At 45.7% G+C, this 206,395-nt stretch overlaps 1 protein-coding gene across 1 annotated transcript; it reads left to right on the top strand.

Annotated features, from left to right (window-relative positions):
• Positions 1 to 14,298: 14,298 nt before the first annotated feature.
• COL6A3 (collagen type VI alpha 3 chain) lies at positions 14,299 to 161,927 on the top strand. Its single transcript, XM_063645782.1, has 46 exons — positions 14,299 to 14,367; positions 24,348 to 24,569; positions 25,017 to 25,282; positions 89,089 to 89,209; positions 90,734 to 91,351; positions 97,725 to 98,327; positions 104,442 to 105,026; positions 106,687 to 107,286; positions 108,577 to 109,149; positions 110,913 to 111,521; positions 113,600 to 114,205; positions 116,776 to 117,390; positions 118,667 to 119,266; positions 119,917 to 120,254; positions 121,534 to 121,612; positions 122,555 to 122,700; positions 124,110 to 124,202; positions 124,768 to 124,821; positions 125,783 to 125,854; positions 126,549 to 126,575; positions 126,687 to 126,731; positions 126,849 to 126,902; positions 127,354 to 127,416; positions 128,058 to 128,123; positions 128,539 to 128,592; positions 131,004 to 131,039; positions 132,540 to 132,602; positions 133,347 to 133,409; positions 134,739 to 134,801; positions 135,719 to 135,781; positions 137,269 to 137,319; positions 137,543 to 137,578; positions 138,181 to 138,243; positions 139,479 to 139,541; positions 140,841 to 140,873; positions 140,959 to 140,995; positions 141,096 to 141,107; positions 141,205 to 141,698; positions 143,819 to 143,915; positions 144,817 to 145,515; positions 146,834 to 146,936; positions 149,433 to 149,833; positions 151,091 to 151,354; positions 152,420 to 152,518; positions 160,219 to 160,383; positions 161,129 to 161,927. The coding sequence occupies exons 3-46, from the start codon at positions 25,232 to 25,234 to the stop codon at positions 161,167 to 161,169; spliced, it is 9,618 nt and encodes a 3,205-aa protein (XP_063501852.1). The 5' UTR covers positions 14,299 to 14,367; positions 24,348 to 24,569; positions 25,017 to 25,231; the 3' UTR covers positions 161,170 to 161,927.
• Positions 161,928 to 206,395: the final 44,468 nt, after the last annotated feature.

Raw genomic sequence — 206,395 nt, 5'->3', positions numbered from 1 at the left:
CCTGCCCTGAGACCTACCCTTCCTTGTTCACTTTCTAAAGGAGGAAACTGATGCCCAGAGAGTCAGATGGTGTTTACCCAAGATCACACAATGAGTCAGAGGCAGCCGATCTCTTCAGCCCTGAGCCTCACCAGCCACGCTGCTAAAGTCTGGGTTGGTGGGTGGACACCAGAGGGCAGCAGAGAGTCCCCTCCCTACTTGTCTTAATAGTGGCCATCTGGAGACTCAGCCTTTGCTGGGACTTAGTGGCTGGAATGAGAGGGAGGAAAGGATGGTTCACTTGGCCATGCCAGCAGGAAGCTCACCACGGAAGATGGGCTTCAGAGAAGAACCCTTTAATTTCACTGCCTGGGCATATCCCAGTTCCAAGGATAACTGGTCAGGCAAGTCCCACTGAGGGGTGGCCTTGGGCTTAGCCACCTCTCTGCACGTGGATAGGGGACCTTAGGGGAGAGATGGTTTCTGGCTCACCAAGGAGCCTCACAGTGTCTGGACGTGCCGGCTTCCTTTGCAATGGCAGAGTCCAGGATTAGCGCTGAAAAGGCCCGCAGTTCCCATCCACTGACCCTCTGGGGTGCTCCAGCTCTCTGGCAGGCAGTAGTTAAAACCCGTCCCCCTCAGCCCCTCTGTCTAAACCCTCTGGGCCAGTATGGTATTGGGCTAACAAGGGTGTCTGGATTTTTCAGATAACCATCCAGGAAACAGAACACATGCAAAATATTGCCCCAAATCTTAGCCATGTCCAGTAAACTACTTGTAAATTACAAGAAAACATGTTTTCATCAGACACTGAATCCTTTTTTTTCTTCCAATAAACGTGGAAAATTGAGGGGGGAACCCCATTTTTGGAAGCATTCTGGCTTTGCTATTGTTCAGCTGGGTGGGGGATCATGGGTTATGCAAGAGTGCCCTGGGCCTTTAAAGAGCTGTCACCTGACTCTGCTCCTGCCAGTTCATCAGCACACAGGCCCATGTGACTGCCCTCCAAGCAGCTGAGCACACACACAGCTCCCTGGGCTCACATTGGTCTACTTGCACAGCCCCACCCCGGCTGCCTCTGCTTGCTCTCTGGGCTCCAGCTCTTTTCTGAATGACCCCGCAACCCAGCCTCCCTTCATCTGTCCAAGTCCTGCTCCCTGTTCGGATCACCACTCAACTATCCTTCCCTCGGAAATCAGGTCCTGGCCATGCAGCCCTGCCCACTGTCGGCTTCCCTGTGGTTCCTGCGTGTTCTTGCAGACCAGGCCCATAGTTTATCTCCCGTGCTTGTGTGATTATCTGGTTAGTGTCTGTTGATCCCCTGCTCTGAGCTCTGGGAGGACAGGGACTGTGATGCCCACTCTGATGTGCTGCCTTCCATGGTGCTTGCTGCATAGTACGCTCTCAACAAATACGTGTTGAATAAATATTGTTCAATAACCATAATATCATATTTTGATGTTGCCCTTCATCTTAACTTTGACTGAAGGGCATTTTCCAAACACAGCTAGCTCTGCCCTCCACCATCCAGGTGGCCTGAGCTCACAGCACTTCCCTGGAAGAGCAAGGTCCCTTGGGAAATGACTTGATGGGACGACGGAATGCAGAGCTGGGAGACGGAGGAGGGTTGAATTGGCCTCACAGGGATCTCTGCTGGCTTGGGGGCCATCATTCTTCTCTTGCTGTTACCATTCATTGGCCCTTACTGTGTTTTGAGATGGTGGCCACCAACTCAGCTCAGCCTCTTTCTCTTTCTTGTGTTGGTCCGAGATCACCCTTTGTTTTCTCTCCTAGGATGCATGTGCTACAGAGTAAGAAGTAATCCCCTTTTGCTCAAAGCTCAGCAGAATTCCACTTAGGATTCCTAGATTCCTACCCCACATGTGTGAGTGCTCGGAAGTGCAGGACTCTCACACTTATGTTGGCAATGTGCTTTCCCTCATCTGCACACATAGAGAACTACATTTTGATGAGTGCTTGAAGGGAGCTCTAATTAACCAGAGAGGCCAGCCAAGAGGAGTGAAAAATCTGAACAATGAAGTTCTTGAATCTAAAGCCATCAGAAATCTCAGGCTTCTGGGGGTTCTGGAAGCTTCAGCTCATGTTGGGGCATGGGCCAATGAGCAGTTCTCTTTACCTAAATTACTTTAATTAGGAATTTTAACCATCAAGGATTCAGGAATTAGGCAGAAATGGTCCCTATTGAAGGGAATGAGCTCAGGCAATAAAATTTCCAGACCCACTTCTGGAAATCTTGGTGATGTGGTTATGAAGGAAGACAGCAGGAAGGGAACCAGTCCTCACTGAAGGCTACTGTGTGCCCAGCAAGTGTGGTTGGGGAGCCTGGCCTGCACATTAGCAATTGGGTTGGGCATCTGAGCTCCCCAGTGTCAACTGGGTTGTGCAGATAAGGAAGCTGAGGCACTGGTGCAAGGTCACACAGTCAGAGAGGGGAGACCAGAGGCAAACCCAGGATTAAGGGCCTCTGAGCCTAGACTTCCCCAGCTCCTGGGGCAGGCAACAGCCACAGCAGGGGTGACTGGTTCATGGGGCCTGGCACAGCCAGAAGCAGGAAAGCTGTGAAGAGCAGATCTAGAAATTCAAAACCAGAGCCCCTCTCATGGGCCCATGCTGGGGAAAACAGTGGCAAGCAGCCCTGTTAGGCCCTGAGTGCATCGTGCCCCATATCAGGTGGTGGGCATCACTCCATTCCCAAATCACAATGGTCGAATCAGGCATTACAGGAACAATTCTTTTTGCTTCTTCTCCACCTCCATAATTTATAGCGATGACCTAATTTCAGTTTCAACACACAAGCCACACTTCATCTCACGTTAAACTCTTGTATGAATGTTGCAGAATATTTGCAGTGTCGCTAATGCCCTCCCCACAGTGAAAGTTGTTACAAGATCTCTCACTTGAGCTGCTACCATCTGCACCCCTCAGGTTGGTCTGATGTCAGCACAGGGCTTGGCTGAAACCACCCCAGAGCCAGCAGCAGGAATCCAGCAGTATCCCTGCCCCTAGGCCTCCCCCTCACTCATGGCAAGATTCAAAGCCCATTACCAACTAATAATGTACCTACAGCCAATTCCTAACCCATGAATCCCCATCTTCACCTTCCCATTCCCCATACTCACCCCGGTCTTGCCCTTCTGTGAACTACACAGTTTTCCAAGCTTGCCACCACCTGAACTCCAAACCCAATTAATTTCCAGCCCTATCTTCCATGGCTTCCTGACCCCACAAATCCAAATGAGTCCACCTATTCCTGGGAGCATGTGTGCCTTCAGTTCTGGGGGGAAATGCAGTGTCAGGCTGTGTTTTGTGCCTTCCCGTTTTCTCCTACAGGTATCCAAGGTTAACCCTCCAGACAGGATCAAATCCTACCTGCTCAGGTGGCTGGGCTAGGTCACTGGTTTTGAAGTTCACTTTGTAAACATATTTCAGGTTCTGAAAATACTTGGTTAGAATTTTCAGGTATTTAAAATTATTTAAAAACTATCATAACAACTTAACACATACTTGGGAAATGGAACGACAGGCTCAGGTCTATCTCCCCAGCGCATACTGTGAGAGCCAGAAGGCCTCTGTGGCAGTGTTTAAAGAAATCCACATCTCCTGCCAACTTAGTGCAGACTGTGCTGAAAATCAGACCCAGGATTTGATTGCAAGGGTGCCAAGAGTAAGGTTTCCAGATGAAATGTAGGCTTTCCAGTTATATTTGAATTTCAGATAAACACTGAATAATTTTTAGTATAAGTATGTTCTAAATATTGCATGGGGCATACTTGCTTACACTAAAATATTATTTGTTGCCTATCTCAAATTCAAATTTAACTAAGCATTTTGTATTGACATCCTGCAAATCTATACTAGAAATACAAAGGGAACACCATGAATATGTTTTCTGTGCTTAAGTCAGGGCATTGATAGGGTGGTAGAATCCTGTGACCTGGGAGGAGGACATTTGGATAGATGAGTCTAAGCTTGAACACCTAGATTCCCAAGAATCCTCTTGGGAATAGCCCTTTCCCTTTTCCCAAGGATGCTGATACCTGGATACTGTGCAGAGACTTCATCTGAGATGGTTGACTTCCAATGTGATGCTTGTCCTTCTCAAGATCTGTCTCCATCTCTTCTTATTTCCTCTACATCAATAACTAGGGCCAGGTCCCAGTATAGCCCAAGTGGGAAAATAAAGTTTCTTCTCTAGGAATAAACAGCATCTAGTGAACACAACTGCAAGTCTTGGCTAATATATGTCACCAAGCAACAGAGAGAAATGTGTCTGAATAAGCCATGAAGATATTGAATTCAGTTTCTTGATTTGGAGGAACTTGTCTATGTCTTAGAATTTGACTTCCTGGCAAGGATACTTAGAAATCATTCAAATACACTGCTGAGATGGCTCTGCGAAGCTTGGGCATGATGTAAATGAGGTGTAGATGTTATGCTTGCCTTGGCAGAGTATTGAGTTAGAGCTTAGAAGGCTTAGGGAGGCAGGAATGTGAGAATGGATTTATTATGTAAGATCAAAGACTCTACCATTGCACTGTGTTTCCTGGGAGGGCCCAGAGGACACTTTCTTTACCAAAGCAATAAGAAATGTACCAGTGTGGGGAGTGTCTGCATCTTCTGGCAACTCAATACTGGCTGTCCTCTGAAACTGGTATTAACAGTAGGAAGTTACTCCGTGGAACTACACTCTGTAGTGTCATAGAGGATGCTGGGATTCTGAAATAGAAAAGTTCAGATAGAGATGCTCGACTATCAGAGGCAGGGTGGACAGAATTTCCATAATGGCAGACAATCCAGAAAAGCAACCAACTGTAAGTGTCTACGGGATGGCTGGTAGACTATGGTACTCCTTGGGGGTCAAAAAATTAGCAGACAACTAGGGTACTGGTTGATTGTGCTCACAGATAATTCAAGGACTGGTGAACAAAGGCTGATATCAGATGCTGCAATGAAAAATCACAATCCCTCACTCAGTTTCCATATCTAAACAAGTTTTTATAGACCTAGACCCCATCGACTAGAGGAGAAGCAAGATCCCTTCAAGGAAGGACTTTACAATGTCACTACAATATATACCATAAATATTGTACATTGTTTTCCCCAAAGGGCCCATTGTTATTTACCAGGATAACTGTACATAGGGGAAAGGGAAACGCTCAAACTTTGGAGGGTGATTGGATACAGATTCTGACCTGACGTTAGTCAGGGGAGCCATCACACCATCATCAGAAAAGATCTGAAACAGCTTTTACTTGGGAAGGACAACAGTACATCTTCTCTCTATTGTCTGTCCCAGGGCTATATCAAATCTCTGATTACTGTCACAATATAATCCTCAGGAACCTTGAGCACACTGGTGCAACATATGATGATATTTTCGAGATTAGACCTGGTGAAAAGGAGAGTAGAAGGATACCCTGGTAAGACATATGTGCATTGGGAGGCCAATCTTATGATGTTCCAGGGATATAAAACTTTGGCTAGGTTTTTAGGGGACTGAAGATGTAGAGTGTGCTGGGACATACCTTCAAAAGTATAGGGCAAATTATTCTCTTTGCAGGTACTATGACAAAGACAGAGACATAGCACTAGGTGGAACTTTGGATTTTGGAGGCAGCACATGGCTCACTTGGGAATACTGCTCCAATCCATTTGGGAAGTGATTTGGAAGGCTGGCAGGTTTGAGTGATGCTTAGAGCAAGAGAAAATTCTGTAGCAGGTCCAGGTATTAATGCAAGCTTCTCTGGTTGTTCAGGGAACTGGAAGAGAATAAGGTTGAAAGACTGGAGACAGAGAGGTATGTGCAGGGATCTTGGGAATAGGCGCCATGTGTGAATCTTCCATCTCATGTCAATGCTCACCAGAGGCCACCTAGTACAAAAAGGACACTGAATGAATGGGTATACTGGGTGATTTACCCTATGGAGTCAGACTCTGTCCTTGATCACCTCAATGTTCATGCCAGGGGTCCATGAGGGAGGCCATATAGTCCGACTACGTGGGCTTTATCTCACCAAGGCTGATCTAGCTACTTCTGTTGCTGAATATCTGACTGATGCTGAGCTCTTTACATGGCACCATCCCCTGAGAAGACTAATCAATCCCTTGGAGCTGGAATAGATTTGGGGTATTTAGTGGGAGTTGGTGAGAGGTACGTTGGAATGTGCTATCGAAAAGGATTTAGGATTTTGGTTCTGAAACAAAATGGGTAGACTCACTTTTCCCTATTCTTCCCTTCTAGAAACGAAATACCATGGAAATTATTTAACAGACAATGATAAAAGGACTCTGAAAGTTGGGTAGAAGAAGGTAGACTGGCCAGAGACCTCAGGACTGGAGGAAAGATAATATGGTGGGTTCCTTAGACTTTTCTTTTTATCTCCCATGTAGCCTGGACTGGGTGTCAGAGATGTCTGCAACCAGTATCTCCAACAGGAGATATTCTTTAATATTTTGTAATAATCTTTTATTATGTTTCAACATAATAACCAAATGACCAGAATACAATACAAACCCACTTGTCATACCAAGAACCAGAAAAAAACCACCCGAGTGAGAAAAGACAATAAATAGATGTTGATACTTCGATGCATCAGATGGTGGAATTATCTGGTAAGAATTTTAAAGCAGTTATTATAAATATGCTTCATAAATTAACATCAGCGCTTCAAAACCAATGCCATAAAAATGCCTCAACAATCAATGTCAAGTCATTGACTTACAGAACATTAATACTTAGAATCAGGAGACTGGGATGTCACACCTACTAGCTGTGTGACCTTGGACAAGATTTCCAGCATTACTGGGCACTGATTTCTCTGTCTCCAGAGTGGAGATTAGGTAGACTATGCAACAGCACACTGGCAGGTCACGTTAGTTGTCCATTCAATAACCATGTCCTTCGTATGCTAACAGAACCTTGACTCCAGGTAGAGGAGGAAGGACTTCAGCTAAAAATAGGCATTTTCCAGCCTCCCTTGCAGTGAAGATAATCTACATGGACACTTCTGGACGATCGAAGTGCAAGAGGTTCCTGTCCCTTCCAGAATAAACAGGAAATCCTTGCCAGGAGAAAGCCCTTTACCTCCTGTCCTTTTCCCCTTCTTCCTGCCTGGATCTTGAATCTGAGATCTGCAGCTACAGCAAGTATCTGGCAACCAGGAGGAGACCAGCAATAGGATGGTAAGGATTGGGGATGGAAAGAAAGCCCAGTGTCCTGACACATTGCTGTGCTGTGCTCCCAGGCTGACAGGCGACTCCTGAACTCCTTGTTAGGGGAGAAAAAGACACCTGCACATCTAGGCCACTGTCAATTGCGGTTCCTGAGCTTGCAGCTGAATGCATTCCTAACTGATTGAATGAGGAAGATGAGGAGGGTGCCAGCTACAGTCCTTTCAATGCCAGGTGCTGTTCTAGCGAGTTTACGAGTTCAACCACATTTAATCCTCACACCTACCAAATGAAGCAGATGCCAGTACGGTCCCCACTTCAGAGAGGACTGAAGGGAGGCATGGGTCCTCCTCTGAGAGACAGGCACAGTGAGTCAGGGGTGGAGTAGGAGTGTGTCCACAGCACTTCCGAGTGCCGGCGTATTCACAAATGGCTCACAGGTTCTGTTGTTGTGGTTACCTTAGAGGATTTGTGTGCGCGCGCGTGTGTTTGTGTGTCAACACCTCTAGGATGGTGCTCATGGCGTGGGAATTCCCTTCCTCGCTTCCTGCATCCTTCCCCTGGGTCTACTACCTTTTGCCAGGGGCTGGGGACATAGGAAAGGATAAAGATCGAGGGCATCCCCCAAGGCTGATCCCGACATCCCCAGGACTGACGTACGGCCTCCAGACCAATGTCAGGATCCTCTCTGCCAAGAAAGGGGGTCACCGGGAGGGCAGCGCGGACCCCCTCGGGCCCCCGCCGGCTTCGGGCTGTTTCCCGCCGTGACTCCTCCGCTCCGGGAGGGGGCGACAGAGGCCGAGGGCTGCAGCCGGGCGCGCCGCCAAAGCTTCTGCCTGCAGGGCGGGCCGGGGTCCTGGGTCTCCGGGTCCTGGGATCGGGGGCGGTCCGTCCGCGGGAGGCGGCGACACCGAGCTCGGCTCCTTCCCGGCGTGGCCTCCGTTTCCCAGGCCTCTGAGCTCAGGGCCCCGGCCGCGCTTCGGGAGGGTCCTGCGCCGCCTTCCCGGAGCCCCGTCCTACCCGCGCCGACCTGGCCCTTCCATCCGCCCCCAGCGGCCCGGCCCCGCCTCGGAGCCATTCTGGGCGCGGCCTGGGCGGCCCTGGGGTGATTACAGTCCCGGCCGCAGTTCCGCGCGCCCCCGCGTCTGCCGTCCCCGGACCCCGAGACCCGAGATGTGCGCCCCCGGCCCTCCAGCCCTTCCCGGGGACCCCGGCGCCTCGGAGCCCCGCGCCCAGGCATTGTCTCCTGGGAACTGGCGCCCCCCAGCCCCACGTCATGTTGCCGGGAGCCCCTCGTTACAGCAAGCGGCTTCCGGGAGTCAGTTTACCCCGAACGCTGCGCACCCGTGGGGCCGCGCTCCTCCCCGCCCTTTTGTGGGATTCAAAGTCAAACCACACTAAGCCATAAATAAGTTGTTGTGGGAATCCGGCGCTGGGCCCCTCCATCCAACAGACTTTATCCACAAATTACTTGAATGCCTTTTTGTGTGTTTAGTATCAAATTAAAAAATTTCTCCACTCTTAATGCCCTGCCTGGCGTATCGGTGGCCCAAGCCTCTGCGTGGTCAGCCCCTGGGGAATGGCTTTGCAGGGGGGCCTGCATCGCATTGCACCATTGGGCTTTCTGCTCCCTGAGTTCTGCTAGGGGAGTCCCTGGGGTTGGGGAGCGGAAGTGCTGGGATTTCCCACCATCCTCAAATACAAGGTCAAGATCCCTGGACCGTTGCCCATCCAAGCCCCAGGAACTCCAGGCCTGCAGAGGCCTCCAGGGACCCACCCACAGCCGCCTGGGGCTCTCCAGCCAGGGCTGCGCCCCCTCCCCAACCCCAACCCTAACCCTCTCAAGCACTAGTGCTTGGGAAGGCCAAGCTCCCAGCTTGTCCCTTTCTGGGCTGAGCTACCCCTGGAGGCCTGGCCTCTGCCCCGCTCTGGGGCCAAGCTGAAGGGGCATCATTTCTGGCCACAGTTGCAGGGCAGAGGCTGGGGGCAGCCAGTGGGTGGGCCAGGTGGGCCGGGAGTGCCAGGGGAAGCTGCCAGGCTTTGTTTCTAGCTGAGGGTAGGGGGGTAGATGAGCTGGACCTGGGCCTGCCGTTTCCAAGGAAACAGTGGGAAACTGTGGGTGTCTCTGTCTGCGGTTTCCTCATGTCATGGGGTGTGTGGTTTCTGGAGCTGCCTGACAGCCTGACCAGCTTGGGGCCGCTGTGGCTGTGGGAACATGTGTCCTGAGTTCCAAGTCATTGAGTGAGGAAGCTGCAGAGAGGTTGGGAGGAGATTTTTCTCACCAACCGTTCTCACCCAGCACCGCCTACCCGAGGGCACCTCCTACCCGAGGGCACCTCCTACCCGAGGGCATCTCCTACCCGAGGGCACCTCCTACCCGAGGGCACCTCCTACCCGAGGGCTTCCCTGGTGCTGCTGCCTTACCTGGGTCTGAGGTCTGAGGTCTAGACGCTCAGCCGTCAGCCCCGATGGCCTGGGTTTTGCCCCATCTGGTCTGCCTGGTGCCCTGGCTCTACCCAACAGGACCCTGAAGTGAGGGCATTGGGCTGTGAGACTTGGTAGCTGAAGGGTTCCAGCCTGGGAGCTAAGCCTAAGCTCTTTCCTCCTGGTTTGCAGTGGTTCCCCTGCGTGTCCTCCTCCTGCCAGCCAGGGGGGCAGGAGAGAGGTGGCAGAGTTGCTGCCGCGGGGACCTCTGACAAAGGTGTGGGCAGAGTTAGGAAACAGTAAGGCAGGTGACGTGCCCGGGGAGGGGCCGCAGTAAGAGCCGTTGCTGCTTCGGACCTGAAAGAGGCACATGAGGGCTCGGTGTCTGGAATGTGGAGTGTGGAGCCTTGAGAGAGGTGCCCCCAGAGCTGTGGGGTCCAGGTAGCTGCAGCCACTGCAGGCAGGGAGGGGGACGGGGTCAATGCCAGGCTTCTCTCTTCCTGCTCCCCAGGCTCCTGCTGGGCCCCTCTTGGCTGAGCCCACTGGGAAGCTGATGCCAAAGGGGCAGTTGGTGCAAGCCCTAGTGGCTGGTGTTTGGGATAGAGCAGGGTGGCAAAGGCGGGCAGGGCATCGGGAGGGGCAGACAAGTGTCCTGCTGGGGGCCACCACCACACTGCCCGGGTGGGTTTCTGAGTGTGCAGGAACCTTCTCTGGCCCGGGCTGCTGGGCTTTTGGGGCGTCGTAAGTGCATCTCAAGGAGCAGCAGCCGGTGGTGTGAGGCTCTGCCGCACCCCAGGCCATCTGACCACCCGGGCCACGTGGGCTTCTGGGCTGGCCATCTGGGAGGCAAAGGGAGTCTGGGGAACCTCCAAAGAGGAAGAAGTGCTCAATCCCTTTGCCTTCGACACCCAGGGTGCCCAGCCTGGTGGTGTTCCCAGCTGTAGCCCCAGCACCCAGGACCATGTCTGCATGTGGTTGCCTCAGCAAATGCTGTTGTGTAAGCGATGGCCTGGACCTCCCTGCTAGTTCTAAGAGAAAGGCCCATCTTCGGGTGTGGGGGAGCGCACCTGGGGCTCCTCAGGGGATGGGGTGCAGCACCCAAGGCCCTGTGAGTTGGGGGCCCTGCCCTGGCCCCAGGTGAAGCCCAGCCTCTGTCCCAGGCCCAGACAACAAGCTCCTGCCCCGTCTGCACACTGAGCGATAACCACGTGATGCTAATATGGCTCCCCGATATTGAGCCCTTCCACGGTGTGCAGCCCTGCACCCCACGACAACCCTGGGGGACGGGCACTGTTATTAACATCCCCATCTGATAGAAAAAAAGACTGCAAGGGAGGCTGAATGTGAGTTAGGTGACTTTACGAAGGTCACTGGACGATGCCGGTGGAGCCGCAGCTTCTGCTCAGGCCTCTCTGAGAGCAGATGTTGGCCTCTGTGCCTCTCTGCTTCTCCTAGAAGGCCACCAGGCAACTGGGGTCCCTGCAAGGGCCCTGGGGAAGAAATGGCTGAGTCCCAATTTGATGATGCGCCAGTCCCTTGGGCAGAGCCACCCTGGCTGCTTCATGCACCGGGACAGGTGCCTCTCGAATACCCTTCCCTTCGAGACCCTCTTTTAACCGCCACCATAGACCTGCCCCAGGCCCCCGTACCCCTGCCTAAAATGCACCTCTAAGCAGTCCTGACAGTCTGCTGTTCAGGTGGTCTGTGTCTGGAATGGGCCCCTGAACAGTTCCATGCCTACAATGAACCCCTGAATGGTGCCGTCCCTGGAATGCACCCATAAACAGTCCTATGCCTGGAACGCACCCCTGAGCAGTCCTGTGCCTGGAATGCACCCATAAATAGTCCTGTGCCTGGAACGCACCCCTGAACAATCCTGTGCCTGGAACGCACCCCTGAACAGTCCTGTGCCTGGAATGCACCCCTGACAGTCCTGTGCCTGGAACGCACCCCTGAACAGTCCTGTGCCTGGAATGCACCCCAGACAGTCCTGTGCCTGGAACGCACCCCTGAACAGTCCTATGCCTGGAACGCACCCCTGAGCAGTCCCGTGCCTGGAACGCACCCCTGACAGTCCCATGCCTGCAATGAACTCCTGAACAGTGCTGTGCCTGTAATATACCCATAAACAGTCCCATGTCTGTAATGCACCCATAAATAGTCCTGTGCTTCTGTTCTCTCCCCTCTGGCCAAACGTCCACTTCACCCTGGGGACATCCCCACAGCCCTAGCTCTGCTGCGCTGAGCTCTCAGTTCCGGGTCTCGCTCTCATCCCTTGGGTGGCTCCTTTGGCCTTGGAGTATAACAGAACATCCTCAGGAGCTGGCTTCAGGGCAATGGTGACAGGTCTGACCCTGCATTCAGTGCTTTCTCAGGGGGCTCATTCAGGAAGGGAGAGAAAAAGCATCGTCCCAAAGGGCCAATGTTTCAGGAGCCGATGACCCTGCAGGCCTCTGTGGCTCCAGCTGCTTCTCTGGGCTCCTAGGAGCTGCTTCCTTCTGAGCCTGGGGGCGTTCACCCAGGAGGCCTTAAAAGGCAGGTCTCCCAAGCCAGCTGGGGTGGGGACTGCTTGTGCTACCGGCTTGGTCCCTCGGCCCTCTGATTCCCTCTGCTGGCCAGAGCATGTTACTGGGGCTGACCCTGCAAGCTGAGGGACCCAGAATCTCTCTCTCTCTCTCTCTCTCTCACACACACACACACACACACACACACACACACACACGACAAGAGCCATCCAGGGCCAGGCCTGCACGCCAGCTTTGCAGCAGGGGGACTGTCCCTGTTTTGAACATGTCCATCTACCCGGCTCTGCTCTGAAGCCCTCCCTGTTTCTACCTCGATCAGCTTGAGTGACTGCCGGGTGGTCCCATCTGACTTCCCATAGTGTCTGAGACGCGCATAATCACAGATTTCTTCTGAACAGACCTACGTGGCATAATTTAATGCTCTAATGTTTACATTGTTTTGCTAAATGGCTTGCCATGGATTTGGGTATATGGTTTCCAGCCAATGGTCTTTGGAAGCTTGTAATGTCTACACTTGATTTCTCAGGAAAAATGATTTCAGACGTCTGGATGCTGGAGTCAGCAATGGTTCTGCCAAAACATCTGAGTGTAAAATCCGGATGGAAGTTTGCTGGTCTGGGGAGCCCTCCTCCTGCATGGGCTTCCCAAGTCAGGGGGCATTAGCCCACCAGGTGCACCCATGCTCAGTGCAGAGCCCTGATAGGGCAGCCTGGTGCATGAGCTCTGTCCCGGGGGAGGCTCAGCTGTAGGCACTCACCTTGCACTCACTCTCAGACACAGTTGGAAACAAAGATCTGGCATTGTTTAGAATCTGAACAGTAGCTTACCTGCTAAGAGGAGTTCATTCTAGGAAACCTAGAGAAGATGATAAAATCCCGTAGCTACATGTCTTCTTTAAGTTACCATCTTGAGTGAAGCATTTCTAGTGTCATGAGTGTGTTGTTTAATTTGTCTCTTTTCCTTTGATCCTCTGAATGTTGATCAAAGTGGAAGATTCTCTCCTTCTGGCCTTTCTAGGGATTTCCATCATTGTCTCAGTTGTATTGCTAAGGAGACTTATTGCTAGTGTGACATTTCTTCCTCTCCTCTTTCCCTCCTTCCTTTCTCTTCTCCTCTCTTCTCCTCTCTTCCTCATTTTTATGACAAGAATCAAACAGTGTTCAAGTCATTGCCCCTTCCTCAACTATCCGGATAGCCAAAGCTGCAGCTGCAGTCAGCTGAGTGGGGTTATTTCCCATGAGAGCCTGCATTGCCAGGGGAGCAGCTGGTAGCAAGGGTGCAGCCTCTTGCAGTGAAGGCAGTATGGACACCAGTGCAGATGCAGGCAAAGGTCACCCAGGTGGAAGTCAAGGGCCACCTGTGTCTATGACTTGTGGCCCGTTCTTCTTCCATCTGAACCAAGGTTGTATCAGCGTCATCAAGCCAGTTACTCCTGGGCTGGAGCTCTCTCTGTCCTGCTAGGAAGCAGGGAGGTGAGGTCCAACTGGGTTGAAGAAACTGGGATTTTATTCATCTATGCCCTGTCTGTCATTGACTGAGGCTGAGTGAGCTCTTGCAGTCCGGAAAGATGCCTAAGACAGAGTCTGAGTGTTACCACTCAATAGCCTGGGTCACCTGTAGGACGTGTAGGAGAAATGCAGTGCTGACAACATCCGTTTGCTGCAGCTCCTCCATGTGCCTTGTGTCCCTGGGGCTGCTCCAGCCTCCTGACCAGGGCCTCTCCTGGAATGTCTTGCCCTGTGTGTCAGATGCCCTGCTCCCTATGATGAGAGCCCTACTGCTGATACCACTGACCTGTGAAAGGCAGGAACCTGCTGAGTTTTTCTATTCCCTTCCCTGCTGCTCGAGGGTCGAGCCTCACTCTTTGTCTCTCTCTAGCAGTGGTTGGGTTCAGGACCACCTGCTGCGAATTTCTTGATGCTGATTTGTACCGGAGCTCTCACAGGATCTTCAAAGGATGGGTGATATGGTTTGGCTGTGTCCCCATTCAAACCTCATCTTGAATTGTAGTTCCCATAATCCTCACATGTTGTGGGAGGAACCAGGTGGAGATAATTGAATCATGGGGGCAGTTTCCCCATCCCGTTCTCGTGATAGTAGGTTAGTTCTCACGAGAGCTGATAGTTTCATAAGGGGCTTCCCCCTTTGCTCAGCACTTCTCCTTGCTGCTGCTATGTGAAGAAGGACGTTTGCTTCCCCTTCTGCCGTGATTGTAAGTTTCCTGAGACCTCCCCAGCCATGCTGAACTGTAAGTCAATTAAACCTCTTTCCTATATAAAGTACCCAGTCTCCGGTATGTCTTTATTAGCAGCATGATAACAGACTAATAGAATGGGAGATAAGTTAAAAATTTAGTTCAAATTATTTTGTTTTCTTAAAAATGAATGTTTTATGACATTAAGGGTTACTATATAGCTACAGTAATCAAAACTGTGAAGTACTGGTAGAGGGGTAGACATGTAGTTTCATGGAATAACATAGAAAACCCAGAAACAGACCTACACAAATATGCCAAACTAATACATAACAAAGGTACAAGGGTAATCTGATGGAGGAAGTGCTGCCTTTTAAACAAATGGTGTTGGACAGGGGCAAAATATAAACCTCAACTTCAACCTCACACATTATATAAAATTAACCCCAAATGGATTACAGACTTGCATTTAAACTGTGAAAGCGCTAAACTTTTAGGGAAAAAAATAGGAGAAAATATTTTGGACCGAGGGCTAGGTGAAGAGGTAGTTGCCTGACTTGATACCACAGGCACAATTAAAAAGGCACAATCCAAAAATGGATGAATTGGATATCAAAACTCACAGGTTTTGCTCAGTGAAAGACTCTGTTACAAGGCTGAAAAGCAAAGCCACATCTTGGGAGAACATATTTGCAAACCACATATCCAACAAAGGATTAGTATGTAGAATATATAAAGAACTCTTTAAATTCAATAGTAAAAAAATCCATTCTGGCTAACACAGTGAAACCCCGTCTCTACTAAAAATACAAAAAAATTAGCCGGGCATGGTGGCGGGCGCCTGTAGTCCCAGCTACTCAGGAGGCTGAGGCAGGAGAATGGCATGAACCCAGGAGGCAGAGCTTGCAGTGAGCCGAGATTGCGCCACTGCACTCCAGAGCCTGGGCGACAGAGCAAAACTCTGTCTCAAAAAAAAAAAAAAAAAAAAAAAAATTCCAAACAATTCCATTAGAAAATGGGCTAAGTACGTGAACAGGTATTTCACCAAAGATAATACACAGCTAGCAAATAAGCTCCTGAAAAAATGGTCAACATCATTAGCTATTAGGCAGAAGCAAACTGAAACCACGATGAGCTTTCAGTATGTACCCATAAAATTGGCTAAAATAAAAAATAGTGTTAACACAAAATGTTGGCAAGGATGTAGAGAATCTGGATCACTTATACATTACTGATAGAAATGTAGGATGGTACAGCTCATCTGGAAAAGAGTATGGCAGTTTCTTACAAAAGTAAACATGCCCTCACCATACAGCCCAGCAATCACACTATTGGGTATTTATTCCAAAAATTCGAAAACTTAGTGTTCACACAGAAACTTGTATATAAATGTTCATAGAAGCTTTATTTATGCTAAACTAGCCCCCAGTGGAAACAACTCAAACATCCTTCAGCAGGTGAAAGGTTAAACAAACTTTGGTACATCTGTATTTCAAAATACTACTCAACAATGAAAAGGAAGAGGCCATGGATGCATTGAACAGGTTGGATGGATCTCAGGGGAGTTATGCGGAGTGAAAAAAGGCAGTCTTAAAAAGTCATGTGTTGCATGATTCCATTTATGCAGCATTCTTGTAGTGAAAAATTTATAGAGGTGCAGAATAAGAGACTTGCGATTGCCAAGGGTTAGGGACAGGGAAAGAGGGAGTAGCTGTGGCTATAAGAGAGTAGCATGAGGGATCCTTGTGACAGACCATTCTGTATCTTGACTGTGGTGGTGTCACAAGAATGTACATGTGATAAAATTACATAGAACTAAATACACACACACAAACATACCATGAGCACACGTAAAACTGGTGAAATCCAAACAAGGTCCGTGGTCCCTATCAAGATTAATTTTTTGATTGTGACATTGTGCTACAGTTATGCAAGATGTTGCCATTGAGGAAACCAAGTAAAGGATATATAAGGACTCTCTGTGTTATTTCTTACAACTGCATGTGCATCTACAAGTATGTCAAAGTAAAAAGTTTAAAAATGGCTTATAAGAGAAATGAAGAGAAATGAAGCCTTGTACACAAATGTTCATAGCATAATTGCCCACAGATGGAAACCATGCAAACATCTGTCAATAGGTGACTAGGTAAACAAATTATGGTATATTCAGACAATGGGATACTACGCTGCAATAAAGAGGAGTAAACTGAAGATTCACAGAGCATCTTGGGTGGATCTCATAGACACTATTCTGAATGAAAGAAGCCAGACACAGAAGAGTACATAGAATCTGGTTCCATTTATATGAAACTCTAGAGGAGACTAATCTAATTTACAGTTTAGATAGGTAGTTGTCTGCAGCTGGAGGTGGGAGTTTGACAAAGAAAGGGCACGAGGGGCCCTTTTTGGGTGATGGAAATGTTCTCTATCTTCATGGAGGTGGTGGGTACATGATTCCTTTTTTTTTTTTTTTGAGGTGAAGTCTTGCTCTGTTGCCCAGGCTGGAGTGCAGTAGCGCGATCTTGGCTCACTCCGCCTCCTGGGTTCAAGTGATTCTCCTGCCTCAGCCTCCTGAGTAGCTGGGATTACAGGTGCGCACCACCACACCTGGCTAATTTTTGTATTTTTAGTAGAGACATGGTTTCACCATGTTGGTCAGGCTGGTGTCAAACTCCTGACCTCGTGATCCACCCACCTCGGCCTTCCAAAGTGCTGGGATTACAGGCGTGAGCCACCGTGCCTGGCCAGGTACATGTTTTTATGCGTTTGTTGAAACTCATCAAAATGTATACTTCATGTACATAGGTGTACATATTTGTCAAAATTCATTGAAATGTATGTTTAAAATGAGTGCAGTTTTGGGATACAAATTATATCTGATTAAAAAGAATAGGTTATCCAAAATTCAAGTGGAAGGTTTTTGGCCCTGTTGCTAGCCCTGGTTACAAATGTCAGTGTTAAAACATAGTTTCCCATGTTTCATTGACGACCGGATGAGATTTATCTCTTCAAAGATTGCTCTGTGTTTTGTAGATAAGTTAACTCATCCCAGCTGGGCCCTAACAATCCCATCCACTGTGACTCATATGGTTAATGATCTATTTGAAAGTGTCCACGGGGAAGAGACTTTTGGCACTGGAATTATATACATCAGTTTTTTGAGGTTAGGCCCTATTCTTGTTTATGTCTCAACTCAAGCGGAGCTCCTTTAGGATGAAATCAAGATGTAATTTAGATGATGTTTTACTAAAGAGTAGCTTGCTGTGGCGGCTATGGTGTGCACCGCTTGGATCTCTCTCCAAGAAAGAACTTGCTGGAGAGCTGGAGGAGTGTGTTAGCCAGTGTAACTGCCGGAGGGGTTCTTCCTGCTCCCTGAACAAAGAAAGACGATGGCATTGTAGTAAGGAAGGAGTTTAATAGACACGAGGCCGGCCACACTATGTGGGAGACGGAGTTAGAAGTCAAATCATTCTCCTCCAAAGCTCCTAGGTTAAGGGTGTTCAAAGGCAGTTTGGGGGAAGGGGTGGGGGTGGCCAGGGTTGCTGCTGATTGGTTGGGGTGGTGATGAAATCAGAGGGGTTGAAGCTGTCCTCCTGTGTGCTGCATTGCTTCTGGGTGGGGCCACGGGAGTGGGGTTCGGGGGTCCAGGTGGATTCAGGGGTGTCAAACATGAAAAAAAAACACCAAACCCTGAAAAGGTATCTCCAAAGGCCAATCTACAATACAATCTGCAGTAGTAATCGCGGAAGTTGCATATCCTATAACCTCCTGAATAATTGCTCACCATTCTGAGTAACATGATGAAATCTTGTGCCATCCAGCTCCATCCCACTGTGGATGTGAATCATCTCGTTGTCCAGCACATCCACCCTGTGTATGCTACCCCTGACCTGTGACTCAGTTAGTAGCCATCTACATTATCAGATTGACTATGGCTGTGTCGCAGTGCTTGTAAACCCCATTTTACTTAATAATGGCCCCAAAGCAAGAGTAGTGATGGTGGCCTGTTTTTATAATTGTTTTATTATTAGTTATTGCCATTAGTCTCATATTGTTCCTAATTTATAAATTAAACTTTATCATAGGTATGTATATATAGGAAAAAAACATAGTATGTATAAGGTTTGGTACTATCTGTGATTTCAGACGTCCACTGGGGTCTTGAAATGTACCACCCTTGGATAAAGAGGTCTACTCTATTTCAAATAGAGGACGCGATACAGAGAAGCATTTCCACAGGTGGTGGAAAGAGATAAGAAGCTAAATGCAGACAGAACAGGCAATGAAGACAATAGCAAGAACAGGAAGTTCCTCTCTTCTCAGGCCTGGAGGGATAAAGCAGGAGAGATGCGGTAGAATCCAGGACCTGGGGCTGCCTGGAGGAAGCTGGAGTCATTGCAGGCATGTCTGGGGGCAGCTAGAACCCCAGAGGAGTGCATCAGGGGAGCTGGAGCTATGGGGGAGATGCAGCCGTTGCCTCAGGTGCTACCTAAGCAGAGAGGCACACACACACACACCACACACACACACACCACACACACACACCACACACACACACCACACACACACACCACACACACACACCACACACACACACCACACACACACACACACCACACACACATACCCCCCACATACACCCCCCCCACACACACCACACACACACACCACACACACACATACACACATCAGACACACACACCCCACACACCCCCCCCACACACACCACACACACACCACACACACACATACCACACACACACACCCACACACACACCCCCACACACACACCACACACACACAACACACACACACCCCCCACACACACCACACACACACACCACACACACACATACACCACACACATACACACACACACAGAGACAGAGAGAGAGAGGAGAGAGAAACACCCGACCTTCTCCCTGCGTGTCCCCCTCCAGTCTTCCACCAGTGCCTGCCCTGTCTAAACTTACTGAGAAGCTAGGAGACAGTGGAGCCTGGGAACCGTATTTTCCTTCAATGCAGAGCAGAGGAAGGAAAGGTCAGGATATGAATCTGAAAGAAAACAGGGAAGCAACCCAGGTGCTTTTTCCAAAACTTCATTTCTGCGAATTCACTGAAAACATCATTAGGATTCCAGCTAGGTGGCTGGATGGATAGATGGAGAGATGGATTGAAACATGATAAAGGAAATGTGTAGTGAAATATTAATGGCAGAATCCTGATGGTGAGATACTTGCAATTTTGCTGTATGGTTGGGCATTTTCATAATAAAATATTGTTTAAAATAAATGTCTTTAAGTGGAATTTTTATCTTTCAATGGAAAGAGGCAGGCAAGCCTCTGGCATAGCCACTTCTTGAGGGAGCACAGTTGCACAGCCTTTTCTTTTATATATATATATATATATATTTTTTTTTATTATACTTTAAGTTCTGGGGTACATGTACACAATGTGCAGGTTTGTTATATATGTATACATGTGCCATGTTGGTGTGCTGCACCCATTAACTCCTCATTTACATTAGGTATATCTCCTAATGCTATCCCTCCCCCCTCCCCTCCACCCCACAACAGGCCCCGGTGTGTGATGTTCCCCTTCCTGTGTCCAAGTGTTCTCATTGTTCAATTCCCACCTATGAGTGAGAACCTGCCGTGTTTGGTTTTTTGTCCTTGCGATAGTTTGCTGAGAATGATGGTTTCCAGTTTCATCCATGTCCCTACAAAGGACATGAACTTATTATTTTTTTTTTTTTTTGAGACAGAGTCGCGCTCTGTTGCCCAGGTTGGAGTGCAGTGGCGCAATCTCGGCTCACTGCAAGCTCTGCCTCCTGGGTTCACACCATTCTCCTGCCTCAGCCTCTCTGAGTAGCTGGGACTACAGGCGCCTGCCACCACGCCCGGCTAATTTTTTTGTATTTTTAGTAGAGACAGGGTTTCACCGTGTTAGCCAGGATGGTCTGGATCTCCTGACTTCATGATCTGCCCGCCTTGGCCTCCCAAAGTGCTGGGATTACAGGCGTGAGCCACTGTGCCTGGCCCGAACTCATCATTTTTTATGGCTGCATAGTATTCCATGGTATACATGTGCCACATTTTCTTAATCCAGTCTATCATTGTTGGACATTTGGGTTGGTTCCAAGTCTTTGCTATTGTGAGTAGTGCCGCAATAAACACACGTGTGTGTGTGTCTTTATAGCAGCATGATTTATATTCCTTTGGGTATATACCCAGTAATGGGATGGCTGGGTCAAATGGTGTTTCTAGTTCTAGATCCAGGAGGAATCGCCACATTGTCTTCCACAATGGTTGAACTAGTTTACAGTCCCACCAACAGTGTAAAAGTGTTCCTATTTCTCCACATTCTCTCCAGCACCTGTTGTTTCCTGACTTTTTAATGATCGCCAATCTAACTGGTGTGAGATGATATCTCATTTGCATTTCTCTGATGGCCAGTGATGATGAGCATTTTTTCATGTGTCTGTTGGCTGCATAAATGTCTTCTTTTGAGAAGTGTCTGTTCATATCCTTCGCCCACTTTTTGATGGGGTTGTTTTTTTCTTGTAAATTTGTTTGAGATCTTTGTAGATTCTGGATATTAGCCCTTTGTCAGATGAGCAGATTGCAAAAATTTTCTCCCATTCTGTAGATTGCCTGTTCATTCTGATGGTAGTTTCTTTTGCTGTGCAGAAGCTCTTCAGTTTAATTAGATCCCATTTGTCAATTTTGGCTTTTGTTGTCATTGCTTTTGGTGTTTTAGACACGAAGTCCTTACCCATGCCTGTGTCCTGAATGGTATTGCCTAGGTTTTCTTCTAGGGTTTTTATGGTTTTAAGTCTAACATTTAAGTCTTTAATCCATCTTGAATTAATTTTTGTATAAGGTGTAAGGAGGAAGGGATCCAGTTTCAGCTTTCTACATATGGCTAGCCAGTTTTCCCAGCACCATTTATTAAATAGGGAATCCTTTCCCCATTTCTTGTTTTTGTCAGGTTAGTCAAAGATCAGATGGTTGTAGATGTGTGATATTATTTATGAGGGCTCTGTTCTGTTCCATTGGCCTGTATCTCTGTTTGAGTACCAGTACCATGCTGTTTTGGTTACTGTAGCCTTGCAGTATAGTTTGAAGTCAGGTAGCGTGATGCCTCCAGCTTTGTTCTTTTGGCTTAGGATTGTCTTGGCAATGCGGGCTCTTTTTTGGTTCCATATGAACTTTAAAGCAGTTTTTTCAAATTCTGTGAAGAAAGTCATTGGTAGCTTGATGGGGATGGCATGGAGTCTATAAATTACCTTGGGCAGTATGGCCATTTTCACAATATTGATTCTTCCTATCCATGAGCATGGAATGTTCTTCCATTTGTTTGTATCCTCTTTTATTTCATTGAGCAGTGGTTTGTAGTTCTCCTTGAAGAGGTCCTTCACATCCCTTGTAAGTTGGATTCCTAGGTATTTTATTCTCTTTGAAGCAATTGTGAATGGGAGTTCACTTGTGATTTGGCTCTCTGTCTGTTATTGGTGTATAGGAATGCTTGTGATTTTTGCACATTGATTTTGTATCCTGAGACTTTGCTGAAGTTGCTTATCAGCCTAAGGAGATTTTGGGCTGAGACGATGGGGTTTTCTAGATATACAATCATGTCATCTGTAAACAGGGACAATTTGACTTCCTCTTTTCCTAATTGAATACCCTTTATTTCTTTCTCCTGCCTGATTGCCCTGGCCAGAACTTCCAACACTATGTTGAATAGGAGTGGTGAGAGAGGGCATCCCTGTCTTGTGCCAGTTTTCAAAGGGAATGCTTCCAGTTTTTGCCCATTCAGTATGATATTGGCTGTGGGTTTGTCATAAATAGCTCTGATTATTTTGAGATACGTCCCATCAATACCTAATTTATTGAGAGTTTTTAGCATGAAGGACTGTTGAATTTTGTCAAAGGCCTTTTCTACATCTATTGAGATAATCATGTGGTTTTTGTCTTTGGTTATGTTTATATGCTGGATTACGTTTATTGATTTGAGTATGTTGAACCAGCCTTGCATCCCAGGGATGAAGCTCACTTGATCATGGTGGATAAGCTTTTTGATGTGCTGCTGGATTTGGTTTGCCAGTATTTTATTGAGGATTTTTGCATTGATGTTCATCAGGGATATTGGTTTAAAATTCTCTTTTTTTGTTGTGTCTCTGCCAGGCTTTGGTATCAGGATGATGCTGGCCTTATAAAATGAGTTATCTTTCTCCTCGCCAAGAAAACAGTGAGGGGTGGTGGAACTCCCAGGGTTTGTAGTATCAGTGGTCTGCCTTCCATCTTGGTGGGACCAGAGGTTGCATGCCCATGGGCAGGCTTCAGTCCAGGACGTGCTATGTGTGGCTCACCTATTGTTTTACAGCTTTTGAGTTAGATACTCGCATGTCAAAATCTGAAAAATTCTCATAAGAAGACAGATATCCAGCTTTTCTTTGAAAAAAAAAGATTGGACAACATCATGCCTGCATGTCTTCATTGTGACAGCTGTGTGCAGCTAAGCGAGTTGAGCACACCCTTTCTAGTTCACCACCGCCTCCTCCGCTCCCTATTGTATCACACCTGGCCCACTTTCCTCATTTAGATTTCCTGTGTGGTCCCTGAAAACATTTGAATTTAGAACCCTAGATTCATGAGACCACTTCCATTTATAATGAGCACACAACTATCCCTTTAAGTCGATGCTTCCTAAGTATCTTAGTATTCCTAACTATCCCTTCAAGGCAATGCTTCATGAGTTCATCCATGAACCCTCTTTTGTGACTTGCCATATCCATGTGCCAACTCTACTTGGTTAAAACTTTAAAAACAGATTCTCTTAGAGTCAAGGTCTATTTTTTCCGGTTTCCTAAGTAGTAATTCCCATAAGACCAAGAGTTTGGTGTGCTTAATAGGTCTTTTTCCCTAACAAAAAACGAAACCTGCTTGCAGCTAAACCCTCAGAGATCATCTGTTGCACTCTGGTGACACATGCTCCTCCTCCCAGGCAACACGATTTGTGTGCCCAGGAAGACTGACCCTGTCCTATTAGTGTGGCCATCCCTCTCCCCAGATGGCCTTGCCTGAGTTACACTTTACCGATCCTAGGCCATCTATGCTTCTGCTGCACTATTCTGCCTTTCTTGTGAATCTCTGAGCCTCAGAGCATGTACAGTGGCCTCTGAAGTCCCCACAACTCCAAGAGCTGCCTGGTTCTTGCCCTTCCTGAGTCCTGGTTCTTCCATGCCTCCTTGGATTCAGGACATCCTCAGTTTGCTTAAGTTTGCTCAAGTTCATTTCTATTATTTGTGCACAGAAGCCTTTAACCAGTTCGTTCGTCATGGATGGGGTGTGTGGTGGGAGGTAGGAACATGGCTGGAGGGGTAGACAGAGGCTAGGGATGAGAGGGTCTTCTGTGTCACACTTAAGGATTTGATGGTCAGTGTCATTGACAGAGTATTAATAATTCCCTCTCTCAAGAAACCAAAAACTTGTAGGAATCATCGTGCTATGCCAACAATGGAAATAGGAATAAGAACAACAGCAGCAACAATAACAACACCCACATTTAGCAAGCATGTACCATGAGTCCGGCACACACATCATCTCATTTAATGGTCATAAGAACACCTTGAGGAAGCTACACCGACTCTGGCTATTTCACGGGTGAGAAAAATGATATTCAGAGAAGTTGAGCTAAATGAGTAATGCCCCACAGCTGGAAGTGATGGAGTCAGTGCCCAGCACCAGGTCCATTTGACACCCATGTCCACACTCTTCATGACTTGCTGTTTGCAGGCATTTAATGCCGAGTCATTTCCTGTCTTTTGGTGAGTTAATCCCAGTCCCTTCCACCTTCACTTATAGGTCAAGTGGCTTTGTTATTCTTGGATTTCCCTCTGGGTCCTCCACCTTTGCTCTAATATAGCATCCTGAATTAGGCACAGTGTTGTGAAAAGGGCATACAAACTGACTTGCCCAATGTGGCCAATTTTGGCTCCCACAATGATGCTGTGTGTTCTCCTTCTTCACTAGGTGGGAACTAGCAGTTACGCAAGCAGCCTCCACCCTTCAGAGGAATGAATTCCTCTCCATTCCGGCCAACTCCACAGAATACTCTGGAAAGAGGATGAGAGGCTGGTGTTCTGATGTTACTAAGCCCTCGTTTTCTGGCTCAGTAATGCCCACTGACTTTTAGAGCTGGAAGGGCCCTGTACATGATGTATTCTCCAAACTCATCCTAGAGCAAGCAAGAAGGTGGGTTGGTCCTGCTGTCCTCCATGGGAGGCTGTTCCAGTTTACACTCCCACCAACAGAGTATGGGAATCTCTGCATATGCTGGGTTCATCCCACAAAGGAAATAGAAGAGGGAGCAGAGACACTTAAGGCCAACCAAATAGTCACACACTCCTCTAACTTCCAAGCCTTCCTTGTAGTCAAGTGGGGATCATATGGTTATTCTGGTCAATGGAATGTGAGTGGAAGTGATATGTCACTTCTGGACAGAGGCATTTGAAAGGCATTGTACTTCCTCCAGCTCTCTCTCTCTCTTTGCCTCTGCTATGCTTTTGGAGACCACAGGATCCAAATGATGCTAGCTGTAAGGTGGAGGAGGCCACTGGCCTGCCCAGGGCTAACTTGAATGAGTATGGTAGCTGGTCTTCAAAGAGTGCCTCAATGAACCACATCTCTTTATATTCACAGCCTTGTGTCATGCCCTCCCATGTTGAATCTGAGCTGGTCCTCTGACTCCCATGAAGCAATAGAATATGGCAAAAGGGATGCTGTGCCAGTTATGGATCCAAGATGGATCCAAGCCCTAAGAAGACCTGGTAACTTTCACTTTTGGGAGCCTTAATCTGCCTCATATGAAGTGTGGCTGAACTTACCAAGTTGGAAGAGAGAAGCCCTGAGAGTACATGGAGAGAGAAGTGCTCAGCCATCTTAGTGTTCTCGCCATCCCTGTCAAGGTACCAAGTGTGTGAGTGAACCATCTTGGATTTTCCAGCCCAGCTGGGGTCTTAGGAGACTGCCTAACCAGCCCACATCCTGTGGAGCAGAAGAACTACAGAGCAGAACCTGCCTAACCCACAGAATCATGAGAGATAATAGAATGGTGGTTGTTTTGTCCCAGTAAATCTTAGAATGTTTTGCCTATAGCAATAGACAACCAATGTACTGAGAGAGTAGCTGGTGACATCTTGGCTACTATGACTTGGCAGTTTGTTGGAACTGTTAGTGTCTATTTCCTTGAGGTAGCAGGTGACTAGTGCATTATATCGATCAAGAGATAGCCTTGAGCTCAGGCAAAGGTATAAAGACTGGGAGAATGTGCAGACACAACAGTTGCTCTCCTCGTTTCCTGATTGAGTAGAAAAGGAGACTGAGAGCAGAGAAGTGACAGTGACTTTGAGAGTCCCAGCCTGTGACCATGAGAGGATTTATGGTTTTTAATGAGGGCTGGGGACCCAGGAACAGGAGCAGGTCTGCTTGAGGTAAGAAACAAGAAAAAGAGGGCATTCGAGTTTTGGATTTAAGGTGCTGATGGGCTGTCAATAGGAAAGTAACCATCAGGTAGAGGGAATTTAACGTTGCTGCTCAGATGAGAGGCCAAGGCTGGACATAAGAGGGGAAGTGAGAGCTGACTCCATGAGAGAATGACACCCATGGAGAGGGTTGAGGGAAAGGGAGAAGGCAGAGGGATAGTCATGGAGAATGCCTCCATGGAATTGGCACCAGGGGAGCTAGCAATCAGGGAGGGAGACCAAAGAAGAGCCGAGACAAAGAGAGGATTCCTCAGAGCCTGGGGTCAGAATTTTACTTAGTGAGAGGGAGTCAGTGGTATCAAAGCCTGTGGTAGTGCTAAGAGGGACACTGACAGCAGAACTCCAGACTCAAGCCAGAGGCGATGGTGAGCAAAAAGTATTAGATCTTCATCTGTCCATCTGTCTATCCCTTCATTTGTCCATTCATTCACCCATTTACCTATTCACCCATCCACCCATCCATCTACCCATTCACCCACCCACTCATTCACCCATTCACTCATCCACCCATCCATCCACCCAGCCACCTATCCACCCATTCACCCACCCACTCATTCACCCATTCACTCATCCACCTATCCATCTACCCATCCAACCCATCCACCCATTCACCCACTCATCCATCCATCTATCCTTTCATATATCCATCCATCCATCCATCCAACCATCCATCCATCCATCCATTCATCCATCCATCCATCCACCCACCCATCAATCCATCTGTCCATCCATCCGTCCGTCCATCCAATAAATCCTGTCAGAGCCTGCCATGGGCCAGGAATGGGGATCGTATTAGGGTGCAAAGTAGATGTGGTTCTGTCATTTGTTGAGAACATTTAATGGTTCCCCTCAAACCCTAATATGCTCAGATTTCATGATAAGTTCCCTCCTGCATATGAAAGGCAACGGTAAAGATAATGACCACCATTTGTAGAGCACTTGTTTAGGACCAACTACCATTCCTTGTGTGTTATATACATTGTACAACTTAATCCCCCCAACAACAGCAACATAAGGCAGAGACTATTTGGAGGTGAGGTGACAGAGTTGAGAGGTGACTGAGGCCAAGACAGGGTGAGCATCTGATCAGAGCATGAGGTGGCTTTGGGAGTCACACTCATATTGTGAGTCTCCAAAGCTGATGGCCACTGACTCATGTTCCTGTGAGTGCCTTATACCGTCACCAGGCCCTCCTCACTGCCATTCACTGACAGGAGAAGGGGGCTCCCTTGTCCTGATCTGGACATCAGAATTTAACTTCTTAGGGAAGCAAAGCTATAGATGATGTTGAGGGGAACTGGAAAGGTGAAAATGGTAGTACATTTCAGATACTTTATTGAAGAAAGAGACATCTATGGGTTAACTTTATGACCAATGCACATAGTTTCTATGGGAAAACGAGTTTCAAACTCCAAACGACTGACTTGGAAACACAGTCCTGGAACTCAGCCTGCGTATAAATCAGGGTCTGTCTGTAACTGTAAAAATGGTTTATTTTGAAAGTGGACCTAACTGGGCTTTCCTTTCCTCACTCTTGTTCTTTCTCTTACGTTTTTTCTTTTCATTATGCTGTGCAAAGATCCCCAGACTTCCTCTTCTAGCTAATTGGCAAAAACCACATTGTCCCCTAGCTGAGTATACATTTTTGTAAATACCCCCTAGAGGTTCATTTCATCGTGATGGAAAATGTAATTCTGTTTTCCTAAGTGATGGGATGTGTTTATCCAGGGACTCCAAGTGGGCTCGGGTGCTGAGGCCAGATGGCTCCAGATGTCCTCAGTGTAACCCGAGGAGCTGAGCCCGAAGGCCCTCCCTGAGCCATGTGATGTGCAGCGAGGGCCAGTGTAGATGGGGCTGTCCACATGGTCCACATGGTTCTGCTCCGTGGAGGGCTGAGATGGGGTTGCAGGCAGGGGAGGGCTTGCTCTCGCTGGAGTGGTAGTGGGGCCCTCCCAGCCAGATGTGAGTCATGCCTATTTTTAGCATGCCACTCACCCAGGTGGGCCCGGCGCCACCCAACTGCTTTCCAGATTCTGTGTCTCTATTTCCAGTGTCAGAGGGCTAGACCAGTCAGGGATTTGGTGGCATTTTCCGGCCAGTCCTTCTGTACGTGTGACTCTTAGCAAGGTTGGCAATGGAAAGAAGGAAAATTAGCCATTTTGGGAACTGGTGACATTATGAGAGTGACATTTGTTTTATGACTGTCAGGGCTCAGTAAGCCAGGGGCTGGAGTAGGGATGAGAAGTAGCTGTGCACTTGCCACCACCCCAACTCTTCTACAGGGACAGAGGTGACTGACTGGTCACGATGCTCTTTCTTCCCTGTGTGTGAACACAGCTTCAGAAAGCGCCGTGGTCAAGTAGACACCTCTCTCTGAGGGGTGGTGAGGAAATCCCCGGGGCCATGCACTGCTAATGTGCCATCCCGGGTTGATGGGCATTGAGACATGACTTACTTATTGTATAGAATTTACTTATCTCTGCCTTCTTGGCAGCAGTTTGTTGGTGTGGACAGAATATCTTAATTTGGGGCTCCTCAGAAGCAGACTGAGACAAGAATTTGAGTTCAAGTTTATTTGGGAGGTGACCCCAGGAGGACCTGAAAGTGGGCCAGTGAGACACGGTGTGCAAACAGGCAAGGTGGCCACTGTGGCCTGGTCAGGCTCAGTCTCATTGTGGAACTCGTGGGGACTGGGTAGAGTGGCCCAGAGTTGTCCTTCCCTAGGGCTGAGGAAGCAGGAGTCCCCATCTCCAGCCTGTCACTGAGTGAGGCTCTTGTGGCTGAGTAGCACCCTGGTGCTTTTGTCCTGTCTGCCTGGGGGCCATGCATGCTTCTGTGTCCAGAGACAGCTCTCAGACTGAGCTGCAGGGGAGCCAGTGGGAAGCTAGGGAGAGGAGTTCCGGGTTCTGGGTGGGACACAAGAGTGTCTGCTATGGAAGGCCATTCATGACAGTGTCATGAAGTGGAGAGAGCACCCACTCTGGACTGCAAGAACTGGTTCATACCCCTGCCTCGCTGTGCCACAGTGGACAAGTCACTCAACCTCTCTGGCAGCTATCATCCCTGCCCTGTTACCTCAAGGGCCTGCTGTGAAAATGTTACCAAACCAAACTTGGGATCTGCTTGCCCAGGGCAGTAAGGCCAGATGTCCACACTGAGGTTTTGCAGTGGGAGAACAGGGGGTGTTTATTTGCAGGATGCCAAGCAAGGAGAATTAGCTCACATTTAAGACCCTATGTCCTCAATGGCTTAAAGCAAGGGCTTTTAAAGGTGGGGGTAAATTTCAGGAAAGCAGAAGTTACAGGCAAAATTGTAAATCAATACATGGAGGTTGATATGGTTTCGCTGTGTCCCCACCGAAATCTCATCTTGAATTCTAGATCCCACAATTCCCACATGTTGTGGGAGGGACCTGGTGGGAAGTAATTGAATCATGGGGGTGGGTCTTTCCTGTGCTGTTCTCATGATAGTGAATAAGTCTCAGGAGATCTGATGGTTTTATAAAGGGGAGTTTCCCTGCACAAGTTCTCTCTCTTTACCTGCCACCACCCATATAAGATGTGGCTTTGCTCCTCCTTGCCTTCCACCATGATTGTGAGGCCTCCCAGCCCTGTGGAACTGTGAGTCCATTAAGTCTCTCTCCTTGATAAATTACTTGGTCTCAGGTATGTGTTTATTAGCAGTATGAGAATGGACTAATACAGAGGTTATACAGGTTTAGGTTTAGGTTTTAAGGTTTGCCCTAAAAAGACGAATATCTTGAAACCTGGGGGCTTACAGTTCCTATAGGTGCATTCAAAAACTCTCTTATTTGCAATTGGTTAAGGAAGTGAAGCTTTGCCTAAAACCTTGGGGTCAGCAGAAAGGAACGTTATGATCTGGCCCGTGGTCATGACTTTCTCCAGGTCTCTGTGGACACAGTTCAGTCCTCAGCTCCCACCTTATCTGAGGCTGCATGCCAGCAGATCGATTTTGTGGAGATGCTGTCTTGATAGGAATCACACACCTTGTGGCTCTAAGTTTCTTGGTTATTGTTTTAAGTTGTTGTTACCTTCTTGCTCATCAGGTTGCTTTTTTACTTCTGAGGGCCAGCTAGGTGCCTGCAAATTCCCTTGAAGGAACTCAAGATTTTCTTTTATTTCCATGCTTGGAGACACCTGGCAGACCCCTAAGAGGGGCCCCGGCTCTGTCTCAAGAATGAAATGAAGTAATGTCTATGAAAATGCTTTAATTTTAGAGATCTCTGTAAACGTCTGTGTGAAGATAAATTTTGGCTGCCTGTTTAACTCCAGGGAAACGCTAATTGTGATCTCTCACTTCCCACCTGCCACACAGGTGGCACGTGGCCCAGCCTGGCCCAGTGGAGTGTTCCCTCTTCCTGACTGCAGTGGTCGGCTCAAGAGGAGCACGTGACCCATGCAGGGCCAACCAGGGTCTCTCTTGGGATTGATATGTGGGTCCTGGGAGACAGAAGACCTCTGTCTTTGCTGTAGGAGGCTGTAAGTGTGGGGTTGCTGGTGGTCACTGTGTCACACTGGGGAGGCCTCCCTGGAGAATAAATCAAGGCGAACCATGCAAGGCTGACTGGCAGAGAGAAAGACAGAGAGACAGAGAGAGAGAGAGAAAGACAGAAAGAGAGAGAGAGAGAGAAAGACAGAGAACCCTAGCACAACCTTCACTGGGTCCCTGGACCCAGCTGTCACCAAATCTGGCACCATTCTCGAACTGTCCTGCTGGGTGAGTCTTTTTGCTTTTATCCACTGGAGCTGGGGTTTCTGTGATTCGTGGCAGGAACCCCGTTAACTGAGGATAGAGACATTTGGAAGTGATGGGGAGCCTGCTGCACAGGTGCTGGGTTATATTTGCTGCTGTTGAGGGATCTTGAGGCAGCTACTGCCTGGCCTGCATCAGGTGTGGAATGGCAAGGGGTCCCACATTGACCAAATTTGCCCCAGGCACAGTGGGGATGCCTTTGTAACTTGTTGGCCGGGATTCTCCCCTCCCACCCCATCCCTGAGGGGCCATATCTACTTGGCCCCTGACCTACCCTTGGGCAGGTTCCTCAAGGCCCTTCCACTTTCCCTGCAGGACCTCAAGGTTACTCAGGCTTGCTGGTGTCTGTGATTCACTCCCAGTTCTGGGGAAGAACTAGTGCCCGCTGTTGACTTAACAGGCAGCCTCTCTCTGGGGATGCATTCGCAGCTTTGTCGTACAATCTGGTATTCTTACATTTTCCTTGCCAAGTATCTCTAGTTGGGGAGGACAGTGAATGAGCAGCCCAGACACCAGGGGTCGGGCTCGGTGGGCTGGGTGAAATTTCTGCACTGTCTTGGCATTCATCCATAACAAGCAAGTGAAATTTGCTTCCTATGACATAATCTATCACCATTTTACTTACCATCAAATAATGTTTTCAATGACTTTAGTCTGCCACCCTCAGCTTGGAGTTTAGCAACATTCCACAGCGACGGGCGAGGTTTAGCCTGTGATCTCTCACCCTTTCTAGTTATGCTGGGGTACGAGGACCCTAGTGCCACACGCAGGGCCCCTGTGAAAGGGCTAAACTGGGGTGGGGTCCCCGTGCCCTGGACGGTGTGTCCTGCCTCCCACTCCCTGCCCGTGCCTTTCCTTTCTCTTCTCCTGCTGCCATCTGACGTGCCTTCCTTCCCTCTCCTCTCGGAGGACACGCTCCCCCTGGGGCCGCCTCAGGCACCAGCATCTCCCTCAGAACGCCCTCGTTTTCCTAAGGAGCCCTTACCCACATTCCCTCCGCCACTGTCACGGGCATTGAGCTGTGGCCTGGCCATCTTTGGGGCCCAAGTTCCTGGGGAAAGGAAGGATGCAAAGTGTTGAATGCACCTCTGTCCCTGCAGCGCAGAGCAGCCTGCCTGGCACATACGTAGTAGATGCTCACTAAGTGAGGCTGAGCGCCACTCCCTACGGGCTACCTCCCTCTCTTCCTTTCTCTGTGTGGGACTGGTTTTCCTGTGCGATCCGAGAGGAAGCAGTTTGAAAAGGCCGTAGGGTAGTGAACCTCCCTGAGCATGGTCAGCAGGAACTGGGGTGCTCAGGGGGAGATGGAACCAGCCACGTGAACTTGCCATTAACTCTCGGGAAGAGGTGGGGGTGGTGCAGTCCAAGAGCCTTGAGCGCGCTAAGTGTTTGGAGTGATGGTTCCCAGCTGTTTTTCATTTTCGCAGGGGACTGAAGAGGAAATGGGTCTCAGCTGCAGCAGGAAGGGTCTTACATTTAAAAAGTGAGGGAGATGCTGTCATTCCAGAGACACATCCTGGATGGGGCCCAAAATGCTGAGATGCCTCTTTAGGGCCATATGATGTGGGCTCTGGAGAGAGGGGTCAGGAGCCCCAGGGGTGCCAGAAGGAGCATGGTGCCTTATCCTCCTGCGCGAGTGAAGGAAAGTCAGCTCCCTCTTTCTCCCCACTTGCCTCCCCCACTGGACCAGCAGAGGGGGCCTGCGTGGTGAGGGGGTGGTGATAGCAGGACACGCTTTTTTGGGCAGAGGTTTGGCTGGTTCCTTTTTTTGTTGTTATGGAGGGCTTGTGTGTGCCTTCAAGGAGCTGCAGCGGCCACAGCGGGACTGGATGACGCCAGAAGCAACAGCTGTCGACTTGCTAAGGGTTCATCCGGGGCCCAGGGGAGCTCAGGTTTTCGTCTGCGATGTGTGCTGTAGGGCTGCGTGCATCCCCGCATAGCAGGGTGAGCTAAGCACTCCACAGGTTCCTCGTGTCATTTGCCACAGCTCTGTGCGCCGCCCACGAACTTTGACGCAAATTTGCCCAACTGATTTTGGACAAAGGTGCAAAAGTCATCTTGTCAACAAATGGCGACGGAGCTCATGGCCATCTGCCGGCGAAAGAATAAACAGGCAATCTTATACAACATTAACTCAACAGGGATCGTGAACTCCAATGCCAGGCATAAAGCCGTGAAGTGCTTAGGAAAAGCACAGGCGAGAATCTTTGGGAACCAGGAGGAGGTGAAGAGGTCTTGGACTTGGAACCAAAAGCACAACCCATAAAGTGAAAAAGTGATAAAGTGGGCTTCATCAAAATTAACAGCTTTTGCTCTGGAAAGACGCTGTTTAAAAAAAATGAAAAGAACAGCTTCAGAGAAGGAGAAAACATTTGCAGACGGAAGATCCAACAAAGGACTAGTATCCAAACTATGGAAGGAACTCTCCATGCAGAATGTTGGTGGAGTGACCTCCCCAGAGGGCTGGGATGCCAGGCACTGCCCCTTCCTCTAGAACTTTCTGCAGCGAAGGAAACATTTGCCGGCCCTGTTCACTGTGGTGGCCACCAGCCACAGGTGCCTCTCCTCCCTGGTCACTGAGATTCATCGAAGGGTGGGCATGCAGCGCAGGCTGGCCCCTCACAGCACCTCCTTTTGCTGCCCTGTGGCCTTGGCCTGAGACCCAGGGTGGAGGAGGTCAGTGCCCACCTGGCTGGGCGTCACCACCTCCCGTGCAGCTTGTGTGCCAGGCCGGGCAGCCCAGCGCCTCGCACCGTTGGCCTTACTGGTGTGCTGTTGTTGTGCGTAGTTGGGGTGGACGAAGCTGAACTGAGGAAAGGGTCAGGCGTGTGTGGGTGTTGAAAAGGTACTCAGCTCCTCGTCTCTCAGACGTGGGCTTTGTCATTCCCTCTGCGGGATGAGGAACGGGCTTGCTGGCCAGTCAGTCAGCCCCTGACCCGTGATTACAGCCAGACCCCGGACACCCCCTAGGGCCTGTTCAATGGTCGTTTATGCTTTTTCCCAACACCATGATGTCTGCTTTAAGAAAATGTTTTTAGCAAAAATGTATTGAGGAAACAGGCAGTATGAAAACTGCCTAAATTTGTTGGACTTGGGGATTTGGAAAGATACCACATTATCTGCTGGAGATCAGAACTCAGATGGCTACCACCGCATCACATTGTCACGTGATACACAGTCATCATGCACCGTGGGCCTGGCTGGGGAGCTCCTTCCTCCCTGGGCCTGCCTTTCCCTTGCTGGTGCCTCAACACGGGAACTGGAGCTGTCCCCCTGGACCAGGGTTGAACCTTGTCCTTACTGCCCATGAGCCCTGAGGCCTCTTCTCACACTCAGAGTGATGGCTGCAAGCTGGTTCCACTTTCCCACCTCACCTTCTAGAACTTTCTGTGTCATTTCTCTAGTCCTCCCTGGCCTCAGCCTCTCCCTCTAAAATCCCAGCCCTCCCCTCACACTTCCTCTGCCCCTCCCACTTGATTTTGTCCTAGCTCTTCTCACTTTAACACAACAGGGTCTCCCTTATGTATCTGGATCCCTCTCTAGAGTGGAACCTCCCTGAGGGCAGGAGCCTCAGCCTGTCTCCCATCTCCCAGGGCATCAGAGAGCAGCATCCAACACGGGGAAGCTTCTCAACACAGGCTTGGTGAATAAACAATCAAATGGAGTGCCGTGCACATGACAACATGCAGTCATTTTTGGCACAAGAAGAACCAGTTGGATCTGTATCAGAAAGCAGGCGGGACGGTGTGTTCCCTTGGCTGGAGAGCTGCAGAGCAGCCAGTGCTCTAGTGAGTGACACACCAGACTGGCAGGGTTTGCAGGATCTGGTGTCATTTATGCAAACAGCATCAGCAGCAGCAGCAGAGATGGACAAAAACCGTTAACGGCCTTTTCAATAAACGAACAAGAAGACCGTCGGACCGCACTTCCTTCTGAGCTGACTTCTGTAAACACATGCAGGTCAAGCCCGATTCCCTGCTTCCAGTTAGGGCGTTTCAGCCTGGCTTCTGCCAAACAGGAAACACTTGGGCTTCTTGAACATACTTTTCTTATCTTTGACAAAAGTGCTAATTTAGAGGATCTTGATGTGGACATTGGGCAGTTGGGGGAGCTGTCAAGGATTCCACGGACGCCCCTGGCACACAGGGCCTCTCTCCAGGCTCAGGTGCTGGAGAAAGGAGAGGGCACAGCATGCTCCCTGGCTGGGTCTGAGGGAAGATGGAACCAACGCGGCCGTCCCGGGAGTGGGGAGGGGAAGGGATCGCGGTTGGGGGAAGCACTTGGAGAGGGCGAGACCGCAGATCAGACTTGCCCTCACCCTGCTGTGGTGGGCAGAGAAATAACAAGAAACAGTTGAATAAATAAAACTTTCCACTCAAAATGGGCCACAGACATATGTTTTTCCACTTTTTTTTTTTTTTTTTTTTTTAGAATGAAGATAAATCTCCCCATCTGGGCATTCTGAAGGGGAATTTTATTTTCCTTCTTTTCTGAGTGATCTCTTCCAGCTTGGTAAAAAACCTGCTCAGATCAGGAAATATTAAGGACTGGCGGGTTTGCTTGTGCTCAGAACCTTCCAGATGTGAGGGAGGGGCTGCCTGGGCCTGGGCCTTTGTAGAGAGACGGGCTGGAGTCACTGTGGCCCAGCTGCTGGGCTTCTGCCCTTCCTTTTCACCTGAATTCTAACGTGTCAGAGAGTCGGGGGTTGCTGGTGATGTGTGATGGGGGCCCTGAGCACCTGGACTCAGCTCCCCTTCCCATTTCCTCAAGCCCTTCCCTGGATAGGCCTGGAAATACTTTACTAAAATAGCCCCTCTGCCAGCCCAGAGAGATCCACATTTGCACCCTGCCTTGGAAATACCTTCTGGATTAGATGCGGGTCTTAAGCCCCTTGTCTCGGTACCCTCCTTGAGGAAGGACACTTGAAGGTCACAGCCTTAGGTCTCCGGCCCCCCGAGGAACTGGGACACGGCCCAGCAAGTGACAGCTTGGGGCACTCCCGCCTTTGGTGATGTCGCTCCATGAGCCCAGCGTGCTGTCCTCTGGGTCCTGCCCACTCTTGAACCCCTCAAGACATTCCCTGTCCAGGCAAATGGCACTGGGGACAGCGACTCAGAAGTTGCAGGTAACAGGACAACTGGCTGTCCTCAGGGGAGGGGTGGGCCCCCGGAGGGCATGGAGAGTGAACGTCTTCTGGAGCTGGGGTGCAGGGGAGGACTGGGGTGTCCACCTCTGCCATGCCTGTGAGAGTGCAGCAGAGGTCGAGGGCTCGGGGTCTGGTTCTTGTCACTTTCGAAGGGCAGGGATCTTGACTTATTTTGTCTCAGGCTGCATCCTCAGGGCTGAGAACAGCTCAGGACTCATGGAATGAACGGGCAAACAATGAAAGTCCCAGCACCTCTAGTTCCAAAATCTGGACTAAAAGAAAGCTGTGTGCATTAAAGAAAAACCTTTGGAATATCCAGATGTGGCTCGGATTTGGGCATTACTTCCTAGTGAATCGTTGGACTCCAGGCCAGTCTCTTGACTTTTCCAGCCTCAACTGCTTTATTGGAAAACGTGGGGACAGGCGATAGAGCAAATGCTGTGGAAGGGGTGGCTGCGGGAGAGCATGGAACGCAGCCTGATGTGTTGGGTGGGTTGCTTTTCATTGGGGAAGCCCTAGCTGGGGTATTTATTACAAAAGCAGGTTCCTTGCACATCATCCTCAAATTACTCAGGCCGCTGCCATTTCTCCTTCTTTGAAAAACGCTAGTTTCTTGGTGAGAAAGATGAAGTACACATGCTGATGCTAGGAGAGCCCGGGAAGCAGTGTCTCTGGGAAAAATCTGAGAGGTCCGCAAAACCCACCTGAGGCAAGAGAGGCAAGAGCAGTGAAGGACCAGAGAGGCCTTGGAGCATTGCAGACAAGGTCCAGGGGAACCCTGGCCTCTACCAAACGCTGAAAATTAAACCAGCCACATGAGCGCGTCAGCGGCTGCCAGCATGGGAGCATCCTCTTGTTCTCATTGATTGGTAACCTGGTTCTTTCATTTTCATTTCAAAGGCTATTTTCATTTCCAGAAATGGGCTGTCTCCTCTCTGGAATAATGAAATTATTGACACTGAAGTGTCATGAAAAGGTCTTTGAATTTTGTGATAGTTACTAGCACTTGCATTTGAATTTTTTTCTTACTTGTTCATCAACTAAAATTAGCTGTTCATCAAAACCATAATGTAATGCTGTCTTCATAGTAAGCCTTCTCAGGGGCTGTTTCTGATGACAGTGGTTTCAGTTTTTCCTAATTAATCTGTTCCAAATATTTGTCTTTATGTTTTGCTCTAGAGCGAAGAGGGCTGCTATGGTCAGAATGTTTGTGTTTCCCCAAATTCTTGTGCTGAAGTTTTAACTCCCAAGGCGATGGTATAGAAGGTGGGGTCTTTGGGAAGGGGATTAGGTCACGAGGGCAGAGCCCTCACGAATGGGATGAGTGTCCTTATGAAATGGGAGCTTGTTCATCCCTTCCACCACGTGAGGACACAGTGAGGAGGCGCCATCTATAAACCAGAGTGCCGGCCCTCACCACACCCCAGGTGCTGGTGCCTTGATCTTGGATTTCCAGCCCCCAAAACTGGGATGCACGGATGTCTGTGGTCCAATTTATGGCACTTTGTTAGAGCAGCCTGAAATAAGGGCTCTGTTTGTACAACACTGTAAAGTGAAAGCAACTTGATAGCTAGGTTTGAATACTCCTTGGTGTTTTTGGCAATTAATGTGCATTGATGTTAAACTTTCATCTACAAAAGTTGAATTCTACATTGTTAGCAAAAAAGATGGTTGCTTGACTCCATATGAAATCTCTTTGTCCCGCCTCTCTGATTAGGAAATGTTTTTATTTAGAAAGCCTAACACAGGCATAAAAATCACACCAGGTCCGTTCCTCCTTCAACAGGAGACTCTGGCTGGGGGACTTCCCTTCTTGGAACCGTGCTGGAATCTGAGGCTCCTCCAACCAGGTCCTCAGGACTGGGAGTTGCTCAATATGTGGAAAAAATGCAGTTTTCTTCTCAAAAAAACGTGATCCATGTGGCGGTTACCTGTCAGCATTCACTGAAGCCATGGGGAGGGCAGGACTGGAGTCGGCGCTGGGGCCGACCAGGCTCTCTCCGTCCTGCTCTGTCACTCTCCCTGTGCTAGTTTATCCCACGAAGACGCCATGCTCCCTGGCTTTCAAGCCTTTGCCGTGTGAGGCCCTCCCATGAACCCTACTGGGGCAGGGATGGTGATGCCCCAGGCCATGCAGGAGGGGTCAGGCAAGGCCACATTCCGCAGGAAGCCTGGTGCCCAGAGAGCTGCCCGGCAAGGTGGGGCCAGCGGGAGCTGCCGCAGCTGGTAGGAACCCGGAAACCAAGTCCAGGGAGAGTGCCAGCCAGTTCTCACCCAGCCATACCTGCCTGCCATGGGGCCGTTGGGCCTGCCCAGGTCGAGAGGCTTTTGTAAGCCTACCCACCCCTCAGGAGCTCTTTCCTTCATCAGGCACCTGAGTCAGCTCTGCCCACGGCAAGCCTGGGTGGGGGGCCCCAGATGCAGCATCGCATTTATTGTTGGTGAGCGACCCTGGGGCTCTGTTCTTTATGGCCGCTTGTGCTTATGCCAGTGTCCCCGCCCTGGGGCTCCTGCACCCGAGCATGGCGCCAGGCCAGCCGGGGACTCTGCCCGGTGCCGGAGCCTGTGCCTCCCTGGGCTGGGAGGTCCTCCTCACCCAGACTACTGGGGGGGTACACAGCTACTCTCACACAATAGCATAGATTTTGTTTCTCTGCAAAAAAGGAAAACCCCAATTGCTGGTGCTGGTGTGTGGAAAGAGATGAAAGTAAGGAGAGTTAAAAAAAAAAGGCTAGTTCTTTGACAGAAAATTGCTTTATGAATCACTTTAATCTTGAATGCATTGATTAGCATCTGAAGGCACCGCTCAAATGTTCACTGAAGTTGTGTTTCATGTGATGCAATGAATTATATGCTATATAATTACACGCAAATTTTTGGGATTTGAGAAAAGTATCAGATGCAACACTTTAAATGCCCAGGGTGGAAAGCATCTAACTTTCCATGTGTGTGTCTTCCTTTTCCCCAAGGGACCAAGGGCTCTCTTGAGGGGAGGAATTACTATTATTATTATTATTATTATTTTATTTTATTTTTTTTTTTTGAGACAGAGTCTCGCTCTGTCGCCCAGGCTGAAGTGCAACGGCGCAATCTCGGCTCACTGCAAGCTCTGCAAGGGGAGGAATTATTTTGTATGTCTTTGTGTCTTCACCCTGTGCCTGACCCAGTGCTGAATATTTAGAGGTGCTTAATAAATGCTTATTAAGTGATTAATTCAGAAGGTACATGAGCCTTGGTTTTTGCTCTGCCTTCAGCGTTCTGGGGGAGTGTTGGGATAGACAAAATGTACCCCCAGGAAACAAGATAAGAACATCTGGTACACAGCCACATTAATAGTTGTAAAATATACCTGTGTTTCCTTACGCTATGGCATGTCCCAGCCGCAATGATTTTCTTCCCACTCCACCAGCTCTGCTTCCTCCCAACCCTTCTCTCCCAGGTGCCCCAGAACCCCCAAGGCTGCTGCTGTCTGTATACACTGGGATATGTGGGCTGGAGACTGAGCAAAGAGTCCAGGTGTCCTCTGGCTCCTTTGGTCTGTTCTCCAGGTGGGCATTGAGGCCTCCACTGGACACTGTCCCCTTCTTCACCAGCGTAGCCCTCTCCCGTGGACACTGTCCTCACTGTTGACTATACTGGCTGCCTCTGGCTGGAGACCCAGAATAGCGCTGCCATCTCTGGAGTCCCCAGGTGCCCCAGCCAAGCAGCCTTTCTAAGAGAAAAGGGATGGCGCCTCCTTTTTGGCTTTGGTATCTGTGCTTTGTCAATGAATGGCTGATTGTTCCTGTGGGGTGTGGTGACCCAGCCTGAGGAGGTAGCCCCAAGATGGTGAGGGGCGGTGCAGAGGAAGGAGGAAGTGATGGGCACAGGAGCCCCAAGGGGCCCGTGGAAGGGGTGGAGCAGGAGAGCTGCTGGGAGGGAGGCAGGCTGGGCAGCAGGCTCAGGAAGGCCTGGGAGTTAAGAGTATTCTTCCCCGGGCAGTTCTGAGAGACACAGGCATGGACATTCCTGCTGCTTCCAATCATGTTTAGGCAGCTGGACTGTTTCTTTGGATGGGACTGTGTGTGGTATGGGGTGCAAGAGGAGGCTTCCAATACTGTTTCAGAGGCAGGAGGACAACTGACTTTGAGGATGGCCACGCCCCAGGGGCTGGATCTCTGGAGGGAGCCAAGGGCAGGGTCAAGAGGAAAGAGGTAGGAAGCAATGAGAAAAGATAACAATTTGTAAACTTCACTATTGCACAGTTTTAGAAATATAAACAATTTGGCTTGATTTCCAAAACACAATCTGAGAGGACTTAAGATAGCCATGCTCAAGCTTTAAGGCACAATGGTAAAGACTTCACATCAAGATGACAGATGGCTCAGTAGCTGTATCTAGTCTGTCTGCAGCTCCATTAAATGCAGTCAAGAAGTTTTTAAGTTATAAACCCACAAAAAATAAAGAGATGGGAGAGGATCCTTCAAACAATGAGTGGGCCAGGTGCAGGGGCTCACGTCTGTAAGTCCAGCACTTTGGGAGGCTGAGGTGGGAGGATCGCTTGAGCCCAGGAGTTCAAGACCAGCATAGGCAACATGGTGAGACCCTGTATCAACAAAAAATACAAAAATCAGCTGGGTGTGGTGGTGTGTGCCTGTGGTCCCAGCTACTCAGGAGGCTGAGACAGAAGGATTGCCTGAGCCCAGTAGTTTGAAGCTGCAGTGAGCTATGATAATGCCCCTGTACTCTGCCTGGATGACAGAGCAAGGTCCTGTCTCAAAACAAAAACAAAATAAAAACAAAGAAAAACCAACTCCCAACTCCCCATCTCCCCTCAAAAAAAAAAAAAAAAAAGAACGATAAGCAATTTCAACAGATGTTGGGAAAGTGGAGAGCAGAAGAGGGCGTTTGGCGGAGGTGCCTCATATGAACACTTGCAGGGGGCAGAGCCCTGCAGAGCCCAGAGACGCCCAGAATTCAGAGCACCAGGTGTGGAGAAGGCTGTGGGCCTGAAACAGGGGCACCACCCCATTCTCCTCTCCCTGGGATACTTGGCATTTACCTATTCCTTCTCCGCAGCCCCTGACTATCCCACCTTCCCCTGCAAATTCAACCAACCAACCAATTAACCAACCAACTAGTCCAACCAACCAACTAACTAAGCATTCTACTCTAAGGAAATTTAATGGGTTATTTTGGGAGGTCTAGAAGTTATTTTGGAAGGCACTGGTATTCCAGAGCCAAGCCCTGTGCAGTTGGACATTTCCTGACCCCTCCCCTGGACCCTGGTCCTGGGATCCTGAGCTGTTGTTTGCACTAGTGCCATCACCCGAAGTGAGATCTACCAGCTATTGGCCTCTCTCCCAGGCAGCTTCTATTACCTGCTCGAATAAATGAACAGACAGCCAGGGACTGCCAGACACTTAAACTGGCAATGTGGAGGAGAGCAGAGGAAAACACTCAGAAAGAAATGCAGAGGAAACGAGCATAAAGGCTGATGTGCCAGCCTTGGAGGTGGGCCACTCCGATCTCCTTCCAAGGAAGCCTGCAGCTCACAGGCAGCTCTGACTGGGTGCCTTCCGGTTCCGCCCTGCTTCTGAGCCAAGGCCACATGCTCTGCCAGCAGCCCCCAGCCAAAGATGAAGAACAGTGGTGGTACAAGGGCCACCCATCCCCAGCTCTGTGTGGCTTCTCTGAGGATATCGTTGCACCAGAGCTCCCTGATGGGCTGGCAGAGGCTCTTTCCACCATCACAGTCCTTCCTCCCTCTCCTTACATAGGTGTAACACCTATACTAATGTCTAAAGATGTTGCTTTTGCTTTTGTTTGCAGAGGACCTAAGAATTGGGTTTAGGAGCTGGATTTCCCATTGCCTGGTTGGCAAGGGAAACTTTATCCTAAGTGGTATGGGGCTATGGATAGTCCCCGGCACAAGATAGTGGCCCAGCAGTGACAATTTTAATGGCGGTGACTTGGACAAATATCCCACTCAAGAGGGAAAGCCCTGACGAGTGTGATGAGTCGATCTTTTGAAACATACAGAGGCAACAGTGCACATGAGGAGAGTGAAAATGGCTGGCTATTACTGCATTGCATTTAATTCTGCATTCACTTCCCAGATATGTAATTGGGGTCAATATATTTGGCAGTGGGTTTGGCACTCATGCTGGATCTTGGAGTATGGAGTAAGAACAATTGTGATGAGGAAGACCAAGTAGAGTGCTCTGAAGTTCCACTCCCCACCCACCGTGACAGTGAATCACAATTCCATACTCTGGAAGGGAGGAGGATGCATCAGGCTCAGCCTTGGAGATTTTAAGAGTGCAGGATTTGTGGTCAGACCCACCACATCATATAGCTGAGTGTGCCTGGGGCAGTCCATTTTCACATGGAAATGGCACAGCTGGCATGGATCCTGAACAGGACCAGACGACATAAGTGAGCTATACAAGCAGTGGTCCCAGATGACCACGTCCCCTGCCACGCTGGGCCAGTGCCCTCCCCCAGCTAGCATCAACAGCCCTGTGGGTGGGTCTGATAGGCTCTGGCAGAGGAGAAACAAAAAGCTGAAGCCTGGTTTACAGATGGTTCAGCTCAGAATCTGGAGGCAGGCTGGAAAGGCTCCTCATCACAGGCTTTTCTGCCAACACATCTCATTCTCTCTGACTCTGTCTTCTTGTCTGCTTTGCAGATGACCCAACTCTCCCTCCCTCCTCCCACACATACACACAACCAGCAAGAACAATAATAAAAAAGAAATCAAACAAACCCTCAAACTCCATCTAAATAAGCAACTTAGATGAATTTTGTAAAAAGATGATTTATGAAGCAGGAATAGAGGGCTGTGAAAATAGAACAGTCACCATGAGAAGGTGCAGAGAAATTAAAAGTGTGGGAAAAATATCAGTACAAGTATTGGAAGAGAAGTAGGAGAAATCTCCCAGAAAATAGTACAAAAAGACCAAGAAATAAAGAATATGGGAGAAAAGCCACAAAGGCTCAAGCCAGAAGCTCTGATGTTTGACTATCCGCAGTTTCAGAGACTACAATGGGGGACAGCCGCTCTCTCTCCCTGACGTGGCACTCGCATTTCCCTGCTCCTCTCCCAGATCTCTCTCCAGGAAGGGCCCTGTGACCCTTCTGAGGGGTAAATGTTGGAAGGTTACTGGGCAGGGGCAGCCCTGTCTTTCTTCTTCTTCAGAGGGAACTGCCTCCTGCTGGGAGCATTTTCTACTCTGTCCACCTGTCAGGAGGTCTGCTGTGACCCCAGTGCCACTGAAACTGGGTGGATGAGTCAGCCCAGTTCTGGAGCTATGTGATTTCTGAATCTATCTTATTTCTGGAACCATAACATTTCTGGAGCTGTGCAATTTCTGGAGCTGTCTCATTTCTGGAGTTGTGTCATTTCTGGAGCTGTCTCATTTCTGGAGTTGTGTCATTTCTGGAGCTGTCTCATTTCTGGAGCTGTGTCATTTCTGGAGCTGTCCTGTTTGTGGAGCTGTGTCATTTCTGGAGCTGTCTTGTTTCTGGAGCTGTCCTGTTTGTGGAGCTGTGTCATTTCTGGAGCTGTCCTGTTTGTGGTGCTGTGTCATTTCTGGAGCTGTCCTGTTTCTGGAGCTGTCCTGTTTCTGGAGCTGTCCTGTTTGTGGAGCTGTGTCATTTCTGGAGCTGTCCTGTTTGTGGAGCTGTGTCATTTCTGGAGCTGTCCTGTTTGTGGAACTGTGTCATTTCTGGAGCTGTCCTGTTTCTGGAGCTGTCCTGTTTCTGGAGCTGTCCTGTTTGTGGAGCTGTGTCATTTCTGGAGCTGTCCTGTTTGTGGAGCTGTGTCATTTCTGGAGCTGTCTTGTTTCTGGAGCTGTCTCATTTGGTTTTCGCCATGAGGCACATCCTCCATCTTGGCCTCCCCCAGTAATATAGGTGATGTTTTCTATCTCCCATCTGGAACTTTCTTGTTTTTCAATTTGTTCTAAATTTGTCCTCCCATGCCTCAGAAAGACAACAAGCAAGACCAGGGAGAATGGAGGGGAAGACATTTTCAATGACAGAAAGAGAGTGTGACAAAGATCACTCATGAAGAAATAAATACTAGACTTCTCAGAATCCTCACCAGCAGCACTGGATGCCAGAAGCCAATGGAGCAAGTTCTAAAGGAAAAGTCCTTTAGTTTATGACACCCTTAAACTCAGTATTCAACACCCTTAAACTTTTGCTCAAGTGTGAGGGAATAACAAAGATTTTTTCACGCGTGGACGAGCTAAGCAAGTTTACCTGAATGGAGGACACTCTCCCAAAAGAGAAGAAATTAAATCAAGAAAGAGCCAGACCTGACTTCTAGCAGTTGGTGCATTTGATTGTAAGAGCACCATACTCTCTGCAAGGATGGTGGCAGTGGGGCACAGGCTGGAGGGAAAGGCTGAGAGGAAGTCTCTGGGAAAGGAGGAAAGAGTAAAAGGGATAAAGCAATTGAGATGCTGGAGGGTCTTGAAAAGATATAAGGCAATTAGCAGAGTGCAAAAAGGACTCATGTCCAGAGACAATTCCTTTTTAGTTGCATTGTTGGCCTTCCGGAGAAGGAAATGCAACACCAGCACCCTACTGAGCTGTGCAGTGACACACATTTACATGGCGTGTGTGATATCTTTGTGTAGCGGTGACAGGTTTTTAACTTTTAGATCCAATTTTTGGGTAATTTACTCCATATGGAAACAGCATTGAATGTTAATATTACCAAATTTTTAAAAATAATAAAATAAGAGCAATGATTCCACAGAGTGGGGTGGTGGAAGGTGCTGAGGAGGGGAAGAGGGAAGATGAGGGCATCGTGTCCTGTTGTAACATGGGATTCAAGAGGCATAGCAAGAGTTAATGGTTGGTTGTTTTAGGCTCTTTCTTTTTCCTTATCTTTTCTTTTCCTTTTCTTTCTTTTCTTTTCTTTTTTTTTTTTTTTTTTTTTGAAACAGGCTCTTGCTCTATCATCCAAGCTGGAGTGCAGTGGTCCAATCAGGGCTTACTGCAGCCTTGACCTCCTGGGCTTAAGAGATCCTCCCACCTTGGCCTCCCAAAGTTCTGGAATTACAGGTGTGAGCCACCTTGCCTGGCCACACTTTCAATCTATTAATGCAAGTCATTCAATTCTGGGAAGTTTTCTTGTGTCATTTCTTTAATAATTTCTTCTCTCCATTTTGAGGCTTCTGGGATAGATCGATCCTTTAACAGTCTTATCTTTTCCCCTCCATTGTAAATTCCCTTTATTTTTGTTCAGCCTTCTTGGAGATTTTCTCAACATTATTGTCTATCCTTTTTGCTATTTTTTTTTTTTTTTTTTTGATATGGAGTCCTGCTGTGTTGTCCAGGGTAGAGTGCAGCGGAGTGATCTGGGCTCACTGCAACCTCTGCCTCCCAGGTTCAAGCAATTCTTCCTGCCTCAGCCTCCTAAATCGCTGGGATTACAGGCTCCCACCACCACACCTGGCTAATTTTTGTTTTTTTCAGTAGAGACAGGGTTTCACCATTTTGGCCAGGCCGATCTTGAATTCCTGACCTCAGGTGATCTGCCCACCTTGGCTTCCCAAAGTGCTGGGGTTACAGGTGTGAGCCACTGTGCCCAGCCTATTTTTTTGCTTTCGATCCTTGTATTTTTAACTAAAGTGGCAGTTAAATATTCTGCCTTTAAAAAAATTTAAAATAACATCCTGCTCTTGTTTTAAGAATGCATTATTTTTCTTTCTTTGAGGTTATAAAATATAGTGTTTTTTGAAGGTTTATTCTCTCTTTATTGCTTACTTTAACTCCTCTCTCTCCCCATTTGTTGACTGTCCTTGGTCTTTGACTTCTATGGCAGGCACATATGTAAATTTGGGGCCTCAGGATGCTAGTGGGAGGGTTTCTAAACATGAGTAACTTGGGCTTTACTGCAGGGTGAGCTGCAGGCCAACTGGCTTGTTCATTAGGAACCCCCAGTGGTCAATCTCTGTGGCTGTTTTCTCTGGAGCAGTTTGGTTTCTGTAGAAAAGGACTCTCTGATTGCCAGCTGGGTTGGGGCAAGGGCTACTGGTGATCTGGGTGAGACGGCAGGACTAGGAATTTCCATGCTCGGCATGCACAATGTCCTGGCCTGCTGGATTTCAGTCCAGCCACTCTTTTCTCCCAATGTGCCTGCAGGTTTGGTTCCTTTGGTTCACTTTCCCCAGAGAATAAACCTCCTGTCTCAGCATCTCGGGGCTACCTGGGTGTGGAACCCAGGCCAGAGGGCTTCCTGTACAGATGTTTACACCATGCGCTATCTCCAGCAACCCCTGCCCTCGCCGCCTGGGTGGAGGATCCACAGGCTACGTCACCTGCAGTTACCTGCACAGGTACCTGTCACCTGCAGTTTCCAAGCCTTCCTGGATTTGCTTCTCATTGTTCTCTCTCCCACTGGCCTTAAGTCCCACCCTCTCTGGCCCTGCTGTGAGTTTCCCATTCATTTACCTGCTTCCTGCTTTCATGTTGTGAACTGGGGTTGTAAATATCTTTTGTGTCCCTATTTCCCCGTTCTCCTTGCTAAAACGTGCTTTTCAAGAAAAGTTGGGAATGGAAAAGCTTCTACTCCAGTATCTTAAAACTAGGACTCCCCTGTGTATTTTTTTAAATTAGAAATTTAAAAATAAAATGTAACAGCACGTTCCTTCTCTGCAGTCATGCCTGCTTTGACGGGGTTTATCATGCAGCCTGGCCCCAGAGTTTAAGTACAGCAGCTCCTTTCTTCCTCAAATCCAGGCACAAAGTGGCCTGCGGGGCTGTGGGGCTGTCTCCCCAGGGTACCTGAACAGTTAGGTCTGAGAGGCTCAGAGTGGATGGGGGCCTTGATGGGCTCACATTGTGGATGGATGGTTGGCAGACACCATCTGGAGCTGGCAGCCTGTGGGTCACTCTGGTGATGACCAACGCCTTAGCAAGCTGTCCTGGATGGGCACAGCATCCACTGGGCTCCTGGGTCCCCAAAAGCTGTTCTGTGGAGTGACTTTTCTCTGGTCCACTGACCGTGGCTGACTCTGGGGCTGCCCACAGAAATGGGCTCAGGTGCTTAGCCCCCAGCCAGTGCTGCTTCTCTGACCCTCCCCATGGCCCATTTGAGTTCCTGTCCTCGCTGGGCAAGGTGCCATGGGACCCCTTCTAAGGGTGACACCCTCTCTTAGTTTCCTGTGGCTGCCATAACAAATCACCATGAATGTGACGGTTTAGAAAAACAGAAATGTATTTTCTCACAGTTTTAGAGTCCCAAAGTCTGAGATCCAGGTGTGGGCAGGGATGTGCTTCCTCCAGAGACTCTGGAGGAGAATCCTGCCTGCCTCTTCCGGCTCTGGTGGCTCTGGTGTTGCTTGGCTCCAATCTCTCCATTTTCACAGGGTCTTCCCCTCCTATTCCCCTTGCAGGTCCTCTCTCTTCCCCTTCTCTAAGGACACTATTTGTGGATTTAGGGCCCACCCAGGCAGTCTAGGAAAATCTCATCTCAATTTTTTTTAAGATAAAGTCTCACTTTGTCGCCCAGGCTAGAGTGCAGTGGCGCAATCTTGGCTCGCTGCAACCTCCTCCTCCCGGGTTCAAGCGAATCTCGTGCCTCAGCCTCCCAAGTGGCTGGGATTACAGGCGTGCGCCACCACGCCTGGCTAATTATTTGTATTTTTAGTAGAGACGGGGTTTCACCATGTTGGCCAGGCTAGTCTCAAACTCCTGACCTCAGGCGATCCACCCGCCTCGGCCTCCCAAAGTGCTGGGATTACCGGTGTGAGCCACCGCGCCTGGCCTTGAAATTCTTAATTAAACATGCAAAGACCCATTTTCCAAATATGGCCATATTCTGAGGTTTAGGGATTAGAACATGGATATACCTTTCTGGGGCCACCATTCAACCCATGGCACCCTCTAAACTCCTAACACATCCTCCTTTTGGCCTAATCCCTGTGGAGTGAGTTTTCTGCAGAGTCTTACTGATGACTATGAAGGAAACAGCCACCTTGATGGATCTCCAGGGGACCATTCTGTTCCTGGGCACTCACAGGTGGGATAGTCAACGGTAGGAAGGGGTGGCCTCTTCATTTGCGTTCATTTAGCAGACGTTTACCCTCCACGTGGCACAGAGCAGGTGCAGCGGTGGGGCAGCTTCTCTTCGAGGTGTATCTGTTTTTCCCTAAGGATGGCTCCGCTGCCTGAATCAATCTTCAGGCTCATAAACCCTCGGCTGGATCCTACACTGCTCCTGCTCCCTCCTGGGGCTGGCCTTCCTCCGGGGTTGACCAGCTGCCTGGCATGGCCACACCCCCCACCCCATGATCGACTCTTTGAACACCCAGTCCCAGTGACAAAGCAGGAATTCGGTGCCCCTCCTGGGTGAGCATTTCAACAGGGCAGAGCTGTACTCCAAGGAAGAGGCCAGCATGATAATTTTCAGCCGTGTGTAAAGTGAGAAGGGAGCATTTTGGCGAGGGGGTATGTACTACTGAAGTGAAGGTAATAAAACTACACACGAACTCTTAAAAGGAATAGTAAAAATAAAACAGCAAAGAAAGAGCAGAAACTAGATAAAGGAAAGGGGTGGGGGGAGAGTGTACCAGAAACACTATATTTGTCCTCAAAAGTGCTAACATTTTCTGTTTGGAGCCTGTTGCCTAGTGAAATTCCACAACCGGGGCGTCATTCCTGCTGCGTGCAGGCTTCTCCAGAAGCCTCATGAGACCAAGGCCTTCTACTATTTTAATATATGGGTCAATGGAAAACAGTTGGAAATCAGGTAGTTGGTTAAAATTTCACTGGCCAGGCCCGTGTTTGAATAGACATATTTATAATTCAGTTAATGATCTAGTAAAATTACACCAAGAGGTGGTTAGAAAATTTAGGGATTTTTTTTTATTTTGGAGAGGAGAAGAGGAGGGGTCAGAAATGTCCAGCTGGGAAGGCACTGAAAGACCCTGTAGCCCACCCCTCCCTTGTTGATGAGCCAGGGGACAGAATTGAGACCTGTCCTCAGGTCTTCTGGCTCCAGCTTCTGTCCCACTTCCCTGGCAGAGGTCCCAACTCTGCAAACGTGTTTTGCTTCAGAGAAAAAATTTGCTCCGACATTTAAAAATTCAAATCTCACAAAAAAGGTGGAATTTCTAGCTCCTCTGAAAATGCTGGAAGTTCTGCTGCCTGTGACACTCTCCCTGTAAGGGTGGGCCGGCACAGCCATGCAGAAGCCAGGGGACCACCGTCCGCCTGCCCTGCGGCCCCATGGGATTTGAGTCCTGCGGTGGCAGAGGAAAGCAGCTCACCCTTAGTTCAGCTGCACCTCACCCAGCAAACACGGCCCCTACAGGTCCTAAAGGGGCGAGGGACGCAGCCAGGGAAGCTTCTCGCAGACTCTCTGAGGTCTCTGGTCATTGTTGACTCCCAGGGACCTGACCCCTTTGCACGCCTTCGTTTATTATCTCTTGGGGTGACGTGGGAGCACGTGGGGCATGAGGAAGGAGGGCTCAGGAGCACCCCTGAATATGGCCATTACTGGCATCGTGAGCCTCTCCCACCACTTCCTGCCACCCCCACTCGCTTTCTAGCTGCCCGGAAATGTTTGTGGTTCTCTGCATCTACCACAGGTTTCCAGGGCCCACGCCATGGCTCTCACAGTCCCCTCTGCTGGGATGTCCTGCCCCCGCACGGCTGCTCCATTTGAATAACTCCTACACATCCTTCCAGACCCAGATTAGGTGTCTTCTTCTCCAGGGAGGCTTTTATGACCCCAGCTGACCAGACTGAATTAGACCTTCAGGGGTGGAGCTGGGCAAGGGGTGGGGGGTGGCGGTGGAGGGGAGCTAGTAGTTTTAATAAGCCCCCTAGCTGGCTCTGATGGGCAGCCAGGCTTGCCAGCGCTGCTGTGCTCAAAGCATCCCGCAAAGCCTGTGCTTATTTATTTACTTTTGTAAGCTTCATCAGTTCTTCCAATTTTCACCCAGAAAATGATCCTTCAAACTCAGCCTCTGGATAAGACACCCCAAAATGGACAGGCCTAATGTGAAACATAGGTGCTTGATTGGGTTGGGCTATGATCGTCTGTAGAAGGTTGAGTAAATGGGTGTCCAGTGTCTTATTTGTAGCTCAGAGAGACCACCTGCTGGCTACAGTGGTAAGAACTGATGTCTCCTCCAGGTGCTTTTGATGGGCCAGGTATGTTCCAATTACTTTAAGTGTTATGCATGCATGCACTCTGCACTGCACCCTTATGTGCAAGTGTGACTATTATCCTTATTTTACAGAGAAACACAGTGAGTCTGGGGAGGTTGAGTACTTGACCCCAGGTGACTTATCACACCTGGGATTTGATCCAGACCCTTTGGCTTACACCTGTCTTAGGTCTGGCTCCCTGGAAACAGTGCCTGAGACAAATTCTCAGTGCAAGTGACTGATCAAGGGATACGGATGCTGTGGGAGAAGCTGGTACAGGAGGGAGGGGAGCGGGAGAGGTTGGGGAGGAAGTGGGGTGAGGGGGTGCAGGGGAAGTGCAGCCGAGCCGGCGCTCACGGAGCACAGGAGCATTCATTAGATTCTCCCCATAGTGCTTGGCAGCCTTCCCTCTGCCAGTCTTTGGCTTTGAACCTTCCTTGGAGGGGGACATACTTCTTGGGACCTCTGGGGAGGGGCTGCTGTGGCTCAGGGATGATTCTCCAGGGAAGGCTACCTGTGCAATTGCTTAGCAGCACCTGCAGCAGCTGGGAGATGGGCTCTCCCGTGGACAATGAATCCTAGGGGCTGGAGGGGGGGTAGCCAATGACGTGGCCGTCACAGCCCTCATCCTTAGCCATGATACAGAGTGCAGAGCTGTAAGCCATCCCGGCAGCTCTCAGCCTGGCCCAGACAGTTCTGGAAAGGGAATGTTCCCGGGCTTTTTTTTTCCTGTGCTCCAGAATCTCCACTGTGGTTGCCATCAATAGACACGATTACCAGGCACCTCTCTCTGGCGGCACCTGGATGGGCTTCCTTCCTTGGGCATCTGAAGGTGGCAAAAGGGCGCAGAGGATGTCCTGAGAGGGTAAAGCCCTTCCCCTGCACTGAGAGTCACACGCAGGCGTCTGTGTTCTGCACCTTTAGCCCATAGCACAGTCTGGCACATGGTAGCTCTCAGGGACATCGTAGTGGCATGAATGAATGAGTAAAGCAATGATGCCATCAACCTTATTGCCACCAAGTTCCTGGCCATGCTGCCGTCCAGAACGCCTATTGGGCAAACTTGAGGCCTCGTTATTTTCTCCTTCACTGTCTCTCTAAGAAACAGGCTTGCAGCCCACTCCCCACCCCTCCCAGAGTTTGGTTGGCAGATTTGATGCAGGTCTTGGGTGTCTGCACAAGTGATCATGTGTGTTTCCTGGGGATGCAGACTGCCAACGTGCAGGTGAGAAGCCACAGGGCAGTTTTCCAATGCCCAGTGACCCCGCTCGGGGCTGGAGAGGTGAGTCAAGGAGACAGCGAGGTAGGGATGCTCATGCATGGTTACAGTTACTGTTTACAGCTTCTCGGCCATTCGTGGCTGCAGCCAGTGGAAAAAGGACTTCACCATTGCTTATAAACCATGAATCAGTGTCCGCCTTTGCTAACGGCTTCCTTGGTGAGTATCTCATTCACTTTGCCCCTGAGGGAGGATGGGGGGTAGCTGGAACAAGGTGAGTCTGTGCCATTTCCTGTGAATGGCTGCCTGGCAGTCGTCTGCTCATCAACCCCAACGCAGTGCTCCAACCCCTCCCGGTCTGTGGCTGAGGTGGGCGGGTGGGAGGTGAGCCTGGCTCCTCTGCTTGCCTGCCTCACCACTTACTCACTACCGTGTCATCTACCCGGGCCTGTCCCCGCCCACTTGCCGATGGCATCCCGGACCTGGGACGGCCTGGCAGGGAGCCCATGTTCCTGTTCCTCCCTTCCCTTCCCCAGAACCTTCTTTATCTACCCCAGAGAGCCAGCATTCCTTCCTGTAGGGGCTCATCCTCCTGCAGTGCTGTGGTCAGCAGGGGGCTGGACACAGAGAGGTGAAAGCTCATGTCCTGTCTGCGAGAGGCACATGGTCTTATCACAGTGTGCACAAGTGATGACACGGAGGTCAGGCACACTCCTCCTGGCAGCCCTGTTGCAGGAGGGCATCACTCTGTCTGGGGTGCCAAGGACGGCTGCACAGTGGAAGTGATAAGTGTCTGGGTGAAGAAGAGGGAGAGGATGTTCCAGGCAAAGAGAACAGTATGAATGGCTGTGAAGTTCCAAGGCTCTTTATTTGCTACATGTGCTAAAACATTCTGTGGCCTTCAATCTCTTCTGTTTACTCCTCTCAACCAATCTCCATGATAACCCTGGGAGGCCAGAAAGATGAGGGCATTATTGTCCTTTCACCACAGAGAAGTTGGAGGTCAGATGGAGTAGCCAACAATCCACATCCTCTCCTTCAGACCAGTGACAGCCCCCAGCCTGCAGTCTGCCCCCCCACTTCTCCATTGCTGGGTCAATGCACAAGACGCATGATTTCATTTCATTCCATTTCACTTCATCTCATCTCACTTTATTCCGCTTGCCTCCTGCTCCCCAGCTCTAGGCAACTACTGACCTTTCTGTCTTTACAGGTTTGCCTATTCGAACATTGCATAGGAATGGAATCATAGAACACATGATATTTTGTGACTGCCTTCTTTCACTTGACATAATGTTTCCAAGGTTCATCCACATTGTAGTGTGTATCAATACTTCATTCTTTTTAATAGATGACTAATATTCCATTGCATGGTTGTAACACATTTTGATCATTCATCACTTGATGGACATTTGGGTTGTTTCTACTTTTTGCCTATTATGATAATGCTACTAAAATAAACATTTTTTTTGTTTTGCTTTTGTGTAAACATTTGTTTTCAATCCTTTTGAGTGTATACCTAGGAATGGAATTGCTGGGTCATAGGATAACTCTATGTTGATCCTCTGGAGGAAGTGCCATGAGGTGGCTGCACCATTTTACATTCCTACCAGCAGTGTGTGGGAGTTCCAGTTTCTCTGTATTCTCATTAATACTTGTTATCTAAGTCATCCTAGTGAATTGGAAGTGGTAGTTCTTTGTGGTTTTGATTTGTCATTCTCTGATGACTAGTGACACTGGGCATCTTTTCATACACTTATTGGCCATTTGTACATCTCCTTTGGAGAAATGTCTATTTAGGCACTTTGCCCATTTTACAAATTGGGCTTTTTATTTTTTATTGAGTTGTGAGAAATCATGATTTATTCTAGATACAAATCTCTCATGAGATATGTGATTTGCAAGTATTTTTTCCCGTTCTGTGAGGTGTCTTTTCACTTTCTTAAAAGTGTCTTTTGAAATACAGTAGTTTTGAAATTTGATGAAGTCCAATTTTTCTATTTTTACATTTGTTGCTTTTTTTATGTGTCATATCTAAAAAATAAAAAACCATTGGCTAATCTAAGGTTGTGAAGATTTACCCCTGTATCTATTTCTAGGAGCTTTATAGTTTTAGCTCTTATGGCTAGGTTTTTTTTTTTTTTGAGACAGGCTCTTGCCCCATGGTCCAGGCTGGAGTGCAGTGGTGTGATCACAGTGCAGCTTCAACCTCCTGGGCTCCAGCTTCTCCCACCTCAGCCTCCTGAGTAGCTGAAACTACATGTGTGTGCTACCATGCATGGCTAATTTTTTAATGCTTTTGTAGAGACATGGTCTCACTATGTTGCCCAGGCTGGTCTCGAACTTTTGGGCTCAAGTGATCCTCCCACCTTGGCTTCCAAAAGCATTAAGAATGTAGAAATGAGCCACTGCATCAAGCCACATTTAGGTCTTTGATTCATTTTGAGTTAATTTTTGTATATGACGTGAGGTAGGGATCAAAGTTCATTCTTTTGGATGTGGATATCTTGTTTTCCCAAGAATGATGGAAAAGACAACTGTTTCCCTTGGAGTTGTTTTAGTGCTCTTGTTGAACATAAATGTAAAGGTTTAGTTACCAATTAAACATAAATGTAAGAGTCTATTGCTGGATCTTTTTGGATTCATTAATCTATATGTCTATCCTTATGTAAGTCCTATATGCTCTTGATTCCTGTTGGTTTGTAGTAAGTTTTGGAATCAGGAAGAGTGAGTCCTTCAGCTCTGCTCTACTTTTACATGATATTCTGGGTACCTTGTGAATTTTAGAATCAGTTTGTCAAGTTCAACGAAGAAGTTAGCTCTTTTTTTCCTTGTTATAGATCCAAATTTCTGACATCCTGATCATCTTAAGCCAAAGAAATAAGCTCAGAATGGCAATGGAAGAAGTGTTAAGAATGTCAGATGCTAGGTCAGGTATGGTGGCTCATGCTTGTAATCCCAGCACTTTGGGAGGCCGAGGCAGGCGGATCATGAGGTCAAGAGATCGAGACCATGGTGAGACTCCGTCTCTACTAAAAATACAAAAAAATTAGCCGGGTGTGGTGGTGGGCGCCTGTAGTCCCAGCTACTCGGAGAGGCTGAGGCAGGAGAATGGCGTGAACCCGGGAGACGGAGCTTGCAGTGAGCCGAGATTGTACCACTGCACTCCAGCCTGGGTGACAGAGCGAGACTCCATCTTAAAAAAAATAAAAAAAAAAAAATAAATAAATAAATAAAATAAAAAAGTCAGATGCTATAGAGACAGAGGCACAGGAAGCATAGTCAAGAGGTGAGGGAGTGGTGCAAGCTGAGGGATTCCAGTGAGCATGGGCCCTGCCTCCTGGCTGGGTGCCTTCTTTCTGGGTTGTAAGTGGATTCGGGGCACCAACAATCCCCAGAGTCCCACAGGGCTGCTCAGCAGCCTTTGCAAAAAATTCTCACTAAGGTAGGGACACACTTATGTTTATTTTGGGGCTAATAGGATAAAAGAATTTTGCCTTCAACCCTGTCTTTATTCTGCCTGTAATTTTTGTATCTGAAACTTGAGTTTCATATGTGTTCAGTATCTTGGAGACTTGTGATCTCAAGCAACTGTATAGAAGCTTCAACTGTTTGCATCTTGGATATGGGCTGAGGGCTGGAAAGCCAACAAGGACAAAAGGGTGGAAGAAGCCTGTTTCTTTCCCCATGAACATTGCAGGGATGTGACTCAGTGTCACTTAGGTGATATGCATGACATGAGGGAAAAACCAAGGCTGATTTACAATATGGAAGAAGCATCATTATAGTGTGTCTTCTACCAAAGATCGAAATAGTAAAAAAAAAAAAAAAAAGTAAAAACATTTTGAGGCTGAAAATATAGAGAAAAAGTCAATGTTCTCCTCAGGAAGTTTGTGGTTGAGGGTTTGAGAGTATGCAACAGCCCACACCGAGAACCACAGAAAGATGAGAAGGTCATCAAGAGAGCCGGGACTGGCAGGGAGCTGGAGGCTGAGGCTCTGCAGTGGATCTGCAGCTAGACCTTCCTGTGCCAGTCATGGTCTCTTCTTGCCTCAGTTTCCTCATCTGCAGGATGAAGATTTGCACTAGAGGCTCTCTCAGGAGGCTTTCAATGATGAAATTTTTGAATTCTGTGGATTGACACATTTTGGTGTGAGATGAAGCTCTCCTATTGCACCAGTGATTCAAAGAGACTCATGGGAAAGAGGAGGCTCAAGACACTCATCAGACAGAAGACTGAGTGGAGAACTCAGCACTTGCTTCCTTTACCACCTGCCAACATCCAATCAAATTGTGAGGAGAAATGGTTTTGGTTGGCAAAGCATTTGTTCAATGCTAGGAATTGAGGAAGCTTGATTTTCTCCAGCTCCTTTACAGAATAATCCCAGTAAACGCCCTGATATTTTAAGAGGAGGGAGAGGGCTGGAGAGTTGAGAAAGAGTTATGAATAGAGGAAGGATGCACAATGACTGCTTGGGGCTGTGGGGCTCTCTGCCCAGGCCCATCTAAATCTCAAGCAACTTTATGACTGAACTCTGGATCTATTTGAAGTCTGTCTTCATCTTCCCCCCTTGGGAGTTTGTGCAGGGCTCAACTGTCTGGGTTCAAATCTCAGTTTTGCCACTTATTAGAACAGTGAGATTGGGCAGATTTCTTAACTGCTCCAAGCCTCCTTTTCCTCATCTGTAGATGTCAATGGTGACAAGAGTGTCTCGTGGTGTTGTGGTGAGGTTAGAGAAGGCAAAGCATGTGATGTTCCCACCATTGAGCCCGCACTCTGCTGATCATTGCCACTTGATGGAGGTGGCAGGGGCCCCCATAGAATGCACAGAGCCTATAGCAGATGAGGCTTCCTGACCTTGGGGCCACTTTCCAGAGAGTAGGGCTCCCCCATGATGATGAGTCAGGGAGGCACCTGGTGGCAGAGAAGGAGTTGGCATTGTTGGGTAGTGAAGAACACCAACACCAAAACCGAACCTCAAACCAGAAATGACCTGAAACTCAGCTTGCCTGCTATCCTGCCATTAACCAAGCAGATCAGAGGGGACAGAACTGCATCTTTGCAGAGACTCACAGCCATGCAGGAACTTTAGGGACTGGGATGGATAGCCACCTTGCAGGAGATGAGGGTAGGACTTCACATCAAAGGGATGAACTGAAGCCACCCCAGAATGGCTGAGGGGCCACTGTGCTGCACTACATGGCCTTTCACAGCCAGAGTAGAGACACCATTGGAACCCACTGGTAAGGCATGTGGGAAGGGCTGCTTGGCACAACCTCATAGATATCTGGAAGAACAAGTGTGGGAACTGACATTGACAATGATGAGGCATGAATTGGTGGTTTTCAGCTACTGAGTCCTAATTCCCTTGGAGCTGTGTAATGTCCGTGTCTGAGAAGTGGGAGTGAACAACAGTGATTCCTTGGCCTGCCCACCATTCAGGACTCATAAAGCTCATCCCAAATGTCCATCTTCAGGAGAATGAGGGCCAGTGAGGCGTGACCTGGCCTCACATCTCTGAAGGCTGGTTCTTGGAGCAAGCATGGTCTTGCTCTCCTCCCCTTCCACGGGGATGGCTGTGACTTTTGTATACTCTAGCCCATCTCTGTTTTGAAATTGTTGAATTTTATCAACAGCTACCTACAGAAGATTTGTTCATTATGCCTTTTCTTGGCCACCATATTTTTTAATGGCAAGTTAAATCAAAAGAAGTCTTAAATGGTATTGTGATTTGTTCCCTCCCTCCCTCTCTCTCTTTCTCTTCCTTCCTTTTTTCTCTTCTTTTCTTTCTTCTTTCTTTCTTTTTTCTTTCTCTTTCCTTCTTCCTTCCTTTCCTTCCTTTCTTTCTTTCTCCTTCCTTCCTTCCTTCCTTCCTTCCTTCCTTCCTTCCTTCCTTCCATCCTTCCTTCCTTCCTTCCTTCCTTCTCTCCCTCCTTCCTTTTCTTCTTTAGATGGAGTTTCGTTCTTGCTACCTAGCCTGGAGTGCAATGGCACAATCTCTGCTCACTGCAACCTCCGCCTCCCGGGTTCAAGTGATTCTCCAGCTTCAGGCTCCCAAGTAGCTGGGATTACAGGCATGTGCCACCACATCTGGCTAATAATGTTTGTTTTTTAGTAGAGACCGGGTTTCACCATGTTGGTCAGGCTGGTCTCGAACTGCTGACCTCAGGTGATCCATCTGCCTTGGCCTCCCAAAGTGCTGGGATTACAGGGATGAGCCACTGCACCCGGCCCAAGTAGAATCATTTCTTTTAGAAAATAAGGGCTTTTACTAGACTTTTAGATTTAACTAGAAGTTTCAAAGAGCTCAATCCAGATCTTGGGGTACAGATTAAAAGTGAAGAGTAGAATTAGACCTGAAGAGGCACAAGACTGAATGTATTTTGGGAAAAGAGAGGATGTGGAAAGAGAAGATCCTTATGTTTTAGGAAACTGTCTTCCACCATCTTTGCAGTACACAGCTGTTGCCATGGTACTACTAACCTGGTCTGTTAGTGAGCTCTGCTCTGATAACAAACAACCCCCAAATCTCAATGACTTTGAATATTGAACATTTCTTTCTTCCTTATGTTACACAAAAAGTGGCCTTGGATTCGCCAACAGCTGGGCAGCTGCAGCTGGACTCCAGGAATCCAGTATCCTGGAAAAACAGCTCCTATTTCATATATGCTCATTTTGTAGCATGTAGAAAGGGGAGTTAGGGAGTTGCAGAAATCTGTGATGTGTTTCTCATATATCACATTTTCTCAAGTTCCATTGGCTCAAGCTAGTCACATGGTCAAGGCTGGCAGTGCGATAAAGAATTAAAATCTAGGCCGAGCACGGTGGCTCATGTCTGTAATCCCAGCACTTTGGTAGGCTGAGGTGGGTGGGGTGGTGGATCACCTGAGGTCAGGAGTTTGAGACCAACCTGACCAACATGGTGAAACCCCATCTCAGCTAAAAATACAAAATTAGCCGGGCGTGGTGGCACATGACTTTAATCCCAGATACTTGGGAGGCTGAGGCACAAGAATCGCTTGAACCTGGGAGTCGGAGGTTGCAATGAGCCAAGATCGCACCATTGCACTCCAGCTTGGGCAACAAGGCAACAAGAGCGAAACTCTGTCTCAAAAAAAAAAAAAAAAGAATTAAAATCTGCATAAAGGTAGGTTCGGTAAATCAATGATGATTGGAGGGAATATATAATCTTCTACCAGGCAGGAGCACACATGGTAAAGGAACAATCATACCCTCCGCCACACTCAGCAGGTTGTCCTTTATTTCCTGTAAACAGGGGAAAAGTCAGAGATACTGGAAATTTCAGATTGGCTTCACATGGTGGATGGGACGCTCACCAGACTGCATCCCTATAGTTAATATAGTGCCTACTGTGTAAAAGATACGTTGAAAGAGTTAAAGAATGATGGAATGCAGACACAGTTGAGATGATCATGTGTCCTGTTCTTTAGTAGTTGTTTTATTTGTGCTGTCTCAGATTTTAAAACACAAAAGCAACAGTTAATTTCATTCACAAAATATGGTACGTCTGGGGAGCAACTCTCCAAATTATCTTTTGGATTTCTTTCCTAAGTAGGAAAATTTTCTGGGAACACAGAATGGCTGTTCATTTAGGATTAATGAAAAGCAGATATTTAGTCTTCAGAACCTTCCCTAACTAAGCCCCGTGTCTTAGAAGAATGATGAAAAACACCTTTGGAAGGCATATTGGCATGGCACAGCTAAAACTACCAGTACATGTAAATATCAGGAATGACCTGTGAACAGCATGGGTCTCCTTGGCAGGCAGTTCTAGTCCATAGGCAATGTCCCAAGCCACTTCACAGTCTCTTCAAATTACCAAGGATGGGATTTGCTTATAAGTTTGTAATGAGGTTGGAATCTGTTTCAGAAAACACAATCTATCTGTTTTACTTATGACTGAGGGACTCAGTAGAATAAGCACAGATGAGAAAAAGGCATTTTAAAATAAATTTCTTCTTGCTTCAGCTTCCTATAGGGCAAATCCTTAAAATCGAGACACCAAGGCAGAAAAATACGCCTTGGAGACTGCACCCAATTTCCTTCTACTGCTGTTTTGAAGGGTATGGTGGATTTCAAGAATGTGCCAATCCTTTGCTTTTTTTTCTTTCTGTTTTAAAATGGTAAAAAGGACACGTGTATATAAATTTATGTCAGAAAGTTTTAAACTTTAAGCCCAAAATTCCATCTCTCCAAATTGTAAAGTAGTGCTTGGGAACAAATAAACTTGATACTGTTTCTAGGACGCTTTTCCCCAAGTTTTCCACCCTTTAATCATCTTCAGAAATTTTGAAAACGAATTATTTGACAGGGAGCTACATTTAAAAAATTCTTTGTCTTGATTTTCTTTTTAAAAAGGGATTTAAAAAATAAACCACAATCCAGCAACCCTCTGTCTTTCCTGAAGCCACTTTAACTCTTTTCACTTTTTCTGTCATTTTCCTCCCTGTGAAATGCTTACCCTGTTCATCTCAGCTTCTTCAGTTATAAATATCTCTGACTTCCTTCTACAGGAATGAGCATTTCCTAGTCTTATGTCAGCCATTCCTCTCTCCCTGATAATTGTATCACAAGTGTTGTTTAAAGAATTCTTCAGTGTTTACATGATCACGAGAGCTAAAACGACCTCTTCTTTGGTTTGTTTCATATATATATCCCCCAAACTCTTCAATAATCATTAAATGCAACACTGACCCGTCTGCTTTCTAAATTCACGGAGGCCTCCCTTTTGGGACCCCCCCCATCCTCTCATTCTGGGCCTGGCTCATTGATCTTGACCTTGTGCCCACTGCATTAGCAGTTGTTCTTTCTCATGTATTGGAAATGTGCTGTCTCTGCGTCTTCTCTGGGATCCCTGTCTTCTAGAATCTTTGTTTTCCTTTTTCCTGATTTCTCTCTCAACTTGGTTTTACACATCCTTGGCGTAACACAGCCTTTAGTGAACTTCTGAGCAAAGATAATGAACGGATAATAACTTTTGACATCTTACCTAGTAGTGCATTTGATTACTGGTTGGATGTAAAAGTTTTGGTTGGAAATACTTTCTTTCCAGGCTTTCAAAGGCATTGCTCCATGAGCTCTTTCCTTCCAGTGCTGCTGATGAGAATGTCTGATAGGTTTTCCGACTCCTGATGCTTTGTATAAACCCATGCAATCTTGTTTTTCTTTTTAACTTTCTGTAAGTTGTTAGGATTTTCTCTTTATTATCAGTGTTGTGAAATGTGACAGGGATGTTTCCTCATGAGAATTCTTGTTCATTCACTGTTTCACTGTTTGATCGGGAAACTTACACTGTCCAATCCTGGGAATTTTTCCATATTATTTATTTGACCATTTCTTTCTTGTTGTTTTCTGTTCTCTCATTCTATCACTTTTGTGTCTCAGATGTTGGACCTCCTGGATGAGCCTGTAATTTTCTAGGCTTTCCTGTTTTATTATCTCTCCTTGACTTTTTAATTATACTTTCTCAGGGATTTTCTCAAGTTAATCTAAAAAATCTAAAAACTTCTATTGACTTTTAATTTTTGCTATGGTATTTTTGATTTCTGAAAGATTTCTTTTCTTTCTTTCTTTCTTTTTTTTTTTTTTTTGAGATGGAGGCTCACTCTGTTGCCCAGGCCGGAGTGCAGTGGCTTGAGCTTGACTCACTGCAACTTCCACCTGCCAGGTTCAAGCGATTCTCCTGCCTCAGCCTCCCGAGTAGCTGGGATTACAGGTGGCTGCCACCACGCCGGGCACAGTGGCTCATGCCTGTAATCCCAGCACTTTAGGAGGCTGAGGTTGGTGGATTGCTTGAGGTCAGTTCTAGACTACCCTGGCCAACAAGGTGAAACCACATCTCTACTAAAACTACAAAAAAGATTTCTTATTCTGTAAATGTTCTCATTTCAAAAGTAACATTCCTGTCTTGTTTCATGGATTAGTATTTTTTCTTTGATCCCTGTGAATATTGTTTCCCTGTAGAACAGTTTTCTCTTTTTTCTGTATCGTCTATTTCCTCCAAGTCTCTTGGCCCTCCCTCTCACTCTCCCTCCCTTTCTCTCTCCCTTTCTTCCTCCCTTCCTCCTTTCCTTCCCTCTTCTTTTTTTTAGATGGAGTTTCACTCTTGCTGCCCAGGCTGGAGTGCAATGGTGTAATCGTGGCTCACAAACCTCTGCCTCCTGGGTTTAAGCAATTCTCCTGCCTCAGCCTCCTGAGTAGCTCGGATTACAAGTGCCCACCACCATGCCCGGTTATTTTTTGTGTTTTTAGTAGAGATGGGGTCTCACCACGTTGGTCAGGCTGGTCTTGAACTCCTGACCTCAGGTGATCTGCCCCCCTCGCCCTTGCAAATTGTTGGGATTACAGGCATGAGCCACAGTGCCTGGCCTTCTTTCCTTCTTTCATTTACATTTCTGCTGCTTATTTAGGGATATCCCTAGAGGGTGTGATTGGCTGTTCATATTTGAGAATGAGTGAAAAGCTAGTCAGAGCTCTGTATTTATGGGTGGGACTTGGTGGGTAGTGAGTTTCCCAATGGCTGAAGACTTACCTATTTTTTTCAGGGTGGTGGTTGTGGGGAGACCTTATATATTATCATCTTCTATCTTTTCTTTTGGTCCAGTCACTTTCTCCATGGAGGAACTTTCCCATTTCTGCTGGTAGAGTGGTACAGATTGAATTGTGTCCTCCCAGAAAGATGTGTTCAAGTCTTAGCCTCTAGTACCTCGGAATGTGACCTTATTTGGAAATGAGGTCATTGCAGATGTAATTATTTAGACGATGATGACGTCATGCTGGAGTAGGGGGGCTTAATCAAATATGACCGGCGACCTTACAGACGAGGAGAGACAGACACAGAGGAGAACACCGTGGGAAGACAGACAAAGGGAGAAGCCTTATGGAGATGGAGGCTGAGATCAGAGTGACGTGGCCCCAAGCTAAGGGGCTCTGGGGGAAGCAGAGAGGGAGCCTCCCCTAGAAGCCTGGAGGGAGTGGGGCCCCGCCAACACCTTGATTTCAGACTCCCAGCCTCCAGAACAGTAAGAAATAAGTTTCTATTGTTCTAGGTGATCCTGTTTGTAGCACATTGTTACAGCAGCCCTAGCAAACTAACACAGAGAGTGTGTGTGCCCACTGCTGCCCGAGATGCTGGCCAATGGGACGGGAGCTTGGCGGGTAAGCACTTTCCCGAACCCCCTCCACTTCTGGTGAAGCACTTTCCTGAACCCCCCCTCCGCTTCTGCGCCTGCTGTAGGTCTCCCCGGGCCCTGTTCTGTGCTTGTTGTCCCCGGGTCTGGAGCTTCTCTGGTTTAATTGCTCTTGAGATTAATCCCAGGGTGAGGAAGGAGGAGTGGTCAGCGTGGGGTGGAGACCTAGGGGCCTAAGTCCTCCCTACCGAAACTCCCAACTCATCCTTGTGCTTTCAGCCTCAGCTCAGTCTTGGAAAATAACGGGAGCCTCCAGTTCCTGAGCGATCTGTTATCACTGCAGATCGGATTTCCAGTTTACAGATTCCTCAGGGCTTCCTCCCAGGTGGAAGTGAGGGCGCCCTCTTCTGGCGTCTCCAGCATCCGCCCGGCCCGTCTCGGCCGGCCCCTTAGCCCCGGTTCTCCGCGGGTCTGCAATGAGATCCTTGAGGTCCACGCCTGCTTCATCTTGGCGTCACCTCCACTTCCTAGGGCAGGGCTTCCCCCACACAATAGCCCCTCAGTGCACATTTGTTGAGTAAGTGAAGGAATGAAGGAGTTGAGATGACTTTGAAGCTAAAATGAGTAGACATCTGACTTTGTGCCTAAGAGAAAATTCTTCCTAAGGCTAAGATGGTTAAATAAAGGAACAGATCCACCCATCCTTTACACATGGAAATTTATATTTCAAACTGAAAAAGGCCAAATTGGCACTTTGGTGTCGTCCTATAATTATAAAACCAAACATCTCCTTGCTAAAATTTTTGAATTCCAATCAACTGCAAAAAGTTTCTTGGATCGTCTCACATTTGGGCTTGACATCCTTAAAATTAATCAGCTGAGCATGGTTTATAGCTCACAAAAATCTAGGGAAAATGCTTTTTTTTTTTTTTTTTTTTTTTTTTTTGAGGCAGAGTCTTGCTCTGTCACCCAGGCTGGAGTGCAGTGGTGCGATCTTGGCTCACTGCAACCTCCACCTCCCGGGTTGAAGTGATTCTCCTCAGCCTTCCTGAGTAGGTGGGATTACAGGCACTCGCCACCACGCCCCGACTAATTTTTTTTTGTATTTTTAGTAGAGACGGGGTTTCACCATGTTGGTCAGGCTGGTCTCGAACTCCTGACCTCATGATCTGCCCACCTCGGCCTCCCAAAGTGCTGGTATTACAGATGTGAGCCACCGCGCCCGGCCAGGAAAATGCTATGTTTTTAACTGGGCAATTTTACACCGATTTTTCCTAGAGCCAGCTAAAAGCTGGCACATTCTCTTTAATGCAATCTTCTCATCCTCCCCAAATGTCTGGGTTCACATGTCTCCCCAAAATTAATCATTCAAGATGAATATAAAATTGTTTGTTAGACTTTTCTTCGCAAGAATGTTTATTTTCATAAGGTGTTTCCCATACACTCAAAGACTCACTTTAGGACCCCTGGTCCTCGCCCATGTCTCCCTGGGTTGACGCTTTAGGAAACATATTTGACATCTACTTTATATTTCAGGCTTTTGTGCTACTCAGAAACAAAGACTTCCCTTCCTGCCTGTTTTACTTATTTATTTATTTTTTTGAGACCGAGTTTTGCTCTTTTTGCCCAGGCTGGAGTGCAATGGCATGATCTCGGCTCACTGTAACCTCCACCTCCTGTGTTCAAGTGAGTCTCCTGCCTCAGACACCTGAGAAGCTGGGATTACAGGTGCCTGCCCCTACACCCAGCAAATTTTTGTATTTTTAGCTGAGATAGAGTTTCACCATGTTGGCTAGGCTGGTCTTGAACTCCTGACCTCAGGTGATCCACCCATCTCGGCCTCCCAATCCTGCCTGTTTTGATGAGAAAAGTGTTTTTAAGAAAAGTCAAGGAAAATCAAGAATAGCTACACTTTTACCACAGCAGCAGAAATCATGGAATTACAGTGGGAATTAATGTAATGGCTTGACTGATCTGCTAGTCCAGGACTTATTTCAGAAATGCGTCTTCTTCGAACAGATTGTATTAGTGCATCAGGCAGGACTTCTTTGGTTGTAAGTGTTGGGAACTTAACTTGAACTAGTATAGAAAGGATGTCTGGAATCAGGGAGCCGATTGCATTCTCTTTCTCTCCTCTCCACTTCTCTCTGCTTTAATCTCCCTGGCTGGCTTCCTCCAAATGGTAGCAAATATGGCAGCTCCTGGTATTATCAGAGAGGGCTCAAGACTGGCTGGCTCTAAGATGTAAGCAGGCAGACCTGGGGATGAGCTTACCAACTCTGGATCACCTGGTAGAGGAGATGCTAGAAGGTTCTTCCAGAAGATGGCAGCTCTCATTTGAACCCCTGGTCAAAGTAGGGGATGGGCATTCCTGAAATAAGAGAAGTATTGGTCTAAACACATGACCCAACAGCTCTCTGTGCATGGCTGGCACTACGTTTTCCTTCATAGCCTGGTGTGTTTTAGTAGCATAAAGTGAAGTGCTATTTGGTTTTAGACTCGAAAATCGCAGAAACAGCATCATTTGTGCAGTAGAATAGAGTAGGAAAGATTCACACCAACATGTCCATATGAAGCGCTTAGGGAACGGGGAGGGGCAGCTGGTCCATCCTTGTTCCCGAGCCCGGGTCTCAGTGGGGCTCAATCTAAAGGTGGGAGCTTTAAAATGTGCAAATTGGGGCAGGGAAAGAAGTTGAGGCTAGAAATGAGGCAGAGACGAATATGGTTGATGCAGCCCAGATCCCTGGGGGGTTATTGCTGGATGATTCTGGACATTATTGAGCACAGCTACCACTCACTCTGCAGAAGAGAAAACCGAGTTGCAGGAAGCTTAGGTGACGTGCCCAAAACCTGTGGTGAGTTAGTAGCAAAGAAGGCACTAGGGCCTCATTCCCAGAGATCCGCTCAACTTTCCACTCTGACACTCGAGGTGGCTTAAAACAGGCACAGGGATGGAATGAGAAACCCCAGCTGCCCTCTGGCTGTGGGGTCAGTGGAAGCCTCAAGTCCTCTTCCTTGATTGGGCTTCTCATCCTTCTTGTCTTGAAACAGGCCTAGTTGCCTCAGTGGAGCATTTTACTTTAAGCTGATTTTGGAATCTCACATACCTCCTCTTCAATAAGAGGAAACTCCAGCCTCACTGCAACAAGCAAATCTATTAACATGATTGCAGATCCATCACTGGGAGCTGGTTGGGAGGGTGAGAAGAGTGGACTTGAGCTGGCCCTTCAGGAATATCTCCCAGGATATCCCAGCATAAATCCTCTGGTCTATTCTGGGAGGCAGGGAAACAGGAGCCTGTACTGGAGAGACTGAACTTAGGAACGCACTGCACAACAGCAATCCAGGGCTTCGAGGACAAAGATCGAGGCACCCTTCAGCAACTGTCTGGATGCTGGGATGCAGGGTGTGGCAGATGCTGCTGCTGTGGCCGCAACTTCCCTTTGAGTCCCGGAGGCTGTGATGGAACTCGGATTCTGAGTCCGTTACACAGTCTGCCACTGCCTCTTAACATTCAGGGAGCTGGAGTCTTCATATTGGCTTCTCTATGACTGTGTATGTGTTCAAGTTCCTTCTAGCAGAGCCTGAGACTGGGTGCTGTGCAAGTGATTACTGAGGGAGAGCTCCCAAGGGAAACCTAGAAGGAAGGCAGGAAGAAGGATGAGGGCAGGAGAAGAAGCCAGGCAAGGAGTGGGTTCTGAGAAGTCAGGCTGGTCCCCTGGGGGGTGCTTTGCAGTGGGAATCCTCTTGCCAAGTTTTTCTGGCCCAGAGGCAATGGACTGGAGTGTCATACCCCACATCAGACATCACTGGCTTTGGGCCACTCCAAGGGAGATGGGCTATAACCCTGTACTAGTTATCAAATGCTGTGTAACAAATTGTCACAAACTTAGCAATTTATGACAACATGCATTTAGTATCTTGGGTCAGGAGTTCGGATTGGCTTCTATGGGTCCTTTGCTGGGGTCTCAGAGGCTGAAACCTTGGTTTAGGAGACTACATTTCATTCTAAAACACTGAGTCTTTTCAAAGCTCACGTAGATGTTGGCAGAAGTCAGGCCCTTGTGGTTGTCGAGTTGGGGTTCCTGCTTCCTTGCTTGTTAGGAGCTACTCTCAGCTCCCAGAGGCCCCCACATTTCCTTGCCATTGGCCCTCACAGGATGGCAGCTCACTTTGTCAAGGCCAGTGTCTTAGTCCATTTGGATGGTTGTAACAGAATGTCATAAACTTGGTGGCTTAAACAACAGAAATTGATTTCTCACATTTGGGAGTTTGAGAAGCCCAAGATCAAAGTGCCCGCAGATTCCGTGTCTGGAGAGGTCCTGCTTCCTGACTCAGGCACGGCCCCTTCCCTCTGTGTCCTCACGTGGTGGGAGAATGGAGCAGTCTCTCCATGTCCTCTTTTATAAGGCACTGATCCCATTCATCAAGGCTTCTCCTCTATGATCCAATAACCTCCCAAAGGCCCCATCTCCCAATATCATCACTTTGGGGGTTAGAATTTCAACATATGGATTTTTGGGGGACATGACATCCAGACCCCAGCAGCCAGCAAGATCATCTCTCCCTGCCGTTTCCTAAGACAGAGTCTTCTGTGATCCCTGGGTGACTTCCCACGACCCAACTGTAACCTAATTCAGGGAGGGACACCATTCATTTTTGTGGTGTTCAAAGGCTGGAATCGGAGCTCAGCTTCCATTTGCACTCAAGGAGGGAGGATTACACAAGGGCTTGACTCCTGGAGGTCATCTTAGAATTCCACCCACCTCACGCACCGCAACGTGTCCAGAAGAGACAGTTCCCAGCATCCATGAACAGTCCTCCAGGAAAGGGCATGGGTGTGAACCACTAGCATTTGACTCTCATCTGAGGGGGGTCTTGCAGAGGCACCCATGGGACCTTCCACACTGTCCTTGCCCACAGGAGAAAGGCCAGCCAAAGTCTCAGAAAATCACCATCCCTCAGGCCACCTTCCAATCCCATAGCCGTGTATCTGGATGGGGAGGCCTCATCCCCGTCAGGGCCACAGCTACAAGGGAGCTTGGAAAATGGAGTTCTGAACTTGCTAACTTGTGTAGTTAAGGGAAAGATAAGGGAAGAAAATGGGAAGAGGTGCCAAGAGCCAGTTCAAGCCTGCAGTGAAGGGGAAACAGAATTGAGAGATTCCATGACGTATGAGGTGAATTGAGAGATTCAGTGACTTACGAGGTCCCACCGATGGCTGAGCCTAGATCCAGGACTCAGGACGTTTAGGGCAGCTCGAACTTTTGAGGTTGTTTTCCTCCTGGGATCAGGTAGCAGAGAGGAACTGGAAATGTAATCGGGAATCCACATACTGGTGATTAAGGAAGAAAGCTGCCATAGCACCCACATTCTCTCTTGTTAGCACAAGGGAGGTTTACTACGAGTTTCTGGAAGTTTCTAGAGCCATGGGCAGTGCTGAAGAGGATCTGGATCATCAATGATTAGGTGCAGCTAAATATTAAAAAGTATGGTTTCCTACTGAATGGGAGCTTTTATTTCTTTAAATCGTGTTCTAAATGATTTCTTGCCCTTGCTATTTAAATATAGCCCTCCATTGGTATCCATGGGGGATTGATTCCAGGATCCTCCATGGATACCCAAATCCACAGAGGCCCCAATCCCTGAAATAAGGTGGTGTGGTATTTGCACATAACCTACGCACATCCTTCTGTGTACTTCAAGCCATCTCTAGATCACTTATAATACCTAATACGGTGTACATGCCATGTAAACAGTTGTTATACTGTGTCATTTAGAGAATGATGACAAGGAAAAACATCTGTACATGTTCAGTATAGATGCAATCATCTACTTTTAAAAAACATTTTTGGGCCGGGCGCGGTGGCTCACGCCTGTAATCTCAGCACTTTGGGAGGATGAGACGGGCGGATCACGAGGTCAGGAGATCGAGACCATCTTGGCTAACACGGTGAAACCCCGTTTCTACTAAAAAATACAAAAAATTAGCAGGGCGTGTTGGCGGGCGCCTGTATTCCCAGCTACTAGGAAGGCTGAGGCAGGAGAATGGCGTGAACCCAGGAGGCGGAGCTTGCAGTGAGCTGAGATCGCGCCACTGCACTCCAACCTGGGGAACGGGACACAGCGAGACTCCGTCTCAAAAAAAAAAAAAACAAAAAAAAATTTTTGAACCACAGTTGGTTAAATCCATGGTTGCAGAACCCATGGATACGAGGTCGACTGTAATAGAAACTTTTAATACCAAGGAATGCATGTGCCTAGCGATTTTGCGAAAAAGAGTGTATTTGTATCTGAAAGAAACTGTGGAGAAGAAACATCTAAAACGTGCTTGTTCAGTTAACCTCAGTTTGCCGAGCTGCTTGGAGCATGGGGTTTTAATCGAAGGTTGTCTTCTTTGCACCAGACAATGTTCTGGGGGAAATAGTCCTCCTTAGTGCTGAAGTTGCAGACTCTAAACAAGGGGGTGGCAGCAAGTATCCCCAGTCTCTGTAGCGGCTTGAGTCCACGCCTGCACTGTGCAGAGAGGATGAGGGCAGAGAACTGGATGTTCCTGGAGGGGCATATTGTCCTTCTACATGTCATGCAGGCAGCGCAGTTCTACACTTGGAGCCTCTGCTCAGCGTGTCTTGACCTACGAACCCCATAATTCAGGTTCCATCCTTGTTCCCTACCCCAGTGCTCTGCAAGTGAACCCTTTGGTGCAGAGATGGGTCGGGCCCCTTTATGGTAGAGGAAGGGAGCCCTGGAGCTGCAGAGGGGAGCAGGCATTTTCTCTGGGGTGCTATCTCCTTTCTTCCCTAAATTGGAGGGAGATAATCCATGGAAAGGAGTTAATGATTTCTTCACTCTTAAAACTTGGTTCGGAAGGATCTCTCGGTCAAAAAGACCCTTTCGGATGTATCTTGATATTTCACATTAATGGACTTTTCATAAGGACCACATGATGGGAGAGCAGTGAAAAGTCTGGGGATGGCCAAGGCTGGGTTGTCATTTGAGCTCTGCTACTAACCCAGACCGGACATTGAAGATGTCACTTACTCTCTCGGAACTTTTCTTTTCTTTTCTTTTCTTTTTTCTTTTCTTTTTTTCTCTTCTCTTCTTTTCTTTCTTTCTTTCTTTCTTTCTTTCTTTTCTCTCTTTTTTGGAGTCTCACTCTGTTGCCCAGGCTGGAGTGTAGTGGTGCCATCTTGGCTCACTGCAACCTCTGCCTCCTGGGTTCAAGCGATTATCCTGCCTCAGCCTCCCAAATAGCTGGGACTACAAGCACCTGCCACCACGCCTGGCTATATACTTTTAGTAGAGACGGGGTTTCACCATGTTGGCCAGGCTGGTCTCCAACTCCTGACCTTGTGATCTGCCTGCCTCAGCCTCCCAAAGTGCTGGGATTACAGGCATAAGTCACCGTGCCCAGCCTGTTTCTTTCATCTATAAAATGGGACCACAATTTCACCTAATAAAAAAAAGACATCTTTCTATTTAAAAGGGCTTAGGGTGTTGATGTTTGTGATAAAGGAGAGAATGTATATTGAAGTGTTTTGAAATGTGCAAAGCTTTCTAGAAACTGAAGTTCTTACTCAAGAATTTTCCCGAATCTTTGGCAAGATAACCATTTTCATTACCCCTGTCTGTGCCTAGAATGGGCCTATAAGTGCCACAATCAGAATCATTAGATATAGAAATGAAAAGAAATGTGGCCTCCTTTTTTTTGCCTTTTCACTGGTGAACAGAGCTTTGGTTAACGGAAAACCAAGGCGGTTTTAATTGCTGGTTTTTCTATTTGAAGGGGGAGGTTATTAGTAGAAGTCTCAATTCAGAAACTTCAAGAAGAAATGGGAGGGTGTGGTGAGGGTAAGGGGGGACTGCATTTCCTGTTTTCCTTTCAGATGGTGTTGGAAAACATTGCAGGAAAACCATGGATACCCACGAAGAAATTCCAAAATTTATTCTTTTTGACGCCAAGGGCCCAGCCCAAAAGGTGACGAGTAGGAGTGGTCAATTTTTTTTTTAAGAGTTGGGGCTTACAGGAGTCCAGCTGAACGCTTGTAGGGTGAAGACAGAATTCAGAGGGTGACATCAGCCTGAGCGGGGGCCAGAAGAAACAGAGTGGAGGAGTCTGGTTTCATTTACAGTTTTGGGTCAGTTCTGCAGTGAGGAGGGGGAGAGGAGGGGTCGGGGAGGGAGGAGGAGGAGGAGGAGCTGGAGGAAGCCCTGACTGGTATCCCTGGCCCCAGTCCAGTTTGGAGCTCAGTCTTCCACCAAAGGCTGTTCAGTTCTCCTGGGCTCCAGCCTCCTGCAAGGACTGCAAGAGTTTTCCTCCGCAGCTCTGAGTCTCCACTTTTTTGGTGGAGAAAGGCTGCAAAAAGAGAAAGAGAAGCAGTGAGTGGGAAAAGTATGCATCCTATTCAAACCTAATTGAATCGAGGCGCCCAGGGACACACGCCTTCAGGTTTGCTCAGGGGTGAGTGTGATTTCTCTTCTGTTTTTCCAGGTTTGGGGCTAGCAGGAAATGCTCTCAACCTGAAGGGATCCTTTCTAGGTAGAGTTAGTGGCTCTTATGCTCATGCTGTTCGCCAGTTTTCTGTACATGTTTTAGGTCTCTGGAAGATTCCGCTGATTTGTCTTTCTCACTTTGTGGCAATGGGATTTCCTTAACTTGGTTAAGGTCATGGTTGCCTAAGAGCGTGAGCACTTTTCCACCGCGTGTCTGTGGCTGCTACACGCGCCCTGTGCATTCCGGGCGGCGGCAGCGTGTTTCAGCCCATGATTTATTTAAGTTACCGCCGCCTTCTAAAACCCATCCGGGATCCACTTTGTTTGCAGAAGCGTCTTTGCTGAGACTAGAATAGCTCCCTGCTGAGCCTCCGCTGGGAGATGTTCTCTGAGCTCTCTGGGTGGTGACCCTAGGTCAGGGTGCAACAACCTGCGTGGGTTTTCTGCCCAGGGCCGCCCATGGGAAGGTGCTGGTGGAGCACATTTGGTGCTTTCACGAGATTGGAGTAACTCTGGTGCCCAGGATCAGGGCCAAGTAAAGGGTCGCTCAGTCATTGCCATCAAGCTTTCGTCTTTTCAGGAACCTGAAGTCTCTGTTGGAGACTTTGTCCCTTGGGGTTGCTTAAAGGATTTGCAGGGGTCAGAGGAGAAGAAGGAATTGGGCGTTTGGGCGGCATGCTGAATGTCTAAGGCAGGTCCACTGGGCCCTGCTGGGGCCAGCCCATGCTGCACAGAGGTGAGGCCAGTGCCAAGCTGGGAGGCCCCGAGGGCTGTTCCCTGGCCCGGAGGATGCAGGGTGGGGCTCGGGTCCTCTCTTGCTGAGGATGGAACACGTTAACTGACAGTGGCCAGCCTGTTTAGGGAACCTGTTTCAAGGGGCCTATTATGTTAGATAATGAATGGGGATTGAAGTATGGGTGGGGTCACTGGGAGGGACTAGGGAGTGGTTGAAGAAAACTCTGCTTCCACAGGAAGCCCCAGGAGCCAGTTTCGAGGCCGGTGCAGACCCCAGGAGCAACCCCCTCTGAGCGCAGGGGAGTCTGCCGTGCCGGATGGGGAGGCAGGGCTGTGGCCCCGGCTGATCGGCTTCTCTCCCCGCATACAGCTCACCCCGATGAGGACCACAGGGTGCTAGAGCTGCAGGGTGCTCAGAGCTCACGGGGATGGTGGATGCTCAACCTGGGATACCCCAGCTCCCCAGGGTCCCATTCTTACCACTGTAAAAAACTGAACCGAAATGGCTTTAAAATCGAAGTTACATTGCACCTAAGCAAAACTATATTGAAAACTGGGTGGGTGGCCGTTGATGCCATTACTGGGACTTCGGAGGTTTTTGTTGGGCTAAAGATAGTGGGAGAGATTTTTGGTCAAAAGCCGCCGATGTAGTCGTTTCCTGGTTTTCAAAATGAGCAACCAGGGGCTCTGAGATGCCGAATTCCTTGCCCAGGCCAGGGAGCGAGTGTCTGAGATGGCAGTAAAATCCTTCCCCATTGCAGGAGAGCAGACAAGCCAGCGACGGACGATCCCAAATAACTCACATCTAGTTGGGAAAACTGCTTTGGGCTCAGTAAGACTCTACCAATGAACCGAGAAAGAAGGGAGGTGGACCGTGGGGCGGGGGCATCGGCTCTGTGACCGGAATACCGGGGCTGGCCGCCCTGCTCAGGCCACCTCCTGGGGGTGGAGGGCCCTGAAGGAGGGGATTTGAATGCTCTTCTTTCTGAAGTGGGCTTGTAGCTGAGGATGAAAGCCTGGGGTGGGGAAGCGGGGCTTTTACAAAGATCACGATCTAGGAAGGGCTGCCTGTCTGGACTTCTTTGTTTAGGGGGTTTCTTGCTACCCGGAGGTTTAGTTCTCTCCTTTCCTCACTCATGGTGGAGAGAAGCCAGGAAACAGACACTGAGTGGAGGGGAGGGCTTGGGAAGGAATTCCATGTTGGGGTGAAGTGAGGCTGTCCTGGCTTTTCCTATCCAGGCACTGGAGGGTGTGGCCACAGCACCTTTCTGGGAGGTGGCTGGGGAAACCTCTAGAATGTTAGCCCTTGGCCCCGCTCTCCCCCTGCTTGGCAGGGCGCGTGTTCCACCCCACCATGGTTGTGGCCCACAGGTGAGGGGACGTGTGGCGAATGTCCAAACCTGGGGTCTGAATGATATTTTTGATACAAGGTAGGCACCTTTCTGAAAAATTGTCTTTACTTCACACTTCATTTTATTTCTAAAGCGTTCAGGACTCAGCAAATTGCACTGACTTTATCATAAGTGCCTTTTGTGATTTCCTATCCTAGAACTTAATACGTCCCCGATGAGAAAGTAGGAAGAAGCTCCTCTCTTCAGTCGATTGTTGATTTGTGGTTCCAATGAGGCTGCTCATCCTGACCTTAGTTTCAGGAACGGAACCCATAGACGTGGATGCCTAAAGCCGGCTTGAAACAAGACCGCCTTCTTTGGAAGCTTCGGAAGCTGGCAGTGACTTTTTGCCAGCGAGGAGGCTTCATTTGTTTCCTTGCTCAGAGAGTGTTTAGACAACTGGATCAAGTGTAGTCTTCACCAGCGGTTGATATCACCTCCCACTTATATGTGAAATTCCATGTTTAGGATTTAAAATTCACTGCCAAGTCGTGAACACTATCGCGTGACCCTTCCTTGCAGGCGCAGTAACAGCGTTAGCAAAAAATTTTATTTGAAAGTTCAGTTTTGTCACTGCTCTTTTTGGAAGAAGCTGAAAATCTGGTATCTCTTGAGGGAAGAATCGCAGGCGGTTTCCATCTGGTGGGGATGTTGTGTACCAGGCAGCTTTTCCACCCTGACTTACGGGAGCAAACTTTTCACGGTGTCCTGGCTGCAGCAAGCAGGCAGTAAAAAACACATCACTGCTACATAAATAGCTGACGATTTGAGGAGGGACCTGACATTTAAAGAAAATTCTATTAGCTCTAGCTAAGGAAATGAAAGCCGCAAACCATCCAAATTTTAAAGCAGGGGAGCTTTAAAGTTTCCTGCTAATTCAGACAGCCATGAACTAGACAAGAACGGTTATCTTCATTCTTCCATTTCCAGATACGGCTTCTCTGTTTCCACTGTAAAACTTCAGTGGAATTCAGTGTAAAAATTCAGTGCAAAGAAAGGACAGTCCTACTCTTTAAATAAAAGATGTTGCTTGCCCCCTCTAATGTGTGGTCATGAATGTCTTATTTTCAGGGAGTATTCCGCAGGTCCTGATTTTGCAGAGATATTCCCTTCAACAATTCACTTTGTTAATTTTGAAAAATATAATTTTTAATACATTCTGGTCTTATAGTCCATTTTGGGAAAGAGATGAAATTTTGAGGGCTGGGCACTGTGGCTCATCTCTGTAATCCCAGCACTTTGGGAGGCTGAGGTGGGCAGATCGCTTGAGCCCAGGAGTTTGAGACAAGCCTGGGCAACACAGGGAGACCTTGTCTCCACAAAAGCATTTTAAAAAATTAGCCAGGCATGGTGGCATGCGCCTGTAATCTCAGCTACGAGGCTGAGGTGGGAGGATCACTTGGGCCTGGGAGGTTGAGGCTGCCGTGAGCCGTGACTATGCCACTGCACTTCAGAGCCTGGGTGACAGAACAAGACCCTGTCTCAGAAAAAAAAAAAAGAAAAGAAAAGAAAAAAAAGAAAAGAAAAAGAAATTTTGAGTTAGCACGTTCATCCTGGTCTGTTTGTGAAAAGGCAGTTTGGCTTTCCTTCCTCTAGAGGGAGGTGTATCTCTGCAAGCTTCAGAAAAATCTCTGAAGTGGTGCCTGGAGTCTCCCAGGGTGGGGTTTCAGGGTTTGCAGTGACTCAGTGATGACCATCTCAGCGAGCTTGCGGGCAACTTTAGGACTGATATTTCAATACATGATTATCATTATTGTATTTATTGTGGCTGTTCATAATAACTGAAGTGGACATACGTTAGAGCTTTGTTTTTCTTCTCTGCTCAGGTGCAAGGGTATTGAGATGAAATTGTGCCATCAAAGGAGGCATCTTTGTTCCTAAACAATTGCATTACAAGGGCATTCAGCAAATAAGACATTTTATAGGAAGCATTTTACCCATATCTAATTACAGAGGTTTAAATGAACAGTCGGGTGCTTGAGAACCAAAGTCAGTTTGCATATTCATGCCATTGTGTATCCCTGTAGAATTACCGGATTTTAGAACTGCAAGGGTGTTCATGACATGTCCTTTGATAGTTTCCCCTAATGGACAATGGGTTTTAACATACTTTTAAAAATTCACACAAGCTATAATTATGAATGTCTCATCTTAAATATTTATTAATACAAATATATATTACTGACTCTCAGATTTATGTCTGTTAGCTTGAGATAACCAGCATTAAGACCCTGAGGGAGAGAATTCTAGCTCAGAGCAAAAAAACCCAAAAAACAAAAACGTAACCCTTTGGTTGGTCTTTGTGTTCTCATGTTTACTTAAGTTTGACAAGACCTGTTGTGCATCACCGCCTTGAGCGTTGAGGTTCAGGGAGGGGAGATATACCTAACGCTAAATGACGAGTTGATGGGTCCAGCACACCAACATGGCACATGGATACATATGTAACAAACCTGCACGTTGTGCACATGTACCCTAAAACTTAAAGTATAATAATAATAAAATGAAAATAAAAAAATTTAAAAAAGAGAATACATTCTTGGGGAATATAAAAAAAAATGACTAAGACATAGCCCCCTCTCTTCTGGTTGGCAAACATATCATTTCTGCTTGGCTAATTGAAATATCAGAAAAACTACTACCTTGGTGGATGGTTTCTCCAAGCCCTTTATGCTTCAGATGAAGAAAGAGAGCTCAGAGGTGTATGCCCAGTGACAGGGCCACAGAGCTAGTAGCAGAAGTGTCTGATGTTTCCAATATGCAGACATCTTAGAATGTGGACATTTCAAGGGGGACAAGCCTTTAAGAGTGTATTTTAGGGTGTCATGTGGAGAAAGTTACTCTTGCCATTCCCAGTCTGCCTTGGAGTAGCCTTTTTTAAGTTGATTCAGCAGAGGAGTAACTGTTTAAAAACATCTGGAAGGAAAAAGGAGAGAAGAAAAAAACAAATACGAAAAGTTCTGCCAAACCCTCTCCCAAAGGCAAATTGTTAGTCTTGTAGGGGTCTGGCTGCATTTAGCATAGTATGATCCTACTGTTCTCCTGAAGTTTAAACTCGTGAAATACAGAGAAACATTTGAGAATTGCGAGTGGCCAGGGAAAAGTACAATGGGAAATGTTTCTGTGAAACCCCCTGTGTGTGCTATACAATAGATTTTCAGGAACCCGGAGCAGCAGGAATTGGCCACTAGAAGGAAGAGCTCATGGCTCGGTTTAATTTCAAAATTAAAAATTGAACAGCAGCTGGAGTTGACTCAGATCTCAAGGGAAACCATTCCAGGAAACTGGTTTTTCACTTCTGGAATCTTCATTAGTTGATTCAGCAGCCCAGGGCCTGTACCCAGAGTTAGCGCCAACTCAGCTAAACCCACAGCTGGCCCGGCGGTGCACCAGGGTGCTCTGTTTCTAATTGGGGCTGCAGAAAACCCATCACTCATCAGAGCCCAGGGCAACAGATGGGAGACAGCAGTTGCAGGACTATGGCCTGTTTGAGCAACAGGCAAGGAGCCTCGTTTTACTCAAAAGGGAGGCTGGGAGAGATTGGCTGACCACTGCTGACAGAGGCAGTAAGGAAGTAGAAGTTCCCAGGTTATCGCAATAAATCCAGCATGGATGATATTTTATCAGATGCTCCAGCTTGATTTTTGAAAAGGCTTCTATTTTCAAGAATAATTTTATCTTCTCTACCTGATTATGAATTAGACTAGAAAACAGACAAAATATCTAACTTTCCTTTTTACAATGAGAGCACCTTTCAGCCACTTTAATCATTTACAATGGAACACCACAGTTTTGGAAAGGTTAGTAGCACCCTAGTTCATTGCCAAGAAGGAAAAGACAGGAATAAGTGCCAAGCTCCGATTCGGATCCAGCAGCGTCATGTGGCAAGGAGTTGGAATGGAGTGGGCATTTGTGCAATATTTGTTGAAGCATTTTCTAATGCACCTTCTTTAACGTTGAAATGGAACTAGTCTCTGCCTGATGTTTATAATTAGCAGTATAAGTGCAGACAAAGTCTCGTCTGGCTGCCGTATATTTCAGAATGTGGAATGTGTTTTACATTTGCATGGTGGCGTCTAGCTTTTCAAATCACACCAGATATGGAACTTTCTGCTTCATGGTTATTATCTTCAATGCTAGGAATATGTTTTAGAGTATTTTTTTCAAATATCTGGGCAATTAATCTGGAGTTTCTTAATTGCCTTTGTAATGGGAAGGAGACCCACCACTGGGGAGCTTGGCCTAAGCCTGGCCGGAGGTCGGCGTGTTCTTACAGGCGTTCTCATTCACAGAGCGAGGGCATTGCTAGAGGATGTTCAGGCCCTCTCTTTCTGCATTGCTTTGTTAGAATCCACGAGTTGCAGAACAGATGTTCCTTTGTTAGATTTTGCCAGGAAAAGCTGAAGATCTTGAATTGGCTACTCCATATCTAACAAGGACCCCAGTAAGTGACAAAGGACCCCAGTAAGTGTCAAAGGAGGTCTAGTTACCCTGCCTGACGAGAAGAGTTTTAAAATGTTGCTATCACAGGATACACATTCCGTTTGAGTCAAACAGATTATTGTTCTAGAGTATTTTCATAAAACAGAAATTCGAAGGCCAGGTGTAGTGGCTCATGCCTGTAATCCCAGCACTTTGGGAGGCCAGGGCAGGAGGATCCCTTGGGCCCAAGAGTTTGAGACCAGCCTGGGCAATATAGGGAGATCTTGTCTCTACCAAAATTCAAAAAAAATTAGCCAGGCCTGGTGGCACACACCTGTAGTCCTAGTTACTTGGGAGGCTGAGGTGGGAGGATTGCTTGATCTCAGGAAGGTGAGGCTGCAGTAAGCTCTGATCACGCCACTGCATTCCAACCTGGACAACAAATATACTCTGTCTCAAAAAAAAAAAAAAAAAAAAAAAAAAAAGGAAAAAAAGAAAAAAGAAATATGAAATCCAAGTTGTTAAATAAACAGTAAAAAACCAAAATTTGCTGTATTTCTTTGGAGGTTTCTTGGAGCTGTTCCAAAACATTTACTTTTCAGGATTCTCCTCTGGGTCTTTCAAACAGCAAGAGCGTATTAAATCCCACTCTCCTCCTACCCAAACTGCAGGACTTAATAAATCCTTTCTTAGCTTCCTCCCTGAGGAAAAGAATGGGGACTCCTTTCCCGGGATTCAGGCAAAAAGAGAGAGAAAGAGTGAGAAAAAGAGAAATAAATGGGGTGCTCCTTCTTGCAGTCTAGGAACGGGCGTGGCAAAGGCAAGGGTGGATGAGTGCCTCAAATTTACTGAAATTTGACTTTTTATTTCACAGTCGGTGTGCACAGCTCTCCCAATGTGGTCTTTGACTATTTCCACTGCTCCCATTTTAAACAGGACAATTAGGAACTAACAGAAGTCCCAGAACTTGATAGGAGGGACAGGCTGATTTTAAAAAGCAGTGCTTGGAGAAAACCAAATAAATGACTTCAAAATGCGAGCTCTGGATTTATTTGAGTCTTTGTTTTAAAATTATTTCCTTGTGTGCATGTGTGTGTGTCTCTTTCTTAAAAAAGATTTCCAGACATGGAAAATGAAAAAGGTTTTGAATAGGCTAAATGAAAACTAATTTACAGAACTGCAAAATAGCTTGGGAAATCATATTCATTGGAATATGATTGAATATGATTTCAGGTTGAAGGGCCATGTAGGGCAACCTTTGTAATGAAAGGTATCCTTTTAAATTTCGAAGGGATAGAAACTAAATGGAAAAAGGCACCTCAAATCCTTTTTAGAATGAGGCAGAGTAAACAAAAAAATGAATAATCCTAAATAGAAAGATGAGAATGAAAATGTGATGAATGTCTTTTATTGAATCTGTTGCCTTTAGGACATAGAATCTAGGATGAAGAAACAGACCCCTTCCAGCCCAAGGGTCTCAAGCAGCCAATTCTGAGTCTTTTTTTTCATATTTGAAAGAATGATAGCAGCAGCCGACTTCTACTGACGTAGAATCTGTGGTGTGTCACCACCAAGGAAGTCTATTTTTTCCCCAAAAGACGTGGGGAGTTTCCTTGAGATCTGGGCCAAATCTGGCATAGCCTCTAGGGTTTCCCGGGATTCTTCCCACAAGCTTTGGAAATGCTAACTTGGGTTAGGATTCTGGTTCTATCTTGTTTTTATCTATGTAGCTTTGAACAATCACTTTGCCTTGCTGGAGTTTCAACTTCTCAGCTATAAAATGGAGAGAAATCAGCCATCGGGCGGTTGGGAGGAGGGCGTGAAATCCCACCCACGAGACAGAAGCCCAGGAAACATTACCAGCACTCTCCTCTCTCCTTCCTCAGGGAGGATGGTGTCGGAGAATGAGTGGGAAATGGCTGCCTCATTGCCCCTCGTTGAAGAAGGTGGGTGGTCATTTGGGGAGATGGTGTTTGACATCTTTTAATAATCTAAATGAAAAAGTTCTCCAAAATTTGCTGCCAGGGAATTTCGTTTTTTTATAAATGGAGACTCCAGGACATGATAAACAATAGAAGAGAGTTAATTGCAAACGAAAATATCAGCAAATATTCAACAGCTGGGCTAGGAGCCCACGAGCCACAAGACCTGCTTCCCCCATGATGCCAGGAAAGTGTGTGGGGCCAAAGGCGTTTTTCCCACCTGGGAATTCAGCTCAGTCAAACCATATGGGTTCTGAGTCATCAGTGGAGCCTGGATAACGCATCGTCCTACAGGCATCATCTCCCATCCTTTTCAGAGCTGGAAGGGCTCCTTTCCTTCTCTTCCCTCCCCTCCTCTTCCCTCAATATCTAGATATATTCTGGATAAAATAATTCCTTTGCACAGTGTATTTATCCCATTAGTTTGTGTTCCAATGGGAAGTATCTCCACGGAGGGGGCTACTCCTCTAAAGATTCACATCTTGAAAATAAAAATCTTTCTTTACATATGATTTTCAATGAACTAAAAGTTTATTTTACTCAGAATGGTTGAAGTAAGTGAGTGATGTCTTAGAAAGACTTCCTGGATTTTATTTTGTAACTATTTAGATTGTATTGAGCACTCCGGAAGATGAGAAAGGTAATTTTGGAATTGCTCCAGAGTGAGCCCACTCAATGCTTTATATGTGACAGAATCAGTGGATTCAAAGGCGTTCACTGTGTGAGGTATGGGAATGGTTAAGAAAACCATTAGCAAAACCTGCTCAAGGCATAATTCGCTTGTGCTCTTTGTCAATGCTCCCTGCAGAGGCGTCTGCAGCTCTTCCCATCCCAGACTCAACAGTGAGGGGACAGCTCTCATCTTATCACGTCCTAATTTTTCCACCTGGATTACAAAGCCAAATGCTTTACAAAGAGCCTCTATAATACTCTTGTGTTCTCATTCACAAACAAAAATACCACTTAAAATCATGCCTCTTGAACATGGGTTAAACATTTAAAGTAATCGAACTGGATCTTCTAGAAGATTTGCATTAAAATTTTTAATTGAAGCAGTGATGCTTAAACTTTGGGAGGTGAGGAGTGGCACAACTGCCTTTTAGAATCACATACAAACATGGAGCCTTATCCCCAGAAAAACCCTCATCCATATATGCAATTTTGCACTCAACTGTGAGAGGATCATAGACTCTTTGAATCTGTTGATCCCGTATTAAAACATTGATCTAGACCAATTACAATAATACAGGTTGTTTTGGAAAGAATAGGCCATTTTCTTGGAAAGAATCTAGCAGGAAGCTTATCTTTGCTAAAAAAAAATTGACACTCAAGCTTGATAGAAAGAATCAAGAATAGCACATATAAAATGTACTTTTATATTATTCTAAAGTGTATATCATTATTTAATTGAGGTCATACAAAAAATTAGATACTACAATTTTTTTTTTTATGTAAAGAAACACTCAGGAATGGGTCTAACAGACTGTAGGGAAGAAAGGTAGAGCTTGCTGGAAAAGTCTGGAAGGTTCCCAGGGTTGCATGGGCTTGAGGGATTCCTAGAGAGTGAAGGGGCAAAGTTGGGGCTGTGGCACGGTGGGGGTAGGGTCATCCTAAGTGGAGGAAGGAGAATAGGCAGTCCAGCCTGTCGGGGGTCCCTGAGCCCTGCTGTGCTGCGACCGGGCTAAAACTTGGGAGCATTGTCAAATCACAGCACAAGCACTGGAGACGGCTCTTCTACATCATATTAACATATATCCATGTCCAAAAGGTGATGACCATTGCAAGGCAAAAAAATCGGGCTGAGCTTTTGCAATACTGCCATTATCACCACTCATTGCTGTCACTTTGTTGCAGAAAAAAATCTGTTCTGTTGATAACTGGCCTCCTGAGCATCATTAGAACAGCATTCCTTTCTCACTGTTGATACGTTTCCAAGAGACTGCTGTATTGACAGGTGGTTCTATTTTAGCTGCTGAGATCATGCCTTCAAGTTCTCAGAATCTGAATCACAGGGTAGATTTGTTTCATCACAGGTAGTACTTTTTGTTGACTTTCTTTGGAAATCCAAAGCCACATGGGTCCTGGTGTTCATTCCCTTGTTTATGGCTTCATCTGTCTCCATCTCACCAATTTTTGGTGGGTCAGGCCTAGGGCCCACACTGTGTTCTGTCTTCCTCATAGCTGGGCCACAAGATTTGGACCCCAGCTTCTCCCTCTGGGCCTGACCTCAGGCAGGAGGAATTTCATGGCAAATCCACGGGACTGAGCTTCAGGTTTCCTTTGCACACACTTAGCTCCTGTCCTTGACTGGCAGCCTCAATAACTCTCTGTGGCTCTCCCTGTACCTTTGCTAAGTGGTCCATCTGGGCACTAGTCCGCTGCTCCATTCATGACAAAGTTACATCACTTATTAGCTGGACAGACTCTCCTTTGCTGTCAATCTTCAGATGGCAAGGCTGAGAACATTAGATCATCCTCATCCCTGATTTCATTAGCTATACGGGGAAAATGGAATTCCTGTGCTACACAACAGAAAACCATAAAGACTTGCAGAGCCCATGGGGGCACCTGTGGAGAGAGGAAGGTTAAGATAGAGATACAAAAGCTCAGGCCTTGGGTGGAGCCGATTCCAAAGCTGAGAGGATACTAGTCAGGGCAGAAGCCATGTTTGCACCAGTTCTGAATGCTCATATTAGATTCTTTCCCACTTTCATGAGACTCTGATCTTCTTTGCCAAACCCTAACATTTTGCATGACATATATTCTTTTCTTATTTTTTTCCAAATCTTATTTAGAAGTAAGGGCAAACATTGTGTTATTTGAATACAGCGGCACGTAGACACACTTTAGGATGTTTAGTTGTACTGTTTTCTCCTAGTAGCTCTTAAACTCTATCACACCTCAAAAAAGAGATGCTGCACTTACATCATTCCTGTTAAATTGATGGTTGCATTTTAGGGGTAGTTACCCATGCTTTTGAAACCTGGCAAATGATATTTCCTGTCCTCATTTCTATTTTAATTGTGGTAAAAACCATATAACAAAACATACTATCTTGATGATATTTAAGCGTACAGTACAGCAGTGTTAACTATATGCACCTTGTGGTACAACAAATATCTACAACTTTTTGATCTTGCAAAACAGAAGCTCTATACCTATGGAACAGTAACTACAACTGCCCACCTCCTGACAGCCCATGGCCAACACCATTCTAAGTTCTTTTTCTAAGACTTTGACTGCTTTAAATACCTTCACATAAATGGAATTATAAAGTAATGTATTTGTCTTTTAGTGACTGACTTATTTCACTCAGCATAATATCCTCAAGATTCATCCATGTTGTAGTAGATAAAAGGATTTCCTTCTTTTATAAGGCTGAATAATATTCCTTGTATGTGGCATGTATAAGACTTAATATAATATAGTAGGCCATGCACAGTGGCTCACTCCTGTAATCCCAGCACTTAGGAAGGCTAAGGTGGAAGGATCTCTTGAGCTCAGGAGTTCAAGACCAGCCTGGGCAACATGGCAAAACCCTGTCTCTACTAAAAATACAAAACTTAGCTGGGTGGGGTGGTGTGTGCCTACAGTCCCATTTACTCAGGAGGCTGAGAAGGAAGGATTGCTTGGGCCTGGGAGGTTGAGGCTGCTGTGAGCTGTGATCTTGCCACTGCACTCCAGTCTGGGTGACAGAGTGAGACCCTGTCTCAAAAAAGAAAAAAAAAATTACAGCATAAGTGGTGTAATAACAGTGCAAAGTCCTAGGAGAACTGTAGGAATAGCAGTTAATGAATTTAACAAATATTTATTATACACCTGCGATGATACAGACAGGCATTTTGCCATACTCTATGCTCAGAGTGTGGCTGAGCTTCACAGTCCTGGAAGACTCTTTGTGATAAAGCGGCCTTGGAAATCTGTAATCAATTTCATAATTGCAAAAAATTCCATTGTATATGTATATATACATATATATACTTAACCAAGGAAGAAAAAACCTGTGCACTAAAAACTATAAAACACTGTTGAAATGAATTAATTTGTTTATTCATCTCATCTATTGATGGACTTTTAAGTTGTTTCCACCTTTTGGATATTACAAATAATGCTGAAATGAACATGGGTGTGCAAATATATCTTTAAGATCCTGTTTTCACTTCTTTTGGATATACCCAAAAGTGGGATAGATGAATTATATGATAATTCTGTTTTCAGTTTTTTGAGGAACATTCATACGATGGAGGCTATCCTTTCCCCACTGAGTGGCTTTATTGAAGCTCAAAGATCATATATATGAGGTTTTATTTCTGGGCTGTCTATTCTGTTCCATTGGTTCATATGTCTGTCTTTAAGTCAGCATCATATTGATTCATTACTGTCATTTTGTAATATGCTTTGAAATTATAAGTGTGAGGTCTCAAGCTTTGCTATTTTCCACCCCTTCATTCTGTTAATGTGGTGTATCACTTTGATTGGTTTTCATACGTTGAAACATCCTTGCATTCTAGAAATAAATTCCACTTGGTTATAGTGTATAATCCTTTTAATGTGCTGTTGATTTGGTCAGCTAGTATTTTGTTGAGAATTTTTGCATCAGTGTTCATCAGGGATATTGGTCTGTATTTTTCTTTTCAATATTGGCCTTATAAAAATGAGTTTGGGAGTGTTACTTCCTCTTTAATGTTTTTGAGAAAAGTTTGAGAAGCATTAGTGTTAATTCTTCCTTAAGTGTTTGGAAGAATTTTCCAGGAGAGACATCTGGTCCTGGGCTTTTTTTTTTTTTTTTTTTGTGGAAGATTTTTGATTACTGATTCAACCCCATACTAGTTTTAAGTCTGTTTTTTTATTGCTTCATGATTGAGTCTTGGTGGATTATATATTTCAAGCAAATATCTATTTTTTTCTAGGTTATCCAGCTTCTTGGTGTGTTATTTTCCTCACTTCTTACAGATCTCATGGAGTCTTGGCAGTCTTTCCAAAGTCTTGTATAAACAATTTCACGTGCCTGATTTGCTCTCATTTCCCCTTGCTTTCTTCAGGGAATTGTCAAATTATTCCTGATGCAGGGGATATAAAACCAATTTAGAAGCATTTGGAGTTTTAGAATTATAAGATGAAAAAAGTCACATTTCAAAATCTGACATATACTTGATAACCAGAAAGATGTTTTTGATTTCATTCACACTGATGCTGAATGCCTTTACATGCTGTAATCTGTGAAACAGACTTCTTTTTAACCTTCAAACCCTAACAGTGAAATTATGATGATAACTCAATCTCCCTAGATTATGTGTATTTCAGTTTCTTAAGTCAAATGGAATTTCTAATTTAACTGTAGTCTACACTATATCATTTCCAATATCAAATAGTACTTCCTGAAACTCAGTATAAGGAAAAATGACAATATTAACTAGTGTCATGAAAGTTCACACTGATAATGAGATTGAGTCTAGTCCTTCCCCTGGGCTTCTCTGGGGAGATGTCAGTCATCTACCCATTCTAATTCTCTCACTTGGTCACAGGGAGGTGGTGAGCTCCACCATCAAGGGACATGGGTCCCACTTACAGTTAATGGAGTCTGAGAGAACAGGTATTTGCAAACCCAGTGACCTGGGCTCAGCGGAGGCCCGGGCAGGTGGAGATGCCTTTGGTTGCTGCTTCAGAGAAGTAAGAGCTTAGCAAAATTAGATATGGAGAGGAATAGCCCATGAAATATGTTTGGGAAATTCTGGGTTAAATCAAGTACAGCAGGTTTCTTTATTTTTCAGAACTGCTATACATTAAGGTATATTGTAACTGTTCCAGAAGGAGGCTTGGTATTCAGCACTTTCCAAACTGCGTTTCTCATGGAATGCCTGTTTTTCCCCTTAGAACATCTAATGGAATGGGTGTTCCATGGAATGTGCTTTGGGAAATGCTGATGAAACCTACGTTGTTGGAGAATGGTAGTTAGAGTTCACTTACCATCCATTCTGCGTCAGGCATTTACCAAACAGCCTGCCACATGCTCTTCACAGAGGGCTGGAAGAGAGGCATAGCTATCATTGTTCAGTGTTACAGAGGAGGAAACGGAGCCTTTGAGCAAGTATACCACCTGCCTGAGGTAGGGTGTGGTGGATCCAGGATCCAGATTTATCTGATTCCAAGCACCTTGTCTTTCCCCAACATCACTGGCTCCTTTTCTGATTCCGAAAATGCCCAAATTCAGGCTGGTGAACTTGATTGTAAAGTTGCTATGGAATCATGGGGTTTTCATGGAGAAATAAAAATGCTCTTCTTATCCTCTCATCTTATGAACCCTCAGTGTTGCAGGTGCTATTGAGCACCAAGGTGTCTTTGAATAGTTGTGCACCTTGGCCACTTATTTTCTGCACCCCCATTTTTTCCTGTAAGAATGAGGATCAGCATCTACCTCTAAGGATAATGTAAAGATAAATAAGATACATTATGAAAAATTATGAAAAACTGCAATTATCACATAGTAGATGCTGAATAACTTTTGATAACATGGCACCCAAAACAGCGGTTTGATAACATCCTAGCCTACCTGTGTCGCCAATGTCCTTATTCCCCAGCACTGTTACCCAAACCTCTGAAAAGGGAACCCCTGACCAGAGAGCTCCAAACTGGGGAACCCCTGGCCAATCTGGGTAAGAAGAGTCACTGACATGCACATCATTGCAAAATGAAAATGAGCTTCTTGTTCAAATGTTTTAAGAATTCCAAGACAGCAACATCAAAGCATCAAACTGAGCATGGGGCCTTTCAGAGCACAGGGTCCTGTGGGCAGCCCTGTCTGTGGTCTAAGAAAAAGCTAAGGGAAACCAGAATCCTGCGTCAAGGAGAGGAGAAAAAAGATGCTGTCCTGGCAAGGGGACTTCAGCCTAGACAGAAAGACCTAGGGTAGCTCTCTGGAGGGGTCTTAAGGGAGACCCCAGCCCCCAAGCTGATCTCTTAGATTGGAGATTGGAGAGTGAAGAGGCTGTCACAAAATCTTGTGGTAGGAAGAAAAGGTGTTGGCAGGGGAAAGGTCTGATGATGCGCACTACTGAGCTCATGTGAATGTGAACTTGGCTGGTGGGGCATAATGTGTCTGGCCCCCAGAGGCACGTGGGTATGGGAGACTGTGCATCAGGGCAGTTAGCCTCCAGGTCTGGCTTCACAGTCTTACTAATTAAATCACCCTGGGCTCATTCCATTGTGAGATTGGAGGTTGGCATATGGCAGATTTTCCTTGGAGGAAAAGTACTAAATATTAATAGAGAATATGGACAAGGCTTGACATGGTCCCAGCTGCTGTGGTTGGGTTGCATTTGGTATAATTTGGGCAAAGCCCATTCTCTCCATAAACTGAAGCTTTCCTCTGAGGTTCTTTTAAACACGACTTACAAACTTAAGCTGGGTGTCAAAATCTGACACCTTTTGTGCCTATGAGTGCTTTTACTCCTGACCCGTTTCCGTTCTGCTCTTTGCTTAGGAATATGCTATTTCCAAATCGCTGCCTACGTCACTTTGTGAGGAAAAGAAGGTTTAATTGCATAGCTTTTAGCTGTGGCCAAAGTAATAGTCACTAGATTCAAAAATTCTCATTTATATGTTTAATCAAAACTATCATAATGGATAAATTTTTCATTCATTAGTAATTTGAAAAAGGAAGAGAATATTTTCAGATTGTGGAGAAACTACTATGAATGCCTATTTTTTAATAATGTAATTGTGTTCTTTGAACTATGTTTAAGAATGACCAGAGAGGAGAGTGAGCAGTGTCATTACAGGTGATCTATGTTCTGCTAATAAGAAGAGGTCTAATGTCTCCTTAGACAGAGAGCTCTGCCTATTCACTTCTCATTCACCTATGCTTTACCTCCCTCCCACCTTCCCTCCTCCCTTCCTCCCTCTCCTTCTCTCCCTCTTTCTTTCTCTTTCTCTTTCTTTCTTTCTTTCTTTCTTTCTTTCTTTCTTTCTTTCCTTTCTTTCTTTCTTTCTTTCCTTCTTCTTTCTTTCTTTCTTTCTCTTTCTTTCTTTTTCTTTCTCTCTTTCTTTCTTTCTTTCTTTCCTTCTCTTCTCTTCTTCTTTTTCTTCTTCTGCTTCTTTCTCTTCTTCTCCTTCCTTCCTTCCATCCTTCCTTCCATCCATCCTTCCCTCCCTCTCTCCTTCCTTTCTTTCCCTTCCTTATCGGGGGACCTGCCCGGATAATCACGTAGGTTCTTTTCTATTTTCCTAAGCGTCGGCTGGCTTGAGAAATAAAGGGACTGAGTACAAAAGAGAGAAATTTTAAAGCGGGGCATCCAGGGGAGACATCACACATTGGTAGGATCCGTGATGCCCCACAAGCCACAAAAACCAGCAAGTTTTTTTTAGGGATTTTCAAAAGGGGAGGGAGTGTGCAAATAGGTGTGGGTGACAGACATCAAATACTTAACAGGGTAATAGAATATCACAAGGCAAGTGGAAGCAGGGCAAGATCACAGGACCACAGGACCGAGGTGAAATTAAAATTGCTAATGAAGTTTTGGGCACCATTGTCATTGATAACATCTTATCAGGAGACAGGGTTTTGAGATCAACTGGTCTGACCAAAATTTATTAGATGGAAATTTCCTCTTCCTAATAAGCCTGGGAGTGCTATGGGAGACTGGAGTTTATTTCACCCCTGCAGTCTCAACTGTAAGAGACAGGTACGCCCTGGGGGGGCCAGTTCAGAGACCTACCCTAGGTGTGCATTCTCTTTCTCAGGGATGTTCCATGCTGAGAAAAAGAATTCAGTGATATTTCTCCCATTTGCTTTTGAAAGAAGAGAAATATGGCTCTGTTCTGCCAGGCTCACTGGCAGTCAGAGTTTAAGGTTATCTCTCTTATTCCCTGAACAATTGCTGTTATCCTGTTCTTTTTTCAGGGTGCCCACATTTCATATTGCTCAAACACACATGCTGTATAATTTTTGTAGTTAACACAATTATTACAGGGTCCTGGAAGGATATACATCCTCCTCAACTGACAGGATTAAGAGATTAAAGTAAAGACAGGCACAGGAAATCACAAGAGTATTGATTGGGGAAGTGATAAGTGTCCATGAAATCTTTACAATTTATGTTTAGAGATAGCAGTAAAGACAGGCATAAGAAATTACAAAAGTATTAATTTGGGGAACTAATAAATATCCATAAAATCTTCACAATCCACGTTCTTCTGCCATGGCTTCAGCTGGTCCCTCCGTTTGGGGTCCCTGACTTCCCGCAACACTTCTTTCCCTTCCTTCACTTCCTTCACTTCTTCCTTCCCTTCCTTCACTTCTTCTTTCCTTCCCTTCCCTTACCTCCCTTCCCTTCCCCTTCCCCTTCCCTTCCCCTTCCCCTTCCCCTTTCCTTTCCCCTTTCCTTTCCCTTCCCTTCCGTTCCCTTCCCTTCCCTTCCCCTCCCCTCCCCTCCCCTTCCTTCCTTCCTTCCTTCCTTCCTTCCTTCCTTCCTTCCTTCCTTCCTTCCATATATGCATATATGTGCACATGTATGTATCTGTATCTATTTTTGTCTATCTATCTATCTATCTATCTATCTATCTATCTATCTATCTATCATCTGTCTATCTTCTATCATCTATCTAACTATTTATCATCCATCCTTTTGCTGCTGGTTCAAAGAGTGAATCAGATACAAAGTCCTCTTGGAAGTCTAAAAAGGATGTAGAAAACATGGGATTTTGAGGGATTTTGCATAATGAGAGTCAAAAACTGATCATTCCCTTTGCCCTGTTTTCTCTTTTAGGTTCATATTTGGTGCTTAGACAAATTCAAAATGAGGAAACATCGGCACTTGCCCTTAGTGGCCGTCTTTTGCCTCTTTCTCTCAGGCTTTCCCACAACTCATGCCCAGCAGCAGCAAGCAGGTAAGAGTCAGAAATGTCCTTGATTTTGTAAAAAGGAATATCATTCTTTGATTTTAGATCTTAGACATCAGGTGCTGACATAGAGCTTACATATATTTTTAAGGTAGCTAAGCCATTTATTATAGGATAGTCAGATAGGATAGTTACAGGATTTATAGACCTTTTCAGATACTCTTTATCCAGTGAGAGATGACCTATTTTTATTAAAACTTGGGTTTGGTATCTTGGAATTGGCTTGAAAATGATTTGTTTTTACACTGGATGTGAACGAAAAGTTTGTATCTCAAATGTTTTACCACCTGAAGGGACTTTCCACATTTCTGGCATTGGCTGGTCTCTGAGCACATAAAGTAGGGAGAAGTCAATGATTGAGAGTAAAAACTATTTTCCCTGAAAAAAACAAAGATCACCCTCTCTCTCTAACTCCAGATGCAGAAAGGCATTTTTCATCTAGGATCATTGGATCTTTAAGATTTCTCTTTCCCAAAACGAATTAGAAACATGGATTCTAATTAACTCTATTAAAAATTTGATTCCAGAGTTTTAGAAAAGTGGGAAATGCTTCATGCATTGCAAGCTGGAAAGGACGGAGGTGGGTCTCCCTCTCCTTGACCCAGAGAGCTGGGCCTCTGAGGGATTCTTCCTCCAGGCCAGGTTGCTCTTAGATGGAGGGAAGTCTAGTGTCACTTCAGTGGAAGAAGAACATGGGTTGGGGCATCAGGTCAGCTCGAGGTAAGTAGAGTCCAGAAGCAAGCCTGGCTCACAGCTGCAGAAGGGCACCTCCTGGGGCCACTGACAGCCTGATACCCTGAGCTCCTACCCTTGAGGGAGAACTGGGTTCATCTGGAAATGAGATAGATAATGTTTGACATCTATGAAGACTTTTCTGGCTCTGAAAAGTATGCAGTAACTAGTAGAGTACTGTTTGTTCATGCTCAAAAATCTGGAAAAAATAAGTCTTTTCCCTTCTCTACATTTACACAGGTCCTCCTCACTTAAATAACATGTATTTATTATATTTATTTTTCATGCAAATTACCCAAAGCATTGGGGGTTAGTGAATGGAAAATAGCAATTTTTACTTTTCCTTTTTTTGTCAAGGCCCAGTTTCATATTCCAAACTAAAGAATGAATTTATAAAATGATGGTTGGTTGTCTGTGATAAGACTTCCTTCTGGTTTAATCAGGTGGGTCTTGGGGCTCAAACTGCCACAGGGAATCATGCTTGAGTTAAAGACAGCCCAGGAAATTGCTTCCCCAATCTGGAGCATGCTACTGGCCCATTCATGATGGTCTCTGAATATGGAACTTGCGCTAGTGACTGGGCACCAGCAGCTATTGAGTGCATGGGCCCAGGTCCCTGGTTCCCAGGTAAGTGAGTCTACCTTCCTGTATCACCAGTGAGGTGTGAAGGGTTTAGTAACACCAGTATAGTGTAAACCAAATTTGTTAGGAAGGCTTTGCACTGATAGGAAATAATTGCTTACATAGTAGAAAAATCTAAACCAATGTCTTTTTTTAAAGATGTCAAAAATGGTGCGGCTGCTGATATAATATTTCTAGTGGATTCCTCTTGGACCATTGGAGAGGAACATTTCCAACTTGTTCGAGAGTTTCTATATGATGTTGTAAAATCCTTAGCTGTGGGAGAAAATGATTTCCATTTTGCTCTGGTCCAGTTCAACGGAAACCCACATACCGAGTTCCTGTTAAATACGTATCGTACTAGACAAGAAGTCCTTTCTCATATTTCCAACATGTCTTATATTGGGGGAACCAATCAGACTGGAAAAGGATTAGAATACATAATGCAAAGCCACCTCACCAAGGCTGCTGGAAGCCGGGCCGGTGACGGAGTCCCTCAGGTTATCGTAGTGTTAACTGATGGACACTCGAAGGATGGCCTTGCTCTGCCCTCAGCGGAACTTAAGTCTGCTGATGTTAACGTGTTTTCAATTGGAGTTGAGGACGCAGATGAAGGAGCGTTAAAAGAAATAGCAAGTGAACCGCTCAATATGCATGTGTTCAACCTAGAGAATTTTACCTCACTTCATGACATAGTAGGAAACTTAGTGTCCTGTGTGCATTCATCCGTGAGTCCAGAAAGGGCTGGGGACACGGAAACCCCTAAAGACATCACAGGTAATGGCAATGCCACCAAGCTACGCCCTGCCCTGCTGTTCTTGGGAGATGAGCTTGGCAACTGCTGGCCTTAAAGCAACAGCTAGGATGGCATGCGGGCCAGGGAAGAGATGAATGTTCACAGGTTTAAAAACAAAGGTTTGATTTGGAATATTCTTCCATAGTCTTCTCCCCAAGTAGGGCATTCACCTACATACAAGAAGAGTCTTTTCTTAAACAACTAATATTTTCACTCTATAAAAGCCCACATTCTAATATCATGATCCCACAAAATACCTCTGCCTTCCTTAGAAAAGAAAGCCTCAGAGTGGTGAGGTGTGCATCTGATCAAACTCCTCTATCTGGTGTTGGGATCTGTTTCCTTTAAGGAAAGCTCCCTGTTGGAGAGTGCATGAACTGAGATGGGAGCCAGGGCATCTGTTTTTGTGTCCAGTGGACTAGCAGAGAGCTTCTCTCTTCTACTCTACAGAGTTAATTTAAGAGTGTTGGTAGAATCGGAATTACAAGAAACCTCAGCTATGATCCATTCTAGATCGATTTGGAAGAAATTGAGTCCTGGATGGTTAGTGACAGCTGGAGCTGGAGGCTGTGCATTTGGGCTGTGGGTCTGGTCTTCTTACTTCTCCTCCATGCAGTAATCATGGCTGTGCCCACAGAGACTCTTCTAATTCTAATGGAATTGATGAGAGCCACTCTGGAAGTATTGAGAGCATATGGACATTGCATCGATGTGTCATGTGCAGTTGCATGTACAAAGCTAATTGGCCGACAAGTTATTTAACCAGTTAAGCCTGTTAGCTCTCCTTCCAGGGCTAAGTGCCTAAATGGCCAGTGGGGAAGGAATTTGACAAGTACAATTTCAAACTGTACCATACCACAGCAACTGTGATGAGTGCCCAGAGCTTACTCATCAGTGATGGGCAGAGCAGAGGGACCTCTCCTTGTTAGAAAATGAGTCCATGCAGCCATCTGATAGTGGGTAGCAGAGAATTTTGGGTGGAATGAGCAGGAAATGAGAGAGGGATCCAGGGGGAGAGTTGAGCTCCAGAAAGGAGACACACATATTCTCTGAGATGGAGGGAAGGGATGAGAAAAGGGGCTGTGTTTCCAAGATATTCAGGTGGATAAGAGGCACATTGAGAGAGTTCAAGTTGAGTTGACATCCATCATCTCAATAAAGGAGGGAAGCAGTGGGGCTTGTGGGCTTGGAGGGATTGAAGTTATTTTTGATCAGCTGCTATAGACATGTGAAGAGGGGTCACAAAACATTCAGGAAGCAACTGCTGATTTGAAGTGGCGTCCAGTTGCTATCAGAGATTATGAGTCAGTGGGTGTCTCCATTAGTGTGAATCCCTGCCTTTCTGCAGATATCTCAGGCACTCCCAGGATCAAAGGAGTTCCCAGAATTGGAACTTGCAAAGACGGAACAATAGAGAGGACAGAAGAAAATTTTCTCAGTAAGGAAATCCAGAGTAGTAGCTAGTAAATTCCTGAAATAGCCTGCCGTGGCATCCTAGCTGCATAGGGAGCTAATGAGAGCTGGAATGGGTCAGGAAACCTCTGAAGACCCAAAGGATGAGAGGCCAGGGCTCGGAGGGAGAACCCTGGAGACAGCTGAGTGTGCAAGTTGGAGACACTGCTGGTGTGCAGACAGGGAGACCTCTGAGGGCCAATCACAGGGCTGGAGGAGTTTCCAATGGTGCTCAGTGTGGTCCTCAGATGTGTAGGAACTATAGACAGCCAGCCACTGCAGAAACCAGAGAGGCTGGTGCTCACAAAGGTTGTCCATGCAGACCTTAAAGTCTGGAGATGACCACAGAGCCTGCCATGTGGACACAGGCTGAACATAATGTAACTAAATCACGTAGGAAGGTTGGAGACTCTCTTCCGTGTATTTAGTAGGCATGAGGAAGTGGATAATTCTTTGAATCAAAAAACAATGAGTGGGCAACCACATGGCATAGGGGAACTGATCATAGGAAGCAAGATTTATGAATAGATTTTTCTCCTACACTTTTAAAAATGGTTACCACCAAGACGGCCATTGATACAGGAGGTAGGAAGTGAGGTGACTGATGGAGAGTCAGTTTCTCGTGAATACACATGGATGGTGGGGCAGAAAAAAGAGAGTTGAGGCTTGGAGGCCTCACTCTACAGGACCACATGGGAAGGACAGCAGAAGAATTGCAAGATTGCAATCAGAATAATGGAGCAGTTGCAGAGAAGCAGTACCAGATGTCAGTATTTCATAACAAGGATTCAGAAAGCAGGAGCTGAAGAGAGATGACCCAACACCAGCAGAAAGGAACCAGCTGTCTTGGGCAGGCAGATCTTGGTGAAGAAGAGGGTTTCAGAACTAGCCAGCCCCAGGGTGTTTCAGAAGTTTGTTCATAAAATGGTTTTCCTAGTGGTTACCCCTGATTTCAGCTTTAACGGGGCTGGCAGTGCTGATGCCCTTACCTGTGGGTCTACTTCTCAATAGGAAAGAGTGAGAGGCAGTTCAAACACTGCAAAGTGTTCCCTGCTTCCAAATGACAAGCCTCACCCCTGGCATTACCACACAGGCATCAGTCCTGCCAAATGACAGGAAAAGGTGAGTGTCCCCAACAGCACCCCAAACCAAACACTCAGGTTACCAGGAAATGGCAAGAGGGTATCTACAATGAACTGCACTGCTCACTACCATAGTCTCAGTATCATTAATTCCCTGATCCATCACATTTTGGAATATCGGGATAATAACAAAGACCTATCAAAAAATAGTGAAAGGGGCTCATGCTTATAATCCCAGCACTTCGGGAGGCTGAGGTGGGAGGATCATCTGAGGTCAAGAGTTTGAGACCAGCCTGGCCAACATAGTGAAACCCCATCTCTACCAAAAATATAAAAATCAGCCAGGTGTGGCGGTGGGCACCTGTAATCCCGGGAGGCTGAGGCAGGAGAATCCTTTGAATCCGGGAGGTGGAGGTTGCAGTGAGCCAAGATCGTGACACTGCACTCTAGCCTGGGTGACAAGAGTGAAACTCTGTCTAAAACAAACAAACAAACAAACAGTGAAAGGGACCATTAGAGAAATGGAACATCTTTTATTGATGTTTTGTTATACTCACAAAAATAGCTGAGTTTGCCTTTATGTTTAACCATTATGTAAGGGACAAACAATGAGATTGCCATAGTGAATGCTAAATGAACCTACCAACATCGTGTGTTTCCACACAGATGATAAAACCTTTGTTTTTATGCCAAGAAAGCATCTCTGTCTTCTAGTGTCCAAGCCACTAGCAGCACCAGGGCAGAAAATTAATCCATTCATGTGTCTTTTCTAATTAACATCACTCTGCAATTCCTCCTAGTACCACGTCCCGCTGCATGTTCCACGGCAAAAACAGAATAATAATCCTAGGAAGAACAATACATCTCTGCTTATAGTTTTTTGGAAAGCCAGTTAGAAGGGCATTATAGAGATTGCTAATTAGTTATGGCTGCCTCTTCTTACTACGTGTCTGCTAGGTAACTTCCCCATAGAGCGTTCTTGATTATAAAACACACATATGTGTAAAATATGATTGATCACCACTGTTGTCAATGAACTCTACTCAAATAATCAATCTCTAATGGTTGTGTTTTTAAAAATCCCTCTATCATTCTTTAAAAAAATGGATATACCTGAGATACAAAACCTTTATTTTAAAACAAAACCTAAATGCGACAGGGAGGATTTTGGCATCGGCTTTCTTTTCTCTGTAAAGGATGAAGATTTTTAAAATTTGTAAAATATATCTACGATTTTGTGTTTTGCATAGGAAATAAGAATGTGAACTTGTTTTCTTAATGAAAGGAGGCATCACATGAGCTAAGAAAGGCATTGTGCCCACATCAGTGAGCTCAGGAAAAGAGCTTCCAGGGATGTCGAAGGAAACTGTGAATTTTCCTTGGACACTGTAAAACTTTTCTGTAGAAAACACCACAGAGGATGTGATATGCAAAGCATAGAAGCAGAAAACCAGACAACTTTAAAGCTTTTCAACTGTGCATAGATCTGATTCCTTGTAACATTAACATCGGTCATTGGTCCGCCTTGCTGTACACAAGCACACATGGCCCCTGTGCGCCCTCGAGGCTTCAGCTCTCCTGAATAACAAAGCATGCCCTTGTATGTCCCATTATTGTGTGTGTAAGAGGATAATGTTGTTATTCAGTGATGACAAATTATCCAACATGTTTCTATGACTGGCCACTGTAGATGTTCAGTCTTTGAGAAGAGAATGTTCAAGAATTTTCCCTCAGGCTCCATTTATCTTATTTGCACAACTATAAATTTCAACCCAAAAGTAAGTTACAAATGGAGAAGAAATAGTGTTATCCTGCGACTTAGGGATCATTTTTAAAAACGTGACTGTATTGATCATATTTAATCCTTCTTTTAAAAGTCTTGATGTTTAAAAGACGTTTAAGATGTGGCAAACCCTTCCGTGTCTTTTGAGGTCATTGGTTTAGGCCTGGGAAATGTTGAGGAATTTTGTGGGATTTGTGGAGCCTCTGTATTATACAATGATGTAGGCCATCTCTATGGCCTTCTGTGTAATTCACACCCCCTGGCACCACACTGTCTTGAAGATCCTTCAGGAATCTTATATTTTGGCTGAACAGTGGCAAATGCTTTGGGCTCCAATCAAAGGCCCAGTCTCATATAAAACTTTTGTGTGGCAATTACTAAAAACACAAGATCTTAATTATTGTAGCACAACAATTATCCTACTCATTGTGTCTTATAAGAAGGATTGTGATAGCAATGTTGCCAGGTTAATATATTTTCGTATGCAAAGAATTAATCTGCAAATATATTGTCAGGAACTTTCGTGTATATTAGGAAGGGAAGAGAGCAGTTCCAACCCTGGCAATCTCTGTTTCGGTTCACACAATGAGAAGAGCTTGGGTAAGAGTGTAGTTTCACTAGAGCAGAACTCTTCAATTTTGTGAGACAAGCTTTGGATCCTTTTCTACCGTGAGAACAAAAACAATTTTGTTGGCACAAGGAAACATTAATTTTAAATATAAAATGTTCACTGTCATTGAAAAGATCAGAGATCAGAGTGAATGGTCTTACCTACAATATTACCATCATTTAAAAAGATACCCTGAGTGCAGTTTTCTGGAATCCCAGAATATAAATACATAAGCTCACATATAACCTCTTCTTGTCCCTAACACATACTTAAGTTATCAAAAACATCGACTAGAATAATTGTGCTCCTCCTTGAGTTTAAATCAGCCAAATTTAAACATTCGAACAGAGGCTGGGAAATCGCCGGCCCTGACTTTTAGATTTCTCGATCCCTATTCCTCCCTCAGGGCTGCTATGTAACCCGGTTCTCAGTATCAGGTTGGGAATTCTCTGTTCGCCGTTATGGGGGAGAAAAGAGGTCTTGGTCAGCTGTTTTTCTGCCCTTTGTATAACCCCAGGCTAATTCTGATCTGGGTTTATTCAATGCTCATGGTCCTTCTAGGTAACTAGTTTAGGATGTCATAAAAACAAGGTTGGATAATTATGTCATGACTGGTTTCATATCACTCTGCTTAACATTGTTCTGCATTAAGTGACTGAATACAGAGGCAATGACAAAATAAATGAACAAAACATCCTGCCCAATCCCGACCTGCATTTGAGTTTTATGCAACTAAACATCATTCGAGAAAAAAAAAACAACAAAAATTTCATCAAAGTATTTTTTACATGAAAACTTTAAATGTAGTTTGAGTTCTGATTCACAAAGTTGCATGTACAAGGTCATTTTGGTTTTTAAAGAAAAGAAGAAGAAACAATAGTTGCTTAAGGCATCCAGCAACATACTGGGCTGAGGAATCACCAAATCGTGACTCTGTTTTGTAGCTGTGGATTTGTATAAAAAATTATTCTAATCATTTGAGGAGGCAGGAGAAATGACCAAAAATTAGAAATCATCTCTAAAGTTTTGTTAACCTACTCATTGATTTTCCCTGGTAGGTTTGGTAGTGGACCATTCATACAACTACTTTTCCCTCCAAATTTAGTGGAAATTTCTAGAATATGTACCCAAGATTGTCCCCTCAGAAAAGTGAATATGATGTTTGGAAATTTAACTATGAGGATGGCACAAATGAAAAATTGCTATAAATGTCCCTTTTTTACACTATGATTTCTAAGAGGTTGCCTCTTATCCATTCAGAATGCAGAACTGAAAGAGAATTTCACATTTCTTCATCAACATGTGTTTTGTTTGCCCATATTTCGTGTTTCTTATTGGTTTCCAGAGAAACATGTCAGAACACTGAATAATGCATGTGGTCACTTGTTCTAATGCTTTCACATTTTTTGCATTTCTTTCTTTTAAAGCACAAGACTCTGCTGACATTATTTTCCTTATTGATGGATCAAACAACACCGGAAGTGTCAATTTCGCAATCATTCTCGACTTCCTTATAAATCTCCTTGAGAAACTCCCAATTGGAACTCAGCAGATCCGAGTGGGGGTGGTCCAGTTTAGCGATGAGCCCAGAACCATGTTCTCCTTGGACACCTACTCCACCAAGGCCCAGGTTCTGGGTGCAGTGAAAGCCCTCGGGTTTGCTGGTGGGGAGTTGGCCAATATTGGCCTCGCCCTTGATTTCGTGGTGGAGAACCACTTCACCCGGGCAGGGGGCAGCCGCGTGGAGGAAGGGGTTCCCCAGGTGCTGGTCCTCATAAGTGCCGGGCCTTCTAGTGACGAGATTCGCTACGGGGTGGTAGCACTGAAGCAGGCTAGCGTGTTCTCATTCGGCCTCGGAGCCCAGGCCGCCTCCAGGGCAGAGCTTCAGCACATAGCTACCGATGACAACTTGGTGTTTACTGTCCCGGAATTCCGTAGCTTTGGGGACCTCCAGGAGAAATTACTGCCGTACATTGTTGGCGTGGCCCAAAGGCACATTGTCTTGAAACCGCCAACCATTGTCACACAAGGTATGTATCCTCTTCTCACCATCTGTGTGGGAGTGGGGTGTTGTGTGTGTTGGTTTACATAGACGTAAGGTGGGTACCAGCATGATTCGCCACAGGAGAAGCTGTAAGTACCCACAGTCCAGTCCTTCCCTGATGAGCTGGGTCCCGGATGTCATGTTTGTGATTGTTGCAGTGTGCGGAAAAACTAAAGAGCAATGAGTGAGTGAAAGCTCTTAGGAGAGTATGAGTTGCTGAGAAAGCGTGCTTTTAAGGCTAATTCAACAAACCCGTTGCTTTGAGATTATTAAACGTCACCGTATTAACTACTTATAATCCAGTCTTCCTAAAAATGGGCTTGAGGGGCTCATTACAGTTCTGAGAAAGATTTACTCCAGGACCATGGCATTGGGCTCTAAAAGTCAGTGTTAGAACTGTGCTCATACACAAAGTGTCTTTCCAAAAGCAAAGATGGAGTAAGGGTGTCTCCTCAAAGTCCTTTTGTGCTAGGGTGCTGAGAGTTACACTTCTGAAGGTAAGAAATAACAATGCAATGACTTGATGGAATATTTATGAAGTTTTTTTTTGTTTGCCATGCTTGTAAAGTGTAGGAGTAATTCTCCCGAGTGGCAGTATTAGTATACAGGCTCCAATGGAGTGCCTTTGGCAAAACAGCCAATTGGAGTGGTTTGAAAAACAAAAAAACCAGCCAAGTCACATAACAAATATGTACTTAACAAACATAGGAGGTGTGGTGGGGGCATCAGGATGCATAGCCTCCTCTACCTTTTGAACTGTTTTCTGAGCCATCAGTCACTTTTCAGACCTATCAATTTCATTACCTAGGTCAGGCCAGTAGGATGCCATTTGGTAAATCAGGGACACAGTGGCCCCCAACAGTTTCCAGAAACACCCAACTCACTTCCAGTGTTGCTTACACACTGGGATGCTCTGACGAGATTAGTCCTTGACTATAAGACCTTGTTCTTCATTGTCCTTCCAGAGTATGGGCTCAATGAAAATTGGTGAGTTGATACCAAGGCTCCTATAAGACTCTGATTATCATCTGCAACCAATCATCTAAACTTTCTTGGGTGAAATAACACATTGTCACAGCTCTTATTTGCTAACTTTATAAGTAAAGTCTGGGTCTACAAGATAAATATTGTAATAACATACTTCTTTACCCGTTGTATCAATTACAATTGATAAAGGGACGTTTTCCTTTGATAAAGCAGTGACAATAATTTAAAAATAACCCTTTTGGAGAATACACCATTGTATGAAATTAAGAGTAGAACATTTTAAAGTCTTAATTAAAAATATCACTATCTATTTATTTAAGGAACTGACATCTACTTAATAGTGCGTTGCTAATCATTAGTTCTAGGTGCTGCATTCATGCAAAGGCAACATCACCACATTTCCTTACAAGGGTTACAAAATTCACACTGAGTTAGCTCGAACTTGCTTCAAATGATTTTAAACCATGGCTTTTGTTGTAATAAAAATTGCAGGTAGAAAGCTCAGGCTATGGCATCTCTACTTAATCTGTACATTGGAACTGTGACCTGGTGATGGTAGCAAGGAAAGTGTATGTGAGCATTGCCTTCTGGAGAAGGCTGTATCTGGCATTTATTTAAGTTTGAAAGGCCAATTCCGTGTGGCTTAGCTTTTGCTGCATACCGTTTTCCAGCTTTTCCTCTCACTTGATGGGACCGTAAAATTGGCCCAAATCCTTCAGATGAGCTAATAGAGAGACTAGAATTTTGAACGTAACGTTCTGAATGCAAATGGACATTGAGAAGCAATGGAAACACAGTGTGCAGGACTGTCTGCCCGGTGCCTGGAGCTGCTCACGCTCATTCCGTCACGGTGCCGTTTTGTGACTCTGGCAATTAAGAAAACAATCAAGTGAAAATTTATGACCTGCTGAAGTTTCTCTGAGCTTGCATACTATTGGTTTGCATCCCAAAGTATAGAAGCCCAGAGATTTCCCTATGTTTTGCAAACATCAATGATGCGACATGGCTGTAGATGGGAAAGCTGGTCTCTGGTCCTAGGTCTTATGTGGACCTGCCGCGTGATCCTGGGCAGGTCATGCAACCTCTCTGGGTTTTGATTTCTTGAATTTATGACAAAGAAGTTGCACCAGGTGAAGATATGTCTGTACCAGGAGAAGTTTCAACTTTTTAATGAAAATGGGCAGCACATGACCCTTGTTTCAGATTTCCCCTAGCTAAGTAGAGTTTCAACCCCTTGATTACAAACATCATGTTTAATATCAATGATTAACTTGTAAATATTCAACAAATATCCTTGACTACCTTGCATGTGCCAGACACTATGCCAAGCACTGGAAATACGGTGCTGTTTAATGAGAGAGATGTGGCTGCTTGTCTGTTACAGGATAATGGGGAAAGAGATAATAATAATATAAACTAGTGACCAGGCAAAATATTCTGAGCATGATAAGTTGCATTGGGGCACTCAACAGGGCTGTGATAGGAAGACTGGGGAAGGGAATTTTAGATCAGGTGGATGGAAGGCCCTGAGAAGGTGTGGGACCGAAGGCAGATGAGCATGTGGAGAGCAGGGGGAAGAGTGGTCCAGGCAGAAGGAAGAGCAGGAGGGGTGGCCCTGCAACACAAAGGTGCTTAGTCCCTTCCCAGAACTGTCAGAACGCAGTGTAGCTGGAGCACACTGAACAGGGAGCCTGAGGTTCAGGCTCCCTGGATGCGTGGAAGCTGGAGAAGCAGCTGCTGCAGGGGGATGAGAAGCCACAGGGAGTGGAACCTGTGGGTTGGGAGCCAATGGCAGAGGAAGGTAGGATGTGGGTTAGGGGTGGGGGCAGGGGCTCTCCTCTGAGGGCTTCTATTTTCTCAGAGACAGATGAGGAGGCCTTGGAGGCAGTGGCAGAGGGCTGAGCAGAGAGCACAGCCATGAGACAGTCACTCTGGAGGACAGGACAGCCAACTTCCCAGGGAGGCGTGGGAGGATGGTGGGCAGGCACAGGTCTCCTGATGGGGGTCTGGAGTTCCGAGCGTGGCATGCAGGTACCTGGTTGTGTGGTCTTCTCCAGGAATGTCCACTGCTTGGGTGATGCATGAGGAAGACTGTGGGCCTGATGGAGGCTTTGTCAGGAGAGTCTGATGGAGGTGCAGGGCTGAGGCATGGAGGAAAACAGAGAGAGCCGCGGGAGGAGGGCTGAAGAGGGTTGTGCCATGTTGGCGAGGAGTAGCAGGACCTTCAAGTTCATCTCCCAACAAGGCAGCGAAGTCAGGCCCTGCAGAGCCACATTAAAGAGAAAAGACAGCTGTGTTTGGGTTGATATTTATGTCAGGTGGAAGGAAGTGCGTATGCATCCCTGACGTGGCTCACGGAAGAGTCAGCTGTGAGAATCCCAAGGTTTTTATCACTGGGTCAGAGGAGATTCATGGTGCAGCACCCAGAGAAATGAAATGATTCTGCAAAGGCTAGGTGCCTTGCGTCAGAGTCATGAAGCAAACATAGGAATTCAGTTATTCTTCCAGTTACTCAATATTTTTCAGTGTTTACTGTGTTTGGCTAAGCATGGTTCTAGGCATATCATCTGTTGTGAGCTCCCACGACTTGAATAAAAATCAAACGTAAATGACCTCTTACCTAATCAAAGGGGACTCTGGGACAGAGCCTCTGGGAACCAGAGGTGCATTTCAGGGTTCCCAGAGGTGAATCCATGTTGGGTGCAAGGAGACTAGGCCACTTGTTTCATCAGATCTGGAAGGTATTCCTTCTCGCTGGCTCATCGGGAAAAGTTTTAGTGATGCAGCAGTAGAGGGAGGGAAAACATGGGAGGGGAGGGGATGATATTTATCTTCTCCCACCCCAAGGGTTGTGCCATTGCTGGTATTTATAAAGAAGAATATAACAATCTGGGCCACTTGGTATAGGAGCAAGAAGCTTCTCATGTCTTTGTTATATGAGTATTTGTCTATTTTTCTGTCATGTATGATATACATAGTAAATACATGAGTGGTAGATTCATGGTACAGCATATGTGGAATTTATATGTGTCTATATACATGTTTGTGTGTATCTATATACATATATATATATATATATTCTCTCTAATGGTACAAAGGTATAAGAAGTCTTCTGGAGATCTACACATTAGTTTTATCTGCAAAAATATTTTAAATCAAAATGAAGGGATAGCTCAGAGAGACAGCATGTTCTAAATTGAAGGAAGGAAAGCCCGGAATGGATGTTCATAACAATGACCATGAAATATTGAGGAAAGATTCAATGACGTTCTGCACACATTGTTACACCAGTAGGCAACTGTGTTATTGTATTAAGGACGTTGGTGCATAACATGTTACCCTTCTCTTAGAACATAGACCTCGTCTTGATGCTACAGGTGAGCACCCAGATGAGGCACTGCTGTCCTAAAATGATTTCTTAAGGCATGTATCAGCGATTCTCACCCGAGGCGTCATGCTCCCAACCTCTGGCCCAAACAACTAGAAATGAACTGCATTTCAAAAATGTTTCCAGGCTAGATGTGGTGGTTCACGCTTGTAATCCCAGCACTTTGGGAGGCTGAGGCAGGTGGATTACTCAAGGTCAGGAGTTTGAGACCAGTCTGACCAGCATGGTGAAACCCCATCTCTACCAAACCAAACCAAACAAAACAAAACAAAAATTAGCCGGGCATGGTGGCGCGTGCCTGTAATCCCAGCTACTCAGGAGGCTGAGGTGGGAGAATCGCTTGAACCCAGGAAGTGGAGGTTGCAGTGAGCTGAGATCGTGCCACTGTACTCCAGCCTGGGTGATAGTGTGAGACTCTGTCCTAAAATAAAAATAAAAATAAAAATACATTCTAGAAGGTAGCTCTGATTTTTAGAAAGTTCTACCTTCCTTCATCCCAAACTTTGTTTCCTTTGTCTGCTTTTACAAAATCAACTTGCCATGCAATCTATCTGATGGTATATAGTAACAGAGGACTATTTTGCAAACAGTCCATCTCAGGTTTATTCATTTATGTTCCTCTACCTCTTGGAAGCTCTGTCAGGTTTCTGTGTTAGGAGTCGTGGTCTTAACAGAGTTCATGGTTCTTGCAATATGGGTGGGGTGCCTACACATGGATACAGCAGTTCACAGTCCCTGTGAGACAGTGATCTTATTGAGATGTTTTTGCTTTATGGTTTGCCTTTAAGTTATCACTGTCATATATATTACTTAGGATCTTTAAAAACAGATTTTTTTTTTTGGAGACAAAATCTTGCTCTATCACCCAGGCTGGAGTGCAGTGGTGCAATCCTGGCTTACTGGAACCTCCTCCTTCCAGGTTCAAGCAATTCTCATGCCTCATCCTCCCAAGTAGCTGAGATTACAGGTGTCTGCCCCCACTCTCGGCTAATTTTTGTATTTTTAGTAAAGATGGGGTTTCCCTTTGTTGGCCAGGCCGGTCTTGAGCTCCTGAACTCAGGTGATCCACCTGCCTCGACCTCCCAAAGTGCTGGTATTACAGGCGTAAGCCACTGTGCCTGGCCAAAACACAGGTCTCTTAAGTGAAAAACGTTTGCGGCACTTGCTGGCTTTGATGCTAATTTCCTTTTTATAAGTTTTATGTTAAGTAATTCTTTCGTCTGTCAAATGAAGACATGGAATATAGAACTGAAGAGAACAGGGATGTGCAGCCTCTTTCAGCTTTTGCACTTGACAATGAGCATTTTGAAATCAAGACTGTGAGGCAACAGGTTCTCTGAGCAGACATTGGTGGTTTCTTTAATTATTCAAGCAATGACTTCACTCTGGCCAAGTTGTGTATTTATGGCAGAAAAGAGCTTATTGAATTTTCAGTGACAGCATGCAAAACAGGTGGCTACTAAAACTAAATTTGTTTTTGTGCAACTATTTTGTAAAAAGTACTGACTGGGCAGGGTGGAAGGTGAGCCAGCTTTCCTCCAGCAGTTGGGGGGGCAACTGTAACTTATGTGTTTATTAGGACAAATTCCCTTTGGGGTGGCCCTGTGGTCACATTGGCCACAGTAAATCAGGGTGTCCTTTAAATGGAGTAAGCTTTCTAGAAAGTCATTGTTGATTGTGCTTCGTAAGGCCATTCTAATTGCCTTATAATGTTGCCACCTACAGTCATTGAAGTCAACAAGAGAGACATAGTCTTCCTGGTGGATGGCTCATCCGCGCTGGGACTGGCCAACTTCAATGCCATCCGAGACTTCATTGCTAAAGTCATCCAGAGGCTGGAAATCGGACAGGATCTTATCCAGGTGGCAGTGGCCCAGTATGCAGACACTGTGAGGCCCGAATTTTTTTTCAATACCCATCCAACAAAAAGGGAAGTCATAACCGCTGTGCGGAAAATGAAGCCCCTGGACGGTTCGGCCCTGTACACGGGCTCCGCTCTAGACTTTGTTCGTAACAACCTGTTCACGAGTTCAGCCGGCTACCGGGCTGCCGAGGGGATTCCTAAGCTTTTGGTGCTGATCACAGGTGGTAAGTCCCTAGATGAAATCAGCCAGCCTGCCCAGGAGCTGAAGAGAAGCAGCATAATGGCCTTTGCCATCGGGAACAAGGGTGCCGATCAGGCTGAGCTGGAAGAGATCGCTTTCGACTCCTCCCTGGTGTTCATCCCGGCCGAGTTCCGAGCCGCCCCATTGCAAGGCATGCTGCCTGGCTTGCTGGCACCTCTCAGGACCCTCTCTGGAACCCCTGAAGGTATGGTGGTGATGGCTTCAGACACACAATGGGGTGGTCTCCAGGCAGGATCTTTGAGAACAAAACAAAATGAAGTGTGTTAGTGTTTAACTAAGAGACAACAAATGATGAAAACAGCAGCAACGAACATGATTTATTTCAGGTTTCCTTTTGCACTGGGTTGAGGATTGTATGGTTTACAATGTCATGCAATAAAATTTCATGTGATAAGAACCATATGATTTAAACCATAGGACCATGGGCCACCTGTCTTTGAAGCTTCTGGCCGAGGAGGTCACTTGTCAGATCTCTGTGTTCTTCTGTTTCTACTGGTGATTTCTGTCCAGTCTCCTCCTCATCACCAGGATGTAGCTTTCCTTTCCAGAGTTGTCCATCTACTTCTAAATAGCCCCAGTCTGAGCTGTTTAGGGCACAGTGTCCTCAGCTTTTAATCCTTCTCTTCTCTCTCATTAAGGGATTACCCTCAATGGGAAAGCATATTGAATGGCTAAGTGTGGAGTTCAAACCTAGTGGTTCTTCAAATCCCTCATTTAATATGATTGCCAGTGGAGAGTTATTTTTAAAGACATTATATAGATCTATGAGCTAATGAGTTGAAGAAATACAATTCACCGTCCTTAATGAAGAGAAGATGAGCATCACAGAATGATGCTTTCCCCCCTTGCAGACTTGATCACTAGAGGATTGCCTGATGCATGACCCATGCTGCCTGGATGCATGCTTTCTCTTCAGACTCCCTGGTCTTCTAAATCCATCTCTTTCTCTCTCTCTTTTAAAATTTTTCTTAAAACTTTTAATCCACACTTTGATAGCCAAAGTTCAACTTAGGATGCAATTAGTTGTGAGGTCTAAATTACAGTAGGGCATCAGGGAAGAAATAAAAAATAAAATTTTAAAGGCACATGCTAAATGTGTTGGGTCAAATACACTATTTTGAGAATTATGCTTTTTATTCTTGATGTGTATAACTTTGGCCAAGCCTAGCAACTAGTCTCTTCCTATTTTGCTGTGTATTTATGGTCCCATCATCTCACTTTGGGGGAATTCCCCTGTTGGATGATTGCCTAGCAAGGCTGTGACTTCCTAATAGGAGAAGAGTCCCAGTAGAGAATGACAAACAAGGAAGTCCGAAGAAGACTTCAATATGAGACCAGCCTACTTTTGCTATTTTTTTTAGCCTTAAGGAACTCGTGTTCTCAGGTTAGTGAGGGCTAACTGCTTCTGAGCTATGGATGGAAGACCCTCTGTTAGTGGGTAGAGGTGAGCCCCAGAGGATCCAGCCAGGCACACTTAAACCTGGCTGGGATGAGTGAAGTGGACTGATGCAGCACCTTCATAGAATTCATTTTTAGGGAAGGAGTGTTTGGTTTCAAGGATTCTGATCACTTTTGTTGTTTGTAAACATTCTAACTTTGATGTTGTAGCTCTCTTTGAGCCAACTTGGTTTTGTAAACTCGGCTACCAATATGTCTCACAAACACCAGCCACTACCAGAGGAAAATATGCAGCTATCTGCCATATTTTACAAGATGGACATGCTTTGCCACGCTGACTTTCTCTGTGTTCTAAATGTTGGCATGTGTGCCCGTGTTGTAGGCACACATGATAAAACTCTCCGTGGTTGTGTATGTCTCACTTTGTTTTCTGTGCTTCACTGCAGTTCACGCAAACAAAAGGGATATCATCTTTCTTTTGGATGGATCAGCCAACGTTGGAAAAACCAATTTCCCTTATGTGCGCGACTTTGTAATGAACCTAGTTAACAGCCTTGATGTTGGAAATGACAATATTCGTGTTGGTTTAGTACAATTTAGTGACACTCCTGTAACGGAGTTCTCTTTAAACACATACCAGACCAAGTCAGATATCCTTGGTCACCTGAGGCAGCTGCAGCTCCAGGGAGGTTCGGGCCTGAACACAGGCTCAGCCCTAAGCTATGTCCATGCCAACCACTTCACGGAAGCTGGCGGCAGCAGGATCCGTGAACACGTGCCACAGCTCCTGCTTCTACTCACAGCTGGGCAGTCTGAGGACTCCTATTTGCAAGCTGCCAACGCCTTGACACGCGCAGGCATCCTGACTTTTTGTGTGGGAGCTAGCCAGGCAAATAAGGCAGAGCTTGAGCAGATTGCTTTTAACCCAAGCCTGGTGTATCTCATGGATGATTTCAGCTCCCTGCCAGCTTTGCCTCAGCAGCTGATTCAGCCCCTAACCACATATGTTAGTGGAGGTGTGGAGGAAGTACCACTCGCCCAGCCAGGTAAACCTTCCCTGTTGCCGGGAACTCCCTCTCCTTCCTCAGACACCACCCTGGTGGGTAGTTGGCCAGTCTGAACTCAAGAGCATTGTGGACTGTAGAAAGACAATTGGCTCCCTTCCATTGAAATAGTTTGAATGGGGACTTGAGACACTGTACCAGCAAGGTTGGACTCTGTCTAAAGGGTGTTCACGAAGGAAAGTCTAGAACATCCAGCTTATGTTCTGTCCATTTTGTCTCACCCTTTATTCAGAAGGATTTTTTTCCCTCTAATGACTGTGAGGATTCTGGAGTTCGAATCCAGAGTTGGGAATCATGGGGTGGAGAGAGACAGAGAGAGATTTTTCTTACATGAATATGCCTTGGGATGATTTAAACACTGAAATTGTATTTTTACATGATTTTTAAATGTTCAACATCTGCTGTATCTAGAAAATTATTTGTTATAAAACAAACAAAGGGTGCATCTTCATTCAATGGTAAAATGATTTCTAGGGGAAGCCTAACTTATTGTTATTACTGCAAATTATTATGGTGGTAAGATATGGTTGTATTAGATCTACCAGTCTGCTAACATCACACAGATGAATGGCAAGACTAAACCAATTGAAACCTAATCAAAATAGTTCTAAGAATTGTTTGAACTGAGAATGATATTTACATTACACATTGTGGCGCCATAGGGCCTGTCATCTGTGTTTCCTATTGTCTCATTACAACAGATTGGGAAGCATTGACAAGGAGCCTGACCTACACATCAGTAATGGGCACTATTGTGGGTCTTGGCCCGTAACCTCAAATTTAATGATTTGATCATTCAATTACAGCAGATTCATGGCAACCCAGTTATCTTTGAGTGGTTGACCCATATCAGCCCCCCATTTTTTTTTTAGAGATTGACATCAATTTTTTTAAGCAAAAGTATATTAAGGGCCATGTTTTCAATACTTTTATTTGTAACAGTTTGAAAATGCTGCCTGTTTTCCTGGAGCGATTGCCACCTGATGTAAGAACACAACCCGGTGGGGCTTTTCCCTGGCTTGCTTTATTGAAGAAGCATGATGCTAGATGGGATAGGCTGTTCTAGTTACTAGTTTTGCAAATATGCACTGCTTTGAAATAGGACATTTTCAAGACAAGTGGTATGGATTTGGGTTTTCTCTTCTCTTGCTGGCACAGTGGTCATCAGATGAGTTTCACCAACTCCTGTTGTCAAATGGTGCTGGGCTGAAGTCGCTTTGGTGCCTGTTATGCTCTCGTCCCTCATTGTATCCTAATCTACCTTCCTTGCAGAGAGCAAGCGAGATATTCTGTTCCTCTTTGATGGCTCAGCCAATCTTGTGGGCCAGTTCCCTGTTGTCCGTGACTTTCTCTACAAGATTATCGATGAGCTCGATGTGAAGCCAGATGGGACCCGAATTGCAGTGGCTCAGTACAGCGATGATGTCAAGGTGGAGTCCCGTTTCGATGAGCACCAGAGTAAGCCTGAGATCCTGAATCTTGTGAAGAGAATGAAGATCAAGACGGGCAAAGCCCTCAACCTGGGCTACGCCCTGGACTATGCACAGAGGTACATTTTTGTGAAGTCTGCTGGCAGCCGGATCGAGGATGGAGTGCTTCAGTTCCTGGTGCTGCTGGTCGCGGGAAGGTCATCTGACCGTGTGGATGGGCCAGCAAGTAACCTGAAGCAGAGTGGGGTCGTGCCTTTCATCTTCCAAGCCAAGAACGCGGACCCTGCTGAGTTAGAGCAGATCGTGCTGTCTCCTGCGTTTATCCTGGCTGCCGAGTCGCTTCCCAAGATTGGAGATCTTCAACCACAGATCGTGAATCTCTTAAAATCAGTGCACAACGGAGCGCCAGCACCAGGTACGGTAGAGAAATGCTAGTTGCTCTGCCACTCAGTTCTCTAATGCATGAGTTGAGGGTAGGCTGCTGGCCACTGGTCCTCAGATAGAAGCCCTCCTTGAGTTTACAGGAAAGGTGGAAAATTAACCACCTGCTGGTTTCAGCAGGAACAATAGAATATGACATTTCTTTCCTTACTTTGATTCTCTAGCTGCTGTCTCAGGAGAATCAGGGTGAGTATTTTTAAGGGCATTAGATTATTTCATAGTAAGACATGTTATAAAGATTTAGAGATCAGTGGTTAAAATCCTTTTTTAAAAACAGTTTTTACTGAATGCATAATAAAAGCCATATCATATGGTTACATTATACCTAAAACAGCCTTCATCTTCATATTCACCCAATGCTTTTTTATTGTTATAATTCCTTCATTACACTCATTAAAAATTAAAGGATTAGAAGAGGCAGATAAATTTCCATCATAAACTCTGCATTAAAATGCCCCAACTGCTAATTGACACTGCCATGACTTTTCATTTAACCACTTTAATTTAGTGATAAAAATGCAGTGAAGAGAGTAATTTCCCCTGTACACCCTTCGATGAAAAGTGAAGACTCCAGAGCCCCTCCTTTGACTACGGAGCCCATTGGCCGTTGGCTTGGGATGGTAACTCCAACATCTGGGTCCCATTTCCTCCCATTAACACACTTGTGACTTGCAGCAACTCACTTGAAACCTCCCATCGATAAAATGCTAGTGGTTGTGCAGGTGCTGCCATCTCATATCTCTCCTCCCATCCCAAGTTTTTTCTTGAATACATCTTTGAAAGCTAACAATACTCTTCAAGCATTGAAAAGTTCCAAAATAAAAGGGGTCCCTATATTGGTGTATTAGTTTCCCATTGCTGTTATAACAAAGTAACACAAATTTAGTGGCCAAAAACAAAACAGGCCGGGTGTGGTGGCTCACACCTGTAATCCCAGCACTCTGGGAGGCCGAGGGGGGCCCATTACCTGAGGTCAGGAGTTGGAGACCAGCCTGACCAACATGGTGAAACCCCGTCTCTACCAAAAATACAAAAATTAGCCAGGTGTGGTGGCGGGTGCCTGTAATCCCAGCTACTCTGGAGGCTGAGGCAGGAGAATCACTTGAACCCACAAGGCGGAGGTTGCAGTAAGCTGAGATTGCGCCACTGCACTCTAGCCTGGGCAACAAGAGCGAAACTCTGTCCGCCCCCCACCCCCTCTACCACAAAACAACAACAACAACAACAACAACAACAACAACAAAAAACCTTATTATCTGACAGTTTTGAAGGCTGGAAATTGGAAACCAGTGTCGATAAGCTAAAATCAAGGTGTCAACAGGCTGTGTTCTTTCTGCAGGTTCTAAGGGATTCTCCATTTGCTCACCTTTTCCAGCCTCCAGGGACTGCCTGCATTCCTTGCCTTCTGGCCCCGTCCTCCATCCTCATTGCCAGCAGCTTGGCACTTTCTCTCCTCTCTGACCTCTGTTTCCATCCTTACATCTTCCCTCTAACTCTGACCCTCTTACTCCCTCTTATAAGGACACTTGTGATTGATTACATTGGGCCGACCTGGCTAATTCCAGGGTAGTCCCCCCATCCCCAAATCCTTAACTGAATCACATCTGCAAAGTCCTTTTCTCAAGTTCAGGGATTTGGACTTGGACATCCTTCGGGTGCTGTTATGCAGCCCACCTCGTTGATATGAAGTTGTTGCTCTGATGTCCTATGTGAGTTACCAGGCTGTCCTCCTCCCAGTTTCAGGCGAAAAGGACGTGGTGTTTCTGCTTGATGGCTCCGAGGGTGTCAGGAGCGGCTTCCCTCTGTTGAAAGAGTTTGTCCAGAGAGTGGTGGAAAGCCTGGATGTGGGCCAGGACCGGGTCCGCGTGGCCGTGGTGCAGTATAGCGACCGGACCAGGCCCGAGTTCTACCTGAATTCATACATGAACCAGCAGGATGTCGTCAACGCTGTCCGCCAGCTGACCCTGCTGGGAGGGCCAACCCCCAACACCGGGGCCGCCCTGGAGTTTGTCCTAAGGAACATGCTGGTCAGCTCTGCGGGAAGCAGGATAACAGAAGGCGTGCCCCAGCTGCTGATCGTCCTCACGGCCGACAGGTCTGGGGATGATGTGCGGAACCCCTCCGTGGTCGTGAAGAGGGGCGGGGCTGTGCCCATTGGCATTGGCATAGGGAACGCTGACATCACCGAGATGCAGACCATCTCCTTCATCCCAGACTTTGCCGTGGCCATTCCCACCTTTCGCCAGCTGGGGACTGTCCAACAGGTCATCTCTGAGAGGGTGACCCAGCTCACCCGTGAGGAGCTGAGCAGGCTGCAGCCGGTGTTGCAGCCTCTACCGAGCCCAGGTACGCAGGGAACTCTTTGCATCCTCACTCGGTGTCATTGTCTGGGGCTACTTGTCTGGACTGTGGGCCACAAGGTGTTCTCAATTTTGCTTTTCCTGCCATATGAAGTGAAAACTAAAATTACAGGAAAATTTAGGAACCCACATACCCTTTTTGGCCTCGATGGGCAGAAATGGCAGAGGTTCAAGGGGGGGAGATGCTAAGATTCACGTTTTGGGGCAAATTAAATTCTCCAAAAGGGACATATATGCAGCTTGGAGTTCAGGACTCCTTAACTTTGCATGAAGGCTTCTGTCTAGATATCCGAACGGAGGGGCCATCTAACTGATAACGCCTGTTCCATATCAGTCCTGCGCCCCCTGGTAGGTTTGGTCAGCAGCCTTCTGTGAAGCAGGAAGGAGTCTGACCAGGGACTCTCTGCAAGCTGGGACATAGACTCTGAAATATTGATATCTCCAGAGCCAAGGTGTGAAGATAATTTTGACTTTGCTTGGTGTTGAGAAGTGTCTTAACTGGCAGGAAGGCCACCTGGCTCTTATGACCATAGTTTATTCTATTTTCTTCTTCCTGTTCCCTCTTTCTAGGCCTGGTACAATAAACTAAAAAATGGTGGGAGCCCTGGTGCTGAGAATGAAGGAGGAAAGATATATCCACCTCTCAATAAATGCTCTCCAAGGGCCACTCTCCCGGGGCACTCAGGTGGGGGGGCTCACAGCGGCGAAGGAGGCAGATGCGGCCTTGCTCCCTCATATGCACTCACTCGCCTGCTCTTCCAAGAGGAGAGAAAAGAAGGAAAGGCGGGGAGGAGCGGAGGAAGGAGTAAAAGCAAGTGAAAGGAAATCACCGCAGGATACAGTGGGTGATGAGGGTGGTGAGGATGACTATTTGGGTGCAACTGAGAGGGGCTTGGTTTCTCCTCGCTGGTGTCTGGGGGAGAGAGCAGTGTGGCCCACCAGGTTTCTGTGGGATGTTCCTAAGCATTTACGATCAGATAAATTTGGGCAACAGTGGGATAAACAAAGTGAAAGAGGCTTTCTTTCTTTCTAATTAATGTGCTTTGTGTGTCTCCAACACAAGAAAGGAAATGCAACATTTCCAAAATGTATCTGCCTCCAGGAGGCCTCTGTTATGCTGTGTCTTGGCCCCAGCTTGCCGAGAATGGACTTTGGGAATATTGTCACAGTGTGGGTGCCGCTTCTGTTGTCAGGAACGTATATTTCCTCAACCTTGTGGCTCTTTGCCCACTCACTCTCCTGCGTTCCAGAATGGCCTCCCTCTTTCCCCCTTCTCCCCATTCGGAGGCTTCTCTCACACCTCTCCTGACCCAGCTGACTCTCAGCTGGTAATCTCAAATCCTATTTCTCCAAGAAAATGCAAGTAAACCCGAAGAGAGCTGTCCCTGGCCACATCGTCCCACGGTTCCTTAGGTGGCCTGTCTCCGCTTCCTCAGCTCCCTTTCCTCTCATCTGCTCAGTGGCACCATCTGCAGTTCCCTTTCTTGCTTTTTGTGTCACCCTTTCTCCACTGTACTTGATGGTTCCATCCATGATAAAATGCATTGCTTCTTCTCTCTTAAACACCCTCTCTGATGCTCCACTTCCTCTGCCAGCAGCACCTGTCTCCTTCTAAAGACTTATCTATACTCTAAAGTTCCTTTCCTCTCATCCTCTCTGAGCCCACCCTACTTAGTCATTCATCCTTGCTCCTCCCCCAAGTGCTCCAGCTGAGGTCACTCCATCTGACAAGGTCCTTGTCTCTGGTGAAGCCCAGTGGCTGACCCTCGGGTCCCTAAGCAGCGCCTGATGCAGTGCAGGTCACCTCCTTCCCAAGCACCATCCTCGCTAGTGCTGATGCAGCTCTTCTGATTCTGCCTCCGTCGGGTTTTTCATCCTTTGTGCCCCTTCTCTCTGATGTGTAAACACTGAAATGCCCAGGACTCCCACTTCTTGGACTTTTAACAGTGGTGGTTGGTGTTAGGATCCCCTGCCTGTGACTCCATGACAAACTGGGTGGTGGCTCATGAACGCTAAGAATTTGGTGACGATAAAGGTGAAACCATGCTCACATTTGTTTCGCAGGTGTTGGCGGCAAGAGGGACGTGGTCTTTCTCATCGATGGGTCCCAAAGTGCCGGGCCTGAGTTCCAGTACATCCGCACCCTCATAGAGAGGCTGGTTGACTACCTGGACGTGGGCTTTGACACCACCCGGGTGGCCGTCATCCAGTTCAGCAATGATCCCAAGGTGGAGTTCCTGCTGAACGCCCATTCCAGCAAGGATGAAGTGCAGAACGCGGTGCAGCGGCTGAGGCCCAAGGGAGGGCGGCAGATCAACGTGGGCAGTGCCCTGGAGTACGTGTCCAGGAACATCTTCAAGAGGCCCCTGGGGAGCCGCATTGAAGAGGGTGTCCCGCAGTTCCTGGTCCTCATCTCATCCGGAAAGTCTGACGATGAGGTGGACGACCCGGCGGTGGAGCTCAAGCAGTTTGGTGTGGCCCCTTTCACGATCGCCAGGAACGCAGACCAGGAGGAGCTGGTGAAGATCTCGCTGAGCCCCGAATATGTGTTCTCGGTGAGCACCTTCCGGGAGCTGCCCAGCCTGGAGCAGAAACTGCTGACGCCCATCACGACCCTGACCTCAGAGCAGATCCAGAAGCTCTTGGCCAGCACTCGCTATCCACCTCCAGGTGAGATGGGGGCGTCAGAGGTTCTCCTTGGAGCACTTTCCATATGAACAATAACAGGCTCAAAGGCCATGGTACTCATAGTAAATTAAATTAAAATAAAGGTTGTATGCCTTTACCTTTATGGTTGTTTATTTTGAGACAGGGTCTGGCTCTGTTGTCCAGGCTGGAGTGCAGTGGCATGATCATAACTCATTTTAACCTCTGCCTTCTGGGCTCAAGCCAACCTCCCACTTCAGCCTCCTGAGTAGCTAGGACTACAGGTTCATACCACCACGCCTGGCTAATTTTTGTATTTTTTGTGGAGACGGGGTTTCGCCATGTTGGCGAGGCTGGTCTCGAGCCCCTGAGCTCAAGTGATCCACCTGCTGCGGCCTCCCAAAGTGCTGGGATTACAGGTGTGAGACACCGCGCCCAGCGCCTTTGTGTTCTTTATGCCCACCAGCCAGACCCCACCAGGACACACCTGTGATTGAACAAGTTGGGTCTATTGCTCATGGCATCCAGGGAGAATGCATACCGTGGCATATGGCGTCTCCATAGGAGGGTGGCCAGAAGGAATGGGGGGACTTGAGCTAGTGGCAGGTCATTTTGTGGAAGGCTTAAAAAAAAGGAACTTTGGCCTGGGTTGGATGTTGTCAAGATGTGGAGGTGATTCTGTAGCTGCATCTTAAGTCTTCCCTAGAAGCAGGATGGCCTTGGTATAGATTGGTAGAGAAGAGCAGTCACTCTTATTAACCAGGACAGGAGGTGTTTTTGTCCTTTGTGCAGTTTGCACCGTATTTTTCTTTTTGTCTGTGTTCAGATAGGGTTACAATGTGGTCTTATTTTCATCTTGCCCCATCGTGATCACAGAGTAGCCTTGTCTGTTGTGGCGGTTCTGTGAGATCATGTGTGCTCAACAGGAGAACCCCAGGCCGTGTGTGCTGGACCAGCTCCCCAGTGTGGGGGCTGATTCTCTCTTTCTTAGAGTAAACAGCTCCATCACAAGAGCTGCTCAGCTTCCGCTGTGCTGCATTTACACTGTAAATAGCCCAATTGTGTATGAGGCAAAGAGCAGGTTGAAATGTGTGGAGTAGCAACATAAAAGTTTAATAAAATAGCATCTGAGGAGTACCTAAAATTCGAACCAATAGGAAAACATGGCTCATCTTTCTCAGGATCTTTTGATTAATTTTATTGTTAAAAATGCACTAGGCCGGGCGTGGTGGCTCATGCCTGTAATCCCAGCACTTTGGGAGGCCGAGGCAGACTGATCACGAGGCCAGGAGTTCGAAACCAGCCCGGTCAATATGGTGAAACCCCATCTCTACTCAAAATACAAAAATTAGCTGGGCGTGGTGGCGCACACCTGTAGTCCCAGCTACTCGGGAGGCTGAAGCAGAAGAATCACTTGAACCTGGGAGGCGGAGGTTGCAGTGAGCCGAGATCGCACCACTGCACTCCAGCCTGGGTGACAGAGCAAGACTCCATCTCAAAAACAAACAAACAAACAAACAAACAATTTAAACCAGTTATTTAATTAAATATTTTTAAAAATGCACTAATGTAAAGAAAATGAGTCAGGGTGGGTGGGGGAAGCTGGGCATGGCGGCTCATGCCTATAATTCCAGCACTTTGGGAGGCTGAGGCAGGAGGATCACTTGGGCCCAGCAGTTCAAGACCAGCCTGGGCAACATAGTGAGACCCTCATCTCAAAAAATAAAAAAAAAATTTTTTAATGAAATTAAAAAAATAAAGGCACGGGCATGGTGGTTCAAGTCTGTAGTTCCAGCTGCTTGGAGGATGACGAGGGAGGATTGCTTGAGCCTGGGAGGTCAAGGCTGCAGTGAGCTGTGATTGTGCAACTGCACTCCAGCCTGGGAGATAGAAAGAGACCATGTCTCAGGAAAAAAAAAAAAAAAAGAAAGAAAGAAAAGGAAATAGAGGAATAATAGTGAAAAATAAAAACTTTGTATAAATGCTAGAGATGTGTGAGCAAAAAGGAAGTACGAGGACACAAATGCCTGGGGAGCGTTAATGTGACCCCTTGGATATGGCACTGTGTTATACATACCCTGCCCCCATGGGCTGAGCCTGGGCAGCATGCTGGGATGGTGTTGGGCTCCTCAGGGGTCTCGCTTGCTAAATGATGGCCTTGGACAAGGCGAGGACCTTTGGCCTCAGCTGTTTCTCTTCTTGTACAACAAAGATATGGACCCCAGTGGCCTTGGTCTCTTCCAGTAGCAACAGTTCATGATTCTGTAGATTATGGTAGCCCAAGATTGATTTCTAAATGCTGCTTACATTTTAGAAATCAGTAGTAACTCAGACCACAATGCCAAAATTTAAATAGAGTAAATTCAGACAGACACGTTTTGGATAACATCAAATATTTCAAGAAGCAGAAATAGTTTTGGTGTAAAAGGTCCAATTTTTAAGGGCTAATTTCAAAAAGCCCAAGATACAAACAACACATGCATCTTGGGATATAATCTTAAGATTGATTAAGATTATGGTGCAAGGTGCACACCAAACCCGGGCGAGGGCTACTTACACACTGAACGTTTCCCTTTTTCTTCTTTGATCTGCAGCAGTTGAGAGTGATGCTGCAGACATCGTCTTTCTGATCGACAGCTCTGAGGGAGTTAGGCCAGATGGCTTTGCACATATTCGAGATTTTGTTAGCAAGATTGTTCGAAGACTCAACATTGGCCCCAGTAAAGTGAGAGTTGGGGTCGTGCAGTTCAGCAATGATGTCTTCCCAGAATTCTACCTGAAGACCTACAGATCCCAGGCCCCAGTGCTGGACGCCATACGGCGCCTGAGGCTCAGAGGGGGGTCCCCACTGAACACTGGCAAGGCTCTCGAATTTGTGGCAAGAAACCTCTTTGTTAAGTCTGCAGGGAGTCGCATAGAAGACGGGGTGCCCCAACACCTGGTCCTGGTCCTGGGTGGAAAATCCCAGGACGACGTGTCCAGGTTTGCCCAGGTGATCCGTTCCTCGGGGATTGTGAGTTTAGGGGTAGGAGACCGGAACATCGACAGAACAGAGCTGCAGACCATCACCAATGACCCCAGACTGGTCTTCACAGTGCGAGAGTTCAGAGAGCTTCCCAACATAGAAGAAAGAATCATGAACTCGTTTGGACCCTCCGCGGCCACTCCTGCACCTCCAGGGGTGGACACCCCTTCTCCTTCACGGCCAGGTATGCACTGTGTGACCCATGACTACAGAGTGTGACATCAACATTTTTTTTTTAGTTAAAAAAGTAATCAGTTGTCATTTTTAATAATTTTCTTCTCTCTGGGTTGTTTCTTCAGATAATATTAGAAATTAAATACTGGAAAAGTAGTTCCATTGAAATTGCAGAAGGAAGCATATTATTGATCTTCCATCACTCCTGAGACTAATCATAGCCCCATTGAAATGTTCTGCAGTGTGGCTCTGAGATAATTACAAACTCATTGACTCTCAGAATAGGATGGCATCCTTGAAATCAGCCAGTCCATGCCCCACTGAACATGACTTTGAAGTTGGCCCATGCCCAGTGGCCAGATGCCCACCATAGTCCAGGTCCTCTCATTCCTTGGCCTGATGGGACCATCAGGGAGCACCTTCCTGGAAGACTTTCAGCCGTCCACCTCAGCTTCTACCCCGTGCTCCTGGTTCTCGCCTTTGGGGCTGCAAGAGCAAAGTGGATCTCTCCACCAGCCCATGTTTTTCCTTGTCCCTCCTCCAGGCAATCGCCATGTAGACATCTGAACAAACCATTAGGGTTGGTTCTTCAAGGGGGAGCAGTATGCCTGTTTTCCTGGCTCACTGCTCCCCACCAGGCTGCCCGTGGCACATCTCACATCCCTCACACTGTCTCTCATGCTTCCTCCTCTCTACTCCAGTCTCAATTGCTTAATTATAATCAAGAAATTACCCTCCACACCATTGATATTCAGCCAGCTCCTGCAAAGCTCTCAGACCATCATCCAAAGGTTAATGGGGTCTCTTCCTATTTTCCAATCTGTTTCTCCCAGTCCTTCCTTGCTCTTCCCCTAACACACCTCTCTTCACTTCCAGGAACCATTTAAAATTCTTGACCACAAAGGAAACTTCTAGTGGCATTTCCTAAAACACCTGAGGTCACAAATGTCAAAACCAGGTCCCTATTGAATTCTTGTCACAATGCCATTTTGCATGGGATAACTGAAGTTCTCTGTCACTGAGTTTTCACAGAGTGTGACATCAAATAATTTTTCTCCTTTCCTTTTTGTTTAGAGGATGTATCATTCATCTTCTTGTGTTTAGCATGTTTGGGAGCTGAAAATTCAGGAACTATAGACTAGAGAGGCATGGATTTGAGTGGAGGTTTCACTGTGAATAAATTATTAGGAATGTCTTATTTCAGTTATTTACTTTTACCTTTTGTGTATTTATGTTCTGTGTCTAGAAACCCAATCTCTCCTTATTTTTACTTTAATCACTTCTAGAGAAGAAGAAAGCAGACATTGTGTTCCTGTTGGATGGTTCCATCAACTTCAGGAGGGACAGTTTCCAGGAAGTGCTTCGTTTTGTGTCTGAAATCGTGGACACGGTTTATGAAGATGGCGACTCCATCCAAGTGGGGCTCGTCCAGTACAACTCTGACCCCACTGATGAATTCTTCCTGAAGGACTTCTCCACCAAGAGGCAGATTATTGACGCCATCAACAAAGTGGTCTACAAAGGGGGAAGGCACGCCAACACGAAGGTGGGCCTTGAGCACCTGCGGGTGAACCACTTCGTGCCGGAGGCAGGCAGCCGCCTGGACCAGCGGGTCCCTCAGATTGCCTTTGTGATCACGGGAGGGAAGTCGGTGGAAGATGCACAGGACGTGAGCCTGGCCCTCACCCAGAGGGGGGTCAAAGTGTTTGCTGTTGGAGTGAGGAATATCGACTCGGAGGAGGTCGGAAAGATAGCGTCCAACAGCGCCACGGCGTTCCGCGTGGGCAACGTCCAGGAGCTGTCTGAACTGAGCGAGCAAGTTTTGGAAACTTTGCATGATGCGATGCACGAAACCCTGTGCCCTGGTGTAACTGATGCTGCCAAAGGTACCTCCCATTATGTGCATATTTTCCATCCTTTCCTGTTGATGTTTGTGCCTCTTTAGCTGTCTGGTCCCTGGCGCTGACCTCTGGAGTCCTTAGGCATTTGGTTGCTTCACACGTTTACTTATACCCACTGGGACTGGTCCTGACACCCACCTCACCACTACCTAGGGCGTTCTTCCAAGATAAGAGTAGAAGTCTATCCTATTTTGCTTTTATAAGATTTACTTTTCTCCCCTATTCCTTAATCCCTCAAACAATTCAGATTTATTGATTCCTGTGTCTAATTATAGATTTATTAGATCAAGTATTTGAAATCAGAATATTTGATTTTCAAGTGCTTTTAATTTAAAGCACAAACTTGGGGTGCATCTAAACACCGATGGTGTATCATCACACCAAAGTTAATTAACAACACCAAAAAAGCCAACTTTTTAAAATAGCTTACTATTTGGCACCTAACAGCTACCCTCATTTCTCTCTGTGAGAGAGGTGGATCGAATTGCTTCTCAAAGCTCACACACACAGGTCTCATTTTGCACTTGAGTGCGATGCCCTGGTCCTCTGCCTGGGTTGTCCCTGTTGCTGGTATAAGTAGAGTTCATCTCCTCAGCCCCAGCTGAGAACTCATCACCTGTATTTCTCCTTTCCAGCTTGTAATCTGGATGTGATTCTGGGGTTTGATGGTTCTAGAGACCAGAATGTTTTTGTGGCCCAGAAGGGCTTCGAGTCCAAGGTGGACGCCATCTTGAACAGAATCAGCCAGATGCACAGGGTCAGCTGTAGCGGCGGCCGCTCGCCCACCGTGCGTGTGTCAGTGGTGGCCAACACGCCCTCGGGCCCGGTGGAGGCCTTTGACTTTGACGAGTACCAGCCAGAGATGCTCGAGAAGTTCCGGAGCATGCGCAGCCAGCACCCCTATGTCCTCACGGCAGACACCCTGAAGGTCTACCAGAACAAGTTCAGACAGTCCTCGCCGGACAGCGTGAAGGTCCGTGGGGCCCGTTGGTTCAGGTGCTGCCTGGGCAATTTCCAGATTTTTACTGGAAAGGAGGAAGCCCCTTCCCCCAAGTTAAATCCTCTTCATGTTTAACTGGGTTGTTAGTGTCTGTATGGAAAAGGCCTTACTTATTAACTGATCTAATGTCATGTCCTGTCTTCCTCATTTTGGTAGTCTTACTTAAACTCTAAAAAAATCCTGGAAATCAGTAGTTTAACTTGAATGAGTTGAATTTGTGATTGATTTATGTTTAATTATAGTCCAGTCAGGTATGTTCTCCACTTTCATTTCTCTGTGTGTATGTGTGCGTACATGCATGTGTGTATATACGTGCATAGATATTGTATAGACACACACACCACATGAGTTTGCTAGGGATCATCATGAAGTACTACAGCCTGGCTGGCTTTTGCAACAGACATTTGTTTTCTCACAGTCTCGGAGGCTTGACATCCTCGAGGTGTCGGCAGGGCTGTTTCTCTTGAGTCCTCTCTGCTTGGCTTGTAGTCAGGGGTCTTCTCCCTGTGTCTCCACATGGCTTTCTCTCTGTGCGTGTCTGGGTCCAAATCTCCTTTTCTAAAAGGACATCAGTCATACTAGATTAGGGTTCACTCTAATGATCTCGTTAACCTTAATTACCTCTTTAAAGACCCTATCTCCAAATACAGTCCCATTCTTATGGTACTGGCAGTTAGGACTTAACATACAAATTTTGAGGGTACACAATTTAGCCCATAACACATGCACACACACAAGCACCCACAGACATGCACCCACACACATGCATGCACACACATGCACCCATACACATGCACACACATGCATGCACGCATACGCACCCACATACATACACACCCACACACCCATACATGCACACACACATGTGCACACACATACATGCACACACACGCACACACAATGCACCCACACGCACACATATGCACCCACACACATGCACACACATGCACGCACACATATGCATACGATTTGCAGAAACTACGTCTTAGAAATATGAGAATGAGATAAATTGTTTTTATTGTCATTGCTGCTTGTCTTTTTTTTAAATAAATTAAGCACTCAAATATACTCCTCCATTTTAAGTGCAATATCAAAATCTTGTGAACGTGGGTAATCATTCCTCAACTTGGGCCCTCAGTTTCCTTAAGTGTAAAATGAAGGGTTTGACACAGCGAATCTCTCAGTTTTCTATCAGCAGTCTGCAACAATCCTTTTTAGTTTGCCTGGGATTTGACAGCTCTCTTATCTTCAGGTGATCATTCATTTTACTGATGGAGCAGATGGAGATCTGGCTGATTTACACAGAGCATCTGAGGACCTCCGCCAAGAAGGTAGGTGCCGAGGCTTTCTAAATATGAGAAGTAAACCCCGGTGAGGCGGGATGCACTGCTCTGCTGGAGAGAAACCTCTCTGCTAATGCAGTGCCCCAAGGGAGCAGCGTGTCTTGGGAGACTCTTCATCCCAGCGTCGTGGCCCTTCATCACCTGCTTGGAGCTGTGGGATGGAGCTAACAAAAATTCCTTCTGTACTTAGCTTTACTGCTGTGTTGTGGCTGTTCAGGTGATAGAATGTTCAGAAAGCATGATGCTTTTGCAAAGATCATGAAATATTGATTCATTTAACTTCATCATATAAACTAGGAATTAATTACTAATAAAAATACATTGCTCAACTTTTGGTTTGCAGTTATCACAGTTCAACATTTAATAACGATACACCCAAATAATACAAAGAAAATAATGTAAGCAATGATGTACCAAACATAAGGTGACAGCCATGCCTGTTATCAGATGTGACCTTTGACTCTTCACTTGCTTTGGTGTTTGGTAGCACTGACTATCAGGAAGTGGATGCCATTACAGAGGTGCAATTTATCCTAAGAACGTTCTATTTATTAGCTTACTTTTCCCAAGCAATGGAGATGAGGCTATTATCTGATTTTGGAGGTGTTAGTATTTCAATACTTCCCACAGCATACTCGTGTTACAGAGGGCCTGAGTTTGAGAACTCATGCATGAATACACTTCATGGATGCCACTTCCTATATTTTTAGTAATAGGTTTAGTTATTGACATACCAGAAACAATTATTCAGCAGAGTCCAAAGTCTGAGTATTTCAACTATTCAGAGTAGCCAATTAACTTGATTAAATGTATTTAAGTTAAAAGCTAAATTTTACACTGAAGTTTTCTTTAAAAATGTAGTCAGGAAAAAAGGACATTGCATTTTCCATGCGCCTAGGTGAGCTGTATTAAATGTGTCTTTCTTTGCAGGTGTCCGTGCCTTGATCCTGGTGGGCCTCGAACGAGTGGCCAACTTGGAGCGGCTAATGCATCTGGAGTTTGGGCGAGGGTTCATGTATGACAGGCCTCTGAGGCTTAACTTGCTGGACTTGGATTATGAACTAGCGGAGCAGCTTGTGAGTTTTTTTATGTCTTTATACACAAACCAGTTTAGATACCACATCTTTTGGCATTTCAAGAGAATGAAGTTAATTATCACTAGGTGAATGGGGGAGGGGTGCCTTGGTGGATAATTAAATTTATTTAATTCACTTGGGAACTGCCTTGTTGCCATAACACGTGTGAATCTGGAAATGGAGATGGCAAACAGCTGGAAATCCAGCGAGCTGGAAGGGGATCCTGGGTGCGCTGAGGTTGTGGCCTTAGCATTTTCTCTGCTCCCTTAGCAACGGCCTCTTTAAACACCATCGCTGGGATGCAAACCATCGAGATTGGCCATCCTCAAATAGGAAACCGTGTCAAGAGCATCTGAAATCTTGCATGATAAAAACAAGAATGTGCAGGAAAAGAAAGGCTGTTTCTGGGTGGAGAAGTGCTTTAATTGCCCTCCCTAGTTTCCCTCTGTGTCAATGAAGCTCCCTCTGAGGCTTCCTAATTCTCCCCAGGGCCAGCCTCTCTCAGATGGAGGTGTGACCTCCTGGGTTTAGACTGGGGATGGAGCTTTTGGGAGATGTGGGGCTGAGCTGCGAACTCAGACATTCTTTGGTGGTAGCAACAGTGGACTGTGGCTATGAGAATGGGATGAATGGACCCGGCTCCTTCCTTTCTTCCATACTTCTTTGCAGGGCTAGAATCAGGATTTTTTTATTGGTGGAAGTAGGTTGAGTTAGCTCACAAATCTGGGATATGGGAGAAAGGGAAAGCTCTTGGAAGCTCATTGGAAGAAACTGCATGTTCCCACCATTAGTTTAGCAGATGGAAATGTATTTGGGCACGCCCTTTCCCACACAAGGTCAGGGGCAGGATGGGATGAGAATGTAGAGGGTGTCTGTGTGACCTGGAGTTGAGAAGCTTGTGGCTCTGAGGCCAGGACCACTTGTGCCTGCTCCCACCACGGCTGCTCTGGAGGCCTCTTTCTGGGCTGGTACCACATCCCATGACTCTCACCCTGGTTCCAAGGAAGGGTGGTCATGGATATCTGTTCTGGAATCACCTTCAGTCTTGGCCATCTGCCATTTGCTTGGCTTTGCACTTTGGAACTGGAACATATGTAAGTTATAGTTAAGATTTGATGACAGAAACTTCTAGAAATAAGGTCCAGCCTGCAGTGACATTGTGGATAAGATCTATCTTACTTTGGTTGTTCTTTACTTTCCCATTGGTGACTTCCCACCTGCACCCTGACTGCCAGGAGCTGGGCCCTCCTAATTTTACTGGCCAGTCATCCAGCAAATGTCACCTGGAGGTACTTCATCTCGCACCGTGAAACCCCCAGGCATCCGATTTTGACCCTTAAAGCACATTTGTGATTTTCTGCTGGGCATTGCTTGAGATCTGAACATTTGGTTTCTCTTCCTTTTGGTAGGACAACATTGCTGAGAAAGCTTGCTGTGGGGTTCCCTGCAAGTGCTCTGGGCAGAGGGGAGACCGCGGGCCCATCGGCAGCATCGGGCCAAAGGTACGGTGGCTTTACCCTTGCCCACCCCTGAGATGAGGTGTCAGAAGTCCGACATTACTTTGGTGGGGTAATTTCTCTAACAGGAGAGTGTGGAGATGAAGGAGGAGATGAGAGACCATTTCTTATGTTAGAAGGAGGAACTCTGAGAGGCAGACCATGTGCTGCTCTGCTGGGGCCTGTTCCAGTGAAGATGGTTCAGGCGGGACCCTCCTTTTGCACGGGATAAGGGGATCTGTGCTTTAACATCTTGGTCCTTCATTTCATAAAATAATGTTAAAGGGAGCTGGCATCCCTGACAGAAGCCTGGCTGCAAATGGCAGCTGGAACTCATAGCATTTGCTCTGAGTCAGTAGGAACGAACAGGCTTTATTGGCAGAGCAGGAACCTTAGAGATCCTGATAGAGAGAATCGTGATATGGCATACTGAGGGGAAAAGCAGTAACAGGGAAAGCCATGCTGAGTTTTAGTGCTGCTCTGCCAAATGAATCGGGGACCACGGGGATCCTTGCTCCAGAACAAAGAAGACCACGGGATTGAACAAAGGACCCGATTTACTTTGTTTCAGGGTATTCCTGGAGAAGATGGCTACCGAGGCTATCCTGGTGATGAGGGTGGACCCGTAAGTAAAAATTGTTTTAGTCCCTAAAATTTCACCCCCTCCTTGATCCTTACCCATTGGGATTGCATTGTGGATTTCATCATTTGTTCAGTTGCTGATGGCTTTCCCTTTGGGAGAAAAATTAATTTCTAATTTTCTTAACAACTTTGCTCGGATGTCTAAGTACAATAATTGAAGTATGACAAATGTGGGCATGAAGGGTGGGATTTGTTCTTACCCTATTTCAGAAGGAGGGATTAATTGGTTTCTGAGCCAGAGGGACACCGAATTTGCACACCCAGTATCTACTAGATTAAGACATGCAAGTAGAGATGGGAGTGAGCTGAGGGGCGGGGACACAGCAGGAGACCTCACCAGGGCTTTAGGGGTTACCCCATTAAGGGCAGTCCCCAGAGGGAATGTTACTGGATCAGATCACCAGTGTCTGAGGGTCTTGGGGATGGACAGACCCCAGTAGCAGAGTCCATGGGAGCAATGCCCGGGACAGATGCCTGTCTGGGGAACTTTGGGACCCTAGATCAAGGTCCAGACCTGGGATAGGGGACAGAGGGGCTCACGAAGAACAGCGTGGTCACCAGGGCCCAGCCGGCAGGGCTCAGCTAGAGAACTGGGAATCAAGCGTCACTTGGAGGAGCTGTCAGGCCAGTGGGTCTTCCCGGGATTCAGCACCCACAGAGACACGGTGCTGGGGGCCACCCACCCTCGCCCCGCAGGGCAGTGCTGTCTGCGCTGCTACCCTCCCAGATCTCGTTCCCTTCAGGGAAACTGCAGGTTCCAGGCCAGGCCTCATGCAGGGGCCCAAGAGGCTCCCTGGCTCACATAGCCTGGATTGGCGTTCCCCATGGTGAAATCTGCTTTCTGCTGCATGCTGTCCACAGTACCCTTCACGCTGCTGCGAGCCCAGCAGAGACAGGTTGATGAAGGGCTCCAGCTTGCAAAATGCCTTTGTCACTCACAACAGGGTGAGCGAGGTCCGCCTGGTGTGAACGGCACTCAAGGTTTCCAGGGCTGCCCGGGCCAGAGAGGAGTAAAGGTGAGGCGTGGGTGATGGGGGTGCTAGCGTGGGGAGGGGTCAGGTGACTCGCAGTTTCTCCAGATGCTGCCAGGGAGGGAGGCCACCAGTCCAGGCTTCTTGACCTCAGCATTCAGCAGCCTGTGACCTCTCATTGGAAGGCAGTTCTGAGCAGGGTGGGTTCAGGAGCAGGGGCTGCAGCTGGTGGGAAGCCTGAGAACGGAGAAATAGTTTCCTATGGAAACATGAAGAAGCCAGGAAACCCTCACAAGGAGAGAACATGGGCCAGGGTGGAGGGGAGGCTGGTGCCCACGGCCCCGGCCCTGGACCGTGGGAGCGGTCAGGGAAGGGAGAGGAGTGAGAGGACAGCAGGTGGGTTGAAGGCTGGTGAACTTGCTTCTCTGCTGAAGTTTGAAGGCAGGTGCTGAAGGGAAGGGCTGCAAAGTTACAAAGTCAGCTCCTTGCCCTGGGTTTTGCAGCCCACCCCCCGGCCCAGGGAGCCAAGACCACCCAAGTGTTCAGTTCTAGTTTCAGTTTTAAAACATCGCACGTGGTGGTGAGAGAGGAATCCAAAGGGGTGGGACTCTAATATTAAATTTTCAGACACTGCAGCATTCAAATGGGGTGGAGCGGGGGAGCAGCCCTTGGCCTCTTCTGCCCGAGGGACCAGCCCCGCAGGAAGAACTAATGCTTCCCCTGTCCCCTTGCCTTCCAGGGCTCTCGGGGATTCCCAGGAGAGAAGGTATGCGAGCTTGGTTTTGTTTCATAAATGGAAAACTCTCCCAGTATTTCTCATTTCTTCCTTTGCCAGAATAGCTTTCTATACTTACCTGTCTGCCTTGTTCCCTCTTAGGGCGAAGTAGGAGAAATTGGACTGGATGGTCTGGATGGTGAAGATGTAAGTGATTTTACTCTAAGTCGAAACTGCTTTTGGTTCTGAAGATTCCAGAAACTAACAACTCAGTCTATGATAGAAATTGCAGCAGGTGTGACCTTTAATCCTTTTCTTTGGCAGGGAGACAAAGGATTGCCTGGTTCTTCTGGAGAGAAAGGGAATCCTGGAAGAAGGGTAGGTGTATTTCCACAGCGCTGCTATTATGGAAAGAATATCAACATTTCATTTAGGGAATAGTTATTTTCTTTCCTCATATATGTCAAGCCCGCTTCCTCCGGGCAGCCTTCCCTGACCTCCCCTGTGGGTGCACCCGTGATATCCCCTCTCAGCTCTGACACATTACAGTACATATTCTTGTTTCGAGATCACATCCCATAGGGCAGGGACTGAGTTTGTTTTGTTATAAATAAATCTCCAATGCCTGGCACAAAGTGGGTCCCCAATAAATATTCATGGATTTACTAAACGAATAAAAAATATGTGGAAGTGAATTTGCCTTCATGGTGAATGAGTAAATTGTAAACATTGTTCTAGTTAAGATTTATGAATTGAAGAATGTGATTTTTAGGGTGAGATAAAAATGGAAACATCTCATTTTTAGCATCCACTTGTGCTTTTTCTTTAGGGCGATAAAGGACCTCGAGGGGAGAAAGGAGAAAGAGGAGACGTTGGGATTCGAGGGGACCCGGTAAAGAAGATTTCTTTATTGACGATTTCAGACCTGAGCCTGGGGAAGAGGGTTGTTGGGAAAGTGGGATGAAAGGAAGAATTCTACTTTTGAAATTGCTTTAAAACATGTTGATAAAATATGTGGTTTGTCTTTTTCTTGCAGTTTGGGGGTTTGGGGAGATGTATTTGTTCTCTTGCTAACCAGATAATCATTTGCAAGTCCTGTTATACAAATATCTGAGAAGTTTCCAAAAATGTGGTATTAGGGCATTTTAAATTTGCTTCTGGAAAAGAGAAGAGTTTGCAGCTTTTCTCATTCTGTGGCTCTGTAAAACCTTTAAGCAAATGAGCAGTACAAGCTAGCCTCTTCCTCCAGTCCATCCTGCCTCTGTGGCCAAGGATAAGCAAGAGTGAGCCTGGGGCATCCTCCTCCCTGGGGAAGAACCATTGCACCTGTTTGGGGCTAAGAGTGCTTTGCTGATCCCGTGATTGGGTTCTGTAAGACCTGCATGGATATTACCTGGATGGGCTGTGGCGGAAGGGCTTGTCCCTCGAAGCCTTGCATGCAGGCCCTTGCTAATATTTCCCTGACCATCCAGTCCAGTGGCAGCTGCTTTCCTTCCATATGTGGCTCATTTCCCTTTCCCATGTCGCTTTCAGGGTAACCCAGGACAAGACAGCCAGGCGAGAGGACCCAAAGGAGAAACCGGTGACCTCGGCCCCATGGTAGGGCGCTGCACATTCCTAGAATCTCCCCATACTAAGGGGAGCCGCTCCTCGGCTCATCAGCAGCCACAGAGGCCAAAGACGTGGCCTTTAACACTGCAGAGTAGCCTAAGATTAGGAGCAGAGTCCCCGTGAAGGAAGTCTCCGTGGGGAACCAGTGTGACCCTTGCCAAGTGGGGCTTCTTAGCAGAATCTGTGCCTCTTAGATATTTACAGAAGGTGCTTGTTAAGCCAAAGGCTTATAGAGGTGGGAGTGTACTGAAGTCCGGTGCATCCTGCAAAGTGTGCAACTATCCTGCAGACAGGCTCTTCCTCTGTGAATCGACCCCTTTCCCTGCAATGTCTTGTGCAGCATTTCAGAGCTAGACATTCTTCTCTGCAGATGAGAATCTCATGCCAATTTTCCCCACACCAGGGTGTCCCAGGGAGAGATGGAGTACCTGGAGGACCTGGAGAAGCTGGGAAGAATGTGAGTGCCATTAGGGCTCTGGGGGTCTCTTTGACAATACTTAGTGCCATAAGATCTGCCCAACGTGACCTGGTGCATGGTTACTCCACAGCTCTTTACTGAGTGAATGTAAAAGGATTTCTGAAACGGTTGTTACTCCAATCTATTTTCATTCTTATAATTTCCTTGGTGCTTCATCTCTTCTCTCTCCCCAATTCTTGCTCTCCCCAAAAACATACTGAACAGATGCTTTTAAAAATAATATCTTCGCTACTTTCAAATATCAGGCTGGGTTTGATCCAACTAAATATTTAAGAAACTCAAATGGAAATCCTGATACTGGGGGAGGGAGGGAATAAGGGGCAAGAAGGCTGAGGGGGTTGTGGATTTGTTGTTTGTGTAACTATCTGTGGGTTTTTTGGGGTTGCTGTAAGTGAAATAACAAAACTAGATTTCTTTCTTTTCTGGTGTATTGCATCTTGCAATTTCAAGACATTTCAGAAGTGTCTGTAGGAGAATAGTTCCTTGTATGCCTAATCCTCAGTCTTGTTGAAGAAATGCTAAAGTCAAAGTGATGTGAATGATACTTCTGAAGCCATCCAAAAGCTTCCAGGGTCCCTGGGCACAGACAGCATCTGCCTTGTAGCTGGGAGAAGACCCCTGCTCAGGGAGGCGGTGGTGTAGAAGTTTGTAAACCCTCAGAGGAAATTCAGGATGCTGGTGGGTGCCTAGGAGAGGTCTCTGCTCAGAAATGGACAGAGCACAAAGGCTGCAAGCTGGGGTTGGGTGCTGGGAACTGGGCCCTCAGCCACTCCCTGAGGGGCAGTGGCTCGTTCAGCCCCAGCACTTGGGCCAGTAGAGTACGCTGGGGTGAGGGGCTTTCAAAAGGAGCAACTCACCAAAATCAAATGAAGGACTATGGGCATCATTTTGCTTTGAAAATTCAGAAGAAAATAGAAATTTTGAAAATATCATTTTAAAAAGTTTGAGCACTATTTATTTATTTATTTATTTATTTTTAATAAATTTTAAAGACCTGGATCAACTGCTTGGAAGTGAGCATTATTTTTGAATAATGCTATATAATAAAAAAGAAGCTATATAATGAAAAAGAAGAAATACTCATCAAATGTTACAATGGGCTCTGCCTGTGAGCCAAAACTTGGTTTCATGAAATGACTTAAAATTGAGTAGTTCATACAATTAATTTCAATTCTACACACAAGGTGGAAACTGGATTTGAATTCGGTTTCAGTCACAGGCTCTTGAGGACTCAGTTCTTCCTTTTGTGGCCTAATGGCCTGCTAGCCCTTCCCTTAGGACCACAGTGCCAGGCTCAGGCCAAGCTGAAATGTGTCCCTCCCACTGGGCTTCGGCATGCCTACATCGCCTTTTTAGGGTCTCCGCAGGCGGCCTCTGGCCTGAGCAATGCATCACTGAGTGCTGGTGCACTCTCACGGAACTCTAGCGTGTCTCTTTCGGGAGGGGCCAGGCCAGATTGTTGCTTTGTAGAGGAGAAGAGTGTCCCCGTGTCTCAAATTTTCCATGGAAGGTGGCCAAGATCTTCCATTGAAGCAGGTGGCATTACAGCGAATAATGGCAAACTGGTCACCGCAGATCACTGGGCTGGTCCATTGGAAGCGGAGAGTGAGGTTCCTAGGTTGATGTAGCAGATGACTGAGCCCCACAACAGAGCTAGCCGGTCACAGCCTCTGCAACACCAACCCTAACTTTGCAAAGACCGCCCAGGACATTCATAAAGTCCCACCTCAGACCTTTCCACTGCCGAGGAAACAATTTTGAGGTGGAAATTAATGGATTACTTGTGAAGTAAGCCCACATGTTTGAACTAAAGGTCACCTCTGGAGCATCCAGGAAGATGTTGCCAAGTCATGAGCCCTACCTAAGTACACGAGACGTTTAGGTGCACATGTGTGCGCTTCAGATATTTTACTTAACTGAGTGTGTGTTGTGTTTGGCCGGGATCACTTGGAGAACCTGGGACTCCCTTCCATTATAATTAACATATTTCATGACTTCTCACTACAGTTGGGAAGATGGAAGAAAAATAGACAGGTTAACATTCCCTTTTCACATTCCTCGTTTGAAACTGGCTGGGATCGTGCAGCCAAAAGGAGTCATTATTTTGCTTGGCAGGTCTGCAGTAATTCTCAAAACTTCCATTGGGTGATTAACAAGAGCAGCAAGGAAGCGAAACTTCACCCAGATGAGGGTGGAGGAAGGGTGTCTGTGTGTGCGAGTTTCCCCAGGGCTGATGAGGCGTGGTTTCTTGTTCTTGGCACAATGTGGGTGCTTGGGAAGATTCCCCTGAGTAACCGCAGAATAAGAGGGTGAAGTCTGAAAGAGCTCTAGGCCCCATGCCCAGCGTCCCATGCTCCCCCTCACAGTTTGTGGGACTTTTTCTTCCACAGGGTGGCTTTGGCCGAAGGGGACCCCCCGGAGCTAAGGTGAGCCTCATGGAGTGCCCCCGGGAGACTGTCTTCAAACAGCCCAGATGCCGCCCAGCCCAGGAGTGAAAAATACTCTCTCCTGTGAACCCAAAGCTTCGGAGACAGATCCCAATCAATTTAGAAAGTTTATTTTGCCAAGGTTAAGGACATGCCCGTGACACAGCCTCAGGAGGCCCTGATGACACCTGCCCAAGGTGTTCGGGGCACAGCTTGGTTTTACACATTTTAGGGAGACACGAGACATCAATCAGTATGTGTGAGATGTACATTGGTTTGGTCCAGAAAGGTGGGACAACTCGAGGCAGGGGAGGAGGCTTCCAGGTCATAGGTAGATAAGAGACAAAAGGTTGCATTCTTTTGAGTCTCTGATTAGCCTTTCGCTGAATACACAGTTTACGAGAACAGTCACCTGTGCCTTAGTTATGCTTAGTGAAAAATAGGGCGAAGGAAGCAACTGGATATGCCTTTGTTTCCCCTGAGCAGAGGGATGACTTTCAGTTCTGTCTGTCCTTTGTCCACAAGGAATTCCTCTGTGGGCAGAATGTGAGGGAGGTATGCAGCTTAAGAAAAAAAAAAAAAAAAAAAATCTGGCCGGGCGCGGTGGCTGACGCCTGTAATCCCAGCACTTTGGGAGGCTGAGGCAGGCGGTTCACCTGAGGTCGGGAGTTCGAGACTAGCCTGACCAATATGGAGAAACCCTGTCTCTACTAAAAATACAAAATAGCCAGGCGTGGTGGTGCATGCCTGTAATCCCAGCTACTCAGGAGCCTGAGGCAAGAGAATCGCTTGAACCCGGGAGGTGGAGGTTGCAGTGAGCCAAGATCACGCCATTGCACTCCAGCCTGGGCAACAAGAGTGAAACTCCATCTCAAAAAAAAAAAAAAAAAAAAAACTTTGTAGCTATCTTATTTAAGAATAGAATGGGAGGCAGCTCTGTCTGATGCAGTTCCCAGCTTGACTTTTCCCTTTGGCTTAGTGATTTTGGGGTTCTCAGATTTGTTTTTCTTTCATCCTCCTTGGGCTGTCATGGCTCCCAAGGCTCTTTCAGTCGTCTCCTTCAACTTAGCCTCTTCTGCAGAGTCTAGAGAAAATGGTGCCCAGTGGGGACTTGGGGTCCCCAGGAAACATGATTGAGGCAGTAGTGTCCCGGGTGGGCGCCTCTTCCAGAACATGCCCACCTATCTGGCCATCAGCAACTCACAACTTCCCAGTGTCTCAGTCCTCTGCTTTAGGTCTAAATGATCCTTGTTTCAAAAAGCTGTCCGAGGAGAGGTGAGGCAAGAGTGAGGAACAACTGTAGAAGTGCAGGGAGACAGCTGGCTCCTGTGTTCACTGTCTCGCCCTGGGGTTACCACTTTGATCATCTGTTACCTCTGGAAGAGCTGAGTTTTCCCTGGTTGCTTTCCAAGTCCCTGGCCCAGAAATGACTGTAGAGCAAAGAGCTGACGTTGACAGGAGCCATCCTGACTCCTCCCTGCATCTTCTCTTATTTCAAAGGGCAACAAGGGCGGTCCTGGCCAGCTGGGCTTTGAGGGAGAGCAGGGGACAAGAGGTGCACAGGTGAGTGCTTCCTTGTGTGACTGTGTGCCCTCTGATATTTCACAAATCATTTTAAAAATGATTAGGTGGCATTTATATCTGGAAAGTTAACCATTTTAAAGTGGCATTTAGTACTTCCACAATGCTGTGCAATCATCACCTCTATCTAGGTTCAAAACATAGTCTCGAAGGAGACCTGTACCCATTAGCAGTCACTCCCCATCACTCTCCACCCCAAGTCCCTGGCAACCACTAATCTCTCTCTCTTTATGGATTTGCCCACTCTGGACATTTTGTCTAAATGGAATCATTTACTAGGTAGCTTTGTGTGTGTGGCTTGACAGAGCATCACGTTCTTGAGCTTCATCCACATCGCAGCATGTAGAAGCACTTCATTCCTTTTCATGGTGGAAGGATACTCTGTTGTGTGGCTACGGCACACTTTGTTTATCCACTCATTGGTTGATGGACATTTAGGTTGTTTCCACCTTCTGGCAATTGTGAATGATGCTTCTGTGAAGATTCTCCTACACGTTTTTGTTTGAATGCTTGTTGCTTGTATACATTTTAAGCTCACTTGCCTATTCACGTTCTGGATTGAGGCAGCTGCTACTGCAGCTAAGACAGGAGAATTGTGGGTTTTGGTGGCCTTTTTTGGCCAGCAGAAGAGAGGCTCCAGGCCCTGTGGGATGGGCAGATGCCATGCAGAGGCTTCTCACAGAAAGTCACCTCATTAGCACTCACGATGGCCTTTTCCTTCCTCAGGGCCCAGCTGGTCCTGCTGGTCCTCCAGGGCTGATAGGAGAACAAGGCATTTCTGGACCTCGGGTAAGCCTGTCCTAATACCAGCCCCCTCGCTAGCTGAACAGAGGGCACATTGCCAAGCGGGCTGAGAGTTTCTTGGATGATGCTATTGTAGACAGATCTCCCTTTAGCTCTCCTCTTTGGCAACAAAAACCCCAGATTTAACCTCAGGCCTTGCAGTGACTGGCTACTTCACTCCAAGAGAGTAAGAGTTTCCTTTTTTGGTTCTCCAGGGGCCTCTAAGTCTCAATTCTGCCCCTTCCAAGTGTAGGCCCCTGGGTGGAAATCACGGGTTATGCCTCAGGATGGAATCGTGGAAAATCTAAATCTACCAAAATGCTTAGATTATGCAAGGTGTTTCACCTTTGGTCCCTGGAGATAGCCCTTGTGCTTACATATTTTGTATAGTGAATGCCTCAAGTTCACCCTTGAGTTCAGCACAGAAGATGGCCCTTGAACTTGCTGTGACTGCAGATGTTATTTTGCATTGTAGCTATCAGCAATGATGAGCAGAGACACATTGTCATTGCTGGGCTAGGATCAGGTGTCATGGAATTACATATTTGGGTTTCCCTCATGTCTGAGATGATATTGAGGGAGGCATCCTATCATTTATTACTAAAAAATGACTAATAAACTGGTAACAAGCTTAATATGTTGCTACATAAATGCACAAAAATATTTTATGGTGGAAGCAGGCAAGAACTTGCTTAGAAAGTCCTTCTCTAGCTTGAAAGCTGATAAATACATATTTTTGGAGGTTTTTAAAAAACATTTACTTAACTTGTAATGAATCAACAATTTAAGATGGTATAGATGCAAAGCTATTCAAATAGTTATCCAGTAGCTCCAGAAACATTTGTTAATTTGCACTTTTTCACCATCTATTTTATGTTATTTCTGGGCTGGGTAGACTGTACCACATTTTAAGAGTTAATTTCATCCATTAGTTTATTCATTCACCTAACAGGCTTTAACATACCCATATGTACCAGGTGCTCACTGTGAGGGTGTGAAAAGGGAGGCAGAATAAAGTCACGTAAAATCTGGGAGCTTGCCGTCCTGTCAGGAACCTAGGATATGTACATTAATAACTGCAACATGCATTAATTTGTGAAAACTGGCACTGAGAGGTAATACTCATGTTTTAAATTTGTGCATGCCAGTTCTGTGCATGTTTATATTTGAGTCTGTAGCCCTGTGCTCAGAGCTGAGTGCTTGGGATTTGCAGGTGGGACAGGTCCCATGCCCCTGGTGGGCTCTGACCTCCGTGCAGGGGAGAGTCAGGCTTCAGAGACAACTTTGCCTGGACGGTTGACCCTTGACTGACACATTCCTCCCCTCCTGCTCCAGGGAAGCGGAGGTGCCGCCGGTGCTCCTGGAGAACGAGGCAGAACTGGTCCTCTGGGAAGAAAGGTTTGTCTTGAGAAGGGTAGAGCTTTCCTGAGGACAGGGACCAGCCAGGCACACATACCCCTCTCCCTCTTTGGTCAGTCTGTCTGTCCCTCCTCTTCAGTACTACTGGTTCCCACTCCAGCCTCCCCTGTTGATCACGGCTTGGCCAGTGAGATCACTGTCCCCTGACAATCTCCACCATAATTCTCACCACCATCCCTGCCACCAGCCATCCCTGCTCAGAGGGCTGGCTTTCTCCTGGCCACAGCCCTCCATCAGCTGCCGGGTTTTCTGCTCCTCTCTTGCTTGACTTGTGCTGATAGTGCAGCACCCTCTGAGCCATCAGAGCAGCCGGGCAGTGCTTGGCACACTTTCAGTATAATATGGAATGAGCCGTCTTTAAACATGGGCAGTACACGGCACAGCGGCTCAGCTAATCACATTTAGATCATCCAAGAGCCCGGACCCTGACTATTCTGGATAACAGCAAGTCTGCTGTATGAAGGCTGCCTGGGAACCTCCTTTCTATCAGCTTTGAGATAAATTACGATTTGTCATAACCAGTCTGAAAAGACTGCATGTTCTCTGTAAAAGAAATGAGTTCCTGTGAATCCACGATGGTCTCTGCCTGGAGAGTGTTTTGGGGTTTTATGCTGGCTCAATGCCCACCGCCTTCCGTGCCTTCTTCTCCCAGCCGTTACTCTCTCTTCTCATCAGCCTGTCCCCCGTGCCATGCTGGTGGAAAGGACACACACCCTCCTGGATTCTTTTCCAGGAGTTTGCACATGAATGTTGCAATTTAGAAAATCATTCCACTGAAATCTCCAAGGTGAAGTCAGCATGTTGCAGCACCCTTACCTAGAACAAAAGCATGACTTGGCATCACACTGTGAGCCAGCCTTGGGCCACAGGGTCTCAGCCACGTCTCTCGTGTCTAGGGTGAGCCCGGAGAGCCAGGACCAAAAGGAGGAATCGGGAACCGGGGCCCTCGTGGGGAGACGGTAAGGTCACAGCGCACTGGGGGTCAGGCTGTCGCTGACTCTTTGCTGGAAGGTGCAGGAAGCCAGGAGAGGGTTCCAAATAAAGATGAGCCTTGCTTCTTGTATTACTGGGGATACGGCTGCAAATAGTGAAACTTGCTCACCCATGGCAAATTAATTTAACAAGTTTCATTTTATTGGCAGGGGTAGAGAGGTGGGGTGGGCTGTGGGTAGAGACATTTTTTCCCCTGTGTTTTTCCTGATACAAGGGAATGTAGAGGCTAATGAAGCTCAAACCACCTTCATCTTAGGTCCCACAAATGCTTTGCAAGCATAACTAGATGAAGCTTTTCAGCAAAGAAGTAAATGTCATTTGGGTTAAAATGGAATTGGATTTGATTAGGTCTCAGTCCAGATGGAAACAATTTGTTTTGAATGAGACATCTTAGGAATAGAAATTATTACCTCAGTAACTCATTTTTTAAATGCTATTTAAAAACGCCCCAACAACTCACCGACAACAATTTTGTAATGTACATTTCTACGTTACAAAAGAATAAAGTAATCTACGGTCCATTGTGACTTTTTCCGAAAGGAGTCATGACACCTAAACACTATATAAAAGGACCAGGTTGATCTGACTGTTTTAATCCCAAGCATTAAAATATTTTTCTTTCTTGCATTTTTGTCTTTTCAACTAATTGAAGTTTAAAAACAAATCTGTATTACTTTTAATCTCAGAAGCACAGGAAAAATTCAGACTTGAAAGTTTATTCAAACTATTGAAGGAAATCTCTTCCTGATTCTGTTTCTATTAATTTGGGTCAACAGATCTCTAGTTGTCGATATCTGTTGAAAACTGTAAATTAACGAAGTGGCAATTCCTACATATGTTAGAGATAGTAATGTACAAGTCACACAAGTTCTTCTGATTCTTTTGAAATAATTAATGATGTCCAGTTCTGAATGCTCCTCATGAGAGAGCAACAGGAACAGATCTGAGCATGCTGGGGGGAGGTGCTGGAAAGGAGGGGGTCTAGGGGTGATGACTTGGAAGGAAGGGAAGGGGTATGGGGAGGGGGAATATGACCTGAGCCTGAAAGACGGAGTTCGGTGTTTTGGTTTTGAAATAGAAACAAAGACCCATGGATGCAGAGAATCAAAGTAACCATCAAGATTCCTGTCAATTCTAAGATTCTTGGGGTTGATGAGTCTTTGATTCTACATCCAAACAGAATCTTTTCTAAAAGCAACCAGCAGTTCTTTCTATGTTAGTCTGCCAGTGCCATTTTGCTACAGGAGTCCTTTGAGCCCACCGCCTACAGAAATGGTCTCGTTCACACTTGGAGGATAGGACAGGAGCAGGAAGTGTGCCTACTCCTGCACCTTAGTCTGCAAACATTTCAGGAGCTCAAGGATCCACTTCTCAGGGCAGCAGCAGGGCAGAGACGGTGGTTATGGTGTGCCAGGCATGGCGACCTACAGTCATATCTCTTTCCCACTCTTAGGGAGATGATGGGAGAGACGGAGTTGGCAGTGAAGGACGCAGAGGCAAAAAAGTACGTATCTGCTGAGGATTATCCAAGTGTCTTTGCTGCCAGGAGGCTCCAAGGACAACTTCTGATGTGTTTTAAAAGAATCATTTCTTTAAAAATTGTCTTTGTATTTGAGTGAGTGTTTTCTTTTGATGACTCAGCAGACATTTCTTTCTTTCAAGGTCAATTTATTTTAGATGAATTTAAATTAGAACCAAGTATTAAATAACGTATTTATCTTTTATAGGGAGAAAGAGGATTCCCTGGATACCCAGGACCAAAGGTAAATAATCCCTGGTCGGTGAAGCATCATCATGATTTTGGGATGGCTCTGGTATGTCCATGGACTGAGAATCAGAATATCTTGGCATTAGCCTTGGGTCAGCCACTCAGTTAACTGGGCTACCCTGAGAAAGACCCTTCCTTCCCTAAAACACTCTCTCATCTGTCAAGTGGAGGTCACAATACATACATGTCCTGGTGCTTATGAGATTTAAATGAAATAAACTGCAATCAAAGTACTCTGTAAGCTGTGAAATGCTATAACCTATATGATAGTATAGGTTATATACTATACTAACTAGTATATAGGTTATATACTATACTAACTAGTATATAGGTTATATACTATACTAACTAGTATATAGGTTATATACTATACCAACTAGTATGTAGGTTATATACTATACATGATTAAATAAATTAAGACTATCTGTAAATGCCACAAATATACTAGTAACCCACCGGAAAAGTGAATCAAAGCTAACCACTTGGCTGCCCTGGAAAAGTGTGATCCACACGTCCCCTGGATGTCTTGCCTCACGGACCCTCAGTGAGATCTTCTGTTCCAGAGCTTACTGTGCCACTTCTCGGCTTTCTTCCCAGGGTAACCCAGGTGAGCCTGGGCTAAATGGAACAGCAGGACCCAAAGGCATCAGAGGCCGAAGGGTAAGTTTGCCTGGGCCTTGGCTGCAGGTGAGGAATGAGAATGTATATCTCAATGTGATAACTGCTGAGGCTTTGACAATTATCCTTCACTTGCAGCCTGGCCAGGGATAGCACAGGGTGGAAGGAAGGGAATCCTGAGCCCCAGACCAATGTCCTCAGGGCACCACCATGGCTGTGGTCCATGGCTCTCCTCCTGTAGGTGTATTCCTCTTCCTCCAACTCACCTCCAGGGTCACCAGCCCAGCTCGCTCCAGGCACAGCACCCACCTACAGTCTCGAGTCTCATTATGGGTGACTGGGAAGTCTGTGCAGTCACTTTGGGCCATGCCCACCCAGACAGCCAGGCAACGGGAGTGAATGAGGCATGGAAACTGCTTCTGAAGCCTCTGGGCTTCAAGCGAGCCAGACCAAGGCCATGGGCTCCTCAGACTACTGGTGCTGAGATTCCTCTTCCTTAAGCTACTTTTGGCCCTGATAGCTCTTTTCTTTTTATTCTGTGTGTGTGTGTGTGTGTGTGTGTGTGTCAAGGTCTCACTCTGTTGCCAAGGTCTCAGTCTGTCATCTGGGCTGGAGTGCAGTGGTGCCATCTTGGCTCATTGCAACCTCCATCTCCTGGGATCAAGCGATCCTCCCACCTCAGCCTCCCAAAGTGCTGGGATTACATGCATGAGACACCATACCTGGCCAGATTATTCTACAATGGATGTTTACTCACCCTCTTAAAATGGCAGAGTCTTCAATTAGCAAATTGTGGCCTAGATCTGGGTAAATGTTGCTAACAGTTATTTTCAGCCTGAAATGTAGTTTAAAAAGAAACATAATTATCCTATTAATTTGATCAGTGAAGACAGTCAAACTAGATCATTTAATATCCCAAAGAGCTTTAAAACATTGGATGATTATCTACACTGAACACATGAGCTAATTCATTGTCTGTTACCTATTCTCCTGGGAATCCTTAGTAATCACATTAATGGTTCTTGGGAAAGCATCTGTCTTACCTTAGCCTGGCAGAGAACACAATCCCTCGATAGTAGGTGGGGGACTCCCATTGGCTTTGTTGAGGTTGCTTGTCCCTGAATTTAAGAGACATTTTAGCTCCCTTAAAGTGAGAGATTTCTCATGGTGATGGAGTCCCTTGGGTTAGATCACTTTTACCGTCCCTTCCAACTATAGGAGCCTTAAATTCTCCGCTTTCTTACACAACTGAACAATCTTTGTTCTGCTCCCTCTAGGGAAATTCGGGACCTCCAGGGATAGTTGGACAGAAGGGAGACCCTGGCTACCCAGGACCAGCTGTAAGTATTTATCCAGTTCTGACCCAGCCACCTGGGGCTGGCTGCTTTACACGTGGTCCCTGAAAACTTCCCACCATCTGCTTTGCTCACAAGAAAATGTGCTCTCTTTGTATTTGCTTGGTTGTCAAACCACCTCTCTGACATCATGATGCAGCAAAGAGATTTTGAATTTTAGAGTAACAAGAAACTTTAAAAAAATAGGTGTCATGAGATATCCTGTCATCTAGAGAGTATTGTAATTTGCCTTTATATAAAGTTTCCTGGCATAGGTTCATTTGAAGTTTGTGTAGAGGAGAAACCAAAGAGGGGAAATTTAAATACCTTTTGCTTGCATCTTGTAGAAGCAGTGTAATTATGCCAGGCCTTGGTTTGACAATGCTTCCTTTGATCTATAAAATCCCCAAGGGAGCTCCTGATTTGTGGTTAAAGCCCGCTAGTCATGCTGCCACCAGGAGCCAGGAGGGCATCCTCCCACAGCCCTTCCAAACCTCTTTATTGCTAATACCTTTGTTTTCTTATTTGAATTTCTCCATATATTGTCCCTCAATATTGAAATTGATGAGTTTCAAAAAATAATGGAAAAGATAATTCAGGAGTTGGAAAATCATTCCTAGAAAGAAAGGTTCAGGGCTTAGTTTGGTTGAATTAGGGAAAAGAAGGCTGGTCAGGTGGGTCTGATTGCTGTCTTTAAGTAGGTGAACTGTTGCGGGGAGCACATTAAGCCAGTTCCTGCAGAAGACCAAGCAGGCAGAAATAGCCCCCTGGAAAGACAACTAATGGCCCATGAGATGCCTGCTGGGCTGTCAGGGTGGTGAGGTTTAGGGATGGGACACCGAGGGAAGCCTCGAGTCAGTCCCTAGAGCTCCTTGGGCTGGAATTCAGCTGGGATGCGTTAGACACAGAGGGAACCAGGGCAGCTCAATGATCTCTCACTGCCCCTTCGGCAGGGGACGGCGTATCAAGCAAGTCTGTGAAAGGGAGTTCTTTTCTCAAGAGAAGCAGAATCTAGACCCAAGCTCACTCGTGGGCTTCACATGGATTGGTGGTGAGCTTCCTGGTTTCAGAACATGAGACTATTTCAAAAGCCAAATGACCTCCCAGGGAAACACGTTTGCTCTCAGAATCTTCTTTCTTTTGCTTTGCAAGGGATAAAATCAGGTTTATAGGGAGAGGCTGTAAACAATCAAGGCTATCCATGGGCCCCTTTGTCTTGCTCTGTGTATTTCTGGGGGCCAAAGACTGTTTATTCGAATTCCCCATCTGCTGTACCTCTCAGCCTTTTGTTCCTTGGTTTTACAGGGTCCCAAGGGCAACAGAGGCGACTCCATCGATGTAAGTTGCATGTGTCCAGAATGACTCATTACCTCATGAGCCTTTGATTTGCTCTCTTTACATATTCTTTTATTTTCTTTTAAAGCAATGTGCCCTCATCCAAAGCATCAAAGATAAATGCCGTAAGTACATGATTTTCTGTTGTCTCACAATGCATATTTTTACATTCGAAATTCTCACATGGTAGTCTCTCACCCTTTCTTCTCTTTGCTTCTTTTCTAGCTTGCTGTTATGGTAAGTTGATTTTGGTGACTTTCTCCTAAGGAAAAGAAGCCTCCCTTTTGTAGTAAGTACAGTTTGTCTTTAACCCTCCACCCTCCACTTTCCACAGGGCCCCTGGAGTGCCCCGTCTTCCCAACAGAACTAGCCTTTGCTTTAGACACCTCTGAGGGGGTCAACCAAGACACTTTCGGCCGGATGCGAGATGTGGTCTTGAGTATTGTGAATGACCTGACCATTGCTGAGAGCAACTGCCCACGGGGGGCCCGGGTGGCCGTGGTCACCTACAACAACGAGGTGACCACGGAGATCCGGTTTGCTGACTCCAAGAGGAAGTCGGTCCTCCTGGACAAGATTAAGAACCTTCAGGTGGCTCTGACATCCAAACAGCCGAGTCTGGAGACCGCCATGTCATTTGTGGCCAGGAACACATTTAAGCGTGTGAGGAACGGATTCCTAATGAGGAAAGTGGCTGTTTTCTTCAGCAACACGCCCACAAGAGCATCCCCACAGCTCAGAGAGGCTGTGCTCAAGCTCTCAGATGCGGGGATCACCCCCTTGTTCCTTACAAGCCAGGAAGACCGGCAGCTCATCAACTCTTTGCAGGTCTGTGCTCTGTGGGTGCTGTTGGCATCTCTCTTTCTTCTGGGGCTCTGAGAAGGTTCTCAGACACGTCCATGCTCCTTGGTGGCTTCATGTCCCATAGCTCCTAAAACATCCCCAATGAGGCCATCTGCCTGAGAACTTCTCTTGTGAGGTCTCCAGGACAGCCTCGTGGCTCCAGCACTACAGGGACGCCTACATGCCTGCAGCACTGCCTGCAGGTCCCTCCTCACATGTTGACAGCTCTTGCCGGTTAGTGATGCTAGTGTTGGTGACACCCTCTATCTACTAACAAGGTGGTGTGACTTGTTTGCTTTATTCATGAGGACCTGGACGTTTGGATCAGTCCTGTCTCCTCCCAAGATGGCCCCCGTGCACACTCTGAGCTGTGTCTTACTGTGTACTGGGCATTTGCTTCCCATACTGGCTGGTGAGGTTTGTATCATCAGTCTCACCTCATGGATAGGAAGATCCTGCTGTTAGTGAGGTGCTCATGAGAGGCTAGGACCCTAGTCCATTAGACTCTGAAACCCATGTGCTGATAATACTCATTCCACTCTCCACTCTGTCCCAGTCGGCCCTGAAGGTGAATATCCAGGGTGGCCCTGGAGGCCTGCAGTCTCTTCGTGAGGTCCCCAAAACTATGCCGACTCAGCACCCCCAATCTACACCACTGTGCAAAGCTTTCTTCAGTCAGGCCCCAAGGGTTAGCCCACAGAGAAGTCAAGTGTCCCTTGTAATTCTGTTAAATAACTGGCTTAATTTTTTTTTTTTTTTTTTTTTTTGAGACGGAGTCTTGCTCTGTCACCCAGGCTAGAGTACAACGGCATGATCTCGGCTCACTGCAACCTCCACCTTCCAGTTTCAAGCTATTCTCCTGCTTCAGCCTCCTGAGTAGCTGGGATTACAGGCACTCGCCACCATGCCTGGCTAATTTTTGTATTTTTTTTTTTTTTTAGTAGAAACGGGGTTTCACCATGTTGACCAGGCTGGTCTCAAACTCCTGACCTCGTGATCCGCCTGCCTCGGGCTCCCAAAGTGCTGGGGTTACAGGCATAAGCCACCGCACCCAGCCGACCGGTTTAATTCTTATATCAATTAATATTTATTCAGTGCAGTTCTGGTGATACTGTTCAAGACAGATGGGTGATGGGTAGGAAGGAGTCCACCCGGGAGTCAGGAGACCTTGACCTGGTTCCACACTCCCCCCACCCATTTAAAGTAATGTGCACGCCACTTAGCTTCCCTGCGTCTCAGATTTGTCACCTGTAAGTTGAGGCTGGGGCAGGATGATTACTAATGTCTTTCCTTCCACATTGGATATTCTATGCTTTTACCACAGCCCGTGTCAGCAAAAGACATTGGGTCATCACCGCCATTCCTCAGTGCTTATTCTGCCGAACACAGGATGATTTGAGCACAGAGCGCTGGGCTTGGGAATCCAGTGTTGAAGTTGGGCTACCAGCCATGTGCTCTTGATGGGGGGGTTTATTCACATAAATATGTGCTTGTGTGGGCTGAGGGACCCAGAACCACATGAGTTTCTTAGCATGGTTTCAACAAGATCAAAAAATTATTCATTCATTAATTATTTGCTCATTCATTCAAACTAGCTATTTGTTAAATGAATAATTGCTAATCGTGTGCCAGGGGCTGCGATAGACAGGACTCTTTGCACCCACTGGGAGTGATTTTGTTACTTGCTTTAATCACACCTGAGAGGGTGGGGAAGGGATGGAGCTCCCATATTGTTGCTAAAAATAACGATAAGATTAAGTTCCTACTATTTGCCAGAGGATACACCAGGTACTAACATTTATTATCTAATTTAACCCTCCAAATGACACCATTAGGAAGGTATTACCCCCCATTTTACAGCTGAAAAAACTGAACCCCATTTGAACGGGATATGAACTCCAGCTCACCCTACTAGAATAAAACCTATGTCTTTCTATTATACTCAGAGCCTAGCCCCACGCCCAAATGAGAAGATATTCCCAATACTGCCCTATTGGGAAGTTAATCTATTGTATTGATGTGGCTTTGATTTACTCCTCTGCCATATTTTCAGATATTACTGATCATGTACGCCCCTACCAAAATTGTTCTTTTGTTTAAACCAGATCAATAACACAGCAGTGGGGCATGCGCTTGTCCTGCCTGCAGGGAGAGACCTCACAGACTTCCTGGAGAATGTCCTCACGTGTCATGTTTGCTTGGGTAAGCTGTTTCTCTAACAGGAAGATCTGCTCAGCTGCAATTGCAAAACATAATATCCATAGGAGAATGAGGGAATAATGATGATCTGTAAAAAGAGCTTGAGTTCAATTGATTCACAAAGCCTCGTATTTACCAGTGTAAATACTACTGCAGCAATTTCTATATTAAAAATGGACCTCCCAAAACAGCTTCTCTTTGATGGGGGATAATTCATTTTATAGGTAACAAAGGAGGAGGCAGTTTCTGCTTAAGTTTAGACATTAGAATCTAGAATGAAAATATTTGGCACTAGTGACTTTCTAGAACATACTTCTTCAAAGAGTGGCAAAGAAGTAAGATAATTTTTCATTTCTTTAAAAAATGCCAGCACATGGTATACTACAAAGATTTTAGGTTACTGATTTGTTTCATCTACTAAGTATTAGGTGATAGAAACTGAAAACTGGCCGTAATCAAATCAAGGCAGCAAGATATAAATCAGTTTTCGTTGTGATCTTTTTTTTTTTTTAGACAGAGTCTCACTCTTGTCGCCTAGGCTGGAGTGCAGTGGCACAATCTTGGCTCACTGCAACCTCTGCTTCCTGGGTTCAAGCGATTCTCCTGCCTCAGCCTCCCTAGTAGCTGGGACTACAGGCATGTGCCATCAGGCCCAGCTAATATTTGTATTTTTAGTAGAGACAGGGTTTCACCATGTTGGCCAGGATTATCTCGATCTCTTGACCTCGTGATCCACCTGCCTCGGCCTCCCAAAGTGCTGGGATTACAGGCATGAACCACCGCTTCCAGCCCGCTTTTGATCTTATGTGATCATTTTAATTACCCAAGTCTCCCAGCAGATTGATGAGCTGTGTATCCTGCTGTGGGTGTCACAGAACAAATAGGCTGCCATGCTTCTTTCTAGACATCTGCAACATCGACCCATCCTGTGGATTTGGCAGTTGGAGGCCTTCCTTCAGGGACAGGAGAGCGGCAGGGAGCGATGTGGACATCGACATGGCTTTCATCTTAGACAGCGCTGAGACCACCACCCTATTCCAGTTCAATGAGATGAAGAAGTACATAGCGTACCTGGTCAGACAACTGGACATGAGCCCAGACCCCAAGGCCTCCCAGCACTTCGCCAGAGTGGCCGTTGTGCAGCACGCGCCCTCTGAGTCTGTGGGCAGTGCCAGCATGCCACCTGTGAAGGTGGAATTCTCCCTGACTGACTATGGCTCCAAGGAGAAGCTGGTGGACTTCCTCAGCAGGGGAATGACACAGTTGCAGGGAACCAGGGCCTTGGGCAGTGCCATTGAATACACCATAGAGAATGTCTTTGAAAGTGCTCCAAACCCACGGGACCTGAAAATTGTGGTCCTGATGCTGACGGGCGAGGTGCAGGAGCAGCAGCTGGAGGAGGCCCAGAGAGTCATCCTGCAGGCCAAATGCAAGGGCTACTTCTTCGTGGTCCTGGGCATTGGCAGGAAGGTGAACATCAAGGAGGTATACACCTTCGCCAGTGAGCCAAACGACGTCTTCTTCAAATTAGTGGACAAGTCCACCGAGCTCAATGAGGAGCCTTTGATGCGCTTCGGGAGGCTGTTGCCGTCCTTCGTCAGCAGTAAGTCCTGCGTGGCACAGCATGTGCCCTGGCCTGGCTTTATGCTCGGGCCAGGAGAAGTATGGGAACAGTCATGGAAAAGACAACCGATGTGTTGACAAGAACTGTTTCGTTCATTTAACAGACACCTGCCATATGCCACAAACGCTTTTAGGAGCCAGAGTAAGCAGGGAACATGCAGACAGAATCCTCGCTCTCATTGACTCCTTTATTCCACCACATTTGACCAAGCACCAGCTAGTCATAAGGCACTCTTGGTGTCCTTAACAGTTTACAAGTGGGTGGGCAAATGGATCAAATGCACATTTATCACGCGTGACATAATAGGCTGGCATGTCACAAGAGAAGTGATTTCTGTTAGGGGCACCGGGGAAAGCTTCTAGAAAGAGTTGCTTTGATCTGGGCTCAGCCACCAGCCCCATGCTTGGATACCACTGGGTCTTTGCTCATGGGGCTCCACCTCCCTGGAATGCTCTCCACCACACTTTAGCAGCAAACCCATATCATCTTCAAAGCTCAATTCCAATGGCTTCTGCTTGCCATGGAAGCGCCTGCTCCCAAGGCCTGCTCATGGTTAATCCGGACACCCTACTTAGGGCATCTATTACCTGGCCTGTTGATCATTTGTTTGTGGGTCTGTGGTCCCCTAGACTGCTCTTTGAGGAAGTGCAGCCTATTATAGTTTCCAGAGCCTTTGTACAGTGTGCAGCCCAGGGTCAGTACAGGCAAGGCTTGGAACAAATGAGGGGGATTTATAAAGTATAAATAAACATATATATGCTAAATGTTTATTATTTAAGGGAATGTTGAGGTCTATGAAAACAGTATTCACATTTGTGAAGGTCTGGCCCCCAAAAGATTCAAGGAAAAATGTGGAGAAAAGGTAAGCCCCCAGGGTCACCCACAGGTCACTATTCCTGTCTTCCAAAGATTAAAAACAAAAGCTTTGTTCAACAAAGCATTGAGAAAATCTGAAAAGCGGTTGGATTATAATCTGATGTCCAAGGGTCTAGAACTTGTTAAACTCTCCACTTGATTTTTCTTCTATCACTGTCTTCTCTCTCATGTTGGATAAATATATATTTAACTTAATCACCCAAATACTGCCAAATAGAACATATTGGCTTACCACGTTTTATGGATCAAATGCCATCATACTTTATGTTTAAAATCACTGGACGTAGTTTGTCTGCTATAGTTAATTCAACAATAATTATGGGCTAAATACTATGTGATTCATTTAACTTGTTGACAGATTAATTTTAATTTTCATGTTATTAGCAGGCAGTTCAATTGTCTTCTTTGTTTTTTTCTTTAGGTGAAAATGCTTTTTACTTGTCCCCAGATATCAAGAAACAGTGTGATTGGTTTCAAGGGGACCAACCCACAAAAAACCTTGTGAAGTTTGGTCACAAGCAAGTGTAAGTGATTATAATTATTGTCTTAAAAATTGTAGCACTGCAGGGAATGCACAGGTCCTCCAACCAACTCCTGACTTTACGGGATGAGGACCTTGAAATCCAGAAAATGTGACTTCCCGAAGGTAATGTGGGTCATGCTTCTCAAATAATCTGTTTTATCAGTTAGCTTTTGCCACGTAACAAGCTACCCAAAACTTAGTGGCTTAAAACAATAATCACCTATCTGTTTGCTTACTTAATTAATTTATTTAGAGACAGAGTCTTGCTGTGTTGCCCAGGCTGGAGTGCAGTTGTGCAATCTTGGCTCATTGCAACTTCTGCCTCCTGGGTTCAAGCAATTCTTGTGCTTCAGCCTCCCGAGTACCTGGGACTACGGGTGCACGCCTCCATGCCTGGCTAATTTTTGTATTTTTTTTTTCAGTAGAGATGGGGTTTCGCCTTGTTGTCCAGGCTGGTCTAGAACTCCTGAACTCAAATGATCTGCCTGCCTCAGCCTCCCAAAGTGCTGGGATTATAGGCATGAGCCACCGGGCCCGGCCAACAACCATTGATTTAATTTGCAATTCTGCGGGTCAGCAATTTTTGTCTGCGCTCAGCTGGGTGGTTCTTCAGTTTTCTACTTGGATCCCTTGTGTTTGTGGTCAGCTGCTTCTCAGCTATAGAGCTGCTGGTCTAGAATGGTCTCAGCTGGGCTGGCTCATCTTTGCTCCACGTGGTCTCTCATTCTCAGCAGGCTAGCTTGGGTTTGTTCACAAGGTGACCTGGCAGGGTTCCCTGAGAGAAGACAGAAGTGTGCAAGGCCTCTTACAACCTAGGTTAGAGCTGGCACACTGTTACTTCTGCCACATTCTATTGGCCAAAGCATGTCCAAAGGCTAAACTAGATTTAAGAGCGGAAAACTAGGCTTGACGGAAGGACTTGCCACATTACGTTGTAAAGGGCATGGGCAGAGAGAAGGCAGATAATTGAGACCGTATGTCCCAACAGTCTACCGTATGTGTTGTGAAATGATTACATAAAAGAAGGATTGGATACACCAAAAAATGGGCTCCATGTCTTCTTAAAATTATTAATGCTGTGATAACATGTAATGATGGTAATAATAGGAAGCCATGTGCATGTTCTATGAAGACTGAGGGGAGGGGTGGGAGTGGGCAGGACTGTGGCACCCACACTGATGCTGATGCTGCTGCCTGGCCTGTGTGCCGTGGTTCATGCCCTGCTCCATCTCGAGTGCCAACCCTAGGAGCAAAGAGGGCAGTGGAGCCATGTGACAGAGGGCTAGCTGGGGTGATGTGGCTGCTGTGAACTGAGCTCCTGTAGTGTGTCAGCAATGTGTGCTCCTTAAGAGAACGTCACAGTGTGTCATGCTTTGGAGGGAAGTGCAGATTCTGCAGATTCTGAACTTCGTACACAGATGAGATGTGAATGCAAATGATCCTCCAAAAATGACTATCTGGCTTACTACTGGCTGACTCTCAAGATGGGGAAAGAGAGCCCATCTCCCCCTACTGCAGACCCTTCTCTCTATCACCACTTAAGTCCTTCAGCTCTTTCTTTTGACCTCAGAAGGAGTGGCTTTAAATCTCAGCATAGCAAGAATGAATATCATTGCTAAGGCAACTAGGACCCTTCTCGTGGCACTGGTTGCTTCATTTAGCTTTGTAGCATCTGTTTTTCTAGGCTCTAACGAGTCGTATTTTTTCTCTGAAACATTCCCTAAAATTAGCTCAACCTTTTTATGTTTAGGAAAACAGAATGAATGAAGTAACCTAGTATTTGATGTCTTATGATATTAACTTGAAAATATATGAATACTTCCTAGGACATGTAGCAAGATATGACTATAAAATAATATATTTTCTTCGAAGATCAAGAAAGCTATGAAGTATGGGTCCGTGTTGTTATGTCTGTTTGATTAGGTTGCTATTCTCTCTAGATATTGGTAATAGATCAAGAAATTGTAAAAAAAAAATCCACATACACAAAAATTAAGAGAAATAAAAAATATATATACTCTCAATAATAAGCCCTGGGAGCAAAACAGTACATGCTAACTTTATAATTTTCCAGCTCAACATAGCATTTGATTGAGTGGATATTTTCTTATAATGTAAGTAGCTGACTACTGATTTCATTTAATTTTTGGTGTATGTTTTGTTGGTTAATTGCTATAATGAGAACTTGTTGGATATTATTTATTATTGTCTCTTATTTTCTCTCTGCCTTTATTTTAGAAATTAAAAGATGTTTTTGTAGAACAGTATAAGCTTCATTTTTAATGATTCTATTTTTCAATATGCTGTTCCATATCTTTTTTTAGGGAGGCACAGATCCTTAAAAGAAGGAATTTAATATATACACTGCTATACATAATCTATAAAAACTATTGCATGCATTTTGCTAAAGCAAATTTAATGTAACTCATGGGGTTATGTCTTTATTTATTTTAGACAGCAGGCAAAAGTAGAGGTAATATTTAATTTGTCTTAACAGAAATGTTCCAAATAACGTTACTTCAAGTCCTACATCCAACCCAGTGACGACAACGAAGCCATTGACTACGACGAAGCCGGTGACAACCACCACAACAAAGCCTGTAACTATTGTAAATCAGCCATCTGCGAAGCCAGCTGCTGCAAAGCCGGCCCCTGTGAAACCAGCCCCTGCAAAACCGGTGGCTGCCAAGCCTGTGGCCACAAAGACGGCCACTGCTAGACCCCCAGTGGTGGTGAAGCCAGCAACGGCAGCGAAGCCTGTAGCAGCAAAGCCAGCAGCCGTAAGACCCCCCGCTGCTGCTGCTGCTGCTGCAAAACCAGTGGCGACCAAGCCTGAGGCCCCGAGGCCACAGGCAGCGAAACCAGCTGCCACCAAGCCAGACACCACAAAGCCCGTGGGTAAGAAAGCCCTTGCTAGGGCTGCCATCTTGTGACATCCTCATTTACTGCTCCATGGTGTGTTCCTCAAAGCCTGCATGTAACATACTCAGAATACAGTCCTTGATCTGGGTTTGTATACCTGGATGATGTATTTTAAGAGGTGTTGGTTAGGGATTCCAGCCTCTGCCGCCTGTTTTCTCCCACTCCCCATCCTGTGCCCTCAATCCTGTCTTGGGGTGGGGACGGGAAGCTCTCATTATCTCTGGAATGTCAGTGGGGGCACAGCTCACCTCACCTGGAAATTGAGTTGTCTTAAACTAAAGGGAAAAGGTTCCATGTCGAAATAGGGTTTTAGCCCCTATTTAGGGAGTGAGAGAGACAGAAAGAAAAAGCCTGCAGTTGGTTCTTAGGCAGCAAGTTAGCTGTTTCTGGGCTGGTGTATGGAGCCGGACTTGCCTACCTTAGAATATGCCTTGAAAAGGTCTGGGGGAGCCCTTTGCAACTGCAAACTTTGTCTCTGCCTCATACCCACAGAAAAGGGGCCCTAAGCTGTGTGCTGTGGTGACATTGGGTGTTCAGTCCAGCAGCCTGAAAAGTCAGAGCCTGGACCATCAGTCATTCTCCAAGGCTGAAATCTATGCTCATACTGACCATGAGAAAAATATTGAAAGTAATGGCAAAAACCAATTACTCAGCACCAACTTAATATATTTGAGACTGAATTAGATACAAAAGGTAGATGGCTTTAACGAGACCAAGAATATGTTATTTTATCATTTTCTTAAAGAAGATACTGGAAGACACTACCGAATGTCACAAGCTGTAAAGGAAGGCTCATGATAAAATGGAAATTATCTTCATTTTATGAACAGTATGAAAGAGAGAAGGCAGAATTCCTTTAAAAGAATTTCATGTCATACCCTAAAATTTTATGACTTAATATATTTTAAATTATGGGGCTCATTTTCTAGCAAACACAACTTATGATTAGTAGGCTGGGCCTTGCGTTTCCAAAGTATCTGCTTAAGAGTGGAGATTTTTAATAGAAAAAAAGATAGTTGATGAATAATGAGATTTTTCATTACTGTGAATTTCACATTTCACGTATGAGAGCAGTATTTTTTAGGGGCTTGAACAGAAATTAGTTCCTCGCCTCACCTACATTTCAAGTCAATTTGTCTGTTAACACATCCCTTTCAGATTTCCTCTCTCGCTCATGCACAATAGTCATGGAGGATTTTATTTCTTATCTTCACACTCTGATCTATCTTCCAGTTAAGGTGTCCCGCGAAGTCCAGGTGTTTGAGATAACAGAGAACAGCGCCAAACTCCACTGGGAGAGGCCTGAGCCCCCCGGTCCTTATTTTTATGACCTCACCATCACCTCAGCCCATGATCAGTCCCTGGTTCTGAAGCAGAACCTTACAGTCACGGACCGCGTCATCGGAGGCCTGCTCGCTGGGCAGACATACCACGTGGCCGTGGTCTGCTACCTGAGGTCTCAAGTCAGAGCCACATACCATGGAAGTTTCAGTACAAGTAAGTACATGATCAGTACAAGTCAGTACCTGATTTCTATGTAAAGTATCAAATAGGACACAAAGGAGACACTTACTTATTGAATCTATTCTGAAATAACCACAAATTAGAAAAACAACAACAACAAAAAACCAACTCAGCCTGGGTGTTTGGTGGCACCCTAAGTTTATAAAACACAGAATGGAAATGGGATTCCCTGTGGGATGCAGTCCTGCCCTCTGGGTCCTGGGCTACTTTATGGAGGAAGCCAGATCCACGTCGCCTGAGAACAGCCCTTTCCAACATTGCACCTGGGGAACATGGCCACGTCTCCCGGCGAGGGCTCCTGGTTACCCACCACCCTGTCCAGGTTTCCATGTTCAGGAAAACAGCCAGTCACTGGCCCCTTAGGGAGTAATGGAGGTGTCCCTGAAGTCTCACTGCCCTGGGGGTGGAGGATGTCGATAGCTGAGTCTCCCTGCCCTGATCTTACCATAGTTGGGCTCTGCCCTTGGTTGGCTGTTGTCCCCAGGTCTCCCCCATTTCACTGAGGCCTGCACTTCAGTGCTGTTGCAGCTTTTCTTAATTAGTCATGGTCCCCTCTCTCATCTTTCTAAATTCTTCTGGGTTCTCCCCTCCCATTCTTCTTGACCCCCACTGCTCCAGGAATGTGAAGGGAAGGCTCCTCTTTTCTTCAGGCCAATGCTATTCAGATCAAGGAACCAGCTTGAGGAAAGAGAATTCCCACCAGTGCCATGGATTAGGCCCATAGAGATATGAGCCCAAAGACCCGGTCAACCCTAGGGCTCTATTTTCCTGGACAGCAGCAGAAGAGGCTGTGCGGGAGGTGAGAGGATTTGTTCAGAAGTTCAGGGATCACCTCTGGTTGCTTATTAGCACGTGGATCCAACTCGCAACCCACAGCATAAGTCGTGGATGTAGAGGTGTCTTGGTTCTGTGTCTTTCAATTGCCGCTCCCCCACATAAGACATCAATCACAGCAGGCAACCTTGTATCAGTCACTAAGATTCCCAAGCCCTCCTATTTCTGATTTACCTACGAGTTGCATATGTTTTTCTTTTATAGAGAAATCTCAGCCCCCACCCCCACAGCCAGCAAGGTCAGCTTCTAGTTCAACCATCAATCTAATGGTGAGCACAGAACCGTTGGCTCTCACTGAAACAGGTGAGTTGTGAAACTATTAGGTCCATTAATGGCACTAAGAAAATAACCATCCAAAAATGTTAAAGCTTTGGAAGCCTTGATTCCAATTTACCTTCCTGGGTTCTAAGTCTTAGCCCAGGCATGACTTCTATGGGGGAAAAGGTCCACATCAGCTCTGTGCAGCCCAACATCATCTTATTCTGCATAATCCCAGGTGTAAATGGAGTCTTACTTTACCTGTGACCAGACTCAGTGAAAATTTGATGGGAGGTGCTTTTGGGGCTATCGCTAGAATTCACGTATCCATTAGTCATTTCTCCTGTGCCTCGTACTGGGACTCGAGTTGATTTGTGGTCTGTGATGCTGTGAAGATTGGCGTTTCATTTACTTAGTGAGTTAATCCAATAAAAAAACTGCTTAGAAGAATACCAGACAAATCTGGCTGGAATCCATGAAATGCATGGGTTTGGATCTGACCTATGGGGTGTTCTGGTCCTGACATCCTAAGCACACACCCCAGCTTAGTGTGTGAGTCTGTGATACTCTCTCTCATGTGCTTGAGCCCCAGAGTGTGTGCATGGTCTATGCTAAGTTAGTGACTGGTTAGGTGTAATTCAGGAACTGACAGCTGTTACTTGTTTTTGTTCTTGGGCAGCGAAAGTCTGAGAGACCTAGAATCTCTCACTCAGCAGAATGTGGACTTGGCTTGTTCATCCATGAGAAAGTGATTATTAAAATAGTTGATAGGCTCAGCAAAGAATGACGGTACTAACATAAAAAATGGAAATGCCATGGGAATTTAGATATAATATGTTTTATAGACCTGAAGCAAAGCTTTCTGCTAACTAGGGGACAATTCATTATTTTTTGGTGTATCATCTACCGTCAGGAGGAGGAAAGCATTTCTCTTCACAATGCTCATTTCTGTAATTGATTTTAAAGGTGTTTGTTGAGTGGGCCTGTTAGGCGACCCCACCATGGTGCTTGAGCTCAAAGAGAAGCCACAGAGATCAGTAGGTTTTCCCCAAAGGTGTGCGTTAGGACAGATTCAACTCTAACTTCAAAGTTGCTGAAATCTGTGTGTGTCATTTCTCACTCGTTGGTTAACTTCACCCTGAATACAGTGTGGGAAATAGAAAATTTTTAGCCAATTTAGTGCTTCATTGAGAGAAAAAGACTTGGAGTAAACTAGAGATCAGAGATCGATAATGAGTAAACTAGACAGCAAGATTTGGGGATGTTTTTGATTCTCTTATGTGTGGTCCAAAAGGGACAAGACTGTATAAACAGTGCTTAGTTAATATAAACAACAAAATCTTTAAGCAAGGGTCTGGCTGGGCTGTTTTGTTTTTCTTTTCCTTTTTTTTAAATATATATATTGAGTTGTGAGGTTCAGAATTAAGAAGGTGCTTTTGATCCAGACATTCAACACTGAGATCGCCTGTCTACCTGTAATAAAGAGAAAAGAGTTTTTGAAATTGGGACTTGTGTTTCTTTCAAGGCTACAAGTAGTTGATACAGATGAATCTAAATAAAACCTTTCTCCTTCATACTAATTGTGGCATGACCCTCAGACCCAGGATGTGAATGTCCTCTCACCATTTCACGTGTGTGTGTCTGTGTATGTATGTGTGTACACATGCATATGTGTGTTTTCCTGCCCAGAGTGAAGACATAAATTACTTCTTTAAAAAAAAAAAAAAGAACAAGGCTCTGCATAATTGATCTCTGAGCTCTTAAACTTAATTATTTCATAGAAACAAAACAAGCACTTAACCTGCCTTGGCCTGATAAATATATGTTGGCGTACACACAGTCATATGCCATTTCTGAGAGCTCTTTTTGAATTACTAGGTTGGTGCGAAAGTAATTGAGGTTTTGCCACTGAAAGTAATGGCAGCAACTGGAATTACTTTCCCACCAACCTAATAAATGGGACATTTACTTAAAAATGTCTAAAATTCAAAATGGATAACCAGAATTAGGAGAGGAATGCTTATCCTACCCATCCACCACCAACCTCTCTTTCTCCCTTCCTCACCTTCTCCTATAATTGTCATTTTAACCATTTCCCCTGGGGTGGGGGGAAAATCTTTTAATGGTTTTTATATATTTGGATATAGAAAAAGGAGTGACGATGAATCACTCTTTATTAAATAACTTTAAAAAGATAGTACCTGCATGCCTACTCAGTAGTTGCATGTGTATTTTGCATCCAAATTCCAATGACCACAATATGCATTATTTCTCCAAATACACATTTTCTAGACCATTCAGGCAAAACGAAGTTTTTAAAATATATATTTTTATATTTGCATGTGTCTATTTTAATTCCTCTTACTTTCTGCAGCATCCATTAATTAGAAACATGTTTACAGAGATGGGTCCCTTTCTTAGTATTAAATAGTAGATACTACTGTTTGCTTTTTTACTTCTGTGAATAAAAGATGCTGTCTTAAGAACCTGTATTTTTCATAGTTTATCACGTTGGATTCTGGGAACCTGGTGTCCTGTGTTTGAATCTGTGAAGGAATTTGTAGGCAGAAACACTCTGAAATGAAAAAATTCCTAGTCCTGGGCACCTAAGGCAGGGGAAGAGGAGAGGACCAGTGTTACCATTGGTTTTCATTTGCATATGTTAATATTTGCCCATTTTGACAATCACATTGAATAGATGCTTGTTTATCAGGAATTTGAGTCAGGCATGTAATGCGAGGGCAATCTGGTTAGGGCATTTTTTGTCCTCCACAAGATCTGGCCCTGTTTGGTGTGTGGCAGGGAGACTCTTGCCTTTGAGATGAAGGTTGATTCTGTTAACAGACCTTGATTCCATTAATATACTTAGCGCATTGTTAGCAACCACACAGGATTCCAGCTTTGCAATATTACACGATTTGATTTTAAATGGTTAATATTTGTATTTTTTTAAATAAAACCAAATGAACCCCCACAAAATATCTCACCCTGCTTTTTGCTCTGCTCAGCATCTAAAAGAGTTATACTCCAACCACTTTTCTGTCACACATCTGCTTCCTATAAATGGCGGTGAGCAGCAATGGATCTTTCATTCATTACCATGGCCTCCTGAAAGCATGGGTGTGCTGGACCTTTCTGCCACCTGCTTTGTCGCTGCTGATTTTGACAGTGCTATGTAGTTGCTAATTTTGGTTTTAGGCTTTTGTTACCACCTCCCTCTTCTCCCTTCTCGTTTTAGCTAAGGAAGCTTTGGATAGGTATTTTCTATGCATATTACTATTAAAGCTAAGACTCTGGAATTTCTAAACAACAACAACAAAAATCTAACTTAAAATTTACTTTTTGCAATATTACAAAATGAATCCTAAATTATTGGCTTAATCACATGTGTTAAAGAAGTTTCAATGCAGAAACTAGACAAAACAACTAACAAAATCATCATGTCCTTTATTATTTATTCTTGAAATTAGCAATCTGTGGAACTGATCACATTTTGTCTGAGTAGACATGACTGGGCCAATTGTATAGCCCTGAAGGAACCATCATTTTGTGTTTACTAACGTTTTACTTATTGATTCTAAGATGCACAATTTTATTCCCATTGGGACACTTCTGAAACTGAAATGTGACTTAGAATTGACAACATATCATGGTCTATTGGTAGTATTTTGTGTTACTTAGTGGAACATAAGATAATAGTGCATCATAAAATTAAGGTCTCTTATATTGGATAGAATACAGTATTTGGTTGGCCATGTTCCGTGTGAATATATGTCCTTGATCAGCATAAAATGGTATATTTGGGGGAAATACCTGACTTTATGTTAATAATAATTTAAAGAACAAACTAATCCCATGGCTGAAGTAAGTTAAATAGCTACAGGGATCTAGGAAATGGTCCTCTCCAGGCTGTCTGTTGTTCATCACTGTGTGAGGATGTTTTCTGGTTAGTTGCCGTGTGTAGGTTATGATGAGCCCAAAGGGGTGTTTTTTATCCTGAAGTCTTAAAAAATAGAAGTCTGTTGGTCAAGATCTGAAAGAGTAAAGGGTCCAAAATTTAACCACAGCTACATTTTAAAATAAAGTTAAAAATTGGCTGGGTGTGATGGCTCATGCCTATAATCCCTACACTTTGGGAGGCCGAGGCAGGGGGATCACGATCACTTGAGGTCAGGAGTTCGAGACCAGCCTGGCCAACATAGTGAAACCCCGTCTCTACTAAAAATGCAAACATTAGCCGAGCATGGTGGCTCATGCCTGTAATCCAGCTACTCAGGAGGCTGAGGCAGGAGAATCACTTGAACCTGGGAGGCAGAGGTTGCAGTGAGCTGAGATCATACCACTGCATTCCAGCCTGGGTAACAGAGTGAGACTCAGTCTCTAAATAAATAAATAAATAAATAAAGTAAGTTAAAAATTTAGTAAGTTTCCTTGGTACCCTTTGAACTGACCAATGCTCAAAATGTAGATGGCGGAAAGTGTTTTCATTCAGGCAAATCATACCTGCATCCAAGGTATGGAAGTACTTTATACCATAACAACAATGCCGAGTGAGAAGGTGATTGAATTTTCTTGTTTTGGGCACCATTAAACTGATGAGGAACATGTTGATGATTGCAGCATAAACACCTCTCAGTCTGTCTTCCTTCAGTTTGCTCAAGGAAGTACTTACATAGTGATTTGGAAATCAATACGTTTGGGAAATGTCAAAGCCGATGCCTTTAAAAATGCTTTGAAACATTATGGGAATATCAAACTATGAAAAAGAAAAGATTTTCCAATCAACATGTTTTCCACTTTGAAGAATACATATATTTTTTGCTGATTATAAAGTTAATAGATATGCATTGTCAAGCATTCAGGATGTACAGAGAAATATGTTACACGATTCTCATTGTGACAGCATTGCTGGCTTTTGATGAAAACCAGTAGTGACCCAAAGCATAGCGTTCCTATTTTTTTTCTATGAATATTATTGCTTGTGGGAAGGTGCATGCATTGCACATGCGCATCCACTCCCGCACATCTTTATTACAAGAATGGACTGTGGTGCTTAGGGTGCCTTGTGCCCCAGTGGTTTTGAATGGTTGTTGTTAGGATGTTCTAGGCACCTGTGGCTTCTGCGAACAGGTGGGATTCCCAGAACAGGGTTTTAACCTCACACTGTGCTTGCCTCCATTTCTCCTCTTCTATTTGGATGCTTTCCTGAAGCCCAGTGACCAATAGTAAGGAAGTTTCAGCAGACAGTGGGTCTGAGTCAGGTAGCCTTTCACCTCTCTGTTCTCCAAGCAAACTTCTTTACATTGTTATTCTAAGTTAGGAAGCCGGGGAAGGTTGTGAATCATTTTCATTCCTTATTGTCTTTTAGGCTCCCGCTAGGTTCTCAATAATAAGGAAGAGCAAATTAAGGAAGACTCAGCCAAGCACTCCTCTCAAATAAAGAGAAGGCTCTAGCTTCCTACAGATTATGCCTGGGGGCAAACTCATTTCAGAGGGAAAAGACGAACAACTATTGCATCCAAAGACGGGTTGTTCTAGGGGAAAGTCCAGATTAAGTTCAACGAGGGCCAGCCATCTCCCTTTGTACTCCAGGACATTTAAATACTTTTTTTTTTTTTTTTTTTTGCTTTAAAACAGTTGCTTTAACATATGCACTCATAGCTGAGGAGAGTCCAGCCAAAATGACGTGTCTCAGAACTCAAGATTATGTGGAGTTTGCATTAGAAGCCTCTTAAGAACATAAAATCCACCGTTGCTTCAGAAGTAGAGAAGTCCAGAAGTCCAGGTTTTTGTCTTTGAATAGTGCTGGATCCTCACCTCACTAATATATTTCTCTTGGTTTTCCAAATATCTGCTTGTCCATAGTAACAGTGTCCTTATTTTCCACTAGTAAATCTTACAGGGTCTCAGTAGTGACTGTCACTGAAATAAGGACAGAAAACGCCAGTATCATGGTGTGGAACTGGAGGGTTAGGGCGGGGACCCAAGGAAGCTGGAGAAGCCAATCAGACGGGGAGTGGAGCACGCCGCTGTGAGGCCACTCAGGGGCTGGGTGTCCGTGGCTCTGGGCAGACCTCTCGTGACTGGTTCAGCAGAGCCCAGGGGACTGGGAACTGAACAGCTAAACACAGATGGTCAGGACTGAAGTGCACTTGAAACAAATAAAATAGAGCAAATAGGGTCCATTGGCCAACGGTCTGGGAAGGAAGGAAGAATAGGGAGATCATGTGACGCCGGCCTCACACTAACAGGGAACCCATCGGTAAATGAGGAATAAGTTTTGATGGTTAAATAACCTTGCCTTGTCAGTTCTCTCCAGGACCTTCCTTGAAAGCCAGGCATTTTCCTTCAGTTATTGGCATATTTGAGAGAAAGAAGGTTGTTTTTGTAAATTGTCTTCATTTTATTCTGACTTCCTGGAGTCTTCAAAGGCTCTCGGGGGGACCACTGGCTTTCTGGGCCCTGAGAGGGTCTGTGACTAGGAGGTGTTGTAACTGTGGAGCCACCAGCCACCAGCCTGGTATTTGGGTGACAGCAGCAACGAGGAAATGTTTTAGACTGATTCTGAGCCTCAGTCCTGTGCACCTTTGAGTCTGGTCCATCGTGGGTGATCCAAGCTATGATTATCCACTGAAGACTTAGGTTTTCCTTGTCCTTTTTGGTATCTATCTGAAGCAAAGATGCTCACCACCTCCGCAGCCGTGAGGAGCCTGCCTCGCTGGGGACAAAGGAGATGGAGAAGCATCTCTTTGTAGGGGAGAGCTGGATAATTCCAGCCTGTTAGCTACTCACAGGAACATGCAGAATTATTGGCTCCAGGAAGTTTTGGAAAAAGAAGGTTTACGTTTTCGAACTTACAGATAACAGTTGACATCAATGCTTCTCTTTCCCAGAACAATCTGGAGTTTGCCAGAAAACTCTGTAAACAGGAGTCGTGCTGTGTGTGAACTGTAAACTCTTCTCTCCAGGCGTCGAGGGGACCTTTGCTTTACTTTGCAGCTGGGCTACATCAGACGTGTGCATTTAAAACATAAACTTCCTTAACTGGGAAAAGAATGCTTCTCTGTCTTCAAAATAGCTCTGCTATGTGACATTTTTGCCGTCATGAATTTTACATCAGTGCTAGCTCTTCGTTTTAAGTGTTTCATTTGGCAGGTCACAAAGGCCCTTGGCTACCACACATGCGTGCATACACACACACACACACACACACACACACACATAATCATAAAGGATTTTCTTTTCTGCTTTACCTTTAATTTTCAGTCTACTTGGCTTGTAATAAAAGGTAGAGCCTTATTTTTGAACTATATTCCAACCGAATCGAATTTCCATTTTGCCAAGAAATATAAAACCCTGAGGTTTTAAAATTCAGTTTCTTTTCTGGGGATTTAACATGGAAGGATTTGGAGGGCAAATGGCCCAGTGATTGGAAAGCGGAAAAACGATTCATTTCATTTAAAATTATTCAATAACCTTTGCCAGCATTTGGGATTCTGAGTGCTGTTTATGAAGCCCTTTCATTGATATAATTTCATCTATCTCTCACAATGCTGTAAGCAATTCCTATGTCCATATGGCAGTGAGGAAATGGAGATGCAAGCAGGTTAAGGGAGTTTTCACCTGGAAGTTCTTGTTTTTTTTCCTTCTGCCACAGTAAGGTCATCAGACTGTCAGCCCCAGCACCGGGAGCAGAGTAACACGCATGTTCTCATCAATGTCCTTTTCTCATGTTTTTATTAAAGATATATGCAAGTTGCCGAAAGACGAAGGAACTTGCAGGGATTTCATATTAAAATGGTACTATGATCCAAACACCCAAAGCTGTGCAAGATTCTGGTATGGAGGTTGTGGTGGAAACGAAAACAAATTTGGATCACAGAAAGAATGTGAAAAGGTTTGCGCTCCTGGTAAGTAATTTCTTCCTTGTATTTATGGCTTTTGCAAATAAGAGATTCAGGTCAATAAGTCACCTTGAAAAATACTAGAAGTGCAATGATTATGATACATATGAAAAAGAAGATAAATTGTATCCTCAGATAAGGAACAGGTTCAAATACAACCCATGAAATTTCTTTTTGAATTCCTATTTTGGGTTTCTAAAAACATGTTGTCCCTTGTCATTCTTCAGAAATGTTACTAAGTTGCTGTTATTTGTAAAATATTGCACCAAAAATGATTCCTGGGAAGATAATATAATGAACAACTACAGATAACACCAAAGATAAATACCCCCCACAAATTTATCTTTTAAATAGTTTTGCTTCCTATAAATAACAATGTTGTCACTGGGGCCATCCAGTATCTCCATTATATTGCGCAGTTCAACTGGTAATAAAATAAACACTTTGAACAGAGCCTGGGGTCAGTGCCAGAATGGGGAGAGTTCAGTTTGTATAAAGGCCTGGTAGATGGTGAAGGCAAAAGAATGGAATCAGATTTCCCAGACATCCCCGGGCCCTGGGGCCCCAGGCCAAGAAGGTCACAGAGGGCCATTGATGGTACTGAGTAGAAAAGTGAGACAGGTGATGGAGACCAGCGGCTGCGGGACTGTGTCGTGATAACGACAGTGCCCTTTTGGGTCAGTAATATGGCTTTTCCTCTCTTCTCTTGGCTCCTCACCTCACCCCTCCCACCTCATCTCTCGACGCTCAGTGCTCGCCAAACCCGGAGTCATCAGTGTGATGGGAACCTAAGCGTGGCTGGCCAACATCATATACCTCTTGAAGAAGAAGGAGTCAGCCATCGCCAACTTGTCTCTGTAGAAGCTCCGGGTGTAGATTCCCTTGCACTGTATCATTTCATGCTTTGATTTACACTCAAACTCGGGAGGGAACATCCTGCTGCATGACCTATCAGTATGGTGCTAATGTGTCTGTGGACCCTCGCTCTCCGTCTCCAGGCAGTTCTCTCGAATACTTTGAATGTTGTGTAACAGTTAGCCACTGCTGCTGTTTATGTGAACATTCCCATCAATCCAAATTCCCTCTGGAGTTTCATGTTATGCCTGTTGCAGGCAAATGTAAAGTCTAGAAAATAATGCAAATGTCACAGCTGCTCTATATACTTCTGCTTGGTTCATTTTTTTTTCCCTTTTAGTTAAGCATGACTTTAGATGGGAAGCCTGTGTATCATGGAGAAACAAGAGACCAACTTTTTCATTCCCTGCCCCCAATTTCCTGGATTAGATTTCAAGCTAATTTTCTTTTTCTAAAGCCTCTAACAAATGATCTAGTTCAGAAGGAAGCAAAATCCCTTAATCTATGTGCACCGTTGGGACCAATGCCTTAATTAAAGAATTAAAAAAAGTTGTAATAGAGAATATTTTTGGCATTCCTCTAATGTTGTGTGTGGTTTTTTTTTTTTGTGCAGGGGGGAGGGGATTTAATTTTAATTTTAAAATTTTTAGGAAATTTATACAAAGAAACTTTTTAATAAAGTATATTGAAAGTCTCCTGGGTGTGGCGTTTTTGGCTGTCTTGTTTCCATAGCAGCGATTTTCAGAATCACCCCTAGGCTGGGGAAACTGGGTTTGGTTCTGGCCCCATGGACCTGTGCAATACCCTTTCATTTCCAGTGGAGGAGGCGGAAGAGCTTTATCAGCCAGTGTGCAAAGAGACCGGGTGGAGACAAGCATCCCCCGCTTTGTGGATTCAGCCCCACACGCTCCAGTGCTCCATGGCCAAGCAGAAGGTGTTCCTGCTGTTGGGTCCCGGCAGTGTTTCTGATTTTTCAGAGCCAGGCTGGCTTCCATCTTTCCCTCTGACTCTTGGTTGGCCCTCAGAGCCTCAGCCTCCTCCTGTCTTCCTCTCCACAGTGATCCTTTCCCAGGGGGTTGATTTGCTCCCTCTCACAATGGCTGAGAGATTCAGTGTTGCCCCACGACCCGCAACCCCTTTCCTGGAGTCTCAAAGACAAAGCACAAGGTCTTTCATTTTTTAATTTTTCTTAAAGACTTTTTTTTTCTCTCTTCAGAAATAATACAAGAAACCAACAAATACGTATTCAGGTGGCACTTGAGTTCCACCTACGAAGGAAACAACTGATTGGATAAAATACCTATGTCCTGACAAGTGCTGAGGGTAGAATTACAGGAATCTTGGGTGTCAGCAGAACTGTTTTATGTAAAATCAGGGGATGACTTTGCCAGTTGGTCTATTGGGAAAGGAGAGAGGAGTGTGGCCCTCTTCAGAAGCGCCACTTAGTCCTTACAAGGTCACCATGACCTCCTCCCCAGTCCTCTTCTATCTCGGCAGCTACCATGGTGTGCTCAGGTCAGTGTGCTCTGAGCTGTGACCCTTGGTGACCAACCCTGGGATCCGCCAGGCACCCAACACCAGCCTCTTGCAAGAACTTCAGGAGCAGAGAGCTCTGGGCTCAGCTCCCATAGCGATGGGCTGAGTGCTGCACTTCCCAAGGGATCCCCGCCCCCGCCCCCCCGCATTGACTTGATCTGCTATGGACCTAAAATGAGCATCGCAATCTGGTTTTACTTTTTGAGTTCCTCTGGAAGCAGCCCCTGGGACTAAGGATATGGGTGTGAGTAGTTTATTTGGGAGGTGAAGGAAGTCGCTGAGTGGCTGAGAAGTGGGGAGTGAGACAAGGAAGGGGAGAGCACTGTTAAGAGGTGTGTAGTCAGCATCCACTGTGGGTGCCCAGAGCCTAATCCCTCAGGGAAGCCCTGGGAGCACCTGTGGCACTGCACCTCGTAGCCCAGCAGATGGGTGAAGGAGCTCAGTTAGTCATACACCTGTTTCCATGGGTCACTGAGGCATGCATGCTCTGGTCCTCTTGGCTTGCAGGCACACTGGCAAAGGGGCCTTCTGTGGTGTAAGAAAATGTTCTTGGCAAAGACCTGCAGATACTCCCACGTGGAACCTGGGGGAGTAGTCAGGCCCAAGGTACAGGAGTAGGACACCAATATTTGTAACATACCTAGATGGTCTGCTCAAGGCATGTTACAATCGACTGGGGCAGGGCCCATCACTGGGAGACTCACTTCTAAGGGCTCCAGAGCTGGAACCCTCTCTCCCTTTCCACCTCCTGTTGCCAGCATGCCTATCCCTGCCATTCTTGGTTCACTCTATCTATGCATTGCTTCTCTGTACGTGTCCCTTGGCTGCTCAAGGTTGCTGGGATAATCACACCCACTGTCTCACCTGACTCAGGAGAAGCAGGAAGTGACGGAAGTCCAGGTGAGTGGCTGGTCAAGCTGTGTGTGCTGCTAACTCGGGGTAAGGCAAGGTGCTTAGGCGGTGGATGAGCAGTTTTTCCCATTTATTCCCACAGAGCAAATAAAACAAAATCCTTTGTTACATTGTCTGTCCTAACTTAGGGTTCAGCAAAACATGATCTGAGCTGCAGGATTCCTGACCCCTTGACAGCTCATGGATTTCTCTTCCCAAGACGCATCTTCTGCCAGACTATGCCAAGGACTCTGTGTCCTTCCTTGAACCCTGACATGTCCCTGACCCTAATATCCACTGAGCTCTCTCTGGGGAAGCCTCCAGCCTGGCCCGTGGAAGGTGGCCTGCCAATAAAGAACACCTGTTTTGGATTTTGTGACTAAGAAATAAACTTCTATTGAAGTCAGAGACTGAGGTCTTGGGCTGTTCTAGCAGCTGGTGTGACCTTAACGAATACAGCGCACCTTTATCCAGAAGTCTTTGTGGGTCAGGTGCTGTACTAGGTGTTTCACACACATCTTAGGTGGTGCTGTTCAGTAGCGGTCATTGTTCTCGTTTTAGAGATGATGAAACAGAGGGTCAAAGTGGTCCTGTTCACCCAGCTATGTTCTAATGGAGGATCTGGGCAAGTCATGGTGACCCAGAAGCCCTCTCAGAGCTCCAAGGTTGGCTTCTGTGGGACCCTTACTGCCATTCTCTAGATGTTTCTGGCTGTTTCTCTGGAAGTCAGATCTGAGCCATGTGTCTTTTCCCAGAATAAAGCATGCCTTCCGCATGACCCTCCCCAAGACCTTCCATCACTCTTTCTCGGACAGCGAGTCTCTATCCTTCTCCTTCCTTTCATTGTAGTCTTTTCCATCTCTTCTCATTATCCTGAGCTGCTCTGGCTTAGGAAAGAACTTGGAGAAGCTGGGGGCTCTGGCACGCGTTGAGGGCTTGTGCAGAAGGTGGCCTGGGCTGAGCACGGCCTGACTGGGCTCCAAGGCCGAGTCACGAGGACGTCTATTTGCACTCAACTATGAGCACATCTCAATCCCTTCAATAGCAGCTTTGCTGGGTTTTTAAATACAAGTGCTTTATACTTTTATTCCCTCTTAACGATTTTCTGCATAATTAAAAAGAAATCACAGCACTTATGAATGGGTGCCAGCCTTTTTGTAGACAGCCAATGTTTCGAACCCTCAAGAACCATTTTAAATTTCTTTCCCCATGGCGATTCATTTTTAGGAGATGGTTCGTGTTTTCCTGCCAGATTTCCATTGTTGTCAGATTTCCAGCTGGACCTAGCTGCGCTTCATGAGCCAGGCTCTCAGGGTTCCACCTATCTGGGTGTGGCTTCTGGAGAAGTTGGGGGCTGCCGACACTGCCAGGCCAGGGGGCCCAGTCCAGAGGCTACCCTCTGCCATACCCCTCCTCGCTTTAGTTTGGGTCTGAGCTTTGCTGCTGCCTGTGCCTCCCCTTCCCTGGGAGCTGAATACTGATGGTGAGCTGCTGTAAGAGCCATGGGATTCCTGGGGTCTTCCCGTTTTCTTGGAATCATGCTCTCCAGCATTGGGCCACCCCTCAGCATTCCTGAGATCCCATGCAGAGCCAGTTGATCCTTTTCCGTGATATTCCCGAGTCTTCCACCCAACTTTATGGTGGGCATAAAGCTGCTAAAGACCAAAACACCAAAGAAGTAGTATTTTGGAATCTAGTTGTCAAAACTTGAAGGCATTAGGTCACAAGTGATGGGAAAAGGCCAGAGATTCAAGGGCCTCTGTGCATGACAGGGACACCACCCAAGTATCGCTCAACCTGGAAAACTGATGTTGTTTTCCTGCCTATGTCAGATGCCTCTGTGAAAACCATGCTGCTGTTGCAAAAGGTCATCGAAGAGAAGGTATTTGGGCATCTGCAAAGGGAGCTATCTATGCATGTTTGATTTCAAGAGAATAGTAAATTCCCAGCATTTACATGAATTTTATAAGAGATGTTAGAAACAGAAATAGCACAATAAAAAGAAATTGGCGGAACTCGTGTATCTGGGAAAGAATATTTGTTTTGAAAGACTCCATTTAAAACAGTTACATTTGATAGGAGTTGTAGTTGAAGAAGTTGACTGGTCATTTGTAAACCAGCCTTATGTTGAGTTCCCCGAAAGCAGATCCTGACCAAGTTTTGGCTGCAGTCATTTGTTTGGGAAGGTGTGTGGGAAGCACAAACGAGGCCACTGAGAAGCAAGACAAAGAAGTTGGCAAGTCAAGGGATGGTGCATTAACTAAAAGCATGTTACCCTTGAGAGCAACTGGGGCTCAGTCCCCCTGGAAACCCACTGAGAAAGTGGGGAGAATGCCACGAGGAACAGAAGGCTGGGCGTTTATGGACTGACCCTCATCTCTTTTTGGTTGCAGGTTGTAGTAGTCACCATTCTCCAGAGGGACAGGACTAATAGGATAGATATATACATGAAAGGGAGTTTATTAAGGAGTATTGACTCACACGATCACAAGGTGAAGTCCCACAATAGGTCGTCTGCAAGCTGAGGAGCAAGGAAGCCAGTCTGAGTCCCAAAACTTCAAAAGTGGGGAAGCTGGCAGTGCAGCCTTCAGTGTGTGACCAAAGGCCCAAGAGCCCTGGCAAACCACTGGTGTAAGCCCAAGAGTCCAAAAGCTGACGAACTTGGAGTCTGATGTATCAGGGCAGGAAGCATCGAGCATGGGAGAAAGATGAAGGCGGGAAGACTCAGCCAGTGTAGTCCTTCCACGTTCTTCTGCCTGCTTTATTCTGGCTGCGCTGGCATCAGATTAGATAGTGCCCAAACAGACTGAAGTGGGTCTGCCTCTCCCAGTCCACTGACTCAAATGTTAATCTCCCTTGGCAGCACCCTCACAGACACACCCAGGAACAATACTTTGTATCCTTCAATCCGGTCAAGTTGACACTCACAGGGGTTGACCTGGGGGCATTACACGCCAGCATTTTGAGGCTGCCCTGCACACACTGTTGCTAGAAAAGTCCTTGGCAGAGAAGCAGAGAGATGTGGGCCACTGAGGTGGAGTGCTGTCAGCACACCTGGAACCAGCCAGCACAGCTGCAGGGGAGCTTAGAGGTGGGCCAAGGAGCAAGGCATAAACAGCATCAGCAATCAGCCAGTTTGAACATGAACCTATAGAAATTGAAGCGTCTTTAACATGAAGTTGATTAGAGAGGGTCGTCTAGATGAGGATGATAATAGAGACATATTGTCCACTCCTGATTACTCTGATGGAAAGAAATGAGGTGATTTATGGATTAAGCACAGCTTCTGAGCTCTTAAACCATAGCCCATGGTATGCCCAGCACTCTACCAGATGGGGGTCGGCAAACTTCTGGTAAAGGACCCCGCCAGTGTCCAGTGGTTTTGGGGCTCCAGCAAGAGCCATCGAGCCTGTGCTGTGTCTGTGAATTTCAGCCGTGGCTTGGGCTGCCCAACTTCCTTGTTCCTTTCCATTTGTGGAACTGAACCTGATTTGCTAGCCTTCCCATTGTTGCTATAAACTACTCAATATTTTTCCAATAATTCAATTTTCTTCATATGTTAACCAGAGTCAGTTTCTGTCACTTGCTGCCTAGAGCCTGGACGGGTACACAGTCTTTCATTCAATCACTTATTCAGCAAAGATTTGCTGAGCACCTAACATGTGTCTGGTGTTAGACAAGGCAATGGGGACAGATGGGTGAACAGCACACACGTCTTCCTCTTGTGTTCCTTACACGGCAAGAGAAGTAGGTGGCAAACACACAGAACCCTCAGTAAACAAGGACGTATGAGCTGCAGTGGAGACTGTCTGATGAGGTACTGCATGTTTAACACAAGGCTTTCTGAAGAGTTGATTTATGGGCTAAAAAAACAAACAAAAAAAAAAACAAGAGAGGCCAGCACGGTGGTTCATGTCTGTAATCCCAGCACCAAGGGAGACCGAGGAAGGTGGATCACTTAGGAGTTCGGGACCAGCCTAGCCAACATGGTGAAACCGCTCTACTAAAAATACAACAACAACAACAAAATTAGGCGGGCATGGTGGCACATGCTTGTAATCCTAGATAGTAGGGAGGCTGAGGCAGGAGAACTGCTTGAACCTGGGAGGCAGAGGTTGCAGTGAACCGAGATCGCGCCACTGCACTCCAGCCTGGCAACAGAGCGAGACTCCGTCTTAAGAAACAAAAAACAAACAACAAAATATCCCAAGACGGCCACCTTTGGGAAGACCTGAAGGAAGATTCCAAATCCAGAGAGGGGCTAGATCTGAGATCCTTGGTAGAGAAATGACTGTGACATGTTTGCGAAACAGCAAGATGGCCAGTGTGGCTGGAGCCAAACAAATAAGTGGATAAATTTCTGGAGTTGAAGTCTGAGAGAGAATGGCCAAGTCAGGCCCCAAAACTCTTTCATAACTAACAAGTTGTGGATTTTACTTTAATGTGATAGAAAGCCATTGGGAGCTTTAAGCCGGGCAGTCTTGGGTGTGACACATGATTCTTTAAGGAGGTGCGGTAGTCAATCAAAAATTCAGTCACGCGTGTTAGAACTTGGGATGCTTATTGAACTTTGAAGCGGTGATATGAGGAAGGCAGTTGAAGTTCAGAAGAGAGGGTGGGGCTAAGGATATACATTCAGCAGTTTGGAAATATACAATATTCGAAGCCTAGATTTATGGTGTGATTTCCTTGTTTGAGAGTGTAGATGAAGAGGGACAGGGAGTCAGGAGAGGCCTGTCTGTGCCCTGGCGGTTAGAGGTTGAGCAGAGAAGACAGGCTTGGTGAAAGAGGCTGAGGAGGAGTGTTTGTAGAAATAAGAAGAGAATCAGTAGAGACAGGTGTCATGCATGGACAGCGTTGGCAGAAGCTATGTCAAAATGAACAGAACAGTCACCTGTGCTGAATGCTGCTCATGGTTTAGAAAACAGAGAGCAGGAAGGAGAGAGTATTCTTGGGGCTGTGGTGTGTAGTGTGTTAGGATGCTCTCAGCAGCCAGGAACTGAAACCCCATCTTGCATTGGCTTAGATCATGAAGTCACTGGTTGTCCCCATTTCACAGAAATCCAGAGCACAGGCTGTGGGGGGAGTCAAAGATGCCATCAAGGACCCAGGTTTTCTCATCTCTCTGGGCTATTTTCACCTTGGGCTCCACTCTTAGGCTAGTAACAAGACAGTCTCATGTGGACAGGATGATATTTAAAGGAAGAAGGAAGACCATCCTTTCTGTGGCTTTTCTCCAGAAAGCTCCCTGGCAGATGTCCCCTGGCATTCCATTGGTTGGAAATGGGTCGCATGCCTCTAAGCTAATGTTGGGAATAAGAATAGAATCCATGGATCACCTGAGGTCAGGAGTTTGAGACCAGCCTGCCCAACATGGTGAAATCCCGTCTCTACTAAAAATGCAAAAATTAGCTGTGCATGCATGATGGTGCACGCCTATAATCCCAGCTATTTGGGAGGCTGAGGCAGGAGAATCACTTGAACCCAGGAGGTGGAGGTTGCAGTGAGCCCAGATCACGCCACTACACTCCAGCCTGGGTGACAGAGTGAGACTTCATCTCAAAAAAAAAAAAACAAAAAAACAAAACCAAACCAGAATCCCTCTTAAATAAGCCCACCCCTGTGGAGAGGCACAGGAACCTGAGGGCTCTGGTGGGGAGGATATGGGAGGACTGCATTCATCACTGCTCCTGTATAAGTTCATGTGCATGCAGCCGTGACACACAGTCATCAATGACATTTAAGAGCCTGTAGTTCACCCTATATAGGCATAGGTATAGGCATCACCTTCCCTACTAACTCCCTTGATAGTTTCCAAAAGAGGCAAAACAACAGAAACAAAGCTTTCTAGTTTTTGTTTAAGGGAAGCACTTAAAGTAGTAAGACTTAATGACACGGAAAGTCTATTGTGGTTTCCTCACTGTGGGACAGGAAAACTGGGTCTTTATGTGACTGTCAACCCGACTGCCTCAACTAGACACTGACTTTGCTGACTCTCTAGATTTGAAGGTTGGGGGTCTGTGCCCACCATCCAAGCCACACTTTTCTCGCGCCTTCTTCATTTGCTGGTGGCCTTCATTAATTCCTGGGCCACGTCTAATGCTTGTGACCTAAGACAGTGATTTGGAAAACAGTACCAAGTTTGAGTACAAGTTTAGGGCTGTGCAGAAGGACCTCAAAAATGTCTCTATCTTTGTTTTGCTGTGAGGCAAAAGAGGACTTTGGCAATAGACTGCCTGGCCGTTATCTATACACAATGAGTCGTTTGTTGAATTTCCCACCTCATAGCGGGGAACGAGTGCTACTCAGAGTAAGATGCAACTTCAGGATAAGAAAGATAAATATTAACCATTTCCAGAAAAAAATTATGTGTGTTTAATGATATTCAGAGTAAGGGTCTCAAATTAGAATATATTCTAATTTTGTTTTATTCTATTCTATTCTAGTCTGTTTTAGAATATATTCAGAAAACTGTTTCTTTCCACGAGGTTGCCGTGGAAGAAGCTTGAGCTGAGGCCTGGGTCTGCTTAGCATCAAGCTGTAACCAGCTGGCCAAACAGCTTTGATTTGTGAAGTAAATGTCTGAGGGGAATTTATATGAGTGGCTCTAGGGTCTTTGCCACAAATAAATCACACAGGGATCTCTTTTCCTGAGACGACCGGAATGCAATGGAACAATCGGCTCAAATCCCTGTCCTTATTTGAATTTCAATATAAAAATCCATTTTCACCTACAGCATGTTCATAAGCAGATTTCTGTTAGTTCACTTGCCCCTAAAGAGCTCTCTAGGATGGAAATCCGTTCCCATCCCAGGATCCATGCTCCTGTCCCTGTGGCCATGTGATCTGAATTTCTCTTGCCTTTTAAGGAAACAGGCTCTGCTGCTGGCCCTGGTTCAGCCGCTGCATTCCAGCCTGCACACATGGAACGCATTGCCTGCCACTGAGCAGGACAGCCTCGCCAGCGTGGCAGAGAGCAGCACTAAAAATAGTGGGGTGCAGCTCAGCAGGCTCTGCCGCACAGCCTGGCTGTCTTCTGTGGAAGTGGAGGCACTGTCTGCAGAGCCTCATCAGGACTCGGCTGATTCCCTTGTTTGGCTGAAGTTGCTACTCAAACCCCAACCCCAATTAATTGTTGATTTACAGAGAAAGGGCACCATCCTGGAGCCTCTCGGGGTCACTCCCTTTGTGACCTCCCTGAGCGCAAGGCTTAGGCCTCCTTAGGCTCCAGGAGCAGGAATGGGATTCTCACTAGACAATTTCAAAGTGGGTTGAATGTATAATAACAGGGGATGCATTGGCAGCCAGAGCAGCCACTGTGATGATGGCACAGAGACCACCCTCAGCCTCTGTCTCTTGGGGTTCTTTTGGAGCTCATGGAGCATACTTGGTCTAGGTGGAGTCACAGTCTTGTGTCTTCAAGGGCTGGGTGGGTCTCTTGGGCAGAGGAGGAGAAAAGCACCAGGGACTGCTGGGGCTTGAGGCAAATAAGGAAGATGTGTCCATTCTAAAGGCATTCTGGTTTGAAGACTTGAATACACTCCTGCCAAATAAATGTCTTCTGGGCAAATCTGGCCCTTGAGCCACCGGTTTGCAATCTCTGGTTTAGAGGCACTGGGTTAAATGCACCTCTAACTACATGTTTCTGTGTCTGGTCTTCTGCAGAGTGCTGTGCAAAGCTTCATCTGGCCTGGGAATGAATGCTCTTGCCCTTGACAAAAAGATCACTGAATGTGACCCCAGTGGAAAGACTGTACAGATGACAGACCTAGGTTTTATAGTGAATGCATAGGTGTTTCAGCGTGAGAGTGGCCAGAGTTGTCTGAAGGTCCAGTTGTGTTAAGTAGGCTGTTTCTATGAAGAATAAGCAGAGTTCTTGATGCAATGCAGATGCATGTTCTGGATGTGCTGCTGAACCAGTGCCACGAGGAAAGAGGAGACCAAGCTTTATTAGGCACCAGATGCTGAGGAAGCTTCCATAAATGGAGAGCCTGAAGAAAGGAGCTTCTAGAAGGAGTGCTTCAGGCCAGGTCCTGCAGCTCAAACTAGCCTTGGAGATTTGGCCTATACTGGTCATCATCCTATCTGGTAATTAAAAAATCCAAGCAGATCCAATAACGATCATGCTATCACAGGTGTATGTGTAAGTTTTAATGTCTGGTAACCATTTTGGTGTGTAGGTAGCAAGCAGTGGTCTGTGCTATGGGATGTGCATCCACAAGGATGAATGCATTAGAGTTTCTGTCTATCTGGCCTAGCAAGGAAAACAGATGTATAAACAATGACTGCTGTGCAAAATGACAGGAGCTTTGATGAAGGCATGCGTGCCATCAAGAGGCCCTCTATGAGCCATGCACTGTGAAAAGCAGAGGGGATAAGAAAATGAAAAATCCAGGCCCTTGCTCTTAAATAGCACTTAGAGACAGATGCACAGGCAAGTAAAGACAAGATAGTATTTGTTCCGATTGAGGTGAGGGTGAAGACTGGGAGTGGAGGAGAAACACATTCAAGTCTACTCAACAGCACCTGGGGAAACTGAGTAGCGGGGCTGGCATTTCAGTAGGGCTGAAAGGATGAGACGTCTTTGCACGGTGAGTGCTGTGCACATGCAAACACTTGACGTCTCTGGAGAGAGGGGGCTATTTAGGGGGCATGACCTTTGTCATTGGGGCCCTTCCTGGGATAGTGGAGATGTGGCAGGACAGACAGCTGACGAATAGGTCTTGAAGGGCCCTGTCTGTTGTGCAAAGGAGTTTATGTTTAAGACAGCACAGAGAGAGGAACATTGACTAAATGTTTAGGGAAGCAGAGGACATGATTGCATTTCAGTATCCAGGACAATCTACTCTCCATTTTCCCTTATAATGAACTATTAGGTTTATGTCAAGTGGAGCAGGGAGGCCATGAACAGTCTAGAGAGAGAGATGTGAAGGCTTTCCTCAGGACTGTAGTCCTGGGCATGGGAAGGGGTGGGGGATTGAAGAGATGGGAAGGAGACAATGAGGGGATCCGGGCTGGTGGCTGGCTGGATGTGTCTGGTGAGGAGAGGGCTGAGCGACAAAGGGGCCCAGCTGTCTGGGTGCGTGGTGGAACCGTTCTTGAGACAGGTTGATGAGACACATGATGAGCTATGCAATGGTCAAGAAAATTAATGCATCCTGCTTTTGAGTCTTTATGGGGTACAAGCTAATTAGCCAGCAGTTAGATCCATTCATCCAAGCAGGGGGAGGAAGTTGGCTGGATGCTGGAGATTGGGGAGGAATCCCTACAACACCGAAGCCTTGGATTCAAATGCTGTCACCCAGAGAGAACGTATAGTGAGCAAAGAGAGGCAAGGGCCACTGGGGAGCATCTGCCTTTCGGGACGGACACAGGGATGGGGCCTTCAGCAGGTTTCAAGGGGAATGGAAGAGAGGAAGCGGGAGGTGGGAGGGTGGATTCTGGAAACCAAGAGTGGGGGTGGGAGAGAACATCAAGGAGAATGTGGCCAGCAGTGTCCGGTATTTGGCAGTCCTTCCTCATGAAATCACGGTTGTGTTTCTCGTGACTGATTATGATTCTGCAGCTTGGTTTTCACACACTCCTGATCTTTCATAGGTATGCCTATACCACAGTCACGCCATCTCATTTTCTTGGACATCTATGTCGTTTCTACTTTTTCACTACACAGTGATGGCACACTTCTATCACAACACAGTGATGAGTAATGTTTGCGTAGGTATTTACCCAGTTCTCTTTTTGTTACTTCAGGACAAATTGCAAGAAATGAAATATGTGTGTCCAAGATGGCTCATGTTTTTAAGTCTTTTGGGATGCATCATCAAACTGCCTGCTAGAGAAGCTACACCAATTTATATTCCCACTAATGGTCTTTTATTTTATTTTATTTTTTGTTTTTGTTTTTGAGACAGAGTCTCACTCTGCCATCCAGGCTGGAGTGCAGTGGTGTGATCTCAGCTCACTGCAACCTCTGCCTCCCAGGTTCAAGTGATTCTCGTGCCTCACATTCCCGAGTAGCTGAGATTACAGATGCCCATCAGCATGCCTGGCTAATTTTTTGTATTTTTAGTATAGACAGGGTTTCACGAGGTTTCACCATATTGGCCAGGCTGGTTGGTCTCGAACTCCTGGCTTCAAGTGATCCACCCACCTCGGCTTCCCAAAGTGCTGGGAATACAGCCGTGAGCCAATGCACCCGACCCACTAATGGTCTTTTAAATGTCTCATCTCTCACGTAAAAATATGTTCATTTTTACTAAATCTTTGCTGCTAATTTGATTTGTGAAATTGATGTTGCATTATTTTGATTGGTTAAAATTACTAGTGAAGTTAAAATTTTAAAGAATTTATTCTAAACAACAACAGCAAAAACAAACAAACAAACAAAACCAAACTAACAGCAACAGAAACAATAGCTCCTCTGGGATGGAGGGGATTGAGGGATTGAGTTTCACGCCTGGCTCACAGTGTCACGTTTAATTCTTCCCACACTGATGGGAGCTTTGCATTTTGTAGATGGGCAACAGAGGCTCAGAGAGGTTTCGTAATTGCCCTTAGTCACACAGCTGCTTTTGAATTCAACCCAGTCTGAAAGTCAGACAAAGAGCTTGGGCCCCCCCCCTTTTTTTTTGTCTTTTCTTTTCTTTTTCTGTTTCTTTTCTTTTTTTTTTTTTTTTTTTGAGATGGAGTCCCACTCTGTCACCCAGGCTGGAGTACAGTGGTGCAATCTCGGCTCACCACAACCCCTCCTCCCGGGTTCAAGCAATTCTCCTGCGTCAGCCTACCAAGTAGCTGGGATTACGGTCATCTGCCACCATGCCTAGTTAATTTTTGTATTTTTAATAGAGACGAGGTTTCATCATGCTGGTTAGGCTGGTCTCGAACTCCTGACCTCAGGTGATCTACTAGCCTCAGCCTCCCAAAGAGCTGGGATTACAGGTGTGAGCCACCGTGCCCAGACTGTTTTTCTTTTGGCCTATATATTGTTCTACTTTAAAGATTTCTTTACTGATTGAATTACTTTCACAAATATTACTAATTTTAAAGTATCATTTTCTTTTTATTTATATGGTTTTAAATTTTTCTGAACTCATACCTTTTAATTTTTTTTTTCCTTACAAAGTTCATCTCTGCTGCTGTGCTTATAAATGTCATCTTTAATTCCAGGTTAAAAAACACTAGAGTGAATGCGGTTTGGGCGTCTGCTCAGCCCCTGTGCCCCTTCTCTGAGAATGGCCCCCTGACATCCTGCCCCACTTCCCTAATGATGTGGGCTCCAGGAGCCGGGTTCTGCTCAATGAACCACAGCAAAGGACAAAATCTGAGGGTTAACTCCACTTTCTAGGAGCAAACTCAATCTCAATAGTCATATTAGGCAGTGGGGCTTAGGAGTGGCTGACGCTCAGAGATGTCAGGCTGTGACTCATACATGGATACCGCAACCTGAAACTGAGAGGCAGCTCACCAGGGTTTCGCTGCCAGGGAAAACTCAAGTGGGGGAACTGAGGACCCAGGGCTCTCAGCACTCAGGTCATCCTTGTGTTCAAAAACCAATGGGCCAACCGCAGCTCTAAGTGGCCTGCCAAGGAGAAAAAGAGAGGCTGCCAAATATCCCAAACATCAGGGCGCAGCACCACCATGGCGTAACAGCGCCCCTCATGGCGGGATGCCCAGACATGAGCGTTTCCCCCTCTCACCTTGTGAGGGGCGTGGGAGAAGTGGCCATTGGTGTCCACCCAAGTGTTTAGGTTTCTTTTCTTTTTGTTAGGGTCTGGAAGAGTGCCTTATTTGGTTGAAACATGCAGGGACTAGGAGATCTAACAAGGCTGCTCGTGAGTTATACAAGCAGCCCAGAAGCTGTGCAGCAAAAGTCCTGGACTTACTAGGAGGTTGATGAGAAGGGAAGGGGAGGCGAGAGCAAAGCCATCTTCATTTCCCAAAGCACTCCAGGTCTTATTCAGTCCCAAGCCGGCCTCTCGTAGAAAGAGCAATGATAGCATATCATAAATTATAATGAATTCACTTTCTACGTCATTTAGCTTGAAATCTTTTCTGTTACTTATAACCACATAGCAAACCATAAGAAATTGTCACCCATATTTTCTCCTAGTATTTTTAAATTTAAATTTTATTTAATTTTAAATTTAAATATCTGAGATGTGGATTTTTTTTTTGGAGGGAGGTTTAAGGTACGAATTTTATTTTTTTTTTCCAAATTATCAATCAATTGTCCCAGCACCATCTGTTGGTATACTATCACATCATTTTGCTATAAATGGTATTTCGATATTAATTTCCAACATTTGTAGCTCTTATTTTTCTTATTTTATTAAACTTCCTAGTACTTACACATCATGGTGTGGTATTAAGCATTTCTATCTTCACTGAGAATGCCTCATCCATTGTTTTTTGGTATTAGATTCTGAATTTAGATGTTAAGCAATCATGTTATATACTATGTTACATATATTTATGTTAAATATTTTTCTCTTTTAATTTATTGAGTTTTTTACAATTAGGAATAAATGTTGAATTTTATCAAAAGTATTTTTTTTAGATTAGAAGTTCAGAAATGTTCTTCTTTATTTCTTTGACAACTTATTCTAACCTGTTCCTAACTTCTCCTCAAGGCAGAACAATCCTGCTGTGCAATTATTGTAATTGTTGTTTTGAAATATCTAGTGGGTCAGGTTAAGGCTACACTTCACGTGAGACCACGATATTGCATGATAAGTATGAAACATTCTCTTATTTGACTTTCTGGCAAGTTCGTGAAGAGAGTCACACTTGTCAAAATGCTCCAGGGATTTAATCATCTTTCCAAGGCCTCTCTTAATGCCTTAAATGTTTTGGGATTAAGTCTTGTTGCGAGTCACTGATAATGTCACCAATTTTGTTAACTTTTCCCTTTTCAGTGATAACTGTTCTACCAGACTTTGTGATTCCAGAAGTCCTCTAATAGGACTGTCACCTACTGCACATAATCTTACATCCTTCGAAGAAGTTTGCAGTTAATTTGCATAGTGTTTCTGTTGTATTAATAGCCTCCTCCAATCAGGAAGAGAATGGCTGCGTCTGACATGGCTTGACTGTGTTATGGCAGCTGCAGTGTTAGGCAGAGGAGAAGGCATGGGGGCTAATTTGGCAAGTGGTCAGCTCTTCAGTGAATGTTTTCTGGTTGAGAACAATTTTTGCCTCCCCCTGCCAACTGGTTGCTGAGAACACTCTGATACTTCGAGTTCACTCAGAAACGAGGAGGGAATTGTGTGTTTTTCGGTAGCAATTGGTGTAAATATTTATACAAGGAGAGACCAGGAGAAACTCCACTACGTTAAGAAGGACTCTGAATATTAATAGATGAATGGATAAACAAAATGTGGTCTATCCACACAGTGGAGTATTATTCAGCTTTAAAAAAGTAGGGGATTCTGACCCATGCTACCTACAACCTGGCTGAACCTTGAAGAGAAGAAAGCGAAATAAGCCGGTCAGAAAGGGACAAATACCGCACGATTCTTCTTATGGGAGCAACCTGAAATAATCAAATTCATAGGGATAGGAAATAGAATGGTGGTTTCCAAGGGCTGAAAATAAAGGGGTAATGGGGAGTTTGTGTTTAATGGTCATGAAGTTTCAGTTTGGGGAGATGAACAAACTTCTGGGAATGGATGAAGGTGGTGGTTACATGGCAATGTGAATGTGTAAATGTACTTAATGCCACTGAACTGGGCACTTAGAGTTAAGATCTTCACCCCTGCAACCCCCGCCAACACACAAGCGTGACCCTGGGGTGCTCTGCAAGTACATAGAGAAAGCTATGAAGGACCAGGGATGCCAGGCGGAGTGGGTGCTGTGGTGCACTGTCCAGACCCTCCTTCAGGATGGGACACTCAGTTCTCTCCCTGCCAGGAGTGGTGGCTGCTGGTGGCTTCCAGCTGACTCCCTCTCTGAGCGTTACCCTTGGTCCCAGGTCTTACCCAAGATTGTGCCCCTTCCTTGGGGACAGCCTGTGTCCAGTGACTGGTCATTAGTGGGTTCCAAGTCATGGCCCCTCAATTGAGCCAACTCTGAAGCCCTTCCATTCTCAAGACTTCGTCTGAGATCAGCTGAGGCTCCATTCAACTGCACCATAGCCCACCTGTTCTCTGGGCCTAGCCCACTTCTTTCTCCCCATCGGTGGCATTGATGCCATGAGCACATCTCAAGGATTCCATGCCAATCTCCACACTGGCTCAGTGAGCCCAATTGCAGCAGTAAGAAGCACTTAGTAGTGGGTGCCAGGCAGCACTGTGGTGAGTGGGCAGCTGGTGGGGGCTTTTCCAGTGATGTGTGGCATATGTAAGGCATTGCCTCCTGTGTGCCCACACGGTTTGAGTAAAACTACAATAAGGGGGTACAGTGTGAAATCAATGAGTTCATAGTTGACTAGGACCAAAACAGCAACATCCCATGCAAACAGGAGATCGAGACTGGAGGCTAGTGGGGTGGAGAAAGCAGACATTTAGGTTTCAGCCATTTTTGCACATAACTGTTATTCCTTATTATTCCTCGAAGTCTTTGAGAGCAGGGTTTGGGTTGTGTGTGTGGCCCTCGCAGACCCAGAGAGCCTCTTGCCGAGCACAGGTGCACGGCATGGGGAGAGAAGGGGCAGCTGCTACTGCCTGCTGGACAGTGAAGGGCATTAGGGTGTCTCTAGGGATAGTTGTGGTTCTGAGCCAAAGTCCTGCAGTGGGCAAACTTGCCTCCACTGTAAAGACCACCACTTCCATGTCCTAGCTTGAGCAAGGCCGGAAGCCAAGTGTGTGATTTAACGCCAACTTGATGTCGCCCGGTCTCCTACTACATAGGAAGTCACAGGGGCCATTGCAACCATTCAGAGGGTCCTTTTAGTCTTTGTCAAGTAGGAACTGGAATCAAAATTGTCATCTTATTGTATCCCTGCCTTTCTGCCTTTCAGTTTTTTTGGCTTTATTCTATAATCATGAGTTTCGACACTATTTTTGTTTTATTTCTCTTGAATCCTTGAGATATTTTATTTTTATAACCTTTGAATCCTTTTTAATAGCTTCTTCTTGTCCATACCCTTGGTTCATGCTACTGCATTTCACTTTCTAAATTTAAAAGCTTTTTAGGTTGCTTAATAGTTGTTTTCATTTTCCTTAAAAATTAACTTTGTAAACTTCAGGCTTTGTATTCTTTTTAAAATTTGTTACTGCTATTCCCTTGTTTTCTTTAAAGATTTTGCAGTTTATTATAAGACACACACATGAAATTAGCACATGGGGACCTGCTATGTCTGAGATCCAGCCCACTGAACTCTTCTCAAATTCTTCATGGATATGAGGAAGCTGGGCGAAACCTATGACAAATCATGACTGGTGGGGTCAAGGCAGAGTTCCTCAGGATTTTGGAGCTGATCCACATTTCCTTGAGCATGCAGGACTGTCCTTTAGGAAACAGCTCCTGACATGCATGAGAAGCCACACCATCTAGGTAACCAGTCACAAGCCAGATGTGACCCAGCCCACCTAGTCACAAGTCAGGTGTGCGAGCATCACTCCACCATTCAGTGGAGTGAAGGCAAGACTTGCCAACACCATGCGACAGCTGACTGATGCCATGGTATGCCCTTGCTTGGGGTATCCTGAAGGACAGCAGAGAAGGAAAGGAGCTCCCAAAGGCAGAACATTGAGCAAGCATCTGTTCACTTGGTATGCAGTAATCCTAATGGGGAGGAAAATAACAACTAAGGGTCACAAGCTAGGTACCCCGCCCTTCTCACATTTACTGCTTTTGTGGTAACCAGGGGTAAAGAAATGGCAGCAGGTGAGGATCTATGCAGATTTATGGGCTATGACACAGGAGTCAGGGACTCAAAAAGAGTAGGACGGGGGGTTAGAGAGGAGGTTTGGGGAAAATGGCCGGTCCTTTTGAAATGAGCCCAAAGCCAAGGATATCTGTACTACATCTGAAAGCTGCAGAGGGTTCTTTCAATAAACAGTGGGTTGGGATGACTCAGCCTGGGATCTTTGTCAGCTTCTTTTCTCCAGTGACCATGGGCTCAAAAAACCATGTGACCCTGCAGCTTAGGATGATGCCTATGAGTGGGACCTGTGATATGGACTCTGCTTCATCGCAGCTGGCCTCACCTTTGCTGCTGCTGTATGAGTGATTTGCCAGCAACCATGACCACCCTGACCTCCTGATCTGGCACAATGGGGACTAACCAATGACCCCATGGGAATTGATAGCACTGAACTTAGGCCACTACAAGACAGCAATGATTTGTCTTACTTGGAGTGGACACTTAGTCTGAATGTGGATTTGCTTCTCCTGGTTAGCATGCTGTCTGGACCTCCATCCATGGATTTACTGAATGCCTTATCCACTGTCCTGGGATGTCACACAGCATTGCTTCTAATTGACGGAATCAGTTTCCAGTAAATGAAGTCCCATTGATCTTATCCTGTACCCATGGCCCAGGAGCAACTGACCTTGTAGAAGAAATAGTGAACCAGTTACAATGGGTTGGGTTATGGTCAAGTAATAAGCAACCCCAAACACAACAAAGGTTTATTTCTCACTCATCCTTCAGGTCCAACCCAGCCTGCACTCAGGCTGATGGAGGCTTTGCCTTGACAAATGCTTCCACGGTTACTAAGAAAGGGGAAAAAAGATATGGTAGTTCCTACTGTGGTGTGAGTTAACATGTACCCTTATATGTCATTGGCCAAGTCACCACAAGGATGAAATTAGCTTCCAGGGTGTGATGAGGGAGAACCAAATGTATATGTGACCTCCTAATGACTAACATAAATGGCTTACTAAAAACTCAGGTCTGCACCAGCTGGGGAACAGCACCATGTCATTTTGTGCATTGTCCTATAGGCTGTGCCTATATTCTCTTAGCCAAAGACCAATATACTAGTGCTGGTTCTTCCATAACTAATAACTATGGGTCTAAACACAAAGAGATGGAAGGAGACATGGAATTTCCTAGAGGGTTATTGCTGATAATCCAGTTATAGTTTTGTTTTTCTTCTTGTTCCCAAGACACTGAAATCTTTGAGATTTTAGTATCTCTAAGATACTAAAGGGAGGACTGCTTCTACTAGGTCTTAGAATAATGGTTCCATTCATCTCTTAGGAAGTGATACTTCTACTTGGCCATTCAGGGGTCATTCTGCTACTAAACCAATCAGCAAAGAAGTGGGTTATGGGGGGCTTGCATGATTGATCCTGACCCTCAAGGGCAAATAAGCAATTTGCTTCAAATTGGGTAGAGAGGAGTATAGCTGGAGCCCACGGGATTTCCTGTTATGCCTCCCTGAACCACAAAGCACAGTAATTAAGGCTAATTGAAGACTATTACAATTCCATGGAGGCAGAACCACCAATGACTCATACCCCTTGGCCATGAAGGTTAAGGCTTCTCCCTGGCTGGGAACCAACCAACTTAGGTGCCAAGTCAGGAAAGTGGGACTCCAGAACAGACAGTAGAGGAGGAAAGCCCTGGCCATTAGCTGTCACCTCATGATCAGAGATGAGGACTGAAGCATTTTCCAATATCTTTTTTTTTCTGTGCCATGCATTTATCTGTGTGTTATAATTAATTTTGATTTCCTATCCTCTTATTTTCTTCCAATATTTTATATGAAGTGTATTAGTCTGTTTTCACCCTGCTTATAAAGACGTACCAGAGACTGGGCAATTTACTAAATAGATTTAATTGGACTTAGAGTTCCACAAGGCTGGGGAGGCCTCAGAATCATGGTGGGAGGAAAAAGGCACTTCTTACATGGTGGTGGCAAGAGAACATTAGGAAGAAGCAAAAGCAGAAACCCCTGATAAACTCATCAGATCTCATGAGACTTATTCACTATCACAAGAATAACACAGGAAAGACCAGCTCCCATGATTCAATTACCTCCCACTGGGTCCCTCCCACAACATGTGAGACTTCTGGGAGATATAATTCAAGTTGAGATTTGGGTAGGGACACAGCCAAACCATATCCTTCTGCCCCTGGCCATTCCTAAATCTCATGTCCTCACATTTCAAAACAAATTATGCCTTCCCAACAGTCCCCCAAGGTCTCAACTCATTTCAACATTAACCCAAAAATCCAAGTCCAAAGTCCCATCTGAGATAAGGCAAGTCCCTTCTGCCTATGAACCTGTAAAATCAAAAGCAAGTTAGTTACTTCCTAGATACAATGGGGGTACAGGCATTGGGTAAATACAGGCATTCCAAATGAGAGAAATTGGCCAAACCAAAGGGGCTACAGTCCCCATGCAAGTCCAAAATTCAGCAGGGCGGTTAAATCTTAAAGCTCCAAAATGATCTTTGACTCCATGTCTTGCATCCACATGGTCTTGGGCAGCCCCACGCCTGTGGCTTTGCAGGGTACAGCCTCCCTCCCAGCTGCTTTCAAGGGGTTGGCATTGAGTGTCTTTGGCTTCTCCAGGCACATAGTGAAAGCTATCAGTGAATCTATCATTTTGGAGTCTGGGGGACAGTGGTCCTCTTCTCACAGCTCTGCTAGGCAGCACCTCAGTAGGGACTCTGTGTGGAGGCGCAACCCCACATTTCCCTTCTGCACTGCCCTAGCAGAGGTTTTCCATGAGCACCTGGCCCCTGCAGCAAACTTCTGCCTGGGCATCCAGGTGTTTCCATACGTCTTCTGAAATCTAGGAGGATGTTCCCAAACCCCAGTTCTTGACTTCTGCGCATCTACAGGTTCAACATCACATGGAAGCTGCCAAGGCTTGAGGCCTGCACCCTCTGAAGCCGTGGCCCGAGCTCTATGTTGGCTCCTTTCAGCCATGGCTGGAGAAGCTAGGGCACTAAGTCTCTAGGCTGCACACAGCACAGGGTCCCTGGGCCCCCTGGCTCATGAAACCACTTTTTCCTCCTGAGCCTCTAGGCCTGTGATGCAATGGGCTGCCATGAAGTTCCCTGACATGGGCTGGAAACATTTTCCCCATGGTCTTGGGGATTAACATTAGGTTCCTTGCTACTTATGCAAATTTCTGCAGCTGGCTTGAATTTCTCCCCAGAAAATGGGTTTTTCTTTTCTATCACATAGTCAGGTTGCAAATTTTCCAACTTTTATGCTCTGCTTCCCTTATAAAATGGAGTGCCTTAACAGCAGCCAAGTCACCTCTTGAATGTTTTGCTGCTTAGAAATTTCTTCTGCCAAATACCTTAAATCATCTCTCTCAAGTTCAAAGTTCCACAGATTTCTAGGGCAGGGGCAAAATGCCACCAGTCTCTTTGCTAAAATATAGCAAGTGTCACTTTTGCTCCAGTTCCTAACAAGTTCTTCATTTCCATCTGAGACCACCTTAGTCTGGACTTTATTGTCCATATCATTATCAACATTTTGGTTGAAGCCATTCAACAAGTCTCTAGGGAGTTCCAAACTTTCCCACATTTTTCTGTCTTCTTCTGAGCCCTCCAAACTATTCCAACCTCTGCCTGTTACCCAGTTCCAAAGTTGCTTCCACATTTTCAGGTATCTTTTCAGCAATGCCCCACTCTACTGGTACCAATTTACTGTATTAGTCGGTTTTCATGCTGCTGATAAAGACATACCTGAGACTGGGGAATTTACAAAAGAAAGAGGTGTAATTGGACTTACAGTTCCACATGGCTGGGGAGGCCTCAGAATCATGGCGGGAGGCAAAAGGCACTTCTTACGTGGTGGTGGCAAGAGAAAATGAGGAAGAAGCAAAAGTGGAAACCCCTGATAAACCCATCAGATCTTGTGAAACTTACTCACTATCATGAGAATAGCACAGGAAAGACCAACCCCCGTGATTCAATTACCTCCCACTGGGTCCCTCCCACAACACATGGGAATTCTGGGAGATACAATCCAAGTTGAGATTTGAGTGGGGACATAGCCAAACCATATCATGAAGTATGTTGATGGAGACTAAACTACCTTTAGTGCATAGTTTGCATAATATTGAGGTGGAGTTATATTAATAGAACCATAGAAACACTTGGCACACAGCTATCCCAGACCTGTAGCTGGGTTTAGTGCCCAATGAGATTTGGACCTCTCCTTTTTGGAGGAAGTGAACACATTTTCAGTTGCAAGGGATTAGTTACATTGAGTCAGGCTGGCCATTTTTGGGCCTAAAGGCATCTCTCACTTAAGTGAATGATTCATTCCTAAAAATCAGAAACTCTGAATGAAAATGATAACAAGGGGGCCTATTTATCATCATTTTAAGTAGAAAAAAATATGATGCATTACATGTCAACACAAATCCCCCAATTTCCTGAAATACACGAAGAACATGGTAAAACACCCACATATAAGTAACAGACTATCACCTGCTTGAAGACTATATTGGGAAGAGCGCTCTTGTGGCCATGCAGTGAGAGCAAGAAGTGTAGTTAGCTGTAGTAAGTTTTTAGGGTTAGAAGCATCAACTGCTACTCAACCCAACCAACCAAATACAAAACCAAGAACACTTTTGAGTGGTAAATGTTGACTGAAATGTGACCGTGAATCAAGGACCAAGGATAGTGCCATCACCCTCATTGTACTTTCATATATATGTATTAAAAGCAGGAAAGAAGAACTTATCACAGTAGTGCCCCCCCTGCCTTATAGAAAAGTAGGTGATATTTTCTTCTTCCCTGTATCTTTTTGTTGCCAGATCCTGTTTTATTTTAATATTTTCAGATTTTGTTGTATTTATCTTGATTTTTAAAATATTGCATTAAAATATTACTCATCCTGATTGCTAAGTTTTTTTTGTGCCCCCTTAAATTTTATGTCCAAGGTGAGTAATTCACTTGCCTTACCCTAGTCCCACCATCCCTCTGCCCATCACTGATATCCTCTCACAGCTTGTACACCTTTGTGATGGCGTCGGTTCTTCACTCAGTCGTATAAGCTACCTAGCATGGCCCCTGGCGTCTTGCATGAGCTCAAAGCATCCTGGTTGATAAATGGACATACAATTATTTAATAGTAATGATAGCAGAGCACAGGGGATGTGTCAGCGTCCTTGCTCATTGGCTTGTGGGCCCTGACTTGTACCTCTGCCAGATGTCCAATTCCTGCCTCACCAACATCCAGTGTGACCTACTCGACGTGACAGAGCTCTTTCTGCTTGGTGCTGCCATTCAACCCAAGACTCCAGCTCAGCCTGATTCCTAGTCTCCTGGCTGAGCCCTGATCCCTGCCTGACTCCTGCTCCCACTGTGAGTGCTGGGTCTGGTTCTTCTGCTGCTCCAGTCCCTGTCTGCAGATCTCCTGAGCCACATCTTCTGAGGACATCAGCTCCTCCCATCCTGAGTGTGAGCTGATCTACTTCCAAGCTAACCCGATGGCTCTTCCTCGAGAGCTCATTTGTCTGGACCTGTCTGAATGTGATTTCCCCATTTGGACACTTGGCATGGGTCTTCCTGGCTTCCTTCAGTCTTGTCTCATTTCTCCCTGTAGCCTGTGTGGTTTAGATCCTAGCCATGCTAGCCTAGTGTGCCTTGTGCCCAAGTCCTCTTGATAGTAACCAAAAAGGGAAACAGCAGTGGCATGGGCCCAGGGAGGCATTTTCAGTAATATGGAAGAAAATGGCAAGAGGTGAGTTTAGAAATTGGCAGCAACTTGGTGTGCTGCAAAGAGTCTGAATTTAATGGGAAAAGGCAGGGGATTTTGAGTCAGACAGATTGGGTTTGAATCTCAACTTGGGCATTGAAAAATCTGTGTAGCGCCAAGGAAACTGCTTAACCCCTCTAAGTTTCAGTTTTCTCATTTGAAAAGGAATTCATTGAGCCAATGTATGAGAAATGTTCTTCATAAACTACACAGTTCAATATAATTTAAAATTTTAAATATCTACTGAATATTTGCTTTTACTGCTGAAGAACACTATATTTCCTCATTATCAAAAGGTATTATATATATTAATATTAAAGCTAGAAGCTACTGTGGTTTTGTTATTTATAACTTTAGTTAAGTGTGAGTGTTCTCACTGCACTCTGCTTTTGAATGACTTCTTATCTTAGGTTTGGGAACTTTGTTATTGCAAATCCAGACAGGGTCGGTTCATTTTCATGGATATATATTATGTAAGTGCATATACATCATAGAGGGTTTTATTTTAAGAAGTAGATCTACTAGGGATTTAATGACTGGGATATCTGACACCATGACAAACGTTAAGCTCAAGATCAAAGGCAGCTCCATCCATCCGCGGAAGCCGGTCCTGCATGAATTAGCCATGATTCATCTCAAGAACAACATCTGTTGCTGTGTTAGGAAAAATCCTGTGGTGTATCCTGGCTTTAGTGTTGGCAATTTCATATGTATTATTTCACTTAACTTTCTTAGGAGACCTATGAAGAAAGTACAGTGGTGAAGAGGGCACCGTGGTGAATTGGTGACAAACCCACTTTACAGTTGAGGAAATTAAGCTCTAAGACTTGGCGTAGCTAAGTCATTGGTGTGTGAGGAGTACTGGTCTTCTCCCATCACCATATTTTCAATATGTTCTATGTCCTGTGTGTGTTCAGGTGGGAGGTTGAGAAGTGCAACCTTATCCTCTGTGTTGGTCATCTCTTTGGTTATAGGGTGGCACTGAGTAGTGGTGTGACTGGACACGTAGAAGTTCTCCTGACAGATCTTTCTGAAACCAGGGATGATGCTTAATGTATCCCATAGCCCTGAGCACAGGCAAACACAGGAGTTAAGTGATAAAAGCAGTCCCCACAGGCACACACAGGAATTAAGTGATAAAAGCCAGAAAAGAGCTGGCTAACTCTTTTCTTTGGCGGACCATTCCAAAGATGGTAGGGCTATGGCTTAAGCACTTTCACAAGTATAAATTGGCTTGTGGAGTATGAAACTTGTTTTATTAAAACAAAGCAGGATTAACATTTTCTTGGGGTTAGTATTGTTATTGTTTTTGGTCTTATGAATTATCCTTAACCTCAAAACTGTCCATATGTGGTAGGTGTGTGTGTGTGTGTGTGTGTGTTTTTTTTTTTTTTTGGTGGAGTTTTGCTTTTGTTACCCAGGCTGCAGTGCAGTGGCGCAATCTTGGCTCACTGCAACCTCTGCCTCCTGGGTTTAAGTGATCCTCCTGCCTCAGCCTCTTGAGTAACTGGGATTACAGGTGTCTGCCACCACACCTCGCTAATTTTTTGCACTTTTGGTAAAGACGGGGTTTTGCTGTGTTGGCCAGGCTGGTCTCGAACTCCTGACCTCAGGTAGGTGATCCACCTGTCTTGGCCTCCCAAAGTGCTGGGATTGCAGACATGAGCCACCACACTCGGACAGGTGGGTTTTTAAGGAAGTTTTTGCAGCTAGAATTTCCCTGAGGTTTTCACCCAGATGCATAGCATTCCTGAGCCGGTTGAGGATTCTGAAGTGCCGTAAAAGGTATTACTGGACCATGCCACGATTGCCTCACATTCATAGCACTGGAGGGTGTGTGTGTGGTTTTCAAGCACATGTGCATGACCTCAGCTACGCTGATACTCCTCATGAGTCACAGAGGCAGGTACAGACAGGTTCATTTCATTGACAGGAAACCGAGGCAGCTTGGGGCCATATCCAAAGGCATATGAAGTGGACATGTTGCAGGACTCTATGCTTCTGGTTCTGTGTTTGCCCCAGCACTGCGGGAGAACATTGTCGTTTGGGGTGAGCTGCCTACTTTGAGATCATTCCTATCACTGGGTTCCACTCAGCGGAGGATCTGAGGAAAATACGTAGAGCTAAGTCTAGCTGCCACTACCCATCCATCTCACTCCTTTCTTTCACAGCTGTAGCCCTGGGAAATGCGGTGGACACAGCACGTCTGTTCTTCATCAAGGCACTTGACAAGCTTTTTATGATCTACTTGTGGACACACTGCAGAAATGTGGGGTAGTGGCTGGGTTAATTAGGAGGATTACTAACTGGCTAATGATGTCCAAAGGAATCATTGACTCAGTAACCCAAAGGCTTTTGATCTTGTTTTCTAGGACTCTGTCCCTGATTCTAGACTGTTCAGCATTTTTATTAGTGCCATGAACAGAAAGACAGAAGTTGCCATTTCCTCAATTACAGGGGTCATGGTAGTGGGAGGGAGAGTGGAGAGACTTTGACTGAGGAAGTCTGAATCAATAAAAGTACATTTTAATATGCATAAGTATAAATGCTTTTATTTGCGTCCACCCACCACAAATCCCACAAACTACTTCGCAATATAGGACAAAGGAATGGTTCTTTAGTGGTAGCATGTTGCAAATATCTTAACAGTTTCAATCCATGTCAAATCAGTTAAATCTGAAGTTAACTTGCACTATGATGCACCCACTGAGAAGCTAGTGTGATCTCACATGAGTTTATACAAATATGGTACTTAAGGTGAGGTTTGATTCGAGCACAACTGGGGAATTTCCACTCTTTAGGAGCCTGTGAGTAAACTGTAGGATGCACAGGGTGGTGTGTCAAGAGTGTGGAGGAAGTGCCAGTCCCTGGCCTGTGAAGATGGCTGAAGGAATGAAGTTTTTCCTCCTGGCAAAGAGAAGATGTGAGGGTGAGAGGTCGCTGGTCATTTCCTTCGTATTTGTGAAAAGCTTTCCTAGAGAAGCAAGATTACTCTCGCTGAAAACCAGGTGGGTAGATGATAGAAAACGAGGTGGTTCTGCAGCACTGGGGGTGGTTCTCCATTCCAGATGCATTTGAGTCCGGACTGTGTAAGCACTGGGGAGGGAAGGCTCCACAGGGGCTGTTGACTACATGACTTTGATGTACACGGGAGAGTTTACTCAGGAAATGCTCCATGGCAGAGATGAAAGTCATGCTGAGCTTTGAAGAATGAGGAGGCTTGGATGCAGGGATGCTTGAAGTGTCTCTAGAAGTCATTCAAGGGGCAGAAAAAGCAGCCTGGTAATGAGTTGAGAGGCAGGAGTATGTGAGGGCTATGCGTATGAATGTTCTAGTTAAAATTGTATTTGAATCCAAACTCTGCCACTGGCTAACTTGGCAACCTTAGTGCTGTAGCTAGAATAATGTCCCCGTGAAGACATCCGCATGCGGATCCCTGGAATCTGTGAATATGGTACATTACATAGCAAAAAGTAATTGAGGTTTAATGAAATTAAATTTGCTAAACAGCAGAGAGATTTTCTTGGATTATCTGGCAGGCCCCATGTAATAACGTGGGCCCTTAAAGGTGAGAGAGGAGACAAATGAGAACAAGAGGGGTTCAGGGAGCAAGGTGTGAGGCTCAGAGACAAGCAAACCCAGAGAAAGGCTGTGTTGCTGGCTCTGAAAGTGGAGGAAGGGGCAGTGAGGGAAGGAACGTGTCAGTCTCTAGAGGAAGGAAAAGGCACGGAGGAAACTCTCTCCTAGCGCTTCCAGAAAGAAGAGCAGTCCTGCTCCACCCTGATCCCCACTCAGTGAGGCCATTCCAGACTTCTGACTTCCAAAACTGTGAAGTAGTAAATCTGTGCTATTTTAAGCCACTAAGTTTGCGAAATTTGTTAACCGTCAAGAAAAAAAAAAAAAACGAACGCATTTGAGTTAGTTTGACCTTTGTGAGTCAGTTTTTTCATGTGTAGAGACAGAAATAATATCTACTTCCTAGGGTTATTGCAAGTAAAGACCTAATACCCTATTTGACGTATTATATATATTCAGTAAAAAGATCGTCATCATTACTACTATCAAGACAGTTTTATTTGTGAGGTTCCCCTCAGCATCATTTAGCTGCCACAAAAAAATCTGCAACAACAATTAACGTATTCCTCCCCCATCTTGTGGGACCTCCTAATACTTTCCTTCCTTTCCTTGAATAAGGAAACATCGGCACTAGGATAGAGATCCACAGCTACCTGACTCCTTCATTCCAATTTCTGGGGAAACACTGACTGGCCCAGCTGCCCAGTGTGGGTCAAGTCCCGACTCACCCTAACCAGATTACTGCATGGATAACAGGAAAGGACAATTTCTAGAGAAGTGGTGCTGGTCAAGCTATCTGGTCTAGTCTAGAGTCCACTGCTGGGCTGCGTAGTACACACATAGGTATACACACTCATACACACACACACATGCACATATAGACAGACACACACACACACCAGTCATTGCCTCTGGAGGTAATATCACGGAGCGACTGCAGTTCTCTACATACAGGATGGTATGTAGTACCAAAATGTAAAAACCAAAATGGTAAAAGCCATTTCTCCCCAGACACAGTCTTGATACAGTCCAGATGTAGCTCCTTACAGCCTGCAACCTGGACATAACTGTCCATCACATCTGGTGTGAACTGGTAGAGAAAAGCAAGGTGGAAATGTTACCCGCACTGTACCTCCGTCAAAGGTCCCGAGCACAAGCTGTTTTCTTCTGGACAGAAAAAGTGACACACGCGTCCTTGTTGACATGTTGCCCTGGATGTGAACTGAACTCCTTAGTAAGCTTGTCTGGTGGGCACAGCTTCTGCCTGATTGAATGACTTCTGTGTTCCAGTGTGCTTCTGGGCCGGGCTTAACAGAGAAAAAGAAGTGTTTTCATGTGATGCGTATGTATTTGTGCGCCACTCATCTTGGAGAGTGGTGGAAAAATCTCCAGACCCTCTTAGCTAAGCTTGGGAGTTTTCTGGTGACATAACTACCTTTAATATTACTAAAATTCCTTTCTCTTTTATGTGTGAGGAATACCTTTATAAGTTTTCAATGCCAGAATTGTTGGATAACTATGATTTTTATTCACCATGGCCCACTAAAGTAAACTGCCCAGAGCTTTGGGGCATTTTAATTTCTTTAGTTTTAAATTTAATAGTCTTCAGGAGGTTTGTGTGGTGAAAAATAAACAGAAGTGAGAATATAGTTGAATTTGTCCCTAACACGCCCTGGACTGTAGTCCCAGCCTTCTCAGGCTACACTCAAATCAAATTTTCTTATGTCCATTTTTTCAACTTCATTTAACATGAACTTATTGAATGTCTACTATGTTTCAGGCATTGCTGTAGGCATTGTAAATATAACAAAACAGACAAGTTTCTGCTTTCAAGTAGCTTACCTTTTAGTGGAAGGACACTGAATAGAGAGGGCAAGGTGTTCAGCAAAATCCAGTCTCCTCTACTTTGGACACACATCAAAACTCTGTTTCCCAATATTTCTTAAAGTTATGTATGATCAAATTACCAAGTCCTTTCCAACCAAAGGAGCAAAAATGATATGTTCCAAACCTGGACAATGAACACCTCCATGTATACCCCTTCATGACTATTAGCTTCTGCTTACTGGATTCAGAAATGATGGAGCCACAGGATGGAAGGAGTGTGGATCTCTGAATGACTGCGTGGAGGAGAACCAACGTGCCAACTTCAGTATCTACCTAGGACTACTAGGTGAGCAGGAAACAAAGCTTACTGTGTTGAGACATTACATGCTTGAATCTATTTGGTATAACATCAGTTTAACCTACTTTGAATAATATACAGACATGGGCAAAGAAATATATTCTGTTAAGTGGTGATAAGTGCTAAGCATAAAAATATAGCAGAGCAGGAGAAGTGAGAGTAATGTGCATGTTCATGTGTGTTTGTGTTTTATAAATGGTGCTGAGGAAGACCTTCCTGGAAATAAGTCATGTGAACAGACAATTGAAGGAAGCGAAGATGTGAGTCAGCCTTGAAAATCCTAGGCAGAGGGGAGAGGTGCTGAAGATGAAGGAAGAACCCAGGTAGGAGCCCCACAAACACAAAGGCTCTGAGATAGCTGTGTTTGATTGGGGCCCAGCGAAGCTATTAATAGCATCCTGAATTCTTCTGACTCTTCCCTGAGAGCCTCATTCTAATGACAAGGATCTCTTATTTTACTTATTGGTATTTTAACTTTAGCTTTAGAAACGGTTAAGTTTTGCAAATGGCCTGTTTATCTGAAACTTAGCAGTATTATGTTGCTGGAAATCAGGAGAAAGGACTTCCCTTAACAAATAATAAACTTGCCCTCCTGTTATTTCTCTCCCCCTCTCTCTTTTTCTTTCATTTTTGCTTCCAGGCAGTAACCTTGGACCAAAGCTCGTATTCTCGTTTAGATTCTTACTAAAGGCAGTAAGAGGAAGTCAACACATCTTGATTCTATGATATTTGCCAAAAAATATTCTAAGGCATTGGCCTCAGTAGGAGCTTGGTTTAACAAGAATTACCAGCTTTCTGCCCAGGATGGAGGAATCTTGAGAACTATCGTCACCCTTCTCCCTGCAAATTCAGCCAATTCCATATGTTTGGGTCAGCTACTTGCAATTAATTTCTGATTTTTCTTAGTTATAAATATTTTGCCTACAAGTAATAGAAACCACTAAGCAGTAGGGGAATGTTTTTGACAATTACTGAGTTGGCTTATGCAATTTAAATATGAGATGCATAGACTAAACACCATCTGGGGCTGTCTTCCAGTATAAATAGATAAATAGGTAAGTTTCTGTTTATTCTTCATGCACTTGCTTCACCGTGATATATGCATCCACCTGGGACACAGTAAATGTGGCATAAATTATATTAAGGAAATCAAATCAATGAAAAGGATATTTGCAAACTAAGAGAAAGACTGAGGAAAGGAAGAGCAGGGTAGCAGGAACAACCAAGTTTTGAGGCATGCGTTGGAGATAAGGAGGGGGTAACATTGATGTCAATGATAAATAAAAAATGCACAAAACCTTTTGCATCACTGTTTTCACACTGCATAGGATAATTGTTGACAGTATTGTGAAAAGTTAATGGCACTGGCTTTGGGGTCCAATTGACTAGTGTTCTAGTGCCAGATTTGCCACTTGTGAGCTGTGCATCACTGAGTGAATCACTTCATAGGTTGTTGTAAGGATTCAAAATGCTTTAAAAATACATGCCAAGGACTAGAATTTAGTAAGCTTCTGATAAGTAATATATTTTAATTACAATATAGTTCAGAATCAATATCTCTATCCAATTATCTCTCATTGAATATCTGTCTTTTAACTGCCACTGTTCGTAAAGGCTTTGTATTCTCTTACTTCAACTCTAGGGAGTGGAGAGTCGATAAGGCCAGGAAGTAGGCTTGATATTTCCCTTTTTCTGAGCCTTAGTTTCATCTTGTGAACCCACAGTGGGATTCACCAGCTCCCATGCATATTCCATTCATATTGCAGGTAGTGGGTCCGGACAATGAATTCTGGCCAAGGACAAAAGATGAGTGTTCTTTCCTGTTGAGTTCATAAAAAGCCATGCTATTTTCTTCAGTCTCTCTATGCAGGCCCCATGTTTTTCATGGTTTAGGTACAAAACTATAGAGGCATGATCACCTTGATCCTTGAGTGACTGTGTGGATTAGAGGCCTCTGCTGTCCTATATAGGGCTGGTAATGTGAATGAAAAAATAAATTTGGCTGGATTAACCTACTGAGATTTTGGAGTTGTTGGTTACTGCAGCACAACCTAGCCCCCTTCCCCAACCCACCCCACTAACATACCAGTTGGAAAATGATGGTGACAGATCAGCTGATCCCTCACATTCAAAGAAACTGCATTTCTACAAAATGCCGTAATTGACAAGAATCTCATTCTAACCCTTATGTACTACCACTGCAGTGTTACTCTTTGCAGGAAGATAAATTACCTAATGTGTCTCTTTTCTCCCAGTAGCTGGCATGGTGTTTAGCACTGAATAAACATGGAAAATGGTCACTGAGTATTCTTTATATTAATTATTTCCCAAAAATATGACTCAGAAATTAGAACAGCACTCAGTGCCCTTTACCTTATTTTACATTTCCATTTTCATCGTTAAATTCCTCTGAAGTCATTGGCATTAAGACCATAGGAAAAATATCTGATTTACTCAGTTCTTAGGTAAAAACATTTTGACATTCATTTTATTTCTCTTATAAATCATTTAAGAGAAATCTATGCAAGTCACATGCTTCTGTGAAAAATGGAAAAATTAAAGTAGTTTTTGGAAACCTTAATGCCACATAGAGGAATTTTAAAACTTCTTAGGAGTTTACAGTAAACACATGCAGTACAGCACTAAAACACATTGGAAGTACTAAGGAAATAGACAGTTTGGAAATATTTGAAAATAGCTGTTACAGCTTCATTTGCTTAACTTCTTGGTGCCTCCGTTTCCCCATCTGTGAAATGGAAATGATTTTACAGTTGAAGAAACTAAGAACAGTTGAATCAGCTGCTTGAGAGAGCAGAAACTCTGGTGCCAGACTGGGTCCTTGTCAGAGGATTGTCATTCACTAGCAGATGGGCAAGTTATTAGTAGTTATGTTTTCTGTGCCTCAGTTTCCTCATCTGTAAAATAAGGTTAATAGCACCTACAGTGTAGAGTTGCTGTGAGGATTAAATTAACATTTCAAGTATTACCTGGCACATAGCTATGATTATGTGTTAACTCCCTCTACTTCCGCAAAGTTTACTTAAAATATCAAATATCATATGTTCTTACTACAATATGTATGTACTTCCGATTTTCTCGCCACTTTTTTTGGAATAAACTCTTATGTTTGACCCAGCTGTACGTTTCATACAGTTCATTTAAATGCCTTATCACAGTGAATTCCTCTCTTGTCTGCTTTTCAAAGATAAAAATGGGGAAAATTATCAACGTAGAAGATGGCAGCCAGACCTGAAACGACACAGAAGGGAAACAGCTCTTCTGAAAAAGGAGACGTGCTGAGTAAACAGTCCCTGAAGTGCTCCTGGCTGGGCTCCAGATGAGTAATGATTCATGAACGGGAAATCTGGGTCGGTCGGGCTTCAGTCCCGCGGTGCAGGGAGATGGAAACCAGATGCGGAGGCTTCATCCAGAGGCCCAGGAGCGGCAGCATGGAGGGGGTGAGGGTGCAGAGAGGGACGCAGACCCACGAAGGGCACATGTGGCGCGGGGAACACACAGAGAGGGGAGGAGGAGAAGACAGAAAAGAGGAGGGAGAGGAGAGAATCAACGAAGCCGCCACTCATGGAAATAAAACACCCGTCAGAGTTAACTCAGAAAACGTTTCCTCAGCCAGAAAGCCTGGTGCTTCCTCAGAATATACGTTTTGTTTTCATCTATGTTCCCATGGAAACCAGCTAAAAAAGTTCAGACACATTTGTTGACTTCAACTACTTGGAGTACAGAGACCGTGTCTGTGTATGTGTCTCAATATACACAACGTGTTTCCAAATATGTTTCAATGAAATGCTGGTTCTCTTCCAATTAAATCTCTGCGAGAATTCAGTTTTCTAAAAGCTAAAAAGAAGATTGAATTTTAATGCAATTCTGGCAAAGAGAAGAAAATTTAAGTGTGTATTCTTCCTATTGCCAAACTGTCCAATACAAAGCAAATCAGGCATCTAGAACAGGGGTCAGCAAACTACAACCAGTGGGCAAATTTTGGCCCACAAACTCTTTCTGTATAGTCCACAGTTTAAGAGTGGGGTTTTTTTGTTTGTTTGTTTGTTTGTTTTTTGGTTGTTGTTGCTTTGCATTTTTTAAAAGTTGTAACAAAAAACGAGAAGATTATAAAACAGGATTGTGTGTAGCCCACAAAGCTGAAAATATTCACTCTCTGGTCCTTTACAGAAAAGTTTGCTAAGCCCCGATCCAGAATATGATGCTTTTGCCAGTGAAAGTGGTGTGCATGATAACAGGTCAGCTGCGTAATAATTTCTATAAATGAAACGATTCTTAGAAATATTGATATATACCCATAGAGTGCTTTGGTGTAAACATTCATTTGATCACTTCACGCTAAGCCACTGTGCTCCGCCCTCGAAGTGGGGAAAGCTGGCGAGTAGCACGCGGGGGTAGACGAGCTCTCCCTGGCTGCGCCGAGGGGAAAGCACATGATGTTCTGGGTCTGTGCAGAGCTGCAGCGGCTCCCAAATACAGAGCTGGCACTCATCTCTCAAACCTCGTAAAGGAGCATGATCAATGGATAGTGAAAAGTCACAGAAGAATGTATCTTGGGCTTTGGAGAGACCCAAAGAATAAAGCACTCATGGAGAAGCAACAGATTGTACCCTGGCTTTGATCAAAGTGACCCTGACCAAATAATGATGAGAATAATAAACAAAAACAATAACTCAGCTAATGGTGACTACAATTTATTGGGTGTTTATGGTGTGCCAGGCATCATGCTGAGCACTTTCCTTGAATTACCTTATTGAATCCCCATAATGACCTCCTGAAAGCGGAGGAACAGACTCAGGTAAAGCAACGCTTTAGGAGTGAAATAGCTGTTAAGAGGCAGAGCCATGGTCTGAGAACAGATTCTTTTTTTTTTTTTTAATAAAAATCTTTTATTAAACTCCCATAATCTAGAAAAATATAGACTTCTTTTTTTATAATTAATAGACTTTATTCAGAATTCAGCATGTCCTTTTCCCATCTTATCATCAAATGTAGTGTACCACAATATATTTAATCTTTGTCTCTTTATTTAATCCCTATGACAATTCCCCCCCACACTCTTTCATTTATTTATTTATTGTATTATTATTATTATTATTATTATTATACTTCTTAAGCACAGCCTTCACGGCTTCTTGAGTGTAGAAAGACTCAGGGGGAGGTGTTATCAATATAAATATGTAGGGTACAAATGGAATTGAAAAACAGGTCTGTATGACCCATATTTATTTCCCCTTTACTTTCAAACCCCACAATAATAAAACTCCACGCACTGAGGTATCACAACATTTCATTCTCGATGTTATTTTCCGTAGAGTCTGAACTGGGCGGTATGAGGCCGACCTCGGCATTTGGAGCTCTTTGGAGGCCTCGTATTCCTGGGTGCTCTGATTTTGATATTTTCTGGCTTGTTCTTTGGTCCCTAGGTCAGCTGACTCTAGAATATATCTTCCCTTGACTCAGCTTGGAAATTAAATTGATGTATCAATATGTGCATTTTTCTCCTGAAATGGCGTCAGCATGATCAATGGTTCCTTATCAAATAAGGGTAACACAGTCCAAATGTGCAGAGGCACCACAGGGGAGATTCACGCTGTGCTTGAGTTGGGGCAGGTGTGGTCCCTTGGCCACAGCGATGACACAGCTTGACACGCCAAGCTTTGCTCAAACAAGGAGGATGGTAGTCAGCTGGGGCAGTCAGGAGTTGCTCTCTCTCTCTCTGAAATTTAGTTTGCACGGTTTTTCATAAGAAGTCTCCTATAAATTCTTACCTTTTTGCTTATGTTGATAATGTGTTGGGGTACTTTCAAGATCTTTGTCTTTGTTTTTAAGAAGTTCACGTATAACGTATTGAGGGGTGTTTTTCTTCCCCTCAGTGTTTATCTGTCTCGTTTCTGGTTCCGCAAGTTTCACAGATCTGTGATCTAACATCTTTCGCTGTTTTGATAAATTCTTGTTCACTATCTCTTCAAATATTTCTGTTTCTTCTCTCTCTCTCTTTCCTTTTGGGGATCTCAATTACACTTATGTTTGACATTTTGCTAACGTCCCACGGCTTTTTATTTCCTGCCCTGTTTTTCCCTCTTTTATTCTCTTTGTGTTTTATTTTGGTGATTTCCATTGAGTCACCTGTAAGTTCAATGATTCATTGCCTGTGTTGAGTCTAGTGATAAGCCTGATAAAGGCTTTCTAATTTTTAATTTAAATTTTATTTATTTACTCCAATAAATAAATAAATATTTGGGAGTACAAGTGGTTTTTGGTTACACGGATGAATTGCATAGTGGTGAAGTCTGGGCTTTTAACATACCCATCACCCAAACAGTGTACATTGTATCCAACAGGTGACTTTTCATCCCTTGCCTCCCTCCCATCCTCTCCCTTCTGAGTCTTCAATGTCCATTTCACCACTCTGCCTGCCTTTGTGTGCCCATAGCTTAGCCCTGCCTCACGAATGAAAGCATGCACTATTTGGTTTTCTGTTGCTGAGTTACTTCAGTGAAGATAATGGCCTCCAGTTCTATTCAAGTTGATGCAAAAGACATTCTTTCATTCTTTTTTATGGTTAAGTAGTATTCCATGGTGCATATATATATATATATATATCTCACATTTGTTTTCTTCATAACTATTTTATTTCCAGCATTACCATTGGATGCTTTTTATAGTTTCCCTGTCTCTGCTGAAAGTTGTCATCTGCTCACGCATGTTGTCCACCTTTTCCACTAGTCTTTAATATATTAATCACTATTATTTTAAATTTTTTGTCTGATAGTATGGACATCTGGTTATCTGTGAGTCTGGTTCTATTTCTGTCTCTTGGCAGTGGGTTATTTTTGTCTTGTTTTTTTTTTTCTGTCTCACAATTTTTCATCTAATGCCAGACATCATGTATGGAACAGAAAAGTCTGAGGTCAATAGAATTTATTCCTGGAAATGAAAATACTTTTTCTTTGGATAAGCTGTTAGTGTGAAGGTTGAGTCAGTCTTGTCAGGAGTTAACCTACAAACTGATGTTGCTGTTGCTAGGGTTATCACCACCAGCTGTGCACCACCAGCTTCAAATTCTTCTAATGTCCCCCTGTGCTTTGACTGGGTTCTAGAGGGTGTTTCTCAATATTCTGCTCTTCTTTCACCTTCTCTGTGAGGTTGATCCTTAGATAGGTTCTCTAACCATGGTTTTGGCCCTCTCTAAACTGCAATTGCTTATTTCTCAGTGCTTTCTAGCTTAATGGAGGAGGGGATGGGGGGTTCTCTGTTGTCCTCTGTTGTGCCTCACTCTTAGGCAGACCCTGTGTGCTTGGGTCTGGAGGAAGGGTCTCTTTCAGTGATCCTTCCCCTCCTCCTCATGGCAGCCAAGCCACCTTGTACCCTTTTCCAGCAGCAGGCAGCACCAACCAACATTGCTATAGAATCCTGGGCCCAGGACTCTTTTTTTTGTTTGTTTTTGCGATGGAGTCTCACTCTGTCACCCAGGCTGGAGTGCCGTGGTGCAATCTCGGCTAACTGCAACCTCCGCCTCCCAGGTTCAAGAGATTCTCCTGCCTCAACCTCCTGAGTAGCTGAGATTACAGGCACCCGCCACCACGCCCAGCTAATTTTTTGTATTTTTAGTAGAGATGGGATTTCACCATGCTTGCCAGGCTGATCTTGAACTCCCATCCTCAGGTGATCCACCTGCCTAGGCCTCCCAAACTGCTGGGATTACAGGCGTGAGCCACCGCACCTGGCATGGACTCTTTCTTGACCCTCCCCCATGGATAGATGAGTTTTCCGCTCACTCTTCCCAGATGTACAATGGGGTTTCTCTTATGCCCTGGGGGAGTGACAGGGCTTTCTGCCCTTCCCAAAGGAGCCTGAGGCTTTTGTTCCATATGCCAGACCTTCCTGTGTCCCCACCCAAATCTCATCTTGAATTGTAGTCCCCATGTGTCATGGGAGGGACCCAGTGGGAAGTGATTGGATCATAGATTGGTTTCCCTCATGCTGTTCTCATGATAGTGAGTGAGTTCTTATGAGATCTGATGGCTTTATATGTGTCTAGCATTTTCCCTGCTCTCACTCACTCTCTCTCCTGCTGCCTTGTGAAGAAGGTGCACCTGCTTCACTTTCCACCGTGATTGTAAGTTTCCTGAGGCCTCCCCAGCCATGCAGAACTGTGAGTCAATTAAATCTTTTTTCTTTATAAATTACCCAGTCTCAGGTATTTCTTTATAGCAGGGTGAGAACAGACTAATACAGTCCTGTACTATCCACGAAGCTCTCCCTCTGATCTTCAACCCCACCCCTAATCCACTAATGAGCACCAGATGGGGGTCCATGGAGAAGAGTTCTCAAGTTGGTGCAACCTCCCTTTGTATCTGGGAATCCAGGTACTGCCATGCTAGCCAACACTAGGCCCTCAGAAGGTTATTACAAAATTTAGCTTAATTTCTCTCAACTGCTTGTATGGTGTCTGGAATGTCTTTCTCCTGTGTTTGCATATCTCTCGTGAGGATTTATAGCAAGAGAACCTCTCATTCATTGCTGGTGGGAATACAAAATGGCACAGCTACATTGAAGACAGTTGGTCAGTTTCTTAAAAAAACAAAACATGGGTACCATATTGTAACAGTCAGGGTTCTCCAGAGGGACAGAACCAACAGGATGTACGTATATATAAAAGGGAGTTTATTAGGGAGAACTGGCTTGCACGGTTACAAAATTAAGTTCCACGATAGGCCATCAGCAAGCTAGGGATAGAGAGAAGCCAGTAGTGGCTCAGTCCAAGTCTGAAAGCGTCAAAACCAGGGAAGCCAACAGTGCAGCCTTCAGTCTAAAGCCAAAGGCTCAAGAGTTCTCGGAAAGCTGCTGGTGCAAGTCCCAGAGTCCAAAGGCCGAAAAACTTGGAGTCTGATGTCCAAGAGCAGGAGGAATGGAAGCAAGTGTCCAACACGGGAAGAAGAAAAAGACCCAGGACTCAGCACCCCACTTATCCCACATTTTTCCACCAGCTTCGTTCTAGCTGCGCTGGCAGCAGATTGAATGGTGCCTACCCACATTGAGGGTGGGTCTTCCTTTCCTAGTCCGCCAATCCATATGCCAATCTTCTCTGGCAACAACCTCACAGACACTCCTAGAAACAATTCTTTACCAGCAATTTAGGCATCCTGCAATCCAATTCAGCTGACACCTAATATTAACCATCACACTTATGATTGCATAATGGGCTCCTTGTTTTTTACCCAAAGGAGTTAAAAACTTATGACCACACAAAAACCTACACACAAATGTTTATAGCAGCTTTATTCATAATTGCCAAAATTTGGAACCCATCAAGATGTCCTTCAGTAGGTGAGTGGATAAATAAATGCAGTATATCTACACAAAGGAATATTAGTCAGCAATAAAAATAAATTCGTTTTCAAGCCATTGAAAAGACATGGAGGGAACGTAAATGCATATTACTATGCATTGTAAGATTGAAGAAGCCAGTTTGAAAGGGCTACATGTTACATAATTTCAACTACGTGACATTCTGGAAATAGCAGAACTACAGCGACAGGAACGAGATCAATGGTTGCCAAGGGTTAGGGGGATGGAGGGATGGATAAGTGGAGCACAGAGAACTTTTAGAGCAGCAAGACTACTCTCTGTATGACACTGTAGTGGTGGATACGTGTCCTTATACATTTGTCTACATCCATAGAATGCACAACACCAAGAGTGAACCCTAAAGTAAACTATGGACTCCAGATGAAAATGATGTATCCATTTGGGTTCGTCAATTGCAATACGTATACTTTCTGTTGGAGGATGTTGATAACGAGGAGGACTGTGTGGAGAAAGGAGGTATATGACAAATCTCTGTATCTTCTGTTCCACTTTGCTTTGAACCTAAAACTAATATAAAAAAGTCAGTAAAAAAGGATTGAGAGCAACCTAGAATGTCTGGAGTGGAGAGAGTGGTGGTGGGAGCTGATGGAGAAAGCTGGGCCTGGGGGTGAACTTATGTACCATACTGAGAATTTCGGCCTCTATCCTGAGAGTGGAGTCGAACCCACTGAGATTCTACATTGGAAAGTGACGTGGATTGATTTCCATTTCATAAAGATGATTATGGATGTGATGGGTAGAATGGATTGACAAGGGGACAAACATAGCTGCATGGGGACCAGCGAAGAGGCAATCAGACAAGTTTCACAGCACAGACAATTATGAGTATAGGAGAGAGAATGTTCAATATTGAAGAAATTCATAAAAGTGATGCTATATTGGACATGGAGAAAAAAGTCACAGATACCTTCAGATTTGAGTCTTGAGCAAGAGGCTGTATGATGATCGCATTCACCAACATGGTGCCACAGGAGAGAAGCAGGTTTCTCTGGGAACTGGGGTGGAAGATGAGGTCATGCTTTAAGCACATTGAGTTTGAGGTACCACTTAGTTACCTATGTGGAGCTGTCAATAAGATAGTGGGATTTTATGCGTCTGGCTCTCAGAAAGAGGTGTGGACTAGAGATGGAGATTTTAGGATATTCAGTTCATAGATGGTCTCTAAAGTCATGACACAGATGAGATTGCACAGGCAGAGTTTAGTGTGAAGAACAGGGTGAGGTGGTCCTCAGGGACCACAGTTAGGGTTAGAAGAGGTGGAGGTGGAAAAGGAGACAGGGGCTATTGAGGAGCTGAGAAGACAATGTTGGGAGTGTGTGTCCTGCAAGCTGAGGTGTCCTGAGAGAGCAGACGGGGGCTCTGATAACCTGTCTTGGGGGTGGAGAGAAGAAATTGGCTTAAAGGAAATGAGGGAGTTACACCAACGAAGAAGCATGACTGAGGCAGGGGCAATAGCAGGTATGACGCAAAGACATAAGAATGAGCAGGGATTGATACTGGCAATTGCAGATTAGTCAGAACCATGGGAGAGTAGGGTGCCGCATGAGGAGAGGCAAGAGTTGAGGCTACAAAATAGGGGTGCAAGGCAGATCCTAAACAGCTCTCTGCTCTATTTTAGTAAAGTGTGAATTCTGCTGAAATCTGCTGTGATACATTTGCGTAGGGACACAGCAGATCCCATTTGCAGGGACAGGAATTACAGAAATATTTAAGAAACAGCACTGACAGGAATTGCAGTTAGATATCTAGTACCTTAAAAAGTTTAAAATTTTACATTTCCATCAGGAAAGCATTATTCTTAGAGAAATAGATTATTAAAACTCATTGGCGATAGTCAAGATATGATTCATCAAAGTGAAAATGTCATTCCTTTAAAGATGTGAGTCATAGACATTGTTATAAGTTGGTGCCACTGTAGCTGTTTTTGGAAACCACCATGTGTCTATATCCATTTTATGCATTTCACATACTAAAGTATATCCAAAATTATTGGATGTTTTTCCTCAGCCACTGGGCACACACTACCTTATCTGTCATAATACCATTAGAAGCGGGTCATCACTGAATACAAATGCGTTTGTGATATGAAAATTTACTAAAAAAAACTGTCTTTCCAAATGGAAAACACCAATCAGAATTACAAAAAAAAAAAAGAAAAAAGGAAAACAGTACAAGTCATCAATGCTTCTAGATGGGTCATCTTAATACAGCCCAATTCCATTTCAAAAATGTAAATATCCAGCCTGATCACACAAGTAGCTCACTACTTGGCTATAATGAAGTTGTTCCCACTGCATGGTGGAATTTACTAAGGCAGTATAGCAAAAATGTGATCACCTGTCAGCATTTGCTACAATTAATTCTGTGAAATTTCCTGATATAAGAGTAAATACTATTGGATTACTTCAAACACTAAACAGGATCACTTTTAGGTTGAGTAAAAAAAAAGTGAAATGAGAATGGTGGGGCGTTGGTTGTGATTGTCAATCTCATCCCAGCCTGGATTGTTACAAAAGGGCCAGACAGAAAGCCTCTCTTTTCCGAGGACTTCACCTAGGATCCAGACAGACAAGGGAGGCTTTGGGCTGAAACTAAAAACCTAGGAACACCCAGTCATCATCAGAGGCTCTACCACTCATCCCAACTCTGCTCCGGGGTAGACAGACAGACACTGTCTCCTCCACCTACACAACTCAGTCACAGATGCGAAGTTAATGCAGTGCTTCCCAAATGAATAAAGCTCTTGGCATTTCTGCTCCTCCATGTAGATGCACATGAGTAAATGGGACATTTCCATCCTTCCCTTCCCCTCCCCTCCCCTCCCCTCCCCTCCCCTCCCCTCCCCTCCCCTCCCCTCCCCTCCCCTCCCCTCCCTTCCCTTCCTACCCCTCCCCTCACCTCCTCTCCCTTCCCCTCCCCTCCCCTCCCCTCCCTTCCCTTCCTACCCCTCCCCTCACCTCCTCTCCCTTCCCCTCCCCTCACCTCCTCTCCCTTCCCCTCCCCTCACCTCCTCTCCCTTCCCCTCCTCTCCCTTTCCCTTCCTCTTATCCTTCCCCTTCCCCTTCCCCTTCCCCTTCTCCTTCCCCTTCCCCTTCTCCTTCCCCTTCCCCTTCTCCTCCCCCTTCCCCTTCCCCTTCCCCTCCTCCTTCCCCTACCCCTTCCCCTCCCCTCCCCTTCCCTCCCCTCCCTTCCCCCCTCCCCTCCCTTCCCCCTCCCTTCCCCCATCTCCCCCCTCCTCTCCCCTTCCCTCTCTCCCCTCTCCTTCCTTCCTTCCTTCTTCCCTTCCTTCCTTTTTTTCTTCCTCTTTCTCTCCATCTCTCTCCTATCCTTCCTTCATCTTCCTTCTTCTCTCCTTTCCTTTTTTCCTGCTACAAATATTTGAACACCCTATTGTGTCCCAAGTGCTGGGGATACACCAGTAAACAAATGGACAAAAATCCCTATCCTCATGGAATTCGTCTTCTAGTATGGGAGGTAATTTAACATGATTATCAGGCAGATTACATTTGCTTTGAAGTAAAGCCTGGAGACTTGAGTTGTAATCTTTTCCGTGGTCACTTGCAGTAGGATTTAAGTCATTTCATGTCTCCAAGCTTTAGTTTACAAAATACCTAAGAGGATTAAGTGTTTGTCAGTTACTCAGTGCTCCATAAGTGCTCCATAAGTCAGTGCGATGAAACGTGCAGACATAACTGAAGCTGCAGATCTAGTAAGCTTTATGGCATTTAAACAATGGTTGGATTTGTAAATCCTATAATCCAATATTCTGTGTGTGGGCTCCTTTGTCCTTAAGATGAGACATGATTTCCAAATTGAGGTTGAAGAACTTTGAAATTCATTTCCTGGGATTATGCCCAAACCAGCCTGTCTTTGAGAAATCCTACCATCTAGAAGTGGCCGAGTTTCTGACTAGGCTGTGGTCACTGCGGCCTCCACTTCTACTCAATTTGCCCTCTTGGGAAATGTGCCAAAGACTCCGCCAGAGGCTCATCGTTTCCATCATTGCTGGTGTTCTCAATGCCACAGATCATTTTGGACAGAAAATGACACTGCATTTTACAGCAAACCCTTATTGGCAAAAGGGAATTAAGTGAGAAGCTAAGGCAGGACTCATTTCATGTGCACATTAGGGCAAGGCTTTTGTCCTTTGTTTCCAGTTGCTTCCAAGTTACAATAATTTCCCTAATTTGACGGTATGTTAGAAGATGCAGATAATTTCCTTTAGGCCTCTAAAGTTTGCTCACCTCAGAATCCCTCCCTGTCCTGGATTTTTCTGTAGTTCATCCTAAACCCGACCTTTCTCTTGTCTAGACAAACCTTGGCGTCCAGTCCCCTGCCCACTCTTGCCAACAGCACCCAAGTCCTGCTGAAAGCCAGTGAGAGCCTCTGAGTTTTCCCACTGTGGTGTGGGATGTTTGGATTTGTCGATTTTAAAATGTTTTAATTCACTTTGTGCTTTGATTTTATGTAGACAGGGAGATGGTCATTCTCTGAATGTTCTGATTTTCCATTTGAAAATAATTACTATTGTGCAAAGATGGTAAAGCTAAATTATTTCAGCCAACCAATTAGAATATCCATTTTGTGAACTGTTCTCTATTTTGGAAGAAAAATGAATTAAAACAAGACTAACATCGGGAAATTTTTCACATAACACATATTTATTACACACCCTCTGAACAAAGACGTTGTATTGGGCCCTAAGGCTCTCGGCCACTGAGCTCATCGTGGCCTGTGGGGGCTGATTTGTCATCCAAGCCAAGATAGACATGGCTCCTATCATCATGGAGCTTGTCTCAGAGGAGAGGCATTGATCAGAAATGAAGTGGATTCATTAAGGGGGCCAATATTTGTTCAGGGTTAGCTCCACTCATTCCTGCCTGACCCCTGAGCCAGGAGGGGCTGAGAGGTGCCCCAGATGGTGTTACTGAAGTGAAAAGGTGAACAAACATTTTAGGAAGCTTTTAACATGGGTAGAAACAAATTCAGTTAACCAGAAACCCATTCCCAATTTAATCCAGTTAATTGAGGTGTTATACGAATCCAAATATGCTTTTTGGCGAACGTCCGTATTTGCGAAGACGTGAGTGGTATATTTTCTTTGACCTGAAAACCTGGTGAGGTTGGTAACACAAGAATTGTTGGTCCTTATTTTACCATTAAGTAGAAACATGGCTTCTGAGTATTTCCTGCGTGCAGAGCCCTGTTCTCCCTGAGATGGGGTTTTTAAAAAATTGACATGAAAATGTTTGGCCTTGATTATGAAGTTAAAATGAAGAAGTTTCAGTAAATTCAAGTGCACAGGATGTAGATTTTCCAGAGGGAGGTCCTCGGAGCCGAGGCAGATCTAAGCAGCCTCAACTGGCCACTGGGCTTAGCGTGGCCTGTGGGGGCTGATTTGTCATCCAAGCCATTGGTGTGGGTGGCTGAAGAAATTCCCACAAGCTACAGACCACGGTTGACTGTCATGGTTTGTATTCGGTACTATGGAAGGCATTTCCTCCCAGATGACTCACTGGGGGAATTTGATATACTGTGGGGTGGTGGGGCTGGCCTCTGACATTTTCATTACTGTATTAATTTTGTGTCTTCCCAACTCCTATCGGCTCCCACACGTACACAGGTGGCTATGTTTTCCCTTCATTCCAAACATGTATAACATTTATTTAAAAAAAAACTCCAGAGCAGAAATTTACATCAATCCCTTTAAAATTCCATTCCATTAGTTTTGGCCCGCTCTTCCAGTTTCCCACTCTGTGAATGAGCAATTTCGAGCGTGAATGCCTTTGCAGTCCAGACTCCGCAGCTCTGTATCGCTGGGGTCCCACCATGTCACGAGCTTCTTTGCAGATGTCCACGTGAAATTCAGACAAGACTCTGCCCAAGGTTCCCACGGACCGTCAATGAGTGGGGACAGCAGAAATCACAGGGACAAAGTTCACTTCTTGTTTTTTTCTGCAATC

The sequence above is a fragment of the Symphalangus syndactylus genome, chromosome 8, assembly GCF_028878055.3.
Source record: "Symphalangus syndactylus isolate Jambi chromosome 8, NHGRI_mSymSyn1-v2.1_pri, whole genome shotgun sequence".
In the NCBI taxonomy this organism is placed as follows: Eukaryota; Metazoa; Chordata; class Mammalia; order Primates; family Hylobatidae; genus Symphalangus; species Symphalangus syndactylus.
The sequence above is the reverse complement of the archived record's forward strand: the minus strand, read 5'-3'. Positions and strand labels throughout refer to the sequence as shown.

What these genes read in the sequence shown, in the direction of transcription:
- COL6A3 (XM_063645782.1), top strand. Translation starts at nt 25,232, where the DNA reads ATGGAGAGAGAAGTGCTCAGCCATCTTAGTGTTCTCGCCATCCCTGTC. An exon ending in ATGAACTAGCGGAGCAGCTT is followed by an intron (nt 122,701 to 124,109) that starts GTGAGTTTTTTT and finishes TCCTTTTGGTAG; the next exon opens with GACAACATTGCTGAGAAAGC. An exon ending in CTGGTCCTCTGGGAAGAAAG is followed by an intron (nt 134,802 to 135,718) that starts GTTTGTCTTGAG and finishes TCTCGTGTCTAG; the next exon opens with GGTGAGCCCGGAGAGCCAGG.